The sequence below is a fragment of the Sturnus vulgaris genome, chromosome 10 (assembly GCF_052056855.1).
Source record: "Sturnus vulgaris isolate bStuVul1 chromosome 10, bStuVul1.hap1, whole genome shotgun sequence".
Classification (NCBI taxonomy): Eukaryota; Metazoa; Chordata; class Aves; order Passeriformes; family Sturnidae; genus Sturnus; species Sturnus vulgaris.
Window position 1 is genome coordinate 16,373,528 of NC_142252.1, and position 278,095 is coordinate 16,651,622.

At 48.1% G+C, this 278,095-nt stretch overlaps 10 protein-coding genes across 13 annotated transcripts in view; 6 read left to right on the forward strand and 4 right to left on the reverse strand.

The window, feature by feature from the left end:
• Nucleotides 1-1,971, reverse strand: part of NPPC (natriuretic peptide C) — a 3,786-nt gene extending 1,815 nt beyond the window's left edge. The window contains exons 1-2 of the mRNA XM_088170457.1: nt 1,717-1,971; nt 29-338 (exon numbers count right to left, since the gene is read on the reverse strand). Of these exons, the coding sequence (XP_088026583.1) occupies nt 42-338; nt 1,717-1,809 (390 nt within the window). The 5' untranslated portion in view covers nt 1,810-1,971 and the 3' untranslated portion in view covers nt 29-41. The remainder of the gene's footprint in view (nt 1-28; nt 339-1,716) is intronic.
• Nucleotides 1,972-12,192: 10,221 nt separating this feature from the next.
• Nucleotides 12,193-191,870, forward strand: DIS3L2 (DIS3 like 3'-5' exoribonuclease 2). Of its 2 annotated transcripts, XM_014871617.2 has the most exons (22): nt 12,193-12,260; nt 14,617-15,379; nt 30,382-30,540; nt 30,835-30,977; nt 36,181-36,234; nt 40,360-40,461; nt 68,267-68,501; nt 80,602-80,708; nt 81,902-82,149; nt 88,733-88,906; nt 103,932-104,011; nt 119,711-119,823; nt 126,656-126,763; nt 129,698-129,931; nt 154,779-154,858; nt 181,796-181,979; nt 183,141-183,227; nt 187,200-187,347; nt 187,457-187,587; nt 187,741-187,845; nt 188,530-188,631; nt 191,337-191,870. In XM_014871617.2, exons 2-22 carry the CDS (start codon nt 14,683-14,685, stop codon nt 191,433-191,435), a joined length of 3,390 nt encoding a protein of 1,129 aa, XP_014727103.2. In that variant the 5' UTR covers nt 12,193-12,260; nt 14,617-14,682; the 3' UTR covers nt 191,436-191,870. The 2 variants fall into 2 exon arrangements, 1 of the variants encoding a protein (XP_014727103.2); XR_015805587.1 differs by lacking the exon at nt 187,200-187,347.
• A 2,057-nt stretch (nt 191,871-193,927) lies between these two features.
• LOC106850408 (alkaline phosphatase, germ cell type-like) lies at nt 193,928-196,545 on the forward strand. Its single transcript, XM_014871698.2, has 10 exons — nt 193,928-193,952; nt 194,118-194,233; nt 194,308-194,482; nt 194,581-194,753; nt 194,827-194,961; nt 195,041-195,110; nt 195,229-195,367; nt 195,461-195,669; nt 195,811-195,927; nt 196,190-196,545. Exons 1-10 carry the CDS (start codon nt 193,943-193,945, stop codon nt 196,474-196,476), a joined length of 1,431 nt encoding a protein of 476 aa, XP_014727184.2. The 5' UTR covers nt 193,928-193,942; the 3' UTR covers nt 196,477-196,545.
• A 132-nt stretch (nt 196,546-196,677) lies between these two features.
• On the forward strand, nt 196,678-200,468 carry LOC106850362 (intestinal-type alkaline phosphatase-like). Its single transcript, XM_088170460.1, has 11 exons — nt 196,678-197,245; nt 197,779-197,892; nt 198,005-198,117; nt 198,339-198,513; nt 198,656-198,828; nt 198,918-199,052; nt 199,140-199,212; nt 199,296-199,428; nt 199,538-199,731; nt 199,846-199,956; nt 200,054-200,468. The coding sequence occupies exons 1-11, from the start codon at nt 197,182-197,184 to the stop codon at nt 200,314-200,316; spliced, it is 1,548 nt and encodes a 515-aa protein (XP_088026586.1). The 5' UTR covers nt 196,678-197,181; the 3' UTR covers nt 200,317-200,468.
• Nucleotides 200,469-200,478: 10 nt separating this feature from the next.
• On the reverse strand, nt 200,479-210,961 carry ECEL1 (endothelin converting enzyme like 1). Its single transcript, XM_014871710.2, has 18 exons — nt 210,775-210,961; nt 208,500-209,385; nt 206,605-206,673; nt 206,339-206,449; nt 205,662-205,754; nt 205,343-205,467; nt 204,718-204,940; nt 204,479-204,577; nt 204,306-204,380; nt 203,762-203,865; nt 203,492-203,550; nt 203,288-203,339; nt 203,127-203,194; nt 202,896-203,020; nt 202,602-202,667; nt 202,301-202,396; nt 201,711-201,787; nt 200,479-201,280 (listed from the first exon to the last, which is right to left on the reverse strand). Exons 2-18 carry the CDS (start codon nt 209,241-209,243, stop codon nt 201,181-201,183), a joined length of 2,286 nt encoding a protein of 761 aa, XP_014727196.1. The 5' UTR covers nt 209,244-209,385; nt 210,775-210,961; the 3' UTR covers nt 200,479-201,180.
• Nucleotides 210,962-215,243: 4,282 nt separating this feature from the next.
• SLC12A9 (solute carrier family 12 member 9) lies at nt 215,244-225,416 on the reverse strand. The gene is made up of 13 exons (XM_014871615.2): nt 225,207-225,416; nt 223,011-223,145; nt 222,703-222,840; nt 222,183-222,482; nt 221,856-221,963; nt 221,633-221,744; nt 221,380-221,537; nt 221,032-221,114; nt 220,574-220,698; nt 219,079-219,271; nt 218,740-218,914; nt 217,870-218,016; nt 215,244-217,422 (listed from the first exon to the last, which is right to left on the reverse strand). The coding sequence occupies exons 1-13, from the start codon at nt 225,388-225,390 to the stop codon at nt 216,587-216,589; spliced, it is 2,694 nt and encodes an 897-aa protein (XP_014727101.2). The 5' UTR covers nt 225,391-225,416; the 3' UTR covers nt 215,244-216,586.
• Nucleotides 225,417-227,811: 2,395 nt separating this feature from the next.
• Nucleotides 227,812-234,567, forward strand: PRSS56 (serine protease 56). The gene is made up of 17 exons (XM_088171027.1): nt 227,812-227,956; nt 228,716-228,877; nt 229,445-229,642; nt 230,146-230,295; nt 230,521-230,710; nt 230,810-230,918; nt 230,999-231,158; nt 231,297-231,439; nt 231,571-231,730; nt 231,815-232,003; nt 232,096-232,257; nt 232,387-232,450; nt 232,660-232,822; nt 233,233-233,386; nt 233,491-233,580; nt 233,824-233,939; nt 234,059-234,567. Exons 1-17 carry the CDS (start codon nt 227,812-227,814, stop codon nt 234,230-234,232), a joined length of 2,529 nt encoding a protein of 842 aa, XP_088027153.1. The 3' UTR covers nt 234,233-234,567.
• A 1,371-nt stretch (nt 234,568-235,938) lies between these two features.
• Nucleotides 235,939-239,276, forward strand: CHRND (cholinergic receptor nicotinic delta subunit). The gene is made up of 11 exons (XM_014871709.2): nt 235,939-236,142; nt 236,319-236,363; nt 236,454-236,563; nt 236,679-236,834; nt 237,043-237,158; nt 237,411-237,611; nt 237,962-238,073; nt 238,196-238,310; nt 238,496-238,697; nt 238,804-238,922; nt 239,008-239,276. The coding sequence occupies exons 3-11, from the start codon at nt 236,529-236,531 to the stop codon at nt 239,188-239,190; spliced, it is 1,239 nt and encodes a 412-aa protein (XP_014727195.2). The 5' UTR covers nt 235,939-236,142; nt 236,319-236,363; nt 236,454-236,528; the 3' UTR covers nt 239,191-239,276.
• A 941-nt stretch (nt 239,277-240,217) lies between these two features.
• Nucleotides 240,218-244,771, forward strand: CHRNG (cholinergic receptor nicotinic gamma subunit). Its single transcript, XM_014871708.2, has 12 exons — nt 240,218-240,313; nt 240,712-240,848; nt 240,952-240,996; nt 241,208-241,317; nt 241,411-241,566; nt 241,811-241,908; nt 242,677-242,880; nt 243,169-243,283; nt 243,548-243,662; nt 243,977-244,181; nt 244,284-244,417; nt 244,496-244,771. Exons 1-12 carry the CDS (start codon nt 240,271-240,273, stop codon nt 244,661-244,663), a joined length of 1,530 nt encoding a protein of 509 aa, XP_014727194.1. The 5' UTR covers nt 240,218-240,270; the 3' UTR covers nt 244,664-244,771.
• Nucleotides 244,772-248,804: 4,033 nt separating this feature from the next.
• Nucleotides 248,805-267,108, reverse strand: EIF4E2 (eukaryotic translation initiation factor 4E family member 2). Of its 3 annotated transcripts, XM_014871613.2 has the most exons (8): nt 266,971-267,108; nt 266,122-266,236; nt 264,930-265,064; nt 262,533-262,637; nt 259,482-259,634; nt 259,254-259,390; nt 251,768-251,846; nt 248,805-249,275 (listed from the first exon to the last, which is right to left on the reverse strand). In XM_014871613.2, the coding sequence occupies exons 1-7, from the start codon at nt 266,988-266,990 to the stop codon at nt 251,801-251,803; spliced, it is 711 nt and encodes a 236-aa protein (XP_014727099.1). In that variant the 5' UTR covers nt 266,991-267,108; the 3' UTR covers nt 248,805-249,275; nt 251,768-251,800. The 3 variants fall into 3 exon arrangements, with proteins under 3 accessions (XP_014727099.1, XP_014727100.1, XP_088027043.1); XM_014871614.2 differs by lacking the exon at nt 251,768-251,846; XM_088170917.1 differs by lacking the exons at nt 248,805-249,275; nt 251,768-251,846 and adding an exon at nt 258,649-258,751.
• Between the last annotated feature and the right edge of the window lie 10,987 nt (nt 267,109-278,095).

Genomic DNA, 278,095 nt, shown 5'->3' on the forward strand with positions numbered 1-278,095 from the left:
CCCCATCCCGGCCCGGCCGTGCACTCACCGCCAGGGGTCCCTCAGCACCCGAGGCCGCTCATGGCGCCGATGCGATCCAGCTTGAGCCCGAAGCAGCCCTTGCCCAGGCCCTTCTTGTGGAGGCCCTTGTGGCGGCGGCCCGGCGGGTCCTGCAGCAGCCGCGCCCAGCCCGCCCGCGGCCGCGCCTCGGCCCGCGCCTCCCGCGCCTCCCGCGGCCCCGAGCCGCCGCCGCCGCCGCTCCGCTCCTTCTCCCGCTCTTTCTCCCGCTCCGTCGCCTCGGGCGGACCCGCTGCCGCCGCCGCCGCCGCTGCTGCCGCCGCTGCCGACCCGCGAGAGGCCTGTGGGGAGGAGAGGGTCAGAGCGCCGCCGTCCCCAGCGAGCCCCATCAGTGCTGAGGATCCCCCGAAAGGGACGCGCAGAGGGGTCGGTGTATCCCCTCTGCGATGCAAACTCGCGATTGGGTCTGTGCCCGACAGTGCAGCCCACCACCCCGCGGCTGTGCCCAGGGCGTCTTCTCCCCTCCCTACATCTGTGCTCCCTTCCTTGGGGTCAGAGCATCCCCCTGACCCACACCATAGCGGGGTCTTCCTTCCCCGGTTAGTGTATATCCACACCGCCCCTTCAAAGGGCTGGAGGTGCTGCATCCCTCAGCTGTGCTGCTGTCACTGTCCTGTCCCGTCCTCCCCATTAAGCCGTAATCTGAAGGAGTCTGAAAGCTGGCAGGTCCTTTCCTTTCAGATTCTTTCGGTCACTGCATCCCTCACCAGTTTACAGACCTCTTCAGATTATGGGGAGGGGTCCTGCCCCACAGCTCCCCCTGCACCTCTGCCTTGCAGAGTGTCCCCAGCAGTGGTGGGGAGATCAGGATTCCTCCTCCCTGCCGCTCCCTCCCCTAGTTAATGCTCTCTGTGTCCTCCCAATCCTGCAATTCTGACCCACAATTAGAGGGACACACCTCCTTCCTCACTGTCCCCCATCTCCCAGGCATGCTCAGAGCTGCTGCCCACCAAGCCCTGGAAATGTCCATCTTCATTCATTTTCCCAACATCTCCCTGTATCAACACTTTTTCTTCAGCCTGCACCCCAGTGCCTTTCAGAGATACCATAACTCCGGTCCCACTGCTGTCCTAGGGCACTTCTCAGACCGTGTCCCCATCTCTGTGCCTAGACCTTGGGGCAGTGCCACCCAGTGTCGGTGGCCTCGGGCACATCCCTTCTCCTCAGCATCTCGGAAGAACCAGGTCCCTGAGACACTCTCATTTGGGGCGCCCCTTCCCCATGGGACCTCTGTGCCCCTGCCCGGCCGGTTTGGTCAGGACTGCCCGGAGGGCTCTGGTCTCGCACCCTGTTCCCCCCGCGCACCTGCTGCCTGCCCCGCTCCGCCTCTGCTTCCCCTCCCCGTGCCCGGCACAGAGGGGTCCCCAGGGTGACCTCGGGGAACAGACACTGCCACCCTGTCCTGCCCCGATCCCGCGGGCTACGGGGAACACGGCGTCCCATTCCAGCCACTGGTTCCGGGCTGATGTCCCCGGACGTTCGGGACAGCCCGGAGAAGCAGGGAGTCCCCCTTGCAGTTAAACAGCCCATGCGGAGAGAAAAACCCCTGTTTGCTCTGAATCTGGCACCCCACAGTCACCCCACGTCTCCCCGTGTGCCGTCAGGGCTCTGAGCGGGACCGGGAAAAGGAGGAAGAGCTGGAGAAAGCTCCAGCCGTACCTTCTGTGGGAGCTGAGACGCCGGCTTCGCCTCCAGCCTGACGGAGAGCAGCGCGAGTAAAAGTCCACCAGCCAGCAAGGGTGAGATCTGCATCCTGCGGGGCCGAGCAGGAAGGCTCGGGGGGGCAGCGGGGAGCCGAGGGCAGCCCCGGGGAGAGGACAGGACCGACGGGAGTCAAAGTTCAGAGCGGAGCCCCGAGGTCCCTCCTGCCGCCTGCGAAGTGCCGAGCTAGTGAACTTGGGCTGCTTTCTGCTTCATTCATTTTATAACCCAACCTGCTCGGTGATGTCATCTAAATACCCAGGTCCAACCCGGTCTGCACTCCACAATGGCAGGAATTTAAAGGGGGGGGGGGGGGTGGTATCCCCTCTACCCGGCAGTAACAAATGACACAAGACGACCAGCTCCGGGAGCTGGAGACCCGAAAGGGAAAGCGGGGGGCATTTGGCTTGATGCCCTCGCCCACCCCAAACGCCCCCGTACCCCCTGCAAGCTGTCTGCCCCCCTTCGCTGGCTGCCCCACGGCCCCTTCACTCCCCGCACTGCCCTGCTGACCTCCCGCGGAAGGACAGGGGTGGGGAGGGGGTGGTGGTCTCGGTGCGGGATTCATCCCAAAAGACAGGAATGAGCGCAAAAAGCACCTTTTAAATTTTTTTTTCCCCCCCGCCCCGTTTCACATCCAGGATTAAATCAGAAACTCTGCTTCCCAGGTCCCTGCTTGTCAGGAGCAGGGCCACTGCCCTCCGTGATAGGGACGCTGAGGACACAAAGGGATGGAGGGGACGGCAGTGCTTCTTGAGGACACATAAGTGGGTATCTCGGTTCGGAGGGCTGACCTGCTCTCTCTGCTTTTGTGAGGATCTGGATGGTGCTCCTGGCCCTGGAGATGGGGCTTTTCAACCCTGAGGATGTCCTCTGCAGGGCACAGTCAGTGTCACAGGGTCCCTTCTGGTGACAGGACCTCACTGGTTGACCCACCACAGGGCAGTGCAGCCTGGCCTCCCTCTGACCTGCTCCCGGAGCTAGAGGGTTCCGGAGAAAGGTGTGATCCCAGGATTAGCCCCCGTGGATCGCAGGTCCTCTGAGGAGGCCCCTTGCCCTCAGCCTTCCCCTTCCCTGGCTGGCAGGGCAGGATTTGTGCCTCTGTTGCTGCTGGGGCTGGCACTGGGCAGCTCTGGAGCTCTGCTGGCTTTTTGCTGACAGAGTTGAGCATCGTCCCTGGCCCTCTGTCCAGGGGGAATGCTCTTATTGGCATGAGGCCAGAGGAAAGACACCCCTTTATTTGCAGAAGCATCCAGGGCTGAAGTGCATTAAACTGGGTTTGCACCCCAAATCCCTGCCTTGAGACCAGGGAAACATTCTCTACTCTTCTCCCTGTCCCTGGGGTCTGTTCCAGTCTGGTCCTTTCCTACTGCTCTATATCCTGGTCTTTCTGGGCTCTCCTACTCCACAAATATCTGGGGAGCTGCCCCTTCTGGGGGACCATGGCTCTTTGGGGGTCTGTAGTGTCCCTGCTCAGGAGCAGGGAGATGTTTCCTCCTGCACAGCTCGGGCTACTGGGCACGGGACACTTCAAACGAGATTGGCTTTTCAGCTCCATGTGAACGGGAGCTGGAAGGAGAAGGTCTCGGTGTTTTTTCCATTGTGCCTGCCAGGTGGAGACAACTTGGACTTTTTTGAGTGTGAAGCTGTGCTTGGGCATTTGTCTGCCTGCAGGCAGAGCGAAGTGATGGAGTCGGGATTAGAGCCGACCCCGGGTGCCAGAGAGCCGTGGGTGCAGGCAAGGAGCAGAGAGAGGCCCCTTCTCTCGGGGTTCAGTCCTTGTCCCACAAGAAGTGCAGCTGGAATGCGACAGCCAGCCTCTCCAGGGTGCGAGGAACGGGAGGTTCTGCACCACTACCCCCAACAGCAAGGCTTCTGCAGGGGAAAGGGGAGCAGCAGCTGAGCCCCGGGTCTCCACAACCTGGGGATGTCGGGGTGCCCGAGCCACCAGCAGCTCAGCAGCCCCCACAGAATCCTGCCATTACCGTCCTGGTTGCGCTGGCTCCTGCTCTGATGCTGTGGGCAGCCTGCCCCGCGGCTTCTCCCGGTGGACCCGGGATGGGAAAGGAGACGAGGCAGATGGCTGCGGAGAAATGTCACAGTGTGGGCAAGAGGGGCCGCCTCGTTTGCCACCAGCCCCCCTCGCACGCTGCAGTTCGTGGGGTCGGTACCGGAGCTGATCCAGCAGCCTCTCGCCCCGGAGGATTAGAGCATGGCCACAAATGCCACAACGCGGTAAGGGCTCAGCCAGTGCCCGCCCGCAGGAGGCTCGTCCCTGCCCTGGGCTCTCACTAGCGTGGTTTTCATTAGTGTGTTTTCTTTGTCATACTGTGCAGAGCCTCGGGTTTGAGGGAGGGAAGGGGGAGGCTGTGCTTTATAAATCCAATTAGTCTTGTTATTCAAATTACTCTTCCGAAGTCAGAGCCGGGCGCACACAAAGCCTTAACTCAAACCAGATCGGATCCCTTGGGGTGGCAAAAGCTCAGAGCGGGGAGCAGAGGTGCTCAGCAAGGGGTTAAGAGTTAAAGGGTTAACCCTTTTGCTTGGTGGGGTGAGGGCCTGAAAGCTTTTAACCCTTAAAGGGATCGGCCTTCATTAGTTCACAGCCCTGTGGGATGAGAACTGGCAGACTCGGGGCATGTGTGGAAAATGAGAAGTGGAGAGATAGGGCTGGGTCTTCCCCAGGCACTGGAGAGCAAAGAGCATCCTGCACAGCTGCACAAGGAGGGATGGAGACCTGTGGGGTGGGCTGGAGGGGGTGACACCCCTCCCCATCGCACCCAGGGGCCCAAGGAGAGCCAGGAGGAGAGAGGGGCATCAGGGCTGGCCTGAGAAATACCAGTGTCGAACCTGGATTATGGGGAATAGGCTGCTGTGGGGATAAAAATGGGGAGATGCTGCTGAATTTTGGCAAAGTGAGGTGAGCCCTGAGTATGGGGACTTTTGGTATGTAGGGAGTGGGGAAGGGAGCAGAGACTGTGTTGTGTATGAGAGGCACCCATGTCCCTGTCTGAGGATGGAGAGGGACTAATCGAAGTGTGACCAGTGCCAGCATGGTTTGGAGAGTGGGAGGAGGGGGGTCATGGGGATATGTGTGACAGCAGCATGGAGTGTTCTGGCCCCATCACAAGGAAGGGTGAGGATACCTCTGGCTGAGGCTGCATCCTGCTGGGCAGCAGTAGGGCCCTGGCTCTACTGGCTGAAATTAGGAGCCAGGTTCCAGGTACCTTCTGGAAGACGATGTCAAGAAGGTTCACAGGATAGAAATGTGGACTCTGAAGTAAGCTGCTATGTTGCAGTGAACAGCCAGTGATCCATCTCCTTTTTCTTCAACTCACTTATCCTTAGGAAGCATGTTTCTTATTGATTTTGGAAATCACTGGCCAAATTTATATCTCTTCTGCTGCCTTGGGCCAGGAGAACATTTCCTGACCATGAGATGGGTAACCCTAGGATGAGGATTTTCAGCTGATGCCATGTGAAAACCAATCATCCCTTTGCAAAAAGAGACATCAGAAGGCTGAGTGCATGTGATGGTGATGCTAGAGTGGCTGACGTTTTCTCATAACCACTGGCCAACACGAGGAGCTGTTGGTTAAGAACCATCCCAGGTGGGGGGATGGAGGAGGTACAAAGATGGAGCAGCTATTGGAGCTGCTATAAGGGAGCTACTTGTCCTCCATCATAGCCACCAACTACCAGTCCCCAGGAATATGATGTGTGCTGTGTTCACCAAGAGGATGTCACCAAGGGCTTGATGTGCTGCAACAGAAGTTTTTTACAGCTGATTTTCTCTTTTTTTACAGGATTTAGAGTACCTCTCTAGGGGTCTGATGATAGCCAGCTCAGTGAAAAGCAGTTTGAAGGGAAATTTCAATTTTGATTATTGGGATGGATGAGCAGCCTCTGGTGCATGCAGGGGGCTATCTGGTCCCACCTCTGTGGTGATGTGCCTCCTGAGGATGCTTTGAAAAAAGATTTTCTGCAGAATAACTCTGTAGCCCCTGAGGCAGGAGCACTGTCCAGCAGCTCAGACCTGGCCACTACTAGCCCCCAGCTCCAGCAGCCACCAGGGTGTCGTGGGGATGGGGTGGCTCCACACACTGGGGTGTGATGCTCCTGGGGTGCTGTCTGAAACACTGATTGAGATTTTGGCCTGTTTGAACATCTCTGGTGTTTGTTTTGGATGCTGCTGCTCAATGAGGCATTACAGGAAACACTACGTGATTTTGCACTTTCCCCTGTCTCCTTTGGGTCTGGAAGAGGGCTCTGGCTGAAGATACAGGAATGGCCAATATCCCCTCTTCCCAAACTGGGACAGTGATGGGGAGGCACCCCAAAGAGCTGCCCTGATGGGGCAGACAAGAATGGGGCTGCACGTACTGAAAGGACTAGAAACCAAGAGGGCTTCTCTGTCCCCTCCCAAAATGGGATATCTGTGCTTTGGAGCTGGGATGCCTCACTGCTCTGGTGGGAGCAGGAACACAATGTCTCAGGGTTTTGTTGAATGTCAATAAAATGAAGCAATTCTAACGCACGGGTGACTCCACACCACGAGTCCTCAGAGGATATGAATTGCACTGCCTCCAGCTCCCAGCAGCCTCAGCTCTGCAGCTGATGCAGGGGCAGGTTGTTGGGATTTAAATGCCACGTCTTTGTCCTCCTTATTCCAGATGCCTTTCCCCCAGAAATGGGGGTCTGGCGGCATTTCACCCACAGCTTCAGGGTCCCAACATCATCCCAGGCTTGTTGGTTTTGGCACTGAGCATCCCTTTGGGAATAGGAACTGCCCAAAGGGGTGATGGCCCAGAAAGGTCACAGGATGTGTTATTGATATCACATTTGTCCCTGCAGGGGACACCACGTGCAGATCCTGAGAAGGAATCCAACAGGCCTGCGGGGATGGACTCCCAGCCTGTATCCAGGGAATCCCCATCACAGTAGTGGAGCCGGATGCCCCCCCTGCCTCGGGAGGATGGATGTCTGTGCCCTCCTGTGCTACGTGCACACCCAGCCTGGCAAGCAGGTCCTCACTAGCCCCACGGCTCTGGCAGCAGCACATGTCCCAGCTTGGCAGGAACCTCTTCCACCTGGTTTCACTGTGTAAACCCCTGCCATCCTCATAAAAGCCAGCAGCAGCAGCTCCCTTGCAGCCCCCCTGCCAGACACAAACACCCTCCAGCTCCTCTGAACTGGCTTCCTGGGAACCCACTCCAGGTGGTGGGAAGTCCCTTTTGGCATCGGTTCTTCAGGACAAAACTTTTGGGCTTCCTGAGTGTCTCCCTGGAGCCCCTGGATGTGGGAAACCCCAGGGGAGTGTTGGGATGTAGAGACCCAAACATGTGCTGGTCTTGGCAGTGCTGATGGTCAAGCCTTTGACTTCCTAAAAGGAAGTGATCCCACTGAAGCCAAGTTTGGGCTTTTTGCCTCTTTCTTTTTTAATTTTTGGGAGGGAGTTCGTGCAGATGCCAGCTGAGGAGCACTGAATGACCCCGGCTGGGGCAAGGGGGCTGGCATTGGAAGAGGAAGATTTCAGCATCACGACTGGTGGGGCAGCCTTGTGGAGACGATAAGAGTCTGGCTGGGTTTTGGCCATGCCTGGGAACAGCTGAGGTGGCTGCTTCTGTGGCTGGGGAGCTCTGCTGGCTGCAGGGGGTCACGGTGGCCCTGCTGCCACCCCACAGCAGCCGCTGTGGACGTGCAGGGCTCCACAGCCCTAACCTTTAGCAACCAGACAGAATAACAATGCCGGCCTGCTGGGGCATAATGGCCGGTGTTTGCTTGAGATACAAAGGCACCGAGCTTTCACATGAGGTAATACTGATAAGTTAGGCTCTCATTCTGTGCCCCGCCTGACAGGCTCAGCCCCTGCCTGCACTGAGCTGAGCTGCTGGGACGTGCCCACCGACCCTTCAGACCATGGTCCCCACTGCAGCATTGCCCCCTTGGCCCTCAGTGTGCTGTCCCCACGCATCACTCATCCCCAAAGTGGTCCCCATGGGAGCTCTTTCAATCTCATCCTGGTATGTGCAGTAGGAGATGCGGGGGTGGAGATGAGGGCTTGTGGGGTGAGTCCCTACCCCTGGGACCGCATAGCAGTGTGGTTCCTTAATTCCTGCCTTTCTGGAAAGTATCTTCCACCTCCCTGGGAGCATCAGAAGAGGTTTGAACTCACTGCACAGCCCTTGCCCCATGTGCCCTTACCTCCTTTGTCCCCAGCCCTGCTGCCCACAAGGGTAAGTAAGTGCAGAGCAGCTCCTTTCCCAAGTTTCCTGTGGAGCTTTGGTGTCATCCATAGCCAGTTTGAGCACTTTTGGGAGGCTCAGTCCTGCCACTAGAAGGCCTTCCACACTGAAAATGGACGGATATATTATAAAAGAGATTTGACCACTACAACTTACAGAACTACTGAGGAAGAGACTTAAAGGTATCCAAAAGACAAATCCAAGTGACCTCAATTAAATGAGTTTCAAGGCACTAACCCTGCTCCTACCCTGGCTTCTTACCTCTTTCTTCCACTGCCTCCTTCACCTGCTTCTTGTCTGCCAGTCCCTCTTTGCTGAGATCTAGTTCTTTCTTCCTTGACTGGACTAACAAAGCCAGACCTTGCCCCCTGCCTGGGGTGAGTTGCAGACGTTCCTCCAGGCAATGAAGGCAATGAGAATCCATCAGTCTTGATCTTGGGTGGCATGTTTCCCAACCAGAGGTATGGAGGGCTCAGGAGAAGACTGGAGAAGCTGAAGGACTGGTGGGGCAAGACCACATGTGTTGTGACACAGCAGATGGTATCTACTGTAGAGAGAGATGGTTTTTAGCTTATTTATGGTAATAAATCTGTGGTGCTGCCCTTTATCCTCCCTGAGCATGGCTTATGTCCTCCGGCCAAGTGCCCAGATGACTCCCAGTGCCTGAGAGATGTCAAAAGGAGACAGACTCAGGCTTAATGTTGGGTGCTGCTGCTGCAATCGAGACATTTCTAAGGGTGCTCAGAGGCTCCAGAGTGAACTTGCGGCCCCGCTTTGCATTTGAGCACATCCTTGTGCCATATGGGTCTCTCCTGCAGACAACAGCAGGGAGGCAGAGGCAGAGCACCCCACTGCCCTCATCCCTCTGCCATGGGCTGCAACCTGAAATAAAGTGAGAGGTGACACTTGGGTTGGCAGAGGTGGCATTTCCATGTGCAGTCGGTGCAGTTCACACCGGGTGGGCTGTAGGGAGCGGATGGAAGTGTCAGAGGAACTGTTCTGCTCTCATCCAGGAGTCATCTCAGGGTGGCTCCAGTCCCTTGGCCAGTCACTCCTGATTAACACTGATGTAAACGAGTGCCGGGCAGGCCCTCGCTGCTCACTGAAACCACGGGCAGAGGAGCCAAAGCCTTCGTAAGCAGGGAGCTCCCAGCCAAGGAGCCATGTGGTGCTCTCACCTCGGCCGAGATGCTGCAACACGTTCCAGACTCCAAGCCGGGAAGCAGCTACCAGTTACTGCCCGGGGGAAGATGGTGAGATAATCCTGTGCTGTGGGAAAGCAAGCCAGGGCACCGGGCTGGGCGTGCTGCTACAGGACCCCAGGAAATGAGAGTGCAGAGGAAAAATCTGCTCAGAGACCTTTCCCTTCTAGAAAGCCCATGAGATGCCATGGAGGGTCATGGAAGCAGTAGTGAGGCAATGGCTCCCTTCTGTTCAGCAGCCACGAGCATGGTGTGGATGGAAGATGGAGCCAAAGGCAAGACTGAAGCAGTCCAGCCCTTCCCTGGGAGGGATTGTGTTTGAGATCCTGCATGAGGCACCAGCTTGCTGTGATGTTTGCATGTGACCTCTTCCAAAGGCTGTGAAAGATGGGCATGCAGCTGGTCCCAGCCAGTTGTAATCTTCTGTGTGCCCATGGGGCACAGGGAGGGAAACATGGATTTGCTGTAACTCTTATATGTCTGGGCCAGTGATGGAGTAGAGCAAAAGAGAGCACAAGAAGCGGCCCAGTCCCATGGAGCAGACAAGATTCCCAAATCCCTAGCTGCTACCAGGAGAGCAGAGCTGAGAAATGCTCTGCTGACCCACTGGAGATTGTGGCCCCTTGGGCAGCAAGGCCCCAGCTGGAGGCAGGAGGTGAGGGTGACAGAGGCATCCAGGCATGGAGCTGTATCCTTCTCACCATGCCTGGTATCACTGCAAGCCACGGGCCCCAGCACTGGCCTGGCACCACCAAACACCAAATGCTCCCCACTTCCTCTCTGTCTGTGGAAGAACCAGGGCACACTGAAGCCACTGCTGCTGGTGGCATCACCTGGTGAAGGGGGCAGCCTGGTCAAGCTCCCAGATGGCTTCATCCCCATTGGAGTGAAGAAGAGCAGAGACACAGTGTGACCCAGCAACACGGAGAGGAGCTGCTGCTCCCACCTGGCTGGCACAGGGAGGGGGACAGTGGGGCTGGAGGCCCTGGGCCCCCCTGCCCCGTCCCTGCTAGGCCTTCACAGAGCAGGTGCCAACCACCTTGCTTTATCACCAGCCAGGAGAGCAGGAGGAAGCAGGGGAGCACACATCCTCTGTCTGACAGGGTGATCCCATGTGGCCATGCTACCCATGGGGCCAGCTCCAGCAGAAACTATGTCCCCCCTCTGTCTTTGGGTCCCATGGGAGCAGCTGCTGTGTGACTGGTGGCTCTGTTCACACAGAGGATGGCTCCTTGCTTCCTCTTGACCTGCACGGGGCAACTCACTGCCTTCCAGCCGTGCCAGGGCAGAGCTGAGTCCTCACTCTGCTCTTTGAGGTGGCCAGAGCTGCCAGGGTGGGGCAGCTGATGAGCTGGCATCAGTGCCAGCAGATCGTGGGCAGAGGCGGCTGGCTCTGCATGGTTCATGCAAACGAGACACTGCCTTTGCTGGTGGCATCCTGGCACTGGGGCGGATGTGACTGTCCCTGTGCAGGCAGGTCTGTGCTCGCTGCCCTTGGGCCACAGCAAAAGCCTGGTACTTTCTCAGGGCAGCTCCCTCGACCCACCCGAGGGCTGGAGCTGGAGTGGTCTGGGCTTGCCACGGCTTCGTGGAAGCTCAGCAGTGCTGGCTGTGGGAATGGCTGAGGGGACAGCTTATGTTTAGGAGCCAGGTGATGCTGCACCCTGAGCAGATGTGGCCTCATGGCCTTTAGAGGTGACTGACAGCAGGCAATGTGTACTGATCTGCAGGATGCAAAATAAGGACCATGGGGCCATTGTCTTCCCCATCCTAAGTGAAGGGGCAGCATGGATGCCTGCTCAGATGTCCCTGCCAAAATGAAGATTAAACAGAGCCTTTCTCCATCAGAGCCTAGCCTGGAGACACCAGTTCTGGCCCCTTTGGATCCTTCCTCCATCTACTGAGGGGATTCTCCAGGCAGGCAGCTCAAATGGGCTTGACTGCGGGTGCCATGAGGACAGCTTATTGCTCCCCAGATTTTCTTCTGGTTGAAATTCTTTGGCAAACACAGCCTGAGTCTGCAGTAACACAAGGGTGACCAAACCACATATTCCCAGTCAGCCAGAGCCTGGGTTTGATTCTGCTATAAAGCCTCGTGAGAGGTCTGTGGTCACAGAAAGAGGAGGTAATAAAAGTGCCAACTCTTGACTCTGGTCTCATGCTTTAATGTCACCCTCTGATCCACAGGCTCCGACTTATCCTGGAGGAGGTCAGGCCACTGCTGCTCAGCACCAAGGGCTGGTCACTCCTCAGGCGCTGTTGCATGTGTGAGCAGGTTTGCCTGCTGCCCAACTTCCAGTGCCAGGGGAGCAGGAAGAGCTCGGGAAACAGGATCCCAAAGAAAGAGCTCGGGGAACAGGATCCCAAAGAGCCCGGGGAACAGGATCCTGGAGCATGCTCTTCTCTGCAGTGCAGATGAGGTCACGTAGCTCTTGAAGGTTTCCTCATGAGGCTTTTGGAAATTCAGGTGCTAGCAAAGCTGTGAGTTTCCTCGGGGACAACACCAGATTTAGATCTTTACAATATCAGATTAGCTAACCTGTGCTTTTTTCACTGATCTGGCTACAAATCTGGCTGAAGCTAGAGCAGTGACCTTAAACTGGAGCAACCCATCCCAGGAGGCTCTGCTGGCCCCAGCTGGAAGCAGGTGGCTGCCAAAACACCCCAGGGATCCCGGTGGCTGCAAAGCTGGCAGGCTGGGGACAGTCCGGCTTGGGTGGCAGCACCTCCTGCCTCCCACGTCCCCGCGATGCCCAGCTCAGCCCGCCGTGGGCTCCCACCCTCACACGCCGTGCCTGGCCGGGAGTAGCCCAAAACTGCCTGGAGGCTCCCGTTCCCCCCCGGAGACCCCGAGGAGCTCTCTCCAGTGCAGCGAGCGGGGCTGGGACACCCGAGACCCCGCCTGGGACCCCTCCGCCTGGCCTGTCGCAGCGGGTGTGGAGAGAGCGCTTCGCGCTGAGCCCTTCTGGGCCCCGCCGCGGCCCGTAGGCGCCGCTGCCCCGGAAGCGGACGGGGTGCTGGGACATTCAAACGGAGCGGAGCGGCCGCGGCGCCGGTGAGTGGGGAGGGGGTCGGGAGCGGGGCCGGGACCGAGACCAGGACCGGCCAGGAGAGGGAACACAGCGGAGCCCGGCCCGGCGGCTCTCAGCCCCGTGGCAGCGCCGCGGCAGCGCCGCCGTGACTGGGCCCGGCCGTTCGCTGCTCCGGGCCCGGCAGGAGCGCGGTGGCGGCCCGGCCGCGCTGCCGAGGGGCGGGTGCGCCTGGCAGGAGAGGCGGCGGGCGAGGGGCTGCTCCTGGTGCCGAGGGTGCAGGGGTTCCGTGCTGCTGGAGCTGGAGCGTTGGCTGGGGAGTTGGACACCCCGGGGGGCGTGTGATGGAGGCCAGTGGTGATCCTCACAACAAGCCGGGTGACAATAACAGGGACTGTTTTCATCCTGGGCTCAGCTCAGCGAGTGTTCTCCTTCTGCGCCTCCATCCTGGCATTTCGTTTGTCCTCATCACCGTGCCCAGGCACGGTGGATATACCTGTACCCACCTCTGCCTTCTCTCTGCTCTCTTCGGAATATTTCAATTCCTGGTTGCCCACAGAAGACTAATAATGAAAATATAATACGTAGGGGCTTGCATCTTTTTCAGTACTGCAGTTGCTGACTCCTTACGTGGTTAAAGTTGTAGAAATTATAGCGAAGGCAAGCTGTGAATGTTTGTTCTTTACTGGTAAATAAAGGTGACAAGTTCCTATCTCCTGGAACCAAACCATTGTTTGGAAAGTAGTCTCACTGGCTTTTATAAATGTTATCTGCCTCTGTTGCATTGGCAACAGGAGAAGGTGACATTAAAAGAAAGCTTCTGTCGACCTACCCGTATGTGTTTTGTAATAGCTTGGTAGCAGGTCAGTCTATTAGAAGAGTTTAGCTATTGGCCAGCACCAATGGAAAATCTTAGGAATAAGAATTGCAAACCACATAAAGAATTTTTCCTATTTGTTCAGGGATTTTTAATTTTTACTTTGCATTGTGAAGCCTGCTCACATCCGTGCTCAATTATTAAAGTAAATCCCGGTGCAAGGCGTGATCTTTCTCCAAAAGGGCCGGAGCAGGCACGCTGAGGAGGAGCTGGCTCTGCAGCCCTTGGTCCCTGCTGGATAATGCCCCATTCCCAGGCAGGGTGTGCATGGAGGAGACTGCCTGGGTGCTTTTCCTCTGTGCAACAACAGTGAAAGGGAGAAGAGGGCTGAGTAAGGGCAAAGAAAAATTCCAAGCACGGTGGGAGTAGGGAAGCGATTATAAATTTCACTTTTGCTGATCTCTGTATTCTGTCCTGCCAACATCCCTGTGCTTAGAGAAGGGAAGGGAGAGGTTTAACAGGCAGTGTCCTTTATTTAAACTTAGAGTCCAGTGCCCCACGGTTCTGGGATAGTAGATCTGACCGTGAGCCCTGATATTCTTCATGTACCAGCTGGGGTGAAAATCAGCTCTTTAGCTTCAAACCTGTCCCAAAGTAAAAAAAAAGAGGCATTTTTATGAAAACACACAGAAGCCAACATTTGCAGAGGGCTCCTTTATCAAGAAATCCTTATATTCTTTGATTTTACACACAGGAAAAATCATTGCTATGTCCTGTCTATAGTTATAATTTTCCTCAAAGTAGCTGAGCATAATTTAGTATATTGTTTTGCTCCAAAAGCTTAAAAGCTAAGGTACCTGAAAAAGGATTGAAAGGTGCTTAATCTGCTTAAGTTTCATACTTGTGCAGCAAAGATGGAGATGTGATACCATCTACAGAAACTGGTGCTGGATGGAGCTGCAGGCAGTGTGTCTCAGTCAGTAAGAATTAGGAGCTCTTGCAAGATAATTATTACTGGGAGGGAGTTCATGCCTAAGAAGACAAGATGAAATGGCTAGTCTTGGTATTTGAAGGAACTGTCCTGTACAATGGAGAAGTGTCAGTCACTGTGGGAGGGAGGTGACAGGCAGTGTTTGCTTTTGATAATAATGATATTGCAATAGTGAAGTACTTCAGTAAGGATGCAGTTATTTTTGAGGACTCCAGGCTGGACATGACAAGACTTTACTTCTGATAACCACTAAACTGATACTTATGGCGCAGTCTGTCATTTGCTGCTTTAATTTTCCTAGCTTTTTCAAAGGCAAGGAAGAGCAGATTAAAGGAATCCTGTGTATTTGGGGTGGGACAAAATCCCTGTTTTATGTGGTATGTGGGCAGGTAGAGCTTATGGGCTGTGGTCACTCCTAGGTTGTGGACAGGGATTTGGTGCAGAGGAGATGTTGAGTACATTGTGAAACCCCTTCCTCACACTGCAGTGATTTACAAACCCAGAATTCCTTTTCTACAAAAATTTTACATTTTTGTATCTTCTGGCATAATTAATATTTGACACTTTGTTTCAGGAAAATAAACATTTTTTCCTCTGTGTCTGTTTATAACTCCCTGGAGTTTGAGCCTTTTCCTGCACTATGGATCAGCCGGGGCACGTGAGAAGTCCAGCTTCTGCCCAAGGTGCCAGGGAGGGACTGAGCAGGGCAGCTGCCCCGCAGAAGAACGCGTACAGCAGGCTCATTCAAAAGCACCACAGCGGCCGCTTCCAGTCCTACCTGAACCACATTGCACAGAAGATGCAGCTGGAAGAAGGCTTCTCCAATGACCCCAGCTTGGATCTGGACTTGCCTCTGAGGAGAGGCCTGGTGAAGGATAATCCAGCCAGGAACGGGATAAACATGCATGGCTATTCTCCAGTCAGAACATCTCACCTGGAACAGCCCCTGCCGGGGTTTGAGAACGATAAACCCCAAAGCGCCCTGAACAAATGTCCTCTTAAAAAAAATGCCATTGTTAGTCCAGAGGGAGATTTGGAAGTGGAGGAAGACTATTATAGGTACCAGCATGGAGCTGCATCTGGCTTGTTAAATGTGAGTGACACCCTTGGTGGGAGAGCATCAAACAGCCTGAGACACCGAGGGGCTCTGCAGAAATCTTCCGGTTCTGATGAGAGGGAGGAGGAGGACACCTGGAGAAAGAAACATAAGAAACGAGGCAGATGTCCTGCCAACACTGATACAGGAGCTGGACACTTGTTGACTGAACAGTTTGGTGAGGATGTGCTGGCAATGAATGCCAGAAAAAACAGTCACTTGTCTCCAGGTCAAGTCCAAGGTGAGTTCACTCCAATGAATTGTTTGGTCCATTTGCTGCAATTACTGTGGAATTGAATGCAATGTATTAGTCAAGAATGAGTTAACAGGAGCCAGTCCTGCTCTGTCCAAGTTAGTCAGCCCTTGGTTACCTGTGGGTGGCTTTGTCCTGGTTTACAAGTAAGCCATGTGGCATCTGCAAACGCATTCATGTGGAGCCAACTCAGTGTTGGCAGGACCTAATTCCCTGGCCTAAACTCTGACTGTGGCTGTGCTGCTTCCAGGATCAGCTCAGGTCTAGAAGAGCCCAATTTTTGTGGTGTAGAGTCCAAATTAATAAGACCACTGGATCTGAGCTGACTCAGGGCGCAGTCATGCTTTTCTTTGCATTGCTTCTTTGGATCTGGAGCGTTGGTTTGCTTTTGGTCCAGGTAAATCCAATACTCAGGGGCTAAGATGTCTGTGTAATAGCCAATTCCTGATAGAGAGTGTTGACTCCAGGAAATTTTGCTGTTAGTAACAAAGAGACCACATTTTGCAGTACTAAGGTGAATGTGCCTCTTAAATATGACGTTCAAGGCAAAAAGCTTACTTGGGACATACGTAAAATTTTTATTAGAAGAACCCCTGAAAACAGCATGAACATGGAACCAAAACCAGACAGTTTAAATTTCATTTCTTGGTGTAATGGGTTAAAACTTTCTCTGATTGTTATTTATGCTGAAACACTTTGATAGCCTGATCTTATGAGCTACTACTGAAGGAACTCATAAATGTCACCATGTTAAATTCTCTGTAACAAGTAGAAAAAAGATCGATTTCTCAGCTGGGTAAGATCAGCCTGGGGCCTATCACAACTTTTGAATTGAAAATCAAATAACTTTTTAAATCTGTCTTAAAAACTAAGCCCTAAGACTCAAGAGGGGCAAGTAATATGCTTTTTTCTGGGTTATTTTTGAGATTGTGGCAATACATAATGTGCTAAAGTTGGTAAACTTCCATGAGTTCTTGCAAGACTGATATAGATGGAGATTTAATGCAGATTATGGTAAAACTTGTTGATGAGCTTGATTTTTGAGAGGGCTTTTTTTATATGGTTCATTGTAGTAACACTATTTGTTGTGCTAGCCTGTCATAATAGACTTCACTTCCTTCAGCTTTTGAAGCGTAGGAAGAGCAGATGACAGATGAAGAGTCTCAAAGACATACAGTTTATATCCAGGAAAATTACAGGTGCCTACATGAATAAAATAAAAATAGCCTGGCTTTTAAAAGCAAACACCCCCAGTGACCTCTTGCTCTGGTTGGAAATAGGGTTGCACAAACCCTTTAAAAGCTGGTTGTTTGTTTCGTGTAAACACCTAAAGCAGAATATGTTGACCCTTGTGTTTGACTTCCCAGGTGGAAAACTCACACTGTGGGAAAAATTATTGGAAAGTTATTTGCTCAGCAGTGACACCTTTCCTCTTCTTCCCCCTGCATGCCTCCCTAGCCACTCTCCTGTGTAGCTGCCACTGGTTACCCTCCAGAACACTTGCAGGGATATGAAAACAGTTTCTTGGGGAGGAAAGAAAGAGGAAAAAATAAATATGTCAATTTTTTCAGAGAAATGTCTTTTCTGCTGTTTCTGAGTGTATTTTAGAACTCTTGTTTAAGTGAAATAAAGATTTTGCAGTAGGCAAGTGCTTAGGAATCAGAACTCACACATCACAGTATCCGATTAATATTTTCTCACTTCAAAGCTTGTATTTCTCTCTTGATGCTGATATAAGTCATTTTATTTTGCATAGGCAGGTGTCTGGTTTGATCAGTTTAAATCAAGGCTTGTGAAGCTGTGATGGCAAGAATTGCTTCTGCCGTAGCAGTGAGGCGTATCATCTTTTCAGGAGTGACATTTCCTCACAAATTAGCTCTCTTCAGACTGTTGTAGGCTTTTCAAAAGGCTCTTTGAGCTAATCTCAAAGGCAGGCATCTCTCTTTATACCATTTTATTTCATTGTCCTCCTCTTAACAGCTCTTCAGCTCAGGCTTAGCTATGGTTGGGTTTGCAATGACCCTAAAACTGACAGAACTAATGGTGAAGGTAGATATATCTATCTGTGGAAACCCTTTGAGTGCCCTGGGGCAGGCATTAGGCAGCAAGGGACTGGTCCCTGTTTATGTCCTTTCAGTGGCAGAGTGATTCCTCTGGCTTTAGAGGAAAGAAGAGAGGTTTATGGAGCCCCAAGCAGGTAACTCTGAGCCCTGGAGCTCAGTTCTGCTAATGTGTTCCTGTCTGGACTTCCATATAGAAACTTTTCCCAACTATTGGAGGCTCTGCCGTTGAGAGAGCTGAGTGTGAATAGAACTTCATTGTCCCTTGTGGGAAATATGAATAGTCATTAGACTGCAGGTTGGATTCACTCTATGGCATCAGCACTCTTGAATTTGGGAAAGTGAGGCTGCAGATAAAGGAATCCCATAGTTCCTCCCTTCTGTGCAGTTTTAACTTCTGCAATGGGAATTGCTGTAAAACCTCCTGTTCTGAAGTTTCTTCCCAAACAAAACCCAATAAACCAGAAAATAATCCTAAAATGTCACTTTAAATTTTGATGCTTAGAGCTTTTAATCTAATACAATTTTCCTCTTAGTATCTTCCCTTAAATGCTCTAGATTATTCGGGTTCTAAAATTTGGTTAAACTTCCTTAACAGAAAATTATCAAGTCCCTTGGGTTGTTTTCTGGTTTTGATCAAAGGCTCTTAAGGTTTTTCTATTTAAATCCATAGTTAGTAATCAAAATCTTTTTTCAGACTGACTGAAGTTTTTGTCATAAAAGGGATTAAAACCTTTTTCTTGAGGACAGAAGTGCTGACTCTTTCTGCAGCATCTGTCTGTCATATGCCAGGAGTTGAGATTTGCATGGCTGCTGTATGGAAGTTCAATATTTGTGATGCTTTGCTTTGTCAATAAGTAGTTTAGAACAAGTGCTGTGTTTTATTTGGAACGGCAAGATTTCAGTTGCATTTTGAGGACATGCACTTGCTAGCCTGTTTTTGAGGGAGAATTGCTATTTGATAGCACATTCCCAGGTCTCCTGGAAAGCCTAGAAATCGGACATCTTCAGAAAAGGACTGTCCTCCAAATGTGGAATACCATCTCCCAGCCACTCTTGATTTCAGAAGATATTGGGAGCTAGAGTACCTGGGAATGAGGTGGCTTTGTTGATTTTGAAACTTGGGTGGAGCAGGATGCTGGTCAAGACTGATTGCTCTGAAATAGGCTCAGATTTTGCAGGGCTGGATATACTGTCTCAGTCTGTATCTGCAGACAGCTTCCTTGGGAACAGCACTGTCAGCTTCCCTAGGTGTCCTCTTGAGGCTTCTCTCACTAAAAACTAAACAGGTTTATGATGTGATGGAGGTATCTTGCCCATCTGTTAGGGTCAGCATGCCCCCTGAGTAGAAGCAGACAATTCCTGGGTAATAACATGCCTCATGCGAAACAGTGGAAGATTTCCACAGCCCTTTCTGATTTATCATCTGTCTGACACTTGGCATTTATTTGCCCAGCCTGTGGTACTTAACCAACTTGGGCAGCTTCCATGGAGGAGTGGTGCTGGCAAGCAGGCTGGTGTTTAGCATCAGAGCTTTAAAAACAATTGTTGCTGTTGGATGGTGGCGTTGTGCTTGTGGCTGCAATCCTGACATTTAAAAGGTTCAGGATAGGTAAAGGAAATATCCTGGATTGGCTTTCCTGTGTGTTTGATGGGCACAGCTGCTCAAGAGTTATCAGCCTTAATAAGATGGCAAAATCTCAGTATTTTGTCTTCCCATGGTACACTGCAGTATAATTGTGTGTTTGATTCTCTGGGGGAACTTTGGAAGAAGAACCACAGCTTCTGCTTTTTCTTTCTTGTAAGGCTAATTTGGGATAATGATACTTTTTAGTGGCGAGTCTTCCAATTCTTGTGTGGTGAAATTCAGTTCTGAAAAATGCTGTTATCTCCCTATCTGGCACCAGTAAACATGAGCCAGCAATCTCCTAAAGGCCACAGAATCAGCTCAATAAAAGGAGAATGTTGGTTGCTGTGGAAATCTTTAAAATTTAGCTAATCCTGCCAGGTTCAATGTAACGTTCCTTACATGACGTTAATCATAGTAATAAGATATGGGAGAGAAGGGAAAACTGGATTTTACTGCATAGCCCCATCTGAGAAACACATGAAAAATAGAATGCTCCTTTCTCTAATGGTTTAGCAACGTCATCACAAACATAAATTTCTCTTGCTTTTGATAGAAAAAATGTTGCATTCCTGAATCTTGTGCAACTAATGTTTTTGGCAACCATCAGCTATAGTATGTGAGTTAATATCTGATGTATCCTCTCTTGGGGAGATGAGATCTCGCCCTTGCAGGGACTCTGTTTTTTATATGTGATCTAATAACTGCCCTCTTCCATGCCCTTTACCAGAGCCCTGAGCACACTGTGCTGCGGCAGGAGCCTTTGCATTTGGCAGTGAAGCTCTCACCTCTGTGAATGAAGGAGCTTCCTTCACCTCCTAGTGCTTAGGTGAAAGTGTTCCTCAGTGGAAAATAGCAGGTTAACTCAGTGGAAAATAGCAGCTTGTTGCTGTTATCCTGCTGTTTTTTTAAACTTTATGTAGTGCAGGTAACTATGCCTGTGGTGTTGGTCCTAGGAAAATAATAAGCTCATAGAAGAATTTAATTGATTTTTAATTAATTTAAAATCTTTTCTTTCATGTGACTTGTCATCAGTTTATTTACAAAGGTCCTGTTGAACTCTTCTGTGTCAGTTTCTTATGATATTAGGGTTTTGATGCCAAAGGTGTGAGTATGGATGTTAGTGTGTGAACTTAATTAAATCAGAGTGCATGTGCAATGGTTTAAAACCTGTTTAGTAAAACTAATTAAATGCGGCAATACATTTAGAATTGTTACCAACAGGTGTGTCTGGTTCTTGCAGTGTCATGTCCTGACCCTGTGCTGTTTAATAGGTCCGTCAGACATCAGGAAGAAAATATATAAGTAGGATTGAAAAAGGGTTTTTTGATGACTTGCAGAGTACTGAATAGTGGGGGTAGTTACTGGCAGCCATCTGGATCACTTGGTGGACTGGGAGCAGGCAAAACAAAATCTGTTTATCGAGTTGCCAGCATAGAGCCATGATAGCAGTGCAAGGAACCTGGTGTGGGAAGCAACAGCTTGGAAAAAAGTTTTGAGCTCTTGATGGATTAATCAGCCAAACATCCTCCTCCTGTGAAATGCAGCCAAAAGGGTAATGTATGAGCATGGGAATTGGAAGATGGAGTATGGACTCTGGGTGTCTTTGGCACGGCAGCAGCAGCTTCTGGAGTGTTGTATCCTGTGGTGATGCCCTCAGTTTGAGGCGGATGGTGATGAATGGATGAATACTCAGAGGACGGCCATAGGGAAGATTAAAACACTGAGATCGTGAGTGAGTGATTTGAGGAACCCCTGCTTTGGTTATCACAGAGATGCTTGGGGGAGGGGAGTTTTCAGTAAATTGCCTACATGGGGAACAGATGTTCAATAATAGGCTACTCAGTTGAGCAGATTATGATATAATGCATTTGAGGCTAAACAAATCCAGGCTTGAAATACAGCACAATTTAGCAGTGAGGGTGAATGACCATTGGAACTGTTTTACCAAGGCTTGTGGTATGTGGGCTGTCACTAGCACGTTTAGAAGCCTTGATAACAGTTTCCACGCCTGAAAAACGCTGTCATTCAAACAGGAATTAATTTGTAAAAGCCCTCTGTCCTCTGCTGTCCATGAGGTCAGTCAGCCCACACACTCCTGTCTGGCCTCCTATTCAAGTAATGTCCAAGTGTCTCCTTCACCATGGATATCCAGGTAGGCAGGACAGGCTCTTTGCAGCTGAATTCAGTGGCTCTTATGGGTCCGCTCTAGCCTATAGTTGCTGTGGACTTTCTCTGCTGCCTTCTTCTACAACTCTGCTCCTACCTCTCCTGTCCCACATGCTGCTTCCCATCTTTTGCCCTCCCACCCCAATCCCCTGCTAACCAGCACCATTAAATGCTGTGGGCTACATGTCCTGAACTCCCTCTTGTGGGGAAAGCCAAGCTACAGAGAATTGAGACTTGGCTGGGGCAGGGTGGAAAACAAAATTTTGTGATCTATTGCATAAAATAATGTCCTCTGTGAAAAAAATAAAAATTTCCAGGGTGCTGAAGGAAAATGTCAACACTAGCAGCTGCAGCCCACAGATGTATGGGGCATGTCCCGCCTTGGAGAATATTCCAGGCTCTCTGCAAATAAAAGTCAGCGGCCAAAATGTGGTTTTGATCAGTTTGTATGTTTTTAGGCATTTCCCCCCAAACTACTAGGGATTGAGATTTATGTACCTACTGCACTGAGTGGATAGTATGGGGAATGGTTCATCAGCAGAAGAACACATTCAGCAGCACCTTGGGTTACCTCAGGATATGTAGGAATCTGAAGGCAGTTCTTTGATTTCTTCAGCTGCTAATGTCTTCTAGTATATTAGCACCTCCTGTCAGGTATTTTGCTTTTCAAAGTCTCTTAGCTTCTTCTGTTCTTTGAGCAACTTGCTTCTCTCAAACTACTGAAACCCAGAAAAATCAAAGACAGAACTTCCACAATACTGTGTTTCTTGAAGTCTTGAAGAAGCCTTTTCACAGTGTAGTTGCTGGATAAAACAAAGAGCAAAAGGTATTGTGGAAGATGTTTAGGGAAGATGGAAGGATGAGGGGGGTCGGAAGCAGCCCTGACCCACATCCCAAGGCAGGAGTAGAAGCCTGGCGGAGTGCAGTCATCAGGCGGAGTAGGTAGCGAGGAGGTCACAAGCAGGGTGGAGCAGGTTCACAGAGAGTCCTGAAAACCAAAAGAGCTGTACCCCCTCCCTGACAACACCACTGCGCTGCTGCACGCAGCTGGAGCACAGTAACTATTTTGATAAACTTTTAGTCTATTGCTACTAAATGAGTTTCGTCACCAGCCCTTCGTTCAGAGCCTGGAATGGTATCTTTGGCTCTTGCACTCCTGTAGTATTCCTACAACACAAATCCTGCTGAGGAATTGAATAAAACTGCAATTACTGTCTGAGTTACTGAAGTCAAAAGCCTGCAAGCATGAGGATGCTTGGAAGTGTTTTGGAAGTGGAAGCATGGTGTCGTGAGCACATGATCTTGGCGGTCAGGAGCAGTTTCCACAGCATTGTTTTCAGCAGCAGAAAGAATCCATTGTGCATTTCTCTTCAATTCAGTTTTTCAAAGCCTAGGCCCTTTCTGAAAGCCAAAGTCAGCAGGAACATTTTCCCTAGTTCCATGTTGAAATCTGGGGACATGCAGCACAAAAGTTTTTAGTAAGTATGTGCAGCTTAAAGCAAAAGAGCAGTGGCAACACGTGCCTTCCACCATATGCATGCTTATCACCTCATTTTCAGGGTCTGGAACTGAGCATCTGTCTCCTGACTTTCTTTGATATTCATGGATGTGCCACTTTTTTGCTACCTTAATTTCTTAGTAGAAGTGTTTCTTCCTCAGTGTATAATTCTAAGAATGTTGGATGTCTGAATCTTTTATGATCAGCAGCAGTGGCACAGTCACTTCCAAAGGCAGCTCATGGCCCTAAGAACTCCCTCACAAACCATGACAACCTGTGTTTCCCCACCTGGAGTCGTGGCTGGGGGATAGGCTGCCTGTCTGCAGCCAACTTTTCCCCCGTGTGGTAAGGATTCCCCTTGGGTTTTTTTTTTGTTGGGTGTTCAACTCTTCTGTGCGGATTTTGGCAGACTTTCTGCCAAAGCTGTTTGGAGAATCACTTTCTCCAAAGAGGCAGGGTGAGAGAGCTGTCTGGGTTTGTTCCTGGATGGCTGCACCGATGGCTCACTGTGTGCTGGTGCAGAGTTGCTGGTAACCAGTTGGGCTTTTTCCAGTCCTTTGAATTACTGCTGAACTCAAATTTTAGAGCTGTGTGGACACGCCTTCACTTAAAACAATGTCTTCTTATTTTATTTTGGTTTGTCTTGATGGTGGAAAGTTATGTTTAGATGTATGCTGTGGCTGGGCTCTGGTGGCCCATCACAATGGGTCAATTAGTGAGGCTGGGGGGCCTGAGAACTACTTCTGGCAGCTGGATTTTAAGACACCATCCACTCAGTTCAAGGCATTTGCATAAAATTTGCATTTTGGCTGAGCCTGTGCATGTAAATGTAGGTTTGCATTGTTTCTCTTCTTTGAATGACTGTTTAATTAACTTTAAACTTAATTATGCAATCTGCCATCTGCCTAAATCCTTACAGTGCTGTTGTATCACCATTCTTTTCCAGTTCCACAAAGATACTCCCTTCCCTGGAAGTTTTCCCTACTTTTGCCTGATGAAGGTAATTTCAAATTGTCCACTTCCTTGGCTGCTTTTGAGGAGGACTCACAGCAACATTGTAGGAACTCTCAGCTTTATGGTCTGGCTTGGACCAAGCAGAGGAATCTGCTGCAGAACCTCCAGTTTGAGATTCTTTGAATATATATTTCATGAGAGAAGAAGGATCTTCTTTTATTTGCTTGTGATAAGGAGAACACACTCTCAGATTTTCTCTTAGACTCCAGATTGAGCATCTGAAATATTGCCTACCATGTTTATCTCCTGCAGGTCTCTGTTGCAATGAAGCATCACTGAACTGATAGCATATCTCCAAGTCTTTCCTTTCCACTCCTACATCCCTAATGAATTCTTTCCCATGACACCCTCATTTGTCTCTATTGCTTTGTCTTTAATCTTGAGCCATCTACTTAATTTAAGCTCTTGGCTTCAAGATACTGTAAAATGCATGGAGGTGGTTCTGTTCCAAGGCTGTCCAAGAACTCTGAACTCTTACTTCATGTTTAGAGAAATGTGGAAGCATGACTGTTCCTAACATAGGCTGGAGCAGAGCTGTGCTTTCAGTGAGTGTAGTGGATGGGGTTTGGTCCTGCATGTGTATTGTTGGGGCTCTAGCACACAGATGGATTCTAAAAAGTGTCTTTTTAATTGCTGGTACAGAACTCCTTCCCTGAGCAACTATACCAACAGCTGTCTTTGTGTTTTTCCTTTTAAAACTAAATGGAACAAAAAAGGATTTGGCTGTTACCATTAGTGGGGCATTTAATCTCTTAAATCCTCAAAATATTTTGCAAAACATAAATAGCTTATTACTTCTGGTCTGCATGTGACCAGTGTTTTTGTTGACATAACTCACATTTGAGATCACTTCAATCCTGTTTGTTGGTTTTGCCTGTTGTTTTTGCCTGTGTGTGGTAATTTGATCCCAGATATTGTAGTAGTTATTTAAGGGCTTGGAGATTTTTGACTTAAAACTTCTATAATATGGCATCTACTGGATGTCACTAGTGCATTAGAAATTCAAAACAATCTAACAAATGCATTTCAGCTTTTAAAATTTGAGAGAGAATTATTCTAGAGACTTCTTTGAGCTGCAAAAAATATCAAATGGCTTTGAAATTGCCTGTTTAAGTATATGAAAGGGGCAGGCACTGGGATCCTAGCAAAACCACCCTGATGTTAATGCAGTTTGTACTGGCAAAGCGTCTTCTGCTGGGAGTTTATTTGACTTTGGAGAATGAAAGGGGCAGTTCCCTGGTACAACAGTGCCAGCAGTGCCTGTCCAGAGCTCCCAGCCAGCAGCTGTGTCCCCCCAGCTCATCAAAGCTGTGCAGAGACAGATTCACAAAAGTACCTGAGATGAGTTGTTCAGGGGCTATGTAGGACTGTGGATTTTTTATGTCCCAGATGTCTTTCCAAAACAAGGCAGAGTTTGTGTTGGCTGAACTTTGGTATTGAGACTATTAATACACCCTGTTACACATCAGCATCCATAGTGCCTCATAAAGTTGCAGATAGAACTTCCTGGCAGCTCTGGGAGAGTATTCATTTGCTAAAAGACCAAATTTGATGGTTTCTAAAATTTGCTTTGTCAGCTCTGCCAGGAGTCAAGGGCCAACTTGAATTTACAGATCTGTGAGGTGATGCCTTGGGCTGCCTCGTGGCTGGACACAAATTTATTAAATCTCTAGTAAGGATGAGCAAGAACATGCTTTATATAACTTCCTTGCTGTGTTTAACCTAGTCTGATTTAAATGGGAGTGTGGACTAACCACAGGCTGGTATCAGGGTAATTCTTGTTGTGTTTGGTTGGTTAATTTCTGCTTTTGGGGCTAGGGTAGTGTTGGGTGATCCTTCTTTTGGTAGCTGCCATTTCTTCAAGATCATGGGTGTGTCCTTATCATGTCTTTCTAAGTGCACAGCTGGGTATTCTTGAAGAATTACTTAGATATCTTGAAGGAAATGGGTTTCAGTCATTGAAATGAGTCAGCAATGAAATGGAAAATTGTAGAAATGTGGACAAATATTTAGGAACTGTGAGTTAAGAGTGTCCCATTAACTGATAACAAATTGTTCTATTGCATGTTGTCAGTTCTGGGGATATGTTTCTGTTTCTTCTCACGCTTATACTAACTGGAAAACAGGGTTTTCCGAAGATTCCTTGCCATATCTAGACTATGATCTAATGCTGGGAAGCAATGGAAAATCCTCTTAGCAATAGCAGAGTTGCTATAGTGGAGGTGTTGGTGTCCAGTCATGGACTGATAAAAGTAAATAGCAGATGCAAGTATTTTGTATAGGAAAAATTTGTAACAGTATTGTTCTGTCCAATGCGTTCAACATAAATTCCTTTTTTTTTAAATGAAAAAGGAGCCATTACATGCTGAGATAGTAGGTAGTGTCTGACCTCCCCAGACACTAAGAGGTGTTACCAGCACCATTGTGATGCTTTCATGGTCCTGCCCACCACAGGGAGCTGCCTAACTATTGTAGGTATCTACATAATTAAATAATATAGATGGTAAGAAAGCCGAAAGTTTGGAGGTAAAAATGTCTGGTGAAAATGTAGATGCCCTTTGGTAGGAAAGGGAGAAACTATACTGAGATCTCCTAATCTTGAAATTCATTTGGATCTCTTAAGTAAAACTGGTTCTTGCTGGATCCTGGATGGGAGTTGTCATGGATGTGCTGATGAAGATTCAGTGATACTTTCTTTCTCTGCTGGTAGTAATCAAAAAGATTGTCAGGTGTGAGAGGGCACTTAGAATGTTTTATTTTTGGTAAATAAAATTGAGGGTCTTGATTATTTCCTATGTAAAGCAATATGCAAATTTTAATACAAAATTAAAGACTTTCTGGCCTTACTAACTTCATGTTTAGTTGAGCATTTTAGTTGATTTAGTTGACCATCTAGTTGATCAACTGACTAATAGATGTAAATTTAATTAAATGCAGTACTTTTCAAAAGCTAAACTCTAGAGTGATTTTGTATAAATTATGTCAAAATAAGCTGATTTAAAACATCTAGCCTCCTCTCTTACTGTAAGCCAGATCAATTATTCTTGGAAGGTGCCTTCATGCTTTTTTCCCCCCCAAATAAGAAAAGATTAATAGGTACTTAGGTTTAAAGACCAAAATGTGCCATTGTGTGATGTCATTGTTGTGATGGAGATGAAGTGAGGTGGTTTGGATTTCAGATGGAGCTCCAGTGCTGTCCTTCCAGCAGAGCTCAACCAGCCCTGCATCCTTTCTGCTCCTGTTCCTGGGGTCCATGGTGAGAATAAAAGTGAGTGACTGATTGTGAACTGTTCTGAAAGCCCATGAATGCACCCACTTTTCTTTCATGCCTCTCTTGCTGAGGAAGGGGGAGTTGTGTGTTTCTACTTCCCACAGGAGCTTCCCTTTGGCTAGTTTGAAGGGTTTCCCTGCTCTGTGGGTGGAATTGCTGGTCCTATTTAGGTGTCTCTCTGTCACCCTTGCACGAGGTTTCCAAGCCTGGTGCAGGTGTTGGGATTTTTTTAACCCAAATCTCCCTCCAGAGGACTTCAATTACTTCCTCAAATCATTATATCTTTGTCATATCCCATTGAAAAGAGAAAAATATCAGAAATCTCAGGCAAATATTGGCTGCATCCACAAGGAGCAGCTCTAAAACAACTGTGCAGTCAGGTAAACACCCAAATGTGTTGCATTTGCTGCTTGTAGTGAATATTTATGTGTTATGCACTAGAGTTGCTCTGTGGTCAGGCCTGAGTGGTTCTGCACAGCAGATGTGTTTGGTGCTCTGTGGTTGCTTCAAGTCTCCTGTTAGGATGGATCAGCCAACCTTAGCTCTCAGTCCCTGCCCTCTAGTCTTCCTCCCACTGAAATGATTTTAATTTTTTTCTGGTATTCATTTGCTTATTAATTTTTTTAGTATTTGGTTGTTTTAATGCCTAGAATGTATTACTACTTTATGTGACATCCTGCCGTGAGAGATTTTGGTCTATCTTACAAATCACTCAACAGTAACACCAAGGAAAAAGTAAGAGTGACACACGTGGTGCTGGAATAGGCTTTAACCATGTTTGTGATAGATTGTTCAAAATAATAGTCTCATATATCCTATGCTACAGCGTAGTCAAGTTACAGTTTGCTTTGTGGAATGATGTGTTTATGCATCAGAATATTAATGCTGGGCAGTGGGGACAGCAGGAAAGCCCATCTTGAGAGGTATTTCTAACTTCCAGTTTTAGGGGACAGGTGCATTGCAGAAATACTGACTCCAGTTGAAACAGATGGTGACCTGTAGTTAGGTCTCCCTCTTTTAAAAGAAGAAATACAAGAAATTACAGTCATGCAGAATTTGATGTGTTCCAGTTGAATGCTAATTGTGACAGTTGCCTGTGGCTTTGTAACAGGGGTGGCTTTGTTTAGCCATAAATGCCATGGCCAAGGGGGTCAAATACTATCCGAAGTGGCTGACTGTGTGTAAACTGCCTTGCAGGCCAGCTATGTTGAAGCAAAGTTTGTTGTTTTGAGTGAATTTTGTCTTTGAGTTTTGCATTTGAGTTTGAGCAGATGAAAAATCCCCCCCACAGAGCAAAGCCCAAGGCTTAAGTGCTGAAAATGTGCAGATGCCTCTCGGCATGTCTATCTTTTATCACACAAAGATGCTTCTCCACCCTTTGCTGTTGCTGGACATTATTTTTGACTGTAGGGCTCCCAAAATTCTTGAACCATTGGACAAGCCAAGGGCTGGGACAACTCTTCTCTGCAGTGCCTAATTCTGACTCTAAGCTCGCTGCCCAATTCATGGTATTTTTTTTTGCTTTCCCTGGTGCATTTTAGTTTTCTGCTCTCATTTTTTCAGCTCGTTCTTAATTATATGTTAAGATTTAGCCTCCTTTTTATCCTGGGCTCTTTAATTCATAGTAGTATTTTCTGTGACTTGCTGTCATAGAAACGAGGGCTTTAGAGGACCTTACGAGCTCGTGTAATCCATTTCACTACCTCAAGGAAAAAACTACTCTTCTTAGACCTACTCTGGCAGACATCTGTATCACCTATTTTTAAGAACCTCCAACGAAGCAGATTGCATGACCTCTCTGGGTGAGCAGCCTAAAATCTCGCCTGTTGCAGTTTAAGTCAGATTCCTTCACCAAAATGTCTCTGCAAACATATCCAGGAGCAAATTGTGTTGCCAATTCTCTAGTCTGTAGTTTTACTTTTAGTGTCTGTTTTTAAACTTAACTTGACCCTGAGGACATTTGTAAATCAGTTCATTAGGCAGTTGCAAATCAGTTAATTTTAGCTCCATCTCATTATGTGAGCCATACAGGTTGTGTTGCCTCAGCTGAAACCTAAATTTGCCTCTGTGCTCTGCCATGTTACAGTCTCTGCCCTGGAAGCGCCCTCAGAGTGTGAAAAGCTTGATTGTGTAGAAAAAGGCCCAACTATGTTGTATTATTGTGACTGAAAACAGAAGCCTCCTCTTTGTTTCAGCTTCCCTTTGGAGACACTGCCGTGCTGTGTCATCTCTTCTGTACTGGTCTGAGCTGGCACCTTGTCTTGTCCCTCTGCCTGTCTTGGTGTCATCCCTCCTGAATTAGGAGGATCCCTCCCTCCTGCTGATTTGTTATACATATGAAAATTGCTTTATTCTGTGATTGGGCAAAGTAGCAGTTTTCTCTTGTTGCACCATATTTTTTAAAGATCTCAGCTTAAGTACAGCCTTTAAAACTTTTTTTTTCTCACTGCTGTGAAGCAATCTGCTATTTCATTTGAGAAGGATACCATAGGTAAAAAATTTGCCTTGTAACTTGGATAGCACCGTAGCAAATAAGTTGGCGTTGCACGTTTTCTGACTTGCAGGTACAAGCTTGGACCCAGGGAGCGTAGCCAGGAGGGGCTGGAAGGCAAAGCTGTGATGACATGTTCAGTATCCAGGTGGAGGGCCAAGAGGGCAGCTGCGCGGCGCTGGGTTGCATTCCAATGTGCTGATCCGTGGAACAGCGTTGGCATACGCTTTGGAAGCTGCTGCTTGCTCTCCTGGCTGTAGGGAAGGGGCTGAGGTGATGGCAGGGAAGTAAGGGGTGAGTCTCTGCAGAATATTTTCATATGATTGTGGCCTATTCTGAACAGGCCGGACATTTGGAGCTTTGGCACTTCTTTCTGGTGTCCTTGTGTACTGTGCTGCCTCTGGTAGCTACAAAGTTAATAACTCCTGTGTGGGTTGTTAAGAATTTTTTTTTTTTGCCTCCTTGATTCCTGACCTGCTTAATTAAGTTGTAGGGAGGTTATATTTTCTCACTATTTGGGGGCTTAATGGGGTGGAGACTTTGGAAACAGTTTAACAATTTCACATTTTATATGCTCTAATGAATTTCCCAGGATTTTGGAAGGGTTGTATCCAACTTTAGCATCGTAATTTCCAGAGTTTTATTTATGCTAAAATAAGTTAGTGGTGTATTATGAGGCCCAAAGAGCCAACAGATTACAAATGAACTAATGAAGAAATTGTTTCTCTTGGATAAAGGCTGTGACTCATGGTTGTAACTTGTACTGAAGAATTAGACACCGTGAGCTTCACCAGGACCACAAGCTGGCACTGGGGTTCTTCTTCCCTTCCCTGTTATTTCAAACCTGTATTTGATTTCAGGTGCAGAAAAAAGAGGGTTTGCAAGGACCAGAAACAACTCTGAATCTGCAAGAACCCCCCAGAACTTCGATAGGAAGAGACAACTCTCTGAATCGCAGACAGAAACAATGAACAATTCAGACAGCAGAATAAATCCCAGACAACTGGGAACTCCCAGAGGTATTAAAGCAATGTGTGTACACGCTTCAGGAATAAGCTGCCTTGAAGCCTGTACTTTAAAAGATGGGCTGGGATGAATGCTATTGACTTTAAAATGAGCTGTAAAAGACTGTTGATTATTTGTAAAATATGATTATTCCAGGCTTTTCGGTGTTCTGAAGTCGGGTGCCAGTATTTCTAGGCAAACTGTTTGCAGAAGTTCAGCTTTGAGTGTAAAACCTCTGTACAGATTCTGTTAAGATACACAAGATGTGTTTGGTGGGCAAGGTAACACTTATGAATTTTTGTTTGCAGGAGGAGCCTATGCTGCTGTCCCAACGTCGGGTGACAGAAAGAATCTAAATAAACCTGCTCGAGGGAGGAAGAAGAGTATATTTGAAGCCTACATGTCAAAGGAAGATGTTTCAGCAGGACTGAAAAGGGGAGAGCTAATTCAGGTGCCTGAAATGTACACTGTCCATGCTCTTGTGATAAGTCTGTGGAAATCACAGGCAGTTGTTGGAAATCAGCAGCAGTTGATGACAGGGAATTGATGTAACACTTGTAGATGCCAGAGGAAGATATTTTCCCTTTCTCAGGACATTCTACAAGTGGGATGGAATCTTCTACATTCCTCTGAAGTAGTTTTTTGTCTGATTGCTTGTTCTATAAAATTCCTGATCCACACAAGGGATAAATTGCAGATTTCTGGGTGGATACTCTGCTGGCCATGGTGGTCATTACTGGGGAGACACTTCCTTTAACAAATGATGCTCAAAACAACAGCAGTTGCTGGTAGTCTCTGTCTGTGTAAATAAAAACGAATGCCCTTAGCAAGATGCCTGTTGCTGAAATTTCTGACAAAAATGTTTGTGTTTCTCTTTGGAGCAGCAAAACTACAGCTATCATTAGGCAGCAATTGTTTCCTAAAGAATGTGGGGGTGGACCTGCTGTCCTATCTGCTGAATAGAGGAGGTTTACATGAATGCTGGCAGGGCTGAGATGGAGAAGAAGGAAGAGAGCATCCTTGAAACACATTCATAGTAGTCCTCAACATGGTGTAATGTTCTTCAAGACACACCTGGCATCCCAGTCAGATCAGACTGGCTGGAGAAAAAAGGCAGGTGGAGATCAGAGAGGACATGACATCCAATCTGAGACATTGTTTACTCAAGCACACACAGGTCCACTGCCATTTAATTAGTGTTGTAGTGCTGGTGAGGTTGTGATAATCAATTCACTGGAGTCTCAATTACACGACTTCAATTTTTGTCTGATTTTTTGTTATAATTACATAATAATTCTTGTATATCATTATAATGGCATAATCTCTGGAAGTGTGATGAGGTTTTTACATAAAAGACTGCCTGATTCCATCCTGAAGACCAATCTCATGCATTCTTAGCTTTGAGAGAAATCATATCCCTGCTGATGATCATCATGGTCCACTGGGCTACTTGGATCTTAGGCCAATGCATTTTTAAAGACCATCACAGGCATCTGCAATGGGAAGCAAATGGTGAGGGAGGAAATGGGAGCCTTAAGCTGTGACTTCCCTCCTGGCTGCACTGGCATATGGCATCAACTAAAGCTTCTGCCTTACGTTCAGGAGTGTTCTTGGCACCATTTTTGGTAACACTGCCTGATGGCTTGAAGTGTTGTATATGTAGACTGCCTATGAGGTCAAGTGCAGCTGCAGATGAGACACATCTGGCTATGACTACTACCTGAGAATCCCATTGAAATGCTGAGTCCCCACGGGCCTGTGATTGCATGATCCCTGGCAAAAGAATCCCTAATTCTTGTAAATGTGTAGTGTCTACTCCAGGTCATGGGCTGCGTAACTGGAAGAGTCATATGTGCTTTCTTAGGCTCTGTCTGTTTTCCTTTCATCCAGTTCCACATCTCAGGGAAACAATTGAGACTGTAGAAGCTGACTTTAATAATTCAGAGCTGAGTGTTAGATCATGGGCATCCCAGCTCAGTATTTCTCATCTTCGTTCATTCATCCTTATGATTTCATCAAGACCATTCATCACTGCAGCCTCAACCAGGATAGGTGAGATCCTGAGAGCAGCTTTAGTGAATGGATGAATATTCAGTGTTTTTCTCTACAATGGCAAGACACAGAATGAACAAATCACTGTTATGTTAATCCCCAAAAGCAGGGCATTGTTCTGGCAGGGTAACTTGCAAAAGGGCTCCACAAGACCCTATGGAAGGGGAGGCCAGACCTATTGGTCTGAATCTGATGGTCCTGAGGAAACTGGAGTGCTCCTAGGCAGTAGCATGACTCTCTGAACAAGAGCTATCTCCTGGAGCATCCTGGAAACACTGCATCTGCTTATATTTGGATGAGAATTTGAGAGCTCTGTTAGGGAGAAAAGAGCTGACCATAACACTGAGATTCTTGCTGGACCTTGGTAATGCAGCTGTGCAACAAAATGTTCCTGAAAGCCCAACCCACAGAAACTCCTGGCAGACCTGGAGAGTGCTCAGATGACACACAAGTACCATGAAGATTAGGCAGCCCTAGATCAGGAGGAGTGAAAGGTTATCTTTATGGGTGCTGACGTCTGTCATTAATATTGATCTTGATGGTTTCTGGTACTGTCTGACATAAGTCATGTTTTGATAAGTAGCACGAGAAGTGTGCCCTGCGGATTCATAGAGTCATGTGGCGTGTCCGGAAGTGTCTTTCCACAGGAAAAGGGATCTGAGCTCAGGTGCTTCTGAATGCATAGAATTCCCACTTCCCTGCCCTTAAAGCTGCAGGGAGCAAACACCAGGCGTATCACATTGGTTGGAATCACACTGGATGGCCTGGAGGCAAACAAGATTGAGTAACTCCTGCGTCGTTGCATGAGTGCACAATGATGGTTATACACAACAGATGAAATCGGGCTGTGTATTAAAGAGTATTGACCCAAAGGACTCTGATCATCCTCTGAAGCATCAGCCAGAAACTCATGTCTGCTCCACGCCTCCAGCGTCTCCCAGCCCCTCCCTGCAGGGCTGCTGGGGTCAGGTGGAGCCAACAGAGACGCAGAGCCTGCTTTGCTATTAAAAGGGTGTTTTTCCTTGGAAAGCTGTTCTTTTGTGGATGTGAAGGCTGGGGTTTCCCTGATTTTCATGGATTCTTTTTTCAAGAGAAGCCTTGGTAGCAATCAGATACTGAACCCTGACCTTTTATTGGTGTTTTGTACATAACAAACAAATCTCGGCATATGTATTACGATAGTTGTTATAAACTGCTTGGTTTGGGTTGCTTGAAGTTTAGTCTAAATACTGCCTGCCCTGGGTTTAGCAGAGCAGCTTGAAAAATTGTGACCCTTTTGTGTCTCATTGGGAAAGTGCAATAAGGTTAGAAACGTTATTGGCAAGAGCCTGTTAAGCTGCCTTGAATCATCAGAAAATGTTTTAGAAACCTTCCTACAGACCTTGTGCTTCCCTTTCATAACAAAGGCCCTAATGACAGAGAAACACTGATAAATATAGCAGCTATTATTTGCGAGCTATTGTAAAATAATACAACGAGTGTGACATCATGAGACTCTGCAGCCAGATCCTCACCCCCCAATACACATATGAGAACAGTTGTTCATTGGAGATGGGGAGAGTGACTGGTTCCAGATATGATATCACAGCGTGAAATGTACAACATTGTAAATAGGATTTTCATGGGCACAGATAATAGGGCCCATCTGCTTTCTAAGATAAATTTTGTGAGTTTCTTGCTTAAAGGAAAGAGCTGAAGTTTTTTAATGTTACGTAAGAATTCTAATGCTGATCATAATTAGGTAGTGCATATAAGATGCAGATAAACAGGCTCCACGATAAACGTGGTAACACTGTGCTCCTCTGTGTGCTTGCTTGAGCTGGGCATCCACAGGCACTTTGCTGCTCTGGCACCTTCTGGGCCATGGACACAAACCCTGATTTTTCATGTGCATGATTGGCATTTACACCTGACTGATTGACAGCTGTCCCAAACTATTCAGGGGGATTGTGCAGAGGAAAACCGGATATCCCCTCATCTGCTTAGTGCTGGTGGGTAGATCCACATATGGGAATTGACTCATTGTCAAACAGAGAAAGAATCCCTTTCCATTTTTCCCTTTCCCTCTGTAGCAGCTTCTGATGACTGATTCTTGGAAATAAGTGGAGGATGACCATTGAGAGTTTTACATCAGTGGGTACCAGTGCTAATAGAAACTGATGACAGCATGTCAGCTCTCAGTTTGCTTAAGCATAAAATACCCCAGAGTTTCTCTCAGTGGGTCATCTTTGTTTCCATGCTGTTGTCCTGGATTGTGCCTGCCATGGGGGCGAGTGTCCTTGTTAGTACAAGTTATGTGAGACATAAAATGAGAGTGCAGCCAAGTACACAAATAGCATCTAAAGAGTATGGAATACATGCTACTGGTAATCTGGTGTTCTGTATTTGCTGGTAAACTTTAGCAAATAAGTACAATGGAAAATCTTTGTAAATCTGTGAATTCTTCAAGGCAGCAAAACTTTCACATGTAGTCAGCTCTATTTTCTTATTGTCTGAATGATTCCCAGAATACATAAAAAATTATTTGCTGCAGTAAAGTTTTAAAGAAGCAATCCCTGTGAGATGCTCCTATGATTGCTTAACGCAGAAGTGCAAACAGATGGAATCTGTTCATATAATAAATTGGCTAACATTACTTCAAATACACAAGTGGAGAAATTTCTAAAGTTTCTTCCCAGAGCAGAAGCGTGTTGGAGGACAGATACCTAAGTTGTATTCCCATAAGATTCAAATGCTGTCAGTTTCAACTACAGTCACCTGAATCCAAATTTCCAGGATTCTTTTGGGATGCAAATGTGTAGCCTGTAAGGCTTTGGTTGGCTCTGCCTTTCTCTTGGATGGACCTGAGCGCAAGCAGCAAAACTGGTTGGTTTACTTTGGAGGGTTGATATGAATTTGTTGCAGGTGACTTGGCCTTTAAGTTGGCAGATAACGCAGCAGAAATAGATAGACCATGGAATTTTCTAATGTATTTAAGATAGTTTGCCTTTAAGTATGTTTAAACAGAATTTAATCCTGTAGACTTTAAATGTTTATTTTTGGAAAATCCTTTTAATTCTTTTTTGGAAATGTACTTTATTATCACAGAGTTACTGCTGCTGTCTGTTTGCAGGAACAGCCTAAGCAGCCAGAGCCCCATAAGAATGATACCTGCTGCCATGCAAGCTCAGCTTTTCTTTTCCTCTTTCCTTGCATCCTCCAAAATAAGCAAACCCAACATTCTCCTTTTCCGAGACAGAGCAAGCCAAATTGTTTCTATTATCCAATTGTTAACGAAGTTGGTGGATGCTCAGCAGAAAATGTGTGAAAGGAGCAGGAGAACTTGGATCCTCAGTTCACCCAGTAGCAGCAACAACTAATGATTCAACATCTCTTTGATGACAGACTGCAGTAGATCAACTTAAGCCTATCATGAAACTGCCTTTTGGCTTGAAATTGCTTGGATGCGAAGTTGTCAAGACTTGAAATGTATAATGGAAATTTAGATGTATCTCTCATGTTTCACTGTAGATATATTACCCACAGCTCTCTAATTTAACTGGTGTTAAATAAAATTAATAAGATTCAGGCATAATCTTTCTCCTTCTTTTCTTTTTTTTAAGGGACCCTTGAGAATAAATCCTAAGAAGTACCATGAAGCCTTCATTCCATCTCCAGTAAGTGTAATTTTATAATGCTTTAAAGTTCATAAGTAAAGGTGCATTAAGATAGGAGTTATGCTGTGCACAGAAGGTCACTCAGAGGTGAATGAGTTGGAATAAATGAACACAATCTGGATTTTCTTATTTATCAAATATTCCCAACCAAATCCTCTTTTCTCATACCTCAAAGAAACGCTTTGCTTGTGCTGAAGTTGGGGATACTGCAGGGTCCCACAGAGGCCAGCTGAAGTCAGGTTTGAGGACCACCAGATAGCGTAATCAGAAACCCTTGGTTTATGGCTGCAGAGGTTTTATAGATTTTCCACTGATTTAAGTTAATCTTCCCTAAACAAATATGCTCTCCATTTTCGATCTGCTGCATGAGCTAATTTGAAAAGTCATTCCAGAAATAATATACGTGATTCCTTTTCATGTGCCCGCTTTGGCGTGGGCTGTATCTTGGTTGGCTTGGGATGTGCTTCTGTCACATGGGACTGGCTTGCACTTCTCTCTTCTTTCCTTATTTTGACAGAAAAGAAGGACTCTTGCAATTTCAGGGCCTTCCAGTCGGGAAGGTGACCTCACAGCTGGCACAGCCAAAGCTTTTTATCTGGAACTGACTTGGTCGAAGTGTTGCTGTTAATGAGAGAGTTTTATAGTTAAATGTTTTGCTGGTTTGGGGTTGAGAAGGCAGAGCCTGCCTTGAGACAGTGAAGCACTGATTATGTTGTTCTCCCTGCTACTGACAGCACTATTGTTTTGGGGCTTGGGAAAGCCTTCAAATTCATGGTGTTTTTCAGTTCATGTTATTGATTTGGGGCAATGTCTTGGAGCTTTTTTAGAGCAGGTTGGCATTGCAGGAGTGGGAAGAGGTTGGGGCTGCACAGAATACACTGACATTAACTAGAGGAAGAAGTACAGAGCAGCTCTCTGGTACATCAGGAGGGAAGTGTGTAAGTGAAAGGAACTTTGATCCTTCTTTTGCCAGGTGTCCTTGTAGGTGTGGTAAGTTGTAAGCTGTTAAATATATTCTCTGAATTTACAAAATGCAAGGTTAAGAGAGAAGTTCAGCTACTCTCATGAGTTATTTGGATGTGAGGCTTTACCCCTAATCGCCCCTCTGGTGTCCAGCTGTTGCCTTGTGCCTGTTCTGTGTGCAGGAATGCATACATTAAGGAGGGCTAGCAGAGGTGGTTATCTCAGCTATCTTTTTACTTTTCTGCCCTTTATGGAGGTAAATACCAGAACCAGCAGAGTCAACACGTGGATGAAAATGACTGGCTTGTGTAGGCACAGTCCTTTAAGACAGTTGCTTTGGGAAGCTTATCCTTTGTGCAACATTATTTGCCATAATGGAGGGGTTGCAGCCTTGGTGTTCTGCAGCACTTCCCATCATTGCCAGATGCTGCAAGAGCTGCAGCTGTGAAAAATCAGCCTTTCTTTCTGCTGTTGATGAGGGCACTGTACCCCTTTCACTTCAGCTATGACTTGGCCATGGCTTCATCGAGTTCAGTGCAACAGCTGTTCACCTTATGACACCAGAAGTCCCTATGTGTTTCTTCCTGCACATGTGCTCTGTCTGCTCATCTCATTGTTGCATGGAGAGTTGAGGGGAAGGCCCAGGGCTTTTTGCCTGAAGCTACCCAGAGAACAGACCCCAAGAATTTAAATCTGTGCCTCACATCTCATGTGTTCCCTGCACAGGGTGGTGTGGTTTGAAGTGTCAGTGTGAAGGATGGTGCTGCTGAGAATGAATGACAGTGACTGGAGCTGTGCTGTGCTTGAGGGAGAGACTTCCAGAGCAGATGGAAATACTGCAGATCTCATCAGAGTGGGAGAGGGAGCACTGCTGGAGATATTTCCAGAGAAAGCCCTGTGCTCCCTGGAGGGGGCTATGAAAGTCTTGAGGCCATTGTGGCCAGTAGAGTAGATGCACCCCAGGGACAGCTGAGACTTTGCAAGTGATTGTGTTCTGTTGTGATTCAGTGCCATTTTAATTGCATTAGTAATCTGAAGTGTCAGCTGTGCAGAGGAAAAGTGGGATGCACAAATTTTCTTGGAAGCGAGTAAGTTCACCCAAAAATTGTGAGCCTGAAGCTCAAGATATAGAAATGTTTCTTTTTGGAGGGAAAACCAAAACTGATGGCATTTTTCTGATTACAGCTTTGTTGCAGATGTTGAAATTTACTGCTGTAAAATAGGTGTGCATACACATATGTAAATTTGTGTGTGTGATTATATATATATTGTTTGGAAAGAGAGTGTGTGGGTGCAATTAAAGATAAGACGCTTGCAAGGGTGTGGAGATGCAGCATTAACCAGATGGTGTGACACATCAGGCACCTTTACAGGGATTGGAAGAAAACGTCTTGTATTTTCATGGACACAAGAGAAAAGGAAAAAAAGTGTAGAGCAAATTGCTGTGAATAGTAATTCCTGTGTCCTGCAGCACAGAGCAGCTACAGGTACAGACAAAAAAAAGACCCTAGCCCAAACCAAGAATTTGCCTTAGAAAGTGGCTTTGAACATTTTATTTTTATATATATGATGGATTTAGGTAAAGAGTTGGAGCTGAAGGGAAAGGGTGGGGAGAAGTAGGGAATAAGACCATGTGTAAAAAATCTGGCTTTTTTTAAAGAACGGTTTCCAATTTGAATTATGTTGGTCCAAGAGGCTTTGCAATTTTTCTGCATCTTGTCATGGGAGGCAGCTTTCACACAGCTGTTGAGCTGCTGCTGCTGCTTTTCTTTCTAAGAGTAATTTGGTCTCTTGGAGGACGGCCTTAGTTTCACATCATGGCAGGGTTCTTCCTTTTATTGTTTTGGTATCTAAGCAGAGTAAGATACTTATGTGATATTTGGGCTTAATGTTTTCAGGTTATAAAAGAAGTTTTTCTTGGACACTGAATGTGCTGGTAGTTCTGATTGGATTTATTCACGCATATGAGACTCAGGAGTGTCTGAGAAACAGCTGAAGTTGCGATTAAGACTTTAAATCTTGTGAGGCTGGTTTTTTTCTTTGAAAGACAATGAAGTACTAATCTGAAGAAACTCAGGCTCCTTTTTTCTACCTCAAAACTATGCAAAGATAACTCTCTTCAGAAAAACCATTTAAACTGGTCATATTGATACTAAGTGCTCACATTGTTTGACATATTCATTGCACTGTAAACAGACACATGGATTTTTTTGTGTACTGAATTATGTGAAAATACAAATGAAAGCAGCAAGAGCATGGTCAATGATGATCAAAAGCAGAAAAAAAAAAAAAAAAGGACAAAACCGGCAATCCTGTAAAAACTAAAATCTTTGTGTTGGCATCTTGAGGAAGCTTTGTTCACCCCATGAAGAAAATCTCCCAAACTAAATCTAGGGTAACTGAATGCCAAACATGTCTAGGGTGGATAATCATAGTGTGTGCAATTAGTAGAGACTCTTGTGCAAGGATGCTAACCCAGAGTATTCAGAGAAGGTGTCCTGACATGTCTGTTCAGTAAAAGATCTCCTGGCTTGCAGTTGGCATCTGTGGTTGTCATTATTTGGGGTGTCTTCTAACATTAGTTGTGCCAAATGCAGAATATATTGTGTTAACTCATTTGAAAAACAAGAGACTGCATCCCTCTCCACAATCCAGACCACCTTCACAGAGTGCCCTGCTGATCCAGGAGCTGCATGTCCCTGCTTTCCCAGCTCACCAAGGAGAGCAGCTGGACCTCTGCATGGAGCACTTTGCAGAGACTGTCTTGTGAGCAGTTCTGAGCACTTGTCTGTTCTGAGCACTGGCTTTGAATGCTAGAGGTGGGAAATTAATGTGTCAAGAGCTGTGACGGTAGAACACTCTCTACCTGTTCAAAGAGTAACTGTAGAGGAACTGAGACAGCACATCTTGAGGACTTGACTGTGTCTTGTGTAAGCAGTGTGGAGCTACTGAACTGGCACATCCATACAAGGGTGCTCATTTGCTAAAAGATCCTGTGTGTTAAAGGGCATATGGTGAATCCATTTTGTTCCTGTGCACAGCTACAGGATATTTGCCTCACCAGGGTGTGTGTCTTTCTTGATGGCAGTGTTCTAAACCTTGTAACATCCATGATTTAAGTATGTTTTGGTCTGGCACTTACTTTTCTTCCTCTTTGACTAGGATGGAAGTCGTGATATCTTCATTGATGGAGTGGTTGCTCGCAACAGAGCCCTGAACGGTGACATCGTGGTGGTGAAACTGCTTCCCAGAGATCAATGGAAGGTCAGTTCAGTATATTCTTGCTGTGATTTGAGAGAAAGAGCTTATTACAATTTTCATCACTGAACTTGTAGGGCCTGAGACAGAGAACAGAGAATTTGCTACAAATCAGATTAGCTAAATTGAGTTTATGCTGCTGTTCATTAGAAGACTTTATTCATTACAATGTTTGGAAGAAGTGATACCTGAGGCGTTGAAACCTCATTCTTTGCATGGAATGGCCTTCATTATCACTGTATGGGAAAGTCTGATAATGAGACTGGTTCTGAGCACAGTTGTCAGAGGTGACTTCTGGTATCTGCTATTTGGCTGTCTTCATGCTGTGATGTTTTGGATAGCGCTGTGTAGGTGTTTGCAATTGCTCATGTATTTGACAAGTGTTCACAAAGCTTTAGTTATGATTAACTCTCTCTGATTATTGAGTCCTCAGTCCATGAAAAGCTTATCTTGTCACAGCTCCAGATATTGTGGTAATACCCTTCTTTACATGAATGAAGCATGTGTGAAATGACTGGAGCAATACAAATGTGGGACAATTGCTTTCATTTTCATGTCTGAGGATTTCACTAAGATCACTGTCTGGGCTTATATTTTTTTTCCCTACTGATGAAATTTCTTTCCCTAATCAAACTTTGTCCTTTCAAATATCTACATAATTTTGTCTGCAGGTTTATCTTTTAACACTACTATGCAAGGGCAGTTTTCAATCCTTTTCTATAGCTGCTGAGAGATGGAAGCTACACTTGGCAATTTTAACTTGGGTTTTCACATATAAGCATGACAGAACCCCCACAAATTGTTTTCCAAACATGGTTTTTGAAACCTTCTTGAGAGTTTAAAGACTGTTGTAGATCTTTCAGACAAAAGTAATAGTCAGGATGTTTCCAGCAGAGTGGGGACTGGTCTGAACTACTTTGGCCTGGTGCTTTTTACTCAGTCTAGCTGCCTTCTCTACCTGTCTTTGTTTGAAGCAATATGTTCTTAGACTTGAAATGCAAGGTGTTTATTCTGGTCATTTGCTAAACCTTCTATCTATTCGTTTAAATCTAATAACCATTGAAATGATGGTTTGAAACATATTAGAACTTGTCTCTTCCTTTCAAGTATGCATAAAATGAGGGAATTACCCAAGTATTGATACATGTAAGTACAAAACTAAACCTAATACAAAAAGCAGTCATAAGTGGGATCTAAGGTATTAAGGTATATCAATATACAAATAAAAGAAAGAGGTCTGCTGCTATCTTGGTAACCTCTGAGAACCAGTTTTGAGGGTCAAAGCCAAATTTCTTCAATAGTTATTCAAGACTTCAAGTCAGTGTTCACTAAAACTATGTTGATAACTATGTGTTTTGATCACCAAGTCCATATATGCAAGTTATCTTTTGTATTAAACCATTCCATATAGATGGAAAAATGGAATAGTTTGGATGCTTAGATCCTTTGCCAGGACCTGCCAGCACAAGGGCTTCTTTGTAGGCTTGATAGAGGTTGCCTGAGCTGGAAGCTTGGTCTGCAGTTTTCCTTTTATATCTGTCTCTAAAGAAAGATAATGCCTCTCCCTCTATCTTCTATTCTCATACCTTCATATGTTCAATAGTAATGATCTTTTATGAACACAAGAGGAAGGATTCAGAGTGTTATCCCTGTCCTGGGAAAATGCATGAATAAATACAATTGTTAGAGAAGTGGTATCTGACTGCAAGGAAGCCATTCAAAATACTTGAGTGTTTTGTAATATGATTATGATTCTTCTGTGGTGAATTCAACCTTGCCAAATGAAGTAGCTGGAGCATGCCAGTCATGTTTTTCAGCCACACAGGTGCTGCCCTGTGTAGTCTCATTTTTTGTTTCTTGCCATCAGCAACTCAATCAGTGATGACATCCCTTTTCCCCTGCTCCCCAAATCTCTTGCTATGTGCTCATGTTTGTATTAGTTCTTTGGGAAAGGTGCCACTAAGTTGCACTGAAAGATATTGCCTTTTGCCAAGTAATTCATATACTGATTAATGATAAACTGTCTCAACTTATTTTAGGTTTTTCCATTTGTTTAGTCTCATACTGCTGCAAAGCTGCCACTTAGGTGTATTGAGGGTTTTCTCCCTCCTGCTGGGCCTTTGGAGCAAGCTGAAGAGCTTCAGTTATTTCTCTGAAAAATGTAAATCAGATATATGGTATAACTGATGCTCTCAGAGGAGGCTTTACAGGCTCTGTACATATTGGTTTGTTAGGATTGAGATGTGTGTGCTGATTATTTTTATGGTTTTCTATTCCAACACATTACCCTGTGCTCCACTGAGAATTGAGCTGGGTTTTTTGCTGTTGTACCAGTTTCTTGCACAAGATAAGGCTGTTGTTTCAGCAGTGTGCCTTCTGGGTTTCCAGCACCCTGGATGGCCTCTGGATGCTCTGGGGGAAGATCTTCCTGTGCAGGTTCCGTGGATCTTCTCCCACAGTCACAGTGTATTGCTGTGTTCCAGAAAAGGCAAGACTTAGCTGGCACCTTGGTTCAATTTATATGTGTAAATGGGAGGAAAAGGGAAAATCTGTGACTGGTAACAAACCATGGATTTTGGATAGAGAAACCTGTGTGTTTGGAATTGCTGAGAAAAATTAGGAGCTGCCCTGTCCCTGGTGAGTTGGTTATCATTGCAGGTGAAGTGCCTGTGAGGGAAGAGACACCAGCTGGAGAACAGTTTCTTCAGGTTTATACTGTGTCTCACTGAGCTATAATGGTGATACCCTACACACAGGTATAAATGCCACAGTGAAATGTAAGGGGATGGTGAAATACGCTGAATGTGTGATTATAATTTATGTAATACCTTCTTGAGAAAGACAGCAATATTTTCTCTCTCCAGCCTTCTACTTCTTGGCTCAGTGATGGGAAATTTATCAGGCTTGAATTTCTCAACATCATGTCCTTCCCAGCATGTGCATCAATTGCTTGGATGAGCTACCGTGGTCCTCCCTGTGCTCATTCTGTCTGGTGTTAAAGCTCTGTTTGTTCACGTGTCTGCTGGGAGAGCTGCCCGCTCTTCAGCGATGATCAGTTTGTCAGTTCATAATTCTCTGCTTACCATTAGTTCTGATCAAGAGCCAAAAATTTCAGTGTGGCACCACAGACCTGAAGGAGAGACTTTTTGTCCCTGAAATTTGTTATCTTGCTCTCCTGAAGGAGGTGGCCATCAGCTTCCTGCCAGACTTGAGTGGTGTGTGTTGCGGTGACCGCATTTGGAGGCTGCGTTTCAGAAGTTCCTCTCCTGTCCTCTTGTGTTACATCTTGGGAATATCGAGGTGCTATGGTAACTTTCAAATATTTAGCTTTTGCAAAGTAAGGTATTTGACTTAGGCTGTTTTTCCAGGTACTTAACCTACTCTTAGCAAATGAAGTCAGAGTATCGTTGCAGTTTGCAAGACTGTCTCCCGACTTCAGGCAGTAGGGCTTCCCTGAGTCTGTGCCTTTATCTTCTGGAAGAACGTCACAATAAAAGATAGCCAGTGACAGGATTTACCTCCTTGTCAATTACTCTGATAAAGAAGAAAAATGGTACTTCATTTTTTGATTCATTTTCACTGCTTAAACTTCCACTCCTAGGTTCCTACTATATTTTATGGAGTTGTGCTTACATCAATTTCAGAAGCTTCAATTACTCAGTGGTATAATTACTGGAAGTCAAAGAAAATGTTGATATTATGATTACAGCAATATTTTGTAGGCTCATCAAGGAGGGAAGCAGTGTGTCAGTATAGAGGATAAGCCTAACCTGTTTTTCCTCACAGCCTCTTTTTGCTCTTTTGCCGCCTGCTTAATTGCCAGACAGAATTTGTTTAATTTCAGGTATCTGTTTTGGTTTTTCTTGCAAGATGTAATTTCTTTGGTGGAGGGAAATAGCATAATAAGTCATTTGATATCACTTGGGGCTTGGATTCCTGGCCCAATCCCTGGTGCTTTTAGAGTAGTAGTTTATAATGTGGAATGTTTTTCATGACAACCATCTCATGTATTGCACGCTACAGCTGAAATTTTAGTCTTAGTCTGAAAATAGTACCCAGACAAGGACTTGGTGCTGCCCAAAACTTACAAAAAAGAATTTTGGGGTCTAAATCCCTGTTGCTTGCTACAATATGCCAGTGAGGTCTCCAATTTTGCATAAAATACACTGTATATGTAGATAAAATAATTCCTAATTAACCTGCCAGTTTATCAGAAATTAGTGCAAATCAGTGCCTCTATTGTTGTTGTTGTTATTTTATGAATAATTTCCTTATCAGCTTACAGTACTTCTTTGCACAATTTCTTGTTCTTTTGATCTTGACAGAAGGTCTCTAAGGCCAAGGGTATAGAGCTGTTCATTAAGTCCAGTGTGTGTTGTTGGATAATGGGATAATGGGTCCAACATTTTAGTCACCAAGTGTCCAACAGTGATAGAAATTGTAATGCTTCATAGCTCATGAAAGCACATGTTCGGTTCAACACTGAGCTGTCAGATGCAATACAGTGCAGCAGGAGATCTTCAAGCTGCCTCTTCTGAGCCATACATCACAGATAAATATTTAAACACTTTCTGTACAGAAGACATAAAGTACAATTCACTTTTCCCAGCTGTGACTGTTGTTGGCATAATTACAAACAAATGTGAAGAAGGAACAATTTGATTTAAGCAGTCATCACAAATATCACCACGTATAGTTTGAACAGAGCTACGTATCCTGGCAAGTGACTGCCTCCCACTGTTGGTGAAAACCTATGAAGCATTAGTTGTCCAGAGGGGATGCTAGTTTTGGATTTGCCTTTCTGAACAATAATTCATTTCAACCAAATTCTTCTGAGAGTTGAGTTTCTTCTCAAAATCTTGCATCTAATGTAAGGATAACAGTAACTCAGGAGGAGATGAGGTTCTTAGAGGGTTATCACAGCAACACTGTTTGAGTCTAACAATCAAGAATGTTGTTTGGAAACATTACATTTGTAATAATAAAAAAAAAACAGTTCTGGAGAAGTCATTATTGAAATAGTAAGTGTTCTGGCACACTAAAAACATTCAAGTGTAATTCATGATATTCAGGAGTAAAGTGGGAAGCCTAAGAAGCCAGCTAGGAAGATGTCCAGAAAAGCAGAGCTCTAGCAAATCTGAAAGGTTGATGGATGCTGTAAGGGAGGAAAGGCAGTTGTTTTGGTTTTTAAATCTGTTTTGCTGTAGCCTTTACAGTGAGGGCTGTAAGTTGATGGTCACACACAAGTGCGTGCATATCCCTCCCCATCTTGGCAAATCCCCAAACCACAAATTGGTGGAATCTGGAAAAGCTTCATTACATGCTAACTTTCTAATTGTGCCATTCTTTGGCTGGCCACATGTTGTTCCACACTGCTGGGCCTGCTGGGCCTTTGCTGTGAGCTGGCATGGGTCTTCCCAGGCTTTGCTTAGCAGCAGACTGGCTGGACATGGAGTAGCCATGCAATAGATTGCAAGCAGAAAATAGATAATAGGAAGTGCTGCTCACTGAGACATATGTGGCATTGCAGTTGCTTTCTCACAGATGTCGTTAGCACGTTTTGTTAATCAAATATCACTTGAAGTGAATCAACCAGCATCTTAACACAGTCAGTTTTAATAGCAAGCACTGGCATGCTTTTTTTATGGTGTATAATGATATAATCACAATAATGATCTGCATTCTGTGAGATTGCCATGACCCAGTGCTGCATTCAGCCCTTACCCCCCCTGCATGTGGAAAACAAGGAGGCAGAAACATCAGCCTTTTGGATGTTGCAAGCAACCTTGTCTTCCTGAGAAGGGCCTTTCCTGCCTCTGTCTGTCTGATGGTAAAGCCAAAACCAGGATCCTGAATAATAAAATCACAAGAAAGGTACAATATAGAGTTTTTGAACATTCTAATATTCTTTTTATTCTTCCTCCTTCTGTGCTGAGTAAGAGTGATATAAAAAGGCAAATTGTTTGGTTAGGTAGGAAGACAAACTTCTTTTTATTGACTGTCTGCATCCTGTCCTACCAGTGCAGACAGAGTCACATTGCAGCTGTGGTTTGGCTGCACAGGCACAGAATAAGATAAAAATGTTACTCTTAGGTGAACAATTAAACATTAAATAATCATTCATGACATGTGGTCAGTTGTTACATCCCCAGTGTAATAATAGCAGATGGGGGTGATTTCAGGCTATGTGAGATACTGCTAAATTTCACTGTGTGTTGCTCAAAGAGCTTCATCTTGCATTGAGGCAAGTGCTCTTGGAGCATCTGATCTTACTTTAGAAGAGGAGTCAAGCCAACATTTAATACCTGATGTCTGCTCCTGCTCACTACTTTTTTCTTGGTCACGTAAATATAATCTAGTACAGCAAATTGTTTCCTTTAACAACTAACTTTTCTTTAAGTGATTGTTTTAAACTCTGTTCTTCCAAGTCTTCTGTAAATATGCACATATCACAGTAGATTATTCTTAATCCAATCTCTTATATAACCACTATCATTTTGGACTTTTCTTAGTTCTTGGTTCCTGTGGAATTAGTATTTCTTAGAACTGTTTGTTTTTTGCCAGTTTGGAGACTTATTTGATGATATCACATGAGTATTTGGAGCCTGCACCTTATAAAAGTCAGGATACCTGTTGCTGATGGGATTGGTTTTTAGAAGGTCATGCACATTAAACTCATTTAACTTTTCATAAACGCTTTCTTCAGAGACTGTCCAGATTTTCTGTAGTCTGGGTTTCTTTCTGATCTGCATAATTAGCAATAACTTTAAATCAACTGTACTGATACTAAAAGTCTCATCTGGCCTAAACCTGGTACAGTGAATGTCATACTCTGTTTTTTTTTAAGGAGACTGTATTCCTAGTTCAGCTTAATAGCTGGTGAAATGAAGAGCTGCTACGACACTAAAAACCCGATGATCTTTAAGTCCTGAGGTGATGTGGTTTTGGATTGTATCCCTAAGTTCTGAAGAATAGGAAAAGTGCTGCATATCTATTTGCATGTTTGCTCTTGTTATTGGCTGTCAGAGAAACAGCATTTGGCTGCAGTATTTACATGTGGTCAAAGCTACTGAGGTTGGCTTATTAACTCTTTACCCTTGTTTCCTTAACTCCTGTTTATTTTTCTTAAGGACATAAATCAGAGGGACAAGGAATCTAAAATAGAGGTGATTTATGTAAATGAAGAATTGCAGCAGCTGGAGGAGTGACGGGGACTTTTCTACAACAGGTTCTTTGGGGTAGGATGTGGGACCTCATTTATGACCACATGATTCTTGGAGATAAGAAGGATATTTGTCATCAGGGATGGGATGCATTAAATTTGTTGTTGGTAATTTGTAATCATCTAAGATAAAGGTATCTGTAATCTAATAGACAGGTTTTGAGTCAGCATGCTACTGCTTCAGAGAGCTGGAATGGTTGTGCCTTCTCTAAGATGCTGTTCCTGTGTCTTCCTCCAGATGAGGTGAAGTGCAGCCAGGTTGAGGAGTTCTCCTGGCCTCCCACTCTCTCCTGGCCTGGCTTTGTGATGTTACTTGCTATGAGGGGGATCCCTTCTCCTCAAATTTCTGAAGCTTATGTCCTAACTGCTGTGCACATGACAAGAACTGGGAATGAGTCACTGTCATGCAGTGCAAGGTGGTCAGTGACTTATGTGCATCAATAGCAGTTTTCTTAACACTGCTAACACGAGAAGTCTCATCTACCAACTCTGCTGAAAAAGAGTTACTTTCTCACTATTTTTATTTCTTTCTCATTGTTGGTTTATTTTTGTTTTCTGTGTTCTGTCCTATCAGGCAATATCTGCTTCATGAAAGTAGGTCTATTTGTGTTGGTTACGAGTTTTTTAGGTTTCCAGTATGCTATTGATTCATCCATCTTCAGCTGTGTCACCTCCTGGGGTTGAAGCATTTTTGTTTTTAGCTTTGTCTAAATTGTTTTGAAACAGAGAGCAGTGCCAAAACACATACTTTTAATTGAGCAGCTTTGGAAGTGTGAAAATGAAGGCTTGGCATGATCTAATTAGTGCTTGTGTATTTTGGTTGAAAAAAGTGAGTGGCGAAGAATTCCCCAGACACATTCTCTGTTCTGTCTGAAAAAATCCTGCATAAAGTTGTATATCCTGCTTAGTTCTTGTTGGTGCTTGGAAGTCCTGACTGTAATGCTTTCACTAATTAGCTGCCAGGATGTCCTTTTCTTCTCAGTCTCCTTGCTTTTGGCTTGTTTGTTGGAATGAGCATGGGTTAGTTTTGCTGGCAAGCTCTATAGAAACTGGCATCTCTCTTCTTGTGATCTATTTAAATCCCTCATGGTGTAATGTTTGCCAGGTTGGTGCTGTCTGGGGAAAGTCCAAAGGACTTGTGTGAAGTGGAAGGAATATTTCAGCAGCTTCTTTTTCTTCCTGACCTAATGACTGTTCAGGGCGTGGGGAGTTCTGGTAAAAGTCTCAAGGACAGTAGCTAGGTAACTCACCTCTGTGCACTCCTTGAATTTTTTTTTGCAGTAAAGTAAATTTCCTCCAGGTTTTATCACCTCTTTTGATGCCTAGGGTGTTGTTTTATTATTCTGTGAAGATCAAGTTTGCAGCTGTAGCCTCTTGCAGTAACTACAACTGCTGTGATGGTCTGACTTAGGTTTGGACTTGTAGCTTGTAGCCTTTGATGTGAGTCTGGGAGCCTATCCATTGACAAGCATCCCCTCTAAAGGGTCTGTGAACAGCAGATCTGGGCATAGCCCAGCTGTGTTTGACAGTCCTATGGGGCCAATGTCCTGCACAGCCCGACTGCCTTGGGAGCAACTCTCTGCCCATTTGAACATTCTCTTTCTTACTCTGACCTTTAGGCTTGTGCTCTAGACAGAGCAGTCTGGCAACTGCAAAGGCATTTTGCAATGCCTTTCTCCTCAGCCTTTGTCTTGCAGCTGTCCCTTAAATGTACAGCTGGCTTGCTGGTGTTAGAGAGGCATCTTCCTTGCAGTATCTCCATATTAGAGCAGCAGCCAGAGGGAATGTCCCAGCGCTCCTTTCTGGTGACTGTGCTGGGCTGTGTCACCTGGCTGGGAGCAGAGTTGCTGCCTCCTGGACTGCAGAGCTGGGCAGCATCACCAGTGGAGGAGAATAAATGGCTCGTCTGGCTCTAGTTTATTTATCCAGTTGAGCAGAGAGCTGGTGCCATGAGTGAGTGCTCTGTTGGCAAGACACCTGGTGCCTAAGGTCCTCTTCAGGTCTGTGTTGTACTGTGTAGACATACCCAAGGTTAATGGATGGCCATTAATTTAATCTGGTTTAATTTCATAGCTGTGCTTCATGCATAGTCTGAGCAGTATTTTTACAGGATGGCATTACTTTATCTACTTTTCCTGTTTCTCCCTCCCCCCCCATTCCTGAAGCTTTATCTAAAATGCTTTATTCCTTTTTCTCTTTGCACAGTTGTTGAGCTGTGGATGCAATATGTTTATCAGCTGAGATTTGTGTCTTGGAAACTTAATTTACCTTTTTATCTAATGCTGTATCACTAATGCATAGTAACATTTCCTGGCAGGATATGCATTGTTAAAATTCGTTTGTCGGAGTTAAAAAAAAAGCATAGAAGCGGATGGCTCCCCTTCTGTAAGGTTCAAAAGTTTTGAAGCAGAAAAGGAAAATGCTCTTCATGGTACCTGACATCAGTCCCACTATCCTACTTTCCCATGGGGGACTCCTATCAGTGCTGATATAACGGAGCCCAAAGGCTAGGTGTGGTGGCAGCCCTGGCTGTCAAGTAAAGGAAAAGCTGGGAGGGGAAGGCTGGCCTTGTCAGGGCAGTGTCTCCAGCTACACAGGAATTTCCTATGAGCCGATTGAGACCTTGGGCAGACTTTTTGCTAACAAAACCACTACTACATGTCGGAATTGATTTTTTTATTTTTCCCGCCATTGTATTTTTTCCACTGAAGGAGTCAGCATTTTCCAGTGGTCAGTTATCCAGTTGTGTGCCCTCTGTACCATCAAAGCCACTCAAGCAAGTTACCAACACTGTTTTTTTGGTATGAGTGGCACATCATTGCAGCAGCCAAATTCAATGACATGAGAATGGTCCTGGGGCCCGAGGCTTGCCTTTGAGCAATTAGTTGCTATGATCACAAATAACCGGATAGACTGTGCTTCAGAGCTGCAGTTCCCAAGCACTGATTTCTGTTAAGTGCTTTGGGAAAGAAAGGAAAAAATAATCAAAAAATAATCTGCAGTTAAATTAATCTCCTCTAACAATGTCTAATGCGTTCTGAGGACCGGTGCTTGAGGGAAGGGCGTTGTGCAAAATGACAGACAACAAAATATACATGACTCTTTGTTCAGGGTTTTGAGGTATTAGGAAATACAGCTCCTAACACTGGCACATCACCCTCTGATTAAACACTGTGGTTTTACCAGCTCAGGATTGATTACTTTAGAAAGCACTAAGTATTTGTCAAATACTCTTCCTTTGGATACTTGACATCCGGATATCCATTTGTCTTCATCGACTTGCCTCAACACCTCTGCTTCTCGGCAGGCTGGGTGTGCTCCCTCCTACCCCGTCCCCTGGCCCCAGTACCCTGCCTTTGCGAAAAAAGTTCTACCCCAAAACTGTCAGATTCTTCCACCACAGTTGCTCTGATATTCTCACTGTGCAGAAAGAGATACAAAATAAATGAGTGAGCTGTTCATGTGTCATTGATAATTGAAAATGAATATGGACAGAAATGATTTTTTAAAATTTTCGCTGCAGGATGTTTAAATCATGACTTAATGCATTACACATTACAGGATATTTATGCTTGTGTTAACGCTATAGTTAAAGCTGAGGTTAGTCAACCCTTCTGTGTTATAAGATTAGAGAATTAAGTGGAGGTCTACAGTAAAGCCTGTTTGGGGCAGAAAACTGCTAAGAGGTTTGTTTTGAAGTCGATGTTATATGGGCAAAGTTTGGTAAGTCTACTCTGTGATTTTTCTCAAATTAAAGTAAAATGCTGTGTGTTGAAGTGGTTTCATTTCATCATGTTGTACCTCTGGAAGGACTTCCCTGAAGAATTTTCTCTTACTTATGAGACTGCAGCTGGTGACTGCAGGGTGGAATCTTGACACATGTACTTCCACTTGGCTATGAGAGGATGAAAAGAAAAGGAAATGCTCATAGTCTTTAGGATATGTTTAAGCTTTTGGGGGTTGCTTTGGAAAAGTTAATGTTCATTAGAGGTGAATACCCTTAGGATGTAGTAATTCATACAAATGCACGTGACAGTGTTGATATGATAGATAAGCGTGTTAGGCCAGTGATGGGGAAACTTCATCCTGGGCAGTTTGTTGGCATATTTGATGGGAGTGAGCCACTCCCTTTCGAGGTCAAGAGTACCCTGCTATTTGTGTGGCAATTTTTGACTGTTCCAAGAAAACAACGGTGGTTGAAATTCCTCAACAATGCATAATTATATGAACTGAGGCTTGTGAGGTTTCAAATTCATATGCTGTACTAACTACACTACTAAAAATTCAGTGTTTTACCATTAAACAAAGATAGACTACTTTTTGTATTAGGAAGTATGTATGCTTGTTGCATATGTATGCTCAGTTGCAATATCCATGTGTTTTATATGATTTGTTGCAAATATACAGGTGAGAAAATTTCTATAGTGAGATTGTTTTATGTACTAATTTACCTTAACCTCTGAATTCAAAGCACCATAGCAGCTTTCTCTTTTTCTTTTAGGTCAGGTCCCAGTGCTTCTAGGGCTCATGGATCCTGACTCACTGTTGAATATTCTTGGTAGTTTTGAAGCTGTTAAGTGTCTGAGTTGCATCTTTCAATTACAAATTCATAGCTTTCTTCAGTGTCATTTGCAGTCATTTTTCAGTGTAATTTGGTGGGAGCAACTCATAAAGTCATGATGAGAGAATAAAATAAGAGGTACACAGTTGAATGGTGTGAGAAGTGAAACTAGTTTTTATCCAGTTTTTGAAGTATTGGCTTTATTTTTAACAAGCCTAGACTTGGGGGTGTATGGATTGTGCTAGGCAAATAAAGTAATCTGTTAAGAAATTATGAAAACCATTCAAACCCAGAGCTTGGGTGGAAGATTTTAATTGTACTCCAAAGACTCTGCAAGGTGCAGTGAAATAACTTGTGGGAGGTTTTAAGGCAACTTTACAGTGTGGTCAAATTAGAAAGGAAGTTATTAGTTAAGAACTTGCTTCATTTTATTTTGGTGGAGTGCTGTTAATATTTTACAAGGAAGCAGGTTTGATCATGCACTTGGTGTGAAGTTTGTGTTGCTGATAGCCTTTGTTCTGCAGAAGCCTCTCTGGGAGGGTTTCAGTCTTTGAATCCTTAGGGGAAGGATGCTTTTGGTGGAGGTGCCTGGCTGTGTCAGCTCATGGCTGGCAGCGCAGGTGATTGTTGTGGGGTGGGATCCAGTCCCTCCCTGGAGCTGGAAGCCTTGGTGTGAACTGGTGGGTTATGGATAACCTGTTGTGTGTTTAACAGGACAAATCCTTCCGTTCAATTGTTTCGCTGTGAATGACCGCTTATCACCGGATGATTCTGTGTACCTTGTGTCCCTTTTCATTTGTTTTGGATCAGAGACTGTAAAAGCTGATGTCTGGAAGGGGGTGTTCCAGGGATGGAGCAAGTATTCCCCCAGCTTCTTAGAGTTGCTTAAGTACAAGAAATGCTCCCAATGCCTTACGTGTAACTTCCTCATGTCATTTGACTTCACCCAGTGCTGTGTAATTGCAGTAGGTGTTATAAAACACTTTACTCCACGGTCTGGGGGTGAGGATGGATAGACTGAGGTGGGAGTGCATGTTTCGACCTTCAAACTGCCAATCTCTGCTCCTCTGTGACTTCCTTCATTTACTTTGCCTCTGCACACCCTCCATCCCTCGTGCCAAGGTCCAGTGTGGCCAAACCGTGGAGGTAGAAGTGGTAACTTGGGTCCCACATGGAGCAGTGGGGATTTCAATTTAGATCCTCAGCAGCCTGAGAACAAACTGCTGCGTGTTTTCTTTTCCTGATAATGCTGTTTTGGCACAGCTATAGCAGGGTACATAGTAAACCAACAAATTAGCTTCAAGGGTCAACAGGTATTTAAAAACGAAGCAGGAAATTCAAGGAGGTTTTAAGAAACAAGGAAGTGACAGACTTAATGTTTTACTTGAGAGGGCATTAACTTGCTTTTCATGTGTCCTTAGCTCTTAAAACAATGTAGATGGTTTTGGTACTGATAGTCTTAGACATGCTACCTGTCATTGATGGGTAGGATGGGAGCAGGCAAGTGTGAAGTTTGCCATGTTAAAGCTGACAAATAAACTGTTTTTGTTGGTGAGAAAGCAAATGAAAGTGGTTTCCTAAAGCTGTGGATTGTGTGGGTAGGCTCTGAGATTTTGCCCGTCTTCTGTTTTATCAGCTAAGATGAATGGTGAGTCAGTGTAGGCTGTATGGTGTGTTTCATTATTGGAGACCTGTCAGAAGAGTTGGTTGGTAGTCAGAGCATTTGGATTCAATGTGATAAAACTAATCATAACAAAGTACTTCAGTGCCTAACTTGAAGCTGTGAAGAAAATCCTAATATCTTAAAAATATGTGTATATGAAAGGGCTAATTTTTTCTTGCTTAACAAGATAAACATGAACTCATTGGTGAGTTGCAGAGCAGCAGCACTGTTTCCAGGGGCTGCTTTCCAAACTTCCTTGAGATGAAGTGAAACTGAGATCTAGTGCTGTCACTTGCGGCATTTAAGAATATACTTCTGAAAATCTTTTAAATTACATGGGAAAAGTTGTTATGGAATCAACTTATTTAATTTATATCTAAATAGTCGTAATGAACATAAATTTACTTCCATCGTTTTTTGGAACCTGCCTGTTTTGCTGGGTGCTTTCTTCCTTTTGTCAAATTGCTTAAACACTTTATCATTAACACATTTACTGTATTACAGTTTAACTTCGTAAATATTATTTAAATAACTACTTCTAGGTAAGAAAAATTATTAAATGTCATCTCTTACTTTTACCCAGTGGGAAAGACTGAACAAGTGAAGATTGCTTTGAGTTCATTTGATCTGTGTGAAGCAGCTTTGAATTTCCTGGGCTTGCTTAATGAACATACTGAAAGCCCAGTGTAGCTGCCTGTCTCAGATCCAGTAACTCTACACAATGTACTGCAGGGGAGAGATAGCCTTTTCCTTTCTGGTTAAAAGGACTAGCAATCTGTCATTGTTGGTAATGAATGTTTTCAGGTTGCACAATCCAGATTTAGCATCTGAGCTGGCTTCCTTGTAAAGATTTGGTTTGATTTCCTTGTTCTGTAATTTCCAGTGCTCAAGTGAGAGTTCTTCTTGGATGACTAACGCATTTCGTCGCTGGTTAAGGCACTTTTGAAAACCCAGTGTTTTTCATATGTTAAATATTTTATTAATGACATAAGCAGGTGTCAAAGCTAGTTCACAGTCACATGTTTTTGAGCTGTGTTTCTGAATTTTGTGATTCTCAGATTTATTTTGTAAGAGTGTCGAATGGGCTTAACACTTGATGCTGTTCTGCTTTTCCACGTCCACCTTGGCTTTATCCCTTTTTAATGTAACCAAGTGCATACTTTTTCTTGTATTTCTGCATTTTGTGTTTCAGTCTTTGCTGCATGTTTAAGAGAATTGGAAGCGTGTTCAGAATGTTGAGAAGAATGTATTGCTAAAGATGAATCCTGAGGCTTTCTGTTTGAGGTACAACTAACTCTTCTGGGCATGATGTAGGAAGCTCATCACTGCTTTTACATAGCCTGAGAGATGCAGTTTGCTGCAGTGTGCAGCCATCCATTTCCTACTGCACACAGAAGGTGTGCTGAGGCAGAGGGGAGAACTTAGGATAAGCTCTAGGGTAGAGTGTGTCACTGGGAATATCTGGCTGTTGTGTGACTGAGCTGCACATGTGTAGTGGTGGGCTTCATCAGGCTAAACCAAGAGACATAACTGACAAAACTGAATATAAATCCTCTATTACTAATAACTGGGAATGGCCAAGCTGCTAGGACTTGGAAGCATGATTCAAAGACTTGCCAAGTTAGCCTGTGATGATCACTAGAAGAGTTTGCCCAGGAGAGGTGAGTTATAAAGTAATTCAAGACTTTCTAAAAAAAACCCACCTCTTGCACAATCAGAGTTTAATGACCAAGGTGATGGCTTTATGCTGCCATCATCAGTGTTTAAACCCCCAGTATTTTTAATTTGCACCTGTTTTTACTGATCTCATAATTGGCCATTGTTACAGAATGTGTGTGGAATTTGGTTGAGAGGCGAACTTTTCTTTCTTTTTGGATGGAATGCAAACTACCTATTGCAATAAAGTTTCTGTACTTGTGATTATGGGCACTGTCAGTGTTTCCATTATAAATTTCTGGATTTTTTTTTAAAGGAGCTTAAAACTAAGTTGTAAAAATTCGTTCTTGGCAGAGAACTTGTGTACAACATCTCAGCTCAAGTAAGACTTTTTAATGAATTTTGAGAGAGGCAAGGAAAACCTGAACTGCTTTGTAAGTTGAGGTTACACAGGTGAAGTACACAGTGAAATCTCTTGTTAATGAAACTCAGCTTGTAAGGACGTAGTGCAACAGAAACCTCCAGTGTTAGTCCTATGTCCTGCATTGCATTTTAAATTGAGTTATAACAATTGAGTGTAACTTTTGATTCAATTTATGGAAAAGCTTTTGACAGAACAGCATTCATTGCCGGGCAGGTAAAACAGACCAGAAGGTACCTGGCATCAAGAAGCAGGGAACTCTTTAGTGGCCAGCCCTTCCCACCACTGGGAAAGGGTTTTTTGTTTTTTGGGGTTTTTTTTATTATGGTGATGGTAAATCTATTTCTGAAGTAAAGCAGTAAAAATATGCCATTCCTATTTACTCCATTTTTCAGTGCTGCAGGAGATACTCTGAGACCATGTTCAATCAATGTATATTTTCACTGGATTAAATAAACCTGAATATTGACGTCATAAAAATAAGCTGAGAAGCTTGGTGGTGGATGCTGATGCATTTTACTCTTCTAATAAACACTGCTTCAAAATTTAATGAAGCATGCCATGTTGCTAAAGGTAAATGCAAACAAACTGAGCTGTAGACTCTTTGCTTGAGGTGCTGCTGTTTAATGAGATTCGTCACCGAGTAATGTGAGCAGATCCTGGTGACGCAAATGCCAGCAGTCCTTCCCTGCCCCGTTTCAGGAGAAAACCTGGTGATACTGATTGTTTTCACTGGGAGAAGAAAAAACACTGCAGCAATATAAGCCTCAGCAAAATGCTGAGCATCACTTACCTTTCCTATGCCTTGAGATGCTAGTTTGCTTTAACTTCCATTAAAATGGGCTCCCTTGAAATGCAATCTTTGTGTCACCTTGTGCTCCTCTATTCCCCTCTGTTAATGTGCTTTGTCTTTGACAGAGGCTTCCTGAAAGTTCTGTTGAGCATCCACAGCATTGTGTGTGGTTTGGCACAGCACTCAGCATGGTGTGTGCCTGGTTCTGACTGGGGCAGCTGAGCACAACTGAAAAGCAAATAAGCCTGGGAAGGGTTCATTTTATCAGAGGTGTGTGGAGCCTGTGCCTTAAGTGGGTGTTTTTGTGCCTTCCAGCAGAAATAGGCAGACATACCAATTCCCTGGAGACAGGCCAATGATGGTGCTCTTTGCCTTTCCTTCTAGAATGTCTTCTGTTGTGGCAGGTTTTGTACTCACTTTTAAAAAGTGATCAGTTTTTGGTACCATTGCTATGTGTGTTTATCAATGAAGCTGCATAATATGAATAAATCACACAGAAAGGTTCTGGAGAACACCTTGGTGAACTAGTTTTGCTGCTGGAGGCGAGTTCAGTGAATAAATTTTTATGAAAACTACAAGAGATAATAGACAATTATCTAAACATTTTGGAATCAGATAATTTGGTTCTAAACCAGTTAAAATTTTGGTTTTAAATGTTTTGTCTGAGATACGAACTAATTTTGGAGAGGCATGGATAACCAAAATATCAAAAATTATTATTAGTAAGTGCCTGAAAATTATGAAGAGATGGCTGTACTATGGTTATAACTGTGGAGTCATTAATGATTTTGCTTCTGTTTTGCTGTCCTAATGATATTTCCAGGTGTGATACAACTGAATGATGTCTCAGGCCATCTTTAAATTAGGATTCAGTGATTGCTCTGTTTAGTGATGAGCCTGTTAGCTTTATGTATGGAAATAAGAATAATTCTTTTATCCCAACAGCATAAAAAATAATTAGGTTTCATTTTTAGAGCTGTGTGACATTTATTTCTATTCTGTCTTGATTTCAAGCAGCAGCTGTAAATAAACTAATGCTGGTCCTTAATTATGTGAGTTTCTGCTGTGAAATCTGGAGTTCTGAAACCTTGAACATGGTCTGTGGTTTAGCCTTGGCCCCTGGGTGGGAAGAAGAGAGAAAGCCTCCCTCTGTTCATGGAAACCTAACTGATGTGTTATTGTCTCTGATAAGACCTCAGGAGTGAAGTAATGCTTTGAAGTGTTTGAAAACATTAATCCTCACATGTGAATGTAAACCAAATGTCATCTCCATTCTCTGAGTGGGGAAATATGCCCTCACTTTTTCCTGGGACACCTGCCTCCCCACACTGCCTAATGTGGGTTTTTTTGGCATGCTCTTCTTTAATACCTGTGGAGCAGAGTGACTTAATAAATACTTAATATATGAAAATTGTTCAGATATTTGTGTTTGTTGCCTTACCACATGTGCATGCTTTGCTATTTTCAGCCTTCTGTTCACACTTGGACTTTGTCTTGCCAGCTGTGTGGAATGCTGGTGTAACATCTTCAAGGCAGAGTGTGCAGGTCTGCCTAGCACAGTGTCAAGTGCTGCAAACTGGGCAACAAGGCTTGAGTGAGTTTCCAAAAGTCATGGGCAACTGAGAGCAGGATTATTTCACTTGAGCAGGATTACTTTCCTTAGGTACTTTATAAGGAACTTGTTGAACAAGTCTAAGATAGATATGGAAGCCTGGGATTTCCTGCCAGTAGTGGTGATTTAATATGAAATCAGTGCCACCTGCACTTTATAGCTAGGCATTCAAGGACTCCTTGCCCCAATAAATGGACTTGTAGCAGTTTTAGCTCACAGGTGAGCCTTCCCAGTGTTATAACCCAGCCTGTGTATTTGCAGGAATCTTTGAGCAAAATGGTGCTGCTGTCATCTCCCTCTTCTCTTCCACGGTCCCTTGGTGCTCTGTGTTGAAGTGAGATTCTGTCCAGTGTCAGAATTTGCTGATACCAAGTCAAGTGAAAGAATACATTTGCCTCACAGCTTGTCTTTTCTTCAGATACTACTTTACAGGGATACAGAAAGGTCTCAATAGTTGAGGAAGCTGTTCTCTTTTAATCCCCAGTGAATCATCTGTTTTTCTTTTTCTCCACATACCGTGCTTGCAGGGATTATCTCCTGCAGTTCCTTTTGTCTGCAGGTGGTCCTCTTCAGCCTGGCTGCCTCTGTTCTGCTACAGCTTCCCCTGAGCACAAATCTTTTCCAGCCTGTCCTGGGGTGATGGGGAAGGTACTGGATTGCTAATGGTCTTGACTGGAAATGGGAGCAGTACAGCATGACAAAACACAGGTATAGTTATGGCTCAGTCCATCTCCTAGAGGATGGAGCCGCTCATAGTTAGAACCACTCTGTCAGATGGTACCTGCTGGTTCCTGCATGGAAAATTTAGTGTTGAAATGGATTTCCAGCTTCTGTTGCTAAAAGTTTCCTGGAATATGTCTCCATCACTTGTTACCAGATCTCCTTACCTTCACACCAAGCCATGACTATTTGCAAAGGAAGCACTGGGTGGTTTTGTGTGGGTGACTTAAACATTATTGTGCTGGCATTGGGGGAGGCTGTTGTTCTTGGCTGGAGCCATATTTTAATGCAGCTGAAATCTGGTGTAGAAATTAATGTAGATGCCAGTTTCCCTAGTGTGACAAGGTAGAGACCATAGGAGTAGGAACTAATTTTGGCAAGCTCTTTTGACGGGGTTGAGACAGGCATAGTGGGATGCACTCAGCCCAGAGCAGCTGCATTTTGCCTTCCATATCCTCAGAGGAGCAGTGGAACACAAAACAAATGCAAGAATGTTCCTGTAGAAGATGAAAAGAAATAAAGACAGGGCAGTCCAGCAGTTGACTGAATGCACCCATGAGGATGGAAAGGCTAAGAAACGAAAAACTATTTGAAGCACTTCTAAAGTGGGAGTCTCGGTGACGCTTCAGCGATGACTTGTTTAGGTTCCTGATGCTCTTATCCCACTGTGTGAATAAATATGCAGACCTGGGCTGATGGAACACACCAGTCAAAGGAAGTTCCCACTGGGGCATACGTAGTCCGAAAACTTCCATAAATTGTTCTGTAATATGACAGTTTCCAATTATGGGTTTTCATAATAAGAGGCTTACTGGCATCCAGTAATGCAAGTTAACTGTGGAAATTTTTATTGCTTTTCTTGGCCTCTGTGCACTTCCTGAACAGTATGTGTTTTGTCCGAGGTGTCCCATTCTGGGCTTTGAAAGTGTGTCACAACATGTGTGGGGCTGAGACCCCTGGGAGCTGGCACTTAGAGCCCGATCAAAAGGAGCTAAACCTGCAAGTGAGGGGCTTAAGGTATCAGCCCCAGCATGTAGATGCTTGGTTGATTTGTTTGTTTCCTGCCTTGATGAGGTAAAGTGTTGATCAGTAAGAGATTTTCTTAGACACATGGGAAATAATTTTTATACAGTTCTGAAGAAAACTTCAAACCCTTGGGAAGTATAGGTATGCAAATATCTTGGATAGCCCTTCCAGTACTTTTTGATTAGTTTGCATTGTCAGCCCACTTTCTTCTTACGGGCACGTGCGGGTACAGGCTTGTTTGGTTTGTGAAATGTTGAATAAATCTTCAAAGAGTATCATTGTTTCCAGGAAATATGTTTTTCATACATGCTTGTATTGTTTAAAAAAAAAAGGCAGTAATGGATAATACTTTGGTTTGTGCAAGCCAACGGTGTGGATTTGCTTGGCATTGCAGCTTTCAAATGATACGCACTCAGCACAAGTAGATTCTTTCCTGATTACATGCAAACTCTGTGTAATTATTGCATCTTTTAAAATATGTATTGATTCATGGTATTGTCTTGAAGTTGTAAATGATCCAAAAGCCTGTCTGCTTCTTTACATCAGATGCAAACTGGATATCTTTTTGCAGTAATTTGCTGGAAATGCTGGGATTTCAGAGAATCATACCTTTGAAGATGTAACCTTAGGTTGCTTTCTTCTTCTAATCCACCCCTCTTGAGTGATTTATTCTAGGGACTGTGCATCATAGGTTTTGTCCTGGCACCCATTTTTGTAGTGTTGCAGTGCTGGTGCACATTACCAGAAAAAAGATGGCTGGGTGACAGTTTTTGAAAAAAAAAAGAAAAGTCAAACCAAAAAGAAAAGAACACACACACAAGAAAAGAACCAGTTCCAGTTAGTAGAGAGGGTTTTGCTGCCGGTGTGGATGGGGCATAATTTGATTTAAATGACTTTTGAAAAACAGTTCTCAAAACTGTTCCATGCATTTTCTTCCTGGCTACTGTTGAAAATATGGAGCCGAATATTTTCTGTGATGTTTCAAACCAATATGTTCTGGCAACCTCAGATCTGGGCCCTGTGCATTGCACTCTTGTTTCCAGTTCGCTGTGGCCTGGAGTGCAACACGCAGCTCATGAGATGCACCAAAGTGGGAGGTCTTGCGAGGAGCAGGCAATACAAAGACCCAAGGTACAAGGAACATTTTGCTGGGGTCCAGCAGGGAGGCTGCCAGTTTTAAGGGCCTCTTTAATGAAAAGAATTTGCTGGTAGGAGATGAAGAAGCTGTTTGTGCTGCTTTGAATTTTGTGAGTGTGCAGGGGGAGGTTTATTCTTGGGTGTTGTTAAACGCTGGGTGTTGAAGGGAGTCTTTTGTGCTTCTCTGGGGTCAAACTTTTCTCACTTGAGAGATGGGCTATGGCTAAGGATTCATCAGTGCTCTAAGTGTGACAACATCTTCCTATATAGAATAGCATGTGGGCTGGGAAGTTGGGAGATGAGGTGTTTGCTGTATCACTTCTGCTCCAGGGACTTCTCTGCCTTGGGAAATGTGTGTGGGTGCAGCATAGGGAGGCATTCTGAAAATAGAGGCTGTTTTTTTAGCACCAAATCAAATCCCGGGGGTGGCAGCAGAAGTGGAAAGATTGTTGATCTGGCTATAGCAATAGACAGCTCTTTGGTAGTGACTCCCAGCAGGGTTGGCTTGCCTACAAAGGCCATGGCAGAGCATTCTCTGCCAGGGAATCCAGGACACTGTCCTGCCCCATATCACTGACACTGTTACCTCAGCAGTGGTTGATCCAATACATGTGGGGTACTTGTGCTGAGCAGGGACAGCTACTTCTGACATCTTTTTCCTGCTTCTCAGCAGTTGTTAGAGTACAAAAGGCAGGAGTGTACAGATGGAGTTGTTTATCCTGTTAGGAGAAGCAGATGAAATGGACCTGAGGAAACATGGTCGTGATCCCAGGGCTGTATATCCCACAGGCAGTGGTGCAAGAGCCAGACTTGGGAGAGGTGGGTCCAGGGAGACCACAGAGAAGTGGCAGGAAGGGAGAGAAGGCAGGAGGAGACTTGAGGAGAGACAGGGACAGAGGCAACTGTCTCCTGGTCAGTGATAATGAGGTGTAGATAAACATGTTTGGAAACAGACTGTAGGTGTGGGATGAGGGCCAGGGAATGGGAATGGGGAGCTTTCAGAGGCAAATGACAGGTCAGAGACCAGATAGGGAGTGGAAATACATGGTGAGGAGACAGTTCTTGTTTTGGCTTTAGGATTCAGAAAGGTCAGTCTTGAGAATTTTCCTTGTTGATGCTTTTCCACTTGTTTTTCTGGTTATTTGTGCAAGATGGTAGGAGAAGGACTTCAGGTGGACTTGCAGGGAACACGCTGTAACCTAGATTGCTTTGGTACAGCCTGGAGCACAGAGAGATGAGTGAACAGCTCAGGAATGAGATTTATTGGTAGAAGCAGAAAGAAGTAGTGAGTTGAGGTGGCTGTTCCAAAATATGGGAGTTTTTTCTACAGTTAATTCTGTTTCTTGTGCAGATGCCTGACAAGCCTGGGTATGGGGCTGTCTGCTCAGGTTGGACTAAACATGGACGTTCAGTCTGATTATTTGAAATAACTCTGCAGTAAAACTCACATTGTAGGTTAGTCTGAGCAGAGAAGTTGCGTGATTCTGGGAAGGGCAGGCAAGATGGCTTTGGGGTCTCAACAGGTTTGATGGTCATACTGAAGATCTGTCATGATATTTTGTTTTCAAAACACAAGCCTTAGATTTCATTTGTTTCTTTCCCACTTCTCACCTGCTGCAGTGGGTGCAAGTCAGAGCAGATTCTGAGAAATCACTGTTTCCAAGAAGCCTTTGTGTACTCAGATCATTTAACCTTTTAATCCACAAGCAGGATGGTATTGTAGTGACTGCTGTGACGAAACTGTTAGTGACATCTGGGAACAACAGAGTCCATTGGGGAGGAACAAGTAGTCTTTCCTAATCAAGGGGGAGAGATTTTAATATGGATGTTTGCATGATTATTGCATCCAATTTGATGACTGAAATGCAAACTATAATGTGCTGTTAATATAAAATAACTATCCTGGGGGCTGTTAGCAAGTGTTTCCAGTGATTTAGAATTAAAAGATTGTAATGAAAAAAATCCAATCCCAAACCACAACAAACCTCCTCAGTATAACGTTATTGTTATTTTAAAAGTAGTGCCATAGCTGTTTCTACTGAGACTAGTGACTTTTACTGAGTTGTTGTCTTCCTAGTACTGTTTGGTGTATGTGGGATTATGGAAAGAAGGAAGGGTGCTTGGGACAGGTGTTTCTTTTCTTGTAAGTGCCATCCTTTCTTTATCCAAGAAGCAACTAGAGTGAGCCAGCTTTTGGTTACTCTTTTCAGAAAAGCAAAGCTCTTCCTCACAATATTTATGGTAGCTTGGCTCTAGTATCTATGTATGAGCTGTGACAGCATCTCGTGTTAGCCAGACTCCATTCCTCCTCCCTCGTGAGGGAACATTAGGGAATCAGCTTTTAAGTGAAGCCTGTTTAATATGGCAAAAGCTGGGAGACGAATAGATGCAGGTGTTCACAGCCCTGGTATGAAATGTGGTGTTTGTGTTAGTGTTGTGGTAGCAACAGTCCTTTTAACGAGGAGATGGTAATTTGGTCCAAAGCCCCTGTTTTCAGCTGTCTTCCTTTTGAAAGAACCACTTTGAACCTGTTTCTGAGACTTGTTGCTTAACTAAGGCTCAGCTGCAGAGTGGACCAGCAGCTCTGGCCTAAACTTTGTCTCCCTACCCAGTATTGAGCATAATAACTTTGTTTGGCTAAAGCAGAACTTCTGTTTGATCAAAGTATTTTTCAGAAGAAAGGCTTCTTACCTTGGTTTGCAAACCTCAGAAGGTAGGCCTGGGCTAACACCTTATTTCTCTTCTAGCTGTTCTCCTATTCAGTCCTCCCTGTTTAATATGAGTTCTTTGTGAGCTGTGAACCTTCTTCAGCTCCCACTTGCTGGTGAATCGACTGCACCTTTCTGTACAAGCATGAAGAGCCTCTGTGCATCATCTCTCTGCCCCAGTGAAGAGAGTTGCCATTAATGAGTTGCCTTTTCTAAAATCTTTTGGGCAAGTTACACATTCTAGGTTTGAGTGCTCATTAGAAGGCACTTTCCAGGATTTTGACTGACTTATGTAGAAATATATTCTCCATTCTGCTTCAGTATCCTTCTGGAAATACTCTTTTTAATACCGGCTTTTTGAGTGAGGTGAAGAATTTAGTTTTTATTGAATCTGTGTCCAAACTGGCTGAAGTGAAGATAATTCTGCTCGCTTCCTTACCTGCCAGATGTTTTCAGCAAAGGAAGTCTCTCTGCACAAGGTTCCATTGAAAGTAGTGACCCTACATGAAAAGTTTTTAGCAGTTTTTAGCCATGCAAGGTGCATTCATCCAGCAGTCATGTCACTTTGTCAGATCTATGAGGATTCATGGATTACTTGTCAGGATCAGAGATTAATAAGAAAGAAAAGCAAACCTATTAGTGTCAGGTTTAAACACTTCAGGGGTTTGGTACATTTATTTGAAAGAGCCTGGGGTTAATAACTCAGATTGTTGAAAATCACTGCTCCTGTTGAGCTGTTTCAGTTTACAGGCACTGAGGAGGCAGCAGCAAAAACTCTGTACCTGATCTGAGAGTAACGAGGCCTGGCCTTTGTGTGGAAGTTTAGGTGGAAAGTCTGTGAAAAGCTGGGATCTAACAGGACAGATATGAGATTGGTTCTGGCAGAGGAGACCATTTCCTCTGTAGCATAGGAGGTAACCCCTATGCTTTCAGATGCACAGTTCAGTTTTCTGTTGGAACCAATTCCTCCTGAGTGAGGACAATTGTTCATTCAATTGCTGCTTCAAGACTGGGCTGGATGCTCCATTGTCCAGATTGTACAGGTCTATGCCAGGATGTTTTTGCCCACTAGCTGGTTTTTATTGTACTTATGGATGAAATGAGATTTCCATTCAAATGTCTTGTGTTCTGTCAGCTATGACTTTACAAAGTAAGCCAGTCACCAGTGAGGCAGAAACTTGATGCTTGTTCAGTGGTAGATGTCTGTTTTAAGCTGGAAGAACACTTATTCAGACACTGTCTTCAGGATCAGGCATTCAAACAAACAATTGACTTTCATCAAAATGCTTATTAAAACTTGTTTAAAATTATTATTAAAGAGCATATAAAAATAACAACCATAAGGTTGACATTTTAGTTCACAGATCAAGAAGTTAAGGTCTTTTAAGGGCCTTTAATGATGTTTGTGTGTCAGTGGGGTCATATATTTCATGCATGTGTAACAAGGGAGAATCCCATTTTTCTAGGTCCATGCAGGGTCACCTGTATTGCCAAGGAATGGGACTCTGTACTGCACATGTGACTACATTTGTTTAGATAGACTGAGCCGATTGTGCATTTGCTTTACTCTGTGCCTGTGATCAGAAGTGACCCGATCTAGCTGTATGCTTTATGCCATGGATAAGCTGCAATAATGGTAGAAGAAACAGGAGACTGCAATATCATCAGATTCTTGAATCTGAGATGCCACTTGTAAGAAATGCTTAATATGTCATGGTTGTATTTTCTGCTGCTCATAGACAGAAGGATCCTGCTCTTTGGAATCTGTGTGATGAGCTCATGTTGGCCAGCACCTCTGATCCTCTTAAATGGAGTAATTGTATCCACTGAGCTCCTGATTTTGTAAAGTCTTATGCGGCTTTCCAGTCTTGTGATATACAGCTTCTCTAAATTTTTTGAGTGATATGAGAAATTTTGGGTGAAATTCCCTGCTCTGTTATGCATGAGGTCAGCCTATCTGTCTTGGCCATAAAAAGAAAACAAATCCTATCGCCCAGGCTTGCCAGCAGCTGGACATTTTGCTGATCTACTCTGTGTGGAGGTTATGATTTTGTGGACTCTGGAAAACTTTACTGCAAAATCCTTTTGAAAATCCATAAGGAAATGTGTGACTGGGGGTTTAGGTAGTCACAGCTGGAGTATTCTGCTGCTAGTGGCAGCACTGTGTGTCCTCTAGCTTGGGGGAAGCACAGCAATTTTATCATAGAGCATTTAAAATGAAATCTATATCTGCTGCCTTCTTTAATAACCACATCAACTTTTCAAGCATAACCCTTCCAGTGCCACATCTTCAGAGAAGTGTTTCCTGTTGTAAGATGTATTCGATGTTGTCTGCTGCTTTACATATAGAAAACATACTAATTTAGGATCCAAACCACATCTCACACTCTCCAAGAAAGACTGGGAGAGAAAAAAATGCAGGCAAAACTTGAAGGGGTTGAAGGAAATGAGCTCCTGCTGCAGTTGCACACTTGCACACATCTGGTGCAATTGAAATTTAAGAGCTGAATACATCCACATCTGACCATGGTAGGGTCCAAACATTACTGTTGACACTGGTTTTCTTTTTGGATAGGTACACTGGCAGAGTCACTAGCGTGTGGAGCCTTGTCAGCTCTCTAATCTAATAGACTGTTCTTGCCCAGACCATTGTGTGTCAGTATTTTATGTACCAAATGTAGCCAGGTTTAATAATCAGCCATTTTCCCACCTTCTGCCAAAATTTTTCCCTTTTTTTTTGTCACAATTTAATGTTTGAGTCAAAATCTGCTATGGTAACAAATTGTATACATGTTAAAAAATGAAAATAAAGATGGGAAGAAGAGTCACAAAAGGTAACAAGAGTTCAAAACAATGTCATTTGAGTTTTTTTATTTTTAAGGACTTGAATTCAACCCCATTTCAAAATTGATTTTATTTCTATTATGTGTTGTGAAAAGCTTACAAAGAAATGGATGCTGCTTGAAAGCATGACTATAGCTCTTTGTATGTAAAGCTGTGAAAGTGTTCCCTGTACAGATCTGATTTTGATTTACTTGCTTTTTAGTTACTAAAGAATAATTTGTGGAGCTTTTTTGACTTACTCAGGTAGCTCAACCTGTTGAGGTTATTTATGTTTATTTCTAGCAACTATATAGATCATATAAAGTATGTTACCAGAAAGCTGTTTCACTTGTTTTATTGCATTTTTTAAAGGGCCCTTCACCTGCCTTGCTAGTGGTGTGAGTTGCTGGCTCATGTACTGGGTTATGATGCTGAGGGCTGGGCACCTTGGAGGAGCATCTCTGGGGAATTACCAGCACCAGCTGGAGGGGAGCTCAGTCACCAGGAGGGCATTGGAACAGAGTCACACAGTATCTTTGTGATTTTAATGTTTAGTAGGTTATTTCTTATTCTGTATTGATTTTCATCTCACTCTGAGGTACCATAGCTTGAGTGAAACATAAACATTTTGGAAACTGAAACCTGGATCTAGGTTCTCCAGCTGTGTAGGTGTTTGTAACTCACTGTTGGTTGCATGAAGGATGCTGCTAAAGGCTGGTGTGTCCAAGGTATCAACCACTCTGGTCATTATATCCTGAACTGGAGCAGTTTCTGCCCCAGTCACATGAAATGAGAGATGCCATCCAGGCTTGGTGTCTGCTTCACTCTTCTTCAGTAATTTGATTTGGAGATTTGTATAAGTAATGGCAATAGCTGAGTGCCCTTAACAATAAAAACACAGCCTAAAATCATAAACCTTGATGCCTTACGAAGCTGTCAGAGTCCAGTTCTTCCACAGGTCACAGGGCACCACGTTCTCTAATCTCTGCTTTTTCAGCCTGTTCCTAACTGTGTGGAGGAGCTTTGACATGATCCCAGCATTCAGTGGAGCTGCTTAAGTTTTGGGATGTCCCAGGATGATTAGTGTATCTTGGTGAACAATGGTCTAAGCAACCTATTAAATTGTAGTGTATATTCCTCCCTGCCTGTGTTTACTCCTAACTTCTGCAGAGCTGATTAGAGGCTTGGCAGGAACTGTATGGTTATGCTCTAGATACACTTTGGATACATTATTGTCACAGTTGAGGTATTGCAAAAGCTATGCCGTGCCAGTCTTTATCCTACTGAGGTACCTCTTTTGATTGTGCAATATCTGTGGCTAATTACACTGCAATTGCAGTGTGCCACCAGCCACCCACAATTCATTGTCTGCTCCTTGGGGATGCAAACGAAAAAGGAAAGATAATGTTTTCTTTCTTCAGTCCAGTAATTTAGCTTGCCTCTGTTTTTTTAATCCCCTGCTCCTTCAGGTAATAAAGCCAGATGGTAGTGACAAAGAAACAGAAGTCACACATGAATCAGACGTCCCTGAGGATATGTTGGGGACTTGCATTCCACAAGAGACGGCGAAAGGCGATGCTCAAAGTCCGGATGTCATTATAGAAGCTCAATTTGATGATAATGATGGAGAGAATGGACAAGACCACTTGCAGGATATGTTGACTGATGACATTAAGAAACTTTCCCTGGATACTGGTGAAAACGGTGAGTAGATCAGATTGCTGATTTTAGGCCTTTATTTGAGCAAAACATTGAAGTGTTACTTGGTTGCCTCGCTTTGCTGTGAGATATAAAATACAGGCATAAAAGCTTAATGCCTTATCGCTTCTATCCCTTTCTGCTAAACTGTCTTCATGGTTTTGAATGGATATTAGTGGCTGGGGTTTTATGTCGTTTTGATTGGTGCAAAGTAAATCTGCAAAACAGAAGTCCCACCTTTAGATTTGCACTCGGGGCTGTCTGGGGACTGCTGGTTGCTGTTTAATTCAAGATGCTGCTGTAGCGGTTTCCTTGCAGCTTGTCTGGCCAATCTGTGTGTCTCAGTTTGGGGATAAGAATATATTTCCTTGGGGGCAGTTAAGTTTGTTGCTGTTTTCAAACAGTTGAGTTATGAGCAACTTAAAGATTTGGTCTGTTTAAAAAGAAAATTGCACTAAAACCTAAAGCCAATTATGTGATCTGTTTTGAAGGCAAACCTATTTTATTCTGAGTCTGAATTCCATCCAAGCCATCAAGTGTTGCTTAGGGCAAAATAAAATAGGCTCCCCTGTCCCAAAACTAACGCTTATGCAGCTCTTTGCATGTCCTTTCTAGTATTAAATCCCTTCCTAAAGAGCTGTGTGTTGAAAGGATTCTGACAATTGGCACATTTAACGTGTGCCTTCAGCTGCTCAGGAAAGGTTTACTGGGACAGATATTCTGGTGTGTTCCTGTTGCTTGCCCCAATTGTCCAGAAAATGCAGCAGTAACTCAGGACCTAAGTAGTTGTTGGACTCTGATAAATCTTGGTGGTGGTTATAAAGCTGTCGTATTTAATACCTCGTATTTTCCTGAGATATTTGAAGATGCACAGACCCCTGCCTGTACTTTTGGTAGACTTCCATTTTTCACACCCATCTGTTAATAAAACAGGAAATAATATTTGAATAGAAGTGTTGTAGTTTTTATGACAAAGCATTGGTTCCACCTCATGATTGGAGCTGCCACCTTACCTGTTTGTGATGCTATTTCCTTCTGGATATCTCCACTGTTGACATCCTGCCAAGGCACGTGAACTAACTCATATATTGTTCCATTCCTGTCCAGGATACAGCTTGATTGGGGAGTTAGTCATCTTGTCTATGGATGTTTTACACAGGTGGTTTTTAACCTCAGCTGTTCTGCAGTCTTTTGCAGCTGCACACCATGGGGCCACTTCGACTCAACAATTCTCCTGAGTCACTTGTTGTGTCTGTTGCATCTTTGTTGCTTCTGATAGCAATGCCAAATTAAACGTTGTAGAAGTACATTCTAGTTTGATACCAGCATCTAAAATAAGTACATGCTTGAGCCAGTATTTTACTTTGGTTATGTGACTGTGCTTTAGTTTAAAGAGTTGATGAGAAGTTTTTTTTTTTTTTTTGGTGTATCATAGTTTCTCAAGATGCTCTGGAGTGACCTGTGTTGGAAGTTATCAAGTCATCTCTCAAAGTCTATGCCATCTGAGTGGGTTTTGCCATTTGATTCTGTCTTTGGAGAATATTTCTAGGACAAATGTGAGATCAGCTTATTGTCTGCACAGTTGAAATCCACTTTTCCACTGCAGTTGCCTAAGCCAACTGTTTTCTTTTGTTTTCAAGGCTTTTTCATGTTCACTTATGGCTGGTATGGATGTGCCAGTTAGATTTCTGCTGGGTTTGTGTTTTTCTATCACCTCTTTTAATATTTGCTTCAGCTTCTTTGGCCATATAACCCATATGGAGTTTTCCCTACTTTCTTTTTTCTCTGCTTTTTAATACCCTCTCTTTTTTATACATATAAAGTTTACGATGCTGATTTTTCTGAAGGTGCTTTTGAGTAGTTGATGATTGCTTTGGCTTGTTTCCTGTCCTTCATACAATTTCTCATATCATCACTTATCCAGATTTTCAGTCTTGCCTGGAAAGCAGCTATAGTTATTATAGCATCACTGATAAGTATCGTGAAAAAAAAGAAAAAAAATCCTGCCAAATTCAGCCTTCACAGGTGTGGCTCAAAATGCTTTTTTGAAAGCACCAGACATACACTTTTTCAAGGCAGAACTGAACCTCAGAGGGTAAAATCAGTTGGACTTCCTAAGGCCATCCACTGGAATATGGTGCCAACATTGGAGGCAGAGAGCACTGGAGGGTTGTGCTGTGGTGAGTGGAGATGCCCTTCCCTGGGTGATGTGGGCCTCTCCTGGGAGAGCTGCTTGGCTGCTGCTGCCAGCTGAACTTCCTGCATATGAGCCTTCTCTTTCATGTTACATCCCTTCTGCTGGAAACAGCTCCTGCAGTAAAACAGGGAGGTGGATGGAAGTTGGGATTTACAGGGAGATTTCTTCCTGACTCACCAAACCCAGTGCTTTACTTGCTTTCCCTGAAAGCATTGCTTTGCAGGGTTTGTCACACGGTCCCATTGCATGGCCTTATGCACAGAAGGGAGCAGGAGGAATTTTCTGTGGCTAGCACAAGTCTTAAATGAATACTTGTGAAGGGTTTTCTTCCTTTTTTGGAAGGGTTTCTTGAAGGTTTCAAGCTGGCCAAAGATTCTATCAAAGATACTATATTAATGAAACAAAATCAAGAAAGAGTCTATCATGTTCTCATGTGTACTTAGTGTACGTGTTTGCATACATATATATATATATATATGTGTGTTTATGTGTATATTTAGAAAAAGATCCACATATATGACTTGCCCAAAGTTCAAACTAAATAAAAAACCCACAAGATTTCTGGAGGTGAAAAATGTCCATAACTACTGTATGGATATCGAGAATATAATGGAATTGATAATGGAATCAAAAGTACATTTTACTTATTCTGGGCAAAAACCCCACAACCAGGTTGAGACTGTGCTCAAATCTTTGTTCACGAACACAAGCCCTGCAGTTTTCTGCTCTCAATTGCAAGATGCCTTTTGTCCTTTCTGATGCTGGAGTAGGATTGCACAATATCTCTGCTGGCTCATTTGTTCTGATGCTGATGGTCAAAATGAACCATGAAGAATAAAAGTAGATGTGTCATTCGAATAAGAGCACTCTGGGAGTGCAGACTGTTTTGATGTCTTTTCTACCTTGGCCTGTGTCCCATCCCTTCTCATGGCTCTGTTCCTCTTCAGAGCACAGTCACCCTCTCCATCTCCAGTTACACGCTGGGGCAAAGAATTTTGGGGTTGGCCCTTGCTGTCAGAAGCTCTGAAGCGTGAAACATCGTGTACACTGATTCTGGCCTAGATTTGAGGGACTGAATTTCCCTGAAGTCATTGTACCTTGGATTTCCTGTGCCTCCGTGGAGCTTAGGGCAAACTGGTAGAAATTGTTATTATGCACAAGTCTACAGCCTTAGACTCAGATATTGGATCTGTCTTCACTAAGTGCTGCTGTTATGAGAGCTGTGCTTTCTGCCTTTCTATTCCTAAGTCCCCAGAAGGGATGGGATAAGGAAGAGGAAGGTCCATGGAAGTGAAGAGACCATTGCATTCAGCCTAATTCTCAGCCCGTGTACTTTCTTGTGCTCATAAAAGTGGGACAGTCTTGCTTTGCTCAAGGATATTTAAATAGAAACTCATAACTGGTGCCAGAAGATGTCCTGGTCAAACGAGTTTGCTCTGCTTATCCGGACTTTTCTTGCAAAGAAGTGGGGTTAAAGATCATCTTTGAAAAGTATTTAGTTGAGGAAGTGACAGCCATTCTTCTCTCCAGCACCTGGTTCTACACAAAGACTAATATTGTCCTGTTTCACAGTTAAATTGTCTGAATGTTAAGCTTTGGTATTTGGTCTTGCAAAGTTGAAAATATCTTTTTCTCTTGGATTTTCAGCTGTATTTCCAAAGCGTAAATATCTATATGCTGAACCAACTTTCTGCTTTTTTTTCCTTAAAAAGACAATAAGAATGAGCACCCTGAATAAAGTTTCTCAGCTTCCTCAATAGTGTCCTTCAAACCCTCTCTGGGATTTTTGTGCCCTGCTGAACAAGGCAATAGCATCCTGGCAGTAGTCTGAACCACCAGTGTGTACACAGAAAAAAATTAAATCCCTGTAGTGCTTGGTACTGACATACAAGTCCTCTATATTGTACCCTGAGACCTCAGCTTACTCTGTGTCATTCACCAGTCAAAATGACCTTTGCCAGGTCTGTAATTCTTTTTCTTAATCCTCATTCACATTGACTACTGCAGCAGAGGTCATGTAACTTTTATCTTATCACTTACTGCTAACCTAGAATACATTACTTCTGTGACTTTTCACTGCAGTAGGAGGATTTTCTTTATATTCTATTTCGATATGTAATAAAAAATGGAAACTCTCTGTATCTCTCGACCTGGGAAAAGTGCAAAATGTTCTGTACAGAATGGTTTATGATACTCTATCCCTACACTACTCTGTGTGTCACTTGAGTTTCCTACAAATGTCTCTTGTTAAATATTGGAATCAGATTTCTCTGATAAAGAAACATCAGCAATTGAACAGTAGCAGCTACTTGTACTCATGAGAATGGCAGCTGTTCTCATAAAAGTGCCTCAGCCCTCCTTTAGCAAAATGATATTCAAATAAAAGTTTGTAAAACAGTGTCACCGTGCCAAAAGTTATCCTTGTCAAACTTGTTTGCTTGGCTTTTTTCAACTCTTCTCACGGGAGATCTTACTACACCAGATACACAAAATATCCTGCTTCCCACGGGGGTGGAAGTCATCAAGCGGGTGCACTGGCTGCCCTGGCAACAATCAGAGTTGTGTCTGTTCAGGATTTCCACTTACACCTACACTACTGCAAATCAGAGCTTGGATATGTGAATGTCTGAAACTTGCTCACTGCCTTGACGTAATGAAGTTTGAACAGAAATAGCTCATTTACAGGCAGAGAAGACTCACATGAACTGAGTAACTAATGGATAATGGGTAGGGCCAACAGAATTTGGAAACTGCTGCAGGCTTTGCTTGTGTCTCCTTGTCTATTTAGCATTCACCAGGTGGACAGTGGTCAATCTCTGTTAAGTCAGATGTGACTGTCAGTCCCTAGTAGTCCTGATAAGGTCAGAAATGATAACCTAAAATTGCTTGGTGTCCACGCTGCTGCTGACTGGAGGCTGTATTTTGAGTATTTCAGGATTGCTTGGCTTAACTGAAATACTGGTGTTTGGTAAGTTCACTGTATGGTTGTGTAATAATGGCATCATGCCTTTGTTTTCTCCAGATGATGTTCTAGAGTCAGTGCTTAGAAAGGTTTTTGGATCTTTCTAGCAAAATAGAAAAATGTATTTATAATGCAGAGTTTAGTCTCTGTTTTGCACTTCTGCACTTCTCATGCACTTCCATGTCCCCTCGAGTGCTTTTGTGTCCTCTCTCTTCTCTTAAGCTTGACAAGATGCCTTTTGTGCCTTCCTCTGGCACCTGGGGTCCTGCAGTTGCCAATGTCTCGTATTGGCCCAGGCAGAGTTCAGAGTTACTGCTCTTCCTCTCCTTGGCCAGATCTGGTAGGGAAATTATGGTGACAAAAATCTGGATTACGTGCTGAACCTCAGGCTCACCCTTCTTTCAGTTTAGCAGCCATGAAGTCTGGCATATTTAGAGTCCACCAACATCACTGGCCCCTGGAAGGAACAAGTGTTCTTCTCCCTCCTCTTCAGAGGCTCTCGTTCACTCTGAGTGCTTTTAAGGAGCTTCACTGTTCTTTCCTAGCCTGCAGCTTTGTGGAGATGGATCATCTCCACTGCATAGCTCTTAAAATTTCTAGGCCACAGCAGAGTGAAAGCTCACCAGGAAATCTTCTCAGTTACATGGCTTTTAATAGAAATCCTTGAGGTGGAACTGTCAAAAATCGGATCAGTTTCATTCCGCTGAAGCCTGGAAAGCCAGCAGAGAAGCTGGAGCAGTTTCAGCTGCTCAAGACAGCTCTGTATGAGTTTATCCTAAGTTCATGTTTGTGGGTCTCTGGATGTAGCTCTTCTGCTTGTTGCTATAACTTCTCTTAAATGACAGCATACATTTCTAGCAGAATAAACAATATAGCAACTTAAGAAAAGTGTTCTCCTGGTATTGAACAAATTGGGCTTTATGGTTGCATTGATTAAATGCTACAGGCTGAAAAAGCTCCAGTTATTCTTTTGTTGAAAAGCTGAGGCCTGCAATGGAAGTTAATGTTGGGAAAGTTCCTTACCCTGTTCTTCCCTAGTAAGTTATCTTGACCCCCAAATGACTTCTTAAGTACTGGAAAAAATAAATTGCTTAGACAATTAGGTAACAGGAATTAGATTAAGTTCAGCATATTACCATATGTTCCTGAGTTCACCTATGTTTCTCCTTTGAGTTGCAAGTTTAGGTCAAGTAAATGCGAGGGCATGATACTGAGAGTGAATGGTGGGTGTGGAGATAAACAGAGTGTGGTCATTGTTAGCAGCAAGATTTCCAGGATGAAGCAGATTAGGATTCATTCAGCTAACATATTTTCCATAGAATAGTAATATTGGACACACAGACTTTAGGAACAAATGCACATGCAGGAAGGAAGAACATTAAGTAAATAGGCAAAATACTCAGTGGAATTATTTTTGTAACATTTTAATTTTGCTTGTCATTGATGTAATAGAGCTGTATTTCTGTAGACTGCAGCACCACCTGATTTTTTGTAGGGTTAATTCTGTTGCAATAAGGCTTTCAACCCCGATGCTGACTGACTGCTCCTCAAGGACATGAGAGGGCCAGGAGTCAGTGTAGCCATGCTCTGCTTGTAGTAATGTTAGGTGGCTACTGAGACAGCTATGATCTGATCTGCTGGGCTAGATGGCAGCGTCCCAAAATTATGTTGATCTTTGCTGTGGATCAGACTTCTAGGGTTCTAAGGAAAAGTGACACTCTTGTCTCATCATTCTGCCATCTCCTCCATCCCTCCTGCTGGAGGTGGCTAAATATAAGTAAATAATTACATGCTTGGCTGCCTTGCATGTCTGAGGGAGCCAGCTGTACTCACCTCTTCACACTGCCTTTGCTCTGCTACTGCAGATGCTTGTCTGTACTCTACACATCTGTTACTAAGCCTTTCCTCTCCCTCTTTGAGGGTCTTCTCCTGCCTGTGCATCTTCAAAAATCTTGATGCTAATCATCTGAGTGTCCCAGTCCTCTCTTCAGTGCACCCTTGGGCAGGCAGGTGTGTGTGTGCTCAGGTGTTAAGACATGAACATCTGTGGCAGGGTGAGTTTGCTTAAATGAGTATTCAAAAATAAACATCTCTGAGGAGGTTAGTCCTGTTCATTAGGCACACAGCTCTGCGATGAGACAACTCAGGATGCTCAGCTGAATGGTTTGGAGCTGCTTTGCTTCTTTTACTGCAGAGCCCTCTTCTATTGCACATGGGAGCTCTTAGGCTGATTTTGGGCAGGGTGCATGTGTTAATTTCCAAGGCTGTTACCTTAACAGTCTCGTTGCAGTGAAATACCTGTATTTCCTCCATCACGGTGGAAAGCTCTGTGTGTGGAGGTATAAATGCAAAGTACTGCTTTTTCTGTGATACTTTTCTAGCTGACCCTACTTGTATGGTGTTTAAAATACATCCCAGTTTTGGATAGTACCTGGTAGCAAGTGAAGCAGCACCTTCCTTCTTTTCTACCTTTTGGTAGATTTGTGTTTTGAAGAAATTAGCTGTTCTGTGCCAAGAAACCATCAGTTGCAGACTGTGAAGAGTCCTTGTGCTTTCTTCTAAACGGCAACATTTCTTTTTGTTATCCCTAAAAATTAAAATTGTAGCAGACTAGTGTAGCCCAGAGCAAATCTCTGGGTATGCACGTATCGCTTTTGGGTTGAAGGGAGTTTCATTTCCTAATGTCTGTTGTGTGCTGATATAGACAGAATTATAGAAACATCCTTTGTGTGTGTGACACACAGTCCTGGAGATGTTTATAATAAATTGGTCTGTTTCACACCACTTAGGTATTTGGTACTAAGACATAGTATACTGAAAACTACTCCCTGAAGCAGACGTCAGAGAAACTAAATGTTGTTGCTTCATTAGTAAGTAGTTGGCTTTGCCACTGAAAGGTTTACAGCTATGCTGATATCTGAGCACTGAGATGAAGAACAGTATTTTCTGATGGGATTCTTAAATACTCCCATGTAGAGTAACCCAGCTTCTCAAGTACATTTTTTTTTTTCCTAGCTGAAGTAGCAAACATTGTACTATTTTCTTAAAAAACTTGTGTTTTTCCATTCAGGGAGGGAGATTTTTTTTTTCAGTAAGTTGTGTTTGAGATCTGAAACTATGATATATTTTCATTTGCAAATGGATATTGCATCTTTAATTGTATTCTTTTTGGACAGATTTGCAAATTTCCACAGTGACCATTGCAAACCTAGTGAAAATAATTTTGGATCTGTCATAAGTAATCAGAATTCTAGTCTGATGATTTTTGGTCCACTTCAGCCACCTTTTAATGTGATGGTAATTGAATTGTAAAAGGAAATTTGGGGGGCTTTAAAAAAAAGTAATGTTTGACCTAGGAATGCCTGTCAGGCAAATCTAAGTGTGTATTGAAGCTGCCTAAACTGATCTCTTACAGAGAGAGGCAAATTCCAAGTGTCCTGGATCTATTCATTGGTAATAACATAACTAATTTGACTTGCTTTTTGTGTCTAGTGCCTAATTTTTTTTTAAAGTAAGACTATTACAGTTTTGGTTTGTCAGATAATCGCTGAAAGGAAAACACTGAGATTATAATGCAGTTTCACTGGATCCTGGTTGCTGAAGTGTGTTTTCACTGTAAGATAAGCTTATGAAGTACTGCCCAAGCTAACATAGTAAATCTTTCTCAGAAAACATGTCTTTGCCTAGGGTGGAAATATTGAATGGTCATTGGATAACCACTGCAGTAAAGGGGTCAGAATAATTCATTTTTAGTTTGGCATTATGCAAGGAGTTTCTTCCCACCTTTGCTGCACAAAGTCCCATTCCTCTCACAAGTTAACTCTCCTTCAGGATTGCCTCTGTGCCTCTGCCCTGTTGTTGGAGATGTTTGTATCTCTCAGTTGAGATCTTCTAGACCACCAATCTCTAGTGGGGTCCTGTTGCTCCCCCTCTCTGCTCAGCTCCACTGGAGGGGAGGAGGATGTGTAATAAAGGAGAGGGACTGTCAGAGATGTATTCAGGGCACTCGAGTATCATACTCTGGTGGCAGATTATTGCTGCTGTGACTGAGGTTCCTGTGCAGTAATTTGACAATTGAGCCAGGTGGACATTGAATCTGGGTAGATGTCCCTTCTGAGTTGAAGGTTTTGTCACAGGGATTCCTCATGGCTGGTGCTTAGTAAATGTGTGTGACGGCATTTAAGATACTGAAGTTGGTTAAAAAAGATGGGTAAGAAGAAGTAGATGGCTGAGAATAGCTTCCTTTTTTCTTCCTCAAAAAGAAACAGTTGTAGTTGTAGATCCCGCACTTTGCCTGCTGGAGTCTCTCATAATCCCAGGATTTTTTGGGAAGGATGCTGAAATTGGAGAGATCACTGAAGAAGACACTCTCCAGGCAGCTAAAAGGTCCCCAGTTGATGATGGCTGTGAAGGAAAAGGCAAGTTCTATCATGTGCCGTGGTGGGAATTTAATATCTGTCTTGGTGCTTTCTGATATCTATACTGGGCTCACATGGGACTCCTCTTCAGCACGAAGGGGAGCAGTGCCCCAGCCCTGAATGCTCTTCATCCCAGGCCAGGGAAGGCCTGGCCACCCATTTGCTGTTCTCCCTGTGACAGCTGCATCCTGTGCTTTTGCATGTGTGTATATGTTACTGCCCCAGGACATCCCTGCTGGCTTCTTTTTGACTGAGAAAACTGCTTCAGTGAAAATTTCCAAGTGACTTTGGAGTGATGGACATTGGAAGGATAAATGGAAAAAAGGCAGTGCTAACAAGGACATGTTCCTAACGTAACTCTGGGTGCTTTTTTCATTCTTGCCTGCTGAACCTTGAGTCACTGCTGCTGTTCTGCTGCTCTGAGAGAGCAGTGAATGCAGCTCTTGCTTTTTTCCTAAACATGTTTAGTTCTGGTTTCCCTTCCCACCAGAATGTGCTGTTCTTTGGGGAGTTCACTCCATTAAAGCCCTGGGCTTGTGACAGGTGTGCCTGGAGGCACGGCCTTTGGAAGGCTCCCAACTTCCCCTTGTCCTCTGCCCCGTCCAGTTTTCCTTTGTTCCAGATCATCTTGTTCTTTGCCCAGGCTGTCTTTATGATTGACACGTCATAAACTGTTAACTGATCACTTGAAAATTTATAAGAAAACAAAATGGCTACTGGCTTTCATTCTTTGCTAAATGATTGCCTGGTATGACCTTTAGCTGGCAGAAACCTTAGAGGATGTAAACAAATGAGGTAACCTTAGTGTCCCCCACTTTTTAACTGCTTATGGTTATGCAAGCAGTTTTTTCCCTACCTTGTTTGTCACCATGAAACTCTGGGTGGTTTTATCTTGTAGTAATGCTGGTTTTGGCAAGTCTGAGTTCATTTCAGTAGATGTAAATCAGAAATTGTTTTGCTGCTTCTATTATTGGGGGTTTTTAAGAAAAACAGAATTTTATTTAAATCCCTGATTATCCGTTCATTCTCTTCTCAGCATTTCTAGCAAGTCAACGAATATAAAATAAAAGTAAAATCACTTAGAAAAAGATCTCTGGGGAGAGGAAGGGCATATCAGAAGGCAAAGCTGAGGATAATTAGCAGCATATGAGAACCAGAGTTTGTCATTAGAGCAAAGCTGTCATTGTCAAGCGACTGCTGGGGTAACATTGCCTGGAGGCAGTGCAGGCCCTCCATGGGGACACAGCCATCTGTGAACGTGCCCTGGTGATGGTGGGGCACTGCCAAACCCTTGGGGAAGCTGCTGTCCCACTGCCCCCCCGTTCCTGACACCCGGCACTGCTCGGCTGCAGCCGCCGCTCCATCCGTCATGTCAGCAGCAGCCTCGTCCTGGGCTCTGTGGGACACACGGGCGTCATCTGGGGGACAGGGTCTGCGTGTCACCACTGAGCTTCTGGAGCCTTTCTCACATGGGTGACTGCTGCTGGCCTCCTGGAGCACAGGCCTCAGCAAAACGTTGCTTTATCTTGTGTCTTCTAAGGGAAACAGTGACAGCTATGTCCCTTGAAACTTGCCGTCAGTGTTAGAGTCTCTTCTTTGGAAAGCAAGATTTCTTTTGAACACTCTAGGCTTGATTTTAGCACGTGTGCTCAAGATGGATGTGATTGACATACAAATGGAAACAGTCAGCCATCTCCCATGAGCCCTCCAGACAAGTGCACATGGATATTTCCATCCCAAAGATTCTGGCAGAGCAGTAACCACAGGCTCTCAGCAAGGATGCAGCTCGAGAACAGCCCAGTCCCAGCCTTGTCCATGGCAAAGATCACTTTGGATGTTTGTAAACATTAAATGCCAGCCATCTGTAGCAGATGCTCCCAAACTCACATACCTGAATATTTGAAAATTTCACACTAGAAATCAGTTGACACTCGATTTTAATATTATCAGTATCTGGTCCACAGATCTCAGGGGAAGGAAGCTCTTGATCATATGTAGTGATTACTTCTATAAGACTTTTCATTATCCTTGTCCACAGCTGAAGAGGTCCACAGCTTAGTAGATATAATTTCAGTTTCAAAGATAAACACGCATTATAACCTTGCATAATGTTTTTAAAGGAAATTAAATATTAAATGAATGTACGTTGGAAAGGACTACTTATGTAACATTAATGACTTCAACTAAGAAGTGCCACAAAATTCTTAGCCCTTACTACTTAATAAACAGAACTTGTTTTCTACCACTTTGTCTGTTATGACTGATACAGTCCTGTTTCCAAAGTTGGGACTTATTTTGATTTTTGTCATTTTTCAGCACATCTGCGTGGTAAGTGAACATGTATCTGCTGCCTGTTGTAATCCAGAGAAATTATAATTACTTCATGCTTGGCAATTCTAACACCTGAGAGATCTTTTTCCTTTCAAATAAGTCTATGACGTGCATATGGTATTGTACTTTAGAGCAAAGGCCTGAGATGAATTTGTCATGGAAGTGTGCTACAGTAACTGTCCTGTGTGTTTGATGCAGGGAAGGCTGTTGGGGTCACTGGTGTGCACAGAACAAAGCAAGATGATGGACCCAAGGTCAATGATCCCAGGCTCCTCCCAGATGAGTTTCTTCAAAGGACAGCCAAGGTAAATCCATGGAGAGTGACAACTAAGCACGTGTGTGCTCTCAAAGGCTGCAGGAGACCAGCCCTGGCCTCCCTGTAGCCTCTGTCTGTTGGTCTTTGAGTCTCATTCTCCATTTCAGAGAGAGAAATTTTCCAATCTGATAAAAACCAAGTGACTTGTTATTTTTACCAATTATCCTAGGTTAAATTCCCTTTGTTTGTCATGCAAAATTACTTAGCAAGATTCAGGAAAAAGATTGGATACTAATATGACTGTCAGGATATCCAAAGTTGTCAGAATTAATTCTTACAGACTCTGGAAAGGCTGCTGGTACTGTTGATTCAAGATTTGAGTCAATTTCTGAATGTTAAGAGACCAGAAAAGGGCTGCTGGGTCAGATCGGGTCAGGTCTCTTCCACATCTTATGCTTTCCCTTGCAGCCTCTGATTCTGGTCCTCTTGTTGGCTGGATTGCTCTGGTCTCATCCAGTGTGGCAATTCCAGCACTCAGAATTGTGCAGAGGTGCAGCTCCTGAAGCCTTCTGGAAAGACTCTTCTGTATAAGCTTAGGAAATCGGCTATAATGTTTCTGTTATCCAGTGATTTATTATGGTCTACAAAAATACAGCCTGGATGAACACCTCTCTGGAACAATTATTTAGTGATACTGTAATTTATTATTCTTTTCAAAGCCATCTTGTATAAAGGTAAAATAACCCCTAACTTCAGAAAGCACAGAGAGAAGGAGAGGACTGCCAAATTCCCAACAGCACATCCTTTCCTGTGGTTAGCATTGGATCTGCCAGCGGCACCGTTTTTGGACTGGCCTATTCTGTGCTGACTGTTGAAATCACAGGCCGAGAATACAAATGAAAGATTTTACAGGAGTTGCTTGTATTTTGTGGCTAATTCCCTGCATTTGGAAGCATCTGCTTCTTGTCTGGTTTTGTTCTGTAATCAAGAAAATTGCTGTAGAGAGCTAGCACTTGGAAAGCACTTAGTTCTTCTATAGCCATGAGCAAGATGGCAAGGAAAAGACATTGTAAATAGGTACTCAGTTAAAAAATGCACACACACATATACATACACAGGGTAAACAAGATATAGACCTTACGACTTTTCCAGATACTCTGCTGAGCCTTTGTGAATCCTCATTCTGCTAAATAAAGTAAGTTCTCTGAAGGTATTAATTGTAGAAACTGTTGCCTTTCCCAGGTGGTCTATATTTTGGAAAAGAAGCATTCTCGAGCAGCTACGGGGTTCATCAAACTTCTGGCTGACAGGAACAGTGAACTCTTCAAGAGGTGTGCCATGTTCTCACCTGTGGACCACAGAGTGCCCAGGGTCTATGTGCCCTTGGCTGATTGCCCTCCAGACTTTGTGACCAAGCCTGAGGCCTATGCACAGATGCTCTTCATCTGTCGCATCGTGGACTGGAAGGAAGAGAGCAACTTTGCATCAGGGTATGTGGCTGCCATTGGAAGTAGAGATGACTGAGATTTCTAGTTGGAATTCTTGTTTTCACTTAATTTGTTGCAAACAGTAGAGACAGAAATCTGTTAACAAGCTGCTTGTCTTGTGTGTGTCTGGTGGATAAATTACATTGGGATGAAGGACAGCTCATAGCTAGTTAATCTCATAAATGTTAGTATCTTCGAGTGCTTGCTTCAGTGCTGGTGCATCACAGCATTGATGAGTGCATGATCCAGGGGGAACACACGAGCTCAGCCTGACCAGCACAGGCACCATGGGGTGCTGGCAGCCTTCCTGTGTTTCCTCCCTGTGTGAAGGAGTAGTACACAGTGTGCAGACACTTCTCTTCTGCCAGGGGAAGATCAGTGACTGTAAGGCTCATCTTTAGTTTTTACACCTTTGCTGCTGTGAGAATTTGAAAGAAGTCACAGATTTTTGTGGTTATAAAGTTGCACTGGTTCAAGGAGGAATAGTAGAAATCAAGAGAAGATTAATTCCCTCCTGAAGCATGTGAGGAGGGTGTTGCACTCTGTGTGTTTCATCAGGCACTGTAAAGTCATCACTGTCCAGAGTTCAAATTGCTGGCAGTGCTGTGAAGAAGGAAATTTTAAGCCAGCGCTACACAAGTGGCCTATGCTGGGCTGGATCCAGATTTCAAGTTCATTTTGCCTCTCCATGAAGAAGAAAGTGTTTTTCAGCATTTCCTCTTTTTATTTTGGAACTGCTCTAGGGTGCCAAACTCCCACCTGGAGTGGCCACGCTGTTTTTATTGAATGGATCTCAATAAGAAATGGAGGATGTTGGTCAATCTATTCAGTTATTTTGGGAATACTTAGTAGTCCTAGTTTAGTTGGTAATCCAGAGTAGGTAACTCTGTGGCCATACTGTGGTCAGATTTTACAGGTGCATATGGATGTAATCTGGAGCGTGTGCAGTAGTGAGAGTTGTTCATAAAGTCCAACTTTTCTCTTCCCCTTGCAAAGTAGTTCTGATGGGGTAGCACAGCTGAAGTACAGTATCAGCACTTTGGGTGTCCTCAGCTCAAACTGCTGGTAACGCTTAAAACTCAGAGAAAACTTTTTTTAAGAGTGTGTTGGCAGAGATCTATCAGCCCTAGAACTAAAAGTAAACTAAGCTAAAGTCCCCATTTCACAGAGTTTTTCAGTTGTAGCTGTTTGTGTGCCCCGTAATAGCAAGTTTCGTGTGTGCTCCTTAGAGCCACGTGAGCCATGAAGTCACTCAGTGTTTCCTAGATAAAGTGCAGTGCATGAACTGCAGTGGCCTCCCTTTGAGCCCAACGTAACTAGGGTCTGGCTGTGCTGTGAACTTCACTGAGAATAAGTTTCTTACTGGCAGAGATTTGCTTTGTCTTCTTTGACTCCAACTGAGAAAAGACTGGAGGGTGATTGTACTGCTTGGCTTCTTGTCATGAACAACCCCCTCCTTTCAGCAGAAACAGGGGAAATTAGGAGGATGGGCTAATATCTTTTTTGTTGGCTAATGTGTGTGTCTTTAGTCTGAACTTCTGACAATATTTGATATTCTCATCTGTCTGGTTTGATCGTTTCCAAGATGTAAAGGGTGTTGTCAGGAAAGAAAATGCCCATGATTGTGTTCATACATAGTCGTTTCCTCTGGGAGTTGGTTGCACTTCAGTGCTTTGTGGAGATGGGAGCATAAAACCTTGGTGACCCCTTTTGTTTTTAGCCATAAATAATGCTTGTTTAAACACTGAAAGACAAGGAAACCTCTTGAAGGTCCCAAAATATTCTGTTTTCTTTTAGGCTCATTTATAAGTTCATTTATAAACTACCTTGTTTATAATGAGTTGTGTTGCTGGTCATGGCCCCCTGAAGTACAGAAGAGCAGGTGATCTTGCAGCTCTTTACATACTTTGTTTTGTGAACTTTTTTGTGCACCCTTTAGTTTTGTCCACAAAGTTCCTGGTATGCCTTTGGCACCACCACCATGGTTTTGAAGGTGTCTGGACAAAGAGCCTGTTGGTCATCGCCCTGCACTGTCTGCTGGAAGTAGGACAAGGGAAACTCCCTCTAGAGTTGGCAGTCATGTCCCCTGGATGCCTTGGGTGTTTCTAGGTAGTCTCCATCCTGCAGCTGAACTCTCCCAGTCTGGCCATGCACCTTCCTCCGCTTTCCTTTTCCCTTGGGAAGTTCAGTGCCAGGTTTCCAAGCGCAGTTAATTACCCAGGTTGGTCTTCACAGTGACCATGTGTGGGTGGAGAAGTGAAATGCCCCTGCCAAGAGTTTGGTGCTGGCATTGGCCACCCAGGGTGGTCACCTGGGCAGGAGCACCTGAGAGTCCCCTGAGATCCCCTTGGGGAGGGGGTGCGTTTCTGTGTCATGATTGCCACCTGGTGGTCACCAGCGTGACACTGTCCCCTCCAAAGGCCACCCTGTCACCCCGACTGTGCTGGGAAGGAGTGAGGAGGAACTTAAGGCTCCAGGTCATGCTGGCCGTGCCCTGAGTTGAGCTGCTGTGTTCCTTCCTGCATGTGAAATGACTTTACCTTGCCAGTGAAATGCTGTTTAAATGTCCCTGCTTCAGATAACAGGTAAAGCAAATTAGCTCCAAAACTTTTTCCTTTTCCAGATAAGTATTGCAAGTGCTGCCATGTACCGTTATTTTCTGGGGACCTTTTTCAGTGTTGGAGTCCAGGGTTGTTTGGAGTATTAGCTCAGACGTCTCTGCACTTTTGCAGATGGTTAAGGTGGAATTTTTTTGTCCCCACATGTGATGATGGATGAGACTATTTAAAAAAAACAACTAGTAGAAAAGCATGGAATCACTGACTACCTCTGTGTCACATTGGGCTTGTGGCCATTCTAGCTCAGGGTCTTAGATACTGGTCTGTCAAGGTGACATGATTTGTTCCAGCTTTTGCAATAAAATGAAATGTTGCAGGGTGTTATTTCACTTGCTGCTGTTTCCAAAGCCATTTGAGTGGCTCGAGTTCTTTTCATCTCTGGCGTTTAATTCTGGTGGGGATTTTTTTTTTTTTTAATTTTATTTTTTTAAATTCAAAAGTGTATTTTGAGTGAGGGGAAATAACCAGATACCTTGGGTACTTCACTGTGAGGCTCAAGGGAAGGTCCAATCCTCTCAACAGAGCAGTGTAGCTCTGTTGAAAAAAACCCTTGCAGATGGGAGTGTTCCTCAATAAAGCTTTGTTCCCTTGACACAACTCGTCACTGTGTGAGACTGCCCCATCCCTGCTCCTGTGCTCCGATGGGATGGGACGTGGCCTGGCAGCTGAAGGAAGGCAACTTCGTGACGTGGAGCAGGGCTGGACTGTGCTCCACGTACTGGGGTTCCATGGCACAGCTCTCTGCCCCTCTGATGTCAGTCCTGCAGCCCTCTCACCATCTCCACTGGCATCTGTGCCCTTCCTCAAGCCTGTGCTGCTCTGTCTGTGAGCCCTGGGCACTGAGGGCACCCAGGTGGAGCGTCTTTGCTGTCCCCTCTTCTGTCCAAGCCTTCTTGAGGACTGGTAGCTTATGTGTGGAATATGTTCTGGTGCTGAAAGAAGCCCTCCGTGTAGGATGACTGTGGACAAATCTGCTCCAGGAGAAACTGAGGGTGTTAAGTTCCCAGTGGAAGTTATTCACTCCAATTTGGGAACCTTCCTGGCTTTTCAAAGGAACCAAGCCTTATGTATTCCTGCTTTGTCTTTTTGGGGAGTTCTTATTGCTTAACCTTTGAACACACTGGCCAGTTTCAGCTCAGTGGAGTGGAGTGGATAGAGCTCAAATGTTCCTGGAGATGAGTGTCTGAATAGATGTGATGAGTGTCACCATGAAAGGGAAGATGGCAGCTTGAAGGTGTTTCTGCCCCAGGTGTACATCTGTGGCAGGTTAGACTGTGGTGAGTGGGCACCTTGGTGCAGGTCAGTGATGTTGCAGCTATGGCTGATTTGGAGAAATACCCTGTTCTGCCCCAGCCATGGCATGTTCCATTCAGTGCACGCTACCACCATTTCTGACATCAATCCAAGGGTATTCAAAGAATTCAAGGTAATGCTCCCCCATCAGCGTCATAGAAAAGAAATATTTACGTCTGTAACCATTGTAACTCTTTTTTTACCTTTTGACATTTAAAAAAAAAAAAGAGATGCACGCAAGCCCAGGGTGTCACAGACACCGTGACTCCCTGGGAGTGAACGTCTGAGTACTGCTGGGCCCGGTGCCCCTGGTTGTTTATAAGCTTCTTGAACTATTCTTGCCACCCTTGGTGGCTGTGGAGCCCCAGGAATGATTTTGCAGCCTGGCTGTTACTCTGGGGCCGTTGGTGATCCTATATGCATTACCTTTGATCACATGCTGTCCTGTCAGATTTTGCTCTGATGCAAGTCATCACGCCTGCATGACTGTAACATGGCCCCAATTAAAGTCAGTTATACACTTTTTATTTCAAGGTACTTGGGAAATGTTCCCTGGAACACTGTAAATCAAATGTTAATTACTATTAAAAAAAATATTAGTCCTATATCAAACCTCTGGGTAAACCCCTTATGGTTCATAATCTAATTTCAGTAAACGGATCAAGAGGAACATGGGTTTCAAGACTGAGCTGGAAAGCACTCTGGCATTCAGAAGGGCTTGCCGTGGCTTGTCCTGCAGATGTCCAGCCGCCCTCCCAGTGCACTTCCCAGATCTGCCCTGCCAAGGGAAGGGGCACCTAAGACTCAAGTTCTGACATTTCTGCTGGGTAGAGCACTGTGTCCTCTCTTTTCCTGTTTTGTTTTTTCCATCCTTGGAGGTGCTGGCGGGCCTGCAGACCCACAGGCTCGTCCTTGCCCAGTCCCAGCTCCACACCAGACGTTGGAAATGGTGGTTTCTCTGTTTTATTGTTAGTGCTGAGAGAGAGGGAGATAAAACTGATGCCTCATTTATTTACATTAAAATAAGGATTAGACTGGGACCCAGCTGCAGGAACAGAGAACTCAGCCACGATGCCAAATGTGCACGTATTTCTGCCATACAGTTTGTACATAAAATTGAAACAATAAAGGGAAATATCTTTTATCCTTGTTTTCATTTTTATTTTAAAGCTAGACTATGTGAACTCTACAATTTACCACACCATGAAGTGAGCAATCCTTTCCAGCATATTACACAATGTGACAGGTTTATTACACAGCCCTTCCCGTTGTGAAGAAAGCTTTGCTCCCATAAAGAAGATGGGCTTGCTTGTGCTGAGAGTTTGGGGTTTGTTCTATGGGTTTATGGCACATTTGAAGCCTTGAGACCGTCTTGCTTGTCCAAATAACAAGTGCACTGTTTTGGCCCCAATTTAGGAAAGTAATTAGTGTCTGTTCTCACTCATTGGAATTAAAGCAGAAGGATCAATATAATGATTGTGTATTTTATGCAGTGGAAAAACACTTATTAGAGTGTCTGTTTTTGTGCTGTGTTATTACCCCTCTCTTTTGTGTCATATTTTGATGGATTTGCCTTAATTTCAGTTGCAATCTTCTTGGGTCAGGAGCATTATCTCTGTAGACTGTAATGTGCATTGTCCTAATGGCAGTATATTAAAAAAGAAAAAGTAATTTAACTCTGTGTACTGTAGAGCAATCTAAAGGTGAGAAAGGGGGCAGGGGGAGCCACCGTGTGACATGGGTTCTCACGGGATATTTGTAATCAGCTGGAGGGGGAACAAATGTCTCATTCCATTGGAGTCCTGGTTTGCACAGTGTCAGAGCTGTTGGACAGATCCATGCTGGGGTTTGCACTGGAGCAGATGGAAGCTTTCTCCAAGCATAATAGAGCAGCAACCTCATCCACACGTCTCCACAGTACTTCATCAAGCACTGTTAGCATGGGGGACGGTTTTCCTGGTCTGTGACTTGTTTCTAGATCGTTGACCCCTCTCCAGTTAGCTCTGGGTTCAGAGGCTTCTGCTTAGTCATGAGAGTGACTGGGAATGTTGAGGCCCTGGAAGGAGCCTGGGAAATGATTGGAAAGTTGATCGGTGGGTGTGTCTGTGTGACTCCTGTAAGGGAAGCAGTGTGGGTTCTTCACACCTCTGTCCTCACAGGGCATGGGTTTGCCCAGGCAGAGATGTGTATCCTTTGGGGTGGAGAGCAGTGTACTGAGCTCCCTGTAGAGCTATCTGGTATTTGGTGTGAATCTATTCTTCATTTTTTATAGTGGAGGTGAGTCACCTTTTTCAGCGGTGAGGAGAAGAGGGAGGGTCTCAGGGCAGCCATGTGTAACGCTGGAGCTGCTTGTGTGGATGGCTGTGCTTTTCTTATCCCTGTTGGATACATTTTCCCTCTAAAATCGGAAACTTTCTTACCTTTGCAAAAACGTAATAATTTAAAACATCTACTTCAAATGAGCTACACAAAAACATCCCAGGGTTTGTGAAAACACCTCCAGTAGACACAAGTCATGGTATGGTCTGAATTCCTGCTAAATCCTCTGCCTAAACTCAGGGAGAAGTGAATGGGTGACAGAGTGTATTTGAGGGCTCAGCAGCCTCTCTGTGGGGACAGTAACAACATGACAGTAGTAATTATACACTTTAAAAAACATCCCTTTCTTTCTGCAGGCAGTTGTGCAAAAGTCTTGGGCAGGCCGGAGAGATAGAGCCAGAATCAGAAGGGATCCTGACGGAGTATGGTGTGGATTTCTCTGACTTTTCCCCTGAAGTCCTGGAATGCCTTCCCCAGAACCTGCCCTGGGTTATCTCACCAGGAGAGCTGGCCAAAAGAAGAGATTTAAGGTAACAACAAAAAGCATGGTCTGACACTCCTTGGGTTGGTGCAGGGTTGTGCTGTTTTGTTTTGTTTTCATCACATATTGTAAAGGCACTGACTTTATTGCATGTACCATGTTACACCTTATCTGTGCTAGAAAGCATAGAAAGAAACTATTTTTGAAAGTTCTGACAAACCCAGAAGATCAGTTACTTGAAGTAGTTATTTTGTGAGGCAGAGAGGCTCTTTCTCAAAAGGACTATTGAAAATTGAAAATTTGGTGTTCAGCACCTAGTCTGAAAGCTTTATGCTTTTTTGTCTGGAATGTATTATGCATTTTAGTGGTAGTTTTATAGCAGCGATTTTCTGAATGCCTGGCAGATCAATGATCTGGGACATTGTTACTCTGAGACTTGAGACAGATGAAGATTGTCCACCTACCTCACATTAGCCATCCCTGCAATGTCGTGATGCTCCCAACCAGCTTTTGGGAACTCCACAGCCTGTTGAGTGGCAGACATTGACATTGCTGGACTACTCAAAAGTAGTGGATTTGCTACACTTCTAAGTGTCAGATTTTAGAGACATCCTTACTAGAAAAGATTTAAGACCAAAGAAAAATGATTCATTTAGAACCTCACTTTGCAATAAAGGATGATGAAGGCAAACAAAAAATACAAAAAATACATTATTAAGAAGGAATGATGTGTTCCACTTCCAGCCTTGCTTATGCTAGAGCATCCCGACTCAGTTGGCAGATTCATTGCTGGCTTGTGTAATGCTGAGGTGAAGCAGCTCTAGGAGGCTGATTCCTCTGGACACTGCACTGGTACAAGCACCTGTATATATGCAGCAAGCTCCTCTTCATTTATCTGTGTTACTGGCATAGACATTAGCTATTTGAGCAGATAAGCTGATAAACTGCAGCCATTTTATTTCAAGGCTGAAAATGTATTTGTATTTGTACCTGTACTCCAGTTGTTACTTTGGACCTAATTCTGCTCTGGAGCCTACAGCCTCCTTTCTGTTGCTGCTTTCTGGATTTCCATTGCCATACAGTGGAATAATTCAGCACAGAATCACACTCCTGATTGACTAATGCTAACACTCAGATAGCAAATCCAGACTGCAGGCTTCAGGTAGCATAAAAAAAAAGTAGATACTGAATGCTGCCATTCAGATGTCACTTGAAAGTGCTTATTTTTATATTCTTGACTACAGTTCAGTAGCCTTCTCTGTTTCTTCTGACCGAGTTCTTTTAAGCAAATAAAGAGCTTGACTTGTCTCCAGTCAGTCAGTCAGTTTTGGAAACAAGTTCCAAGTGCATTTCTTGCTTTTATTGCTGAATTATTACACTGGGACTTATCAAGGTGATAACAGTTTTGCGGTTAAGCCATTTAAATCCCTCTCTGCCCCTTCCTGACCACAGTGCTCACTACAAAGTAGATTTCCTTTTGATCCTCTCAAATATAAACATTTAACAGTCAAAATTTTTAAGACAATTATTTGAGCTTAATTTGCTAATCCTTTTAATGTCAACTGCCACACTGCTGACTAACCAGTCTGTGGTCTAAACACATATGGAGATAACATGAGACTTCTAGTTATAGAAAATAAAATACAGGTGAGTCTTCCTTGCATTTCCTCACAGAAAGGGGTTTGTCTACCCAGAAAAAAGATGTGTTTTATTAGTATATGCAGTGTGAATTGTAGGGAGGTGGTGTCAGGTAGTTGAAGACTTGGCCAACATCTCTGATGGGTGAGACCAGAAGACCTTGAGACTGTTTTTGATAAGTCCCAGCGTAGCTTGGCCTTGTTATTAGATACCAGCTTTCATATTGTCAGCAGCAAGTGTGCTGTGGTCTGCACTGTCCTACAAAGGGCCAGTACCCACAGCCCAGGATGGCATCCAGAGGAACATACCTGAACCTGGATGTCTGTGCTGGGTGCACATCTGAGTTATGCCTGGTTTTCCAGGGCACACCTGCCTCTGTGAGTGCCCCTCTTTGCTGTGCTTTGTGCATGGTGATCTGTCAGGCTTCCCAGATACTGTACAGTAGTCTGAGAGTATGACTTAAATTAATTACAGTGAAATAAAAACTCATCTTTTCTCCTAAAGCAGCCATGTTAACACTTGTAAATAGCTCATCCTAGTTCAGTTTATACATTGCTTGTTGGACTAGAGTAAACACATGTTAGAGTTTAGCTTAAAGTACTTTCACCTCTAGTAAATCCTCTGCAGTTCTGTAACACAAGGCTGTAAATTTTCTAGTGTCATGTCTAAAAGTTGTGTATTTGGAACTGAGACCCAAAAAAATGTCTGGTATTATTGTGTGTTTCCTCTTCCTGAAATAACTTTTCCTTGTTTCTTTTCATCTTGGGAAATGACCCTTTCCTTCTTAAAGGGCAATTTTTATGTTCTGCTGACCAGTGTCCAAGGTTGTGGTCTGGGAGTCAGAGTATGGAGTATGGAGAGAGGGGTTTTTGTGAGTGTGGTTATAGATGAAAATGAGACAATGTGTTTCACTAAGCTGCTGAGCCTGGGCAAGAGGGAAAGGCATTTTATCCATGCCATCTTGTAAATATGTTCCTTGATCTTCCTGCAAGTCTTTCAGTTTTACAGGAAGCCTGTTCTTGCCATGCATATTCTGTTTGGATAGCAACTGTGATCTCACCTACACAGCCTGTGTAGAAGTACTTCCAAGAGATTCTTTTTTTTCCCCTCATTTCTCCAGTAATAGCTCTCAAAGAAAGGTTTACATAATATTTCAATATTACTTAAGGCAGAAAAGATCCAAACCTTGTGGATGACTTTGATTTAGCTGGCTTAACACTCTGCTCTGCCACTTTTGCACAGTTTTGACATGGACATCTGTTTCTCACCTGCATGGGTTTATTTGTAAAATTAGACAAGTATTTCACAGGCATTCCCAGCTTACTTGTTTCTTAAGAGCACCCAAAACTTCTAATGAAAAGCACTAGGCAAGTATTAGGTGTTGACATTGCATCCTGCAGTTGCATTTTACTGAGAGCATGAAGATTCATGAAGTATGAGAGTGTGTGGTTGAGGAAACTTCTCTTCCAAAGACTTTAAATATGATAATACAGATAGGACTGAAGTGCTCATTTTATTATTCAGGTTAACTGGAATTGGTATTTCATTAGAAGTTTGAGAAGTGTTTGGTTTCTGCTTTTAGGGAAACATTGGAGGATTAATGTCATAGAGACAAATGTTCATGGGTGCAAAGTTTCAACCACTTTCCGGTCTTTTCCAATGTTACAACATGTAATTTTCATTTCCGTGTTTGCTTTGGGACAAAATGTAGCCCCTGAAGAAAAGAGGGGTGAGGGCAAAGAAGGAAATACAAATTTCAGAGGTAGGTGCAGGAGCTGGGGGCCGAGGGAGGAGGAGGCCATTTGAAGAGGTCTAGCCAGGAATCTAAGAAACCCAAAAGCTATTTCTAAGACTCATTCCAAATGTTTCTAATTTCATTCATATCTTTTTGTTTCCTTTAGTGCTTAACTGGGACAAGAAAGTAAAGCCAGGAAAGTCCAATCATAGTGGGAAACAAAAACCTAAATATTGGAGAGAGAAAAAAGGCTGTTCTTTGCAAAGCAATTCTGCCTTTTGCTTGTCTTCCATTGTTGGTATTACTGTGGAAAATGTATAGCATCACTTTTTTGGAAAGTGCTAAAACCTGTTCAAGTAGAGATGGTTATATAGTCTAACATGGAAGAATTAGAGGATATCTATTTCTTTACCATTTGCCTAATAATAAGTGAGCCTGTTGACCTCCGCTGGACTATTACAAATGTGAAACTTGGCACTCAAAATTGCTTGCTCTAAATTTTCCAGTTGCTTTCTCTTTTTCCATTTGATGTCATCCTGCCAACTAGTGATTTTATTATTATAAACAGGACATTGTATTCACTTTTAAGAAGAAATATGAAGCTGGAGGTAAAATTACAAACTGCAGTTTCTCAGCTGGCAAAATACAAAACAATGAGCTAAAAATACTGAGCAGAGAAAGGGTGTTGTGGCAGGGAACTCTGAAATATCTACAAGATGGATGTGTTCTGAGGAGCAGAAACTGACTGACTTCAGCAGAGCAGGGCTAAACTCTGAAGAATCATCATATTGTTCAGTTTGGAAGGCAGCTCTAGAGATCATCTACTCCAACCCCATTGTTCAAATCAGGGTTAGCTGGAGCAGGCTGCTCAGGGCTGTGCCCATTTGGAGTTTGGATAACTCCAAAGATGAAGATTCCACAACCCCTCTGAGGAACATGTTCTGGGGTTCAGAAAAATATGTGGTTTTTCCTTCAAATAGATTCTCCTGTGTTTTGTGCCCATTGTCTCCTGTTGGGTACCACTGGAAATTGTCTTGCTGTCTTCTTTGCTCCCTATATCAAGTGTATTTTCACATTGAAAAGATCTCCCTGCCTGAGCCTTCTCTTCTCAAAGCTGAACAGTCCCAGCTCTCTCAGACTCTCCTTGTAGGCTGGATGCTCTGATTCCTTCATCACCACCAAGGTGCTTCAGCAAACTCGCAGCACTGTGTTGATATCTCCCTGGTACTGGGGAGCCCAGAACTGGACACAGCACTCCAGTTGTGGTCTCCCACTGGTGCCAAGCAGAGGGGAAGGATTGAAGGAATGCATCCTTTGGCCTTCTGGCAGCACTCCTCCTAGTGCAGCCCAGGAGGCTCTTGGCCGCCTTTGCTGCAGTGACACATTGTTGGTTCGTGTTTAACTTGTCCATCAGGACATCTTTTTCTGCCAAGCTGCTTTCCAGCTGGTTCTTCCCCAGTCTGTACTGGTGCATGGGGTTATTCCTCCCTGTTTGCAGAACTCTGTTTTTCCCTTTGAGCTTCATGAGATTCTCATCAGACCATTTCTCTGCCGTGTGACCGGCTGTTCCTCCCACAAGGCTAAAAGGGCTGCAGACAGGGGCCAGCCAGGATCCACTGCATGGGCAGAAGACAATTAAATGCTCACCTGATTCCCTTGCAGGGCAGAGTTACTGAACTTTGCTCTTGCAGGCAAATGAATGCAATGAAGCTTTCAGTTAAAATTTGCATCTTGATATTTCAGCACAGGACCTCAATTGCCTTCAGAAATGTGGCATCCTTCCTTTGGCTGATAAGGGAAGAAGAGCAGAGGTTTTCTGCTATGTCCCTCTGGCCACTGGGGAGGGAAGCTCTGCAGTACTGTTGGTACCTGCACTGCAGCTCTACTTTCCATTTATTTCTTTCTCAAGGAGTGTTACAGCTCGTAACAAGGATTAGCACTGTGTATAGTAAGGGTTTGACAGCATGTTCTTTGCTGTAGATGCCCAAGGAGATTATTGGCTGATAAAATTAGAGGTGATGGTAAAAATGGCAGCCTTGAGCTGTGCAAGGGGTGTTGGAGGAAAGCAGTCAGCCTCTGAAACAGATGTCTTTCCAAGGCAGGTGGACAACTTTAGTTAGGAATGAGTGCAGGGCAGATAAAACATTGTTAAACAGCTTGTTTCCTGGAGATTTTCCACTACAAAAAGCTAGTGTTAAGTCTTACTCAGCTATAATAGGATATGTAAAAATGCTCTGGTTTCTGATGGAAACTGAGAAATGACTTGTTTAGCAAATGTATAAGCAACATTGCTACAGAACTGGCTGTTATCTTGGAATGGAGTGGAGACACAAAAAGGGCCAGATTATGGTCTCTGCTGTCTCACTGAGCTGTTCTGGGACTGATTAAATGTTCTCCATAGAGAGATACACTGGATTAGATACATAAGTGTCATACACAGGATTACTCAGTGGTGTCTAAGCATATCAGATGCAGTTCCTCTATAGTAGGATTGCTTCCAGAACCTGTTGATGGTGACTGTACCTGTTCTGGCTACTTCTGCTTTTCCAGGCTGTCTGGGCAACTGTATACCATTCTTGGGTGATGAGGAGAGCTCATGTTAGCTCCTTTCTCTGCCATTAGCTGAGTAAGTGAAACTCTTGAAGGTGCTGTTGCCAGTGATGTAATTCAGCTCCTTGCTTCTGGTTGGCTTCTTTTGGTCCTCCCCTCTGTTTTCATAACATTTTCTAGTATAGTATAGCTACAGCAATTATGATGACCCTGTTTTGAACAAAATAATGCATGGTCTGTGCTCTCAGATGCTGTTACCAATGCCTAGTGTACATAGACAGAGGGCAACTTCACCTTTTTCCTTATAGAAAGGTGCATATGATCATTGGAAGTGATGCTTCAAGCAGAATTGGTGGTGTGTGGTTGGTAGGATTTTTGCTTTCTGATCTTGTAGGCCATCACACCTAACCTTACTTTGTTAGAAATCTGTTTAGTCAGGGGAAACAGTAATAACTTTTGCACCTGGATTGTCTTGTTCTTGCCTGGATACTTACTTTATGGAGAGAAGTGGAGGGAATAACAGAAAGAGATGAGGATAAAATCTTTAAGTGTGACAGTGTCTCTCATTTCTTACTGGATTCCACTGGATCACGAGGTGGGGTTTTGATGAGCAGAGGAAAGCTCCATATCCTCTCGTGTTTATAAATGTTAAGTGGTGCAGCTCAGGTATGCCAAATACTGTGTCTTTACTTGATTATCACAGTGCTTTGCTGGTGCCCTGCTCTCACTACAGGTCAGATAGCACAGGGTGGAGAAGAGATGAAGTGTCCAAGTCCTGGTATCAACCCAGGTGTCTGTCTCTGGTGCTGTAGCTGAAGAAACCCAGAACTACTCCAGTTGGTGAGGTGGTGTATCACTGCTGTGGTATTTCAGAGCTGATCACTAGGACACTGGTCATTACAAGGAACAATATTTTCCTTGTGGTTCCACTCTGATGGAGTGATATGAAGCATGCTTTAACCTGTCCATCTGTCTCACTTTTTGGGTGATTGGATCTTTGTTACCAGGTTATTCCCAGATCACTCCATAAAAAAACTGAACAAGCCATAAATCATAATATAGATGGCCCAAATGCAAGTGTATGAGGCAGAGCTGTCCTGGAGATATCACAGCATGGATTAGACGTGGGACAGTCTGGAAAAGACTAGCAAAAATATTCTGGGAGATAAAGGATTGATTTACAAGGAAGGATTAACTGTTCAATCTGCATCTGCCAACACTGAAACTAGAAGGTTGTGAAGGATATAGTAGTTGATAGTTAAAAATATGTGGACCAAAATGAAAAAATGAGAATCATTTACGATGGTGGGAGGATAGAAAGGGGTGTTATAAGGACAAGTAAGGTAAAACAAAGAGGAAGTCTTTCCTGTCCAACCCAAAATAGACTGTGGTGTAGACTGATAAAGAAAGGGCTGGAAACTCCATCACTAAACACGCTTGATACCATACAGAGAAAGTCCTTGCAAATGTATTGTCGTGAGCAGCCTGGCTCTGGCCTATGGGGGTTGGATGACCTCATGTCTCTTCCATTTCTAGCCCTGTGCATCTATGATTAAAGTAGCTTATATAATGCAAGTGCATTTTCAATTACACTTTGCTTTCTTGCGTGGGATAGTGGTGGTGCAGAGAACTCATTATATTTGTGGCACAATTACAGCATGACTTGTAGGAAATACTGCTGGTACTTGGCCTCCCAGAGACTCTGATCTCGTTTATAAATATATGTTGGTTTTTCAAGCCATATAGCTCTTTTTTCTCTTCCTCCTTACTTGGAGGCCATAAATATGGAGGAAATAATAGAAGGATAAATAGAAGGAATAATTAATTCTGGTTCAGCAATCCAGTGAGCAGTCCCTGGTGAAAATATAAAAGTTTATTGTTGTAGATGTCTAATACACCAGGAGTCATTGTCAGCTGCTCTCTTGGACCGAGGTCTGTTTTCTGAACCAGGACAGGACATTAGCTAAAACATAAACACAGAGAAATTAAAGAGTAGTGCTGGTTTGAAGTTGAGCTTTCAATGCATTTTGTGCTCTGCTGGATTTTTGGTGGTTTATAACACTCAGTGTTTGGAGGGATTAGTTTTTGCTTCCAATTATTTTATAATTTTAGTTCATTTTGAAATTTATGCACCATGCCAAAAGAGTTTTGTGATGTGTCAAGTATCTTTGTCAGTCTGTTACAGGGTATTCAGGGTTCCATCAGAGATTTGTCAGGGTACTTGTCTTGCAGGCATATTTTTAAAATATATTCCTTTTAAGAGGCTGTCTTGGAAGCAGCCACTCTTAGGTTTTAGCTAAAATCTGCCAGCATCAAGTGTGACAAATGTGGTAGACACTACAAGTAATAAATGTCTTTAGGAGTGAGATATTGAAGTCAAATGCTCAGGCACTGATTGGTCTCTGAAATGTCTCTTGGAGAAAGGGTACTTCATCCAAATTTGAGTGATGAATATTGGCAGAATTGGTCCTGTGCTTATTGGCCCTTTGTAACAAACCTGCTCCGACACTGTGGTCGAGCTGGGTTTACTTGTGATTGAAGAACGAGATTGATTTTTGTGGTTGCCATAACAATTGGATTGGTGTGTGAAAAAATGTTAGTAGCATTCACTGGAGTGAGTTGACAGCTCTAGGATGCCTGTTCCCAAATTAAAACAACTGTTTCCAGCTCTGAGAAATGGTGTCTGCTTAGCTTTTGCAAGATGGTGCTCAGCAGGGTCTTAGAAATGACCTGAAGAGCTTAAAGGTTTTAAAAGTGCCTGTGCTATGCCTAATTTAAAATGCCAGCTTTGAGCTGGAGTTAATAAGGGTAAACCAGGAGGCTGAGCTTTCACTCCCACCAGGCTATTGTATGTATTCAAAAAGTGGAGAGAACAGGACAATCTAAGGAGTCTCTAGAAGAATGTAAATGCACTGCAAGTGTCTAGACATGCAGTCACTGTAAATGTCTTAGCACTGACATACTCAAGTTTAAAGAAGGCTTACACTGCTGAAACTTTAATAAACAATGGTCATTCCTGTCTCACCTCCATCTGAAGCAGTCTGGCTGATGTTTTTGCAGAAAATTCAGTTTGGTGCTTCAGGAGCCTTTGGGTGACTGGAGGGACTGTGGGCCATGACAGCTGAGCCTGGGGCAGGGCAGAGTGTCAATGTGTAGCCACTAGGCTGGTTGAGTCTTGAATGCTAGAATTCATAGGCAGCAAGTTTCAGTCACCTTCAGGCTTCTGATGTGTTCTTTGTTCTCTTTTGTAGTTGTTTTGGATGTGTTTTAAATGTGTTGTTTGTACATATCTAATGAGCATCACAGGAGACTGCTTGGTCTGAAAGTTGCCCGTGGGAGGGGAGCTAGAATGCAGGGATAAATAAGCTAATTAAGTTTATGTGCCTTAATTCTATCAGCTTCCTAAGACAGGGAAGTGGAGAGGGAGGTGCTGATCTCTTCTCCCTGGTGGCAGGACATGTGGGAATAGTTCAAAGCTGAACCAGGGGAAGTTTAGACTGGATATTAGGAAGCTTTCTTTACCAAGGAGATGGTCAAACACTCTAACAGGTCTGCTAGAGAAGTGGTCAATGCCCCAACCCAGTCAATGTTCAAGAGTCATCTGGACAAAGCCCTCAACTACAACATGCTTTAATTTGGTCAACCCTAAACTGGTCAGGCAGTTGGACCAGATGATTGTTGTTGGTCCCTTCCAGTTGAAATAATTCTATTCTATTCTATTTCATTCACCTCCCTTCCACATCCTTCTATTTCAGGCCCTGTGTGTGGGTCTCCTGTTGAAAGACTTTCAGTGATTCCCTGCTCAGCCCCTTCCTTGCTTTGATTTTCTTGCAAAGAATCTCTCTCTTTTTCTCTCATGAGACTTTGCAGTTGAAGAGTTTGCTGATGCTCTAGTGGATGCATGCAGTTCTCTGGACTGGTATTTCATGTTACTGGCATTTATTAGTGGTGAAAATCTGGGCTCCATGTCTCCACTGGTGAGTTGGCTCATCTCTGTGCTGCTGCTTGGGAAAATCATTGAGTTGTACAGGAGGATCTGTAGGGTGCTGCTTTGTCTGTTGTGTACAAATCAGCACTTTTCTCCAAGCACCAAAAATTTGCACTGTTAACACCCAAGCTTTGCTCAGCTGGGTGGTCATGCCAGAAACCTTGACTCTAATACAGCCTGAGCCCATGGCTTACCATTGCAATGCTTCATCCTGATGCAGGTAGCCTCTCTCTTGAGCAAAGAGGGAGCCCTTACCACTGAAATTTGTAATTTCCTGATGTTGTAGGTGTTCATATTGTATGGTTAAACTAAGTGGTATATTTAATTCTGAGCAGTTTAGCTGGCAAAAATGAATGAATATATTTTACCAATCTTTGAGGCACCAACTATGCAGTATTTTCTTTGCTGATTCTTGTGAATACCTTAGCATAGATGTATACATAGATGTATATATTTGCACAAAGTAAAACAAACTGCTGTTGCAGTTCTGTGATCTGTGAACATTTTAATTGCTGTGATCGTAATTCCAGCTCACCAACAAACTACTTCTCTTACCTCTACTGCTACACTAGTAATTTATTTTAGGTCCTGTTAAAGGTAAAAAGACTAACTGCTCTGCAGACATGCTTGTCTGCTTTAATTAGTCTTCCTGAAGCTGCGCAAAGAGCATTGCACTTAATTAGCTTCCCTCAAATTAGGATTGATATACCAGCCTGTATAGGTTGACACCGTCATTACTGTCTAATAAACTAAGTGCTCTATTCTGTAATTTTTTTTCCCCAGGTGGTTGATTTGCGAGATGTCAGCCAGAGCCAGCTTTAGCAGGGCCCTCGTCACTATCTCGGGGCTAGAGGTGGCTTGGCCAGTGCTGCTGGGGTCTGGCAGGGGGTGGGCAGAATGGGCGGCTCCTGCTGTCCTGACTCTTGTTTGCAGGTCTGCCGTGGTCAGTTGTGAGTAGTTCCCCTGATCCTCCCAAAGTGTTGCAGGCATTGCCTTGCTCTGGTGCTGAACCTCTGTAACAAGGAGAAGGGAGGGAAGATTTTGTTCTTCCGTTGGCAGAAACTCCATGCCAGAGCAAGTTCATCAAAGCTGCATTAGACATCTGTTTTACATAAAGATGGTCCTGTAAAAAGTGGAAGTTGCCACACTGAAATGTTTTAGGATTTTTTGACCAGTGCTGGGCCGTTTTTAAAGGCACATATTTATCTCCAGTCCTTTTCAGCATGAAGACCAGAAAATCTCTTAACTCGGTGTGTCTCTATCTCTTAAACCATTTTATTTTTACCAAATTGTGTGTGTGTTGGAACAAGTGGACTTAGATCATCTCATTACTTTTACGAAGTATATTTTGACAATTTGAAATGAATAAACCAGATTTTTATTAGGTGTGATGACAATGAGAGATGCTTCCTTTGAGGCCCTGAAAGAAGAGAGAGAGGGGGATGATCAAGCTCCTTAACCCACAAAGTCACCTTGGTGGCCCCCATAAGCTGGAGACAGCTACCAGATTGTATATACCTGTAGTCAATCATGCAAATGTGTGTGCATGTAGCTCTGGATTTAAGTAACATCAGCAGATGCACAAAACATTCTGTCACTTGTGCTTTAATGAAACAACTCGCTGCAGGCTGGTCTTGTTACTGGTCACAGTCAGAAATGTGGTTTGATCTCTGTGAGCTCCCTTGTGCCACAGCCTTTGGGGTATTGCACAGCCAGACAGTGTGGTCAGGGCAGGAATTTGTACAGCCCCTTCCTCTTCACAGGACACGCTTGCCACATAGCTGAGATTAGTGTTATTTCTTCACCCAGATGGTTTTTGTCAGCTGCCTCCAGGGTCTTCCCTGAGGTGTGTGCAGGGGTGGCTGGTGTAGGTGCCAAGGGAGGGGAAAATTTGCAGAGCAGTGGGCAGGCTATGCTGCCCACACCCAGCCTTTCCTACCCTTTCTTCCACTGCATTGCCTGATTCTCCAGGATGAGAGATGGCTCTCTGTGGCATCCTAGAAGTAAAAGTGATAACACTGGGCCTGGAGGAGAAGCAGGAGGAGATAGCTGAGAACATGAGATTGTGTCCTGAAGAAGCATGAGTGCACGGTGCTGCCCTCAGGCTCAGAGCTGCATGGATCATTCCATGGATCCCACATGCCAGCCCTTGTTCCTATGGCCATCTGAAACTTCTTCAGTAATAAAAACTGAAAACCAAAAATATAATTAATCACACTTAATAATGTTGTTACTGGTGAGCCAAATTCTCTCAGAAATTTTCATCTAGGTGTAGACCTGTGTGCCAGGATTACTGCTATGGACTTGGAGCTCTGCTGTGAGGTTGGCTTCTCTTGTCCCATTGACTACCTGGCCATTGGCTCTGTAACGTTTCTGCAGTATCCTTATGCCAAAGAGTATCATGCCTTGTTTTACTTGATCAGTGACTTTCTTACCTCACCTTGCAGTCTGTGCCCAGAATAAACTGCCTGTGACAAGCTACAAGTCCAAGTCCTTTGAGTAGTTCTAAAGGAGAAACAGATCTGAGTCTGGTGGTTAAACATATCTGAGCTGGTGAGAAATGCTAAATCAGAATTTGGACCTCGCTTCAGCTTTGCATCTGTGAGTTTATGGAGCTGTGTCTGTGCTGGCCATTCCTGTGCTGAGAGACAGCTCAGAGCCAGCCAGCACATCCCCAAGGGCAGCAGGCTGAGCACAAAGGGAGGCTGGGGCTGCCCCACCAGACTTACAGGTTTGGACTCTCTGAACTGGGACCACCATTGGCCTCTGCACTAGACTTGACTGGCCAAATACATCTCAGCAGAACAGCCCATTAGTTGCTACCATTGTATAAATGTGGCAAAATATTTGGCACCCCTGTTTTTCTGCTCACTTTTATTTACGACAGGCTGGAAATATGCACTTTGTTGAAACCAATCTGCTAATTTTTCAACTGCCTGGAGCTGCAATTCACAATGGGTGGCAGATGTTTGTGGTAGCAGGCCCTGAACATCTGGGGTAAGCTCTGTATTCTCCTAACACAGGAACCCACTATCTCTTTGAAGCAGCTCTTAACTTTTTTCTTGCTCACTTGCTAGATAAAGCAAGCCATTTGTGTCCATTCAGTTGACTCTTTTAAATTAAATAACTTAAAGATTTACTGGCTGAGGAGAGCACTTAATACCCTTTGCATTAGTGGGACCTGGTGTAAATGCATGCAGGCTGGCACACGTGTGTGTCTCCATACTGTTTGTAGTATAGGAGTGTCTATCTGCATGTGCACAGCTCCCTAAAAAGAGTTGCACGGTGCCTTGGGGTGGTGGTATCCTGAAATTCCATCCTTAGGTGGAATTTTAAGGAATATATATTTATGGAAGTAGGGTTGTTTGCAAACCTTTAAAAATCCGTAGATTTTTAGTGCTGGCACCAACAGATCAAAGTCCTGGTGTAGTTGAAAGATTCTATATCTTTCAGTGTCACAATCTTTTAATTTGTTTAGGTGCATGCAAAGGATCAGAAACTAATGTGCATCTGGGGATTAAGGCAGCTTTGCTATCCAATCTGAAAGCCAGCATATTCCAAAATACTTTCAAAGTCTCAGAAGGCAGTGAAGTGCTTTACTGATTTTTATGTCTTTGAAAACCTCTATTTAGTGTGCCTGGTGGAATTACATAAATAGATGCTGCCAGCTGTCCGACTCCATCAGATACCACCCAGAGCATTTCAGTATGGAAGTGGTAGGTCTGCAAAGTTGGAGACTGCTCTCACTGAGATAGCACCCATACAAAAAGACTGACTTTCTAATTCCATGTACACTTGCTCCTTTAAGAATTTGCTATAATTTTCTCCTCCCACTTCTCCTACCCCAGGAGTAATACCAGTGTTTATGCTGTAAGAAAAATAGTGTGTGTTTGCATTATACATCTCTAGAAGGGAGTTGCCATCATGATATGAGTCTTTCTGTGGCAAAGAGAAAAGAAGAAAAGCAGAGGTCTGATCTCTTCCATGACAGCCTCAGCCCGTACCATTGTGCTTGAGGATCTTTTAACTAAGGAGGGGCTGAACTTGCTCTAAAAGTTAAGATAAAAGCAAAATAAACCAGCAAACCCATTACTGTACTGACCTCATTGCTCTTCAGCTCTGGTGCCACATTCCTCACAGTTCTTGGGAGAACTCTGCTGTAGTCCAGAGGTCTGGGAAAGAAGTTGCTGTAGGACAGCCTGGGATTAAGGGAGGCCCTGAAGCAGGAAGTTTTATTTGTTGAATGCTTCAGGTTTTGTGTCTCACTGGTGCCAGGCTCTGCTCTATTAAAAGTGATGGTGCCTGAGTCAGATGTTTTATTTGTCCCATCTGTGTGGCCCTAGACCATACCTGTGGTCCAGCTTGGCGTGCTCCCAGTGTTCCTGCCACCCACTGCTACAGGACATACATATGTGAGCCTTCCAGGGCAGGGCTGCAAGTTCCAGGTGCCACCTGGTATAGCACATGCAAAAGGATGTTCAGCTTTTCCTGAGGACCAAGGTGATTTGTGAGATCTAAGGAGATGATCGCCCTTTCTATAACTTTCACATTTTTCCTGCTGAACCCACTGATTTTCCCTTTGGTCCATAATTGGCAGTGTAGGTTTTATAAAGTCCTGCATCTTCTGGGTGTCTTTATTGAGACCAAAACTCTCACTCAGTTTTGTCACGTTCGTTTGTACGTGTTTCAGTGCCTCTGCTCTGTGCTAGCTGTGCTCATGGAGTGTCAGATGGTGTGACATCCACTCTTTGGCATGGGCATGAGGGTTATTTGTGTTCCATTTAGCTTTGCAATTAGGAACGATCTATTTTTGCTCTAGCTGCAAGGCATCTAGACTTTTTCCTGCTTGTTTCTTTGGAGTGAACTTGATGGGCTAAATTGTTTAGTTTTTGTGAGAGAATATCTGCAATGAAATGAAAGCTACTAAGACCAAGCAGTTAAACCAAAAAGAAGAATGAAAAAATACCCAGGGAGATTCACTTGTCTAAACAGTTTTTTAAAAGATAGATTAGATTTAGTATTCAGATTAGATTGGAAGATGTTTCAGCAGAGTCTTCTGAAAACACGGTTGTTGTTGTCTGGATGTCTCTGATGGGCTCTGTGTTTTGATACCTTCTTCATGACTGGGAGATAAATTTTCCTTTTCTTTTTTTCTTTGGATAGGAAAGAATGCATTTTCACCATCGACCCATCAACTGCCAGAGATCTTGATGATGCTTTATCCTGTAAACAACTCCCTGACGGTATGAGATATATTTTACAAAATACTTCTAGTGTTTGTATTCAGCTGTTGACACCCTTGTGTCTATAATTTGTCCTGAAGTATTCTTTGCCAAATATAAGTAGAGTAATAAACTAGTTCTTCTCCTGTTGTTTTAATTGCTTGTTTTTAGAAATCTTGGAGCAGACGTCTTCAAGCTGCACTCAGTCTTGGTGTTAGAAAATGCAGAGGCACAGTGTTTTGCATAATCAGAGCTGTAATTTGATTTGAGCAGATCTCAGCTGTCTCCTGTCATTATGGGAGTTACAGCTGAATAGCTAATACACCACTCCTGCAGGCTAAAGTCGAGTGGAACTTTGACCTTGTGTATGCAGTCCATGGGTAAAGGAATCCAGTTTTTTGAAGGTCACTGGCTGAATTGTTTTTGGTGTTTATGGGATGCTGGGAATTGTCAGATGAGCACAGTGTGCCTTATAAGTTGTGTTTTTCTTCTCACTGCCTTTTGAGCTTTCTCTTCTGCCTTATTTGTACTTTTACTATGCTGTAAGCCAACAGAACAGAAAGTAAAGCTCCAGAAGCCAAATCTTGATGATTATGACCAAAGGAACTTCTCTCTTGTAAGCTTGCTTTGCCATCCAAGCTCCACTCATTTAGTTTGATAAGATCCAGTAACAGGCTTGGTTAGAAATACTGTATGATTGATTAGCCTATCCACCCCTAATAATGAAGATAAAAGTGGGTGGGTTTTTTTGGTGTGGGTTTAGTTTTTCTTGCTCTTGCTTATCATCACAATATGATGACATCCAAGACATAATTTCCATTTTTTAAAGTTGATTTCATACTGTGCAATGTGGCCAATGAATTGTAATGTCATTTAGACCGAAGTACAGAGTACTGTAACAGTGCTATAAAATGGATTAAAAAAGCAGAGGTGAAAGAAAATTTGAGGCCAATAAAATTAATTATACTGTAAAATAGCAGTTTTGAGGCAAGATTAAGGAAAAATTGCCATTCTGTTTCACACAAAATTGGAAGTCTTCTTGAGAGATCCTAAACTGAGCTCTTTTCTCCCTCTTTCCACTTTGTTATCTGAATCACTGTAGGTTTATGAGAGTGTTGTGATCCCACAGGTCCTCAGATCTAAGGTGTTGAAACTCCTCCTTCTGAGCATTTACTGTTCACATACATGTGGATTTTAGATGCTGCAGGAACCATTCAGTGAGCTGGTTTGTGGTGCATGCATCTGCACTTTTCTCTTATCCATTAGTCATTTGGAGAAACTGTTCAAGGAAAGTGTCAGTGTGAACAAGAATTCTTCACTGCCAGAAAGCCTGCAAAGCCATTGCAGCCCTGTCGCTTGTGCTTGAGGCTTGTGACTATATGTGATGAGGAATGTGGCCACCCTTGAAGTCTGCCTTTCCAACTCCAGCAGAGGAGAAAGGAGGCGGTCCAGTGAATGCACTCACTGGTGGCTGTCCCATCCCAAAAGCCTTTAGTGACTCCCATGGATCATTTTCCATGAACCATTAGCTGGGAGCCTGCTCACAGCAGCCCTTTATGTGCCAGATCTCTGCCTTTTGGCTGGAACCATGCATCCTTCCATGAGCTCATTTCACCCTCTTCTCCCCTCAATGAGAAGATGCTCTGAGCTGGAGCCTTCCTTAGGAGTGAGCTTATCTGTGCCTGTCCTGGGCATCATGTGCTCAGCCTCTCCTTTCAGTCTGTGATCTGCTGTGAGAGTGCCCACACTCCATCACCACCTCAGCTTTTGGCTAAAGAAGTTGAAATTTACTCTCTGGAAAGGCCAGTTTTGATGCTGGTTTTGATGCAGGGACCAGGTTTTAAATCAATGTGCAAAGAACCACCATGGAAATACCTTTTCATGTACCTTCAGGTACCTTTTACCTTACATTTATTTTGAAGCCTGTGGTGTTTAATCCGAGAAGATCTGGTGGCTCAGAAGGAAGTACAGGCAGGAAACCAGGTCCTGATGGTCTTTGGTGCAGTTATGATCCATTCAGGAAGGAGCTGAGGAGTGGGGTGGGAGTGACTGCATCCTTCACACAGGCATGATGGCTGGCTGGCCAGCTCAGCCCTGGTCCCTGAGCAGGCAGAGGAGGGAAATCAGTGCATCAGAAGCCTGTGCAGTGCTGGTTTAAAACGTGAGAGATCCTGAGGCAGAGATGTCCAGGCTGGTAATTGGAAAATCTCCATTCATAAGGCTCCTGATGTCATATGAGGAGATGCCTGCAGAATCTTTGCTGTGAATAATATGAGTAATACTGAGTATGAGTAAAATGAGTAATAACAGCAACTAGGAACTGTATTGATGGACTCTCATCCTTTATCCTCTCAATGTGTTTTAGGCATAAGCTTGATGCAGCATTTCATGGACCTTTTTCTCAGCTTACTGTGGTTTGGTATTGAGTTGCTAAAATACAAAGGTTAAATTTTTAAAATACTTCCTGATCTGAAGAGCTCAATTGTAACATTATTTTGCAAGCCTCCTATAAGGGATATCTGTTTCACATGCAGGTGGCAATATAAGATGTATTTTGTCCCATTTCTAAGGTGTCACTTTAGAGATACAGCTGCAGAGGTTGTTGTCCAAGAGACCAGGTGTTGGATCCTCAGCCAGGGTTTGAGCATCACACAGTCTCTGTTCCTAGCAGGAGGAAGTAACAGAAATGTGTATATTCGTATTAATTGACACACACTCTTATTGCAGTCCTTATTTTGCACCTAATGGGGAATTTAGAGATAGTTCATTCCATCAACCTGTTCTTGGCTGGGACTGGGCTCTGTGTGGCTGGGGACATGCTTCTCCTCAGTTTCTGGCACAGGGGGCTTCAGCCCACAGACCTGCAGCTGGCAGAAGACACCCAGATCCATCTCGTATCACAAGTTCCTGGGATATTCTCTTGCTTGCAAATTGAATCTCTCTGGACTTGTTGCTTTTTTTGTCCTGGTGTGAATTGAGCATCTTGCTCAGTGATTTTCAGTCTGTGGTGCACTGGCCCCTGTGGCACTATGCAGGGTACTGTGATAAGCCCATGAAATGTGAGTGGTGAAAGCAGGGGAGTAATAAGTCCATCAGCATATGTAAAATTTTCTAAGGAAAATTTACTGAGATATCTGTACTTTGACTTAAAATTTTTTCAGGAATTTCCAGACTTAGGTCCAAAAACAGTGCTGGGAGTCCTTTGGGGTCACTTCTTTGTGTTCACTTGCTTGCAAAGCTGTGGCTGTTCCCAGCTCTTCAGTGTTTAGGAGAGCCCCTATGGGAACCTCAATCTTGTGCTTAGTAGAGCCTTTTGACATGTTTTGGAGGTACCCTGTGAACTTTTGGCTCTAAAAGTTGCTGTGATAGCTGCAATTATTATGACAAAGAGTTGTTTTAGAAGTTAAGAGCTTGTCCGGGTCTGGCAAGGCTGAATCTCTCATGAGGGCAAAGTTGTGTTAAGAGTTAACACAGCTTTTATTCCAAATGTAAACGTGGTTACAAGAAATTATTATTTTTTCCATCTCTTTTGCCCGTATGTAAAACACTTAAAAAAACCTCACCAAAAAATCCCAACATGAGCAAACCACATATCTTGGCATCCTCATGATGTCAGGAGATCTCCAAAAATCAACAGAGAATGCAGAATTCAATTCGGAATTCTCTGTTGGTGTATAGCACACTGAATTTCTAAAAAATGCCACATTAATTGCCCACACTTCTTCCATCAGACTGCCAAATCAGGACATTTCAGAAGATTTTGGAGAATTAAATTGTCTTCAAGCATTCATTGCTAATTTATTCAAGACCGTGACAGTTTCTTTGCCTTGAAAGAACTTAAGCAACAAACAGATAAGTGACTGTCTTGGCACCTTTGTGAATGTGTGACCCTTATCAGATCTGGTCAATGGATGGAGGACTCACCCATCCTCGGTAAAAGATGCAAAGGAGCTTTTTTGCTAAAGTAGTTCACAAATCTATCATGAAGAGCTCTCCAGTAGCAGAGTGTCACTAGCAAAGGAAGCATGGGATGGCTGTGGGAAGAGCTGTATTTTTAATGGAACTCACAGTAGGATACTGCAGCAGTTGGAAACTTTTCCAGGGATATATGTTTTAAGTGGGCCAGTCTGGTTTTGAGAGGATTTTATATTGGAGTCTGTTTCTGATTAACTGCCATGCTCCTCGTTATTGTTTAATGATAGCAGTAGAGAGGTGAGCTTGCTGCTCACATTTGTGAGTGTATATTTAAAAAGAGATCAGCTCCAATAAAGAAGGAAAATAGGGTTATTTATGTAACAGCTGCAGAAATATGAACAAACTGTACTCCATTTAGATGATTCAGCATAACCTTGGAGTAAAAGATGGCTCTGGTCTGCACCTAGTTTCTACAGCCTTTGTAGAGCTTTCAGGGTAGCTTGAGGTTTTAAACAAGTTCATTTCAGTTAATGCTCTTTTGTGATCCTTTCTGCACGTCTTCTAGCAAATTGCTGCAGCCAGGAAGGCACAGCAGAATCATTCTCAGGTCGTATGGATGTCCAGAAAACAGCTGTAGTATTTTCAAGCCTCAGTGTTTTCACCCAGGGTGCAGAGGTTTAGAGATTTATTCTGATCTCAGCATGGCAGGTGACCTGTGTGTCCCAGTGATACCAGGAATGTTTCTCACACTTTCCAGACCTCTTCTGGGAATTATCTGCCAGTGCTGCTTGTATTTCTGGTAATGTACACTACTGATGCAGTCGTGTTTGAAAGCTGCTTAATGGTAGGAGTAGAAGTGGAATTTGGCATATTTCAAGGCAGACAACTCCTTCTAGTGAAAGGTCAGACCATGATGGGAAAAGCTGCAGCAGAAATTATAGGGAAGTATTTCTGAGGGCTTGTCTTTTGATGCTGATCTCAAAGCAGTGCTTTGGGACGTACTGACAGAGCTTCTGTACATCTTCTATTTGAATATTAATAACCAATATGGTTCTCACTTGTGTTTTTCTTTCATTTCTGTATTCTTACAGTCTTTTACAAAGTAATTCAAGTTCAAGTAATTTACATATTTTTTAGAAGGAATTGTTGTACTACAGAATAGAAGTATATTCTACAGACTGTTTGCTCTGGTTTCCATGTCCTTAGTGATGCTGGTTGTCTGCATTTTGGAGTGAGGCCATAGATAGATGCAATCATTGACTCTTCCCAGTGTTTGCCCAATGACCTAAACAAATGAGGATTCTGCAGTGTGCAGCCCCCTGTTTTTTTCTATTTCCCTTAAATCCATTCAATCTGTTGGTGAATTTTAATAAAATGTACCTAAGGGCAATGGGATAAAAAAATCAAACACATTTTGTTTCTATAAGCGTCATAAAAATGGGGTATAAGCAAAGAAGAGAACTTTCCTTTGTGACCCAAATCTGGGAAGAGTGCAGCGTGGCCTTTCTGCTTAGCACAAAGGTGCTTGTGAGCTGAAGTTTTTGGGAACAGATCTGCAGAGTCTGAGACTTGGATCTCTGTTCAAGGAGCCTATTTCACACGTTTTGGTAAAGCCAACTAATGTTTTGCCAAATGTTGATAAAATTCTCCCTTGTCCACTGCAGGCCTCCAGGCTCTGGGGCTGCTTTTCTTAGACCTGGACAGCTTAGTAGATATCCCTTGATGGGTGAACTCCAGAATCTTCTGTTTGAAAAACACCTGTAGAGCCCTGGTAGCCCCAAGATGTTCTCTACCATCTTCAGGTGACCACCTGATCTTCCTCTCCTTTGATCCACATTCTTTCCTGGTGTAGTTTGCAAACACTTTAGGATGTTTTAATTTTGCAAAGTTCTGTGCACTTACATTTTGCTTTTTAAGATGTAAATATTCCCTCTTCTATTCAGCTTTGTATCCCTGGCCACTTAAGGACTGCAGGGTGAAATTTGCTCTAGTAAAATGTGGTACAGGACCCTTCAGCAAATCCCTTTGGTCCCTGCAGGACAGAGTATCAGGAGAGTTTGTAACTGGAGTCTTGCTGTGCAGACTTGCTTAAGATAAACACTGAAGAACAAAATAGGGTTGGATCAAAAGTTACTTTTGAAATGAGTATGGACTTACTTATCAAAAATAATTTATGAAATTACTATGCTTCCTTCTTTGTAAGCTATTTAAGATGAACAGACACCAGACCTGCAGAGAAAATGGCAGAAACACATTGACAAATGTCAAATGATCATAAACTGCAATTTGCTTAGATATACTTCAGGAGTCAAATAAGGGAAAGATAAGATCTACAAGGAGTGGGATTGTGTGTAACATTTGGTCAAATTTTACTTTAATATCATACATAATTAGCTCGTCTCTCCTGTTACCTGCTGGTTAATCTGGGGATATTTTGTTGTGTCACTAGGAAAGTGAAAAAGACATATTGCAGTGATTAGAAAGAGGTATATATTCTTTCTTCCAATTGAGGGCTTGTGGGTGCAGATTCATTGAAATATGCAAAATACTCTCAGATCTCTGCCAAATCGAGATCTCTGCTGTGCCCCACAGTGTGCTCCTGTGTCATGCTGGGAACTGCAGCATGTACAGGATATTTTGTCTCTTCTTTTGAGGTAATGTGGGGCTATGTGCAGAAACACAATTTCCAATTTCCAAGTGCAGGATTGAATGGAATCAGAGGGCTGAATTGAGTCAGCTTCTCTCCACCAAACATCTCTCTTGAAATTGGTGGGACAACTTGGTGACGTGGGGCTTGCCCTCAGTTCCACTGGGAATAGGGCAGGTTGCTCCAAACTGTTGGTGGCTGAAAGGACTGAGCCAAATCCCCAGACAAGTGCATTAAACTGGGTGTTAAGGTACTGGGGTGGTTAAGGAGGTTTGGATTTAGTTAAAATATTGATTGCTAGAACATAATTCGTTAAATTTTTTTTTGCATATTTTTGAAAGCTGCTTGTGAGAAGGTTGATTAAAAGTTTGATTAAGCAAAATTGGGCAGAGTTTGTGATTAATAATATGCTGGACTTTTATGTCAGGTATAAATATTTTATAAATATTTCATCCTTATCCCAAAAGTTGTTGGTAGTTTGTTTTTTTTTTCACTCTGTGCAAAGATAGGTGTGTGGCAAAGAGACATGGGATTAAAACAAAATAGAAGGTATATTGTGTGGGAAGGACCAAGGTAACAAAGACTGTGGCTTCAGAACGTGCAAACAGATGTGCAAATACCAGTAGAATTACTCATAAAAGTGAGTTTACTTTTCTGCAGGGAGGAGAGATGCTCTGGGCAAAGTTGCCTTCTGGATCATTTCAGTTCATGAATTCAGGACCTGGGACAATTCCCCAAAGATTCCGAGGTGTGGGATTTTATGTCCTGGTGGATCTTACTGATATTTGTGGATACAAACTTAAATAAAAGAGAGTGTCTGATTTTGTATTGAAGACAAAAAAAAAAAGCCTTTAAGTAGCTGGATAATGGGAAGAAGATCCAGAAATTCTTGTGCAAACACATCTAAAAGCACTTTGCCTAGAATTTCCATTCATGCAAAAGGACCCCAAAGACCAGGAGAGTCTTTGGAGAACCACAAATGGTTGGGAATGACCAGACAGACCTAGATAGAACAGGACTTTTCAGTGAATGTAGTAAATAAACATCAGAAGATATATGAAGAAGATAAACTTTAAAAAGGTACAAATAGCTGACTGTACATTCCTACATGGTTGTCTTCAGTCACATGTTCTGTTACATGCAGGCAGCAAAGGAGTTACTGCTGTCTATTGTCTTTATTATCAACTTTATGAAATGGCAGGATCTCTGAGAATCAATGGCTTATTGTTTTAACTTGTTACTTATTGCAATGCAGGGTTTCAGAACCCAGATGAACAGGAAAAGCATCTTACACTGTTATTCACTACAGTATTCCTTGATAGTTGACTATTACACTAGGTACATAGAAAGAGTAAAACCAGGTGCAGATGGAAATGTTTTGGAAATCTTTCCAAAAATAAACAAAACAGTTGGATGGCTAAAAGTGAAATCTCAGCGAGTTTCTTCTGTTTCTAAAGGAGTTGAAGAAATGTCAAGGCTGTTCCATGGAAGTACATTGTGTGTGTTTGGGCTAGCACTGCATCCCAAGGTCTCATTCAATGCCTGGGAATGCTCACTCAGCCTTGGATTACTGTGTACAGTAGAGATATCACAAAAGGGACTGACCTAACAGGAGAGAGAGCTGGTCCCTCCCCACTCTAAACCTTCATTTCAGGAACAGGATGACATCCTACACCCAAAAATACTATAAATCTTTAAAGCTGCTGGGTGTCACTTCCCATCTCTATAAATTCAAAGACTGCTGATTTCCTGATAGACCCTCTTGAGTCAGTCTTGGAATACAAACAATTGATGACATGTATATCAGAATTCGTCCTTTTACCTTCATCATGTTGGCTGCAAACCTCATTGTTAAGAGGCTGCTGAGAGAGCTCAGGGCAGTCTGCCTTGGTAACTCTTCCCCACAAGCAGAGATTGCTTTCTGAGCCAGGAGTCTGAGTCACAGCAGCACAGCCATTGCCTCTGTGTCCTGCTTGACATCTTGTCTTGATGAAGAGTGGAAGATCCATCCACCAAGTGTTGAGTTTGAATGTGCATGACAAAGATGCTGGGTCTAAGTTCTAAGTAGTCATCTAGAGGTTCTCCCAGATATGAGCATATAATAAGTCATGGCATTCAGTGGATAAATCTGTGTTTGGGGTGTGTAGCTCCTCATAAGTTGCTCATTCCTTGAGTCTTGCAAAGAAATCAACACATTTTACAATACCTCTGATTGGAACTTTTTGTTCTGGCACTTCACAAGGTCTGCTAAGCACTCATGCAGGCACAGAGGAAACCAGCTCTGCTGTGAACCTTTGCAGTGTAAGCAGGTACCAGCACAAGAATGGGGACAAAACCTGCATGGGCAGAAGGTGGGACACAGGCATTGCTGCATAAGGAGCCACTGTGTCTGGTCTCAGTCTTCCAATGGACACCTTTAATATATCAAAAAAATGACACATTCCCTTTGTTTTCCATCATTATACTGTCTGTCCCCAGTTGTCCTATGCTCTTTCCTGATTTTTACTATTGCAATAGTTGTGCCCTGCTTGTATCTGTATTTTTCTGCTTGTGTCTTGCTCAGCAGTGTGAAAAAAATCCTTATTCAGTGTGCTTGCTCTTTTGGATATCATTGCCTGTGTCCTTGAGTCTGCAATTAGATGTTTTATCTTATACATGCTGTGTGAATTCTGTCTGTTTTCCCCTCAGGAGAATTCCTTCCTTGTGTAAGTATCCACCTTAATGGTGCAGTAGTAGCACTTGCACAGAAGAGCTCTTTCATTCTTCTCCAGAGTTATTGCATCAGGTTTTAAGGTGGTTTTCAGGACAGGTGTAGGTAGTAGTTGCCTTTTGGGTGGCAGCATCTTCTGTCACAAGGTGATGAAGAGCTGAGTTCACTCAGGACAGGAGGCTTGTTTTGTTACTCTGCCTTGGTGATGTGATATCATCTGTGAGGTCTGGAGACCTGATTGATGCCAACATAGTTGTCTCCAGTTTATGGGAGTTTGGAAGTTGAGAGAACATCACCAGCACAAAGATCTACCCTGTCTTCTCATGGGAGGATTCACCTTCTTGCTGTCCTGAGAGCCTGAGAGAGCCTCATGCTGACCAAGAGCCATCTCTGAGCATCCCCTTCAGATGTGGGGGTCACCTTTCCTGCAGGGGCTTATGCTGGTTTGTGTGTAAAACTCAGGGCTCTGTGATGCACAGTGTATTAAGTGCCACATTATGAAGGTGTCCTGGCTTTGTTTTGAGGTATAAAAAGTGGCTTTTACATTCTTTTAAGTAGTTTCAGGATGTTGCTGAATTTATTAGCTGCTGCAGACAAAATTTTTTTGCAATTTGCATGAAGGACCTACTTCCAGAATTTAATTTAGTGATAGTCTCCTCATAATTCTGAAACTATTTTAAGGATTGCTGATGGCTAATGGAAAACTCTAGAAAATATCTCTGCTTTTCATCTTCACTTGTCTTAATGAAGAGATGAGTTTTATTTTGGACCTCACCTAGAGCCAGTCACAAATTGGTTTGTAAAATTGTAGTTCTGTAACGTTCAGTTGATGCAAGGGACAAAATGGACAAAGGTCAGGGTGGCTGACCAGAGTAAAACAGCTTTTTTTTTTTTATTGTTACCCTTTAGAGGTGTTTGTTGTTTGTTTGGGCAGACAGTTTTTTTCTTTTTGAAATTGTTGCAACATTTACTGAGTGGATGGAAATGTTTGGATGGAAAAGTTGCTGCTCTGTGTCCTGCGGACTTGTCCTGCTCTCAAGATACAGGATCTGATCCTTTTGCCAGAGTCTTCTCGTGAGGTTATGTCAAAGAAGAGACCTTTAGAGAAGGAAAAAGCTATTACTTGCTCAGTAAAAGGGTGCAATTAGTTGCATGTCAGTTGGCTAAAGGGCCATCATGTGATAATTTAAAAAATTCGGTTTCTTGGTAAACAAGTTAATATCAGTTGCACTGTGTCTTCAAAAAGCAGAATGGCCCTAGGGCACACAAGTAAAATTTAAGCACTTTCTTTATTTTTTTAAATAAGTAAAACACACTGTCTGATTTTTTGAACAACAGCTTGGCTTCCTTTGGTGGAAAAGTAACCTCAGCTGAGAATTAAAGCCACCCAATTTTGTCTTCAGACTCCAGAGCAGACAAAAAACTTACTCTTTCCGTGGTTCCACTTTTATTTTTTATTAAACTCTTCTCCTCCCCTCTCCATCTTGCGCTTTTTTTGTTTTCCCACTTGCTCTTCTCTCCTAATCAGTCATTCTCTTTTCTCTCTTTTCTTCTCTATCACAAGATGGTCACTTCTATAATTATTGATCTGTGTGTGTTCATACATATGCTGAAGAGGAGCAGAAATATTTGTGTCATGTCGTTTATTTAAAGGTCTGTGATGGCTCCTACCTGGTCCAGCAGCTTCCCCAAGTCTTGGTGCCAGTTTCTGCTTCAGAGCAACTTTCATTGGGTTTATGTTCACCCCTTTATGGTCTGCAGCCCCTCTGACTGTCCCTTCTGTCACTGTGGCTCTCTGTGGCAGATACTGTCCTCCCCCTTGATGAAGACTCCTGATGTTCTGTAGCACTGCCAATAGCACCAAAACATGCATGTAGGTTAAAGGCCTCATTTCTCTCTCTTTATGCAAGTTTTTCATACTTTTGCAAGATGCTAAATATTGCTTAGCAGAGAAGAGCAACAACATGATACCCCCAGGGCTGTGGAATGGGAAAGAGCTGTAATTATTTGCTGCAAGAGTTTGGTCTAACCAGAGAACAGCTTGGGACTGCCTTGAACTGCTGGCAGCAGGTGGATAGTTGGCTGTTTTCTGGATAGAGCAACCACTTTGCAATTTTCTTTGAAGTCTTCTGTATCTCACTGAAGGGTGAAGAGAGTGTGGGAAACAGAGGTTGATACAAAAACCCTGGTATTTGATTTAAAGTTAACACGTTTGCTCCTGTTTGACTTCCCTCCTGAGAATGATCACGCTTGAAGGTGAGATGGAAATAAATGGGAATGTGTCTGCATGATAGAGAAATACTTTCTGGTGTTTTATCCTTGAAGAGCTGCATTTTTAAGTTATGTGGCCCTAAAATTCACATATGCTAGGGTATGAAGTGAAATTGCTTTGTCTCTGGATTCGTGCTATGACTGAGTAGGGTTGCTGAAGACAGGGAAGAGGGATTTGCTTCCAGTGTGCTCCCTCACATACTGTTCCAATGCATTCAACTCAACTTTTTAATTCCAAGGGCAAATGCTTGATGTGACCTCCTGGGTTGACAGTTCTTATGAAGCATTTACAGGCTGAAAATGCCTTTTCCTTCTCTTCCAGCTCCTTCTTAATAATCTCATTTGTTTATAAGTTTTTTTTCAAAAAAGAATGAAAAAAGTTCTCTGAACTGTTTTGTCTAAGAGAATGAGATCATCAACAACAACAACAACAAAAAAAAGGAGCAGCCTGTTCTTTGTTCTTTTGCAAGGTGCCACTGCTCTCCTTCGATTTTAGCATCATATTGATGCACAGGAGATTTTGGGGTGGGTTCAAACAAGCCAGATCCTCAGCTTGAGGAGCGAACCTTCTCCAAAACAATTATGTGCCCACTGTGCTGGGGGAGCTCTGAGAAGGGATCCAGGCTTCCAGAAAGTTGGTGAGACACAGGTTCATTCTGTTCTGCCATCCTCACAGCCACGTGGTGTTAAATAAAAGAGAAATTGTCCTCTCTGCTTGTGGCATCGTAGCTGTGTTGTTTGCAGTAGGGTGACAAGTCCTGTCCCACTGGCACAGAGCATTGGCTCAAGGGGAGTTTGGGTGGCTGAGTGCCCAGCCCTTTCCCTTTCTACTTGCAGACCTCAGGGGAGCTCCTCATTGCAAAGGGGCTCTTTACTGGCTTTTGCAATGCTGTGGTGTAATTTCAGACAATGCTCCTGTCTCCCATCCATCTCTGTTGCTGCATCTCTGTAGTTGCAGAGAGGAGCTAATAGGGTTCAGCTGGTTGATAAAACACGCCTTGCTTGATTCTGAACTGCATTCCCTGTTGCTAAACATCTCCCAAGAGCAGCTTTGCAGTGCTAGAGTTGAATGGCATGATAGTTTTGCATCCACTTCCATATGAAATGATTTTAAATGAAAGAGTCCCAGAGATCCTGAATGAAAGAAGCCATCCAAGTGCCTTCAGCATTTTTCATTGCAATAGATGCTCCCTGTAGCTCTTGCTTTAATAGCAGCATGTGAAATGCTGACTTAATCTCCTGGACATTTTAATGTAAATTCCTTTTAAAAAACCCTAACCTTAAACTGGTTGTGTATACCTAGCTTAAGGGGTTGTTATGCAGCTGTAAGTTCCCTGTTAGAGAATTTGAGATGAAACAAATCTGTAGTTTGTAAAAGTAATTCTTTCTCTAAGAAATTTATGATATAAAAAGTCTGTCTTAATGGAGAGCTACATGGCAAGGTTTGAAGCCTCTCTTTGCAGGAAAAGTAGATTTTTTTCACAAAATGGAGGTCAAGTAGACCATGTGTAGTAGCCTATGGGGTGTGGCCCATATGGTGTCTACCCTCTACCCCTTTCTGCTGATCTCTTTGGTAAGACTTTTTGACTCCATGACTGCTGTTTAAATTCTCTTTCCCTTTCTGGCCACTTTCTCCCTCTGTCTCTCCCTCTCTCCCTCTCCCTCTCTCTCTCTCTCTCTCTTTATTTTTTTTTCCCCCTTGGGAAATAACATGAGACTTACAATGTAAAACGTTCCTTTTGTGACTTTGTCATAAAAATTAATGAGACTAGAAAAACAGTTTGTGGACCTGGAACAGAATTCCAGAGAATTAGTATTTCTCTATCCACAATGCTCTTTCACTTTAATCAGCAAATAAACCAGGAGAGAACAGCAGACGGGTATTTCTGTGCAGGCTTAGGCTGGTATTTTGTCTAGCACATTCAAAAGCAATGATTTGAGAGAAATCAGATTGGTTGATCACTGTGCTGTATCTTCAGGTTCCCTTGGTCTGAATATTTTGGGGGTGAGGGAGATAGGGTGATTCATACATGAGCAAGACAAACCTAAGAGCTGCCAGTTTGCATTATGTCAATGTATGTAAGAAAATATTTAGATAGAATTTCCATTAAAAGTTCAAAAGCAAGGGGCTCACTCTGACCCCAGCTTTTAGAAGCTCTGGTGGGAAACCTGAATGAAATTTAACTCTGCTCAGTGTGTTTTCGTTGGCTAACTCCATGTTTTATTATCTCATGCAATGAGATCTTTCTTGGTTTGTCGATTTTCTATTGAGGACAAAAAGTTCATGTATGTAATAGTGCACATATTGAATTAAAGTGCGATTAAAGGCATGATGTAATGACCCCCTCTCCTTTTCCTTTAGTCAATATTTGCCTGCAGGGTCAATACATTACAATATTGACTTCAAAGTATGCAATATTTTTTTACCTTCTGAGTGTGTTGGCTTCGAGTGTGTGTAATATTAAACCTGTTGGTTGAACTGTTGGTCTAAGACTTACTGTCTAAGTAGTTTCAGGCTTGGATGCCTAATCCATGTAGAGCAGCTTTCAAGGCATGTGATAATATCACAACACAGCTGTAGGCAGCTTTCTGAGGTGAACCATTTAATCTGCAGTCTTTGCTCCCAGCTTCCTGACAAGTGGTGGAATTTGTCCCTTGGTGTGCGATGGGATTATTGCCCTCTCTCCCTGCTGCCATCATATTTAGTCTCTGCAGGCCCTTCCAGTGACTGGAGGTTATGTAGGCACATCTAAACCCCATCCCTTCTGCCCTCTGTGTGCATTTCTGCTGCCTTTACATCTGTGCTCTGTCAAGTGCACAAAAGCTGCTCAAAAAGCAAGGTTACATTTTACGTACTCACAGTGCTGTGCAAACATGGCTTAATAAAGTGAAATTGTTATGAAGTCAGGCAGCTCTGCAGGGTGGGCTGGTACTCATTTCCCTGAGTTCCCAGCTGGGGCACAGTGGGCTGGGTGTCTCCCACTAATAGTAGAATGAACCTTCTCATACTTCCTCTTCAGCTGTTTCCACTCTCACTCTGCTGAAATCCTGTGCTGGTATCCATCAGAAGGACACACAGGCACATGTATTGCTTATGACAACAGCTACAAACCATTTATCCTTCAAAAACGTGACACTCGAGAGAAAGGCTTTGATAATGTTCTTTGTGAGGTGTATAAATAAACAGGATTGTCACCAGCATGGGATCTTATTACTTTTTCTCTTTAAAAAAAATTAAGGAAAGAAAAAATATTTATAGATACCAAGAGGTTAGTGAATTCCTCTAAAGAACCAAGTGTTATAATTAGGAAGCCGCTGCACTTAGAAGTATTCTACAAATAAGCACCTCAAATCCAGCCTAGTCCTTCCAGAGAAAACAAAGGTCAATAGGCTGCTTTGAGGATTAGCAAACCAGAATTTCTTGGACCCAGGTACTAATTACTTCCAAAGCTGAGGATGATCACTACTTCCAAATCCGAATTGCTGCCAAGACCTCATGATAAACCTCAGTAGTACTCCTCTCTAGCCTAACTTTTGACTTAAGATGCTTTTAAACTGGACTCTAATTAAAGGATAAAAAGCCAAATCTGAAGGAAACACAGGGTAATAGTGGAAATACTCTTGTAGTGGAAAGCTGCACTTCTGCAGCTTCAAGTAATTGAAGATTTCCCATGTCCCCAGCAGCAAATTGGACTCAACCAGGCTGGTGCAGTTTTGATAACCCAAAAGCCTGTGTGACTGACTGCTCCATACCAGGGTAATGTGATCCTGCATTGCCTGTGTGCCTGGGAGGTGGGGTTCCATCTTTCTTTCATGCTGTTGTCTGGCAGCAAAGGGATGAGGACTGGGCTCACTATTACAAGCTCCTAACTGGGAAGATCTATCCACATGATTTTGAAGGATTTTCACATTTCCACCTCTGTACTTGAGGATTCACTTCTCTGTATATTCACTCCTACGTTGTAGCCACTCACCACGTGGTGGTGAATTTGAATGTCCTGAGAGACCACGGTTTTCATTCCAGGTAGAAGAAGTGGAAAGAAATAGCAGTTTTGTGAGATTCTGACATGAAGCAACAATGTGTGGTAGCACTGGGGGAGAGGGAGAGGAGTCAGAGTTAAATATGTCAGCAGTTCATTTCTGCTCACAGCCTACTGACTTCCTTGTGCCATTCCAGGGAACCTGGAAGTGGGAGTCCACATCGCGGATGTGAGCTACTTCGTACTGGAAGAAACAGCACTGGATAAAGTAGCAAGTGAAAGAGCCACCAGTGTCTATCTGGTGCAGAAGGTAAGGACAGCTTTTCCTTTGTCTCTCTGATGACTGTGCCTTCCATTTACCATGAATTCATTTTCAGAAGCTCACAATCAAAATCTAGCTGTTGTTGCTGGACACCTACAAAAATGAGTAAGTGGATGGAAACAACAGAAGTTGACATAGCTGCTCACTACCTTGGAGCTTAGGGAGAGAGGATGGGATGGAGCAGCAGCTTGTGACCCTGTGTTTGTGATCAGGGAGTGCCCCACATGTGCCAGGGCTCACCAGCTCAGTGCTGACCTGAGTCAAGCCTGACACACCCAAGCTGGTTCCTCTGCTTTGCTCTTGAGGGCTTCAGACCGGCAGATGTGGAGGATTTTGTCTTGCCTTTGGTGCAGGAGTCCAGCTAATCCCTCCCAGAAATGGACTTGTGTCAGAGTAGGGTGTAAAATACCCAAACAAACAAACAAACATCTTGAGGTAAAACAAAAGGTTCACAGTCTTACTTTATCTGGGTATCCCAAATAATGGAGGAATAGTGTTCCTTTATCATGCAATGAAAAGGTGCTTGAAATTATACAGATTTTAGCTTATCAGAATCAAATGTTAAGCTCAAGTTTCAAGTTGACTTCTAATCTTTACAAATGAATAGGTTCAGGTTTAACATTGTTGGAAAGGAAACGTGTAGGCTTGGTCTGTGGCTGTCTCATTTTCAGTTGAATGTGCAGAAACACTTCATAGCCCATCAGATACTGTCGGCACTGTGCATGTAGGGAAGCTGGAAAACTTGGCTGTCAGTGTCCTGTGCAGGCTTGAGGCATCAGCTGCATGAAGAGGAGTGTTGAAGCAGTGTCATGGAGCAGATTAATCTGCCTCTCCCCACACTCCAGTTCAGTCAAGCTGAAGTCCTTGTCTCCACAGCCCCTTCTGGAATGACAGAACATCTTTTCTATAATAAATAAATGTATCCTACTTCCTACTTAAGAGTGATTCTTCCTGTCCCTTCCCTTCCTGGATGTTTTCAGGGTTGTTATCTTGGGAGGTTATTGTAATGATGCTTGTTTCAGTAGCTTCCTGTATCCTCTCTACACTTTCTGGATGATAAAATGATTTATGTTACACTAGTGGAATCCAATTAATGGTTTGATATCAAGCTGTTTTCCTTTAGCAACTGTTCTGTAGCTTTCTTCGGGTAGAAGCAGCAAGGCACAGCTTTGGGGGTCTCAGGGAGTCTGGGGGGTTTTAGCTCCCTGTGGAACTGCCATGACAGCAATCATAAAGTGTCCCTGCAGGCTCAGTGGTGGTGACACCAACAGCTGCTCTGTGCTGGGAGATCCCAGTTCCCTGTGCTTGCTGTTCTCCACCAGTGGGATGTGATGTGTATCCCGTGGAAACAGCAGTTCTGGCACCAGTTTTCCCAGTCCCACAGTCTCTCCAGTGATTAGCCCTTGGCTTCTGCAGTGCTCTGTCACTTGGGGTAGCAAAACTGTACTCCAAGAGGATGTCATGGCAGTATTTCCAAGTCAAAATACTGTGGTTTGAGGCCACGTGATTCTTTTAGTCAAGGGAGAAGGAAGATTTTTATAAAGAAAGGAGACATTTTTCATGCAAATCTAGTTGGATGGAGAAGTTAATTTAGTTTTCTTTCAAAGTGCCTTTTCCTCCCAGCACTGCAAGTCCTGTGCACTGCCAGCATAAGTTACCTGTTGTCCTTAATCTTAAATTAATCTCCAACTACTGTGGCCCAGCAGTCAGGATTAGTGTTTTACCCACACTTCTGCCCTGCTGAAAACACATTTTAAAACAACAAACTATGTTAGATTATGAAATTTTCAATATTTTAATTGCAAGAGATGAAAAGGAGCGAGGGGATGGGCAAAGGAACGCAGCCAGGCTGTCTGAAACAAGATGGTAGCATGACTCTTGTAGAAAATATGCTTTCCTTTGATGAAACTGTTTCCTAAGACAGCTGTGATTCTGTGAGAGGTTAGCACCATGCTAATCCTCCCAAAGAAGTTAAATAAAGCCACATATTTAATTTGCCTGAACCAGAAGGGGAGTTATTGTGTAATTGCTAGTGGTCTATTTAATACAAGTCAAAAGTTTTTGAAATAAGAATGTATCAGGTTTTAAGAAGCAAGAAAACCTAAACAGTTTCCTCTTTTTTGGCACATCTCACAGTGTTATTTTAGGTGTGAAGCAGCTCGAGTGAGAGTTCAGCCATAAATCCCTGTAATATTTTACTGGTCCTATTTTACCCTGGAGATCAAAGATCAGAACTGTAAGCCTGTCTTCAAGTTGAGTCCAAGGACTTCAAGACATTCACTTTCGACACCAGCAGGTTGTCAGGGTGTTGATATTTTGATAATTTCAGGCTGCATAACAAAGAGTTGCTCGAAATCTGAATTCATGGAAGTGTTGATACAACTCCCGAGGAGAAATCTTGGCTCACAAACAAATTACCTATTTCCTTTGAGTGTCTTTTTGTGTACAAGCAAGAGATTTGCTGAGCCCACTCCATTGTTGGACTTCAGTGTTCTCCTACCAGCTCTTGTGGAAATTCTTGGTTAATACAATCGCTCCCTGTTGGATTGACTGTGGGAGAAGGATCACCTTGGGAGTCAGTGGTGGTCATAACCAACCTGAACCAAGAATTAAGGGGCAGCCAAAGCAGGATGCCAGCAGAATGAAGTCGTTTGAAGGGAGCAAAACTGCTCATGTAACTTTGTGAAGATAAGGGATTATGCTTGACTGGGGTTTCTTCTCTTTTTCCCTTTGGTTGGCTGACCAGTTTTCCCCTTCTGTTCCTTGAAAAGCTGCTACAGTGAGTCCATTTATCAGAGCTGCTCTGGGCTAACCTGCTCTGAACCTGGCCAGTGAGTTAGTCCTGCCTGCAGCAGGTGTTTCCGATTTTACAGGGAACAAGAACTTTTGTCATCCCAACATGCATGTGCTTGCTCCCTCTCACTGCCCAGCTCCCTAGGGATGAGTCCGAGACTGGAAACTCACATTTGGTTTCTGGAGCACTTTTTAGTTGCAGAGGTGAAACAAAACAAACCCCAGAGCTGTCACAAACAGAGATTTTGATCTTCCCATGCAGAGGACCCAGCTGCTAAGCAGTGTCCATCTGTTTAATGGTGGCAGCATGATGGTGTGTAGGACCCACCCCAGCCCCAGAAGTGCTGTCTCTCGCTTTGGTTTTCCAGTGGTGCCATTGCTTTGGCTTTCTGGGATGTGTGGCTGCCTGCAGGGAGAACCAGTAACATGGAGCAGCCTGTCAGGCAGTGCAGGACAACTGAGTCTCGAGGGTAGTGCTGAGAAGATTTTGCATTTAGGACTTGGAAATGGGGAGAGAGAAATCCTCTATCTGTGTTTGATTTGAAATGTAGACCTGCAGCTGCCAGCATTGTGGCTATCAGCCTTTCACTCAAAGAAGTGCCCTTTCCAGTATCTCTTGGGCACTGCTAGGCTTTTGGGGAGAGGTGATGTATTTTATTAGCCTGACTGATAGAGGGGGATTAAAACCAGACAAGCTCTCACCACCCAAGCCCTGGTTTCCATGACACATTCATTAGAAAGGATTTCCTGGGGGGTGTAGCTCCTTTTTTACATTGTAATTTTTTTTGTTTTTTGCCTAGCCCTGTTGTGCCTCTCCAACTGCATTTCTGGATTCAGCTACATTTATTCCAGGTTTATGACCCCTGTATAAGCCCAGGTGACTTTATTTGCATCTGCAGTAAAATCAAGCTGAATGATGCGATCCCCAACATAGGCACATCCGTAGCAATTTGCCAAGGAAACCGCTTCCCACTGGAGGTGCTATCCCTGGGCAGCGTTTCAGCTCGCTGCATTCCTGCATGCCCTGGCACTCCACGGGACAGCTGGCAGACACTGCTGGCTCTTGGCAGACAGTCATGGGAAGGGCAAAGCATTTAAAAGGTGCCGGGCAACCTCTGAAGGCAATTCTACACAACTCTGATATTTTTGCAAATCTGGACATTAAAGATGTGCTTAGGGAAATCTTCTCTCATCCCGTGTCTCTGTCAGAAAGAGATGGAGATAATCCTGTTGCCAGAGTTCCTCTGGGCAGCCCCTGGGATCATTCCTGGAACATCTTGCTCTCTGAGTGTGACACAATTGTGACATCTTTGTATGTTAAATGCTGGGCTTGCAATTACTGGGAATCCTTTCAGGCTGAGACCATATCATGTTAAGGAGAAAGGAAATGTGTATTTGTAACTTAAACTCCTGTGCCTTGTGACAGTTGGTTTATTCCCCATGTAGAGGGTGAAGAGGAATCATGATGTTAAAGCAGGAGGCAGTCAGCCAAGGTTGTTGTGGTGTTGGAACCAGGTTTCTTTTAATTCAGTAAGGTAGAGTAAATTGGAATACCTTCAGTACAAGGTCATGTTATGTTATGTATGTGTTTGCTGAACCCAGGAAAAGGTTGATTGCATTCTTACTCTCCCATGAGACTTCCTCCATGACTTAAGTTACTTTGCCTAAAGTTTCTCTCCTGTAAAACAAAGGTAACACAGGCTGATGCTTCCCTAACAGTAGATTTGTTACAGCTAATTGCTTGGTGAGTGTTTAGTGCTGTAATTATGATCTGAGTTAAATCTTTGCTTGTGTTTCACATCATTGAAAGCCCTTCCATTGAATTACAGCCTCTTGAATTGGATATTAATCCTGCTCAAGTACACTTAAAGCAAACGTGGGCTTTTGTGTTCATGTAGGCATTTTTCTAGCAAACTGGTATTGCTCCAGGGGATGTGAAAGGAAAGAGGATGTGCAAAGACACACAAATATTCAGTAAGTACAGACCATTATCAGATGATCAATCAGAATTGGGGAGAGAGAGATAAAAGCAGCTTTTAATTCAGGTGGGAAAGGGCATGGGAGCTTTTATTAAATTACTAGCACTTTGTTCACTGTGACCTGAATTTCGGGGTCTTAAGGTGGTCGTGGGTGATCTTAAGCAGGCAGGGATTTCCGAGAGTCTATAAAGCTATTTTCTCTCTTTTCTGATATGGGTTGGCATCACTTACACTCGATTTCTACCCTTGTGGTGTGGGTCCTTCCAGGCAGCATGGCCAAGCTCACGTACTGGGTCAGTGAGTTATGGATGTAGCAGTATTGTTAACATTCTGTTCACAACTGGAATAACAGAGTTGGCAGCATTTGTGTTGTGGGAAACAGCTTATCATGAGCTCTGCCCTTGTGACCTTCCAGGCGAAGCAGGGCTGCTGATTCATGGTGTGACTCCCTGACAGCCCCAGACCATACAGTTAACCTTTTGGCACTGGTGTATACTGCAGTTAGAAAGGATTTATAGCCATTTTCTGGTGCCAAACCACAAATGTGATTAAATATTTTAAGTCTTTCCTTCAAAGCAAAAGGTAAGTGTAAAGTGTCTGCACTTGAGGAGAAAATGGGCACCTGAGTACTGTTTTGAAGAACAATGGTTCTCCTGCCTCCAGGCAGAAAGAGTTATCTTTGAAATCACTAAATAGGTGTCAGAGTTTGGAAGAGCTGGGATTTGTATGCCAGTCAGTTTCCTGCTGGTCCTATATTTACAGGCTGGCGCACAGAGCAGTTAAAACGGAAACTAAACTAAATAGCTAAATTACTTTATGGCACACAAGTAGAGCATTTCTCTCTGTTTTTCTGAAAAGCACCATTCCATGTTGCCACTCAAAATAAACTAGAGGAATAAAGTGGTGGTTCTTTGAGGGCAGTTATTGCTTCTTCACAAAGGTAAACAATGAGAAGGGAAGTCAGAAGTGAAACTCAAATAATGAGTTTTGCTTCATTAAGCAGCTGCTAAAGATTATCTTTAATACAGACTTCACTTAGGAAATAACTCAGGGATGGTGGAAACACTTGGAGCTACTCAGGTTTGGTCTAGCATGAATATGCTCAAAACCTTTAGCTTTGTTGGTGTAGTCAGGTGAGTAATTTGTGATTTGGTAATTCAGTGTTCAGCAGCAGAAATATTGATTAGTTGTAAGGAATTAGGACATGGGTTAAAAAATCCTGCCAGAAATTTATGTAGGGTGACATTTTGTTCAAATTTTGAGTATAATAAAGTAATTGTTCTCCATTTGCAAACAGCATGGTCAATATTCATAAAACAGGTACTTTTGTTTATCTCACCTGCATCTACAAGTTCCTGTGCTGTAAAGGTCTGTGCTGTAAAGCACGGTCCAATCTTTATTGAAGCCAAGCGTGGCTCCTGTGTTGCATGGGAGAAGTTTAATTTATACTTTGCAGAGATCTACTTGCATTTACTTCCTGGTTACATTCAGTGGGAAAGCAAGAAACACAGTTCCCAAATCCAGCCTCTTTAGCTCCTCACTGCCAGGACCATGTTTCTTCAACATTAAATTTCCTAATGTGCCCAGCCTTCCTCATTCTTCCCAGTGCCAAAGTGGCAGTGGGAAAGAAGTGGAAAAGTTGTGACCTTAAAAGTTGCAGTGTGTTTGCATAACCAAGGATGCAGATTACTCCAGGATGCCTACTCCATTCTTCGCAGGGGAGTGCTGGGAATGATTCCCAGGTTGGAGTCTTACAGCTGTCTCTGGTTTCATTGAGGGATGGAGCTGATGTGGGTGTTGGTGGCAGCCATGTCTGAAATCCTCTCATTTCAGAGGATTTGGTTTACTTCCTCATTCCATGGCAGCTCGATGTCTGTCATGTGATACAACTCTGGCATGGGTGATGCATCCCAGAGCTGTGACATGGCCATTCCTGACACAGAGAACACGATGCTGACAGCTTAACACATTTTCTCTTTATCAGCTAGTCAGGGAAGCTTGTCCACACTTAAAACCTTGTGTCTCACCAAGGCTCTCTTCTCTTCCAGGTGATCCCAATGCTTCCCAGGCTGCTCTGTGAGGAGCTCTGCAGTCTCAATCCCATGCAAGACAGACTGACGTTCTCTGTGATTTGGAAGATGACTCCGGAAGGCAAGGTACCTCAGGCAGCAGGCAGTCATCCTGCTAGTCAGTCCTCCCTTGGTGGCCAGCCCCTACTCTTGTAGTAGTAAAAATGTCATCCCTTAACACTCAGGTTGATGGCAAAGGTGAGCAATACTGGAGGATGTAGGACTGTCCCTGTGTTTTGTTTTGCTGATGACATACTGTGGAATTTCTAACTGGAATAATCTCTCAACATGGTTGGGAAAGGATGAATATTTGTATGAATCTCAGAAATGGAGAATGTCCTGCTCCTTGCCAAGTCACCCAACCATTTCATGTCTTACCTCCAGCAGCAATTCAGAGCTAATGCTTTGGGTGGGCTGAGATGTGCCCTTGACCCCAGCCCTGCCTTGTGCTCGCAGGCAGTTGTGCAATGCAGTGGATGTGGCAGTATGCCTCTGTGGCCTCTCTGGTAAACAGACTATTTAATTCCTCTTCAGAGCTGCAAATTACATCAATCCAAATAAAGCATGATAGCCCTTCAGAAAAGGCATGGCTCCATCCTCTGCATATGTTGTTTCCAGGGAGCAGTTGTGGAGGCTGTCTGTTGATGCACTGAGCTGCCTTCAGCTGCCACCACTCCCCAGGTCTTCATTTCTCTCCCTGTTCCTCTCCCACACTCTTTGTTACTCTAAAATCTCCTCTTTGGTGATCACAGGGTCCCATTACTAATCAAGGACGGCTGAAGACTGGCAGTACTCTTTAGTCTGTGCAAAATACACTTTTTGCCTCTTGTCCCATGCAATGTATCCGTTGTGTTTCAAAAGGATGTGCTCAGTCCAGCCCTGTCTGACCAGTGAGAAAATAGAGGAGATGTAGCATTCAGCTCAGGGAGCAGACCTCTGGAATGGTCTGGCCATGGCCATGAAGTCCCTGGAAGAGCAGACTGTCTGTGGCCATCTCAGCAAACTGTTTTTTCCTACAAAGCCTTTCAGGATTACAGTCTTATTTGAGGTCCCTTGATGTGGATGTCAGGTGAAGGCTGGAGAAGAATTTATTCTTTCCAAGAGAAAAAGTGGTTGTAGGGCTTTTGCCCATGAGGGCATTCTTCTAAAAGCTGGTATTTCTAGATATTACTATACCTGTATCTCAGTGCAAACAGGATCACATGCTCCCCCACACTGTGCTGGGTGAAAGGGAGGTGAGTTAAAGGCCCCAGCACAGCCCTTGAACCTCAGCTGTTGGTGGAGAGCCATGAGAGCGCTGACAAGAGAGGACAGGATGTTGCTCAGGACTGGATTTCTCTCTAAAGCACACAGAACTGGGGAAGCTTTATCATAACTTTAGAAATCCTTTAGATGCTGGTGCTCTGTGTGGACTCTGGGTGCACCAGGTTTGCTGTGATGGGGGAGACCTTGCAGACTGATACTGTGGCCTACTCATTGTATCTCCAAGTCCCAGTTCACAACCCCCAGCTGTTGCTCTTCCACCGTGCCTTGCCCATCCCTCAGCCATGGTACATTGCCCATTCCTCTGGTGGGGTTTCCAAAGCAGGGGCTACTGACCTACTGAACATGCATCCCCCATCACCACAAGAAGCTGAACCACGCTGAACAGATGCAGCAGAGCACAGAGCAGGTGCTGCCAGAACTGTCACAGCATCTCTGTCCAGCTTTGTGACTTTCTTTCTCCACAGCACAGAGGAAGAGATATACAGAGAATAACCATGAGCTGATGGTCAGAGCACTTTACATTGCAAGATGCTACTTGCTGCATCTCTGCTATTAAAGCACTTTCAAATTAGAAATAAACTTGAAAGCCCTAACTCTGAATTGCTGAGTTATACAGCACATATGTTTTGTGATGCATTAGGGAGGGAGGCAGCAAAGGTATTTTGGGAGTCAGTCCCTTCCTATTAAGAGGGTTTGTCTCTGAAGCAGTGTCCTTGATGAGGCTGTCATAGAGAGCTCACTCTCCTCCCTGGACACTGTCACTTGCAGAATTTGCCTTGTCCTGTTGGGCTGATGAAGGGGTAAGGTGGCACTGGCAGCTAAGGCAGAATTACAATACTCCAGTCATTCTCTGAGCACTTTTGCTTTGAACGGTTTATCACAAACTGCATCTGTCTCCAGAGCCCTTATGCCAATGCACTTGACTTTTGTGAAGAGCCTTCTGCCCATGTCCCTTGGTGCTTTGTCACTGCCTTGATGAGCTGTCAGATTCTCTTATATATATCTCAGCTAAAATTAAGGTTTCCTGTCTGCTTTAGGAAATTATTCTGAATTCCTACTTTTGCACCAGTCTTTTAGGGAGTTTAAAATGGGAGTGGCTTCTAATTTAAAATAAAATAATTTTGTAAGCTATTTCTTGAATATTTTCCTCTCAATTCCAAAGTAGTTTGGAAGCCCAGAAAGGTTCCTGGCTTGAGTTTGGACATAGAACCATGGACATGATCAGAGAAGCAAGGGGTCAGTGACTGTCCATCTCTCCTCCAGACCCACCAAAGTCCTACTCAGGCATTTTCACAAGTGCTAGTCAGACATTGGGGTTCTGCAGTACTCCTGAAAACAGTATTTTAAGGCCAGCCCCTCGTGCCCTGGTGGCCACACTTTAAGTCATTCTGTTGTGTTCTAAGCAAGAGAACCTCTCTGGCATGTGTGTATCTGCCTGTTGTCACTCCTGCACTTGGTAATCTTGAGCTCTGTGGTGGAGGGAAGTCAGGTAGAGGAGGGAGATCAAGCAGTCTCCCATATATATCTCCTATGTATGTTGTTATCTGTCACTTGCATATACACGTCACTAGATGCTGGAGAATCTGTGGGGCAAAAGGCCTGACTGAAAGTCTCAGTAGGAGAAGATCTTCACTTGAAGATCACAGGTAGTGGGGAAGTCTGCTGTGATTCCTCCCAGTGTTTGTACAACTTCCCAAGCTTTTGTGCACTGGAAGAATGAGTCCTCAGATCAATTTACACTTTGCAATTTTGCAGATCCTTGATGAGTGGTTTGGGCGGACAGTCATCTGCTCCTGCGTGAAGCTCAGCTATGACCATGCACAGAGCATGATTGACAGCCCTGGGAAGGTGCTGGCACCCGAAGAGCTCCCCCCTGTCTCCCCTCAGCACTCCATAGCTGAGATCCAGGAGGCTGTGCTGAACCTACACCGAATTGCGCAGCGCCTGCGCAAGCAGCGCTTCACCGAGGGTGCCCTGCACTTAGACCAGGTGAGTAACTCCAGCCCCTTCAGGCTTCACGAGAGCAATTTCACCTTGTACTCTCTAAGAATTTCCTGGCCAGTCTGAAAACTCAAAGGGTAAAATCAAGGCTGGAACAGAAATGCAGGTTTGAGTGCCAATGTCTTCTTAAGAGCGGCATCAAATTATGTACCATAAGCACTAAGTAGGATGAAAAGAAAAAAATCCCTGTTTTTTAAGGAGTGATCCATTTTCCAACATTTTTCAAAATCCTAAAACCCTGTTGGACTGGGTAAGTAATTCATATAGTGAAACAAATCATGACAGTGTCATTCATTATCATGCAGTTCAGATATTAGTGCACATTTCACTGAGAAAGGCTCATCCTCCACATTTCTTTCTGTGCTTGCAATATTCTTGTTTTCCACAGCTTTCGTAGCAGTGCTCTGTGCTGGGCAAATGGCTAAATGTTATCTAAGCTAAGACTTGTAAGTGTTGGGTGTGTTTCAGAGGAAAAAATGCTAGTGAGGAGATTTTCTGTCTGGGGTGATTTAAATAATCTTGTATCAGTAGTGTATGTGTTATTCTATTTTACAAGGAGATCCAGATATTTTAGACTATCACAGCAAAAAATACTTTTGCATGATATTCAGCTGCTCTGAGGTGGCTTCTGATAGTTTTTGTGGATAGGAGGTTCCAGTAATTTGTAGAACTCAGTGGTCTTCCTAAGCAGGAGACAAAATAATCTGTTAATATAAGGAAGCTCTATTGTTTCATTTTGCAAAATGAGTGTGAGTCAACATAAGGATATTGCTGAGAAAGAAGCTAGGAGTGGTGTAAACAGGGCTATTGTATGTAAGACATATATTGTAACCCTTCCATTTTACTCAGCATTGTAGTGTTTTCTCCAGTTGCAGGAAAGTCTAATTTTAGAGAAATCATAGCAGAGCAACAGGAGCAAGAAGTGTCTGCAATCTCTGACGTTCCCCAACACAGCACACAGCTTATTCTGGTGAAGCTGCTGTGAAGAAGAGGCAATGTGCTTTCCCCCATGTCTAAGATGGACAGAATGACAAATTTGTATCTTCAGTTTCAGCAGAGGAGGTTTTTATTTTGGGGTAAACCTTCTGCTGTAGGCAGAGGGATGTCTAAGGCTATCTTGCCTACATCTGTTGTAGGAGATCTCGCAGGAGTGGTTCAGCACACATAAGTGAGCCTGGAGCAAGGGCATTTGCTTAATGTCCCCACAAATTAATTTTTACATTATATTAAAATAATTTTTGGACATCAAACTTCCACTTTGAAGTTTTTTTAAACCTCTTCTGGAACAGAAACTTCCTTCTTTGATGTTTAGCATACAATGGCTAATAAACTGGACCTTTGTTCTGAAGCACACCCTGAATGCTAGAGAAACATAAAAACCTCAGCTTTTGCACGAGATCAGCTGCCTGGGAAGCCTTGGAGGTATCTGGCTTGGAAAAAGAGTCCATGGTGACTGGGAGCTGTGGCCCAGAAAGGTCACCAGCTGCCTTCCACAAGTCACTGTTACAGTATAGTTCTGAGAGCTCGCTGTGTGCCCCTGAGTTGAGTTACCTGTTATCAAACTAACCTCAGGGGAAATATGTCTTAAACCAACTGTGACATTTTCAATGGGAGGATTTGGCCTGGGAAACATCCTGTTCCAGTGATAGCCCATAAAAGATTAGCTGTGTTTTGTTTTGCTCTGTGGTCCTAGGAGGAGCCATTAAAGAGAACATATTGAAGCATCATTTGTGAGACTGGGATTAAAAGGCATGGCTAAGAGGACCAGAGGCAGTTGATTCCTGCTCAGCCTAGTTCCTAACCATCATGATGAACTGAGTTATATCTCACAAGTGGCACTTTACACTGTGCAGAATCTCTCTCCCCTGGCAAGGATGCTGAAGTAATGGTCTTTGAGAAGGAAGCGTATTTTTGATCAAGGGACACTTTCACCACACTTAGTCGAGTCAAGTACTGCCCTGATAGCTTTATTTTGATAAACTACACCCTCCCCAGCCCTTGGAGGAAGTGGTTGCTCCAAGGACTGATTATGAACAGTGTGTGAGGGACAGGTTTGTGGACATGGCCAGTGGTATATGGTGGGACAAAGCAATCTGTATCTTTTAATAGAAGGGGATAAATTCCTCTACTTTTGCTTCCCCAGTTCCCCGAGTTCCCATGGGCACAGCTGTGTGCCATGTCCCACTTCCAGCCCCAACTGAGCAAGCAAGGGTGGGTCCAAATGGGAAACACACCTTTCTAATCACTGGACCTCTCACTGATTTCCCGTTGAGTAATGTAAATCCTGAACAATGGAAGACAAACTCCAGCAGGAAGCTTGGGGCAATGAATTATCGAATTCCAAATAAATATGTGAGTGAAGGAAACGATCTTCTCACAGTCTTAAGGGAGGGGGTGGCTGGCCATGGATGACTCCTGTGCTTTTTTTTCCAAGGGATGTGAGCCCTCTTCCTATACATTGTATTATATTTGGAAGTTCTACCATGAGGTAACTCCTGATTGAACAGTGCTGACTTTTTTTGCTTACTTCCACCCTGCCACTTTTCAGTGGGAAGTGTTCCTGTTGGTATTAAGAAAATCCTGGGGGAAGGAATCTCCCATCCTCCTTTACCACTAGCTGTGGTGGCCTTGGGCTGGTGCTTTCCCTGTCTGCCTCGGTTTTCTCTTTGGAATGATCCTGATCTGTCCCATAGTATCCATGTAGTTTAGGATTTATTGCACAAAACTAAGAACATTTCTCAGATGAAGCCGTTCATGGGCGTACCTTTATAACAGTGGAAATGTTGGCTGGCCAGGGAGCTCCTTGGACCTGACACGGGATGGTTGCAGAAGGATGCAGCAGTGTCAGTCTGGTCCTGCTGGGGTGAGAAGGATGTTTCCTCTTGGAATGTCACTGCTGAATTTTTATTTAATGTGAGAGCAGCATCTACTTTCCCATAATTTTATCTTTTAGCAGCAATTTTAGAAGCAGGAATCTCCATAGCTCAACGGATAAAGAACATACATATATATTTTTTTTTTAATAACTTGGGAATTACATATCTGGGTCACACAGAAGACCATGAGACATTACAGAGATAGTACACAGTCTGGAAAGCTTAGGATTTGTGGGTTCAGTGTCAGTATATGTGTGTCTCTTGGGGCTGTGTAATTTTGAATTCCTGCTTTAGTTAATCCTGGCCATGACTTTAACCTACATACCTGTGACCCACTCTTTCCCCCCACTCCTCAGTTCCTTCCATGCCTCTGCAGAGGTCTGGGAATCCTGCTGGGATTTCAGGGAATCCTGCTGCACTGGACCTTGGGTCTGAGGACCTTGTTTGCAACCAGAGGCACACATCTGTCATTCCATGGGGATCCAGCTGTCCCTATAGGCCCCTTTTGGGGCTTTTTTTCCCTAGAATATGGTTTCCTGTGCTGCCTGCCAGCTTCATAGTTCCAAAAAGGAGGTGAGCTGAGTTTTAAAGGTTTAAAGGCTTTGCACCTTCAACAGCTAAGAAGCTTATGAAACTTTGTCCACACAGACAGAGATTAATGTATTTCTTTTCCTTCTCATTCAGAGCTTCAGCTTTTAGGTGCAAAGGCAAGAAGTCTTGAATTTGACTAAGAAAAAATGTTCATGTATTTACAATATTGGCTTCCTCCCCAACACCTCCTTCCTGCACAGGCCCATGAAATGCTACCCCTGTGCTGTCCTCTCACAGCTCCTGATGTACCCAGTCCATAAATTGAAGCAGAGAACTGACCTGGTTTAAAAAGCAAAGTGAGCACAACCCACAGCTTTCCTTTTTTTTTCCTGGCCAGGTTACTTTGAAGCTGGATCACTTCCCCAGACCACAGCTTTTAGAAACACTAGCCAGAGAATCAGATAGAAACTTGCTTTCAACAAAAACCAAGTTTGCAGAAAAGCTCCTTAGCTCCAGCCTGCCTAGAGGAGACATGCTGATAAATGGTTCTCTTTTGGCCTCAGCAGTTTAGAAATGAATCACGAGGACAGATGCCTACGGGAAGACAGGTTAAAAAGGATTTCTGTGCCTTTTTAAAATGAGAATACCCCAGGATGCTGATCTGTCTCTATGACAACTGTCTGTGAGCTGAGCGTTTCCTTTTGTTGTGCCGGTGATTCTACCTTTACCAGCACACTTACACCTGGGTGCTCAAAACATCAGCATTGACCAAAGTTCCTTGTGAGAACAACCCAAAGAGCATTTGTATTGTACTAGTTAATGGCACTGAATTGTTTGCTAGAATATCTTCTCTCCTTGTTTTCTGCAAAACAGACATTCAGCTTTGCAGGTGTATGGGGAAAAGGAAGGGAAAAAAGGACAAAAATAACAAAGATGAGTGTTACACAAATTTAAGTGTGGAATTGGTAGTGAAATGGTCTCACTTCTGCTTCCTCCTAGCTTTTGTATGATGCCATTGTCTTGTCATATGAGCAAGGGTTGCTGTTCCCTGCAGGTCTGTATTGTTTTGAGTAACTTAAAGGTAGTAAAAATTGTATTGTTGTAGCTCTGTAGCATACTGGAGACCTATGGTGCCATGGCTGTTGGGGATAATGAAATCAGTGATTTTTGAGAATAGCTTTGTTTATTTAAGACTGGTGGTACTGCTAAAGTAAGAGAGCATTTAATAGAGCTTCAGAAAACATAGGGAAACAAGCACAAAGGTCCCAAACACCAAAATGTGTGCAGAATGCCAGCTCCAAACCACCCAGGTATGTGACATACAGGATTTAGTAGCCAGCTCTGTTTTTGAAGCCCTCAGAACCTAGTCTGCCTGCTTGATGCAAATGGCTTTGAGAAATTGATTCAAGCCACTCACACATGGAAAGCAAGGAGGAGGAAGGACACTGCATGTGCAGGATCTCACACTGTAGTTCGGGAAATTCTGGTTTTGGTTGTGACTAATGGGATAGGACATAAACATGTGTTTTAGACAGTTGTCCTTGCTAATGCTGTTTAATTGTAATCTCAAGAATCACAATTTAATTACTCTCATTGTTAAAATTTTCCAATATGAGCAAGTACTGGAAATAATTATGGGAAATTATTTTGTCATATTTCCTGCCTCATGTCTGTATATGAGCATTCAGGTCTTTTATTCTTGCTTTGTGAATGTAATAAATATTTCTACCCTGGTTAAACAGTCATTGTGTGCAAAATACAGTTAATTAGTATACAAATGGAAGACTTAGGATTGGAAGAAGCATTTAGATGGGACAGAAAAGGACTATAATGCTGCACAGACTTCGGTCTGAGGTGTTTACTTTAATAGCACGTTCTGAATTTATGTCTTCAAATACTGTTGGGGCAGAAAGGTTCATCCTGGCGTGACTATTACCTGGAGTCATCCTTAGGTTTCTGTCCAAGGCTGTTGTATGTGCTATCCCTGCATAGTGAGTGCATGGACTATTCAAGGGAGGAGTAAATGGCTTTGCTCCAGCCCCTGACTGGAGCAGGGGCTGCATCTCTTGGTCAGTCTTAAAAAGAAAGTTGTGGTGCTCATTGCATGGCATGTGATGTGGGTACCAAATTCATCTCAGATTCGGTTCCATGAGGGTAGGTTGAGGCGTAGGCTGGCCACTTGGCTTTGGTGCAGGAGAGAATCCAAAAGGCCCATCTATAAAAGCCTGGAAACTGCTATGATACTTCCCTAAAGAGGCTGTTACAGCAACAGTGCATAAACGTGACAGCAGAGGCAGGGTGGGCAGTATGTATGGGTCTGTGAGATAAATGGAAACTCAGACTGACAAGGAGCTTTCACTATTCACTTCCTATCACAATTCCACTATTGTCTGCTCCTTCTCTTTGATGTCTGGTTAAAGAGACATCACTGAAACCCAGAATGGGGACAGCAGGTGCTGTACGATCATTATGGGCAGTTGCTTATACTGTGTGATACATAAGGCAGCTGGGGGAATGTTGGATGTACTTGGAGATTAATTTCCTTTGGGGATTTTATGTCTTTTTCATAGCCCCAGTTAATACATCAAAACGAGCATCTAAGGCTGCAGCTTCTTCCTGGGGAATGCTGCTCTTCCCTGCAGGAGTATCCAAAATACATGTGCAAAGGTGGGTCAGAAAAGTAGGGAGGATTTTCAGCATGTCTCCTCTGCAGTACTACAGAGGAACATGGTACTTGGCAGGAAAATACGAGATGTCACCACAGTGGTCAGGAGGTTTGCACACACACCGAGGATCCACGTGGGATGGAGGTGCTATGGGATCACGTTATAGAGGGGGTGTGTTTTGGCTGGGCATCTCTCTGCTTGCATGGAGATGTCTGCATTGCCAGGAGGTTTAAAATAATTTGATTAAATTAGGATTTTGAGTGGAAAGCTCTCTGAATCTAGTCTTTTGCCCTGGGATTTTAATGAAGTCTTCCCAGGGGTGTGGGTAGGATTGATGTCCTTGCACGTGTCCCGCCGTTCCCCGATGGTTCTTTTAGAGCCGAGCAGCTGTGTCCCAGCAGGAGCAGGTGGTGAAGTGGTCGAGCTGGCTCTGGCAGGAGGGGAGAGTCGGATGCTGGAGCACAGGGCTCGGCTGTGGAGCATTGTGCTGGGAGCCACTGCAGCCAAATGTCTGGGCAAACACAGCCAGGAAGGAGCTCCCCACACAGTGGTGCTCTGGCATTAATTTACCATCAGTAATGCAAGAATGGGTTATGACTTTATTCTTCCTGGAGAAAGTATTCCAGCTCAGATATTCAAGACCTCTGGTGATATACAAGTGGTTTTCTTCTAAACAAACGCAGCTTAACCCTTGAGTTTTATTAAATCTATCACAGACATGCAAGCTGAGAAACTTCTCTGTAAAAACAGGTATTTTGCTTTAATTTTGAGATGCTCTGTGACACAGCTGAAGTGTTAGTTATCTTTCACCTGCTAGCCTCAGAGCAAGTATCAGAGGAGGAGCTGGGTCCTTCCTTCCAGATGATTGGAATAGTATGAAGAGGTGAAGCAGTTGCCTGAGCTCACACGGTGAGTTGGTGGCAGAGCTGGCAGGACTTTATCGGATTCCCCTGCCAAATCCAGTGGCTTGGGTCAGTGCTGACCATTCTCTTCATCTCATGTTTATTACTGACAGCTGTTGAATAAGAACTGGTGCTTCTTTGTTTTTGCTGTGTATTGCTGGCCCAGTTAAGGACAGGGTGTTTTTATCCTGGTTCCCCAGCAGATACATCTCACAATTCAGAGCACAGAAACAAGGAGGGCTGAACTGTGGCCAGCACATCTCTGCAGTGCAGATGCAATTGATGTGTTTCACAATTAGCCTCTCTCCCCATTCTTTTCAGTTCTTGGGCTTTGCCCATGTGTGCCAAGACTGAGTCAGTGGGCTGCTATCCCATGGAAGTCCCTCCTGCTTGCCTGGGACAGAGTTGCAGTGGACAGTACATTATTAGACCTTCCAAATTGCTTGGTTTTTTCTGTTGATTGAATCCAGTTGGTGATTAGCCATTGTAGAGTGGGGGTGAGCTGGCAGTCATCACATGCTGACCTGCAGGCAAGGTGTAGGTGTTTGCAAGCACTCCAAATTCACACATGAAGTACAAATCTCTTGGTTCCGTGGATGAGCTGCTCGCAGATGGGTCTTGCCCTTGCCTTGTGATAGACAGCCTGGTGGTGTCTGCTCACAGTGGGCTCAGACAGTGCCAAATAGCATGTCTAGGGGAAATAGAGGGCATCTGTGTTGGCTTAGTGTGGTGGAATGTGTCCCAAATGTGATGCTGATAGCTCAGGTGAACAGAGGATTCAGTGCTTGATCTAGCTGAGCAAGCTGCTCACTGGTATTTTTGAGGTTGATAGGGAGAGTAGTGGCTTCTGCTGGCTATACTGGAAAAGATTCAGGATGGAAAAACTGGTTCTTAATGAAGCAGAAACAAACTGGTTCTTTGGTGTCTCTGATAGCAAGATGAATAAAACCCAGGAAAACACATGTTTGTGTAGAGGTGCATGTGGGGTGAGTGCTGGGAGGAAATTCTTATTTTACATTTTCTGCTGAGGAAACAATCCTTGCTCTGAGAGTCTTGCCCTCCACTTGGTGTTTTTCTTCCGTGGTGATGAACAGACGTCATCAGAAAGTCTCTTGTTGTTCCAGATTCTGTTTATCACGTATTTGAACAAAGACTTGACAAGGGCTTTTTTTTTTTTTCAGGTATTAATTATAGTTGACTGCATGGCTAATCCATCATCCTCTTTAAATGGAGTCACTGGGTGTTGACTGATATAACAGCAAATGTGATCTGTCTGCCATAGGTGAAGATGTAGCAGCTCTTTGTCAGAGCTATTTCAGTTTCACCCAACAGTATATAGAAGAAAGGCTAATTGTATCATGACAAAAGACAACGTTTGGAAGGAGATGAAAGATTCTGACATTACAGTTCTGTGATTTCTCATTTCAATTCCAAAGTGAGAAGGGAAAAAATTCATGGCCACAGCTCATTTTATCAGGTGTTTCTGGGCATGGTAACTCCTTCTGAGTCCTGGGATATTTTATCTTTTGTCATTTATGGCATACGGATGCTGAAGTAGAAAGAAGCTCAGCGAGCACCTGTTGTTTTCATAGCCCTCTGAAATGAGACTACAGGAGCCTTAGCCAAGATCTCAGCAGCTGAGCTGAGGACAGAGCTGGTCTTGCCCCATCTGAGGAAACCAGTGCCTGCTGAAGTCCACTTTGGGGTTTATCTTTAAAATTTCAAGTCCAAGCTCACATCTTCTGAAATTATATGTCCTATTAGAGTTTGCAGTGATTCATTTGGAGTACATTTTGTTGAGCAACCTCTTGGATTTGTTTTGAAAGCAAGTGGCTTTGAATCTGTCTTGAGTAGTCTGGATCACTTATCTTGCCCTTTTCTGCATCTTCATGTGGTAACAGGGAAGTTGTTCAAGCAAACAAACATAATTCAGAGTATGGATTTCCCCTGAATATGGAATTGCATAAAATGGGGGCATGAAGCATGACATCTCAGATAAGGTTGTTGGTCCACGTTGCACTTCTTTCTTTAGGTTGGATTTAAGGAAGATTTCCTCCCTGAGTGTGCTCCATCTTTGTGCAGCTCTGCATTCACCTGTGGGAGACACATTCCCTGTGGTTTCCTGCTTCCATCTTGAGCCACAAACACCCATCTCTCCCCAAAGATGTGTATTCACAAGTTATTGCATTGTCAACACCTTAAACCTGCCACCACTACTAAACTTTGCCTTCTAAGGAATATTTCTATTTTGGATCTCATCTGATAGCTAGTATCTTGCATTTGTGCTAATTAGTTACCAACCAAGCTGACCACAGTCTCTTGCCCATCTGTGATGGGCTGCCATTAAATTGGTGGTCACTTGAAAATTAAGCAAGGGGCAGTGAGAAAGTAGCCTCAAGAGTTTGTTGGACTCAAGTGGCATGAGGGACTTGAGACATGTGGAAGAAACGATCCATGCAAAATCACTGTGGAGGGATTTTTGTGGGTAATTCCTTTAACTGGGCTGTCACAGAATTCCTTTAACTGTTTCTGTTACAGAAATACAAGCAGTTACTCTTGCTTGTTTTTTTTTTTTAAACCAGCCTAGCCTGAATACAGCAGAATTTAATTTGTGCCATCGTTGACAGTTGAAGTAAACCTGCCCTGTCATAGGTTTGATCTGTCTGATCCTGCAGAACTGGGGGGCTGCAGAGCTGTCACTTCCTGGGCGTCTCATGGCGATGCTGAAAAATTCACAATCCCATGGGTCAGTGGGAGGTTTTTCATTAACTTTAGAGTTGTAGTTTCACCTCAATTTCAAGGTCTCTGTTTTAATCTCAAGACTATCCTTGCTTTTCTGTGGAACAAACCCCTTGATCCAGCTTGCACTTTATTTCTGATTAGCATGTTAGAGTAGAACCTGACCCACAATACTGGGAAATAAAATGCTTAAATAGCTAAAGTGGAACTTGAAAAAATGCAATTTATTACATGATTTCTCGGTCATTGATGTGTTTAGCAGGTATAGAAGACAAAATGAACTAAAACAGGCTTTGGCATTGCAGAAAGTGAGTCATTTTTTCTGTTGCATCATGTATAAACTTTTCCCTACTCTTGTATGTATGGTCGAAATTACTTTGAGGTTTTGAATTCTCACTTCAGCTCTCTGTTTTTTATTATTTTCAAACATTACTGAAAGTGAATGCTGTGCTCATATTGCCTTGCTGTTTAGTTGTTGGTTTTTTGGTTTTTTTAAATAAGACAATGGGCAACATATAGGTGGTTAAATGAGTTGGGGAGCTGGTTTCTCATGTTTAGATAGGAGTAAAAGGTAGGTATATTGATGGATCCATAACATTGTTCCAAGGGGAGCTGTTGGCAAATATCCTTTACCCAGGGGGTCAGCCTTGAAATCCTTTGGCAGTGTGGTCATCTCTTTTCAGATTCTCAAGCATTTATAGAGGTTCCTTGAAATCAGTTTAAAGACCATGAACATGGTGCTGTTGCAAGCAGCTGAGATAGTAGACAGGTGTGTCTTTCCTTAAAAGAGTGCAAGAAAGTACTCTGAGATTCTCCATGCTGGAAGAATGCTATTGCTCAGAGTCCCAGGAGTTCTGAGATAAAGACTAGAGCAGACAAGGGGCACTGGGAAATATACCATAGAAATATGGTATCTGAATGGAGTTTCCACAGGCCAGGTCCAGCACAGAAGCCAATTGGTCTCCACGTGCCAGGACCAACAAGATATTGTACATTTTTCTTGGGATGAAGAAATCCAGCAGACAGAAGTGTGTCAAACTTGTCCTTGTGGGCCCACTTTGTAGGGAGAAATGGATACTGCTCAGGAGTGAAGTGGATGACCTTCTTTCTTCAAAGTTTCACAGCTGCCACCTGCAGCCGAGCTCTGCAAGGGACACAGGACTTGCCCCAGCCCCAAGCAGTTGGAGAAAGTAACATCACCTGGGCATCATTCCTTCAGGAAAATTATCTGTAACTTACTTTTGACTCAGCACTGAAGATCAATGGTTTTGCCACAAGTAACCTTTGTCATAGTGATGACAAAGCCACAGTGATGGCTACAAAACACAGTTCAGAGGAGGAAGATTTACTGAAAAGAGCTTGAATGGCCAAGGGCGCAGGCTCTTCTCCCAACCCTCATTAATTTTCATTGTGAAAGAGGGAAGGGTTTGGAGAAGAACTTTTCTGTTTGTCTGCAATAAGAAAAACACAAACCTTTCATGTACCTGTTGCCCTAAATGTTTTTAGAACTAGCATGCAGCTGCACAGTCTGCCTTGTCTCATTAGAAACTGGCTTGATCTTTAGTCTTGGCAGATTCCATGAGAGTCTAAGAAATCTATTAGAAGGATCAAAGGTGACTCTGTGGTATGAGAGGGTAGGAATCTCTCAGCTTATTGAATGTCAGCTGTGACAGTGCAGTGCCTGGCGTTTGTTGAGTTAAGGCTCTGCAGTTATGGCATGCTGGAAATGTAAAACTGGAAAGGGCTTTAGGAGATGATCTTTTCCTTTTCCTGGCAGTAGTAGGAGCTCAGCTGGTGGCAGTCCTGTTCCATGTTTGTTGCTGCTCTGTCACTGAGCCTTTGTAGCTGCTGGGACCTGTGTAGCCAGAGCAAGTTGCTCATGGGGTTGTCTCCGTGACTTTCACCTTCCAACCATGCAGATACAAAGTGTGTGAAAGAAGTTGCTGTTGGACCTGTCCCTCACGTGTCCCCAGTTAGTCATTGCCTGGAATCTGAAATGCTGAAAGCCTGCAGAAACCTTGTGGGGAACTCAGCTGAGTGTGCCAAGGTCCTCTGGGGTAGAGTTCAGCAGTCTGAAGGGCTCACCTGATTACAGCAAGGTTTTCATGCAGAGTGACTCACATGAAATTATCTTTGATGTCATGGAGAGTTTCTTCCCATTACAGTTGACAGGACAGTTGGTAATAATGAGCATGGTAATAATGTGGGTTTGATCCCCCTATGGGCCATTCACCTACGACTTGGACTTGGTGATCCTTGTGGGCCCCTTCCAACTTGGAATATTCTGTGATCCTGTGACAACATGCTGGCTGCAGTTGTGATAGGGCTGCAGAGCAGTGCCAGAGTGTGAGATGCCCTCTTGTGCAGTCTGGGCAGCACAGCTGGATGCTCCTATGGCTTGTGGCACCTCCGTGGGTGAGTGACATGGCTGAGCCCACCAGTGTGGGCAAAGACTAGCAGGGACCTTTACTCTTCAGTTTTAAGTGAGGATTTCAGCTTTAGGTTGGGTTTATGGAAAGCAGTGTGAGGTTTGTTTTACAGAAGGAAAAAAAAAATTAGTCTTTTCAAAAAGCAATTTGTTTCTGCTTTCTGTGAGCAAGACTTCCAAACGGACTCGGTCAGTTCTGAGTATGATCAACAGGACTGGAAAAAAATACCAAGTGAAGTAACACAGTGGCTGTGGTAAACATGAACTGGGGCCTTGGAAGTAGCTAATGGCATACCACAAAAGAGTCTCCTTTCACCCACCACGGACGGTGCCAGCAGCAAGCACTGCCAGCGCTGGCGTCTAGCAGAGGAAAGCATCATTTGGCTCCCTTTTGGATTTCATTACTCTTCCTGCACTCCCTCCTGCTCACAGCAAAAGCCTTTCCAGTTGTAAAGAAGTGAATTAACTGCCTTCGTGTCAGTGATGGATGAGGCACTTTCTCCCCCTTCAAAGAGAGGAGCCGTGCCGGTGACTGCAGGACGGCGGAGTTGAAAAGTCCAAGCGGAACAGGGGAGCCCGTGTGGTGACCCAGCTGTCAGGCAGGACACCCTGGGGACAGCTCCCACTGCTGCCCTGTGAGTGGGGAACAAAAACCACTCTCAGCACGCTCGCCCGGCCTCAAGGCTCTTATTTTGTCTGTGTCCTGCTCTCAATGGACTCGGGCACATCCCTGAACACACAGCAGCCGTTTGTGCGGGTTCAGGGAGCCTCAAAGGCTTTCACAGGGAGCTCCTCCGGGCTGCACAAAGCAGGGTTACCACGCTGGTACTTGGAGATCTTCTTTCAGGCGTCCATGGCTAATCATATTAAAGGTGACCTCGTGGGCAGCACTCTCCATTGTTGCCATATGTTTTGTCCAGTGTTTGAATGATGTTGTGCATTGGAATGTATTCATGCGTCACCTAATTTAATCACCAGGCTTAATCCCCTCTCCTGTTCTACACCCTTAGAATTTACTGACTCCTTTCTAGCCTCCCGTGCATTGTCTGGGTCTCCTTCACAATCTAATACTGATGCCTGGAGATATTTTTATTTATTTATTTACTTTCAGAAAGTATTTAAAAATATAATCTCAGCCATAAGTCCAACAACCTCTCCAAAGGCAGAGTAAGCACAGTGGATGCTCTAGCAGGCTGATCCTTCTTCCCTGTGATCTTTTCCTTCCAGCTGTTCCATAGAGAAATTAGGGATTAGGCTCATGGGTTTAAAAAAAATAAAAATACTACGAATGGAAAAATGACTGAGAAAGCAGTGTGTCTCCTTTTAATATTGTTGGAATAAATAACTAATTTTAAGAACTTCACTGTCTCTGTAAAATATGGTGTTGGTTTCTGCCTTTAAAACGTACTGCTTTGGTATGGACAACTATTCCAGAGCTGACTGGACAGAATTAACCCAACAAAGACCCAAGTCCATCAAGCTGTGAAACTGGAAAGCCTGATTTATGCAAGACTACTGCAAAACTCAAAGAGCTCTGCAAGAGCTGCTGTGCTCCACAGTAGACAGGCATTTCTAGGGAGCAGTCCTTTGCAGAATATCTTAAAAGGATAATTTCTAAAGATTTTGATGAGATTTCCCCACTCCAGCTGATGCTGCCTTGCAGAGGGGTATGTTAAAAATGGGAATTTGAGATTCAGTTTTGTTGTGACTTGCTTTAGGTGTGGATGGGAGCAGTCCTAGCAAGGAAGGGCTGTGATGAGATTTTAGGGTGGTACACAATCAGGTTGCTTGTATGCTGAACTCCCAGGGGCAGGAAACCTTACACTTGCTGAAGCAGATTGTTAAATAAACAACTTTATGCTTTGATTCAGCTCTTAGATTCTCCTGCTGTGCATACAACATGCTGGTACCCACACCTCTGAACAGTCGAATACATCCTGGATGTCTTTGAAACCTTAAACATAGATTGCACCTGGATTATAGCTTTGAGCTTCCCTCTGTGTTTGGGTGTGCACAGGCACATGTGAGATCCCTGCAGCCAGGTTCTCACACATGAGCTTGCTGATCTTCTCTGACTCTGTGTTTTAGGTTTGATGGGAGGAAGGAGGGATGATGTAAAAGGTTGCAAATTTGTGGCTGGTTTTAAAAATAGTTTTAAAATATTATGTATCTTCATTTTAAAGAAATGCTATACTGCTTGGAAACCACAGCTACTGAACATAAACCATGTTGAGCCCCTTACATATGTTTAGTCACAGTACGGAACAGAGGGTTGTAACAGCCTGCTGTGCATTAGCACTGGAAGAAGATTCCCTGATCCTACCCCCCACACTCTGACCCAGGGATACACAGCAGCATCAGGGGCTTTCAATTTTCCCCCACAAAAACGCTACAGAATTTACACCTTTTCAATGTGAACCTTTCCAGAGCCCTTTTTGAAGTGCCTACATGCAGAAATTGCTTCTCCGCTGAAGTGCAGCTGTGTTGGAGCCAGAGGACAGCTGGCCATGGGTTAGCTGGAGGGCAGGGTGCCTGCCCTGCTTCCAGGGGGTCAGGCCTGGTGGGAAAAGTCTCCTGGCCACTGTCCACTCCTGCTTCCTTCTTTTCCTGTGACAGTGGAGCCTGGAGCCTCTAGAAAAATGTGGGCAGGGGCAGGTTGCTGCCAGAAGAATTCAATCAGTCTCTTCCCAGGGGAGCCTGGCAGTTGTGCTAACAGCAGCAGCTCTTGCTGTCCATGGGAATGGAGAGGAATGTCTCTAGAAAGCTTTGGATCTCCTACTTATGCACTGAGCAACTGTGCTTAGACATGCCACGGGATTTTGGTGAAGTCAGGGAAAGGAGGTCATGGCACATGGCCGACCTGTGGCCAGGGAGGAGGCTGCCAGCACTGCCATGGTGGGATATGGAGTGGTGTTCTGTGGCATGCAGCCTTAGGAGATGCTGTGCAGCTCTGAGTGTGTATGGCAGGAAATGCCTTCCCGTCCCCATGCTGTAAGAGTGTCGGGAAAAGGTTTGACCAAGGACACAGCGCAGCTGCTTGCAGTCCTGGCAGATTGTAACATCCTGCAAGAAAGTCCCGGTTGTCCCCAGAGACTGAGCAAAGCTTGAGTCAGCAGCACGAGGTCTGGACTTCAGGACTGCCAGGTGTGTCACAGCAGCACCCCAAGGGATGAGGGAGAAGGATGTGTGTGTCAAACTGAGATCAGTGTGGTGTAATCAGGGTATTCTGCTCTTCATAGTCTCAGTTTAATGGGTTGCAGATTTAACTAAACCTAGAAATATTGTTGTGATCGCTCTTGTTACCTGGTAGAGCTCTTAGCATGTCAGCACAGAGACTGTTCATATTTTAATGGGTTTATCTCTTGTATGGAGGGCATTACAAGCTTTCATCTGTCTTCCAGTGAGACTCTATGGAAATCCCTCCAGGCATGAGGCAGGACCTGGGTGCTGAATTTGTGCTCCTGGATTCTCTCAGCTCCATTAGAGGCTTAGCAGGGGAAGCAGTTTGCATTAACAAACTTAAGAAAATAGGATTTGCTGTGTTTGATCTGCCTTCAGTTCCCTGTATCCTCCCAATAGCAATGACAAAGACTGAACACATTACAGGAAGGTACAAAATAGTCATAGGGAAGACACAAAATAGGCTGATTTGTGAAACATGCTGATATGTAAAGCATATTAGCATCCTCCAGGGCTCATGGGTTGAGGGGAAGTTGTGCTATAGCAGGTTCCATAAAAGACAGCAAACCTTTCTTCCTCCTGCCACATACCCAGACACATCTGCACCCACGGCTCTTACCTTGCCTTTCCCTGTGACTTGGGCCATTTGAAGGCAGCACAGTGTCACATCCTCCTCCAGGTAACTACTGCCTGTTGCCAGTGTGAAGCTGGGGCAGCTCTCAGAAACCCTGTGTATGAAGGGCTGTTTTCCCTCTCACTTTTCATCCGATGTTGCCACTGTTCTTGATCTGTTTTCCATTAAAGAAACTGCCTGTGGGGCACCACCTTGTTTCCTTTCTGGTGCTGTGTGCCTTAGCAGAACTCTGCATCCATCAGGAGTTGGATCTCTCTTTGGGAGCTGCTGACTTCTGACTGACCATGGACTCTCTCAAAGCTGCAGGGCCAAGCATGAAGTTAAACTTCAGGCTGCTTAAACCTGGGGTCAGTATGTTAAGATCTGTTTTCAGGCATGGCTGTCAGGTGTCTGTCTGAAATAACAGCAGTTTGGGATAATAACAGCATACCAAGCAGCAAGTTTAGAGAGGGTTTCTACTTGATTGTGTCACTTTTCATCTAAAGCAAGTATGGAACACAACCAATTGCTTTTCTTTCAGGCTCTCATTTTGGGACAGAAATGCCTTAGGGAGCTCTTTCTGATCAGGCTTCGTTTTTCTCTGCCAGATCAAGGACTCACATATGGACTTCCACACCACCCAACCTAGGGCAAAGCTGGTGTTGGTCCCACAAACCCCCCAGGTCCTGGCTGTGGCTGACCACGGCTGCACACAAATACCCTTTCTTTGGCTGCTGGCACTGGTCAGCTTAGGGGAAATTTTATGTCAGCTGTACCCTCAAAGTTCCTCTCCTTGTTAATAGTAACAAATATTTCCTTTTTTTCATGTGGTTACTTTAACTCATGTGGTTGGTCTGTTTGCTCCAGGGTTTTCAGAGCAGTGGATGTATTTGCTGCTCTGCCAGCTCCTGGTGGGTGAGCCAGGGATTTTGAAGCCCAGGATCTGTGTCAATCCTGGATATCAATGGGTGCTGCTGGTGTCATTCTCTCCTTCTCTAGGCTCTGCACCAACTGCAGGTGCCTGTGGGCTTTGGAACTGTAGTGTCAGCAGCTCCATTTCCCACCTCTCTCCTCACACAGCAGACCTAGGTCTTGCCTGTTCCTGTTCACACCAGTTACAGGTCCCTGTGCTGCTCCCTGGCCTCTGGCTATTGGCTTCTGATCTCTCCTAGGGAATTTTAACCCTCTGATGAGTACAAGAGTTCTGAGTGCTGCCCTCCAGCCATCAACTTCTTCATAGACAGGGAAACTACTTGCCATCAACTCTTGTTTGAGAAGGGGCAGTCTTACCTCCCCAGGAGTCTCTGGGGTTGTTTCAAATTCCTGATGGCAATCTACCTTCTTGCTAGAGTATTGATCATCTTCCTCTCCCAAATTCTTGCTTTCCCAAGTTAATTTCCATATCTCTCAAGTAAAGAAGAGACCTTTGGGGCTGGGTAGGATGAAGTTGCTCCCCTGTTAACTGTTTCCTGCTAAGCCTGTAGTCATCATCAGTTTTCAAAATGCAAGAATTTTCTGCAGCCCAAATTCTCTTTTCTCAGTTGAGGCTGGCAAAGCCCATCTTGTGAGGGTTTTGTTACTGCACAAGGTGAAATTAGTGAAAGTGTCTTTTGTCAGAGCATGGATGAGACTGGGACAAAAGAGCTGGGAATGCTTTAAAGGGAAGCTGGGAGAAAAGGTCTGAGTAACAGAAAATGAAACAGCCAAGCAGTGAAACTTGGCATATGTCTTGTTAGTGTCACATTTTTTTTAATGTGGCATTTCCTAGGGATGTTTTGCTTCTATTTTCAAGTTGGTGTATGTGTAGAAAATACTTTTAACTTCATTGACAGTTCCCTAGTGGTCTAGGGCATGCAGTGCAGTGTCACAATTTGTTAGCTTCTGAAGAAGGTATTTTTAATCCACAAATTTAAACTCTTCACAATTGTATAATCTGTATTTTAGTTTTGTGGTTTCCTAATCATGCATGTAGAGAATGAGCTCATCCAGTTTATAAAATGAACGGAAGTATTCAGCTCTTCTTTCTAAATAAATCTGAATCCATTTCTTTGTGGATTGCGTCCGAAACCTCCAATGCAGGCAAGTGTGAATACTTAAAAATAAACTCATTTGCAGTTTATATTTTTGCCAAGTGGTGAAAGTTGTCTGTGCCCTTTCTTTCTAGAAAGGCTCTTCAGTTTTGATTTGTAGCTGTGACATTAAAGCCAAGGGTGTGATGCTTGTTATTTTGGTGACAGAATCTGCCTGTATTTGCAGAGGATCCAGCCACAGTTCTTCGTGGTTTTGCTGTGCTGCCCCACCACCCATAGCAGAGGTTTTGAAGGCCACTAGCCATCAATAGGGCACCCCTCTTATGTAGCAGGGGAGTGTGTGCTGGTGACTTCACTTCTATGGCAGGGAGACCCTCTCACTGCATCCCATGGCTGATGTTTGGAGAGCAAGGGCTGTTGCAGCCTGTGGGATAATTAGTAATAGCTTATTGTGGCTCTGGGTCCCAGGCTGGGAACCTTTGGGTTTCCAGATTAATTTAAGTGGGAAGAGCTGTCTTCTCCCTTCCAGCTGCCATGTCAGGAATTCACTGGCTTTTCCCATGTTTTATGCAGCTGTATAATGCAGGCAGCAGCTAAGTAAATGGTAGAATTTTAAAATAAAAGTAAGCAGAGGGATTCAGACCAGAGTAATACCCCAAATGTGTTTCAGTTCCTTCTCCTAGGCTGGATTGGGGTTTGATTTGACATTATCTGTAGCCACATTCATGGATCACTACATAGAGGCAGTTTGCTGGCTAATGTGCTGAGGGCATGGGGCAGCAGGGACAGCTTCAGGAACCTCCTAGAGAATTTAAACCTTCACCTGGAAATTGTGCTCTTAGGGATGGGAGAAGGAGCCTCACTGAGGAGGCAATAGGTGTGATGTACCAGTTTAGGACCAATTCATGACTTCCAAGCAGGAGCAACAGCAGTCCCATAATCAGGTGCTGAGATTGGCCAAACATTTGCTGTCTACAAAGCCAAAAGGAAAGGACTGCTCCAACCCAGTGAGAGAGGTAACTCGAGCTGGTAGCAAGTCTCCTTGTCTTTCCTCTTTTTTCCACTGTAGGACTTTTAGTTTGTCCTTTATTACCCCCATCCTGTCCTTACCACATGTTCTTTATCTACGACCCAGGGTCTTTCTCCCTGCAATTTTGAGCTGCAGCCCAAATAGAAAAGCTCATGGAAGAAGTGCTTTGGTCTCCAGAGCAGCTTCTTTAAGTGAAAACACAGCTGTGAGATTTGCAGCCTGTGCTGCTGTAAGGGCTCATCCAGCCGGCACAGCCAGCACCGCTGCAGTGCTGCCAGCACGCAGGAATTGGGAAATCCATTGTGAACAAGATTGAGTTTGATGGCCTGCGTGGAGGCAGATGGATGTATTTTTAAGGGATGAGGTGCCAGAAAACTCTGTGATTACGTTACTGGAGCATGGCTCGTTTTTGTGGTTTTAAAAGTGAGTGTCAGGACTTCAGGACTATTTCTTATTCGGGTCAAAACCGAAGTTTGGGCGGGGCGTAAAAACCTGCTTGATGACTAAGTTTATTCTTAAAAAGCTTTCTAGAGCTTGCTGGGGAGGGGAGTCTTTATTCCAGCCCAGAGCAGATGCCAGCCTTTTTGGACTTCGGTGCAAATGGGGTTAAAACTGATTAAGTGCCCAGGGTGAAAAAGAAGCCCTGCCTTTGAGGAGACGGTTTCAATGTGATCTTTAGATCCAGTTCCCTGTTTTCTGTCTTGGAGGCTCGTATTCTGCCTTGCCTCCTTGCCCTGGGTGAACTCTTTCTGCTTGAATACCTCCCACATCAGTGGAATTACCTTGACCGGTTCCAACCAAGGCTGCCCTTACGTCGCCCTACAACTGGGACAGCTCAAATCGGTGACCTGGTTCCTGGGCTGAACCCATAATACCTCTCTGACACAGTGCATGTGCAGAGAAAACTTTTCATCTCATGACAAAGGTTTGATGCTCAGAGCCAAGGCTGGGAACAGAGGATCCAAGCCAAGCCATTTACTCAAGGGGCATGCAGAATTTGCCCAGTCAGGTCAATATAGAGACTGCTTCACTGGTGTCTCCTATTTGTGCACTGGTTTAGTGTTTGCTCACCTCTGCTGAGGGTGGGGTGGGAGCTTTGGGTGCAAATGAAGCATGTCAGTGTCTGGCAGGTGGGGAACAAGGAGCATCCTGATGTCAGCCAGCTGCATCCTCTGCTGGATTTAAGGATGTAGGAATAGAGAGTGGGAATATGTTACTTATCCAAAGAGTGGAGTAATTGTACAAACAAGTGTTTTGTTTCTACAATTATGTACAAGCCCTCAGTGCTGTGGGCTCGGGAGATGACTTTCTTTGAGGTGGCTTTCCTTGAGGAGGTGGCATTACAGTCACCTTGAGCTTGCAGTACGTGCTACCAAACCTCACCAAGGATCTGTGAGGGCTTTTGTGTGCTGTGAGTACATTCTCTGTCTCCATTGACCAGTCACAGGATAGTGTGCTCACACCTGCTTGGTGCCTTAAATGAGATACTCCCATCTGTGGAGTCAACAGCATCCTGCCCATCAAAACCCCTGCCCCAGCCCCTTTGAATTTCAGTGCTCTGCTCCTCTTCTGTTCGGGTGTACTGCAGTTGTGTCTGGTGACGAGTGAGCCTATCCATCACTGTATCCAAAGAGATCCAAATTACTCCTTTTGACAGCTCTTATTCACACACCTCCCTGTGCCTCTGACATCTCAATTATTGATGGGGCTCTCCTGGTAGGCAGCACTCTGTTCTCAGCATGGCTGCGTTCCAGCTCTTGTTCCCATTGAGTTCATGCACACACCATGCCGAACGCTTCTTTATGTGCAGAGCCACTGAAGTGGAAAGGGATCTTTATTAGCATGTGAGCTCCAGGGCTACACAACCGAAGGGGGCACTGCAAGCCAAATCACACTGCAGTTTGGCACTGGGAAATTTCCTCTCCCCCTCCTCTCCCAGGGAAGCCCAGCAGAGTCTTGTAAAATGAAATAATTTCATATGTTTAATGTCGAAGATCCCTTGTTCTGATAAACCTCCCTTGTGATGGGGGTCACCCTGCACTTGCATTTCTCTAAGAAATTTCAGTCCCCCATTGCCCTGCAGGTATAAAATGCAGTATTTTGGGGAGCAGTGCCTTGCTCTGTGCTGTGGAATTAGCTTGTTTGCTGGCTTTACAGCAAGCTCCTTCTGACAAGGAACACTGACATACACAAAAAGGAGCTTCAAAGGAGCAATAGTGTCAAATTGGATAAGAGTTAAAGCTGTGCCAGAGGGGTGATTGCAAAAAGCTGCTAGTTTTGTAGGGCTTTGTGTATGCAGGAGGCTCTGGATGTCTCGTGACATTGCTGCAGAAGTCAGATAGAAGAATGATGAAGTGGTCGATCACTGCTGACATCTGTCTCAGCCTTGCCCTGCAGCCTTCGGTGATTCAGAAGTAACCAGAGTATTTGTGTGTAGTAGAATGAAGTCAAAAGGAAAGGGCATCTGCTGGATGAGATAGGACCAGAGAGAAGCAGTGCTTTAGGGGTGCAGAGAGCTGGGAAAGGACACTTGAGTTTTGTTTTTGGAAGTCTGTGGCAGCAGGCACTTCATAGATTAGCTTTAGCATGAGAGAAAAAATCTGTGCTGACCTTCCAAAGCACTGAGGTGCTGGGAAGCATGGATGCCTTTGCAGTGAGTAGGGCAATGCAGAAGTGACAGAGTTTGGTCAGTGGAGCTCTCCTGAGGCTCCAGTGGCAAAGAGGACCCAACTGCAAGATGTTGAGTGGGTGTGGACAACCGTGTTAAGCTTAATAGGACGTTTACAGACTCTGCATTCCCAGTGCGCTCCCTGCACAGCTCGTCTTTCCTTAGCTGCCTTACCTGCCGTCTTTCCACCCTGTGATGAGTTTTGCCTGAGGGCTTTGTGCTCTCTGCAGGAGCCAAATGCCACCAAAGGAGCAAAGGCAGCTGGACCATTGCTGGCTACACAGTCAGAGCTTGACTGCTCATTTGAGGGCTACAGGGACTCCTGGTGACAAGCACAGGTGCCCTCTTCCCCCTCCTGGCTGACTATGACAGTGCATCAGCAGGGCAGATCTGCAGAGGAGCATGGCTTGTGAATCAGTGAAAGCATGGCTGCCTTGAGCTTTGGTTGCTGGGACAGACAGAGTTTAGTTACTCATCTCTCTGTGTCACAGCCTGACCTGACCTTTTTCTGAGTGTGATCCTCTTGTCACTGTGGGTGATGGCAACAGCCTCTTGCCTGACAGCATTGACCCAGATGCTCAAGCTGTGTATAGTCCCCGTTTTCCAGGCCTTGCTGGAACGGGTAGATGATGCAGAGATGACTGGGCCACCAAGCAGGGTGTGTTTTGTTTGTCTGGAATACCATGAGCACACAGAGAGGATTAAAATAACAGAAAGTTGAAAACCCATTATCTTTGGGAACCGTAACCTTCCTTTTTGAGGTAGGCAGGTTCCATGGGACCTCATCCCCCCAGATAGTGGAAAGGTCACCTTCCCATACCTGGGTGCACCAAAGCTTTCCCTGGCAGCCTGTCAGAACAAGGCTGTTTTCCTTCCCAGCCTTTTTCCTTCCTCCCTTCCTTCCTTTCTTCCCTCCCCCTGGACTTGTGTCCTTGCACAGAGGTGGTTCCACCCTTGAGCTGTGCTGGGCATCCAGAGCCCAGGTGAGCTATAACCAGAAATGCTCAGTTAGTGTAACCCCGAAGCCCACTTAGCTGAGAGCTGCAAACAAGAGGTTCAGGCACTTCTGAGTTTGTCCTGATCAAAATTATTGTTGAAAGTTGCCAAGGCCACAATTTTCCCAAATTTTGCACTTTCTTTTGTGCTTCGTCTCCTTTGATTCTGTGGTGCAATGCCTTTTCCACAACGAAAAGGATCTGGTGGATCTGTGTCTGTGATAATTGCTGTCCCTTTGGCCTCAGAGGTGCTTCTTGATATTCTAGCAGGAAAGCTATAGAAAAACTGACCCAGAAAAAATGGCTTTAAGCAGTTCCCAGTTCCTCCTTCAATTCTCCAAACCAGGGCAGCTCACCTGGAGGACTCTGCCTATGGAGCATATATGGCCAGCAAGGTGATTGCTTGTCTCCCTTGGGGAGGTTCCTTTGTTTCTTGCTGACCTCCTGCTCCCATGTAGTAGCTGCCATGTGCCATCATAGCATCTGGAGAGGCTGGATCCACAGCCAGGGGCTTCATGGATCTTAGCCCAGCCAGCCCTGCTAGTTCGGCCATGGACACTGCTCTCCAAAGTGGATCTGAGTGATCTGCTAAGATGGTGCCAGATCAGGGCTTGCAAGAAGGGGAGTGTGGAGAGTGTTAAGTGGTCAGTGATATGAACTGTGAGATGTGTACCATGGACACTCATGTTATGTGGTGTTGCAGAAGCTTGTGTTGGTAGGGGTATAGAAGTTAAGGGAGCTCAGCCGAATTTGGTCTCAGCCTAGTAGTTGGTTCTTAACTCAGTATTCGAGGTGGTGAATTTTTCAATGATTTCATGGCATGCAGTTTTATTTGGGTCAGTGAGAGCACAGTGTATGACTTTGCTACTCTTTAGGGAAAGGAAAATCAGTGCATCATCTAGTGATTCAGCACACAGGGTTTCCTTACAGCCTACAGGAGAAAGACGTTTTAATTCTGTGTTCATTCCTGAACAAGCCATTAATTTGAGTTAGCAATTTTCTTGGAGCCCAGAGGAGAGGAGTCTGTGATCAAATGCAGTGGCTCAACACTGCTCTCTCCTCCTTTCCTTGCTTAAAGAGGTCAGGCTCATCATAACAAACATCCTTTGACTTTAGCCCTTGTGGTGATCTTCCCAGACCATTTCAAGAGTCCTGCACAGTCCAGCACCGGCAGCAGATAGGAATCTCTGTGACCCCCAAAAAATGCAGGAAGACTGGCAGCTACCTCCTCTAAAGGATGCTGCACCTCTTGCCTTCCCTGCTGACTCCTGGTCAGGGTCTGCAGCTCTTTAGCTCAGCCCAGGGGCTGCATTTCATGGCTGTGAGAGTGGTGGGACACTGACCTGGGGACCAGCAGCCTTCCCCAGGGTAATGAGGAGCTGATTGCATGTGCAGGGCTTTTGCAGAACTCAGTTCTGTGCTGTTTTCTAGGCAGTTCAGTGTATAAAATCCCTGAAGACATTCTCAGCAAAAAAGTCTCCCCACAGAACCATTCTGTTGCTTGTTGAAAGAGGATTAATTTTTCCCCCTTAATAAAACAAGCTGTGTTTGAAATCCAAAAACCCTTGCTGAATGCCTTCTTGGAGCTGCAGCAAAAGCAGCTTCCAGGTCCCATCATAGCCTGCTGCCGGAGGCGGATCCAAACTGCAAACCCTTCTAACAGCTCTTTAATAACTCTGCACAGAAGGAAAAATCTGTCACCTTTCCCTCTGTGGTTTCTCCTCTGTTCTAATGCACTGGAGGAACGAGATGGAGCCGGGAAAGTTTTCAGAGAAAGACTCGTGGGAACTACAGCTGCCGATGGAGAAACTCATTTCTTTAGTGTCTGAGGGGAACCGCAGTGGCTCTGGTGAAGGGTGATGTGTGTGGGTGGGTTTGGAGGGGTGAGCTGTTACGACCCGTGCATTTCAGAGGAACCACGAACACTTTATAGTAACAAAGGGTGGAAAAAGCAAGAGGTTTCTGCAATGCATGTGACTTTTCCCTGAGGTTTGGAACCCTACAGTATATTCCAGGCCATGGTGTTTGCGTGTCAGCCTTGGTGAGTTAAGCTTTCTCCCACAAGCCTTGCTTGAAGTTGCTGTAATGACCAAGAGACTAAAATGTTGCTATTTTTTTTTCCTTTCTCTCTCTCTCTCTCTCTCTCCATTGTCCCACACCTCTTCTCCTCTGTGCAGATGAAGCTCTCGTTTACCTTGGACCAGGAGAGTGGGATGCCTCAGGGCTGTTATATCTATCAGTACCGCGACAGCAACAAGTAAGTCCTGTGGAAGGTTACACACAGTGAGCACAGGAAGGTGCAGTGAACAGAGACTGCCCTGCTGCTAGCAAAGGGATCACAACTGCTCACACCACTTAAAAGTTGACTAAAGAAGGCCTTGGGCTTGACCTGAAACTGGGAACAGCTCCTGTAAAGGCCAGATTCTTCAAAATGCACGAGGCCCTGCAGCCCCCCTTTTTTTTTTTCTCTAGCTTTTAAAAACTGCTTTTACTTGTCTAAAAGGCCTGCTCTTGGCTACCTCAGCCTCTGACAGAACTCACCCAGGCTTTGCCCAGGGGTGTTTGCAATTTACACCCTGTTGGTGCTGGGGTGACTCTGGGAGCATGGCCTGGGGGAAAGCACCCAAAGGCTGCAGAGCACTTGAAAGCAAAGCCCTCACCTGTGCTTAGCTAGACTCACACAGCACCCCATTCTCTCTGCTTAGGCTCATGCATGGGTTCACTGAGTGGCCTTTGTGGTACTGCAGTCCCAGTGCAGCCACGTGCTCTGTTTTTGTAAGATACTATATGATATTCAAGCTTTGGATGTGTTCGGAGCACAGAGTCCTCTATTTCTAGGTATTCTGCCTATTTTTACTAGCTGCTGTAGTGAATTGGCACCCAAGATGTTTTTATTTCAAATCACATTCTCATTATCAAATTGACAGCAGCAGCAGAGTTCAGGATATTTCTGTGTTCGCCCTGAATACCAGCATGTCATAAATCCATGGCCTGTTACTCCACCCATGTAGTTCTGCTTCTTGCCAGTTATTCAAGTTAACCTAAAAAACGAGAGTGTATGAAATTGTCAATGAACAGAACAGTCTGTAATTAGATCTGCTCAGAAACACCAACAGGGGCAGTCCCAGCATGGAAGAGGGATATCTGCAAATGCACATAGCAGTGTCTTAGCTGAGAAATCTTAATATTTAAACAAGAAGGGAGATCATTTGTGGCAGACTCCTTCCTGCCTGCGGGTGGATGATTAGCATGTGGTACATGGTCCCATCCCAAGTATCCCAGCCCCAGAGCCTTATATGAACAGATTTGGTCCCTCCAGCACCACCAAGTTCACAGGGCAACGTGCAGTTCAGTGCCAAAGCATAAAATCAACAAGGGAAGAGCATTTGTTTTTAAGGCTTTTAAAGGCAATGGCACACAATGGACAGTGAGGAAAAGAAACCCTCCAGACTTGCTGGGCTTTGTTAAGGTTGTTTATAGACCAGTGTTTCTAATTGTGTGGTGTATATCTCAAAAATCAGCAGCTGTGCTTTTTCTGCTGCAGACTCTCCTCTCCACAGGCCCCACTGAGTGTTTTCTGCCACTGTTTGAGGAAACTCCAGGGACATGAGTTGAGCTATTTTGTTTAAGTGCTAAGGCCAGTAGCAATTCCTCTTGGAAACCTTGCTGTTGGCTGTGAGAGGCCCAGTGTGTGACAAAGTAGCTGTGTCATGTTAACAGCTGTTGATTGAGAGACGTATGGCTCTGCCCGGTGTTTCTGGCAAGCATAGGAGCTGAGCCAGCCTTGGCCATGCCAGCCAGGATCATGGCTTAAAAAAATGCATCGTGGGCAGGATGAGTGCAATTGCAAATAAATCCAGACTCTGTGTTGACCAACCTGAGGAGAGCAGGACCCCATTTCCCAGGGAGAGCCTTGCTAGGTTTGCACACACACTTCTCCCCCTAAACCCTGTGTGTGCAGCCCAGCACTTCTGACAGTCCTTGGCTGGTGAACTGAAGCATGAAGGTCTGTGCTACAGCTGACGCATTCTTGCAGGTAAAATGCCCTCGACCTGAACATGTGCTTGCTTCTGGTTGTACCCTGAGTGATTTTGGAAAAGCTCATATGTGCTGCAGCTTGTTAGCAACAAGAACTTTAAATTTGAATAGTGTTGGGAAGCACCAGACATGGCTCCTGCTCAGCCAAGCAGAGATTGTTCTTCTCAAGTACTGGGTCTGTCCTGGCGTTAATCTGATGTCTACACGGTAACATGGCACTTGTCACGATAGCTTTTCCTTATAGTAATTTTCCCTGGTAACTTGTAGGGCTTGTGTTCTCCCAAGTGTAGTCAGGCTTTGACAGTACCCATCAGGACTCAGGAGGTAACAGCTCTTCTGCCTCCTGAAGATGTAGCCAGAAGCTAAAGCAACATGACCTTGGTGTCTACATTGTATTTGGGAACCATTTCTAGCCCAGAGAAGACATACTACTGGCACACTGCAAGCTCATGCATGGGAAAGATGGGAAATGTGTGCCCCAGTTCCCAGTGCCCTCAGCAAAGCATCAGACCTGGGACCTGCTCCAGGTAAAGATTTATGGCAGGCATGCAGGTGTGTGAAGCTCTTGAGCAGCTTTAACAGGAGGAAGCTGAGGTGATTCTGACAGGCAGAAACCCATTCTGACCTGAGGAGTGCAGCGGGTGCCCCAGAGACCTGCACGAGCCAGGCTATGCATGTCAAGGCTTGGTGTCACCCTGGTCACTGAAGGAATGCCCCTTCCCCTCCAAGTGGCAAATGCTGTTCCAAGCTGCAGCCAGACGGGGCCACCGGAGAACAGCAGATACTGGTCTCCCACTTGGAGAACAAAGGACTGCAGCATTGCTGAAAGTGTAATTACCAGAGCAATTAAAATTTCTATTGCTTAGGCTAGAAGTGCAAGTACCATGCAGGCTCTTACAAGGGAAATCAATTGGAATTTGTTCCCTTTAAAATGATAAAACCTTTCCAAGGAAACGTTGCTGTTCCTGACAGCTTTCTGTTGCCTGCCTGCCTCCCTGTCTGCAGGAACATTAACGGGCACAGCACTCGCCCTCTCCACTTGCACCCTGGGTGCTGAGCACTTTGGGTGGACTGGACTCAGCAGAAGAGGTGCTGAGCAGCCAGCTGCTTGCCCTGCCTTTCCTATTCTTGCTATAATAGATAGGTATGCAGTGGCACTTGATAGTCCCAGTGGCAACTCGGAGCTGTATGGAGGAGCGGGGCTGTCACTGCCCCTGTGGTCACAGGGGTGAGACCAGGGGACATCACTTCTCCTCTTCTTCCTGCTCAGACCTAGGCATTTTCAGCCCCTGGGCTACCAGTCCTTCCTGGCCCCAGAGGAGGTGGCTTGACCTGACAAAAGCAAGCAGTGTGCTTTCTCATTTTTAAGCCATGTTGCTTTAATTCTCTCTGATGGAGATCAGTCAGTGTAATGGCCAGAGCCCCAGGCTGGTGCCCTGAGCTCTGTGGGACGCTGTCCTGCAAGGGGATAACTGTGCTGTGACACAGAGACAGACAGTTATGGGTGCTGGGTGACACTTGGAACAGGAGCATACTGTCAGCCTTCAGATGGCCCTAGAGCAGTGACATCAAGGAGGGGACAGCCCTGCCAGATGTCCTGTCAGGTGTTGACATGGCACATATCAGGTGTTGACAGTGGGACTGGCTTTCTTTCACTGCCGCTTGACACAGGCTGGATTTCTCTGATCCTGCACAGGATCCAATTGCAAAACCCAGCCAGGCAGTAAAAGACCATCGAGTTCATTCACATCCACCATAGCTCATGAATCCAATCTTACAACATGCACTCTCCAAGTCCGTGCTCCAGGAATGTGATATGGGCTGTGCTGAGGAAGCACCAGCTGCCCACTCTGAAGCCAGCCTGCCCAGCGTGACTGGTGCTGCTCCTGTGGGCTGCCAGGCAGCAGGAAGGATGAGATCCATAAAGGTTATGGCTCAGCATGAAAGACTTCTTCCAGCCTGTGAGCAGGAAGAGCCAAAGCCAATTCAGGATCCCCCTGGAAGAAATTAATTGCAAGAAATCCAGTGTCTTTTGGCTGTATCCAAGAAATAGAAAATGCAATCTGTTCTCTGCACTCACCATCACTATCCAGATGCTTCTCTAGAGACCTCCTAGGCTCTGCCCAGCTACCCACAGCAAGTCTGATCGTTCAAATGCCTTTGTCTTCCCTCCCAAGAACTCTGATTACTGCCACCCTTCTCAGGTGATGCAGTGCTCAGGGTCTCTGCCATCCCAGACCCACCAGGGAGGTGTAAATCCCTGTCAAGCATGACACTTTCTTGTCCTCAGCTGGTACTTCTCTAATATGGTTTTCCTGCTCCCTGTGTCCAGGTTTTGTTCTGTTTTTGACATCCCTTCCCCACATCCCAGATTCCACTTTTGCTGATAGACCAGCTTGCAGATCGTCAATGAATTTCATTTTAATTCTGTGCTGCAGCTGCAGTTTGTGTCAGGATTGTGAATTTGTAGTGGGGGCTTTCATGTTCTCTTTAGAGTAATTTCAAAACCCAGAGGAGCAGCATCTTGCATGGAAGCACTTAGAGACCTCTTAGAAAAGCAGCATTGGAGTATTGATCACTTTTTCTCTCTGGGGACCCTGAATGCTGCAGACCGAGCTGCTGTGCAGTGTAGCCACTTGCGGGCAGCACCACACAACTCTTCAGAATGAGAAGTGAAAAACATCTCCAGTTGAAAGGAAAAGTGGTGCCCCCTTTTATATAGAGATCAGTGATGTCTGGTACATTGGATTATCGCTTAAAAGACCAGGACTTCAAATGCCAGGGTGCATGCACTCCTGATGCTGACAGCCTCATGATACATAATGCTGTTTGGGTTACCAACCAAGCTCCTCTGTGCAATCTTTTCATAAGGTGAATGTAATATCTGCAGTGATGTAGCCAATGTTACATCAAGAGAGCTAACCTATAATTATGCTGGAATTGTTTGAATGGGTTATTTGTCAGTAACACATTAGCTCACTCCATTTATTGCTTCCATTCAGAACTGCAGCAGTTTTGGTGTAAACAGAGTTTGGGTGGAGGTTTGGGAGGGTTTGTTTATCTGAAAAAGAGCAAAGCAGAATTGTTTGGAGTTTATACTTTTTTACTAGATAAGCTGTTGACTGGCAGTACTAGGAAGAAAATACATAAAGCAGCCGACACAGCTGCTGATTTGTTTTCAAGTGATACTTCCCAGGTGTACAGCTCATGTGTTGGACTTTAGCATGGACCTGGTTGTTCTGCAATGAGCTGGCAGGTTTACCGTAAGGTGTTTTGTTCCTTTTGAGAAACTGAAGCTTGCAGAGTGAGTTGTTTGCACAAGGAGCTGCTGCACAGCTCACACAGTCCCTGGGTGCCTGACCTGCCTGATTACATGGTTGTTTCATGGTACACATCCTAGCGAAACAGCGCTGCTTCTGTTGCCTTAAAGGAACTCCCCTGATGGTGTCTGATTTCCCAGTTAGTGATCATGCTCTGCCCCACTCTAACCTGCAAGGCTAGGGTGGTCTCTGAAAGTGGCATCTTCTCCTGCTTACCTTGTCTAGTGGACTGGAACTTCATGGGGGAAATCCATGTACATGTCCCTTGACATTACAGGCTTGGACAGATGCTTTCTTGCAACAGTTACTCACCTGAAACTTCTGAAATGCTTTGTTTAGATTTCAGAACAAAATAAAAATAATGCAATTACCAGGAAAAAAAACCCCAAAAGATAAGATAGCACATTGGAATTTTTCTTTTGATACCATGTGTTATTTTTTGTTTTACTGTTGACACTAAACTTTACACAAGTGCACCCTTCACCTTCCAAAAGGTAAGTGTTGGAGTTGGCCTGCAAGGCTGGTGAATTATTCTGTCACTGTGCATGGAGATAAACCAGTCCTCCTGGTTTTGGCATTGGTTCAGTGAAGGGTAAATTGTGAGGAGAATGAGTCCGGAGGTTGACCTTTAAAACTTCGAAGGATATGTAATCCTTCCTGCCTAAGGCATGAGCTCGGTTTTTTGTCTTGCACCTCCAAAGGCTATTGGGACATAAGCTGCAAAACAGCCTTTGTCACTTGAGACTTTGAGGGGCCCATATGGCCATTCCTAGCTGGGGTAAAAGGACTATTGCAAAAGGCTCTGCCCAGGTACTACATAGCTGTTTTTCTTGACACAGACGTGTCTCCTCCTGCCATCCTGCTGCTTAAAAATAGGTTTCCAGTCCATCAGAGCTGTAGAAATAGTAACTGCCAAATTCTTGGAGTGTCAGTGCAATGAGGGAGATGCAAATGGAAAAGGTGATCAAGGAAATCTGCCTTTTCAATGAGCAGGCAGATGGGATCTGAACATAACCTTATCCTTTCCGAACAAATGTTTGAAGCTTTCTTTGGTGAATTACACAGTATCCTACAGTGACCAATAGCTCTCTTTAAATCCTCAGCAGGGTTCCAGAGAAGTCAGTGTGTGCTCCTACCCACAAGAGGTAGGAAGGATTGGGGTCTTAAATCCCAGTGAGTGTGGGACTTCTCTCCCTAGACTGAATCAAAGGAATTTGTCATCTTACTTGTTTCAGTCCTTGCTTGGGAAGGAGCTGTAAAACCTCCTTGTGTCAGTGTTAGATGTCTGGGTATTTGGTGGCAGTCAGGTAGGTGAGAAAATCAGCTGCAGTTATAATTGAGTCAGAGATGCTGTCTCCATGTGTCATCCCAGAGATCTGTTTACATATCCATTTGTTTAACAATATGTTTGAAAGCCCTCAGCAGCATTTCGGCACCATTTCCCTGGCCTCTATGTGTCTGACTAATGCTCAAGGCAGTGAGCTATATCTGGGCTGGAATTGCTAACCTGTGGACATGGGTTTCTTAGCAGCCCTGAATTAGATGGGTCTGTGATTAGCCCTTACAAACATGGGAGAGGACAGATCTGATGTGAGAAAGAATGAATAATTCTCCCTCCACAAGAAGCACCTCTCAATTTCATCCTGAACCCAAGATGCTGAATTGATTTTGTGTCACGGAATGCCCTCTCTTGGGCTGGGATCTGACTGGAAAAATCACCAGACCCCCTAGCTATCACTCTCCCAGCAGGATTTCTAAGCATATCTTTATGTTAATAAATAGGGAAAAGGAGTCCTTGTTTTGGCTTCGTCTCTGTCATTGAATGTATAGGCACAGTGCAGAGTGACTTTTCTGGTTTTGCTGGGCACCCTGGGATATTACAAGCAGGAAATGCTGGGCTAGTGGGTGAGAAGATGTGCCACCTTCTTTTGCTTTGTCAGGAGGTGCTTTGGGTACAAACTATGGACGGAGAGTTGCTTGCAGGGACAGACAGTGGGGTAAGACCGAAGGCGATGAAGGGAATCCTGAGTACTTGGAGCTGGCTGTGATGAGGGATGCTGTGTTTGGGGATAAACCTGCCATTCCTGCTCAACATCCTGCTGTTGGATCTGTGCTGTCTGCCCAGAGGGAGCCAGGGTTTCGGTTTGCCACAGGCAGGACCTCTGTGGTCTGTGCAGCACTAAGTACCTCAGTCCCCAGGGCATCAGCAGTGTGAGCTGGAGTAACCTGGTGGATTGTCAGCCAGCTGGGATTGCTCTCTCATAAAGAACTACTGGCTGAAAGCTGAAGCATTCAGATTGGAAATAAAGCACACGTTTGAAAGGCAAGAGAGATTAACTGGGAAATTGGGCCAAGAGAAGAACAGGGAATTCTCTTTCAAGGACAAATGCACTTCTGGAATGTGTTTTAGATCCTGCAAGTCTTTTTTAACAGAGTAGTAGCTACCTGAAGGCTTCCAGGCACAGGGCATCAGCTGGTGAAATAATCTTCTCAGTCTTATATCCCTGACACATTGCTCTTCGTTAATGTAAAAGACCAGTTTTGCACCGACACCACTCCTCTCTCCATATACTCTGCTGAGCTGGGCATTCGATGGACCTTACTGAAATTATGTCCTCACAAATTAGAGGGTGAGAGTGGAACTATCTCTTCTTGCCTCCTCCTGAGCAATTAAAGTCCCAGTTCTATTTTTCCAGCTACTGCTGTTCATTTTTCTTGGTCCTGCTGCTTTTTCAATGTTTTTTTTCCACAGCTCAGAGCAGCTACATCAGTCTGGCAATGGATTCCACTCTCTCCACACCTCCCTACTTCTTCTCCATCAAAAAAAGGAACTCCAAGTCACATGCATGTTTTGTGTGCTCAGCTCTTCACTCAAGGTCACCCCGAGTGGGGTTCCTCTTACAGCATAGTACTTTCACCTCTTTCAATTGGTCATGCATTAGTGAATCTGGCTTTGCCTGTCTTGGACATTCCCAGCAATGTAAGAGGATTTGGGCACAACTTGCTTTCAAGTTAATGGAAAGATCTTGCTTGGAAAGAACCTGCTTGAGGATCTGAGTGTACTTTGCATTAATGTTTTCCATTAATTTTAATGGAAACTGGTTTGAAATTCCTCAGATCAGATTTGAATATCTTAAATTTTGTGTCCTTCACCTGTCTCATGTGAAATGCAGTACTCTTAAATGAGCAGCCTCATTACTGGCCAAGATGTTCTACAAGCTTTTTCTGCCTCTGGCAATGTCCTGTTCTCTGTTGATCCCACTGGACCCCTCACCAGCTCACCACACGTGGGGTAGGGGCTCCATAGTCAGCTCTCAACTCAGAGGAACTCATGTTCCTTGCGTGTGGTCTCTGGCAAGTCACATCATCTGTTTATGCTCCACCACCATCTGTAAAGCAAAAAAGAGCAAGAATCCTCAGAGACTTTTTTTATTAGCATTTATAAAGCACTTTGCCATCATCAAACAGAAAGGAATTGAGAAGAGTGAACTTTTATCATTGTCACTCAACTCTCAGTTTCTGCAAAGCTCTGCTGCCGTGGGCATGATTACCTGCACATGGCATTTGGCTGGTACAGGCAGGTGCAGAGCCCTGCCTGGGTTTTTTAGCTTGGTTTTGTCTGGCTCTCCTGCTTCTGCAGGGCCACACTACTCTGGGCACTGAGCTGAGCAATGCAGGATCCCCCACTTTCCCTCCTACTGTCCTTGCTCGCTGCCCTTCAGCTCCTGCAGTCACTTTGACACTTGAACACAGCAGTGATTAAGTGTTCCTGTACATCTCTTGCTGATCAGATCACTGCTCACTCCTGCCTTGTACAGCAGAGCTCTTGCCTGCCTCTGGGCTGCTCGTAGATATTTCTATCCATCTCCACTGAGCTGAGCAGAGACCGACATCTCAACTGCTCATCACACTATCCCTGTGATGAAAACCAGCCCTGGCAGAGCTCTTGTACATGTTGCATCTCTGGCATAATCTCATTTTGCTGAGACAGTCTAGGTTGTAGTAAAAGAGTTGATGCGAACCCTGCTCATCTCAACATAATCAGTTTAGTGATCAGCTACACGTGCAGTTGTCCTGACTTTCAAGAAAGACCACACTGGCTTAGCCCCTCTGGAAGTACTCCTGAGAAGGACTTTGTGGTAAAATAGGACGTAAAGTGAGGTGAGAAGTCATCATTAGTGAGTTTTTCATGCTTTATTTAAGCTCAGTGCTCATTTGCTATCTTGCTGACAGACAGGCACCACCTGATGACGTGTGGCTGGGCACAAGTGTCCAGGTAACAGGAGGGTCCACCATGCACAAAGAAGTCGGGTGTGACTTGTTTGCAGCATAAAGCAGCAGAAGCTGGGAGCAGGCTGCCTGTGCTCACATGCACGCTCCCAGCTGGGCCAGCCCCGGGTCAGCTCCAGCTTTCAACAATTAGTGAGACAGATTGAATCTGGATTGATCTGTCTACTTTCACAGAGTGAAACAATTCCAGCTAGAAATTCTCCTTTCCCTTTATTTCCGTGTTAAAAGGAAGGAGACCTTGTCACATTTCAGGATAAATGGGAAGAATAGGGCAAGGTAGAAATAAATGTTGTGCTAATGCGTAGGAAGAATCATTAGGACAGAAAGACATCATTGATGTGGCTGGGCTGGGGCTGATCCACATTGCTGTGTTGAAACTCTGCCTCTGTTAAGGCTACTGCAAAATGCAGGATTCAAAAGGACTCTGCTACTTATTGCACATTTGCATCATTTTGCAGAGTCAGAGTCTGATTCAGAGGAAGAGTTTTTGACACCAGTAACAGCCTGGACCAGAGCAGTGGTGTTAGCTGCAGGGAATTCAGAGGATTTACCCCTTGGTGCTGTTCTTTGACAGATGCACTCGGGTCAGTCAGATGTTTACAGTTACTGAGAGAAAACTGAGGTTATGAGAAAGCAGAGGAGAAGGAGCACATTGCTTCAGTGAATGTACAGGAGCAGGAATATGGTGCTGAACTAAGCTGGAGTTTATGTGGGGATGAGGTTTTGGGAGGGCAAATGGGAACTGCAGAGCAGAGGATCAGTCCCTGGTTGAAGCCAGTGGAGGAAGATTAAACATCTGCTTAATGCTATGTGTCACACCAGCTATTCAGGGTTCCACAGCCAAACTGTGATGACACTAACAGGGGCACTTAACTGAGGTGGGTCTGATCTGCCCTCTCTCTCAGCCACATCTTCTTGCTGCACTGTGATCAAGAACAGCAGAGAAATTGGAAAATAGAGCAGGGCATTTTCAAGGAGCGTGGTTAACCCTGAAGGGTGCAGGGCTCTGATCACAGCGTGGCTACACAAGCTGTTCTGCCCACGCAGCCAAGGCAGGACCTTTGCCACAAAGGGATATATCTCTGTTTCACCCAGTATGCTCAATTTTTAAGGACACCATAAAAAGCAGTAAGAGAAGTACGACAGAGCACACCACAGCCAAACCAGTTTGGCTTTGCATCGCTGCAGAGAGCAGCAGGCAGGCTGGGAGAAAACAGCTTGCAAGCTGACTGACCAGAGAGCTGAGCAAGACAAAGGATGCTTGTCCTGAGATCTGTCATGGGTGTAGCCATTTCCGAGCTCCCAAAAGTGCAAAGGGATGCTCTCCTAGCTGGCAGAGCAGTGAGGCTTTGTGCATGTTTATCCAGGGCTTTCGCCTGCATGGTGCCAGTGCGAGAGCCGAGAGCCGCTGCTTGTCATTGACAGCTCAGCTATTGTTGCAAAGTATGATTTAATAGCAAGACTTGATTACAACATGCAAATGTAGCTGCTGGGGGACTATCTCAGAGGTTTGTGGAGATTAGCTGTTAAATTGGCCAGTGCAAAAACATTATTAAGCAGAGAACATAATTACTCATCTTGTGCTTCTGTAGTGTATAGAAGAGGCAGATTTGTTTAAAAGCCAGCAAGTCCTATATGGAGAAAAGACTTGTGTAAATGCCACGTCATGTACTGCTGTATGTTGCAGCATATTTTATTAGAGAAGCAACACTTAATAACAACATTTGGGAACTTATGGAAGAAATCCATTATATTATTCTGCATCATAAAAGCAAACCTAATGCCTAGTGCATGAAGGCTGTGCAGATATTGAAACATCTCCTTTTGGTGGTGGTTGATTGCTTTTATGGAGATTGCATCATATGGATATAAACAAATCCAGAATTGATATGAAATCTGGGAGCCAGGTTTTAGACTCGTGCATCTGTCTTCTATCTGTGCACGTTCCCTCTGAAATGCATCAAGGTTCCCATTAACACCTTAAATGTAGAAAGTAGAGTCAAAACGAGACTGTCAGCACATACAAAATGAACAACTGGGCGTGTGCTTGCTGTAATGTAATTCCCTTTCAGTCCTAGAGTAGTCTGTGAGGTTTCTAGAATAAAAAGCTCATCTGTGTGTGAGGATGCAGGGAGGAGGATTGAAGTGTGGGGAGCTCGTTGATGCTGTAGACGTGATTTGGGAGCAGGCTGTGGTTCAGGGATTTCCTCAAGCTTTGTGGCTCTCAGTAGCCCAGGCTGGGCTTGCAAGGGGTGATGCACTGGCAGCTAGAGGGCTGAAGTCAGATGTCAAAGTATATTTAGCTAGTCAAAGACCTACACAATTTCAGGAAAACCTTTTAACAGAGGAGTCAGGAGGACTGGATTAGGGGAACGGCTTGTTCCTAATGGAGTGTAGTTCCTGCAGTCCCAAATGCTGGCGTGGGAATGGGGTGATGTTGTCAGGGCTGTCATTGCTGCTGTGCTGCAGTGGCTGCTGCTCACCCCTGATTCACATCACTGGATGTTTCCTCTCCAGCATACCAAATGCTCTGCTGAGGCTTCACTTGTCTAAGTAGAAGGAAGTATCCTCCCAAGCCTAAATGGGCAAGATAAAGATTTCAAGAGGTTTTGATGAGAAACTCCATTCTTTTGTGGCAGCTCAAGAGCTTTTGTGCACCAGTAATTGCTCTCCAGGCTAGTTCCTGAGTGACTCAGAACTGAATGTGGAGCTGCTGTGTGAACCTCAGCATCCTGGCACACGATGTCCCAGTCACTCTAAATTTGAATTCATAGTCAATGCTCCTTCCTCCTTTTGGATGTGTCCATACAGACACAGGCTTGCTCCTCACCTGCTCCAGACTGGTAAATTTGCCACAGCTGGAGGCATCAGCTGCTCCAAGTGATGCAGGCAGGGAAACAATGCTTGTGACTGGGCTCATTTTCGACTCAAGCCATGAAGTACCTGAATTCCAAGACAGCTCATCAGCATCTGCTGGGGGGGTCCCTGGGGAGCAGGTCTGGCTGCATCCAGCAGCAGCAGCAGCAACATGTCCCTGCTTTCATTACTCAGTGCCAAAAATACCTGTGAGTGGCTTGCAAGACATGAATGTCAGAGGGGGCAGTTCTGGAAGATCTGGTATCAGCTGGGGAAGGGAGAACGGCACATCTTGTCATCAGTGAGCATGAAGGGATGGTACCTGCAGCTAGGTGCTGGGAGTGGGTGGAAACAGGACCTGGGTCTGGATCTCAAGAGGGGAGACCAGCTGAGGGTGGATCAGCCCTGCTGGCAGAGGAGCAGGAAGAGACGTGGGGCAGCATGGACTAAAATGCTGAGCTAGGGCATCTTAGTCCCTGCACAGGCACATCTCAGTTACAGCCATTTTAAAATAAACATTTCAAACATTTAATAAACATTTAATTTAATTAAACATTTTAAATAATGCTCATTGATAGTTTGTAATGAAGCCAAAAAGTGGGAGAAACCACGTAGCAATATTTCATAGTAGTTTTGCCCCAGTTGTGTGAGGACTGTGTGTTTGAGCTGTCTGCATCTCCCTAAACACCTCGTGCACACTTTGAAGCTGCACATTCAGTGATCAGCACTGATAAATGCCGTAAACTTCACGTGGTGGTAGAGTTGAAACAGGAGTCTCTGGTAGGCAGGGAGGAGACAGAAGTAATGTACTGCTCTGTTAATCTCCTTTTTTCTGTGTGTACAGCTTGGGTGGTGTGCAACAGATCCATCTGTTAAATGGCTGTTAACCTGTTCTCAGAGTCTGGAGTGCAAGAAGTTGTTTGTGTGATCCTCTTCTCTGACAGAACTGGTGCTGCCTACAGGAGATGCCCTTAGCTGCAAACTGAGGTACTCTAGGAAGAGTTGCAGTAGCTCTTGGTTCCATTAATTATAGAGTTTTACTGCACTGAGCAGTGTAGCACAGTTTGAGGCAGGACCTGCTCCTAAGAGGTCCTAAGAGTTTGCCACTGTTGCTCTGAAACCCTGGGCTGGAATAAGGCTGTGATAATTAATGGAAGTTAAAGTGCTCCTTCTGCCTGTGAGCTGGTTGGAAATGGAAAAGAAGAACCTGTCACAATTGTGACTGGCTCTAAACTACTGTCAGGCTTTCCTCCTTCCCTTCCCCTGCCCCAAGTGGAAAATTGTATTGGAAAGCAGTTAGAGCACTTAAATCTTTCCACAGTTCATTTCAAGCTCCTTTTCTTCTTCCCAGCCCTACCCAGGCCAGTTTGGGGCGCGGATGGGAGTCTCTGGCTGAAACCTGCAGGATGTTAAATAACAATGGGAGAGTGAGTTTCAAAGAGGGTATAATGTGCCTGGATTGCACGTACCCTAGGCTGTATTTCCCATGCTTTGACGTTCAGCCCCTCCATGCTTCACTCCTGAGCTGTTTCCTTTCCATGTGGGATCTGTCCTGGTGTGATATGGAGCAAGCCCAGGCTGAAATGGGGTTGGTGCCTCTCTTGCTGTGGAGGGACACACTCCCAGAAGCATCCACAGAAGCTGCTGGTGTCTGTCATGTCCAGACAGCAGTAAATGAGTACATGAAGTGTGGGCAGTAACAGAAGCTGTTGTATCCCCTGTGGTGGGTTACCAGATTCTTGTAATCCCTGCCCTTTTCCAGGTACTTGGATTGTCTGTTTTAACTATTGTGTGTCCCCTTTCTCTTAACACCTCTTGACACGGTCACCTTGCTGCTGCAGGCAGTGGTTCTGTGTACGTTTGTCCCCTGCTGAAACTGGCCAGTGAAGGGCATCTGATGAGGTTTCACTGTCCTTCTCAGCTGTCCAGATTCAACAGGTTGATCAGCTGGAGGAAACTCCCAAAGCTTTTACTTGGATGTTACTGAGTAACCCTTGGGAGAGAGCTGAAGGCCCAGTAATACATAGATAGGACCCACTCCTCAGGGAAATCTGCTGCCTCCCTGGGGCCAAGTTATAAAAGTGAAAACTTCCCACCCTGGTATGGCCCTCAGATATTATCCATTATTGTTTTTTCAGGTAGGTAGCAATGATGGTGCAACAAGAAGTCCAAGAACATTCAAGAGATACTTCAAAACTTTGGGATGAATAAGGGATCAGGAGAACAGGCAATGTCCTCCCTATTCTTCCAGTTATAGGAAATATTAAGGCAAGAAACAGTAAGAGCCACTAGGTCAATACCTTGCTCCAGGCCTGGGATCACTGAAGAATGTGGAGGTTTTTTGCTCATAGGTTGCTTTACACAACACCAGGCCTGCTGAATACAGACAGGATACAAGTGGCTCAAAGGGGAAAAAGGATTTTTGCCCAAGAGTTAGTAGGGCTCATTGGAAGAGCTTTAAACTAGACTTGAAGGGGGAAAGGGATAAAACCAGGCTTCTTCTAAATGTACATTTTCCCCGTTTATTCAAGGGTTAAGCAATCTGAGACACACAGCCAGGTATCTGTCAGGCTTGGATTGGAGGCTCACCAAAGCATGAAGATATATGGTTTTATTTCTGTCATTTGGAGATTGCTACTCAATGTCTGTAGGACAAGAAAGCTCCAGGGCATCTTAGGATATGCCCTGTGCTCCAAGAGACTTTTTTTGTTTTGGCTTTGCAACATTCAAATGCAAAGTCAAGAACTGATGCCTGAAGTGCTCCTTTTCCAAGGATTAAAAGGCACTGCCAAGGCTTTGCAAGATGACAGTGTTGCAAATCTTACCATGATCCAGTGCTGAGATCCATAGGTTTCAGCAGCAGAAATGTGCTGACAGATCTGTGTGTCTGCTTTCTGGCAATGGTAGATTTTTTTCAGGAGGCTGATCTGTGCTGCTGAGCTCTGGAAGAGTTGGAAGGTAACATTGCAAGAGTTCTTCTTCATCACACCTGAGTCTTAATTTTAACCAAGCTTCTCTTCTTTTGGCCCTGGCCCAAAAGAGCAGTTTCAGGATATTGTCACGGATCTATCTATCTTTGGTTTCTCTGTTCTTAAATGGACCTGAGGGATCCATGAAAGTCAGTGGAGGAACTAGCTGGAATAACCAGGTTATGACTGTGACAGTCAGAGATGGAGGTATTTGCTAAGTTCACCCAGCAGCATGTAAGGTTTTGCAGACCTTGGCATCAAGAGAGTTTGTTCTCACTTCTATGCAATCTCAGTAGAGGAACTGAGACACAAAACAAAGTCCTTTCTTACTCTGCAGCCCTGGAGAGTCATCATATCCACCTCTGGACTTGAAGGATATGATTCTCTCTTGCTTACAGTGATAGGTCCCATGTCACTCATCCTCTCCTGCTGTGGTCTCATTGAAACTGCCTCATCTATCCTTATTTGCCATCTGGCTGTCAGTAGCTCCATCTAGAGACAAACAGCTCTGTGTCACCCACAGCCACACGCCCTCCAAGGACCAGTTCAGGACCCAGTGCCACGCCGCTCGGCTTTCTCCACAGAGTGTCCAACTTCAGTGGGATGTTTATCTGTTTTTCCTCAATCCCATTGTGTAAATGAGGCTAATTTCAGCCTTCCATGATGTGTGGGCTCACTGGAACGTGACTATAAATCCAGATCTGAACATTTCCTTGTAACGGACAGGGTGGTGAAATTGCATTGCTCCCTTTAACCTCAGGCTGTCCTTAGACCAAACTAGACTCTTCACAGCCCCTGCACCAGTAAATCAAACAGCTTTTGAATCGATGCACATAAAAGTCAAGGGAGAGAAGTTACAGATGGAAAAGACCCATTGCCTTGAGCCTGTCCTGCTGCAGAGGGGGAAGGCTCTCTAAGGAATTCAAGGCAAAGCTCCAAGCCTGCTGGCTGAGGCCAGGCAGGGTGAAAGACCTGCCTGGGGAAATATGTGGGGTGGGGGGAGACTGCCTAAATTTCCTGCAGCTTTTCCATTCTGCTCATCTCTGCATTTTATTCCCTTGGCTTTATTTTTTGGGCAAGAAAACTGATGTTGGTTGTATATTCAACAAACCCAATATGTTCATTCTCCTGATCATTGTTTTTCACTCAGGGCTATGTTTGACTTTTCCTTAGAAGCATGTTTTTCTCACCTAATATTTAGTTTAAGATCGTAGGAGCTGGATATAAAACCTTCTGAGACATTTTAGTCTGCCAAGAGGCTGCTTGAAAGCAGAAGTTATCCAGAGTATTTCAGTAGCATATTTAGAAAACATCACCCCCAAATTCTGTGTTACCCTTTCCCTTTCATCTCCCTGCCAACTTTTATTGGTTGTTTTAACCCCGATCTGCTATTGGTGTCCCCTGTACCTTGCTTCCCTCCCCCTCAGCTTTCCATGTCTTTGAAAGTCCTGGTAACCAGAAGGTTCATGATTGCTTTGCAATCGTTTCAGACCAAGAATAATACAGCCAGAGCCAGCTGGATCCCTCGCTCTGTATTGATACAACTATTCTCCTTAACCTGCCCACACTCAGTGCTACAACTGCAAATCTGAGGTTGAACCAGAGCAGTGCTGGGCAGTGGTGTGAGCCCTGATCCATGGTCCTGCCTGGAAAGCAGCACCCCCAGCAGAGCATCCCATGGCCAGGGAGCAGCTGCCTTTGGGTTTTGTCTGCTGGGGACCTTGGCAACTTCCTACATTACATGTGTTTTTCTGACACAGATCCTCTCAGAACCAGTGGTCCCAGTGGTCATTCTGATTCCTTTGATCTGCAGACTGTTCTCCTGAGCAGTCCTCCTCTGGCAAGGCCTTTGCTGAAGGCTGGCCAGTCTGGGTGATTGCTTCTCCTGGAGGTCTCTTCCCATGAGCCCAAACAACACTTGTGAGCATGGTTAAGAACTGGAAAAGGCACCCAGAGAGGCTGTGTGAAAGTTGAAGTTGGAGATTGCTAGAACTCATCTGGAAAAAGCCAGCCTAATCCAACCTTGAAGTTACTCTGCATTGCTTGGGCCAGAAACTTGCAGCAGAAGAGGGCATTACTTAGCAAGTCACTGCCTGACTTCTATTTCATGAACATCAGGGGTTTGTGTTGAGTTGTCATGCCACCACTGCCTTTGGCTACCAGATTATGTAGATTACTTTCCTTGGTTTTGGTATTTTAAACTTTTTTTTTTTTGTTGTTATCTTTTGTTGTTCATCTCTTCATGAATTTTTTCCGACTCCTTCTTGTTTGTCCCTGGATCACATCCTGGTTGGTAGATGTATGCTCTCCCAGTCATTGACCATCTCAGAGTATGCTTCTAGTCTGGAATGTTCATCCAGTATTCTTTATTTCCCCCTTGTCCATCATCAGATTGGCTCCTGCTTTGGAAGTAATCAACTCTTTAATGCCAGGTAAACTGGGAAAAACCAAGTCCAAAGGCTGAAGGGTGTAACACACACACGGTGTGAATGTCTCCTGAGCAGGACTGTCTGGGAGAACATTAGCTGATGGGGAATGTGGAACAGGAAGGCTGGTTCTAGCAGTCTCTGGCTCTCTGCTGCACTGTCAGTTCTCCGGGTGATTAACTGTTTGTTTTTCTCTTAATGAAAACTTGTCTCAGATGAAACCACCATAATAGAAAGCTGATGTTCTGGAGCATTCCCAAGTGTAGGTTAATATTTACAAGCTATCAGGTTCAGGTTTTATCTCCATCTCTTGCTGGCACAGAGATAAAATCCTTTTAAAAATCCCTTTTGATCTTTCTGGTTCATGACATGGTTTTAGTAAGACACTTTCCATATGGAACGAGTAAATGTCTTAATGGAAATGTAAGTTTTTCTCATAATTTCAGGGACTAGTAACAGGTGGAGAGTCCCCCATGTACCAGGGGCATAAGTGATGGACAGTATCTTTGCAGGATTCTTGTGCTACGAAATGTCAGAATATTATTTCTGCCTCAATGGCTTAAGATCATGTTTACCTAATGGACTTACACTTGCATTTTGCAGGTATTGTGTAAATATTAATGTGTTGTCTGAATTGTTAATATTTCATCACTTCAACATTGCATTAATAAAGGCTGCAGGGGATGGAGAAAAGACCTGGCTAATTAATTAAATCGACAAAAAGCATCTTTAACTTTCCATCGTGCTGCCCTTTGCTACCACCTAATGGGTCTTGGAATTTCTGGTCAGCAGCCACGTAACACACGCTGCTGTATGGAGCACTCAGCAGTGTGCTTGCTAATTTTTCTGACCCATAAATCACTTGCATAAACTTTTAATGGTGAGGAAAAGTTCCTTTCATTCCTGCTTCCTCCTTCCAGTGGGAAAGGCAGTCTTGATAACAGGCGGTGCTGGCCTGATGTGTGGGGCTGGAGACTTTCCCGTCAGCAGAGGGGCTGTCTGCATTCATTCAGGAATTCTTTCCATTCTCCTCTTAGCCAGACTGTGGATGACATTAATATTATGTGTCTTGTCATAAGTTGTGCTTTCAGAGCCAGTGGCATATCAGACTGCACATCTCAGGAATGTGGACTGCCAGTCTGGCTTGGACACTGGCTGTGAGATGTCTCCTCTCTCCTCTGCCCCATCCCAGCCTCAGCCTGAGCTCGTTCACCCACCAAGAATTACCATGGGCTGGAGAAAAACTCAGGTCTCAGGTCCCTGCTCTGGCCCCAGGTGGCTGGGCAGCACCCTTGCTTGGGAGCATCCTAATGCATTGCCAGATGTAAGGCTCGCCAGCCCTGGTGGTCATGGCTCTCGTGAGTGAGCATTAGTGATCCATCCTTATCCCTTCCCTGTGGCTCTGCAGAATGGGAGCAGAGCCCTTGCCATCACAGCTGCCTCTGAGAGCTGAGATCTTGGTGAGCTGTTGGCTCCTTGGAAAGACAAACTGGATCTGACACAGATCAGTAGAAAGCAGGACTGGGATTCCCAACTGCACAGCTCCTGGAGCTGCAATGATTGCAAATTCTTTCCCATTGTCTTCCCCACAAAGGTGAAGGGGTTGTGCATTCAGGGAGGGTTTTTAACCTTGCTGTCACCTTGACACTGACACCCAGCACAAGTGGGAGGTCGGTGTGGCAGTGCCAGGCAGCCCTGGGGACTGGAGACATTCCTAGAAGGGGACGTATATGAGGCTGTGTGCTCACTCTGAGTGAGCAGCACTCCATGGGAGCCCGGGAAAAAAGGGATTTCTTGAACTATGAAGGGCATTCCCGGATGGAGATCTTCCTCTGTGTGTGATGCTGAGAGTAAGGTCCTCTGCCCTGGGCTCAAAAATGTGATAGTCCTGAGAAAATTGTGGAGAACAGTGGAGCTGAGACTGAGGGAGCCTGCTGAAGTTGTGCCTCCACATCCTGTGTGGCCCAGCACATGCATGCAGGTCTAAGCTTTCATCCCTGGCCCACAGCAGCTGAAGACTGTGTTTTGGCACAAAGTGGCACTTCAGCACCATGCCAGGAGTCTGAAGGTTGTCACCAATTTGCATGACAAGGAGCAGACTGCAGTTATATTAACCTTTAATGAAAAGGCACAACCTGCAGTGACTGCATCCACCAACACTTCAGTCCAGTGATGCCTCCTTTGTCCTTGGAATCAAGGAGGGAAGATGGTAGGACAGGCAGGTGTTGATTCTATCCCTTCCCTATGAACCACAGATGAGGGTGAGGGGCTCCAGGCTGTGCAGAGTGCATTTTCCACCCACACAGCTGAGATCCAAGAGATCCCAAAGGTCCTGTGGCCACTTGTGCTGTCCAGCGCTGCGACGTCTGGCCTGACGTTGTGCTGCCAGATGTAGTCAGCAATTACATTTAACAGGGCTGCAAAGTGGCATTGATAATTTCAAAGGAGCTCCAGCAAATGGCTGAGGTTTTTCTAGCAGTCTAAATCCCTGTGTGCAAACCAGTACATCAGGCTTTAAGCAATTAATTCCTAATCATGCCAAATGCCTTCAGGAGCCCAGCGTCAGTATTGAGAACTTAAAACGGTTTTCCACTGTACCACAGATAATTTGGATAAAGCAAAGAGAGCAGTCTTGTGGCATTTCCAGCCTCAAGGTGTGAGAGTGGTCTGTAAGTGACATTTGTATTCAGAGAACCCTCCCATGCATTTGTGTTGTAGGCATCTATTACTGGGGAGGCACCATAGCTAATATAAAGGGCATTCTTTATATCCTAGAAAGGGAGTTCATTATAGGGAAAAGCCATTCTAGCTTAGTAAGAAATGAATCTAAAACTGCCTCAGAGCTGCTATTCTCATCAAGTTTCAATGTTAGCAGTTTTAACCAAGAGCTAATTGAGCAATCTCAGAAAGTGGAGTAATTCCACTATTCAGCTATGCTTTGTACAAGGCTACTGCTAGCTGTGAGAGTAGCACAAATGACTTTCATCAAGCCAGGAACCGCCAGCATTCTTGCCTTTTACTACTTTTTCTTTCAAAAAAAAGAAGTAGGTCTTTTTGTCTTTTGGCAACTGTCATTGGCAACAGGAGCTCCACACCAATATTGCAAGGCTCATATGTAACACTGCAATCCAATTTTTTTGGATAATAGGGCATTTGATTTTCATGGCTCTTCAGGCAGCAGTGCTGTCCCGGAATGGATGGCTGGAGATGCTCCTGTTTGTTGGGTAGGTAGAGTGTCACCAAGAAAACAGCACACTGTTCTTGCATAATTTTGCATGGAGAGGAGCCATTGCAAATGCCAGCCCAGCTACTCACCAAAGAACATGATTCTGTCATTGGCTGTGCTCTCAGGAGATGTGGGATTAGCTAATGTTGGTTTTAGAAGAGCTTTTATAGAAACCTCTCAAGTTCCTCTGCTTCATGGAAGAGCTGTAATCAAAAATAAACGAACATGATTTAAAGAAGAAAAAGTCATACCACATCCAGCATCTTTGGACTTAACACCTTGGAGAGGGTTTGTTGGTTGAGCTGTGGTGCTGTTTCTTTACTGTTTTCCTTCAGCTGATGCTGCTCCTGTTGGATGTGAACAGAACTATTTGCAGCCTTTTGTGGAAGGTGACTTTGTGGGTGAATGCAGCAGGATTTAGAGTCCCATTTGCAGGAGGTGGCTGTAGATCTCCTGTTTGGTATGAGATTGTGCTGTAACAATAATCCCGTCCAAGCCAGCAGAGAGCAGGGGCTCCCAGCAGTGCCCTTAGCAAGGGGACATAAATCCATCAGTGTCTTTAGAGCTCTCTCAGACACACACAGACACATCAGGGCTGCCTTTCTCGGCACCAGCCTTTGGTGACACTGTTTGGTTCAAGCATAATGCTGTCAAAGCTCTGCTGTCCTAACTGTGCTTGGACCCAGCATGGAGCTGGACATACCTGAGGCAGGAACATAGATACGGGCTGAGAAACCAGAGGCCTGTGGCAGCAGGTTGAAGCACTAACCCATGCTGATGTGGGATGGTAAATCTATCCATAAATGGCAAGAAATTTCAACAGCAGAAGTCTCGTTCCTTTTGAAGGAGGAGTAAGTGCTATGAGGGAGAGACAAGATGGAGAGGAGCAGATGAGATATTGTAATGGGTTAGGAGAAGGAAGTTTGGTAACCCTTGTAGAAGAAGTTGGTCACGTTTGGCTCTAATCTGAACTGCTGGAAAAGTGCTGGGGATTTACTTGGTGATGGCCAAGAGGCTGTCCAGAGGGACAGCCAGAGTCACCACTGTTGGAAGGGGGGCTCAGACTCCAGCTCAGAACAGTTCAGATCCATCCTTTTGGGAGCAGGTTTCCACAATGAGCTACACGTGAAGAAAAGACCAACTTCTCCAGCCTGTTACAAGCAAAGAACCCTGCCATGGAAGAGCTGTGTGGTGCTTTGGGATTATCACACCTCAGCTGTGGTAACTCTTCCAACACCTAGATGTACCCATCAGTTACATCTTGTAGGAGGGGATGGAGGTGTAGAAGGCATTATGGGAGAACAGCTGTGTTCATCTGTCCAGCCCCACCTCACTGCTATTTGCTCAGAAGCCCCTGGGTCTGTTACCATGCTGGAACAGCAGGTGTTTTAGTGTCCTTTTGCTTTAAGGAAGCTGCCTGCCTCCTTCCTGCACTTATTGGATTGCACACAAAGTACTCCTTGTCTATCTCTTTCAGCGAACCGTTCTTAGCTAATGTCATTTGTCAAGTTAATCAGGGAGAGTGGGCACTTCGATGGCTGCTGTGCAGCCTAGCTGCATTGCCATGGTGACAAGCAGCCAAACAGGCATTTTACTTGCCCTGCCTCTCTTTACAGATTTGCCATGAGAAACCATTATTTTATTTTCCCTCAACCAACCAACTTGCTGAGGGCATCAGTAGTTTTTTCAAGGTTTGGGAAGAGAGAGATTGGGAAGGGTCTACTTAACATTTAATGGAGCAAATAGTAATGCTGATACTAAAACAGGTCAAGGGTCTGAATGTGTAGCTTCTCTTCTCACATCCCATAGATGTTTGGCACTGGCAGGAACTGTCTGAGAGGAATTACAGCCCACTAGCTTGAGTTTGGGGCGGTAGTTGAGATGTCATCAGTCCACTTCAGCTGGATGGTTTTGTAGGTGACTGTTTCCCTACAAAAGCTGTGACTATCAAAGATACTTTGAAAAGTACCAAGACTTGTGTTTAAGAGAATCTCAGGAGCTTGAAATCTCCCCAGAAGTTGGTGAGATTTAGGCACTGGCATGCCTTGGTCACATTTGAAACTCAGAGGTAAGTATAAGCCATACACTCCACCTGATCTCTTGCATGAGGCAGGCTGAGGATAAGTTTCATCCACATAAGTCATAAGCAAAATCTGGGTATTGAAAAAGCTGACAGGAGATGTATATGTTACAGAGCTGAAAAGCCTTCCCATCACTTCCTCTCCTTCCCCTCACATGTGCACATGTTAAGTGATGCATGGAACAGGTTTGGAAATGCTCCTCCTGCAGCACGGTTAGCAGGACGGCTGGCATCTGCAGGCAGCTATGGGAGGGACAGCCACCTGTTGACCCTAGGCCTGTCTGTGGGACAGCAGAGGAAACCTCACATCAGCATAGAAAGGGCAAAAGTTCAGATCAGATTGTTTATGGGATTTTATAGAGCCAGGAGCCAAGGATAGCTCAGCTAATCCAGAGGAAACTGTAGCAATGGCGTTAGAATGCATTTCACATGGGATTCATTCAGCTCGCGTTCAGATGGACCAGTCTTTCTGTCTCCGTTTTTTTAGCCATGAAATATTTTTCTTTGTACTCCTGTCTGCCAGCTGCACTGAGCCAGACTTCAAGCTAGGCTGTTTTAAGGAAAAAACCCACAAAACCCCCAAAACCTCTTGTCGTTTGACCTGCTGACAAGTTAGGAGAGCTTCAGCACAGCTCCCGGCAGCATCAGCACCAGCCACTGGGCTGAGTCCGTGCTCTGCCAGCCAACCTCTGCTCCCACCACCCTCAGCTTCCAATGCTTTTCCCTAAGCCACAGTGTAGTGCTTGCTTAGTTGAAGCCCTGGTGAGAACATAAGCTAAAAGTGCAACTGAAAGGCCACGTGGGGAGGGCAGGAAGGCAGCAGCTTTGCTGTGCCCTCCAGCTCCTCAGCACCTGAAGCTTTGCTGGCTTCATTGGCAGTCCAAGTTCTGGCTCATCCTCCTGAGTCACCAACACGCCATGCAGTCTCAGTGTGAGCTCCTCTTGGGAATAAGGTTTTCCTTTCAGGTTCAGTGAGGTCACATTAAGCCGTTTCATGCAGATCTTGTGCCCTGAGCCCCATACCCTGTTGCTCTGCTGGAAGAGGTAACGTGGCTTAACTCCAGGCACAGGTGCCAGCTCCTCCACTGTCCCCAGCATGTTCCCTCTGACCGTGGCAAGCTCTCACATGCTCTGGATTACCCCAGCTGTGACTTGTGCCTTCTGGAAGCTGCTTTTCTCTCCCTGAACTCTTGATGCTTAGAACAAATTTAACTGGGAGTTATAGAGCAGCCCCACACTCTTCTTCCTTTTCAAGCTTGCAGGACTGCTGCACCAGGGTACTTTTGGGGAGCAGCTCTATGACTTCAGTGATCCAGAGCTGGGAAGGATACTCTGTCCTTGCAGGTTTTGGCATCAGCCCACAGGGCATTGCAGCCATCCCAGGGCACTCTGGTTCATTGCCCTGAGCTGACACAAACCAACCCATCAGATCCTGGGGTTTCTTTTCCCCCCAGATACAGGAGAGTGTCCATCCTTATCCATGTTACCAGATCCTTGAAAGCCCAAACGGCAGATGCATCTCCCAGAGCCTGCCTCTGCCTTTGGATGAGAGAGCAAGAGTAGCTTTTCAGTTCTGAATATCCTTGGTCACATCCTGCACACCCTGTCATGGGTGCAAAGCTCCTGGGTGCTTCCCAGGATGGGATTTTGCAGAGCAAAGTAGGTAGTATGTGCTGTTAGTTTTACTTCAAGAATACAAGCATCCCTGGAAGGAAGGTTCTCAGGTATGAGCTTCCATTCAGTACCTACAACATCAGAACAAGGATATCTCCAGGAAATTGTAAAAGCCCAAGCCACAGGGCAGAACTTAATAATCAGGTGGAAATTGCATCCAGCCAAAAGTGTCACTGTAGATGAGAGATGAAGGTTTTACACTCCAGTGCTCAGCAGGAACAGGAATGGCAGGGTCTGCTGCAGCATTTGCTCATCGTGTTCATTTCTGGGACTTGCAATGAGCATGTGCCTGTGACAAAGAGGAGATTTTGTTCACAGGTATTTTGCTTTGTCCTTAAAAATGGGCTTGCACCTCCTTCTGTAGAGGCTGCAGTTTGAGGGAGATGCAGGCAGGACTCCATGGCCAACCTTAGCCCAAGTGTGCATCTGAGTAGCTGAGGCTAATGCTTTAAATTCCCTCTTCCCTTGGACCAAAGTCCATGGGAAGGAGAGGTGCTGCCTTTTGCAGTCTGCCCTGTTTTCTGTGTTTCGCTGTGACCTGGCTCAGGTACAAGGGACTTCCCAGGTGAGCACGGGCTGGCCCAGCCTCGCACGTGTCCTCATGCCCCTGTTCCCCACGTGCTCCTCGGTGAGAGTGGCATGTCACCCGCTCTCAGGAGATGGGGATGGCCGTGCCCTAACCCGCTGGGCTGTCCCAGGGCCGGGGTGTCCAGTGCCCCCGGCCACGCTGTCTTGCACCCCTGGAGCCGGTGGCCATAGAGGGACCGAGGTTGCCATCTGCCGGCTCTGCTGCACAGGAACAGCAAGAGCCTGGCTCAGCCCTCTTGGAAGTGGCCCCTCAGGAGTGTGTTCTGATCTTGCTCGGGTCACAGGGCATTGCTCACCCGCGAGCCAGCCCTTGGTCTCTGGTGGCATGTCTCTGTGGGCAGGTTTTCCGGGGGACAGAGCAGGCAGCCCATTCCCATTTAGACCGCGCTGTTCCTGCCCTGCCCCGCCCACACTGCCCCTGGGCCAGGATGTCCCTCCTGCCCTCCCTGTGGGGCTTGAAGTGTTGGCCTCTGGCACAAAACCTTCTGTGAGAATCCACAGGGCTCCTAATAAGGGAGCTTCTTCCCATTAAAGACTAATATTTCTACTGCTGATGGTCACTGTCAGGTCCTTATTCCTCCTCCAGGCTTGTCATTATTTCCTTTCTCTTTCGAGTTCTTGGCAAGTACTCCCAGGCTGGGAATATATGTCTGCTGTAGGAGTGCCCCAGGAGTGCAGCACCCTGCACATCTCACCTGGCCCGGCTCCCCAGCAGTGGCCAGGGTTGGGAGCTACAGAAACACTGGCTCCAGCCCTGCTCCTCCAGCCAGCCCTGCAAAATCACTGCTTTGCCTGCAGGAGCAGCAAGGCTGAGCTGGCATAATCAGCAATAGCTCACTCAGGCATTGCTGGGAGGATGAGGTTACTTCTGTAAATCTATTATCTTTTTTGGCAATTAGCACCAGTAAGGAGCCCTGGGAATACATGCAGGAAGCCTATTTAAGCACATCTCTTGCTTATCAAGCCCAGTTAAACAAGTCTCCTGTGGCACAGCCCTGCCACTGCTACCAAAGATGATCTCTAGTTCTGGCATTGCTTTCCTGAGCACTGTTTTACCCCAGAGGTTTCTATTCAATGCATGTGCATTCAGAGGTGGAAAGTGAGGGGCTTACCCCAGCCTGGAATACCCCAGTACTCTGGAGGTTGTATGGAGGAGCCTGTGGAGTCCCTGCATCTTCTGGATGCCAGAGGCAGCCCTGCGTGGTGGCTTGTCGTGTCTGGGGACAGTGCTGTGTTGTGCTGTGGGTGGGAGCCTGGCTTGGGGCAGGGCTCAGTGCCTGGACGTGGCCACACATGTGGAGCTCAGGCTGGGGGAGCAACCCAGCGAGATGCTGTTTGCTCTGGCCCAGGAAGACAGATGTGTGTGTTTGTTTTCTGTGCTATCTTTCGCATGGCGTTTGTTTTGCTTGTCAAGCGTTTCAGGAGATAAAATGACCTAAAGGTAGATTCTTTTATCCTAATTTAAGATGTCAATTTATCACTGACTTCTGCTTGTCTGTGCCAGCAGGACAGCTTACTCTGAGTCCCTGGGGAAACCTCCGCTAGAAAGTGAGAATTTGGGGGGGATTTGCTGCAGTCTCGCAGCAAATCTGTGCTTATGACAGCAACTACAAGCTGCTCCCCTGTCCCCCTGTGTCATATTAGTTCCCATCACTGTGGACTGGCTTGGCTTCCCAGGGGCCTCCCCTGAGTAACCGGGGCCCGGGGTTGTTTTTCTCGTGCTGCAGGCTGGTGGAAGAGTTCATGCTGCTGGCGAACATGGCCGTGGCCCATCAGATCTACCGCTCCTTCCCCGAGCAGGCCTTCCTCCGCCGCCACCCCCCGCCCCAGACCAAGCTGCTCAAAGACCTCATGGACTTCTGCAACCAAGTCGGCCTCGACATTGACTTCAGCAGCGCGGGGACCCTGCATGTGAGTGCCAAGGGCGGGCAGCTATGTGATGCTGTGTTTGTGGCAGCGTGTGCTTTATTCCCTGTCCCTCTCTGCCCAAGCAAAGCCGACAATTGTGCCCTGCTAAAACAAAACACCTCCCTCACTCGCTATTGATCCCATTAGAGCTGAGCAGGGGTGGCCCAGTCTGTCCTGGTCAGTCATGTTGTGCACAGAGGTTCGAGCAGCGTGGGAAAGACCTTGCGAGTGACCCACCCCTGCACTGCCCTCCCTGCAATGGGAAGGATGTTTCAGTGCAAAGCACTCACTGAGCCACGCGGATTTCCTTCCCTGGGCAGGTCCTGGGCAGGGAACTTGCTCTATACCACAAAGAAAGCAGCTCTGCAAGAGGCTGTTTCTGTCTAGGCTGCTGCAGGTCTCAGGGAGGGCAGGGTGAGGAATGGGGTGACTGGGAAGGTACTGGAGAGCTGTGCTGGGAAAGGTCTGATGCAGCCAGTGCAAGAAGTATCCAACCACTCCTCTGCTGAGCATGTCCTGAGGCTGAACTCCAGCTGAACAGCACAGCGCAGGTTCCAGGATTTTCTTTACCCACTGCAACTGGACTGTGGATAATCCTCCGTTAATCCCATCCCTGCTGGCCTCCTGCAAGCCCCTCCATCAGCTGGGACTGCTTTGCCTGCTTGCTGGCTGTGCCCAGCCTATGTCAGCAGATGCAGGGCTGCTCACTCAGCTCCTCTCCTGCACTTTGAACCCTCCAGCCCCTCCTCACTGCTACCCCCAGGCACGACCTCCCATATCCATGTCTCCCCAGAGTCCCATTAGTCCTTGTGCTGAAGCTCTCAGGAGCTGGATGGGAGCCAGGCACAGGTCGGGAGAGGGTTTACAGGCTCCCTCTCACACTCCACACCTGGGTACATAGCCAGCAGTCCCCATGCCCTGGGTGCTCCCTGCCACTGACCCCAGGAGGAGAGCCAGTGCTCAGGACTGTGTATGCAGTGCAACTGGGGCTGCTGGGACCGCAGCAAAGCCCAATTTCACGTGCACCTTTTGGCTTACAAGGGGATTTTCAGGAAAAAGGGGAATTTGACTTTGACAAGCTTCTGTTAGCACCAGTAAGGTCTGCCTGGGTCCCTTTAGCATCATAACATGTTATCACTGAATGCTCTGTCTTTTCTCCTTCAGAAAAGCTTAAGTGAAACATTTGGTGCTGACAAATATTCCAGAGCAAGGAAAGAAGTGCTGACCTACATGTTCTCCAGGCCCATGCAGGTGAGAACAACGCTGTGCTGTTGGGCATGTCTGCTTGTAGCTTTCTGCTGTGGCTCCATCTTCAATCCTCGCCCCTTCTCTGTTACCAAGCTGGTTGTTGCACACAGAGGGAGTGAATGAATACTGAATGTGGTGTTCCAGGGCTGCCAGCAGCTTCCTGCAGTGCATCTAGCCCTGTGCAGCTGGCAGTAGGAGTATCCCTTGAGCAGCAAAAGCTTCACTGGATAGCAAGGTCAGGCTGTCTTTCCTCACTGCCCACAGTGTTCCTGTTATCATTGTTTGGGATATTTCACCCTTGAAGTTGCATGAGGGCTTTTAGCAGACTCTCAAGGACCCAACCCTGTGAACAGCTGGTGGTGGGCTCCCTGGTTCATGTTTGTGCCATTTCTTCACATTGTGGTGTCCCAGCTGGTCCACAGAAGACTAGGGATGTGAAACTGGTCATAAGCACAGTCTGGTACCTACTCTTGGAATAAGGAAAGTTCTGGAAACCCTTCAGTCTCCCTCCTGCCCAGGTGGCTTTCTTTGACAGTCTCTGCAATGGAGGCTTGTGCTGCTCACACCAGTTATCATGTTTGGTGCATCTGTAGCTCAGGACACTTACTCGGGTATTTATCACCGTCATAAAAAGTTCTTGTGAGGCATCATCTGCATTTGTGGCTGGGCACGGCACAACCTTTTCTGAGGGAAGTCCTGCCCCATGGGGAGAAGGGGCACGTTCCTGAAATGATCTCTCTGCTGTGGCCTGCTTATTGCTGCAGGAATGAATCATCTCCCAACATCACTTATTTGACTGTCACTCTTCTAATTAGCTTATTTGCTTCATTTACTCATTAGCAATTGCCTGAAGTCCTGTTGTGTTTCCGGGACTTAATGTTTGTTTGCAACTGGGACTGGGCTTTGAGGCCATTTAGTAAATCACCCTCTCATGTGTGTCCAGCTTGGGGGGGAGGATGCTTTGGAAAGAGCAGGAAGCGTTCTCTGATGTGCTGTCCCAGATCCCGTGTCCTGCTTTGGGTTATCCTGGTCCCTTCCCCACATCCTTCTTTTCTGGTGGAAGGTGCACTGGTGACATTAATTCCTTCAAGTCCCTCTCTGGTCCTGTTGACTGTGGCACAAACCTGGGCTTTGCCTGTAGCAACACATGGAGCAAGCCTGGCTGCTGGCCAGGATGGATGAGCAAGGAGAAAGTTCTGCAGTGCTACCAAGGAGGAGATGGGTTTTTGGGGACCCACTGACTTGTGAGATCTTGCCATTGTGGTGTCCTGAGACTGTGGTTGGAGAAATGGTAGAGTCCTTTCAGATACCACACAGTGGGTCTCCTTAAGATTTAGCTTTGTGAATACAATTAGATCATTACATGAAAAATATATCAGGGTTTTGAGGATGAAGTCTTCTGCAGAGTAGGTACCAGACAGACAAAGAGGCACTTTTAAAGGAGATATTCCACGAGACATGATTTTGGCAGGAACTAGTCTCATTCCATCATCAGTGGATGTGCCTGTGTGTTCAGATGTGCTGTGCAGTCCACTCGTACGTGGCAAACCTGCTGCCTGGCACACTCCCATTATAGGCAAAACACCTTGGAAAGGGGCGAACAGCTTCTGGGAGGAAGGAGCTTTCCACTGCGAGGAGTATTTTTTTTGCTGTCTGCCACCAGCATGAGAGCAGATGGAAGAATCAGCCCCGTCCTGCTGGATGTCGTGGTCCCTCATGGGGGAGAGGACAGATTTGAGTGTTGGCAGCTGCAGAGCACAGCCACTGAGGGGCCCAGGCTGGTGGCGAGGGCTGGGCCATTCCTCTGGCAGATGGTGCAGCGAGACTGTCTGGTCAGGGCACTGAGAAGTCACCTGTATCCCTGCACACATTGCAGCTCCCAGTGATAAAGCTGATGTTTCAGGGATAAGGCTGCAGCTAAATCAGCCTAAACAACCTGTCCATAAGTTTAACCCCTGGTCGTGCCAAGCCTGTGTCCTCCCTATTCACTCCGTGATGGTGGTCATCAGCCTTTCAGAGGAGGAGGGAGATGGGAAGCAACTGGCAATGTGTGTGCCTGAGGGAATGCCTGGATTGGCATGCCAGGAGCCTTGTAACAGATGAAGGAGCAGCGACACACCATTTTTCAGGGGCTCAGTCACTCAGGGATTCAATCTGTCCGTGAAAGCAAAGCTGCCCCTCGTTGGCTGGGGCTGATTTATTTCCAGGCTCCTTGCAGTTCTCTGAGGATTGCAGCAAACTCTTCGGATTTGTGACCTCTTGTGAGTCAAATCTGTTAACGAGAAAACATCTGCGTCATGCCAGGCTGATGTCACTGGGTTGTGCTGTCACAGTGATGAGGATGGGTGTCAGGTACATTTTGGACTGGCCTCTCTGTAGGGTGAAACCCTGCCGTGGCCTAGGGGAGTATTTTTGTTGTGATACTCAAGCTGCTGCAAATGTCAGTGAGGGTCATGGGCTGTAAAAAGGGCGTCCAAAATGATGCTGGACCCCACAGTGGCCACCATATCAGTCAAGACAAAGTCCCCCAGACAACAGCAAGCGGCATAGGACCTTCAGTATCTTTTCTAATTTTAAACAAGGTGAGGTATAACTTGAAACACTGCTGGGCAGAGGGCAGGGATGGGCCCTTCCCAGTGTCTTTCTCAGTGCAGGGATTTTAACTCTGCTTTCTGCCTGCCTGGCATTGTAGGGGCTTTCCTGCCTTCTGCCCAGAAGCCTGGCACAAGTGCCTGGAAGCTCCCTGTGATTCCATGCGTGTCTGTCAGCACAAGAGCACTCATCCCCTCCTGCAGCAGCCTCTGGAGCTCGGCGTGTCTCCGTGCCCAGCCTCATTCGGTGGGAGCCGAGCTAATTGAGTAGAGACCGTACTTTGTGGAGTCCATCAGAAACAATTTAATTCTGGGTTGTGGAAATTGGCAGCCAGCACAGCTCCTATCCCAGCTCTTGGGTCTCATAATAAGGCTGGGACTGATGCTGCTTTTTTTAACCTGCTCTATTTACTTGCCCGGATCAGTGCGTTGCTGCTCAGCAGGAGCTGGCTGCGCCACTGGCCTGGAGAGTGGAGGATACAGCTGCCCAAACCAAGGATCCCAGGACGGCTCTGTAATCAGAGCTGGCTACTCCTGTTTTTTTTAAATCACTTACTCTTATTTTTAAATGGGTTCATTCAATCGCCACTGTGCCGTGACCCTGCCGCCACCCCCCTGACCTGCACAGCCTCCCCTCCCCGCCTGGGCCCAGCCTCCAGTGTTTTCCCAGCCCCGAGAGCTGGTGCTTCGCAGATGTAAAAATAAAAGCTGTAACCTGTGGGATGACAGGGGTGACACAGGAGAGGTTCTGCTGAAGAGGCTGCTGAGCAGTGGTGTTGCTGTTGCCCTGGTGTTGGTTTAGATGGGCAGTTCAGCCGCTCAGCTCCCCAGCTGCCATGGTGGGATGGAGCAGCAGGGATTACAGCAGGGCTGTCCCTCCTCCTTGGAAGCCATTCACACCTGCCCCCAGTGCTCTCTGAGCCTGCACAATGGGTGTGTAAAGCCTGCAGCCAGACCCAGAACCAAAGAGCCAGCATGGGAGCTGCTCTGCAAGGCCCCTTGGTGGAAGAGCATCTGAGGTGGGCACAGAAAAACCTGGGCTCTCCCTTGGAAGATGGGAGGATGGCAAATGAGCCCCAGGGCCTGAGCAGAAGCAGGAAGCTGCTTAGACCCATGGGTGATGTGAAAGTTGATGCAGTCCTTGGGGCTAGGCAGGGACAGCTGGCAGACGGCAGCTCCCTGCAGGGTTTTGCCCCTTTTATTCTGTGCTCAGTTTCTGCAGTGCCTGTGCAGCCCAAACAGAGCAGCAGGTGAAGGACCACCAGCAGACAGGATGTCTTCAGAAGGGCCATTGGTTGTTTGTGCTGTGTCTCACAGACCAGACCCTCCAGCCTCATGGCACCACCCTTGCTCACACCCTTCCCTCATTTCTCCCCCCTCTCAGATGGCTCTCTACTTCTGCACTGGTGTCCTGAAGGATGAGACCCTCTTTCACCACTACGCCCTGAACGTGCCGTTCTACACCCACTTCACGTCTCCCATCCGCCGCTACGCCGACATCGTCGTGCACCGCCTGCTCTCCGCCTCGCTCAGTGGGTGCTGCTCACCTGCATGGGCTGGGCACTGGGGCACAGGGGCCATGCCATGGCTCTGTAGCAGGAGGGAGCATGGGCATATTATTGTCTCTTGTGCCCTTTGCAGGTGCCAGGTCCCCCATCAAGATGGAGAAGGAGGCCATCCAGAAACAGGCAGATCACTGCAATGACCGGAAGATGGCTTCCAAGAGGGTGCAGGAGCTCAGCGCTGACCTCTTCTTCTCCATCTTTGTCAGGGTAAGACCCCAAGGCATCTCTGGATTTCCCTGTGAAGGCCCAGCCTACATGCTACTGGACAGGGGAGTGTCTGCCCACTTTGCTTGAGGACACTTTCCCTTGGGGATTGCAGAATGAGATCTGCCGTGTAGTAGCAGTCCTGTCTCTTGACAGGAATGTGGTCCTCTGGAGTCAGAAGCCATGGTGATGGGTGTCCTGAGCAAGGCCTTTGATGTCCTGGTGTTGAAGTTTGGAGTCCAGAAGCGCATCTACTGCAATGTAAGTACCTCAAGCAGTGTGAGACACTGCCAACACTGCCTTGCCAGAGCAGCCTGGCATCACTGCAGGCAGTGGCTGTCCTGGTGCCCTTTTGTGCCAGCCCTGCAACAGGAGGAGCTGTGCCCAAGCTGGGCCAGCCAGAGGGGAGGGAACCTTCCTAGAGTTTGCCTTCAATCCCTCAGCCTAGGCCAGCACAAGGGACTGGTGAGGTCTGGATCAGCCCAGTCTCTGAGGACCAGCTTCTCCTTGTGACGTGCTGAGGTTGATCTAGCCTAGGTAAAAGGGAGTAAAGCCAGATTCAGGGGAGCAGAGATAAGTGTGGATCTGAAGCAAGGACAGGGAGTGAGGCTGGCTTTCATTTCATTTAATCAGACAGTTTATCTGGGGCTGTGACAGGAGCACTGTGAGCCAGTACCTGCAGTTGGTGACAGCATCCTCTCTTAATAACCTGGTTATATGGCTGGCAATGACATCTTTAAACAGGACATAGAGCATGATATATGGGCTGGTGGTGTATCGCAGCAGCCCCTGATTTACACACTAGGCTCAGCTCACGGACTGTTGCATCCCAGTTGTTAAAGGGCTGCAGAGGCAGCGTGCTGAGCAAAGCAGCCTCAGCCCCATCCACAGGCAAGGTGGAGGAAAGCTGGGGGGGCATGTTCCCAACACTCTCCCTGCCTGCAGGCGCTGCCCTTGGTGGACTTCCGCTTCCAGAAGGCAGGGAAGAAGCCAGAGCTGACACTCCTTTGGGAACCAGAGGAACTGGAGGAGGAATCTGTGCCCCAGGTAAGACCCCCACAGCATGGGACAGGCTCACAACACCATGGGGCTGGCATGGAAGCTGTGGGCAACATGTGGATCCTGTGATGTCTGCAGGGACAGGTCTGGGAGGCAGGCCTTGCCTCACAGGGTGTCAGGTCCTGCTGCCCCTCTGTGTCCTTTTCCCAGTGAGCCCAACTTCAGCCTCAGCCTCCTCTGCCATCCAGCCCAGTCCCATCACTGCTCTCACAATCTGACCCCTCCACAACCTTCAGTCTCTGCCCTGCCTGCTGTGTGCCCTGCCTCCCAATTAATTTTCTTCCAGGAATTGAATTAACATTCTGTTTACTTCCTCCTTCCAGATCATCAGTTAAGATGTTGAGTAACATCAGGCCTAAGGCAGCTCTTGTCTAGACCCTTCTCCCATCCTGGCGCTCTTTGCCCCTGACATAGCTTTTTCCTGGGGTTTCCGTCTTGTGACAGGGTTGAGCCTCAATTAGGAGGAATTTTTTAAATCAGACTTCTGTAAATGCAGTGTCAAATGGTTTAACGGCATCTAGAAATCTCTTTCTTGTGTCCCTGTCATCTATTAACTTGGTAACTCAATCAAAGGGAGCAATCATGTTTGTCTGGCTTGATTAAAAGTGGTGTTTCTTTGCCAGCTTTTGTCTGGCATGGCTATAAAACCCCAGCTGTGTTGACTGCTGTGATCCCTGCCTGAAGGGCTGAATCTCAGCCTCTCCCTGCACCACTGCAGGGGCTCTGCACTTGAGCCCCAATTCCACCCAAGCCCAGCACATCCCATCCTTGCCCACTTAGGGATCCTGACACAGAGTGGGCTTACCCTCCCAGCTGGGGTGATGTGTGTGCTGGAGAGTCCTTCCTTTCCCAGGGTGGATGTTGTGATCAGAGCTGGATCCAGCTCTGCAAACGTTTCTGCAGGCCTCCCTCCCTTTGAAGCTGAGCTTTCCTCTCTCAACTTGGCTCAGAGAAGCCCCGTGGATGCAGCCCGGAGTGGCCTCAGTTCCCCCTTTCCCTACAGGAGCAGGGATCACTTACACCCTAGCAGGGAGCTGATGAAAAATTATGCCCCAGCATGAGCAGGGCCCATTTTGGTTAAGCAAACAGTTGCTAGAGGAAACTCCTCCACAAACCTTCCACACCTCCTAACAAAACACTGGAGCTCTCCCGTGGGATCAGTTTCTGCAGTGCCTGTGAGCTATCCTCCAAGCCAGCAGACCCCTGAATTTATAAATCTCCAGCTCTGAGATGAGCCAGATTACTGTGAGCCATGCTGAAGTCTGGTAGATGTCACCTGGACACCCCACAGCACCAAGCACCCAGCTCCCCACCTGGCCCCAGCACTTCCTGGTTCCTGTTTCAGCTGAGCCTGGCCAGGCAGTGGGAGCATCAGGGAAGGCTGTTAGTGAGAAGCTGTGCCGGGGTCTGGGCTGTTTGTTTGGCCCTGCCACAGAGGGGAGATGTTACCCCTATTTCTCTCTAATCTCCAGGAGATGACCAGAGCCTCAGTGGACATGACTCAAGGGTGGAGTAAGAAGTGGATCTAAGATCAGGGGATGTGATGTGAAATTGTGCTGTTTCACAGCAGTTCAGCAAAGGCATAAGGCAGGATTTCAAGGGAGAATCCTGATACTTCCCCTTTGACTTCCCCATATGTGGAGACTTCCCCATGAACACCACTCCCTGCACTGCAGCCAGCTGGGGCAGGCAGGGGCTGGTGCTCAGTAGCCCACAGCTCTCTGGCAGCCAGTTGTGATAGGATTTTCCTGCAGGTTACTCCTCACTGGCCACTTTGGTACATTTAAGTCTCAATGAGATTTTCCTGTTCTGAATGATTAATCTGGGGCAGCTGGCACTGGATGAGCTGGGAGGGGCTGGACAAGGTTACACGGTAGCTCTGTGTCTGCTTCTCCTGGGGCCAGCCCTGCTACAGCACAGGGCTTGGGACAGACTCCAGCAAGCAAAGTCCCCAGATGCCTGGGCATCACCCCAGGACGGCCTGTTCCAATGTCCCAGCCAGCCCCTTAACTGTGCCTCAAGGACAGACCAGATCAATACTTCCCACTTCTAATCCAATCACAGAAGAGCTGGGGTCAGAGGAGCGGGGAGATGGCAGCAGCAGCACAGCTCCTTAACAGGAGGGATTGATTTTCTGGGGTCTCATTCCCTTGCATCTGTCTTATCTATTGTGCTCCCTCCCTGGGTCTCCTCTCACTGTGGGAGCACAGGCAGATTGTTCCCTCCCTGTGGGATGATGATGAAATGCTCCACATCATGTGGAAAACCCTTCTTGCTGCAGCCCGATGCTGGCTCTTGGCCAGGCTCCATTAGGGGACGACGTGGTCCTGCAGCTGGAGAGTGATGGCACGGGTGGCCTTGAGGGGAGATTAGGACCCAAAACCAAGGACAAATGCCCGCAATTCTTCCCAGATTCTGTGGAGAGCAAGAGCGGGGCCCGATCAGGCTGGGATAAGTGAGGATGTTTTGGGAGGCTCATTAAGGTTGGTTTGGGTGCCCTGGCTGGTGTCAGAGCTCATGGTGTTGCCCTTGAGGATGCTGCCTCCAGCAGAGCTATCTGAATCCATCCTGCCCCATTCCTTGGTTCCTCATAGGACTGATGAAGGCAGCAAAAGCCAGCAATGCTCTAAGCAAATCTTGGTATGATTCCAAGCTAACTGAAAACCCTCTTTTCTCTCTCTCCCTTGATGAAGGTGATCACCGTTTTCACGCTGGTGGAGGTGGTGCTGACGGCGGATGGTGGCCCCCTCAAGTACAGTGCCCTGCTCAAGAGGCCAAGCTTGGACAAGTGAGAGCCCTGGTTCTGTGGGCTCCATGCTGCTGCTCCCTCACCTCCCAGGCCCCGCTCCAGCACCTGCTGGAGACAGAAGGGACCCACAAGGACTTTGGGGCTTTGAGTTTTAAAACCATTGTGGTTTTATTTCTAGTTTGGATTTTAACTCCACCTGGGAGCAGGGCTTAAGGCTTGAGCCTGCCCCGGGCAGAACATTTCTACTCTCGGGTATTTTTAGCATGATGCTTTCTTAATGTTTTTTTAAGGCAGTGGTGTCCATCTCCAGCTTCAGTGCCTGTGGTGAGGGCTGAGAGGGGATATGTGTCCCCAGGAATGGAGATGGGCTGGCTCCACCATACCAGGTGGGATGTGGATGCAGTGGGATGCAGCCATGGGGCCATGCAGGAGGGTTTCTTGCAGGGTTGTGTGTCATGTAATAAAAGCCGAGACAGCAGCTGTGTGTGGAGTTCGTGCAGGTTTTATTCTGTGCCCTCCATGTTCCCCCAGCTGGGGGATCCCAGCAGTAACTCATCTCTGGGGAGCCCCCTGCCTTCCCCTGCCTGCCACTTCCCTGGCATCATGAAATCCAAGCAGCCTCACTGCCTTCCCAGCCTCAGATATGCTTGGCCAGATGATGTGAGATCGGGGTAAGTGTTCTCAGCTCCTGATCCAGCAGGTATTCCCTCAGTCCTCTGACTTCAGCAGGAGTCCCTGTGTGTCTGCTCCAGTCTCTCACACCTTGGCCTCCAGCCTAACCCTGCTCAGGGACCCTATGGCACCATGTCCTTGTATCCAGCACCTCACTGACCAACTGATCTCTGCCATCTCCAGCCACCTCTGCCTGCTCTCTGTCCCCATGTCCCCCACCCACATTGTGAGGATGTGTCGGGGCATGGGCTGCTCTGGCAGCCTCCACATCATCACAAGCAGTGGCTGGTGAAAGGATTGAAGTCTTGGAAGAAGGAATGGATCCATTGTGCCAGGCAGTAGCCCTGCATCACTCTGCCCCATCAGTGGTGACAGCCATGGCCCTGGCACCAGCACATCAGCCCTCTGGCAGGAGCCAGGAGCTGGCCAAACCTCGACTGCCTGGATCAGGATGGGGGATCAGGGCTGGGTACAGCACACTTCCTAGGAGCTGGTGAAGCCATCAAGGACACCTGGGGTGCCCAGGATTTGTGCTCCTGCAGCTCCTGCAGCATCCTTCCAGATGGCGTGGAGCAATCACAGACGGATGTCACCTGATGCTGGTGACATGGGGCTGGTAACAGGTACCCTGCTGTGCAGGTGTGCTGGCATGGGTTGCCCCAGGGCACCCAGTGTGTCAGGCATCAGCTGTCCCAGGCGCTGATAGGCAGTGTGTGACTCTGCTGGGAGAGGGGACCAGAGGACCCTGACACCAAAGCCAAGATGTCCACCCCCTACCCCGCAGCCCAGTGTCCCCCTCCTCGGGTTTGTCTCAGGGGAAACCAGGCAAATCCAGCCTGGTCCAGCTCAGCCTCTGCAGAAACTGCCCTTTGCCCTGTGCTCTCCCTCCCACTCCCTGGGGTCCCGCAGGCAACCGCCCCCAAGGGAGCTGGGGCCCAGAGGTGCCCTGGTCCTCAGGGACAGGCCGGAGGTCCTGCCTTGCTAATGGGGGCAGGGATGGCCCCCGGGGGGGCGTCGATTGCATTGGGAGGGCCCTGGGAGGGCTGGGAGATAGTTCGTGAATGTTATCAGCCCATGGTCTCACGGGACAGGGGAGAGCCATAAAGGGCTGTCTCCTCGCGCTGGACTAAGGCAGCATTCCAGGAGGGAGCCGGGGTGGGCAGCATGGGGCTGCTGCTTTCCCCTGGATCCTGCCTTCTCCTCTGCTTCCTCTCCCAGCTCGCCGCGGCAGCCTCTGGTGACAGGGGACGTGTGGGACAGTGGGGTAAGAGCCTCTGGTGGGGGATGCTGGGGCTGGTGTCCCTTCCCTGGGATCTCCATGTCACCTCTCTTTGGGATACCAGCAAACGGGAACCCTCACAGCCACCTCAGGGAGCTCTGGCACCACAACCTTTGAATGGGTTGGTCTCAGCCCTCCGCCCCAAAGCAGGCCCTGCCCCCCCATCCCTGCTGCTCCCAACCCCCATCCCTGACTTAGGATAAAGTGGCCCAATAGCCACAGCCAGCCATGGTTACCCAGCCATTGCACACTCGCTATGGCTGATCCTCAGGCTCCTCATCCCCTCTGCCAAGAGGCACAAGGGACTTCCCTGCCAAACTGTGCCTCAGTTTCCTTTCTGCAGGTGGTTTCTGAGCAATACTGGTCTGCAAAAGACCATGCTGATCTCCAAGGCCTTCCTGGTCCTCCATAGAGGGGACTTAAAGGAGCTAAATTCATCTCTGGTAGAGATGGGGTGCACCTGGAGGCTCCCAGCTCTGCTCTCACCTCCAGATGCTGAGAAGACCCCGGGCTATTGGAATAAAGGTGCCAGGAGGAGGCTGGAGTTGGCCCTGGCCTTGCAGCCAGCAGCACAGCGGGCCAAAAACATCATCCTCTTCATGGGTGACGGTGAGTGCCCCGGGTCACTGCCAGGCCCTGCAGCTCCCCCAACAGCCAGGGCACGTGGCTGATGAGAAGATGGAGCTGGGGCAAGCCCTGGGACAGTGACTGGGGAGGGCAAGGCTGTCCCTGGTCCCGGTTCCCTGCCTCCCAGTGACTCAGACATGCCCACAGGCATGGGGCTGTCCACCATGTCAGCGGCTCGGATCTACAAGGGGCAGCTGGCCGGTGGCTCAGGCGAGGAGAGTGTCTTGGCCATGGAGACCTTTCCCCACATGGCCCTGGCCAAGGTGAGTGGGGCAGTGCTGGGGGGACAATCCTGCTGCCCCTGCTTGAAACCCCACTGCACCTCTCTTGCTTCCAGACCTACACCATTGACCGGCAGGTGCCTGACAGCGCTGGCACGGGCACTGCCTACCTCTGTGGGGTGAAGGCCAACGCCAAGACTCTGGGACTGAGTGGGGCAGCCGAATACGGAAAATGCCACACCACCTTTGGCAATGAGGTGGACTCTGTCCTGCACCGGGCCAGGCTGGCAGGTATGGGGCAGCAGGAAACCCTGCCAGAGAACCAGGCATGGCCATCCAGTGCCATGCAGGGCTGGATGGGCTCCTGTAAACCCTTGCCCACACTGCAGGCAAGTCTGTGGGCATCGTGACGACCACGCGGGTGCAGCACGCGTCCCCCGGGGCAGCCTACGCACACTCGGCCAGCCGGGGCTGGTACGCTGACGCCAACATGCCCAAGGAGGCCCTGCGGGACGGCTGCAAGGACATCGCCCACCAGCTGGTGCACAACACGGACATCAACGTGAGCTGGGGAGCGGGAGCGGGAGGGAAGGGGCACCAGGAACTCTGGGAGGGTCTGCTGAGCTCCCCGGCAGGTGATCCTGGGCGGCGGGAGGATGTACATGACTCCCAGGCAGACTCCGGACCCTGAGTACCCGGAGGACCCAGATCAAAATGGCACCAGGAAGGACGGCCGGGATTTGATTGCTGAGTGGCTGAGTGCCAAGCAGGTATAGTGCGGGGTCAGAGGGAATGTGACTCCAGCCAGAGAGTGTGTGCCATTGGCACTGGATCTGCTCTCGCTGGCAGGGTGCCCGCTATGTCTGGGACAAGAAGGGCTTGGATGCAGTCGAAGATGACTCTGTGAGCCACCTTATGGGTAGGAGCATCACTGCCTGCACCAATGGCAGTGCTTCCTCCTCCTCCTCCCCTCTCTGGAGATGTCAGTAAGGGCACAAAGCAGCCCCGGCATGGATACATGTACCCTCCTCCCCCAGGCCTCTTTGAGCCCAAGGACATGAGGTATGAGCTGAACCGCAACACATCCACAGACCCCTCCATCGTGGAGATGACAGAAAAGGCCATCCGCATCCTGCGCAGGAACCCCAATGGCTTCTTCCTCTTTGTGGAAGATGAGTAGCTCCAGGCGGGCAGTGTGGCTGGGGCTGAGGTGGGATGTGGGTCCTGGGAGCAGGTGGCCATCCAAGGGGACCAGGGAGAGGGTGACAGCCACATTCCCCGTGCAGGTGGCAGAATTGACCACGGCCACCACAGTGGCCGGGCCAAGCAGGCGCTGATGGAGGCGGTGATGCTGGACCGGGCGGTGGCACGGGCGGGCGAGCTCACCTCCCCTGCTGACACCCTGACCGTGGTGACGGCCGATCACTCCCATGTCTTCACTTTTGGGGGCAGCACACCCCGTGGCAACTCCATCTTTGGTGGGTCCTGGAGAGGGGCAGTGACCATCCCTCTTACCACCTCACCCTGTTGCTCCCATGGGAGGCTGAACTTGCCCAGGCAGGGAGCTGGGGAGAAGTACCCAGCTGGGACAGGGGGTGATGGTGTCTTCCCTGTGCCAGGGCTGGCCCCCAAGAAAGCCAAGGACAAGCAAGCCTACACCAGCATCCTCTATGGCAATGGTCCTGGCTACAGCATCCGTGATGGGGTTCGTCCTGCTGCCAGCCTCCCTGCTGCAGGTACTAGTGTCAGAGCCATGGGGTGGCTGGGGACAGATTCCCAGTGAATCTGCTGGGGATTGGGTGGAGGCAGAGGGTGGCTGGGGACAGCATTGCACTGGCATAGCCATGGGTGCCACACAAGGTCCTGGTGCCACTGTGAGGCTCAGGAGTCATCTGGGAGAAATCACGCTGGTGCAGGAATGATTGGAGCTGTCCCCTCACCCGTGTGACATGTTAGGGAGACAGACCCCCATCCTCATTTCTCTTCTCCCCCCTGCAGAGGACAAAGACTACAGACAGCAGGCAGCTGTGCCCCTGGAGACAGAGACTCACAGTGGGGAAGACGTGGTGGTGCTGGCCCAGGGCCCCATGGCCCACCTGTTCCACGGGGTGCAGGAGCAGCACTACATCGCCCATGCCATGGCCTATGCTGCCTGCATCGAGCCCTATGCCATAGAGCCTGGGTGCAGGGCAGCCCGTAGGGCCTCCCATGGCACACAGTGCTCCCCACAGCCCCTGCTTGCCCTCCTGGTCTTCTGCATGGCTGCCCTCATAGTGAGGGGCTGAGAGGCTCTGGCTGAGTCCCACTGTGGACAGGACCAAGGGATGCAATAAAGCACAGGTTGTTTGTCTCCATCCGCCGTGCAAAGGTTCACAGTGGTGGTCACCTCCTGGGGTGCTGCACCGTGCCTGCCTCCTCCGTTGGCTGTGGCTCCTGGTTCTCCCCTGGGACCAGCAGTGGAGGCACTGGGGTGAAGGAGATGATGAAATGTGGGTGAGGGGAGGCAATGTCCTCCCCAGCTTTGCCCAGTTGGGGCACAGTACACAAGGGTTTGTATATTCCTGTCAAGGGCTGAGCAAAGAGCAGAGTTTTAGTCCGCATCTCTGAATTTATTGCTCAAGAAAGCCTGGGCAGAGAGCAGGGTGCTCAATGCACAAGTGACCCCAGGTGATCCCCATACCCGCTGTTATCCCAGGTCCAATGCTCAGAGCTGCCCATGGCACCCTGGACAGGGCATTGCCCTGCCTGGCACCACAGCACCATGGCCAGGGCAGGATTTCCTGCCAGCGCTGCACATCCTCTTCTCCCTGCATCTGTCTGTGCCCAGCAGGCACATGATGTTGTGCTGAGAACGTGCTATCAGCCCAGCCCCACGGCCTGACCTGCTGATCTCCACGCACCCTGCTAGGGCTGATCTCTGTCCAAAGTCCCTTCCCAGGTGTGCTGGGTTTACAGACACTGTCAGCAGCATTGGGCTGTCAGAATTCACCATGCAGCTCCTGGCATCCCTCACCCTCTGCCTCTGCGCAGGGCTCAGCGCCTCAGTCATCCCAGGTGGGGACAAGGATGGGGATGGGTGCTTGGCTGGGTGGTGGTGGTTGTCCAGGGAAGCAGAGTATCAGCCTGGCTTGCCACAAGGAGGGCTTGGGCAGGGGAGTTGGGGCTGCCCAGCTGAACAAGGATTAATGGGGGTTAGTTACCCCTGCTCTTCTGGGGTTTTTGAACCAGTTTTCCCCCTGGTTTTCACTTGCATCTCTGCTGGGGGCTGGTCTGGAGAAAATGCCTGTATCCTCTACCATCACCCCCTACCATGGATTTGGCCCCATCCCACTCACCAGATAAATCCTCATCATGCCTGGTTTTGCTGTTCACCCTTGTTCCCTGCCCTAGGACCCTGGGGCCAGGCATTTGTTGCAAGCCTGCACCCCAAATAGCCCCCTGAACTACCTGGTCCATGTGAGAGGAGGCGCCAGCATGGGAGTGCCCAGGGAACAAGTATCCCTGGGGTGTGGGTACCCTGCAGAGGTGCTCCAGGAATGCAGGTGCTGGTGAGCTGGAAGTGATGGGTGTTTGCCCTGTCACAACAGAGGAGGAGAATCCATCTTTCTGGAACAACCAGGCAGCTGCAGCCATAGAAGCTTCCTTCAAAATCCAGCCCAAGATACGCCAAGCCAAAAACCTCATCCTTTTCCTTGGGGATGGTAAGTTCCATGGCACTCCTGGCAGGCAGGCTGACATGGCCAGTACTCTGCTGAGTGGGATGGGTGGAGGGCACCTGGTCCAGAGGGTGACCAGGACCCTCTCTCTGCCCAGGATTTGGGATCCCCACCATCACAGCCACCCGCATCCTAAAGGGGCAGCAGGGGAACCTGAGCCCTGACACTCCTCTTGCCTTGGATGCTTTCCCCTACGTGGCACTCTCTAAGGTAAATTCCATCATGCTGGAAAGGGGCCATGGTGATCCTGGGCATGGGGCCATGGTTATCCCAGGCATGGGGCTGCTGGCATTGCAGGGTTGCACATATGTTGTGCATGGGGTCCCTCCCCATCCCACACGTGTCCATGGGTGAGTGAATGAGCATGGCAGGGGATGCTGGAGGGAGACCCCACTGGGGACCCCTGCCCTGAGCCCCTCTATCCTCGGCAGACCTACAATGTGGACAGGCAGGTCCCTGACAGTGCAGGGACAGCCACAGCCTATCTCTGCGGGGTGAAGGGCAACTACCAGACCATTGGGCTGAGCGCAGCCGCCCGCTACTCGCAGTGCAACACCACGGCTGGCAACGAGGTGATCTCAGTGCTGGAGCGAGCCCGCAAAGCTGGTAACGGGGGATGCAGGGCTGAGGGGGACGCTGTGTGGACAAGGGGTCCCACACTGGGGGCTTCCCCCCATGAGCATCCCATAGCTTGGTGGTGGGGACCCTGTGTTGCCCTTGGTGGGGCCTGATGAGCGGGGTTTGGCAGGGAAGGCTGTGGGCATTGTGACCTCGACGCGGGTGCAGCACGCGTCGCCCTCGGGGACCTACGCGCACGTGGTGAACCGGAACTGGTACGCGGATGCCAGCATGCCCCAGGACGCGCGGGACCAGGACTGCAAGGACATCGCCTGGCAGCTGGTCCACAACGTGGACATCAACGTGAGCGCCTGCCCACGGGAGGAGGAGAGCAGGGACAGACACCTCTCAGGGAACCTCCACTAACACTTCATCCACCTCATCCCCTCCAGGTGATCCTGGGTGGTGGTCGGAAGTACATGACCCCCGTGCAGACGCCGGACCCTGAGTACCCCGATGACACCAAGCAGCATGGGATACGCGAGGATGGGAAAAACCTCATTGACATGTGGCTGGAGGCACGGCCGGTGGGTGACGCATCAGGGACAGTCCTCTGCCCCCTGCCCTCGGCACAGGCCAGGCACCCACTAACCCCCTGAGGGATTTGCCCACAGGGTGCCCGCTATGTCTGGAACAGGACAGAGATGCTGACTGCTGCTGCTGACCCCAGCGTGAATTATTTGATGGGTAACAAATGTCCCCTGTGCCAGGACTCAACAGGCATTGGGACTCCCAGGCACTGATGCTGTCCCCAACCCATCTCCTCACAGGTCTCTTTGAACCTGTGGACATGAAGTACAGCGTGGTGCGTAACACCACCCTGGACCCGTCACTCACTGAGATGATGGAGGCAGCCATCACCATCCTCAGCAGGAACCCTGCAGGCTTCTACCTCTTTGTGGAAGATAAGTTGCAGCTCATGCCCCTGGGGCCAGTGAGAGGGGGTGTAGGATGGGGGTAATGGTTGGGTGTGCTGCTGTCGGTCCCCAGCCGACTGTGGGTGCCCATCTGCAGGTGGCAGAATCGACCATGGCCACCACGATGGTGCAGCCCATAAGGCACTGACGGAGGCGGTGGAGTTCGACCGGGCCATCGAGCGGGCGGGCAGCCTGACAGACGAGGATGAGACCCTCACAGTCGTCACTGCTGACCACTCACACGTCTTCTCCTTTGGAGGCTACACCCTGCGCGGCTCCTCCATCTTCGGTGGGGGTCTGCCCTGTTCTGGGTACTGCCAGCCCTGTGGCACCCTGTCTGTGGCCAGAGGGGTGATACAGGTATTCCTTGGCTGATCCTCCTCCTCCATTTCCCCCTCCCCAGGTCTGGCCCCCAGTGCAGCCTCTGATGGGAAGAGATACACATCCATCCTCTATGGGAACGGGCCAGGATACCCAGGCTCTGAGAGACCCGACGTGGACCTGGACACAGCCAGTGAGGGCACAGAGACAATGGCTGGGTGGTGAGGTGGGGCTGGGGGTCATCATTGCCCCCCCTCACCCCCTTCTCTCCTCTTCTCTCCTCTCCCCAGTGCAGTTTGAATACCTGGCACAGGCAGCTGTGCCCCTCGACTCAGAGACCCACGGCGGTGAGGATGTGGCCATCCTGGCCAAGGGCCCCATGGCCCACCTCTTCCACGGGGTGCAGGAGCAGACCTACGTAGCCCATGTCATGGCCTACGCCGCCTGCATCGAGCCCTACACCAACTGCCGCCAACGGGACTCTGCCTCAGGCATCCGTGCCACCTCCCTGGCCCTGCTCCTGCCTGCCCTCCTTCTGCCCCTCTTCCACTGATCTCATGTTCCTAGGGCACCCCTCAGACAGACTCACGTTCCCCTTCCTCCTTGAGAGAGATGGCAGCTCTCTGAAGCATCCCTTGTCTGGATGCAGCAGCCATGGGGACACCAAATCGTGGGCAGTGGGGTGTTAAATAAACACGGGGTGTGACACCGGTGGGACAGGTGTGTTCGTGGAGTGGGGGTGCCTGTGCCATGTGGGCAGGGCTGCGGGTGCTGCCCACTGCTCCCATCCCCTGGCCATGGCCTCTGGCAACCACCCAGCATATCCAGTGCTTTATTGACCAGAAACAGCAGCGAAAAATACAGCAGTGTCCGTATGCCTGTGCTCCCAGGCAGGCTGGCATTGCCCGGCCCCGGCTCCGCTTCTGTGGCCCACCCCAGCAGGGCTGGTGCATGGACAGGGTGGGGCTGGCACGAGGAATGCCGAGGAGGGCACCGTGCAGGGGAGGCTCTTGGCATGGGGCAGCCTCATGGTAACTCTGGAGTCCTCTCCCTGCCTTGACTATGCTGGGATGGGTGTGGTAGGGCTGGGTGAAAGGTTTGGGATGGGTGGACAGAAAAAGGGGTACAGGGTGGCTGGGCGTGCCCTCGTCCCTCCATGGGGAATGAGGATCCCTCAGTGCACAGGACAGTAGGTAGGAGGGGGATGGGCAGGAGGCAGCTGCCCAACCCAAGTGTCTCTCCTGCCTACACCCCTATGGCAGGTGCCTGCCTTTGGGGTGACCCCCTGTGACACCCAAGGGTGCACCCTTTACCTGGAGAATAGGAAGGGGTGATGGGAAGCTGGGGAGTAGGCACAGGGTGTCACTTAGGCAGGGGTGGGGATGGAGGGTCCCAGCCTGCTGGAAGGGGATCAGCCTCACCACACCGAGCACTTGTGCACCGGGTTCATGGGCGAGTTCTTGGGGCAATGGAAGACCCGTCCAAACTCCTCAAACTGCGAGACACTGCCCAGGACCCTGCAGGGAGAGGAGAGGAGAGGAGAGGAGAGGAGAGGAGAGGAGAGGAGAGGAGAGGAGAGGAGAGGAGAGGAGAGGAGAGGAGAGGAGAGGAGAGGAGAGGAGAGGAGAGGAGAGGAGAGGAGAGGAGAGGAGAGGAGAGGAGAGGAGAGGAGAGGAGAGGAGAGGAGAGGAGAGGAGAGGAGAGGAGAGGAGAGGAGAGGAGAGGAGAGGAGAGGAGAGGAGAGCACCCCCCTGCTCCCCACACTGCTGCACTCCACTCGGGGGCACATGCTCACCCCGACCCCCCTGCAGCAGGGATATCGTCCAAAATCTGCTGGCACCAGCACTCCAAAGGGTGCTCATCCCACTTTGCACATCACTGACAGCTGTGGGGAAGGCTGGCACCCACCATGCCCCCAGCTCACCCCACTTTGGGAGCACCCAGTACCTGTAGTGCTCCGGGGCATGCTTGTCTGTCAGCACCTGCAGGTAGATGGACTGGGATCGCCGCTTGATGCACCAGTTCTGCAGGGGAGAAAGGTTCCATGGACTAGCCACATGGGGCACCCTGGGTCCTGGCAACCACCAGGACATGATGGCCCTTCTGGCTGCTAGGGATTGAGGGCAGTGGTGCCCTGGTTGAATTTGTTATTGTAGGGTCTCCCAGAATAAGTGGGTTGGGAGAGTGTGGAGTCATGTTTGTTATTGTAGGGTCTCCAGGATTGTAAGCTGCCTGGGTGCAGGGTTTCCTAGAATTTTGGGATCATATGTATGTTACTAGTGAGCCTCTAGAAGTCATTTGGGATGCACTAATTTATTATTACAGGGTCCACAGGACCCTATATATATTATAGGGTCCATAGGACAGTGTGGGGTGCTCGTTCAGGGCTGAGCTCTGTACCCTGAGCCCAGGCCCTGCTGATGCAGCCAAGCCCAGCTCCTGGCCATGGGCCCTGGGTCCCCCAGGCCTCTCTCCCTCTCCGTTTGGGCCGCTGGCCCCGCACAAAGTGACCCTCCTGCAGGAGGACAGGGGCTCACCTGGGCAAAGGCGATGAAGAAGAGCTGGTCGTGTGTGTATTTCATGTGGTGCAGGGGATGCTCGGGGCCGTGCTCCCGCACCCACTTCTGGTAGGCCTGGAGAACAAGGGGTGCCCTCAGCATGGCCTGGGCACTCCTCCAAACCCACCCTGAACCCACCCCCAGGCCGCCAGCAACCAGGATCATGCCCAGCCCTTACTGCAGGGAGTAAGGAGGGGCTGGGGGGGTCTCCTGCCCACTCAAGAGGGATGGCATGAGCAGCTGCCCCAGACTGTGACACCCAGGGTGGGGGGACACTTACGTAGTAGGCGAGTTTGAGCCCCCCCATGTCAGCGATGTTCTCCCCCAGTGTGTGTTTGCCATTCACCTGCCAAGAGAGGAGAAATGACAGCATGAACAGAGGTGTCCCCATCCCCACTCGGATGTCCCGAGGAATTTCCAAGCTAAGGTGTGATGAATTGTTGGGTCTCAGGGCTGGGCAGAGCAGAGTCAGTTCTTCTGCAGGCACCCAGCCAAAGCGATGGAGCAGCAGGGACCCCACCGTGGGAGAGCTGTGCCCTGCTAGGCACTGGCTGGCAGGAGAGAGGGGTCTCACCCTCTGGTTGTAGACAGTGAAGTTGTCGTAGAGGTTGACGATGCACTGCGCCTTCTTCAGGAACTTGCTGTACGACCGCTCTGTCCACCAGTGCACCAGGTTCCCGTGCCGGTCGTATTGTCCTCCTGCCAAGGCAACCAACACATCCAATAGTCCCAAAGGACCCAGGCGTCCTGCCTGGCTGCCTCACCGCAGCCTCACATCCGGGCAGGACGCAGGAGGGACGCTCACCCCAGTCATCGTAGCCATGGGTCAGCTCGTGCCCAATGATGGTGCCAATTCCACCATAGTTCAGTGACCTGTTGAGGAGGAACCAGAGGTGAGAGGGTGGCAGGGATGGGGGTGACCCCATGACATGGAAACCCCCGGCCATCCCCCAGCCCCACACTCACTGTGGGAACTCGGGGTCGTAGAGGGTGGGCTGCAGGATGCCAGCAGGGAACACTGGGGACACAGGAGAACATTGCAATTGGGTGTCACCGTGCCCTGTACCCCTCCACAGCATCACCCAGCACCAGGGGACCCTGGGCTTTGTCCCCATTAGAGATCCTCCCCACTCCCGCCCTGGGGGCGGATTGGGGGCGGGCAGTGCTTACCCATCTGGTTCTTGTTGGGCAGGTAGTAGGCATTCAGTGCCTGGGGAGGCAGCAGCCACCTGCAAGGAGGGACAGCAGTGCTGGGCTGGAGAACACTGAGGGACATGGAAGTGCCATCCCTTTGCACAGCTGGGGAACAGGGAGGCACTCCTGGCATTCCTGTGCCCTTCTGCCTACACCCTGTGGGGTGCATCCATGCATGGGGACAGGGGACACTGGTGGCACCCTGCTGGGCCCCTCCATGTCCCCCCAGGGCAAGGGGATACCCACGCAGACTTGTCCACCTCCTGCCGGATCTTCTTCACCGAGAGCCTGATGCCGAAGGCAATGCTGTTGAGGATGTTCTTGAAGTAGGTCTTCTCATCTACCTCAAACTGGAGGGCACAGCCACGTTAGGGGAGATGCCAGCCCCATGAGTGTGGAGGGCAGGCCTGTGGTGTCCTCCCACCCCTGTGAGCCTTGGTGACTGTGTGGATGTGTCACAAGTGTGTTCTCATGTCCCATGCTGTGTGCCCACAGGGGCAGCTGCTTCTCTGTCAGCTCTGTGAGGTCCCTGGGCCATGCCAGCACCTCCAGCCCTTGCCAAGGATGATGCTGAGCTCTGGGGGCTGCAATGTGGGGAAGGAGACACTATCCCAGACCCCAGGAACTGAATGGCACTGCCAGTGTGAGCACCCTGCCAGCAATGAGCACAGTGAGCACCAGGAGGGGGCTTGTTTTGGGGTGGCATCTCCACAGACTCTGATGCAGATATGGGGACCATCTTCCCCCACCATGTACCCATGCCTTCACATGCTCCTGGGCTATCCCTTGCCTCATATTCCTTGTCGATGGCCTCTGGCTTCAGGAGGAAATCAGGATACCCAATCATCACCATCATATACCGGAGCTGTGGGCAAAATGAGTGGTGGGTTCAGGCCTTTTATCCCATGTTCCCCTGTGCTGGTGATGGAGCCAAATACAGGAGTTCATGCTAGGAGCCACTACCTTGGCCCTGGCTGCTCTCCGTGTCTCCTCATCCATCCAGTCCAGCTCATCCAGGCGCTGGTCAAGGATGTATTTGATGTCCTCCACTAGCTGCTGCACCTATGGTGGGTCACCATGATGCTGGCACAGCATCCCCACCATCCACCACCAGCCAGACAGCCCTTGGTGGGGGCAGTAGACACTTTGGCAAGGTGATGGGAGATCGTGGTGGCTTCATGTCCATAGGCAGCATCACCTACCTTGGCTTTGCTGGCAGAGGAGAAGTGCTCCTCGACAAAGAGAGCTCCCAGGGCCATGCCGAAGTGCTTGTTGGCCTGGCTTAGGCAGATCTTACCCAGCTCAAGCTGCTTCTCATTGCCCTCCATCTCCTTGGAGAGCTCATGGATGGCATCACGGAAGGGGGTGGACAGGTGCTCGCTCAGCACCACCACAATGCGCCACAGCATGTAGTTGTGAAGGATCCTGTGACAGGGACAGCATCAGCCCTCAGCATGTCCCCAGCACAGGGGAGGGTGGGAGCATGCTCCAGGATGGGCACACCCATGCTCAGAGACACTGTGCTCAGGGACACAGGGGGGCCATGTCTGGTGGGGGCACAGGGACAGTCTGGCACCATGTCCCCCCCTGATGTGTGATGAGTCTGGTGACCTCTAGCATGAGTGGCTCACCAGCTGTCCAGGCACGACCAGGATGCTGTGGGGCTCACAACAGTGCCTTTTCCCACAAGCTTTCCCAGATTTTCTGTGCCCAGTCTAACCTTCCCAGGAGGAGGGTCATGTTGGGAGGTTCCATCCACAGCTGTCCTGTGCCCCCTGCCAAGCTGGGAAAGGTGCCAGGGGCACAGGGGGTGCCAGCTCCCCTCACCTGCTGGGTGTCACACGGATGAGGTCGGACACCTTGTGCATGTAGTCGGTGGCCAGCAGCACCACCTCTTCCTCCTCTGAGAAGTCTTCATGGAAGATGCGGTCCAGCAAGCGCTTCCACTTGAGCTGCCAGGGCAGGCACTGTCAGAGGGGCATGGGGATCCCCACTCCATGCCACCCTGGAGGGGACCCCCTCCAGGCTTTTCATCCTCCCACCAGAGGAGTGCATTATCCTCATGTGGATTTAACTGGGACAGGGACAAGTGTGGAGCATAGGCAGATGGGGGACAGGGTGACAGGCTGGCACCAGGGGTACTCACCGTGGGAGTGATGCTCTGCAGCTCAGCCAGGGTCACTTTGTGGTACATGCTGCCAACGTCCCTCCGCACATCATCATACTCGGACACTGTGATCTGCACAGAGTGGGCATGGCTGTCACCATCCCACTGCCCACCTTGAGAGTGGCACAGGGATAGTACACTGGCATGGGGGAAAACTCTGGGGCAACAGGGCACCTCTGATGTGGATACTGACCCACATCCTTCCTACTCCCTGCCCCAGGAACCCTCTGCTGCCAGTGGGACCCTGAGGGCTGGTCAAAAGGTCCCCAAGGAATAGGGTTATCTCAGGAATGGGCACACATGTCCCCCCCAAGGTCCAGACTGAGGTCCCCAAGACCTGGATATGGAGTCTACAAGGGCCCAGAGTGGCCTCACAAGATGTTGAGTGGGGCTAGAGTGGTTGTCCCAAGGGCTGGGACTAGGGGTCCTCAGCCTGTAGGACTGGGTCCCTGAAGCTCTGCCATGAGGTCCTCAAGAGGCTGAGATGCCCAAGTTCCAGGTATGAAGGTCCCCAAGGGCTGGGAGTGGAAGTCCCCATGGAGGGATTGGAATGGGATTGCTCAGGAGCAGATATGGACATCCCCAAAAATCTGTTACTGGGATGTCCAAGGGCTGGACAAGGGCACCCCAAAATTCATGGTACTCATCTCCCTCACATTGGCAAGATGCTGCTCCAGCTGCAGGATCTCCTGGGCTTTCTGCTCCACGTGCTCAGCCCCCAGGAGGGTGAGCAGTCGCTCCATGAACACTCGGTATGCAGCCAGGATCTGTTCAGAGGCAAGGGATGCTCAGTCCCCCCCGCACTGTCTTGTGGCACCCCAGTTCCCAGCACTGCTGGCAGTGGGGTGCCCTCCGTATGCCAACCATGCTGGGTGCTGCTCCCTCTCCTGGTGTCCTCAAGGCATCGTTGTGCTCCCCTCACCTTCTCGCTCTCCTCATCCTGCCCCAGGTAGAGGGTCCGTTCGGGCAGGGTCAGCCCGTCCTGGTCGATCTGGGAGCAAGAGACAGGGGCAGAGGGTGAGCAGAGGGAGGGGGCTGTGCTGAGCCACACCCCTCACCTTCCCCATACTGCAGAGTGCCCCTGGCGTCCCTGGAGCCAAAGAACGGCAATGTGCTGGGACAGCCCCAGGCATGGGTGCGTGTTTCCCTCCTGCTAGAGGCTGCTGGAGCTGCAACAGGCAGCATGCAACAAGGTGGGAGTGCTGGGCAGAGAGCAGGCCCCCGCTCCATGGCCTGACTGGCACACAGGCTGCCTCCATAGCCAGCCCTATGCTGCCACCACTCTCTGCCCCATCCCCGCTCCCTGGTGTCCCCCCATCTGCCCCATGGCCAGCCCCACTCCTGGGCTGCAGCCTACATGGCGAGCTGCATGGACACCTTTGCTCTTCATACACACCCCTGCTGTGCTGTAACCACAGGCACAGCCTCCAACCCGTACACACACCTCAGAACATTTCCACGGATGTGCACACAAGCACACAGGTAACTCGCCCCTCTGGTCACACACCTATGGATGCTCACATCCTTCCACATGCACCATCCATTTTACCCTTCTCTGTGCACACAGACACGCAGAGGAACATGCATCCCCTCCTCTGTTTCAGCTCCCTGCAACTCACTTCACCAGCCCCCCTCCACTCACACAGCCCGCACACCCGCGGACACCTCCAGCCTTCCTCCACCATTTCCCTCATCACCCCTCTCCCCTTTGCATCCCCAAACGTGTGCTGAAACCTGCAGCTCTCACACACACCCCCAGCCCCCTCATATACCCTGTCCACTCACACCCATTGCGCACCCACCCCAATCACACCCCGCGACACCCTAAGCCCTGACCCCCAGCCCTGGCTGTCACACCCATCTCCTCCCCCACGCCCACGGTGTCCCACTCCGCGCCCTCCCGGTCCCCGCTCAGCCCTCCCACCCTTTCCCTGTGACAGACGCTCCCTCTAGTGTCACACACGCGCTGCTTGGAGCCGGCAGCGCTCCACCCGGCCCCGCACACCCACTCACACGCATATCCCACAGCCCCACTGTCTCGCAGGGAACGGAGCGGCTCGTCCCCACCACTGTGTTCTCCCAGGGCCCTTGCCATCACCACCACCTCGTCCCCACCACGCCATCCCCATGCGCACCTGTGCCCACCCTGTCCCTGCTATGCCCTCCGTGCCCATCGCCGAGCCCACCACGGCATCCCCGCTGTGCCATTGTCACCATGCCCACCACTGCACCCCCACACCCACCAAGAGACTTGGCCAGCCAGATAAAGCGCACCTGTACTCTGATGGCACCACAGGGTGAGGCACATGGTCTGGCAGGGGTGGGAAAGACTGAGGATGCCATGGGAAAATGCCCTGGCACAGTGCTGGAGGGGTTGATGGGCATCTGCCTGCCTCTGCCTGGGGCTTGCCCCCTGTGTACAGATGGCAGCCACAATGCCAAGGTGAGGGGCTTAGCTGCCAGCACTCTGGAGACCCAGGTGCCCTGCTGGACTGTCCTCAGCACCAAGGCAGGCGGCACTGCCTCACTCTGTACATCTCCCTGCCCCTGTTCCCAGCCCTGTCCTGGAGATGCCACCCTCACCCCAGGGCAGCCTGATACAGGGGGCCCATACTGGGAAGACAGAAGGGTCCCCAGGGACAGGAAGGATCCCCAGGGACAGGAGGGGTCCCCACCCCAGCTGTCCGCTGTAGCCAAGCCCACACACTGCGCAGGCATCCAGTGTCACTGACTCGAGGATAGTGACATTAGGCAGGTGTCAGCGGCACTGGCGGGCGGCTGGGGCAGGGGGCAGCCACAAGGCCACGGTGCCCTCACCCGGATGATGTAGCGGGAAGTGTTCCTCTCGTCCAGGCTGACGGTGAGCGAGAAGAGCACGGCAGCGCTGTACACCCCCTGTGTCTTGTAGAGCAGCTCGTTGATGTCCCTGCGGTCCGGAGGGGCATCCCAGCCACCGCACTCCCCAATGACCTCCAGCATGGGCCGGGGGCCGAGCCGATCGATCTCAGCCCGGTCCAGGCATGAGCGGAAAAACTCCTTGACCTTCCTCTCTGCCGAAGCGCGGGCTCGGCGCCGCACGGGGCGGCTCAGCAGCGCCCGCAGCTTGGCCTCGTTCTGCTCGGCGATGGCCCCGATGGTGCCGTACACAAGCTTGTCCTCAGGGATGCCGTGTCGCCGGAGCCAGCCGCCACAGGCGAAGGAGTAGAAGTCCTGGCAAGGGTCGATAGAAGCATCCATGTTGGCGCTTAGGAAGCGGGATGCCCGCAGGAAGGCCTTCTTCTCCTGGCACCCCTCCAGGCAGTAGCTGTCCCCTTCGGCCGCCAGGTACTTGAGCACCAACATGCACGTCAAGATGACGCAGAGCCCCGCAGCAAAGACCAGCCCTGAGAGCAGACAGACCTCCCGGCGGCTCCAGCGAGGCAGCCCCCCACGGCGCTTCTTGGCCCCCGCGCCCAACTGCAGGGCGAAGCCATTGGGCAGGGTCCCGCTCTGGTACTTGCTCACGTACTTCACCTCCTGAAACTCATCGTAGTGTGCTGTCAACGAGTAGGTCTTCTCCATGGCCGGGGATGGGGCTCTCCGCCAGCAGCACTGGTGCAGAGGGCTCAGGGCAGGTGGAGGGCAGGCTCAGGCAGCCCACAGGTCATGCTGGAGCCGTGACTGCCACGGGGAAGTGGTGATGTCCGGGTGAGTCAGGAAGCTCCTGGGAAAGGCAGAGGAGATGGATGAGGGGGGGTTGGGAGGAGCAAGGGCGGGGGGTTGCTTCTTGTCGTCATTGCTGTCTATATATCCGTCCCCATGTATGCCCCACTGCAGGCACTGGGACTGTCCATAGTGCCAGGAGCTTGGTGACACCTCAACCCCATGGCCGTCCCCTCTGCCATTTCCTTTGGTGACAGGGCAGGGTCCTGCCTGTCAGTCCCTGGCACAGCTAATCTCACACCCCCCCCACACCCACACAGTGCTCCAGCCAGAGAACCCATGCTGGGTGGATGTCCAGGGTGTTCCAGTGAACCCAAACTCAGCACTATGAGAACCCTTCCCAACCAGGGGGAGCACAGGGCTGCCAGCCCCTCTGGATGGGGTGTGGATGGGGTGAGCAGCTTGGGGAAGAGAGGCTTTGGGGAGATTTGTGAGAGGAGGCGTTGGGTTGGGGTGCTGTGGCGGCTCAGGTTGTGTGGCCCCACGTTGGGTTGCATGGCCGGTGCTGCGCCATGGCGGGTGGTGTTGCATTGTGCTGTGTGGGGTGGTGGTGCGTTGTGTTGCATTGCGTTGTGTCAAATTGTGGCGCGGTGCGTGATGTGTGAACAAAGTTAATTCCACTCTGGGGGGAGCCTTGGACCCCGCGGACACCTCACAGCATTCCTCCACAATCACCACCACCATCCACCCAACCCCTCTCTGCTGGCTGCTGCCCGACAGGCAGGGGTGTCTGTCAGGGGCGACATGCTGGGGAGGAGGGGGTCTGCCCATGGGGGAAGAAGGGTGGGGACATAGATGGGTTGGGGGGGCTTCAGAAGGAGACCCCGCTTCTTGCTTGGTGCAGAATAGTATCCGGATTTGCAGATGGGGGAGGACGCGTTGGGGACAAAGAGCTGCTCGGGAGGTGGCCAGTATCCTCACAGCGGGGCTCCCCCGCGCCCCCGTTCCTTCCCGAACTTGGGCAAAGTTGTGCCCCGCGCAGCAGCCCGACAGTGCCCGTGCCAGGGAGCTGCTGCCGTCGGAAAGTTAGCGGGGACGGCAGCCGGCACGGCAAGGCGTGGGGGACCAGGACCCTGCCCAGGAAGCTCGAGGGATGCTTCTCAGTACGCTGCCCGAGATGCTCAGGGGATGCTCGGGGGTTCCCAGGGGATGCTGCCCGCGATGCTCGGAGGATGCTGCCTGCCCAGGAGGTTCGGGAAGGTGCTTACCGGGATAATAGGGAAATACTGGGGTGGTGCTAGGGGGATGCCGACCGGGATGATGCCTTTGGTGCTCGGGGGCATGCTCGAGGGTTGCTCGAGGGATGCTCGGGAAGTGCACCCCGGGATGATGCCCGGGATTTTCGGGGGATGCTCGCAGAGTGCTCGCCGGCAGGCTCGCGGGTGCTCACCGAGGTACTCGAGGGATGCTGGGGAGATGATCTTCGTTCTGCTGCCCGGGAAGTACGCGGGTGTTCGAGGGTCGCTCGTCGTTTGCTCACCGAAATACTTGGAGGATGCTCTCGGGATGCTGGGGCGACGCTGCCGGGATGCTCGGGGACGCTGTCCGGGATGCTCGGGGGGCCCTGGAGGCACTCACCGGCTCTCTCGGGGGTGTCAGGAGGCTGCCGGGGGCTGGCCGGCCCCGCGCCACTCGTCCGGCTGCGCGCCCCGCGCTCCGCTCCGCGCCCCTCGCCGCGGCTGGCGGAGCGGCGGGGCCGGAGGGAGGCGGCGGGGCGGGGAGGGGGTGGTGTCTCCAGCCCGGCTCTCCCGCAGGCCAGGCTCCATTAACGAGATTATTATGCAAAAGAAGCAGCCCAGTGCCACCCGCCAGCCTTACCTCATCCCTGCCGGCGGGGAGGTAGGGCAGGGGGGGTCCCTGGGCCCCTTTACCCCGGGGGGGGCTGGCGCAGGGCTGGCAGTGCCAGTCCGCTTGGCATTCCCCCTCCGGGGACCCTGCCTCTACCCCCGGCAGCCCCAGGAGGGGCACGGGTGGGCACGGCCGACGGCCTGTGCCAGGAACATCCCGGCGGCCGGGCAACCCCCTCCCTGCCTGGGCACCCGGGGGAGCCCAGCCCGTCCCAGTGCCGTTCTGCCAGGGTGTGTGCAAGGGGACAGGACTGTGGGTGGGCAAGAGACAGAGCCTGGAAGGCTCCGGGTGAGAGGGTGGGCACGGGGGTGGCACGGGGGTGGCACGAGGAGAAAGCCATGCATTCAAACACACACACGAAGGTCCGGGAATATTAAACTGCATTGCAGATAAATCCCCAACATAAATATCGTGAGCTGCTCTGCCACGGGGGGGCCCCGCAAGGAGATTTATAGCCCAGCAATTCCCACAGTGGCCCCCTGCAGTGCCTGGCCACTCTGGCCCCCCGCAGCCGTCCTGCCCCTCGTGCTCAGAGGTGCCCTGATACCCTCACCCTCCTGTGCCAGCACATCCCTGGGTGCTCAGAGAGGGCTCTGGGTCTCCTGGGTGCTGGGGAGGGACAGCACATACTGGATGCTGTGCTGTGGCATGGGGCTCTGCTTGTCATGGCACAGGTGGCTCAGTGAAGTGGGACCTATTGTCTTGTCCTGTGGGCACTGTGGGCTGGCCCCCGGCACAGCTCTCGATGCCTGTGGCTGCTGAGTCTGTGCTTTCCAGTGCTGGGGTGTTAGGCACGGCCCAGGCATGGTGCCTTCTGCAGCAGTGAGACACAGCACCCCAGGCACAGGCAGTGGCACACATGTACATCACATGTACACCCACACATTGATATCCACCAGCACAGACACACACTGCCTCCACACACATTCCCACACTCAAGCATTCACTGCCGTCCCCTGGCACACTGAACACAAGCTCAGGTGTCACAGCTCAGCTTTCATGGGGCACACACCAAGGCAGAGAGAATAATGGATCCCACAAGAGAGACACCCCAGGTTTGGACATCCCAACCAGCCAGGTATCACCAACCCCAGTGGGATGCAAGGGCACCCAGTCAGACTGCTTCATGGGTGCACACAGGGAATCCAACCCTGCTGCTCACGAGGGTGCTGGCTGGACGATAGGGGCATGGGACTGGGTGCCACTCACCAGCCTCCCCATGCCTGACTTAGCCAGCCCTGAGATACACTTCATACCTTGGCTGGAGCATGATGAATGCACATGGGGGGCAGGGAAGGGCCTGGTGTTATTAACAGCCTTGGGTATTGCTCCAACAGGGCTGTAAAAATTAAAGGCGTGTGGATATAAAATAATGGATAAATCTGAGCTGGCTGTAGAGTGCTGCGGTGTCCCGCAGGTGCTGGCATCTCAAAAAGCCAGGGTACAGCAGGTGTGGGATGGGTACCTGTGTGTAAATATGGGGCATCAGGCAGTGCCTGCACCTGCTTCCAAATGCTGACTTTCCCAAAAAAAGTCCACTGAGGGCCCTGAGAGGATGTGCAGGCAGTGCCAACCTGTGGAACTGGAACTGCGAGGCAAGCGGCTGCTGCTAGAGCTGAGATGGAAAAAAGGAGTTTATCCCTTTGCAGTCTGGGCTGGGGGACAGGGCACCTGCTTCTGGATGCCCAGCCAGCGCACACCCAACAGCAGGATCCGTGCCATCAAGCCAACACACCCAGAGATCACCAGGTGGGTGTGACAATCCCGTCGCCCAGCGCTCATCTGATCCCGAGCCGGCCCCGGGCAGCACCCAGCTCGCCAGCCCCATTCCGCCCTGCCTTATCCCGCGGGCCACCCCGCCGGCATCCTCATTTTCCCCAAGATTAGCCGCGGCGCGGGAGCCTCCGCGCATCGCCAGCAGGTGACAAATAAGATTTTTCCACTCTCCCGAGCACCCGGCATGGGTCTGTCATTGAAAATGCAAAGCAGCGCGGTGCCAACCTCCGCCACCCGCTCTCACCTCTGTCAGCCCCTCAGTGCTGAGCACCCAGCCAGATGAACCCTCCCCATTATCGCCGCTAGACCCCCGCTCCACCCGCTGTGCTCCCTCGGCAGTGCGGGGGTGCAGGGCATGGTGCCTTCACACCCAATAAAACAGGGCAGGTTCCCGGAGGGTTCTTACAGGGGTGCTAGTTTGGGAGGGTCAGCCTGGGTGGGCAACGCGGCTTCATGGTGTCCTTTGGGTGCACCCACATGCCAGGGGGAGGTTAGCACCACTGAGGGGTTGTTCCTTATAGTAAACACTTGGCCGAAGACTTGCCTGTTCAGGGTAGGCATCACCCCACAAATCCCACCCCCAAGGAGCCCCATCCCCGGCACCCAAGGCGGGAGTACTAGAGTGCTCCATCCCGCAGCTGGGTACATCTACTCATTACCCACAACCTTCGCCCATGGACTTACCTTTCCCAAACACCCCCGCCCCCCCAAAACCCCTCGGTTTCCCCCAGCTCCAAACTGGCATCCCATTACTGCCGTGCCCCCAGCCCAGAGCAAGGCACTCCCCCAGCAGCCCCCAGCCCCACTCCCCCGGATGCCGCCGCGTCTCCCCTCCGCTATTGTCAGAGGGTTGCCTCTGCCTCTGTCTGCGAAATTAATTCGGAGGTGGAGAGGGAGAATTATGTAAAGTGTGGTTATTCTGGAGCGGCGGGGGAAGCGCGGCTGATGGCAAAGTGCCTTTTTGTGTGTTTAATATGCATTTTTTTCCAGCGGTGCATTTTCAGGCGGGTAATTTGCTGTCTTTTCAGACCCCGATCAGTATCATTTCTCCGGCAATGACAGCTTTTATTTGCACTGAAATGAATGCTGCAAAATTTCCAAGAAATAGCCGAGCCCTGTTGGCTGCCCACCCCCGCAGGGCCGGGGCATGGGCACCCACCCCCGCAGCCCCCTGCCCACGGCCCCGCTTGGCAGCGCAGTCCTGGGGTTCTGGGCACATGCGTATGCCAGTTTGCGCACCCCGAGTTCACAACGGTGTGTGCTCCCCTGGCTCCCCCTTCCTGGAGCCCTGTGTGCACATCAGCCTGTCACACCTAGGGGTGGGTATATACACCCACACCAACGCGTGTGCACATACAGACACCCCTCGTGCATGTGCACAGCACCTCCTCCCATGTGCACATGCACACACACACTCTCCTAGTTTATGCATACCCCTTGCCTGAACACACAGACACACAGCCCTCCTTGTGTGGTGGTGGGTCTCCTCCCCACTTTGTATCCCTCCCAGACCTTGGCATAGCAAGATCCAGAGCACTCAGCTGGCAGGAGGGTTTGGGGGTCCCCCACTCACCCTCCTCTACCCCAGCACAGCCCAGTGCTCGGGGAAATCAAGGCACAGAGGGGCAGGCACAGATGAGTGCTCTCTGCACAGCCCATTCCCTCTGGGCACAGACAGCAATGGGTGGGAGTCTGGAGGAGATGCAGGGGTGTGAGTGTGGCAGTTTATCTGCACCTCTGGATGTTGGGAAAGAGGAAAAATGCTGTTTGTGTAGGTGTGTGCCGCGTGGGCGTTGCGTGCCAGAGCTGGTTTGCCGGAGCCGCCGTGCTGCCTTTGCAGCGGCCGTGATGCTGCATGTACACACCTGGCTGTGCATGTACACACATGGCTGTGCATGTGTATGCCCGTGTCAGCCCCTGCCCATGCCCCAGTGTGTCTGACAGAGTGTCTGCAGTGGTGTCCATGTCAATGTGTGGGCATCTCTGACTGGTACAGCAGCCCTGGCTGTGCCCAGGCAGATGTAGCTCAGCTGTGACATTAATGGTGTGTCAGGGTGCCCATGCATGTGCAATGCTGCACCCCCTTACAATGCTGTGGGTCTTGAACCTGGGCTCCCATACAGCCCCAGCTTCGGGTCCCCAGCTGCAGAGGTGCTGGTGCCTGGCATGGCCAAGGTTAACTCTGCTGGAGCCCATGGGCACAGTGAGGGGAAGCTTTAATTTAATGAAGTGTGAGGCTTTTTATGGGCTTTTAATTACGTGGTGATAATTAACATTATAGGCCTCCGGGTCCCGCTGGTGCCAGGCTGCCCTGTGCCAGCTTCCAACTGTTTGTAAATAAATCCCATGGGATGCATGGTGCCCACCCCAGGGCATCCAGCTTCTGCAGCACGGAGCAAAGGCAGCTCCAGCCCCCTCCTCCCCAGCCAGGGTACACTGCAAAATGTGGTTCTCCACCATTTTTCCCCCACCTGCACCCAACCACCTGGATTTTTCCAGCCCTCTGCCTGACCAGAGCTGCCAGCCAGCAGTGCCAAGTTTGGTGAGAGCAGGCACAGGCAGCAGTGCCACACTTGTCACCCCTGCTGGAGCTCAGCCTGTCCAGGAGCAGCCCCCCGTGCTGGGGCTAATAGGAAGCAATCCATCAGGCAGCACTGGGCACACTGCCCACCCACCAGGCACCCGATGGATTTATCGTCCAGCACCCAGGCAATTTCCTGCTCTCCTCTAATCAATAAGGGAGGGCAGGGGGCAAGGCTAGCTTCCCCCTGCAGGTCATGATGCATGTGGGGAAATAACGATGCCCCAGGAAACAGGTCAGGAGACCGAGGGTGTGTGGGTATGGATTCCACCAATCATTTCCCCATTTCCTGCCAGGATCAGGGGATCAGCACCCATAGGGGTGGGGGGAAATACAGATTAATGCATCTGGATGGCCCCCATGCAACGGAACTGGGGGTACTACCAAGCAAGATCCAGGGTGCCATACGCTGCAGCCACTAGGGCCAGCACCCGGCTGCTTCCCCCAACCACCCAGCCTCACACAGGGAGACTAGGCCTCCAGGCTCCCCTCCCCCAGCCTTTCCCATTTAATTTTTCCTAATGAAAGGCAGGAGGATGGCGGGGAGCTGGGGCACCAAGGTCGAGGCTGCCTTTAATCAATCCCTGCTGCTGGCTGGGTGCCCGGAGGAGCTGGCGGAGGAGAGGATGGGGGCTGCGGCAGGGGAGAAAGTACAGAGGGGGTTGCAGGGTGCAACTAAGGGCCTCCCAGCAGCCAACTGGGGCACCCAGTGCTTGCCCCCCCCACAGGACCCTGCTATGCCCTACCCCAAAGAAAAGGCACCGTGAATGCACCTGCCTGTCCAGCCCCAAAGCTGTGCTGGAATCCTGCCAGGATAGCTTTAATCCTCTGCAGGAGACATCCCCGAAAATCAAATCCCCTACCTGCACCCACCTCTCACTGTGGGGTACCCTCTTTGCCCACCAGGATGGAGACACTGGGGCCATCCTCAGGCTCAGGCTGCTGAAGGCACTGGGCAGAGGAGTGTGCAGGGAGCCAGGGAGGACCTGAGGGTCACCTAGAGCTGGGTGCTGGTGACAGCGCTCACCCCGTGCACCAGCACGGTGGGGCCCAGCCCACGGGTGAGCAGCTCCAGCTGGTGCAGGTAGAGCGGGTAGAGGCTGGTATCGGCCGGCGGCCGCGGCAAGTACAGGAAACGCACGGCTGGTGCGGGGCTCTGCTCCAGGACCAGTTTGTTGGCAGCACACACGTACTCATCTGACACTTGGGTGGTGTTGCTTGGGAAGTTCACAACCCCTTCCTCCTCTTCCTCCTCCTCCGCTGGCCCTCCTGGAGGTCTCTGGCAGGTTTGCCAGTGTAGGTGGGTGATGGCATCCCAGGGCACCAGCTGGATCTGGGCCTGGATGCGCAGGTCCTTGAGGAGCTGGCGCAGCTTCTCCTCCTGGGCATGGGGCATGGTGCCTGCCTCCACGCAGAGGAAGAGGCGCAGGCGGGCCCGGCGCCAGGCCCGCGCCATGTTGAGGACACAGGCCATCTGCAGCAGGAACAGGCTGCAGGTGTCGGCGTAGCGGGCGCTGTCGGGCCGCAGCAGGTTGACGGGCCAGACGTGGATGGTGGGTGGGGGGCTGGCAGCCCGCCGCAGCTCCCAGGCCTTGTCCAGGCTCTCCAGCTGCCGGGCCAGAAGGACATTGCGAAGCATCTTCAGGGCGTCAGCAACAATGCCCACGTACTCCCGGGCTGACAGCAGTTTGGGAGTGGTGGGTGCCCGCAGCGGGGGGAAGCCCAGGGGCACCTCCTCACGGGCGCTGGTGAAGGCGGGGTGCCGGGCTAGACCATCCTGCGGTGCCTCGTCGTCGTAGAAACCCAGCACCAGGGTATTGGGGCGCATCCCACCTGCCAGAGAGATTGTGCCAGCACAGCTGAGCAGAGGCACAGAGTTCCACCAGCTCTCCTGGCACTGCAGGTGTCAACAAGCCACAGCTTGGCTTTGGCATCGCTCACTCTGCCGATTTCAGACCCCTAAGGATCACACCTAGATATCTCCAAGACCTGACTCAATTTTCACACTGCCCACCCAATACCTCTCCCACTTGGCTTCAGGACTGCCCGGGACTGGGTGCTTCCAAACCTTCTGGCGTATTTCATCCAGGTGTCTTCAAGCCCCTCAATACTGCCAACAGCAATGCTTCCAAATCCCAACCTGCTCACCCCCAGATGCCTCCAAGAGCAAACGTGGCTCTGGCCTCGACCACCCAGGTGCCTCCAAACCCCTTGGCACTTTCTCAATCCACAGGACAGCAGGATGGACCCTCACACATGTCCAGACCAGGCACCACTTACCAAGGCCAGAGGTGAAGAGGAGCTGCCGGACGCCATGCCGCACTGAGGATGCAAGGGTGAGGCTGACAAAGGCCTTGACATTCAGTTTGTCCACCAAGCTCAGCCACGAGTCCTGCTGGGGCTGCAGTGGGTCCGAGGGCAGCATGTCTGGGTGGGGGGCAAAACCAGCATCAGTAGGACAGATATCCCATACTGAGGCTAACCCTGGTGTCCACCCTCGCTGCAAAACCCTGTGCCCACCCCAGCACCCATGAGATGGAGAGGGGGATGCAGGTGCTTAGAGAGAGAAATATAAAATTATACATAAATATATACAAAAACCCCAGGCAGCCCCATCCCCACTCCCCAGTTTCAGGCCATTAGTCACCACAGCAACAGCAGGGAAGGGGGAACAGAGCCTATGCATCAGCCATCACGTGTGCAAACCAACACACACGAGGGTGCAAACACCCCTAAGGCACCTGGACACACAGCAGCAGGCATGAGGTGAGGATGGACAGAGGCACACACGTGTGCAAGGCTGTGCTAAGTACGTGCCCATGTGTGTGCTGGGTGTGTGCAGGTGCTAACCTGGCTGGCACATGCCTCATGTGCATAACAACACCAACACATGCAGGAGCCCCACGTGAATGTGTAGGGATGGACACTTGTGCACACGCTGTATGTGTGTGCACAGGAGGCATGGGACAGACACAATTCACTCATGTCTCCCCTACCAGCCAAGCTCAATGTGCCACACATGTGCCCAAAACACTGACATTCCCCCAGGCATCATCTGGGCAGCAGTGTCAACACAAGGAACCTGGGAGTCCCCTAGCAGCATAGCAAAGTGCAGAGGCCACTAGCACAGGAGACAGTGCAGATCCTCACCCAAGTCCTGCAGCTCCACATGGCCCAGGACGTAGAGGCCACTCTTCTTGAGGTCATTGACAAAGTCGATGAGGCGGGCGCTGCCTCGCGGGTTCTGCACCATCAGCAGCATCTGCGGGCGCCAGAACTTGACGTGGTCCTTCCGCACATCCAGCATCAGCAGGTACTTCCGCACCTGGAGCGCAGAGAGAGGGAAACAGGTGAGGAACCCTTTTTGTTTCACCAAACCGCCCCCTGGGGATGCCAGTCCTGACGACATGCTACCCAGGACACAGCTGAGCTGCCACGGGGACACCAGGTTTCCACCCCATAAAGGGACAACAGGAGGGCAGAGCTTACCTGATGAAAGATGAGGGCCTGGCTGATGTAGCCCCAGGTGCTGCTGGGTGAGAGGTAGTGAAGGGCAAGGAGGAGGAGGAGGAGGAAGCCCAGGCTCGCCGAGGCCGACACAGGGCTGATGAGGAACATCATGACACAGCAGCCTGCAATGCCCAGCAGGCATGTGTGCCAGGTGAAGTATCGGAAAGTGGGCCTGCAGCAGGGAGGAGGAGACGCCTACTGTCATGTGGTGCCCATGCTGCCTGTAGGGAGGGCACAGCAAGAGGTGCTATGCCAAAGGGCCACACCACCCACCCACAGTGATTCTGCTGTGCCAGCCCAGGGCATGTCAGGCACCCCAAGCACTGGAGGAGAGATAGTATCTCCCAGGGAACTGGGCAGCCTGCTGCTGCCAGCCCTGGGCAAACAGGGCAATGATGGCCTTAGAGCTGGCACTGCCCTGGCACACCCAGGTAGTATTGGGCAGCACATGGCAGCGCTGGCAGCCATGATGCCCGCTCATTCTGGTGCAGGGAGGTGGAGGCAGGGAAGCGAGAAGCTGTTATTTTCTCTAATTGCTGTTTTCCCTGAAAGGTAATTAAAATCCTTTTCTGCTGTGCTTGATGGAGACCTCAGTGAGGGGAGGGAGGAGGCACCAGATGTGGGGTGGGCGAGGGGCCTGTTGCTACCCATCCCAGCAGGCTCCTCCCAGGCACTGATCCTGCCCCATTCCGTACCAAGTCAAGGAAGCAGCTGGGCAGGGCAAATGGGGGCCAAGCCTGGAATAAGCATCAGCTCTCCCTTGGAAATGGGGACTCCCAGGCAGTCCACCCAGCCCTACTTGTGCAACACCTCTGCCCACCTGGGGGACTCTCCCTGCTGTGGAGTCAGCAACCATGCACTGAGGGCAGTAGGCATCATCCAAGAGGGAGATCAGGCTCCCCCCAGCCATTCCCTGTGCCCCAGATTTGGGCAGCCATACCAGCCCAGCCTCACACCAGAGTACCCTGCACCCAAGGCTCAGGCAGTCTGCCACACATACTCCTTCTTCCTGGAAGATATCTTCTCCTCCTCCCACCCAGAATTCCCCTCCCTCCCTCCCCCTTCTCCGTTAGTTTAATTAGCACTAATGGAAAGTGGGCTCCATCACTGCTTGGCAAACTGCCTGGGGGATGCCGGTCGGGCACAGGCTATAAATTACCTCTGGAAAGCCTAAGGGGAGGGGGCAGGTGGTACCCAGTGGTGCTGGATTTATCTGTACCCACTCAGCAAAGCAGTGCCAGTGCATGAGAACCATGCCAAGCCAGTGGCATTCCAGGACCTGCCCCCTTCTCCCTCCCCAGGGATAGGGGTGTCTCTGCCCCTCTAATGCCCAGGAGAGGGGTATTCAGCTGCCCACCATCTCATCATAAATCTCAGGCACAGGGATGGCAGGGGAATCACAGACAGAAGACTGGAGGGATGGGTGCCTGCCAAGCATCTCAGCACAGTCTCTCTCCCCTGTGCCAGTGGGTACCTGAAGTTGGGGGCTGAGGCCCATTCCAGTGCCAGGCAGGCCAGGTTGACAGTGGCATAAACCAGGAGGAAGAAGATTGTCACAACACTTGCAATGGTGTTGAGCTTCCCAGAAAAGAGCACAACCTGCAGAGAGCACAGGGTGAATGCATACCCTGGGATGGCACGTCAGGCATGTGCCCAAGCCATCCCTGTCCACTTGGGGTGTATCCCAGGGGTATGATGGGTAAGGGTACAGATGAGAATCCCTTTCCCTTTTTGTGATTTATCCTTAATTTACGGGATATCTCCCATCTCAGGGAGGAAAGGGCACAATTGCAGCAGGACACCCAAGGCAGGGAGGCTGGGGGAGGAATCCCAAGGGGTAGGGGGACATGCCTGACTCCACAACACCCAGCCCAGGTGACAACCAACCTTCACCCAGCACGGCCAAGAAAGAAGCACCGCTTACAAACTCACCTGCACCATCAGCCAGGAGAGGATCACTGCCATCACTGGGTTCCCACTGGCAGATGTCTTCTTGGCCAGTGACAGTGCCCGGCCTGCAAGGCAGAGCTGGGAGGTTGGGCTGGGACACCCAAGTAGGCAGCCACAAGTTCAACCAACAGCCAGGAGTCTCATCCCCACCCTGAGTGCTGGGACGAGGGCAAATTCCAGGGCATGCAGGTGACTCAAATGGGCACACATCAACCCACAAACCATCACCTTCACACCAAGAAGGGAGTTCCCTAATGTCAGGGCTGGTCCCCAGCAGGGAAAACCTGCTGAGTGGGCTCCAAGGAGTGCCAGTGCACTCTGGGCACTCACCAAAGAGATCATCCCGGGCCAGAGCGTACAGGATGCGGGATGCCCCAATGAGGTTGCTCATGGCTGCAGAGAGAGTGGCAGCATAGATGCCCACAGTGACCAGTGGTGGGAAGATACTGATGTCACGCAAGAAGCCATAGTCTTTCTGCAGAAGGATCCTGGAGAGGGACACAGACACACTGGCATCTGTCTCGGCCCAGGCCGGCACACCCTGGCACCAGGCACACCCTGACATGCACACAGGTGGCCATACCTGTTGCAGGTGGCACACATGAGGAAAGCCAGCACGTTGTAGACAAGGTAGGTGAAGAGCACAGCAGAGATGGTGCCCCGTGGGATGGAGTAGCTTGGGCGCTTCAGGTCCCCTGTGGGCAGGTGCAGGCAGCATTAGTGCCCCCAGGCACAGCACACCCCGATCTCTCCCAGCCTCAGCTCCTTCTCCCAGTGCCACCCGGCCAGGCATCTCCTGTCCATACCTGACATGTTGGAGCCTGCCATGATGCCGGTGCAGCCGTTGAACATCACTGCAAATACAGAGCTAAAGCTCATCATCTGCCCAGTGGTGTAGTCCACCTCATACCGACCTGCAGGACACACAGGCAGGGGCTGTGATGGGCTGTCCAGGGTGGCAGAGCCCCACCACAAGCCCTCTTATCCATGTCCCCACACACAAACTACAGGAGAAACTACCCCACAGCACCTGCTTTGTGCCCACAAGCTGTCCCTACCCTCCAGTAAGCCCCATGTGACATGGCAATGCCAGTGGGCACAGTGAGCACAGGCTGGGGGAAGCCTTTCCTCACCACCCAGGTTGTCTCGCAGGGTTTCGAGGGAGAAGCCGGTGAAGAAGCCATTATCGGTCTCAGTGCCATTGACGTTGGGCAGGCGGATGGGCACCTTCAGGGGCCGTGTGGCAAAGAAGCTGACAAGGATGGTGCCCAGGACAGCTGCGACGATGAGGAAGATGAGGAAGGTGGCCTTGGCGTAGATGGAGGCACCCACGAGGCACACGAAGAGGCAGAGTGCCAGCAGCACGGTGCCATAGAGCAGCTCGTACCAGTAGCTCTGGGGCAGGACGTGGACTCCTGAGCCTGCTTCTTGCCCTGGGCAGAGACAAGTCAGGATCAGCAAGGCTTGGAGGGGGCATCACTGGGAGCAGAGAGCTACCAGCATCATGTCAGGCATGATGGGCACCAACTCACTGGCTAGAAGGCTGGGTGAGCTATGGCTGACTATGCTGGACATAGTGCTAGCACACTGCCTGGCACAGCACTAGAGCTGCTCAGGTAATGGATACCTGCCACCAGGCAGGGTGGTACTCACCAGGAGGGATCCCAAAGCTGTCCACCACTGCCTCTACCAGCCCCAGCACATAGAGGGCACTGCCACACACATTGGCCAGAAAAAACATGATCCCGATGCTGCCCCCAAACTCTGGGCCCAAGGCACGGCTGATCATATCTTGCTCGAGTCAAGGGAAGATGTCAGCAGCATAAACCACCATCCGATGCTCCCATGCATCTCTCCCAAGCCAAGAGGGCCCCAGCCTCAGCATGGCACCTCAAGGTCACTAGATAGCCACAGTTTCGTCCCACATGCCCTGTCCCAGCAGCACCGACAGCAAAGGATACAGTAGGCTCCTCCAGCATCCAGTGCCCCGTTGGTGGCAATGGCACACACAGACAGCACCGTCATGCCAATGATGAAATATGCCACTGCAAACATGGCCAGGGCCTGGTACAATCCGGCATGACCCACCACGAACCCTGCCGAGGATGGGAGAGGCCAGTATGCCCATTAGCTGAGCATGAGCAACCTGCAGGACAGAGTTCCTGGGCACTGCACCACACAGACATCACCCCACCGAGGCATGCAGCCACCCCCATCCCTGTGCCCACAGCTTCCCCCGGCACCTGCCAGCCCCTCCATTCCAGGATGAGGATGCTCCCACCTCCCATCCACAGCAGCACCCACCAGTTCCCCCCCTCCCTCAGGGTTATCTCCATCTTCCACCTGTGTCCAGCCCAGGTGTACCCAAAAACCAAACAGGGAAGGGGCTCTGCTGCCACTCTTGTTCCTCAGAGCGCAGTCAGGAGCTCCCCACAGGGATCCCGTGGCTGCCTTGCTTGCCTACAACACAGCAGGAAGTAGAAGCAGTGCGGGTGTCCTGCCAGCCATGGCACCGCTCCCGGGGGCGTGGGTGGGTGTTCCCGAAGAGAGGGAGACCAGAGCCCCGCCCGACCCTGCCCGGGGTGACGGGAGAGATCCCGACTGGCAACACTGCGGGCAGGAAGGGGATGCCCGCGGCTGTGGGCGATGCCCTATCTCAGCCACAAGCCAGGCCGCGGATGTGCCCGCGGGAGAGGCAAGGGGGGGTGACCGGGGCACCGGCACCGCAAGGAGCCCTTGGGGCGACAGGCTGGGTTTGGGGGCACCCTCTGTGGTCCCCAGAGAGCCGCAGGGCATTCGAGGGCCAAATGTAAGAGTGGGTGAGGGTGTTGGTGGAAATAAAGGGATGCCCCAAAAGCACTGTGGGCCTAAGTAAGAGGGACTGCTAACCCAGGAGATCTGGGGGACGTGTGAGGTGTGGGGCAAGGGAGAGAACTGACAGGGAGAGCCCTGGCCCCCCAGAGTGGTAAAGTTCCTCTTCCTGGCAGCTTTCCTTCCCCTCCACCCGACTCTACCCCTACAGCCCCGCGGCCCCCGGGCTTACACAGCCCCGGGCAGGGGGGCCAGGTCAGCCAGGGAGACGCTGGTGCCGGCTGTGGGGCTGCGGGAGTCGGAACCTGGACGAAGACCGCAAGCAGGGGAGTGGGAAAGGAGTGAATGATCACAGGGGAGCTTGGGGCGGTCTCAGACGGGGGAATGGTCTCAAGGCCACCTCCATGGCCCAGCAGGGCCCCCTGGGCACGCAGCCAACTCCCGCCCTGGGCTTTCCGTGGGCGGAAAGCGAAAGAGGAAAAGCTTTTCCCGTTCCCGGACCAGGGCAAACATTGCCCGCCCCCGCCTGCCCCGGGCCATGCTGGGACACTTACCCCCTTCAGGGCTCCCCAGAAGGCTGCCAGCTGCCCCAGTCCACGTCCATCCTGCCCCCTACATCTCCCAGGGGTCACAGTAACAAACTCATAACCCAAAGTGGGGGCAGACCGGGAAACTATGTCTGCCCTATGCGCACACACACAGAGGGGCAGCTGAGTTCTGTCTGCTGGGCGATACCAGGGTTCTGCCCTTGGGACGCCGGGTGGGATGCTGGAGAGAACTGGGGTGCTGGAGCCTGTCACTGGAGGATGCCTGGGAAGCAGCGGGGTCCCAGCACCAGGGGACAGGTGGACATGAGGACACTGGAATCCCGTTTAGGGAAGGCGCTGGGAAGATACAGGAGTCCTTCTCCAGGAACACTATGGTTTTGAACTAGGGTCCCTTACGAGGGTCCCTAAGGTCCTAACCGGGTTTCTGTCCTGCAGGTTCCTGTCTCTGGGCCCTGATACCCGAGCCTCCACCCTAATGGGGTCAGATGGGGACACACAGCACAGGGGCCCCAGCCCGGGGCGGAACTGAGCAGGCAGGGGAAGGGCACCGGGGCCCCAGACTGTGGGCACTGGGGTACGCGTTGGAGGGGAGCACTGGCACTGCAGCAGAGACGGAGGCTCAGGAGAGGGCACTGGGAGGGCACCGGTGACCCAGACTGGGCGGCTCGGGGCTCCAGAGGCAGAGGCCCCGGGATCAGCCGGGGGCCAGGCTGGGGGTACCAGGCAGAGCTGGTGGCTCTCGGGGGGCCCTGGGCCGCGGCCGGGAGCGGGGGGCGCCCCGGGGGCGACGGCACTCACCGAGGCGCAGGAAGAGGACGACGCTGAACATGGAGAGCAGCGTGGGTACCACAACGCCCAGGAATGTGGGCAGTTTGCGGGGGGCGGCGGCGGCGGCCCGGCCGCGCTCCCGGCCCCGCTCCTCCTCGGCCGAGCCGCCGCACAGGCGGTACGTGAGCAGCGCGCTCCGCTCCGAGCTCGCCATGGCCCGGCCCGGCTCCGGCCCCGCCGGCCCCGAAAAGCGCCCGCGCCCGCGCCCGCTCCCGGCCCCGGCGGCCCCGCCCGCCGACCCGGTCCCGACCCGCTGGGCCCCGCCCCACACATGGCCCCGCCCCACACACGGCCCCGCCCACGACCCTCCGCTCAGGTCACGCCCCCGACCGCGCCCCTTCGATAAGCCCCGCCCCATTGATATGCCCCGCCCCGTGTGAGCCCACCATCGAGGCCCCGCCCACCGCCCCCCACCTTGTCACGGCCCCTGTCCCAAAATGCTCTCCCATACTGGTCCTCTCCACCTCCCCCCCCAAGCCCCACCCCAACACCCCATAAAGACTTCATCCCCGTCCAAGTCACTCCACACACCCAACCCTCGGCCCTTCCGAGGTCTCCCCACTGTGGTACCCGGCACTGTCCCCCCACTCGCGTCCTCCGAACTCGCCCCACTCCTCTCCGCATCCCCAAACCCGCCCCTGCATCGCCACGCGCCCCCTGTCCCCCTACTCCCCAGTGGCCAACACCCTGATACCGGCCCCGGCAGCACCCGAGCACCCCCGGGAACTCCGGTACAACCCCGCCCGTGCCCGCACCCCGCCCCGCCCCGCGGCGCTGCCGGCCGGGCTCGGCTGCCCGCGCCAATTACCGGACAATCGGGGCCCCGGGGGCACCGTCCCCCCCTGCCCGCCGCCAGGGCTGGGATCTGTCCGGGCCCCGGGGTCCCACTGCCGCCGCCGCCCGGGGCTGCCGAGCGCTTCGCCAATTAGGTTAATGGGGTTGGCATCGGCACCGGGAGCGGGGGGCACGGTGCTCCCGGGGGCGAACACCACTCCGGCCTCGAGTACCCGCATGGGCGCCAGTTGCGGTCAGCAGAGCGATTGGACCCCCACGTGTCACTGGTGGGGGGATCGGTGCGGGGACACCGGGACCGGGCGGGAGAGTGCTCCCCTGTGTACCGTGGTGCTGTGTTCCCCCAAATCGGCCCCGCCGTCTCCCCTGGGGCGGAGGCACAGAGTGCCCCCGGGGCCGAGGTGGGAGCCCGCGGGGCCGGGGCTTTCATCTGCGGCGGGCCTGTCGCCGTGCCAGCCGCGGGCAGCCCGCGCCTTTGATGTGCCACTGAAGCGGCATTGTCCGCGCCCTGCTGGCACCATCGCGGCCGGGAGGAACAGGGGGGAGCGCGGGCACGGAGCCGCTCCTGCCCCTAATGGGGACGAGCACCCCCCGGATTCGACATGGGCACCTGCTGCACTTAACGGGGACGGAGAGCGGGGCGTGGGTACTCCCTATGGAGTTCAGAGATTTGAGCACAGGCACCCCCTGTTCCCCAGTTGGACATGAGGACACGGACACTCCCTACCCCTAGCAAGGACAGGGGTCTGGACACGGGCACCTATCTCTTCTTCCCCCTAGTAAAGACGAGCACCCTATAACTGGACATGAGACCCAGAAATCCCAGTCCCTTTTACAGAGGTGCGGGCACGGGCATCTGCTGCACCCGAAGAGGTGATGGAGATGCAGCTGCACTTTTTCACCAAAGGAGCTGAGGCTGAGCTCGTGGGCATAGCAGGGTGGCAATGGGAGCAGGACGGTGGCATCCCAAAATGTGGTGCCAATGAGAAGTCGAGCGGCAGGCACGGAGCAGACTGCCCAGCTGGGCTGGTGAGTGTAGCTCTCCCATCCCTGGGGCCAAAGCTGCCACCAACCCGGGCCCGCTACTGAAGAAGAGAAACAAGCAAGAAAGAGAGCTGGTGACACTTGCCCGTCGCCGGGGCACATCCTCCTTCCTGCACCCCAGGCAGGACAGGGGCTACTGCGGCGGGGGGCATCGGAGAGGTATCCCCGGGGGCAGCCGCTGCTCAGCACGGGAATGCGATGCCTTTGCGCGGGGCGACCCGTTCAGCCAGGGTTGGGCTGGCACGGAGAGCGGGGACCCCCCGCCCCGGACACCCCCGCCTTCCCTTCCCCCGCCTTGTCCGCTCGGCCGCTCCCGGCCCGCTGCCCGCCTTTGAAACCGCCGGCCGAGCTCCCACGCCCAGCCCGGGCCTCCCGCGCCCGCGGCCGCCGGTGCGTTCCCACCCGCCCGGGGCCCGCAGGAGGGAGGGTGGCGCGCCCGGGGCTTGGCGTGAAAATGATCAAGGGCCGCGGGCAGCGCCGGAGCGCAGCGCCCGTCTGATGCTGCCCGCCTGGAGGCCTCGTCGAACAAAGGCGGCATTGAGGCCCCGGCTGCGCCCCCCCCCGCGCCCCCCGCCCCGAGCTGGCATCTTGGCGCGACATTAATGAACTCGCCTGTTTGTGCTCCCCCGGCCCCTCTCTCCTCCCACCGCCCAGGGGGCACCGTATATATCCATCCCTCCTTGCCTGCCTCGGGCATTTCGGGGGTTCCCCCCGCCGGCCCCCCTTTGCCCGCCCGGGGATGGAGCAAAGAGGGAAGAGGACACGGGACGCTCTTCTCAGGGTCCGGCTGGTCCCGCCCGTGCTTTTGCTGCCGCTGCTGCAGCTGGTGGGGGGGGCTCCCCTGGGCCAGAGGCTGTACCCCATGCCGGCCAGCATCCTGCAAGGTCAGTGGGGCACAGGGACGGGGGCGTCTTTGTGGGAGAGTTTGGCTGGATGGGGTGGCTGTAGGAGACGGGACCCTTGTGTTCAGTCTCAGCTAGGGTGGCAGCACAAGCAGGATGGCCAGGTCCCTGTCAAAATCCTCTAGAACCTGGGGCATACCTGTGCTGCCTGGAACGGGTGTCAAGTGCTGCCAGTGGCACTAGGGGACACAGGGGATGCAAGGAGTGCTGTAATTTATGCCCAGCACTTCCTCTGGCCCTAGTACCTGTGCCAGTTCCAGGAGACACTCTGCCGGGGCATGGCCAACAAGAAGGTGGCTCTGTGTGGGTACAGGTGGTCACAGGTAGGGGCACACGGGGGGATGCACACATAGCGCAGGCACAGGACTGCATACATTTGGGCACATGCAGGGACATGCAGACACGAGCACATGGACCCTGGTACACGCAAGTGTGCACTCAGAAGTGTGCAGAGTGTGCACATGTGGGCACACCTACCTGGGCTCACACCCTGTCTCTATGTACAACGGACATACAGAGACCTGGGCAAACACCCAGACGTGCATATGCCAGCCCCAGCAGGGAAGTGACACTGATGGCTGTCACTAGGTAATATCAAGTGATGACAAGCCATGCCCAGCCTGACACCCACTATGGCGATACCAGGGCGCAGGCACCAGGTGGGCTGAGGGCACCCATGGCTGTGGTGGGGGGCAGTGGTGGGGGCTCTGGGGGTCTCAGCACCCTGTGTGTATCCATCAGCACTGTCAAGCCGGGGGACGCTGGTACTCGAGGCGGCTCTGAGGAGTGCGTTGCTGGCACTGGAGCGGGCACTGTCTGAGCAGCAGCGGCAGCGGGGTGCCTGCGGACTCTGTGCCCCCTGCCTCTTCCCACCCTGCGCCAACATCACCGGCCACTGCCCACGTGAGTCACGATCCCATTCCCCCACTGCCTTGTCCCCAGGAGACCCTACCCAAATAGAACACAGGATCCCCAGCCAATCGCAGCCCAGAGGTCCTATCCAAACACCATCCCATGCACAGAAGATCCTGCCAAAACCTGCACCCATGCCTGGAGACTCTATCCAAATATTTCTTTGGATGCCTACATCATCCCCTAGAAATCCTGTCAAATGATCCCCCAAGATCTTACCCAAACCATACTGAGCCTCTACAGGCTTTTTCCAAAACAGTGCACAGACTCCTAAAACACATCCCTAACTGCTGAAGACCCTGCCCAAGCACTTCGATCATATCTAGATTTTACCCAATCACCTGGAGCCCTATCCAAATCATTGCCTGATCCCTTGTGAACTTTTCAGATATTTACCCCAAAAATACATTCCAGTACCCAGAAGACCCTACTGAAACATGCTGACTCCACATCCTATCATGCCCCCTTCCCACCCATCCCAAAGCAGAGACTGGGGTGGCCTGGCCAGAGGAGCACAGGGAGGACACAGTGATGCCCACAGCCCTGCTGTCCTTGCAGTGCCAGATGTGTCCCCCGCCATGCCCCCCAGCTGCCAGGCCCTGCTGGATGCCCAGGCGCTGCCCGAGCTGCCCCAGCGCAACTGGGCGCTGAGCCAGGCCTGTGCCCCCTACCAGCGCCTGTGCCCACCTGAGGGGGCCCTGCACACCTGCGCCCCGCTCAGCGCCCAGCTCTGCCGCCACCGCCTCCAGGAGTGCCGTGAGTGGGCATCCGCACCCCCTGGCTCCTCCCAGAGATGGGAGACCCTACAATACCGAATGGGGTATCCCCAGGGGATGCTTGGAAGGGATATGGGGTGTTGGGGTGACAGAGGGCGTTGGGGTGGAGTGGGAAGATGCTGGAGGTGGGGGTATGATAGAGAGATGGGGGATCTCTGGTGGGATGGAGAGCTGGGAGATGGATCTGGGAAGGGACTTGGAGATTTGGGGGATGGAGGCATTTGGAGCTATGAGCAAATTGGGCTGGACTGGGACACTGAGGGGCAATGAATAATTTGCGGTGGGAGAAGTTGGCAAGGGGAGATTGGGAACACTGATTCACTGGGGTGATGAGCAATCCTTGGGGTGGTACAGGGGTGTTTGTTCGGGCTGATGGGGGTCTGGGGACACGGAAAGGAACTAGGGCGATTTGAGGACATCAGAGCTGTGGCGGTGATATCGGGGTGGAGTGTCTCCACATGCCATGACAGCCTGTCCCTGCAGAGACGGTGGCCGCAGCCCCGAGTCCTGACGCAGCAGCAGAGGCGGCGATGCCAGGTGAGCCGGGGCGGCCCCGCTGTGCCCACGCCACCCCCCCCACCACGCTGGCGGGCGCCCCCGGCCCCCGGCTGCCTGCTGGGCCGGGGGGCAGAGGTTAGCGTCGGCAGCTGCCGGGCTGCGGGGTGCCCCCGGCCCTCCACCCGCTCGCTTCCGTGAGCACGATGAGGCTTGACAGCCCGCCCGACGCGCCTCATCTCCCGCCACCCCCTCCACCTGCCACGTCCATCCCCGGCCACCCGAGCCCACCTGGGAGACGGGGTGTCCAGCAGCCGGCTGGACAGCTGCAGACAGCTCCTTCATCCCGGCTTTCTCCGCCAGGAAGCTGTGGGCGCCGCGGTGTCCCACAAGCCAACGCCACAGCCCCCCGAGGACGGATCATGGGCGGCAGTGTGGCCCCGCGGGGCGCCTGGCCCTGGCTGGTGTCGGTGCGGCTGCACGGGGAGCTGATGTGCGGAGGGGTGCTGGTGGGGCGCTCCTGGGTCCTCACGGCGGCACACTGCTTTGGCGGGTACCGTGGGGGCACGGCAGTGCGGGGATGATGGCCCTGCAGAGGCGGGCACGAGGAAGCACCATCACCCCTGTAACTGGCTGCCCCCCACCCCGCCAGGAACCGGAACGAGCTGGCGTGGACAGTGGTGGTGGGCGACCACGAGCTGGGCAAGCCGGGAGCGGGCAAGCGGGCAGTGCCCGTCCGGCGCATCCTGCTTCACCCTAAGGTCGGTGAAGGTGCGCACCATCCCCACCTCCCTGTGCATGCCCCAGGGGTCCATACTGATATCCCTACATCTCCTTCCAGTTTAACCCTAAGACGTTTCACGGAGACCTGGCGCTGCTGGAGCTGGCAGTGCCGTTGGCCCCATCACCCACCGTCAGCCCCGTGTGCCTTCCCAGCGGCCCCTCGGAGCCCAGCCCCGGCACTCCCTGCTACATCGCGGGCTGGGGCTCCCTCTACGAAGGTAAGAGACACACCATGGAGTGCTCTCTGTGCCCACTCTGGTGCCCAGCCCCAGCTCACCGAGGCAGGGCAGAGGGGTGTGAAAGAGAGGGAGCTGTCCGGGCACAGGGGACCCTGTAACTGGTGCTTTGCCTGGCAGAGGGACCAGCAGCCGATGTGGTGATGGAGGCGCAGGTGCCCCTGCTCAGCCAGGAGACGTGTCGGGGTGCCCTGGGCAAGGATCTTCTCACCAGTGCCATGTTCTGTGCTGGGTATTTGTCTGGAGGCATCGACTCCTGCCAGGTAACACCGTGCCTTAGGGACTGTCAGCACCCTACTTCAAAAATCCCTCTCACAGCACCGGGCACGTACCACAGCCCATCGGTATGGCTGGGGTCCCAGCCCAGCCCAATGCACGGCCATTTCCCCTGCAGGGCGATTCAGGGGGCCCGCTGGCGTGCGAGGATCCCACTTCACACCACTTTGTCCTCTACGGTATCACCTCATGGGGCGATGGCTGCGGTGAGCGGGGCAAACCAGGAGTCTACACCCGTGTCACTGCCTTCACGGACTGGCTGAGTCTCCAGATGGACTGTGAGTGTTACTGGCTGCACCGCGGGGGGCATGGAGATGCCCAGGGGCTTTTCAGCACTCATGGCAGCTCCGGTTCCCTCACAGCTGCCCCTGGCAGCCGAGAACCGAGCTGCTTCGACCTGCTGGCCTTGGCGCAGCTGCCCCCCGAGCAGCAGTCCCCGGAGCGCGCCCGTCTCTGCGCCTTCTACGCCGGGTCCTGTCGGGCACCTCAGGGCAGGGCCACCTGTGCCCTCCTGGCCGAGGAGGCCTGCCACGCAAGAACGAGACGGTGTGGTAAGCTGGGGGTCATGCCGGGGTTGGAATCTAGGGAGGGACCCCATTTCTGGCATGAGGCCAGGGCCATGTCTCTCCCTCTATGCCCACAGAGCTGCACTCCTATGCCCAGACCTTGGTGGATCTCCTGCGCCGGGCTGGGGACTTCATCCGAAACCAGTTTGATTTCTCCTTCCTCACCCGCACTCTGCCCCAGCTCCTGGGCAAGATCTACGGGCATTTCTTCCCTCCCCGTGTCCGTAGGGATGCCCCAGGTAGTCCGCCATGCCCATTTGGGCTCCCCTCAGTCTCCCCTGTGCTGGTGGTTGGAGCACCAGCAGCCTGCCCTGGCTTCCCAATAGGGCTCCTCTATCACTTGTCCTGTCCTTTTCTTGTCCCCACAGGCCTGGCTGTGGCAGGGGATCAATCCAGCCCCATAGCAGTGGGACCCCAGAGACCACCCAGCAGGTGAGGCATGCTGAGCCAAGGGATGAGGGACTAAAGAGATTGGGGAGGTGGTTGAGATACTGGTGGGCACTTACATGCCATTTTGGGGACAGCCTGAAGCACTGGCATCCTGTTCCTGTTGCAACCAGGGCACTCCCCCAGAGTGCCCAGGTGGGGTGCAGAGGGTGGCACTGCCCACCGAGTCTGAGCTCACACCACTGTGCTTCCAGGTGGGGGGGCAGGCAGCTGCCCTCCTTTGCAGAGCTTTTTGGAGTAGTGGGACCCCAGTTGCAGGACTGGGTGGAGGCTCTGAGGACCGTGGCAGGGGGCGGCCACCTGGTGACAACACAGGAAAGGGAGCAGCTCCCTGGGGAGATGCAGCTCTTCCTGCAGGTATGTGGGGAGGGACAGGCTGGGGGACCCTCTGTCCTCTTGTGACTGGGCCACCAGGGACAAAACACCTTCAGTTCCCCTCTGTCCCCTCCTGACATCCCTTGGGTCTATTGTCCTCTGTGCAGCCACAGAAGTGGCATCTCTCACTTTGCCACCACAGAAGGGCCATCTCGCCCTCCCCAGCTGAAACCAGTGCTCCCAAGTCCAAGTCAGTGCAGAGCTAGCCACGGGTCTGATCCTGCAGCTTAGGATCTGACCCAACATAGCCACAAAGCAGTTGCGTGTCACCAATGCCCTGTCTGACACCAGCACACCCATGCCGTGCACTCTGCCCCCATTAACGTGGCTGTGCCCACGGGTGCCCTGTGGGTGCCCCATCACCCATCCTGTTCCCCTCTTCCCTTCGTCAGGGTGAGGATGTGGTGGAGGAGATGGTGGCACAGGGACAAGCCTTCCTCACCCAGCTGCGGGCAGAATTGGACCTTGGCACCACCCTGGAAGCCATGGAGCCACGATGGACATCTGGAGAGCTGGCAGGGACCCCCGTGCCAAGCCATGAACCCTGTGAGCCTGGAGGGACTGGGGACAATGGGGCGGCAGGGTGTCCATCCACACAGCTTTGTGTCCAGGCAGTGTCCACCAGGGTTTTATACCTCTCTTGGTGGCAGGGCCTGCACTGAGGGAGAAACGTGAACTGGCGTCCACAGATCTGCTCAGGGTGGAGGAGGAGGAGGATGAGGAGGCAGACATGGGCAGAGGTAAGCTCCCATAGACCCTATGGGGTGCTATGTATCACCATGGGGATGGTGACAAGCCCAGCCTTGCACCCCTATCTCAGGACTGCCCCATTTCAGTGGGACAGTCTTTTGCTATATCCTCCCCTCTGCCCATGCTCCCCTGGTATCCCCAGAGCAAGGGTGGTCCTCCCTGTGGTGGGCAGAGCATGGTGTCTCCATGACTGTTCCCTGATGTCCTCTCCATGTCTTTCCTGCCCGTCCCAGGGATTGCAGCCTGCCCTGGTCTCAACGAGTCAGCAGTGCGGGTGGGTGCAGTGCGGGACCTGTACGCCTGGGTGCTGCGGGTACCCAAGGCAGACCTGGCCATGACCTTCCAAGAAGTGAGTGCCCCATCCAGCAAATCCAAGCCATACACCCCGGCAGCCAGACAGTGCCATTCCCCAGCCTGCCACTGTCCCGCTCTGCCCTTGGGACTCATGGTGCTGTTGTCTCCCCACAGATCCTGGTGGACTTGGGCTCCAAAAATACCAAGGGACTGTACCGGGCACAAGTTCGGGCCACTGTAGGTGGCCGCCCCACGGCCTTCACTGGCCTTGTGGGGCTGGAGAGTGACTCACTGGCCCGTAGCATGCCTGGCCTCGTTGCTCTGGCACTTGAAGCGCTGAAAACCTAATGGTACCCCTGGGGCAGTGTGCCAGCACGGGGAGAGAGCACTGGGGCAGGTGTCTCTTATGTCCTTCAAACACACTCCACTCCCAGTCTTAGGCTCTTCCACCCCTTTGTCCCCAGTTGTACCTCAGTCTCTCTTCCCACTAGCACTTCCTTACTTCCCCAGGGCAATGAGCCCTGGTGGGTACCTGAAGCATCTCAGCCAGGAATCAGTCCTCTCCCCTGGAACCCCCACCTTGGCAAGCCCACCCTTACCCCATCTTCCCCAGAGGCACCTGACCTGTTATTTATTTGTACAGAGAAGGTTTATTTTTCAATAAAAAAGGGCTCTATTTTCCAGTAGCTGGTGAATGTGAAGCAAGTGCCGTGTGCCACACAGTGCTGGCAAAGTGGGTGACAGTGGAGGGAGCTATGATATCCCATTGTGCACCCCTTCCCATCCCCCTTGTACTCTGAAGTGATGTCTCCAGCCTTGGTTCCTGCTGTGCCCAACCTGTCACGGACTCCCCAGGGGTGAGACACCCCTCCTGCCCATGCAGCACCCACAGCACAGCACTGGTGCTCACCCTGGTGACACCCCTCAGGAACTCACGTGAAACTTCCCAATGCAGGGGCCAAGAGTGCCCTGGGTCAGTGGTGGGTGCCAGCCCTGTGCTTGGGCATCAGTGGGTATTCTGGGGATCCTGCTGTGGGGACCCTGCCCCTGACCTGTGCAGCATCACTGGGACTGCTGAGTAGCAGGGAAGGGACGGCTGCTCCCCGTGCCCAGCAGCGCCTGTGCTGGGGTGCCCAGGCTCAGGGTGTTGGGCTGACACCCGTGGGGCCGGCAAACCCAGCTGTGCCTGCCCATCTCCCCTTCCCTGCACGTGGGGGTGCCGGAAGAGAGGGGTTGGAGCAGCTCTCTGGTGCCGGCACCCTTCCCCCTCCGCACCTGGCACCATCCATCTCCCACTGCCTCCGGCAGCCGGACATCCGCTCAGCCGGGCCAGGCAGGGGAGCAGCCAGGGCCTGGCACGGTGTGAGGGCACCACGGGCACAGCATGGGGAACCTGCTGCAGCAGCTGGCCCTGCTCGGGGCACTGATGCTGTCGGGTGAGCAGGGTCTGGGTCATGGGGTGTCCTGTTGCTCTGCTGCGTGGGGTGCCCGTGGGGTTTTGGGCCCCCTCAATGGGATTGGTGGGGGATGATGGTGGCAGGGTCCAAATTGGGCACCAGGGTCCTCAGGGCTGCATTTTTGGTTTTACCTGGCAGAGTCTGCTACTGCATGTCCTTTGTGCTTTGGTGGCTGTGCCACCCAGAGCCACGTCCCTGCCTGGGCTATGTGCTGTCAGTGCACAGTGTCATTGTATCCATGTGTCTCTGTAAGTGCCTGTCTGTGTGGAATCTATGACCACGTGTCCCTGTAGACACTGGGTCCATGTGTCCATGTCCTTCTGTGTGTACAGTCACCTATGTGCACAGTTCCACCATGCCTGTATCCAAATGTCTCGTGTGTGTGTCCCTCTCTGTGCTGGGTTTGTATCTGTTTGTCCCTCTGTGTCTGTGCCCACGTCCTTGTCCCATGACCACGCGTGACCATGTGCTCCCACGTGTCTGTCATTCCTGCATGTCTATGTCTGCTCTCCTGTGTAGCACAGATATGCAGTGTCCTGGCATGTTCCTCTCCCCTCTATTCTTATACCACCCTTCCCTTGCCAAGCATCCCTGTGGGGTGGCACTGGGCCCAGTAACCCTGAGCTCCCTGGTTTGCCTGACCCCACACCCCCAGGTGGGCTCTGCGTGAACCATGAGGAGCGGCTCATCCACCACCTGTTCGAGGAGAAGGGCTATGACAAAGAGTTGCGCCCTGTGGTTTCCACTGACGAGGTTGTGGATGTCTACCTGGCCCTCACCCTCTCCAACCTAATCTCACTGGTGAGCCCCAGTGGGCAGGGCCCACTGTGCGTGACCCCCAGCCATGTCTCACCCCTAGGGCTGGTTGTGTGGGAAGGAACCCTGAGGCTGCTGTCCCAAGCCTGGCTGGTGAGGGTTGGGGGTCCTGGGCTGGGGGGACACCCTGGCATCTCACTGTCCCATGTTGCTGTTTGCAGAAAGAGGTGGACGAGACGCTCACCACCAACGTATGGCTCGAGCATGTGAGTAGGGACAGGTGTCACAGCATCAGTTGTGCCACCATGGGGTGGCCCAGCATGGTGAGGGAGTGACCTGAGGATCTTCCCCTCCAGGGCTGGACTGATTACCGCCTGCAGTGGAACAAGTCAGAGTTTGGGGACATTGAGGTGCTCCGTCTGCCACCAGACATGCTGTGGCTGCCAGAGATAGTCCTGGAGAACAAGTGAGCTGTGCCTTAATTTCCCCTCCCAATCCTTCTGAACTGTTTACAGTGCATGTCCAGGACTCCCCTGGCCCCTTCCCAGCCATGCCATAACCTTGTCTTCCTCCTGGCACAGCAATGATGGGCTCTTCGAGGTTGCTTACTACTGCAATGTCCTCATTTACAACACGGGCTATGTCTACTGGCTGCCACCTGCCATCTTCCGCAGCACCTGCCTCATCAACGTTGATTTCTTCCCCTTTGACTGGCAGAACTGCTCCCTCCGATTCAGGTGCTGGGTGGCTGGGTCAGGGCAGCATGGTGGCCATGTCATGCCTGGGTGCCTGCTGCTGCCAGTCCCTCCCTTTGCTGTTGAGGTGCAGCAAGGTGTGGTCTGTAGGTGACTTGGTGGCCTAAGTCCATCATGCTGGAAATTAGGGTGGGTTGGGTGGTGAGTACCCAGCAGCCCCTCACTGTCTGTCCCTCTGGCTGTGGTCCAGGTCGCTGGCATACAGTGCTCTGGAGATCAACATGCACTTGAAGACGGACACTGACCCAGACACGGAGAAATCTTACGCAGTGGAGTGGATCATCATTGACCCTGAAGGCTTCACGGGTAATACTGCTGCTCTCTGCCACGTCCTGTGGCAGTGGCACACCCTGTAAAGGGCAGGGGTGAGGGGGGAGCACTCTGAAGTTGGGGCACACTGTCATGGAGAAACTTCACTATCTGGGGCTTTGTCATCCTGGCACTTACTGCACGTTGGAGTGCTATCCACACAGCACAGAGACTGGTGCTGGTGGGCCTGGTGAGGATGGTCATGGCAGGTGTCCCCCATGCTGTGTGCTGTCCCCTGTGCCCTGGCAGAGAATGGGGAATGGGAAATCATCCACCGCCCGGCCCGCAAGAACATCTACCCTGACATTCCCCTGGACACCAGTGAGCACCAGGACATCACCTTCTACCTCATCATCAAACGCAAGCCGCTCTTCTATGTCATCAACATCGTCATACCCTGCATCCTCATCGCCTTCATGGTCATCCTCGTCTTCTACCTGCCTGCCGACAGTGAGTGAGCCCTGTGGCATGTGTGCCAGTAATGGGAAGCACATGCATGGGGCACCTCTGTGTTCCACACCTGCACCAGGTCCTGGGACACAGCTACACCCCAATGCCCAGCATGAGAACATCCTGGAACTGGAATATCTCCATGTAGAGCACCATCACCCCAGCCAGGCATCCTGGCAGAGGTGCACTTGGGCACAGAATATCCCATGCGGGACCCCAGGGTACTCCCATAACAGAAAACCCCTGTATGGGGCACTGTATCATGGGACACTGGAAGGGAAACCCTGGCACTGAGGACTCTGCTAGAGGTACCTGGGGCAAGGTTTGCCCTGAGCTCACCTGTTCTGCAGGTGGTGAGAAGATGACCCTGGTAATCTCAGTGCTCCTGGCCCAGTCTGTCTTCCTCCTGCTGATCTCCCAGCGCCTGCCTGCCACTTCCCACGCTATCCCCCTCATCGGCAAGTGAGTCCTGGGCACCACTGAGTGCAGTGGGAACATTGTGGAGTCTCTTGGTGCCAGAGGGCAGCTCTGCCTGTGCCCAGTTCCTGCTACAATGCCGGCTCCAAGACCATGCTCCCTACCAGGTATCTGCTTTTTATCATGCTTCTGGTGACAGCCGTGGTGATCATCTCTGTCGTGGTCCTCAACTTCCACTTCCGCACCCCCAGCACCCACGTCATGTCTGACTGGGTCAGGGAGGTGAGTGGGGTGTGGGCTGGGGTGAGTGCACTGGTGGGTACAAGGGTCGCACTGTACCCCACAGGGACAGCACAGCCCTGGCATTGCATCTGTGCCAGATGGAGTCTGTGGGCAGAAAATGGGGACAAGGCAGCGACACACCGGAGAGGTGGCCAAGGGACATGACACTCCCTCTTGTGTCCCAGGTCTTCCTGGAGAGCCTGCCCCGGCTGCTGGGCATGGCACAGCCGTCTGAGAGCCCGGCGGGCGCCCCGTGCATCCGGCGCTGCAGCTCGGCCGGCTACATCGCCAAGGCGGAGGAATACTTCAGCGTCAAGTCCCGCAGCGAGCTCATGTTCGAGAAGCAGTCGGAGCGGCATGGGCTGACCAGCCGCGTCACCCCTGCCCGTGAGCCGCAGCCTCACCACGGGGACAGAGGGAAGGGTGGCGGGGCTGGGGTCTCCGGGGTTGGCAGCCCTTCAATGCCCATCTCACCACTCCCTCTCATTCTCAGGGTTGGCGCCGCTGGGCATGGACTCAGGCGAGGAGCAGCCCTACGAGCACATCAAACCCGTCATTGACAATGCCAACTACATTGTCAAGCACACGAGGGATGAAAACAGCTACAATGAGGTGGGGCTGTGGGCACTGGGACGGCAGAGGGGCTCTCTGTGCCCACTGTGCCTCCACACTGCCTGGCTCTCGGCTCTCTCCACAGGAGATCGACAACTGGAACCGCGTAGCACGAACCCTAGACCGCCTGTGCTTCTTCCTCATCACCCCCACGCTGGTGGTGGGCACCCTCTGGATCTTCCTCATGGGCATCTATAACCACCCGCCGCCACTGCCCTTTGCTGGAGACCCCTACGACTACCGGGAGGAGAACAAGCGCTTCATCTAGGGAGTTGTGGGAATCCCATATGCCAGCCTCTCCCTGCCTTGGTTTGGGAAAATAAAGCTGGGTACTTCTTGCCATGGGGCACTGAACTGGTGGCTACTCTCAGTGTACCTCACTGGGCACGATGCCCAACCTGAGCACTGTGTGTGTCCTGGGGAGGGTGATGCCCACCCAGGGGACAGGTGTTGTTGGATGTCCTGAGTGTGGTGGACCCAGCTGTGGCTGGAAGGGGTGATTCTCAGAGGGGATGTGGTGGTACCTGCTACCCCTGTGGGCTGGGCACTTGGGGCAGGATGTGCTGGGGAAGGACTTGGCCCCCCCAGCACGGCACCATCCCCTGCAGGCCCATTGCAGTTGGCAGAGATGCCATCAGTGCCCACATTTCCCTCCTGCCCCCATGATCCCCCAGCCAGACCCAGAGTGTGCCCCCAGCACATCCCATCCCACAGTGCAAGGCTGGGGGCCCAGAGAGGTGTCTCCTTCCCCAGCTCAGCAATGAGATGCTAGGGCTCTGGTTTCAGGGCACACAGCTGACATCCCCCCACCGGCAGTGGCCGGATATGGACAGGACAGCTGTCATATCCTCTCCACTGAGCCAGGAATTTCACCACACCCCCATCCCGCCCTCCCCGTGACCGTCCTACACAGAAGCTGGAAGGATTTGAACCCCCGAGGGGCATCCCTCCCCAGACTGATGCGATGGGATTGCCTGTCCATTCCCCACCCTATATTCTGGGGGCAGCCACTGCCATGGCAGGGACATGATGTACTGGCAGGAGGGCACTCCTTTCTCATAACCTGCAAGGAGATCCATCCCTTTGTGGGAGACATGGGGGAATCCAAGGCACGGAACTCATTTTGCCCCTTGCCCCAATTCCGACCTCTCCGGCACAAAATGCCAGAGGAGCTTCCCAGCAAACTTTCCCCATAGTGGGGAAAGTGGGTGGTCACTCCCGGGCCCCCGTGGCTGTTGGGAACAGCTGACGGTGGCAGGGGACAGCTGTCCTGTCCCAGCGCCAGGACCAGAAGACGTCAGCACAGGCGGACGAGCGGAGCTCCAGCCCTGCGCCCCACGGCACCGCCATGCACGGCCACGGCCTCCTCCTCGTCCTCTGCACCTTGGCAGGTAAGATCTGCCCGTCCAGGGAGAGGCCCGGAGGGCACCTGACCACCCCCACCTTTGCACTCGAGGGTTTGTCACCCCTGGCCGTACAGCGCCAGGCACCGCCCCTGTGCCGGGCTGTCCCTGTTGCTGGCAGCCCACTGCCCCGTGTCCTGCCCTGGAGAGGTCCCCGGGGGAGCTGGGTGAGGCCGGGGTGGGGATACATCCCACACCCCCTGCTTGCATGCGGGGCGCTGACGGGACTGTCAGGATCGTGGAGCAGAGCGGACACACTCGCAGGAACACACGCCTGGGCATCTCTTTCCCATGCATCCCTTTCCCTGTGCCTCCCCCCGCAACGTATCAGGTCTAGGGGGCATCAGTGACCCCACTGTGGTGTCACATGGCGTGTGCCCTCCCAGGTGTGGGCTGCAGGAACCAGGAGGAGAAGCTGTTCCAGGACCTCATGTCCAACTACAATCGACACCTGCGCCCGGCCCGGGGGGATGAGATCATCGATGTCTCCCTCAAGCTCACCCTCACCAACCTCATCTCTCTGGTGAGAGACCCCTCCGGGTACCCCCAGTGGGACAGAATTTGCCCCCAGATGTGGAGCAGAAGGCAGGGCACTAAAGCCATCTCCCTCCTTCCTTCCCTGCTAGAATGAACGGGAGGAGACCCTCACCACCAACGTCTGGATCGAGATGGTGAGATCTCCCCCCTCTAGGCGGGATCACGCCCAGCTATGTTTGCATATCAGGGTGGCACACCATGAGGGGCTGACACTGTAACCTGCACCCTCTTTTGTGAGCACCCCCAAATGAGGCCATTTTGTGGGCAGCATAGCACAGGCAGCTCACAATCTGCTTCATCCTGGAGGGCTCCATGACCCCTCCTCCTCATCTCTCCTTCTGCCAGCAATGGTCTGATTATCGCCTGAGCTGGGACCCTGAGAAATATGATGACATCCAGCTGCTGCGGGTGCCCTCCACCATGGTCTGGCTGCCGGATGTCGTTCTAGAGAACAAGTAGGTGACAGGGAAATGGGGACACATCCTCAGATAGGGCTGGCAGCTGCCTCCGGGCATAATTTAGGGCTGAGCCCATCCTTTTCTCCCCAGCATCGATGGGACATTTGAAATCACCCTTTACACCAACGTGCTGGTGTCCCCTGATGGCAGCATCTACTGGCTACCCCCTGCCATCTACCGCAGCGTCTGTGTCATCCACGTCACCTACTTCCCCTTTGACTGGCAGAACTGCACCATGGTCTTCCAGTGAGCATGGGCACCATGACAGCTCCTCCTGGGACAGGGATTAGCATGGGATGCTCACCTTTTCCCCTGGGCAGATAAGTGCTACCTGCCTATCCCCCTGCCACTTGGCAGGAGGCACCATGGACAAGCCAAGCACCCCAAAGCAGAGCTGGCGGTGACCAGCATGACCTGGTGGCACACTGGCACCCTTTGCCCATCCAGCTTGCTGGATGCCAGCCTGTGCCACCACCTCGTCCCTCCCTAGGTCCCAGACATACAGTGCCAATGAAATCAACCTGCTGCTGACAGTGGAGGATGGCCAGACCGTGGAGTGGATCTTCATCGACCCCGAGGCTTTCACAGGTAACACTACAGCCACAGCCATGACACAAGAGTATTCCACCACAGGGGACATCCAGCAGGCCTGCTGCTACATTGGTGGCTGCCAGAAGCAGGGCTGCAGGGACTATTAGCAGCTCCCACCATTACATGGGCACTTAAGTTATTAGTGGAAGCGGTAGTGTGGGAGAGATTTGTTTTTCTAACCCCCCCAGCTCGGGGCTCATGCAGCCTGGCAGCTGCTGCCGGAGAGCACAGTTCCTGCAAGCTTGATTGATGCTGGGAACGTAGCTGTCATGGCCAAACAATGACGTTTTCCATCACATTTTAATTGCATATTGAAGGAACAAAATGCTTTTCGGGCAGCGAGATTTATTTTTTCATTACCAGCCTGAGTTGTGATCTTGACTGGGAAAAAATCTATCGCTCCCACGTAGAGCAGGGGAGAGCAGCGTGCTGTCACCCAGTGTCATGCTTGGCTTCCCTCTGTAGCACTGTGGAAATGTGAGATGGGCTACAGCTGTAGCCCTGGGAGCCCCTAAGGGGTTAAAGATGCCCCATGTGTGCCCAGCTGCCCCATCCAACTGCTTTTTAGGGTATTTTTCCCAGGCACCATGGCACATTCCACAGTGCTCATTTCCCTCAGGAGTGGCTCTAGCACTGTGCACAGCCTGGGTGCCCTGTGGGGCCCATGCCAATCACCAGTCCTCCCCTTCCTCCCTGGGCTGGGGGGCTGGAGGCCCAGTGCCTACGTGGGGATAGTGGGATTTACCTGGCACCATCACAATGCAGAGAATGGTGAATGGGCCATCAAGCACCGCCCTGCTCGGAAGATCATCAACTCAGATCACTTCACCCCAGATGACATCCAGTACCAGCAGGTCATTTTCTACCTCATCATCCAGCGCAAGCCACTCTTCTACGTCATCAACATCATCGTGCCCTGTGTCCTCATCTCCGCCATGGCGGTGCTCGTCTACTTCCTGCCCGCCAAAGGTACACTGGGACCGTGCCCTCTGCGGGCATGGGGACGTGCAAGGGGACAGCGACACTCCAGGAAGGGCTCCTCATCCCCTCTGTGTTTGGGGACCATCAGTATCATCTCTCACCCACTCCTGTAGTATTTGGATAGGGGGGAGTGTGTAAATTTTTAGGTATCTGATAGTTAATGCCTCAAGGCAGGACTTGCCTAATTCAGCTTTTGGGTGGGGGTTTTTTGCCTTAGGAAGGCATTGCCCACAGCACTGCCCTGTGCCAAACTCTGCCTTTGCCCCTCCTTGGCAGCGGGTGGGCAGAAATGCACAGTCTCCATCAATGTTCTCCTGGCCCAGACTGTCTTCCTCTTCCTCATTGCCCAGAAGGTGCCTGAGACCTCCCAGGCTGTGCCTCTCATCGGGAAGTAAGTGACACATTGGGATAGGGGTGCTAGCCCTCTTGTCACACTGTACCAGCAGGGTCTCAGGTGCTGTGGAGCAACCAGTGCCCAGAGAAAGGCTGGTACAGAAATAACCCTCAGCCCAGATGGGGCTGACACAGGGCTACCACTTTCCCATATTTCACTGCCAGTCACCAGCTTCCAGCCCAGGAGGGCACAGAGAAGGACCTTGCATGACCATAGCTTGTGACCCAGCAGCCCTACTGAGGCTCTGTGCCCCCTCCCCAGATACCTGACCTTCCTCATGGTGGTGACAGTGGTGATTGTGGTGAATGCTGTCATTGTCCTCAACGTCTCCCTGAGAACGCCCAACACTCATTCCATGTCCCAGAGAGTGCGTCAGGTACCTGCCATCATCCCCCTACCCTTTATACAGGGGGGATGGGATGGGTATTTGGGGATCAAGGCCTTATCCCTTGCAGAGTGAGGTGGCAGGCATGCCTTCATCTGAGTGCAAGTCCTGGCACAAAGAGAAGGCCCCAGATGTCCCCAAAGGACCACACTGTGCCACCAAGCCACTCCCAACACTGGGGAGCAGCAGGTGCTAATGTCCCAATAGCACCATGCTCCAAGCAATATCAGGGAAACCAGTCACATCCACTGGGTGCTCTGGGCAGTGTGAGGGGGACAGATCCCCACAGATGACACTGTGCCCAGGTGTTCCTGCATTTCCTGCCCCGCTACCTGGGCATGGCTGTGCCAGAGGAGACCCCAGGGCCTCCACAAGCCATCCGCAGACGCAGCTCCCTGGGGCTTATCGTGAAAGCTGATGAGTACATGCTCTGGAAAGCCAGGACCGAGCTGCTCTTTGAGAAGCAGAAGGAAAGGGATGGGCTGATGAAAACCGTGCTGGAGAAGATTGGTGAGTGACCCCGGGGGGTTGGCATCTCCCTGTGAGGTTGGGCTTTGTGCCAGGTGGCTGAGCACTTGCTGGTGCCCTCTGTGCTGGCTCTGCTGCTCGTAGGACGTGGTCTGGAGAGTGGCAGTACCCAGGACTTCTGCCAGAGCCTGGAGGAGGCAGGTCCTGAGATCCGCGCCTGCGTGGAAGCCTGCAACTACATCGCCAATGCCACACGGGAGCAGAACGACTTCAGCAGCGTGAGTCAGGGCTGAGGGGAGAGGGACCTGCATGGGGGGCAGTGGGCACAGCCCTCACCCTTCTTGTATCACTGGCAGGAGAGTGAAGAGTGGATGATGGTGGGACAGGTGATCGACCGTGTCTGCTTCTTCATCATGGCCTCTCTCTTTGTGTGTGGCACTGTTGGAATCTTTCTCGTGGCTCACTTCAACCAGGCACCTGCCCTGCCCTTTCCTGGGGACCCCAAGCAGTATCTACCACAGTGATGCTCACAGGTGCCCACCAGCCAAGTGGTGGAGATGGGGGAAGGAGGAACATGGGGTGCTCATGCTGTGCTGAATGTGGAAATAAAGCCTCTAAGTCTTGCAAGCCTCCATGACATCTCTGCTTCATGCCCACCTGCTTCAGAGGCTGGATGTGCCTCTGAAACCCCATGCAGGCTGGCCACACACCTCTAAGATGCACAGTCCTGTGAGATGAGACACAGGTAAAATGGAGCAGAGTCAGACATCTAACAGGCTGTGCAGCAGTGCTGGCAGCAAGAGCTACATCACCCCACTGCAAATTTACAAATTCAAGCCCAGGACAAATGGGAATACTGCCATCTCTGTCATGGCAGTGGGGCAGGAAACACAGCTACAGGCGCCCATTCTGGGACAACAATGGAACCATGGATGGGATTGGTGGCAGCTAAAGCTTCCCTCCATTTATGCCCTGTGGGTCTTGGGGACAGCTAAAGTGCTGTACTTGATTCCTAGCAAGCAGCTTGAGGTGGAAAGACTCTGGTCCACCAGGCACCCGAACACCCTCAGGGATGTGTGCTCCCTGGCGTCCATCCTGATGGGAGCATCAGCATGACTCCCTCCCCCACCAGCCTTCCTTGTCCTAAGGGATCATCTCTGTCAAGCACAACCCCTTCCCTCATCCCAGCAATGCCGCACCCCCCTGTGCCCCTCACTGACCTCTGGGGCCCCCTGGCTTTGTCCCTGCTAGCAGGGGAGATGAGAGAGGTCAGCCTGGGAATGGTGGCAAGCAGAATCTGCTCCTCTGTGATCCAGCTCATGCCACCTGCACCTGGCTCCAGGACATGCATCAGCCTCACAGTCCCAGGACCGGCTGCCTCTGCTGCTGCTGGGAGAAAACCAGTTGGTTTCTGCCCACAACTGCCCCTGGCACTGCCTGACAGGGGTGAGGGCACTGTGGGCACTGATGGAGGAGGGAGGAAAACACAGTGAGATGTGCAGTTTCAAAGCAGCTGAGAGATCACTTCTTGGATGTCTGCAGCCTGGTCGTGGCCCGGAACCACTTGGATCTGTGCCAGCCTGCCCCTGCTTTCTCTGCAAGGTGGTTTTTCCTGTCCTATCCCTACGAGATGTGCAGTGCCCACAGCACCAATGCCAGGTGAATACAGAGCTCCCAGCTGGCACCTTGAAGGAGGTGGGGATGGTGCTCACCAGTGCAGGCAGGGGTGCTCAGAGGACCTTAGCTGGGTCCTGCCCCCTGCCCGGGTCACCTCCCATGGCCATGACCCAGGTGAGGTGAGCAGGTCCTGAGGCACTGTAGTCCTGGTCACAGCCATATCCTCTCAGTGGCTGAAGGGACAGACTCTCCTGGCCCAGTGTCCCCAGCCCTGTGAGAGCCAGGAACTGCCATAAGCTGCCCAAACCAGAGCAAGAGGCATGTCCACAGACCCCAGGCTCTTTGTCCCCAAGAAGATGCATAATTAATGAGCTCTGGTTTGTCTTTACCTGGCCATTTCCCATTGATTACTGGGTCCCTATTGCCCTGCTGCCAGTCTCCAGGGCCAGGTACTGTCACCTACTTCTTACCACTCCAGGGATGCTGCTTCATCCAGTGAGCTCAGGCTCCAGCATGTCCATACAGCACAACTGGAAACAGATGAGCTCTTCCAACGTGCCAGGACAACGTGACCGAGATCACACTCTCCACCATCTCCAAGCAGTGGTTTTACGAGCCCTCAGGAGATATCTGCAGTTTATCATTCCAGAGAAAAGAACAAAAGCAGGAGCTGTCTATCACAGATCTTGGGCAGCAGATATGCCTTGCAGGATCTGGTGGAGGAACACCTTGCAGATCACCCTCTGAGGTTAGGGGGGGAGTGTAGTGAGAGAAAAAGCTTCTTCAGCCTAGTATCAGCCTCATGTGCCCACACTCTATCAAGAAGCACTAAGACAAGGCAATATCATCCTCCAGCTGCTCCCCTCCACAGAGAGAACTCCTTTCTCTCTGTGGGCTGGGAAGAGCCATCAGCCCCCATGAGCTGTAGCCAGATATACTCAGGGCCCATGAGCCCACCAAGCTCAGCATCACCTTGGGAAAGAACCCAAGATAATGCTCTTCTTTGGGCTCTAGGGCCCAAAGCTCTTCCAGTTTCCCCAAAGGCCACTTTGCAGGCATTCAAAGTTCAAGGGCACTCCAAGCCTTTGAGATAAGGAAAGCAGGAAAGGTCTTGACTCACTGCAGATTTGGGGCTCCCAAGGCTAGAGGCTTCCTTCCTGAAGAGGATCTGAAACCTTTTTCTAGAGCACAAGAGAAGCTCCTTCCCTTCCCAAATAAACTCATGCCTGTGTTTTCACCATTCTCATTATCAGGACACAGCAGACCACAAAACAAAAATCCAGCTCAAAAACCAGTCTGGCTCCATCCTTCTCCAGGCTATAGAAAGCACTGGTGCTTGGCACTGATCAACTACTGCATTTCTCTGGACCTCAGGAAAAGAAGCCTTAAAGAGGACAAACTCCACACTCAGCCAGCTCACTCTTCAAGGCTGAGCAAGAGGAACCTCTGCTGAGTTCCTCTAAATCTCAACCACGGGGGCAGTGGGAGGAGAGGAACAGCCTCCCCAGGAAGGGCTCTTCCACAGCTCACTCACAAAGCATATTTGAGGGTGAGCACAGCAGGACCGCAGCATTTTCAGATTTAATAGCAAGCCTGCACTCATCAGCACCAGCTTAGACAAGGGGCATCAAAAGCGAGAAGTGGGCGAGTACACGAAATAACAGAGGTGGACATGACGCACAGCTGGGCACAACAACAGGACTAAAGCCCTAAGTGATGTCATCTGCAAAAAACTGAATGTGCTGTGAATAAAAGGAACCTGCAGCTAATATTTCAGCCCTGCCTTGTAAGGCTATTTTTGCTTAGATTGCCAAAATGTAATTACAACTAAATCCCCCCTAACAAGTACTGGAGAGCAGCAGGGGAGAGTTGTATTTAAAAGGAATCTTAAGTAGCAGCTGTAGTAGTACCTGCTCGAAGCAGGGAAAACAGACCACGTCTGGAAAAGAGCATTTGGTTGAGAGCTGGTGATAAACAAGTGCCAAAAGCAGGAACAGGACCATGGGTCTCAAGAAACACAGAGAGGGATGCCACTACAGCCTGGGAAACAGCCCTGCTCCCTGCCCAGCCAAAGTGCTAACTGCCCGACCACGGAGAGCACTTAGTCATTGCTGTCAGTGCAAAGAACGTCTCTAGACAGCCTAGAACTGACACTCTCAATGAAGAAAACAAACCCTTCAGAAGACTTAGTATTTTAAAGTGTTTTCTCTGCCAATCCTGGCTGCTTTCAATCTAGACTTCAATAGTAAGACAAGGAATTTGCAAACGGAGTCATGAGGCTGAAGGTCTCCCAGGCCCCAAGGCTGGTAATTGTCCCAGACACGGGCTGCTGATTCTGCAGTCACAAACAACTGGCCCAAGCAGCCCCTTCTCCTGGGGGACTGCACAAAGTACATGGGGCAGGAGATGTGCCCCATCACTGGCCACAGCTTCCCCTCCTGGGCCCAACGCAAAGGCTCCATTAAAAATGAAAGGCAATTGTGCGATTCCCCAAGGAAAAGGAGAAAAGGCTGGAGCTGTTAATGAGTACAATTAGTGTTGTAGTCAAGCAGAATCAGAGGAAATAATTAGCTCCTATTGTTTCCGTGGCATCCAAATTGCAGCCATGCTGGCTTTCCAAGCAACAACCCATCATTTGAGGCTCACCCCGGAGGACAGGGGGTCACTCCCAGCCCCTCTTCTGGTCACAGCTGTCACGCAGTTATGAGCAGCAGGCTGGGCCATCACCCTCTTCTGCTACACCCACTGGGGGCCCAGTTCCCCAGGTGGCCAGAGCCTTGCAAACCCCAGTGCACACCAGAAGCAGGCTTGGCCCTGAATTCAGCCAGTGCTGCTGGCTCTCCACCAACACAGACGGAGTGAAGGCAACTGACACCGAACATCTCTTTGTCCTGGTTTAAGGGAAGATCACATCCCTCTCCATAACAAATAGGGGTGAGTAAAAGGCACTGCTAACCTGGGAATATAAGAGGCAAAGACAAAACAAGCAGCCTAGAGAAATACCACCCTACTAAACTTCAGACAAAGCCAAAAAATGAGAGACTGAAAGAAACAAAGAGACCCAATAATTTATTGGCAGAACTGAAAAGGGGCATTTGAAAACCACAGGGCTGACTCTCAACTGGGATGCTCCTCCCAGCTGCAGAGAGATTTATAATACTGGTATCCCTCAGCAAAAGGCTCTGATGTTGAGGCAGAATCCCAGAGATCCTGCGTGCCATGTAGAGAAAGAGAGGAAAGTGCTGCAAGATGCGGCCTCCAAGGGCCCGCTGCTAATTGAAAGGCTGCCTCCCGCCCCACTGCTAAAAAAAGTTTGTGTAAGACAAAATCGGCCTCTATTGTCACCGCTGCTGGAGGGCTTCAGATGGATCCTTCCCCCAGGGAGGAGTGCGAGAGTGGCCCATGAGTCCCTTCGGAGGTCGGAGGGCACTCTCAGTGCTTTCAACACGGAGAGAGGAGCTTAGTGCCAACTCTTGTTCTCACAATGTGATTTTTGTGTTTCGAAAGCTTGAATTATCCCTGGAAAACAGAGGGAAGAAAAAATGTGGTTAAAGATGTGCATTCCTTCAGATCACAGCACTTCCCCATTCTCCCCACCACAGATACCAGTGTTGCCATCCCAGTACATCACTCAAAATCAACACTTGTTAAATTTCCCAAACAGATCTTCCTAACTACAGACTTCTCACACAAGTCAGTTGTCACTCCAGAACACTTGTAACAGAGGGAGATCCTGTTTCATCCCCATTCAAGGAGAAGAAAAAATTGTCATCTCCTGTGAGCAAAGCACATGACAGAATGTGGAAACCTCCCTGATGGATTCTGGTGTTTAAACAACTTGCAAGGTCTCTTCCTTACCAAACATTTATCTTGGGGATTCTGCCTCGAGCACAAATACACTATCAGACCAACCTCCCCCTGCTTCTGCCCCTTGTATTTAGTCATACTGTCAACAAGTTTAGCACTCTGATCTCTCCTACCTTAAAGGGGTATCTAATCTGAAGAGGGTGTTTCCCTTAAGTTTAAATAGAAGAGTTTCTTCAGCAGCTTCTACTCACTCCGAGTATAGCCACGAGCCTCAGGGGCTATTGACCAAGGAAGGAGTGCTGGTTACGACCTCCCTCAGTATAGTCTCATGGCACTGCAGCAATTGAAGATGGGGCAGGTTACAGAAATCTGTTATTGCTTACTGCCAGCCTGTGAGCAGCAGCAACAGGCAAAGCATATTTCCACATTAATAGGTGGTGTGTTGGAAACAAAGGAGATTACAATTACTTTGAGAGGATAGATTTGGCAGCTCTTCCCATAAACAGGCACAGGGCTGTAACTTGCCCAAGCCAAAACATTTCGAGATGCTCCAGGACATACCACACCAAATGGTTGAAAAGTAAAGGCAGTAACTTCAGCAGCAAGGTGCTGTGCAGGACTGTGAAATTCCACTCAAACCCTTGAGCTATCATTGTGAGCTGCCAGGAGCTGCATGGCAGCTGTACCAGCACAGGCTGGAACACCTCCAGGAGGTGCGCTGGAGAACTGGAAGAGCAGAAGGAAGTAAAAGCCACTTTTTAGAGTTAAAAAATTACTCTGCTATGACATGACAGCAAAAACATGCTGGAGGCCATTTGCAGAAGACTGGGGTTCACCTTTGCACTTGCCAGAAGAGCAGGCTAGGCTGCCATTTAGGAATGTGATTCAGGATTCATTAACTGGGTTCTGGCTAATTTGCAACAATGGTTTTGCTTTCTATCCTATACTGGACTTTCACCTGTGCCACCCACCTCAGGAGGACAGCACACTTTAGGTAGCTCTTTAGTGGACAGATTTTCCCTACATTTTCCCTCCTTTTGCCTTTATTGGAGTGCCCCAGACCCTCTGCTCATCCCTGCTCAGCACAGGCCACCCAATACAGCTGAGAACCAAATGAACTCTGCCACTGTTTTCCTGTACTCTTGGCACATTTGCTGCCTTCGAAGCCTGGTATGTCATGAAGTGAGCTGGTTTCCTCTTCCAGAAGGACACCTGAATGTCATCTAACAATAACAACACTACCAAGTGCCTGACCAGTATTTTGTAAACACTGATCCTCACAAAAAGCCAAACCTGTGAGGAGAGAGAGTATTATTTTTACCCATGACTTCAGAGCAAGGTAAGAGAACACTGCTTGCCCAATGCTGTTGAGGAAGGTTCTGGGATTCACAGCAGCTCCTCAGAGCTCAGCTGTGTTGGAGCAGCTACATTTCACTGCCCAGTTATGAGAACTGGGCAATGTAAATGCTTCCCTCCAGTAGACTCCTTTGCTCTGGCATTCAGCAATCCAGTGATCCCACTTGGCTACAATCAACCCAACTCTCATGGCTGGGCCTCTTGCTGGCCCTTCTTAAGGGCCTGCTATCAGGGAAGTGGGCACTGCAGGGAAAAACAGTCTGAGCTGTGAGGCTCTCAGCAGCCCTGGGCTCACCTTGGCTATCTTCTCTGCACATCTTGGCTGACACTACCAGCAGCAGAAGTTGGTTGTCTCATTAGCCACAACATTATTATTTGTACCTACAGTAGCTACTGGGTGTCCTTCCTGAACAAGCTTTTATTAATTTATTCTGTTTCAGCCCACTGTTAAAGAGCTGTGTGTCAGGCCCCAGGTGCCTCTCTCAGTGTCCATCACCTGGATGTGCTTAGGATTCATTTACCACTCCATACCTGCTTACAGTCAACCCTAGGCAACACACCCAAGCTGAAGACAAACCTCTCAGCCTCCTGGGACCAGGTCTGGGATACAAGTGCCTCATACAGAGGAAGGACACATTAGCAAAAGAGCACACAGCACCTCAACAGAAAATGCTGGTGTCTGGTCAAAAAAAAATTTAAAAATAATTTTGACCTTTGGAAAAGAACAAATAGCAGAATGGGCCCACCATCAGGCCCATAAGGCACGAGAACATGCCAGCCCATGGGAAGAAGGTTGGAAGCTGAGAGGTATGCCATGAAGTCACATAGGAAGAAAGATGAGGCCCTACCCTGGGTGTGACAGAGGGAGGGGGAGCGTTCGATCAGCGGCCACTGCTGTTCACCAGGCCATGAAACTCCTCCCAGGCCCTGGCAAGCCAGAGGGAAAAAAAAATGAAATAAAAACCAAAAAATAGCACTTCAGATCAAAGGCTTCTTAACTTTTAACGAGAGCAGAAACATTCAATGACGTTTAAAAGGCACTTGTCTTCAGAGAGCAAGGCTATATTCTCTGATAGCCCTAGTGGATAGAAGCATCCTTAAAATCCAGCCAAACATCTGACAGCACAAGGCAGCTTTAGCGTTCTGCACAGACATGAAGCGTTCCCACTGGCTGCTGGTGATAAAGCCACATTAATACCCAGAGACAGGTATGACCTTCCTAGTCACAAATGGAATATCCATTTCCTATTGCTCATAATAAAACAGCCCATGTTTCGTCTTTCTGGAGGATTATCACATTCCTTGGCTGGTTAAATTCAGCCAGTTACTGGCCTCATGCTTTGCCACACACTGCATACGCAGGTAATGCCCTCGAAAGGGGCTTCTTGTAATGCCACAGAGCTTAGTTCTTACAAAAGTCTTCAATCAGACAGCAGAGTCCAATTGTTATGAGGAAGTCTCATTTCCTACTGTAAACCTGCGTTGTTAATGACCACCCAGTAAAAACATCACAACTATTTGAAATGAAAATGTTTTTAGATAAGTTAGAGGGACAGGCCCAACGTTGCATTCCCTGGTGGAGAATGTTACTGATGGATGAAGGCAACAGACTGAAAAATTGCTGTCGGTTTTACGAGGGCAGCATCTGAAAACCCTCTCAGGGAAAACATTGTGAGGTTAATGTGAGCATGACTATTATCTTCTGGGATCAGAGACATCAAAGAACCTCATAGCTCTCCGTGCCCAGCAAAACAGTACTGGTGGCTGCAGCACATGCCAAGCCATTTTCTGAAGCCACAGAGTCCCAAGGAGCTGGAGGGACCTTAAAGAGAACCCAGGTCAATCAAACTCAGACCACCCTCTAGATTTTCTTCCTGGTACTTCTCCGCTACTTCACATTTTGTTTTGTGCATTGCCTCATCAGGCCACTGCAACACAACAGGAGAGTTCAGAAATGGAAACCCTGTGCTAGTTAGCACCTGTGCCAAAACCAGACCACCAACCCGGCTCTTACCTGAGCCTGAGTCAAGCTCCCAAATAACATTTGCAAAAGCAGCCCAGGTGTCACATGCTCTTTCCCAGCAAGTCATAGCCCAAATAAACACAGAGACCTCAGGGTTCAACAGCCTCTCTCCAGAAGAAAGTTAGGGAGAAGAGAAACTCTGAATCTGAAGCCCTCTTAGATCTTTGCAGATTTCTAGACTTGTCAAAAAGTTTCCACCATCATGTCTTCCCTCCAACCTCCGTTGTATTTCTATCCCATTCCCATCACCCACAATCACATCTCTCTTTCCTCTCCCATAGTTCTCCTAAACGTGTAACTTCTCAGCAGAAGGAACACAAGGGCAGATTACTTGTCAACATAATCAATAATTTATTACCCCTTTCACACTAAGGAGTTCCTTGTTCCAACGTCCCAATAACATCATGCACAGTCCTTCATCTCTGTCCTCACAGACAGAGAGAAGAAGCTCTTCCAGCCAAGAATTTTTAATTCAAGACTCTCATACATATTATAGTACTAATGACTCCAACTATCTGCTGACTTAACTGAAAAAATCCACCAGGATGTGTCTGCCCTAATGTACCTAAACTATGCTAGGAGAGCAAACTGCTCTCATTCTATACTGAACAAAGCTGCCAGTTAATTTAATCTGGCAGAATCTTTATGACCTGTGACATGCCAAAGGCACTGTGCCAGAGAGTCTAAGAGGTTATTTTTATGTATAGACATTTTTAGTACCTTACTGCCATACTGTCTGCACAGCGATCAGATACTCAGTGAATTGATCCCCAACACTTAGATTATTCCCATTGAACAGATGGGAAATGGAAATGCTAGCAGGCTAAATAAAGCCAGCCAGAGCTGTTCTTCCACACTCATTCCTGACCCACAACTGTTGAAACTTTCCACCTTCTTCCCCACTGCCCAGGGTCAGGACCCAGACAGGGCTCCCTTTAGCCCTAGCAAGTAAGTTGGAGGGAAAAAAGAATGAGAAAAGAAGCCACTAACTCTCCACAAAGGGGAAAAAAAATTAGAAAAATAGAAGAAAAAAAAAAAAAAAAAAAAAAAGAGGAAGACTCCAGCAAAAAGAGGAAGGGCAATCTAAGTCTTAGTTGCTTCAAGGGGATTTCCAAATCATCATTACGCAAGCAGCACTAGCTGTTTTCTGCAAACATCCTCAATTAAGTCCTAGCAGATTGCCTCCAGCATTTCTCTGTGCAATTCTGCTCCTTACCCTCTCCTTCCTCAGCTATGAAAGGATTCAGGGAGCTCGGAACGCACTTATGGTACCTTAAAAAGGGCACCAAGGTCTGTCTTTTTTGCCAGTCCACATGGAACCTCCCAGCACAGTGACCATTCACTACACTGTGCAGGAGTCCACAGCAGCACAACCTCTTTCTGGGTGCTTCCCCTGGGATTTGTTCACAGTCAGACAAGAACTTTTTGACTAACAGGTAAAAAAAAAAAATCTAGGATAGTCTTCTAGCCTGAAATAATTCTTTCACCTCTCTGGCAGTACCTGTAGCAAAGGCAACGTAACACAACTAAATAAACACAACTAAACCGACCACCTTGAAAAAAAAACAACTATGAAATAAATAGGTTATAGGCACTTTTTTGGTAAGAGACAGGCCACCAAGATAAGGAAGCCTTTCACAAAGCCATGGACACTTCTGAACAAAGCATATTATGTTGATGGAAAATGAACCAATGAATCCATCAATTCAAAAAGCAGGTCTATGCAAGTGTTCTTAAACTTGCAGCACCTGGAAACATTACTGGAATTGGAGAATGGAGTGATAAATGAATGAAGCTAGTATTGCAGAGACTCAGAAGACATATCAGACCTGGAACCTAACTGCTCTCCTCTAGACTTTATTCCTGCTCTCAGACTTGAATGGATGAGAGTTAAACAATGCAGCTCTAGAGCTGGCAACACCCAAGGATGTGCCTTCCCCTGACAGGCATCAGACAATATGTGAGAGTCCCATCTGCAAATCATTTCTCTCCAGGCAAGGTTAACCCTGCCACTCCATTTAAGACACAGTCAAAGGCACAGGTGACTCAAGTAGAACAACAGCACTGATGAGTTCTCCTAATGTTTTGGAAATTTGCAAGCAAATGGAAATCAGTGCTATAAAATCAAAACAGTTACAGGATTAGCTGAACTCTGCTGTGACAAGGGAGATCTCACAAGCACTCTACCACCAGCTTATTGTCTCATAAACACTGATCTTCTTGCCCAACACGTGCCACTTCCACAGGGACTTCTCTTCCTAATTCCTCACCTTTTTTGCCATTCTTCTCTTCTTGTCCTGAGAACCTCACCCCTGCAGTCTTCTTATAGTGTATTATTCCCTCCCTAGGATATCCTCTTGTTTCCTACCTACAATATAGTCTAAGGCCATTTCCTCCAACTGCCTGCAGTGAAATGAACCCAGTGCCAGCTCTATTAAGATCAACTATTCTTCTCATTTACTCGAGCCATCCCATTAGTTATCACTGGTGACTCTGAAAGGATAGGATAGTTTTATACCCTGCTCAGCTCTCACTGCAGCAGGCACTTACAAATAAGCGAAGCTTTGTTTTCAGGAAAAGCAGCCTTGCTTTAGAGCTGACAGGACAATCCATAATGTCACACAGCAACCAAAACGTTTCCACACCAGCCTGCTCAGTGGCAACCTGCTGACGGCCACTGCTCTGGTCTCTCCTGGCACTGGAAGCAGCGTTGCTGAATTTGCCTGGGATTCCTGGACAGTATTGTGGGTCAGAGCTCTCAACAAAGGAGATGGTCACTGACCACACAGTTATCAGTGCAGAAAAGAAAGGCTGATAAGCCCAGGCAGGACAAAGGTGTATGCAAGGCAGCCACGAACTTCATGCTGCAATGCTCAAAGTCAAACGTGAAAGTGATCACTTCCCCTCCACGCCTCTCCCAACAGCAGATATCTGAATATTTTCGGTGGCTTTACTGAGACATGGCCAGGCTGTGGTTGGCAACATTCTGCTTTCAAAAAAGTGCTCCTGTTATGGCAGCAAAAGAGGTTGGGTTTTTTCCTTTAATTCCAAGCCACAGGAAGTATCACTGTCCATAAGCCACTGTCTCTTCTGGACCTTGTCACCTCCAAGGTTAACAACACTGATGAACTGAACCTATTAAGTGGTTCACTGCATCTGAGTGCTCCTCTTTCAGTGCACCTCTGAGGGAACAAAGAGAAGCAATTTCTCTCCAGCTACTGAAACAAGGTAGCCCACAAAATGTCACATATGTTCTCTTCAGGTGCTCAGCACTTTAACGTCTAAGGTACTATAAATCCCCTGGAATTAAGCAGAGTCCAAGAGATTGTTCTAGCTCTCCTAGCAAGATTGGGAATTCATACAGACTAGGCTGACCCTTCTACTCGCTGGGATTTAGGCAGCTCATCAATATCACAAGCAAGAGAAAGGACAAACACAGGAAAATTGCAATGAAAGATCTGCTTATCTAGCTAAATGCACAAGCCCAGCACTGAGAGCAGGAAGGACAGAATGCAGAACAGCTCCTTGGAATAGCCGTGATGCAACAGGTACTTTTCAGATGCAGTTTGGCAGCACTACCGCACTCTGAAACAAAGAGGGCTGCAGCCTCACTGACAACTCATGAAAAATGGTGTCTAGAAATTATTTAATATGAAATGCATCATCACAAAAGGAATATACAAAACCTGAAACACAGGGCTCAAGTTCCACAGTGAGAGGCATGCTAGCAATTTCTACAGAAGCATTCATTTACAGTGTGTCAAAAGCTAATCCAGGTCAATTCACTACCTAAAAGTCAAGGTTTTGAGAAATGCCTGTTCTTTTCTTGCTAAGCATGCTCCCTTCCCTGAAGCACAATCAATGCCAATCAAACCCCGCACATGAGCAGAGCTCTAGTGGAGAGATGCAGCCCATACAAATGAAAAATGCCATGAGCCCCCCTCAAAAGGCAGCCCTGACAAAGCCTAGAGCACAGCTCTTCCATTAGAGCTTTTCATGAAACACAGCCAGAGTGTGAATATAGAGTGCTGGCTGGAAAGTCCTCCCGAGTCATAAATCACATGGTGCATATGCAGCATAAGTGGAGTTTATTCATGATGGACAGTATTTCAACACGACTTGATAGATGGGCAAGGAAAAGGAGCCAGACTTCATGGAGGATAGAACTAGTTACACAAGAGATTCTTTATTAGTGAGAGACCCTTAATGATATGAAGCTAAGCCAAGCAGAGTCAGACTGAAAGCTGGGGCTGTCCTGCTCTTCTCTGTCACAAAGCAGTCACCATCACCTCTCTGCAGCTGCTGCCCCTTGCTGCCTGCTGGTACCAGGCAAGAGAGGCACAAGAAGTTGGTCTGTGCATCACTACACAGAAACTCTACTGACAGCAGTTCTGCTCTGAATTTACACCAGTGCCTTTGGAAGGAGATGCTGCACAGCACTGCAATCAGACTGCTGCAGCACAAGCAAGGCAGTGGGAAAAAAGGGGTTTCCATGATGCCTTACATGGCAGAAGGTTAATTGCTTAGACCTACCTAACTGGGACATCATCAAAGCAATTCCTGACTAACTCTCCTACCCACAGAAGAATGAGTGAGATACAAGCCAGTCGGCCTCTATTTAAGAACTGCTCCCAGCTGTAATCTGAGCTACTAAACTTGATACCTCCAACACCTGTTATTCTCAGACAAGCTCATTTTGCACCACACATCAGCAGCACAAAATGAAACTTGGATGCTATGCAGAAAGAGAGGGCAGCAAGCACAAGATGTTACACTGGTATAGGGAAATGAGGCCACACTACTGGATGCACCATCACTCACGGCCTTACACCTGCCAGAGCAAAAATAAACATTGCTATAGCGGCATTCTCTGTTCTAGGAAGTGCTGGTGGTGACAGCCCACAAAGGAAAGGCCAAAACATTCCCATTCCCATTCTACACTTGCAACATGAACCACCACCACAGCTTAGGACAGCTGGCTCCATACACAGCTTTTACTACAGAGACTGAGAGAAGTCAAGCACCTCCTTGCACTCACACAAAGCTGCATCACCACAGTCCGCAGTCTGCTGCTGCTGAGCAGGAATAAAATACTCTGTGTGTCCACATGAGTACATTGCTATTTCTTTCCCTACATGGACAGAGAGTCCAGAGTGCCCTCTCCTGGCAAAAAATGCATGAGAAACGTTAGTGACAAAATCACGGAAAAAATCATCTCCTTCCCTTCTCTTCCCCATGCACACAGGAAGGAGGGCCACATGGAACACTAGATGCCTACAGGCAGTTCCAACGAGATTTTTGTATAATTACAGAATTAGTGACCCACACTCAAAATTTGAAGCTAGCTGTCTGCTAGAACCAGGATTGATCCCATCCAACTGTCTGACAGCACACTGATGACAGGGTGATCACGTGTAAAGAACAAGCCAGCATGATGAAAGAAAGTCATGAAAGATACTTGCACCTTCATTACAGGCAAGATTAGAAAGTTCTCTGCCCCACCGGTATCTTATTCATTTGCTTCACTTCTTTTTCTGTGGGCACCTTTTCAAGTATTAATTTAACCAATATGACCTAATCAGTGTATTGGTTTATAAGATACTTAAGAAAAAAAGAAAAACAACATATTACTCACCTCTAACTAATACCTATGTATGCAATTTTTTGTCACTTTGTGGGAAATAAAAGTCACCCTGAATGGCCTGATACGGTAAGCTATAATACATTTATTTAAAAATACAGCTGTGCTCTCTGTGTACCATGATCTTCTAGTCTTGTTAAAGAGCCTCTGTCACCAGGGCCTGGAAGACTTAATATATGACGTTTATTATGATTAGAAATCATTTGTACAGCACTGTAAATTCACACAGCACTTTCCCAAGACCATTTATAAGTCTAATGGCACTATAAATCCCTGTTAGCTTCCGCACTTTATTCCCCAGAATCTCTATTTATTCAAATGATTCGACCCCCACCAATGCAATCTTGTCTTTGAATACATCAAGCCACAGTTCCACCCTGGGCTGCCCATCACCGGAGTGACAGGCTGGGTGGATTGTTAAAATAACCCTGGATCACACACTTAAAAAGAAAAAGGTTTTGCTCATAGAACCAAACACCCCCAACAACAGCATGACAACAACATAGGAATTTGGTTTTCAAAGCACGCTGGCAACAACTGCTGCTGTTTGCACTTCAGTTTGCAGGAACAGCCCTAACGCACACGAGCACTTCTGCCAGCCCCTGTGCCGTGCACTGAGCTGCTGGAGCACACATGCAACCTGCAGCACCCCCCTGGCCAGCACACGTACTTGATGCTATCGGTGTGGGTTTTATATTCCATGATGGTGTTGGGAGGTAGGTTGAGCACTCTTCGTAACGTGTCGCGTATCCGGGCTGTCGTGGCCTGGTCGCTGGCTGTCTTGTTCCATATGGAGATGATGTCCTCCTGCAGAACGGCACAGAGGGAGGGGTAAGCATGAGGCACTTGTTGCAGCCCTGGCACATGGAAGCATGTGTCAGTTCTCAAAAGCACTCACCTGGAATCGGACAGAGACGACGGCCCCACAGATTTCTTCCCCCACCATGAACTGCTCTCCCAGCATGGCCAGGATAAGATTCTCCCAGCACCGTGACGCTAAGCCCTTCCGCAGACGGATAATCCATTTACCACCATTTTTGTTGGCATCATCCTAGGAAGAGAGGAAATAAATTGATTTGTCTTCTCCTAGCTATTTTTCTGCTACCCACAAGACAGCAGAGCCACAGAAAGGAGCAGATATTGATTAGGTGGGGCAAGGAAGGTATTTTCAAGAAAAAGCATTTTATTTCACTTCTCCCCCTTATAAGCAGAGACAGGGGAAAACCACTTACTTTGAATACAAAGTACTTGAAACAATGGCTCTCAGCCTTCCAAAGTTCTATGCTCTGATGACTTGAGTTTTAGTGTTTTGATCCCACTAGCAAAGATTAACACCAGCCTACCAATCTGCACAAACAGACCCAGAGGCAAGGACTTTAAAACTACCCCTAAACCTGAGATGGAGTCACAATTTGTCTAATCCCCTGTATATGTAATTCTGCTTGTAAAACAAGATCCATGTAAAACAGGAGAACCCCCTCATCACAGTGCACGGTAGACCAGGAAAGACTTTACAAAACAGTATTTTAAAAGCAAGTGAAAAATTGATAAACATTTTCTTTACACATTTCCAGGAATGGGCTCACAAACTGTGTTAACACAGAAAGGACCACCCTGTTCTCTGAGTACTACTGACATTATCACACATCATACAGCTGAATGTTTGCTCCAGACTGTGGTGGTCCAGGGAAATAACCAAAACGAGGGGACAAAGTAAAAGAAAAATTTTATGCTGAGCACCCAGTCTGTCACCTCAATATTGTGATTCTGTATCTTGAAGCTGACAAAGAGCTGGAAACTGCTACAGCCTCCCCTGCTCCTCAGAACGCACAGCTATGTCAAAGAGCAGCTCCTCCTCTGTGCAGAACACTGTGGCATTCTCTGGTACAACACTGTAGCTGGGAAATCTTACAAGGTGAGAGGGGAACAAATTCCATCCAAAGCTGAAGACAGAGAGGTAGGAGTAAGTCAAAGAGGTGGCAGTTAGGAAGGGTAAGGGAAGACAGGTCTAGGACAGAAACAGAGAACAAAGGATGACTCAGAGGGGACTGCACAAAACAGGACATCCCTCTCCAAATCCCCAGCAATCCCCTCTGCCAAGCTGGGATACACCTTGAAGATGCCAGGCAAGGCAGCCCAACCCTTCTTAATGAAATAAAGTTAATTTCATTTTAGCCTTAAAGCTTCTCTAGGGCTCAGATAAAACTAAACATTTGTCTGCTTTCTCAGAGACAGCAAGTGCTAATGAAGCAATCCTGAGGAAACATGGAAGTGCCAGCATAACAGCAGCATTCACCTGACTCCTACTTTTCAGGTATGTGCTGGACTGAAAGGGGAAGCCTCAGCTCCAGACAAACCTCAAAGCGTGACAGGAGCCATCCAAATCAACACAAGTTCTAGGAATGTGGCAGAATCCTGTGAGAAGCAAACTGGTTTCTGTACCCTTGTTTTCCAAATTGTGAACATAACAGCCTTTAGACTGGGAGTTGGGTTTAACTCTTCAAAGTTTCCACAATGACTAAAGGGCATCAGAAGAGAGTGATATTTCTAAAAATACCTCAAAGGTGGCTTAAGCAGGTACAAGGCTACAGAGAGAGCAGTGATTGGGAGGCAGATGCTGTATCATGTGCTTTATGGCTGTTGTTAGTTTTCTTTCAGGTTAAACAAGCTTCGGTTCAGTCAAGCATTTGATTTTCCTTCACCAGAATAATAATGATCTGCAGCCAAGTAAATCACCAGGGAATATTATGTTTAGTGCTTCTGACTTTACCAGAAAAGGCACAGATGGATGCAGAAAAAGATCAGAGCTACACATAGGCACATATGTACCTACAAGAATTACAGTAACTAAGGACTGGTTTGGAAGAGAAAGAGGCATAAACAAAGCCCTGCAAAGCGTGCAGCAATGGAAGGCCATAAGTGAGATCTCAGATCCTCTTCTGAGGATCTATAGAAATATAAGAAGGAAGTAGGGCCAGAAATAAAAATACCAAAGAATCTCTCCATCTCAAAATGTCTACTGGGAAATGCTTTATAGAAATTCTGGTATCATTAACTTGGGGACTCTCTGGTCAACACATTGTCTGAGGAACTTGCTCACCACGAGTCCAAAGAGGGTTAAATGTTTTATATAAATAGTATTTGCAGTAACTGGCTATAAAATACCTTGCTTAAAGTAATTGCTAACAAGGGTCACATATAAATTTCTCAGAACCAAGCAGTATAATTAGGTACTTCAGAGAAACACATAAAATCCTCATATTGTGAATGCTATTGGTCATTGCTGGAAGCAGGCCAGGAACTGGAAGAATGATTTGCTGGGCAAAGATTTTGTAAAAATTCTTTTAACAGGTTTCGACAGAAATAGAAGCAAACTAAAGTGCCCTGAAACAAAAAAACCCCACAAAATACAAAAACAACAAAAAAACCTAACAAAACCAAACAAACAAACAAACCCCCCACAACATCAACAAAACAACAACAAAAAATCAAATAAAAGGCAAAGTTGTTTTCATTTCCAGCTCTGTGTCCAAGCTTTTAACCATATGCACCTCCTTGACTGAAAAAGGAGGGTTGGTTTTTATAAGCTTTGTTGAATCCCACCGGGAGAGGTCCAGTCCTTCCAGAGGAAAGCCCTGCACTGCTGTCACTGGAGGCAGCTATAAGGAACAAGTGCCTATACTGGGAAGCACAGAGCTTAGATGGGGGTACCCCCTCCACTGGCAATGGCAGTTCAGCAACCTCTCCATCTTCCCTCTCTGGCAGCAGGACTGTTAGGTTACATGGGACAGAGTTCTGAGGACAAGTTTACAGAGAACCCAGATGAAAGGATTTCACCCAAGAAAATCTAATGGAGTACCATTTAATGACAAGAGTCCCTCCACTGTAGAAGGTTCCCTCCAAAATCTTGTGGGAAAATATCAGGGCAGAAATGAGAGCTCCAACTCACCTCCCACATGGGTTTGATGCCCTCTTTGAAAAGATGGAAGTCACTGTGGCCTGTCAGGTCCCCAGGACGTACCATGTGACTGTAAAACCGCCAGAACTGTTCCACCTGCAACAACACCAACCACACAATGAAGCTGCTCCAACTGTTTACAGTCAAGATTTCTAGAGAAATAGGCTGCCATTTTTACACCAGCTCTCCAGAGCCACCTTCCCCTCTTCTGTTCTACTCTCTTGTTACCGGGGTGTTGATTAGGCAACACAAAAGGCAACAGTAGTGCCAGAGCTTGGGTGCCTGTTTCTGACTGGTTCCATTACCAGGTGACCACTTGAAACATTCAACAGGTGCCTCTAAAGGCACTCAGTGTTTGTCTGAAGAAATCTGTGCTAAGTTAACAGCTGCTCCGGAGAACAGTTCCAAACATATCTTTTAACTCCTACTGCCCAAACTTTCCATCATTGGATATGTCAAATGCATCAGCTACAGCCAAGCCTCTTTACCCTGCATAACCACTGCTCTCTGTGACCATGCAGAAGCTTTCAAATAAGACATTTTTTTGTATTTCATTTTACTGTATGCAGATTTTAAGACAAAATATACATGCTGGTGCTAGTTTAAAATCAGGAGGCACTATTCAGAGTTCTTATTTCAATACCTCTTATTTCCTTTTACAGTCTGCCCTGCTACACTTGGACCACTTCACATCGACCAGTTCAATTCTGGCACTCCTATGTCTGCTTGAGACACTTTGACTGTAAGGCAAGGGACTTATTTTTTTATAGTTCTTAAAAGTAGCATATTTATCTTTTGAGAATCTCTGGGTAAGAAAATATTTGAGAGAGGATGGATCTTTAAAATGAAACAAGGCAGTGGAAGAGATTATATGAATTTCCATATTTTCAGAAGATTCTACTCAGTAAGACAATAGCTATTAAGCAGGCTAGAGTGCAGCTGGAGGGGTCAGACATCATCCCAATCACTTTATCAAAGACCTTAATGACTGGGTCAGCACCTGGAATTCCACTCCAATCTGCGACCTCTGCCATTGAAGCTGGAATTTGCTTTTATAGCCAATAAAATTATGAACCAAGGCTGAGGAAGGGTCAGAAGCAATCTATTTTTGTCAGGCACATCCAAACATCCATGGGGAAATCACACTCCCACAGTGAGGGAACGTGCCCTCTAGTGGTTCACATTTTAGAGCTTTCCACTGAAAAGCCAAGAATAAATCTGAATCCAGACTTAGATACACAAATCTTTCTGAAGTTTGCTCTTCCATCTCCTTAAACAGATTTTGGACCCAAACACATTATTAGATATGCTGGCCAGTCTCTCTCTATCCTAACAGAACTGCAGCACTTCCAGCCGACAACGGCCCAAATAAATTCTGTGTAGCAAAGAGCAGACAACAGAATATTCAACACAATGTCTTCCTCTAAGGAGTTAAAAATCAATGCTAAGTCTACACCGATTTATCAGACTGAAAAGTTGCTGCCAGATCAAGTGGCAGCCACATTTTTCATCCCCTGAACTGAAAGTACTTGCTCACACAGGGTAACAGGAGGAGTAACTACCCACAATAGGCTCTTCTTCCCACCCTTATCCTGTGTAGTAACACAACCCATATTTTTATGCAGCCTCCAGAAATAATAAAGGGCTGTTTTTATAAATTCTCATATTACAAAGGATATGCACTGGTAGGCAAAATTAACATTTATAAGAGACCCTGAAAAAACTGGGCAAACACCAGATTGAAAAGAAAAAGGAAGAAAACAGCCAACAGACTTCCTGGGCTCTGGAACAGTAATGGGGACTCATTTTGCTTATATATCTTGGGCTCTTGAGGGCGGGTTTACTCTGCCAGCACCATGCAAAAACCCAGCACTGCCTTTCCAGGACACGCTCAAGTTTATTCCAGGAACAAGCAACCACAGAGTGAAAGAGCAATTTGCCTTTTAATGAACTTGACTGCAACATCAAACTGCATCCTTGTCCATCATTTCCAGACAGACAACAGGTCACCTGCTGGCAAATACAGCATGCCAGATGCTTATTCCAAACACAGTCTTTGTGATGGGAATGTGGATGGAAAGAAGTGTGTGGGGGACAGTAGAGAAATGGAACAGAAAAGCTGTTCCTTTCTTCTCTTGCTCCAGCAATAAATGAACTGTGGCTGTTCTTTTTTTAATTTATATTATTACACCAGCTACCCTCATGCACAGAGGTCTAGCACAGTGCAGAGGAGAAGTGCTAAAGACACATTTCCTGCTGTAATTCAAGAGCTCATTTGCCTTGGCAAATCACTCCCTGCTCTGTGTGTGCACAGAGCCAGCACACAGGGACCAGGCCAGGAGGACCAGGCTGTGCCCAAGTGACACAGGGACAGCAGAGGGTACTCACGGAGGCAAAGGTGCCGATCTGTTTGATGTTCTGTTCATAACTCTGCGAGCTGGTGGGCCGCCCGGGGGTCCGTCGGGAGTACCAGAAGGTGTAGTTATACTGCAAGGGGTGCTCAGCTGGCCCCGGGACCACAGCCTGCAGAACAGAAAAGCTTGTTTACCCCTTGTATGCTCCTCTAAAAAAGCGGAATGGGAAAAATTACATTTACAGCATATAAAAGCAACCATTCGAGCCATCAGAGGCATCATCACTGATTTTTTTTTTTTAGTCCTGTGCCTGTCTCAAAGGAAAAATAGACACTCTTCTCTGGGAAGGATAAACCCCACTTAAAATGAATCATGATTCAAATGCAATTAAAACTGGTGACACCAATTGCCTTAAGCAACCAACACCCTAGTGCTCTGGGAAGATTAATCTAAGAACTTGTTATGTCAGCTTTGGCAGAAGCCATCACCAGCAGGGGCCAGTGACCACTTTTCAATCTACAAAACACTGATTTCTGATTAAAAATACTTTTAATGAGCACAAAAGAGGCTAATGAGAGCTCACTAGCCAGGAGTCAAAACTTACAGAGAAAACCTCAATCAAAGCCCTTATCTTGTATAACTTGATATTGTTACAGGAGTTGCCAGGGCTTAAATCTCTACTTTACTCTTGACTGTGGCAAGTTTACACGGGTTGCATTACTTCAGACAGAGCAGTTTTCCTAAACACAAGATGAAAAAGAAAAACAAACCCAAATCAGGAGAGATAAATATCTCGTGCCTTCTTGACCAGCCTACATTACACACAGGAACACATCTTTAACGTTATTTCAACAGTGTCACAAACACTGCCTGCTAAACCCCCTTCAAGCCACTGCTGTCCTGTCAGACAGGAGTCCTTTCCCCATGTCCTCTTCCAAATTTGTTTTCTGATGAAAATAAAGCCTTATTTCTCATTTCCATTCTAAAGCCTGGCAGGGTACCAGCTTTGTTAGTGAAGGGAGCATTCACTCCCAGATGAGAGACTTCTAAAAGTGACACCAAGTTACTGAAATCAAACATAGTCCCTCTGTCTTCACTGCAGCAGCAACAATACAGTGAGACCACAGCCCTCCAAGACACATTTTCCTTATCCCTGAATTGAGGACTGAGTCCCTAGCACTGCCACACCATGCCCTGGCAGTGGAGTGCAGATGCCAGCACCATACCTTCCTCTTGGTAGTACTCTGTGGTTTCTCACGATCATTCTTTTCCTTCTCACTGTCTTTCTGTGTGTTATTTTCCTCATTCTGGTCATGGTCTCCGCTATCATCATCTTTCAATCTGGTGAAGAAAAAATAACAAAGAGAGCCACCACACAGCTGAGAAGGTTCATACCAAGCCCAGGTAGTTCTCTGCTCCAAAGCTCCTCTGTGGTATAAGAGCCACCAGAGTCTGGAAATCTACACTCGACAACCCACACAGTAAAAACCACTTCTACTTTCGTGCCCATCACAGGCATCTTGGGCACGCACTTTTAAGCTGAAGTGAACCACAAAACAGCTTTTTGGAACAAATTCAAGTAGTTTGTGCTAGCTACTGATCTGTCACAGGAAACCCCAGTTACTTGTTAGGGTCTCCTGCTATTAAGGGGGCCCACATGAAGACCTGTCACTGTACCTCTGCTGGCTCCTGCCCCCCCCCTGCCCCCGCTCCCCAGCATAGCAGAGGCAGCGCCTCGGGCGAGCAGACACCGCGCCAGCATCCCACAGGTCTCTCCGCCCGCCCCATTCCCTGCGAAGGGCCAGAAAAGACGAGAGACAAGCGGGGCCACGAGGCGGCCCGCGATTCTCCGGTGCGGGACTGCCGCCGACCCACCGCCCACACGTCCCGGTCCCGCGTCCCCTCGGGGCCGGGCCGGGCCCCGGCTGCAGGGACGGGGCTGTGCGTAGCCCCGTGACTCATCGCGTCTCGCCCGCCCGGCGCCGGGGCAGCGGCGGGAAGCGCCGGCGGGGCTCGGGGCCGTGGAGGCCCCGCACCGGGGATCGGTCAGAGGGGGACTCGGGGGTGACACTCACGCGTCGAATTTGTTGTTCATCGTCGCTCGCTGCCGCCGCCACCCCCGTTCGCCTCAGCGACTTCCGCCCTGCTGGGTCCGTTTGCGAAACCCTTCCGCTGCTTCCGGCGGCTCCGCCATAACCTCCCGCGTTTCCCCCCGGAGCCGTAACACTACGCACGGCGGGCGGGGAAGGGAACGCGCTGTCGGGAGCGCCCCTCAGGGCAGGGCCGCCATCTTGGGTGTGGCGTGGCTGGCGCCGGGGACCGAGCTAGAGTTACAAATTATTCATACAATTAATTTTGCTCCGGTAAATACAGTTTGAGGACTCAGACAGTTAGTCCTGAAACTGTTTTTCCACCTTGCGTCATGTGGTGACAGGGAACTCCAGCTCAATGCCCCCCCCATCGCTCTTTCCTTCATATAAAGTGAGGGATAGCACAGAAAACAGGAAAAATATCCCAGTAAGGAGCCTGCAAGCTCCTGAAGTGATAATGGACACTTCATAGAGGATAAGGGCAATAATCCCTCGTTCAGCATCTTGCACTTCATGAATCTATTCCCATGTCACTCCATGAGCATGGAGTCTTTTCACAGTGCTTTGTAAATCTCTGACCAATAATTTCTGCTATCTGGCAGAGTTAGTAAATAGAGTTCTGGGTGCTGTAGTTTCTGTTTCTCTATCAGTTTGTGATGTGGAAGGAGTCAGAAAATTAATTGCCTGTGTAATCCAGATACACTAAGCAAGCAAAGCTAAAACCCCGTATTAAATCACACAATATTATAACTCGGTGTAACTCAGTCTACTTAAAACTTATTTATGCTAAACAATTAATATCTCTCATCAGCCTGTCAATCAGGAACATGAAAAAATGGTATTCAGCATATATAAGGCACTATATGTCCTCTGTCCTATAGTATGTGAGTGTATTGGTCCTTGTAAAGCACAGTAATTTAATGCTGGTATTCCTACCTTACTATTTGAAAGCAAAGGCAATGGGTGTCTCAGCAATATCCCTGAAATCCCAGAAGTATGGCAGAACAAGGAAAAGCCCCCCCCCCAGGTCCTAGTCCTATCCTCCTTACCACTGGCCATCCCATCCTGTTGTCTTAACAGGCTCAAACCTGTATTCATAACCTTAGAAGACATGGAAAATTATTTAGAAATAAATAGTAGCAGAAATAGTTCAAAAACTCATAAAGAATTTCCTGGTTGGTAACCAAAGGGATCCCTAAATGAAATCTGTGTACTCTGAAGATCAGCAATTTACCAAAGTATTTCATAAAGAATGTGTTATACAAATCACTATGGAGACCTGCTCATACAAAGATTCTTTTCACAGAATCAAAAACTAATGACTTAAATTGCCAAGATATTAATCACTCTCTTGAAATTGCCCGATACAAGTGCCAAGTAATTATTATGAGGTGACAAACAGGGTCACACTCTGTTATCTCCTACTTAATGGCTTATTTAGAAATTATTAGGCCCTCTTTGATTTTAGATTGATTTTAGATTGATTGATTATTTAGATTGATTGATTTAGATTGATTTTAGAGCACCAGAGGATGCAGTAATTAAGTTATCAAACTTTAAGAAGAAGAACACCACTAAACCCCACTGAAGTGAAGGCTTCATACTGATGAAAACCCCTGACTTGGATCTTGATTTTCTCAAAGACATTTTCCCCCAAAGCCACATAGGTCTTACCTATTGGGAAGACCACCTCCATCAGGTTGGATATAGAGTTACAGTATTCTGCTGCTACAATAAATTGCATATACAGGCAGCGTTTTTCTGAAATTTCTGCGAGTTTTATATTTACCTTGTATCAGTTTAGAATAAGCCAAAGGTTGTTATACTGGTACCTTTATACACTGACCTCACTCTTGAAATACTTTAGGGAAAAATGGTAAAATTAACATCTCTGTAACAAGAGAGGGAAGCTGAGTACAGACTTGTTCATGTTATAGCACGTGGATAACATCCAGTGGCCTATTCCCAGTGAAGAGTTCCTCATGAGCTCACCTTTGCGTAGTTTTGCAGCCTGGGACAAAATGTAAACACGAGATGTGATGCTCAGCTTTGCTTTGTCCAAGGGTTGTACCCAAAGCTTAGTGGAATTAAGAGGCCTCAGTGATGGGGAAGCCTTGCTGTGTGGTGTCCTGGGTCCCCATAAACCCTTGGGTTCACTCGTGCTGCTGTAACACACAGTCTCCTTTAAAACTGCTTTTGCATATGGCAGGGTTGTTCAGTCCTTATATTCATTTCCACAGGATGGACAAATGACAGCATCTGACACCTCTTGGAGTCATTCTGAATTTTAAAAAAAGGACTAATGATAAGCATTCGGGAATTGCTGATGTGCAGATTCTGTGCAGAAACTCAACATTCCTAAGCCAACTTACAGTGGAGGATCAGGGCAGCAGAATCACCACGAGCCATGAGCAAGGACATAACACATCTAAGTGCAACTGCACACATTGCCCACCTGGCACTTCCAGACACGCCATCATGGAGTGCTCGGCATAAAGTGAAGGTGGTGTCTGAGCCCACTCTGAAGAGATCTGTGGTCACTGCACTCAGTGTAGAGAGCGTGTCATCCTCTGCCTGCAGATAGGAGACAGGCAGTGAGATTTAAGACTGTTTTAACAGCACATCTTATTCCCAGCAACAGATCTGTTTTTCATCACAGGCTCCATACTGAGTTGGTGGAGCTGGTAAGACAGCAGCTTTGTTTTTCTGTTAAAAAATATGATCTTGCTGAAGAGGAGACAGCACACAGTAAGTTTTCTTTCAGTCTAGAGTGGAACAACATCACTCTCTCTATGTGTAAGCTTGAATTCAAGGAAGGAAGTAGCTCAACAGTCTCTTAGGAAGAAAAGGAGGAGAGGAAGGAGGGCTGCTTAACTAGAAGCATTTGAAATATGTGGCAGCTGCCTAAGAGACAATTACTAGTTACCCTTAATATCTCATTCAGGCATGCAGCAATGAAGTCCTGTGGCTGTGCAGGCACCCAGCTCTTCTGGTGGTGCCTGATCTCAGCCTTAGTAAGAGTTCATAGATCCTGCAGGTGTGTCACTGCCAGCAGCCTTCTCATCAACAAAGTGCCTGAGGGCCTCAGCAATGATGGGAAAGTGTCCTGGAGCTGCACCTGGAAATACAAGCAGGGGAATGCCATGAACATCTTGGCTTCACAGAGCTGAATGTTCACAGCTGAACTGTGCCTAACCATTGCAATGATCCACATTTGTTACTTGTCTGACTGTAGGAAATGCATGACCACTTAATTATTTTAAAAATTATCTTGTAAGGAAGTGTGTTAAGGATGACCATTACCATACATTTCTGGATTGCCTGTTTTCCACTGGTAGGTTTCAAATCTGGCAAATTTAAATGTCCTTAATACAATTTTTCTTAACTTCTCTAAGTGAAGTCTTTCCCAAATGATCTGTTCCTTCCTAAATTTTAAGTCAACACTTGTCCGTAGTTCTCAAAGCCATATTCATGTTAGCTTGTGCTATTTATTCTGGATGGTTCTTGCAGCCCAGTCTAACACAGGAAATCAAGGTTATTACAAAGCCCTCCAAGGCACAAGCTAAGAGGAAAAACCTGATTCTGGCCCCATGGCAAATTTGATGCTGCATATTATAGATGTAAAGTCACGCCAATGTCTCTGAGGAGAGCTGTTACAGGAGATTCAAGGGTCTGTAGGCATAGCAAGCCAGGAATGGTTGCAGAGGGATCATTATTGAGAAAGAAGGGCAAAGCAGTGAGTGCTGGCTGCAGCAGAGTTCAGTGTTTATTTAAGAGCTCTTCTTCCTCTCTGTGCCTTGGCAAAGAACAGCCACTCCATGCCACAGCTCAGTGAGGAATTCTTCCAGGCGTTGATACAATCACGGGGAAGTCCTTGCTCACCTGAGGCCAGGAGGTGCCATGGAATTCTGCCATGGCCTGGGATCCTCTGAGCAGCCTCTGGCACATGACAACGTCTGTAATGAAGCAATGTCCAAAAAGCACATCAGTTTGATGGCAGAAGGGAGTGGAACAGAGAGATCCATGCCTACAAACAAAGCAAGCTGCACAATTAACTGCTTTTATTTGTGATCCTTCTATTTATTTCTGACCCTTTGTTACTCTAAGCTCTTGATTTGCATGGGATTACACAAATAGCTGAGACTGCAGGAATCAAGAAACAAACTGGGGGCTTGTTCTTCCAGCACCTTTCTAATGAGTGGGGGCAAGACTTCATCCTACAGGGAAGTGCAGAATCAGCACAATTTGGGAACCTCTCATCTGTCACCTTCTCCCATAAAGGGTTAGCAGGAGAGCAGTGAATCAAGTGTGATGTTCTAGGATCCAGTGTGAAAGCATCAGCTGTGTAAACCTCTCATCGAACCTACTGTGGACATTGCAACTTCCAGCAGAAAAAGCAGGGCTGGAAATATGGAGAATGAGTCTATGTCATGAGCACATACAGATCTGTATTTCCCCTCTTCCTCTGACAAAGAGATCAGTGAAGCAGCAAGCTTCCTCCTGGACCCAGGCTTCCGGGATTTTTTTCCCTAGTCCTAGCTTTCTCAATCATCAGCCTGAATCATCTCTGCTGCTTCTAGATGTGTCCACTGGCACAGATGATACCTGCAACAAAATGGAGAAGGACTGGGGAGAAGCTTGGGACTGGCATTGGCCAGGGAAGGGATGGGAGAAATTTCATCCTGCTGTCAGAAAAAAAAGAGGCCGGAATCATGTTTCACTATTAGAATCTTAAAAGGCTTTCACAGTTACTAATGCATTGGATTATTATTTATGGTGGTCATTATTCCTGTGTCTGCGGCACGTGTAGCCATCAGTGCAGCAACTGTGACATGTTACCCAGAAACATTTTAGCAGGATTCCTCCCTTGACATTGCCCACCAGAGGTGATTGATGGATACTGCAAAATCATAAATTCTGCTTTTATTATCTTTCCATGTTTATTTGTTTTCCAATCCTACAGCCTTTTCAGTGTGTCAGTACTTACACAAAGACCAGCCTCCACCATTAAAGTAGGAATTATAGCTGTAATTAGCAGGCATAGCCATTAGATGGTAATGTTCACTCACTGCTGTGCTGGAGGATCTGGTGAGGCAAACTTTTCAATCAGTCATTGATCTGGAGTTTCTCCTTGGAGATGTGTTGAGTACCCTGAACCGTCTGGGAAGTATTTAACACTTACAGATCCTTCTGATTGCCAGTGAAGTTTGGGTTTCCAGGAGTTCTGCAAATCAAATATCTGGCAATTATAAAGACCAATTTTAAAGTCTTTGACCTGGGTAGTTGAGAAAGACTTAACTGCACAGAGGGAGGGAAGAGGAGATAGCATTACTTTGCACAAAGATTTGTGATTTCAGATAGGAACAACATCAGCTAACCTTTGACTGTATGGGATAGGAGGTAAGGATTTCTGAACATATGTTTTAGGAATTTGAAAGTATAAATTAGAGGAATGCATAAAGATTGTCCCTGCAGCATATGTAACTATATACATATTTATGTAACTATATATATAAAATGTGACCTTTTTCTGAGCAGCTGCAGCACTTTGATAATATATGCTGGACACTTCAAAGATGAAAAGGCACCTCTTTGCTCCAGGGATATTCAGGGAACCGGTGAAAACATGGCATTTGTTAAGCTGTTTAGAGTTTGAGCACAGTTTCAAGACGTTCTCCAGCTTGCTCTTAGGAATCCACTGGTAATGTGTTGCTGAACTCAGAACATCTATAAAAAGGAACTGCATCTCTCTAGATGCATATTCAGGCCTCCTCCTTTGCAATTTTTGGAAACAAAGATGTAGCCAGGGATTCTGGAATATGCTGACCATACTGAAAATATGTGCAAATGTGAACGGGCACCTGGTTGATGTCACTTGCTTGGAGCAATGGCTGTTTTCCATAAGGGACAGTAATTTGAAGGATGGTTTTTCCAGCAGTTGGAGTCCAGTCTTTTACCTTAATAGACAAAATAAGGCGGAAAGGGAAGAAGAAACAAATGCCTGAATCCTTGAACTGGATTCCAGCTGGTACCCAAAGAAACAGTAGAGCCTGTTTTTTCTTTTGGACACACAGGAAAGCAGGAAACCTAAATAATGCACTTGTCTCATACATGTCCTAGGCTTAGGGACTCGACTCTTTATCAATATAGGTATATTTCACAGGACAGACAGAGATGGGGGCATAGTCCGAATCCTGAGCAGGAATCCTTCCTGGCTTATCTTGGCAGATGCAGCATGTAGACCATATTAAGAATTGTCAGTAATATTATTAATGTGCCTATACGCTGTCAAACAAACAAACAAAAAAAAACAAACCAGAAAAGCAGTGTGTTGATACCCTGCCCTACCAAAGAGTACAGACAATGTCACCTGGCTGCAGGTCTGTGCAGCTGCTCACTTATGCAGTTAAATGGATTAAGACTTTAATCCATCCACTTGGTTATTTTGCAGAGCACGATGACTCTGGTGATTACTGACACTTGCAACACACTCCCAAAACCATCAGAACTCGGGGAAAGAAGAAATTTTGTCTCAGCCAGGACTGGCCTGGAGTAGTAACACCTCTAGTGAGCTGCAGTCTCACCTGCTTTGCTGGTTCTGGACTGGCCAGGTCAGGCCACTGCCAAGGAGCATTCCATGGCCTTGTTGTGTCAAGACACGATCAGCAGTATTGCCAAAATAAGGGCTACAGAATTAACTCCTTAAGCAAATAAACTTTGCTTTCTGCTTCTCATTGAGGAGTTTTGCTGATTCTTCCTGTTTCCTTTCCTTACTCTTTGTAACTTGTGCCATAATTGCAAGATTCCTCAGACATTGTTTTTGGCCAGGTGACTGTTTAGTGCTTTATACCACTTACAACTGTTGCTACAGGCCTGTTCCACTCAATAGTAGTCCTCTCTAAAGTCCATCAAGGAGGCTCTGCCTGGAAAGCTCATAGTTCAGACAAGCCAGGAAGGAGCAAAAAGCTGCTTTTGCATTTTAACCAAGGATACATTAGGAGTCTCCAGCTGAAATAGTCATGAAACTGTAAAAAGCACCAATACTTACAGGAGTATTTCATGGTGAGTTTGGAACTCCAGTGTCCACAGCTAGTTAAGGAGATAGGTGTCTCAGTCTTGGAGGCAGTTGCCTTTAGGCCCTCTGGATGTTTAGGAATATCAGAGAAATCCAGATAGAGAGAAAAACAAAAACACACACAAAACGTTGACTGTTAGAAAACATTGCTGTTCTCATGTCCCTCCTCACTCAGTTGTGACCTGCTAGCCCCAGAGCCTGCAGCTCCCAGATTCACACTCCCTGGCATTAGCCATGTTGGAGCATTTGGACAGCCCAGGAAACGAACCTCAGCTAGTCCCAGGCAAAGGCAACTGAGCAGCCGTGGAGTGTGTCCCTTCCACTGTGCTCAGAGTGAGCAGGAGAATGGATCAAGTGAACTGAGGTGGGTCCCTTTTCAGCTCTCACAGTGAGAAAAAGGCTAGTGCCCTGCTCTGGACACTGGCTTGGACTTTAAAGACCTGATTCAGTTCCCTGGTATGTTGCAGATCTCCTCTGTGATCCTGGTGTTTCATGTAGTTTCAAGTTATAGTCAGCCTGTAATCTACCTGGCCAGCAAGATGCCTTGAAAACGAGGACTCCATCCCCTCATTTTCCCTTTCAGCAGGGTTGGATCCAGCAACATAGAGCTATGAAGTGCCTGGATTCATTTGGCTGGTCTGGTGGAAAGCCTTTCCGTTTCAGTTGCAGTGGTAGTTTTTTGCTGGCTCAGCAGTCTGAACACACTCACCTGCGGCTGCTGCCTCACTGAGCAGAGTGAGAACATGGCCAAGGACAAAAGTGGGCAGGACCACCCCTTTTGGCAGACTCACTGATCATTTTAGTTGCAGCACAGAGCCCTGGGCTGCTGCTGTCACAAATACATTCCCAGTTAATGACTCTGGTGACAGTAAACAGAGAACTACCCTGTATAGAAATTATATTACACTCTCTGGTGATTGTTTCCTTCTAATGCACTAAAACATCCTCAGCTAATGCCCTAATAAGATTTTGCAGGTATAAAGTGTATGGATGGCTCAGAAATGGAGAGACACAATAATGGGAGAACTTTATTGAATACTGAAAACAAATCTAATGAATTCGTTATTCCTCAGAAACATTGTGAAAGACAATGAAGCATTGCAAAGTACTTCTCAAGAGCCCAGGAATTGCCAGTACCATTTTCCTGTTTTCTCCCGCAGATAAAGTCTTTGAAACAGAATCTTCAGCATCAGGAATCTGAAGGACTTGCAGAGGGTCTGCCACTGCTTGGAGCAGCCTGTACTGGTGAAGGACGGTGGTGGCCTGTAAGGAAGGTATTCTTTTATCCCGTGTTGCAGCTGTATGTTAAGGATGGGAGTTTTCCCTCTCTCAGTGAATGTGCAATTTGTCAACGCTGTTGTCTCATCAGGACCACCCTGGGAGAGGCCTGGGGAACTGGCTGTGCTCACAGCACAGCTGCAGAGACATTGTACTCTCCAGTTATCTTACACAGGCTTGTTGCGTGCCCAGCTCCCTCTGCTTTCATCCTGATTCTCACGGAAAGGAAGAAAGAGTAGTTACTTCTTGCCAAGGTGCAAGCCAGCAAGATGGAGCTAAGGGGCTTGGGTAAGCCCACGATTCTCAATAAATCAGGTGTGTTTGTCAGCTCACAGAGAGTATGAATTTCCAACTGGATGCAGTTTTAAAAGTGTTTACCTTTGTGCTGACCTTGGTGTGTTCTCTGAGAAAGCACAATCCAAGCAGTTTTGCATGTGACCTCATTAGTCTCCCATCTTTTCTGGAACAAGTCAAAATATGGAGCAGTGCCCAGTGCAAAGTGGTTACTGTGGTTTCTGTTCCTGCCAAAAAGAGGACGTGGAGGACCCAGACCAGGTTGTCTTCGTCATATTGCAGAGCTGGCATTGCCTTTAATCTTCGGGCAAGAGAGGGGTGAGTTTAGAGTACAGCCAACATTACAATATATACAATCATCAACTCCAGATGACTTCAGCAAACAATAGTTTGCAAAATCTCTGGTTTTCTAAACCACATAAATGTGAAGAGAAGTAGAAAGTAGTAGTATCTTATGAGTTTCTGTCTCTTCATGTCTGAAAAAGCATCCTGTCTCATAGGCAGTGTTATAAATATTTGAAGGATAGCAAAAGATCAAGCTGGAAGTTTTTCAATGGCAGATGTTTCTTTTAGAGATCTGCTGATCTGCTGAATTCAGAACATTTCTTGGGATTTTCTTTTATCAGTGAAAGCTTTGGACAAGTTCATAGTATCTCATTCCCCCCCCCCCCCCCGTCCTCCTGTGCCATCCTGCAGGACAGAGCCCTTGGTGATATCAGAAAATTCAGCAGCGGTGTGTTCCTTCTTTACCAAGGAATATGTAAAACATGCAAGCTCCTGACAACTGAAAACTTTCCTGGGAGGATCTCAACATATTGAAGTATCCAAGGTATATTTTGGCTGTAATATCTACAACTTAACTTTTCCAAGAGATTTATTTTGACACAATGATAATAGTTCCATTTCAGGACACTGATAATGGTTCCATTTCAGGACACTGATTAGCAGCATTTAGAAATACATGGCTAAAGCACCATTCCCTCTGAGACTTAGAAGTTTCCCCTAAATCCACACTTTTTTCCATGGGCTCTGGCAGTGATGTCTTTGTTTTCACAAGAGTAAGCAACACATACAGCATTACTCCACATATAACACCCCTTATTTACATAGCATCTTTAGATTATTTTATCATTTATCTGCTAGCTACTTTAAATACCCAAGCTGTATTACTTTCTGCAGATGTCGTGTTGGCTGTGGTGTAATCTGAAGCCAGCACAGCCTCTTTTCAGTGGTGGGGAGAGGAGCTGGCTTGGGGGGTCTGGTCTCCTTTTCTCAGCACAATTGTGACACTGCTGCTGAGGAAATTAAAACAGGAGCTGCTGAATGCTCCCTGGACTCCTTGCTGCTCCCTGTCTGTCCTCTGTGCTTATCAGGACAAAAGCTGAATTCCTTTTACCTCAACAGTAGGAAAGAGGTTTTTCTCCTTCCCACCATTTCTCTTCACTCCTTGTAATTTTTCTTTTCTGGAACCTTCAGCAAGGCAGGGGCTGCTGAGATGAAATTTGTTTAATATATGACACTTTCCCACCAGCTATTTCTCACCTAGGGCACTGTAGTCTCTCAGCTCCTACTGAGACTTCCCCCTTTCCCTGAGGGGGAAATTGTAAAAGCTATTTTGAATGGAAATTTCATCTAAATTATTCCCCTAAGTACATGGAGGAAGGGGAAGAAGAAATTTTAAAACCTTTTGATTCAATCTAAAAGATAGGGTTCATAGCTGCTGTGTTTTTAAAATCTGATTGCTTTATTTCCTGTGGATGTCTCTGAAGCAAGGAGATATCTATAATGAAGCCCACAATTTTTTATTCATTTCTATAAGATATGTTTCCATGTGCATATAAAGCCATTGATTTGCTCCAGCTAATATGAGCTCTGTGAAATCACCTTAACAGATCATTCGTACAGATTTATAGTGGCTTCTCAGAGCATACTGGGAAATGACCCAGATAATTTAGGACTATTTTTCCTGTGTTTTATTGTGCCCACATTCGTCTATGCTTTCTTCTATGAATTATTTTCTACATTGTGTCTTCATTTTTATGTTCAGTCAGACCCATAAACCCCTTTTTCCCTCTAAGAGTTCTGCAAGGAGTTTAGAATAATTTTAAAATGTCACATTACAAAGCATCTTCTACTCTTCAACTCTCCTTAATCACCAGTGAGGTAAATCAAGTCAAGCCTAATGCTAGATCCCTTTGCACCATCCCTGCAAATATACCTTACCTTGTTCAGTGAGTTTCCAGCTGTGGCTGTGAGTTTTACTGAGATTAATTGAAATTAATTTTCCACACATGTACAGAATGTTACAAAACAGCCAACACAGAGCTGGCCATAGCACTGAACACAATAAGGGAGTAGGATCTGCAGATGCCAGGAGGTGCTCTGAAAGCAGACTTCCCCCTCAGGCTGTGGTACAACACCTTTTTAAGAACCAGCTACCCCCTCTCCCTTTTCCTGCTAAAT

Bases quoted from the DNA above. Each gene is read 5' to 3' on its own strand.
- DIS3L2 (XM_014871617.2), top strand. From the start codon at position 14,683: ATGGATCAGCCGGGGCACGTGAGAAGTCCAGCTTCTGCCCAAGGTGCC. The intron at 181,980-183,140 runs GTGAGTGCCAAG...TTTCTCCTTCAG, and splicing joins GCAGCGCGGGGACCCTGCAT to AAAAGCTTAAGTGAAACATT. The intron at 183,228-187,199 runs GTGAGAACAACG...CCCCCCTCTCAG, and splicing joins TGTTCTCCAGGCCCATGCAG to ATGGCTCTCTACTTCTGCAC.
- LOC106850408 (XM_014871698.2), top strand. The intron at 194,754-194,826 runs GTGAGCTGGGGA...GCTCCCCGGCAG, and splicing joins TGCACAACACGGACATCAAC to GTGATCCTGGGCGGCGGGAG. The intron at 195,928-196,189 runs GTACTAGTGTCA...TCCCCCCTGCAG, and splicing joins TGCCAGCCTCCCTGCTGCAG to AGGACAAAGACTACAGACAG.
- LOC106850362 (XM_088170460.1), top strand. From the start codon at position 197,182: ATGCAGCTCCTGGCATCCCTCACCCTCTGCCTCTGCGCAGGGCTCAGC. The intron at 199,213-199,295 runs GTAACAAATGTC...ATCTCCTCACAG, and splicing joins CAGCGTGAATTATTTGATGG to GTCTCTTTGAACCTGTGGAC. The intron at 199,957-200,053 runs GTGAGGGCACAG...TCCTCTCCCCAG, and splicing joins CGTGGACCTGGACACAGCCA to TGCAGTTTGAATACCTGGCA.
- ECEL1 (XM_014871710.2), bottom strand. From the start codon at position 209,243: ATGGAGAAGACCTACTCGTTGACAGCACACTACGATGAGTTTCAGGAG. The intron at 205,468-205,661 runs GTGAGTACCCCT...CTGCCCTGGCAG, and splicing joins TGCAGAGCATCACTCCCACG to CTCAAGTGGAAGCGCTTGCT. The intron at 203,866-204,305 runs GCAAGGGATAGC...TGTGCCCTCCAG, and splicing joins CCATCGACAAGGAATATGAG to TTTGAGGTAGATGAGAAGAC.
- SLC12A9 (XM_014871615.2), bottom strand. From the start codon at position 225,390: ATGGCGAGCTCGGAGCGGAGCGCGCTGCTCACGTACCGCCTGTGCGGC. The intron at 223,146-225,206 runs GTGAGTGCCGTC...CATCCTCGGCAG, and splicing joins CGTCCTCTTCCTGCGCCTCG to GGTTCGTGGTGGGTCATGCC. The intron at 218,915-219,078 runs GTAAGCTCTGCC...TCTGCGCTCCAG, and splicing joins AGGCCCTCATCTTTCATCAG to GTGCGGAAGTACCTGCTGAT.
- PRSS56 (XM_088171027.1), top strand. From the start codon at position 227,812: ATGGAGCAAAGAGGGAAGAGGACACGGGACGCTCTTCTCAGGGTCCGG. The intron at 230,711-230,809 runs GTACCGTGGGGG...CCACCCCGCCAG, and splicing joins GCGGCACACTGCTTTGGCGG to GAACCGGAACGAGCTGGCGT. The intron at 233,581-233,823 runs GTAAGCTCCCAT...TGCCCGTCCCAG, and splicing joins GGAGGCAGACATGGGCAGAG to GGATTGCAGCCTGCCCTGGT.
- CHRND (XM_014871709.2), top strand. From the start codon at position 236,529: ATGCTGTGGCTGCCAGAGATAGTCCTGGAGAACAA. The intron at 236,835-237,042 runs GTGCTGGGTGGC...GCTGTGGTCCAG, and splicing joins AACTGCTCCCTCCGATTCAG to GTCGCTGGCATACAGTGCTC. The intron at 237,159-237,410 runs GTAATACTGCTG...GTGCCCTGGCAG, and splicing joins TGACCCTGAAGGCTTCACGG to AGAATGGGGAATGGGAAATC.
- CHRNG (XM_014871708.2), top strand. From the start codon at position 240,271: ATGCACGGCCACGGCCTCCTCCTCGTCCTCTGCACCTTGGCAG. The intron at 241,318-241,410 runs GTAGGTGACAGG...TTTTCTCCCCAG, and splicing joins GATGTCGTTCTAGAGAACAA to CATCGATGGGACATTTGAAA. The intron at 243,663-243,976 runs GTACCTGCCATC...CACTGTGCCCAG, and splicing joins TGTCCCAGAGAGTGCGTCAG to GTGTTCCTGCATTTCCTGCC.
- EIF4E2 (XM_088170917.1), bottom strand. From the start codon at position 266,990: ATGAACAACAAATTCGACGC. The intron at 266,237-266,970 runs GTGAGTGTCACC...TTTCTTCACCAG, and splicing joins ATGAACAACAAATTCGACGC to ATTGAAAGATGATGATAGCG. The intron at 258,752-259,253 runs GTACGTGTGCTG...TCATATATTAAG, and splicing joins ACCCACACCGATAGCATCAA to TCTTCCAGGCCCTGGTGACA.